The sequence below is a fragment of the Cucumis sativus genome, chromosome 4 (genome assembly GCF_000004075.3).
Source record: "Cucumis sativus cultivar 9930 chromosome 4, Cucumber_9930_V3, whole genome shotgun sequence".
NCBI lineage: Eukaryota > Viridiplantae > Streptophyta > Magnoliopsida > Cucurbitales > Cucurbitaceae > Cucumis > Cucumis sativus.
Genome location: NC_026658.2, coordinates 25970845 through 26214537, shown reverse-complemented (window position 1 = coordinate 26214537; position 243693 = coordinate 25970845). Strand labels below are relative to the sequence as shown.

Here is a 243693-nt window from a genome sequence, read left to right as displayed (position 1 = left end):
CATTTTTCGAAACATTAGAAAACAATAGATCAACAATAACAAAATTAAATAATTTAATAAAAATATATACTTTAAATAGTCCTCTCACAATTTAAATAGAGTTGGATTATTGCTAACAATTACATAACTTCAATTTGACTTTGCTTCCCATAAGTTTGATCATATCATTTTATCAATTATAGAAGTGTATTGTTAATAGGCTTACGTGATGAATGTGTTATCACGTATATGGGGTTTTGGTTGGATATTTGATATTCGTCCATATATGCTTTTAGATATGAAATATTTATATACATGTGTCCACTTGTTTTTTTATTAGTACATAGTATGGATGTTATAACTTATAACTTCAATTAGTTGATATATGTGAACGGTGAAACAAAATTATATATATACAAGTAAGAAATTTGTTGATGTTTGAATCGACCTAGTTACAATTTTAACAAAAATAAAATGTCTCATACTACTCTTAATTAACACAACAACATTTGAAGCTAAATTTAACTCAACTGTAAGAATCAAATAAAAGCAGGAAGGTCTCGAAGGGATGGAGAAGACGAAAAGGAGACTAAGATAAAACTAACAGCAATACCTAACTGCAAAGTTGTAAAGTGTATAATTAAGGTTAAAAAACCAAGGCTCCAATTTGATAGAAATATCAATATTAGTATAGAGTTTGGATAAAATTTGTTATAACACGTTGACAAAACTTCATTCAATCATTCGTAATCATGGTTTTTATAAAGTAAAACCACGTATAGGCCACGTTTACCCAATCCAATGGAAACAAATGAATGATAAAATTAAAAGGTGAGTCTCATGTAATTACGTATGGTGTTGTTTACTTATGTTATGCACGTGTACTAACACACGAGGTTCATCCAAATTTGTAAGCAAAAGTTGCAACCTAGTTGATAAACAAACAGTGATTAATTCAATTGCGTTCGAAAAATTACGTCATACTATTATCATTACTGTTATTGTTATGATTTGAGTTTATGATTACCACTATCATTACATTTCAAGATAAATTTTTTTGTTTATTAACATCGCTTTCGATATAGTTTGGGTTAACTATGACCCAAACCACAATGGTAGTATTAAAATTGACAAAGTTCATATTTTTAGATAAACACGGTCAAATTAATAAATATAACTTCATTTATGATTATAATTGACTATGATTGATTTACCAATGAATTTTTATTACGATTATACCAATTTTCTATCACAATTATCTTATAATTGCATGTGTAAATGTCAAGCACGCCCATTAAAAAAATGGAATAATAATATAAAATCGAATATCTTTTAATTTCTTTTTAAAAAAATAAGTAGATTTTACAAAATATTTACAAACGATAACAAATTATATCATCGATAGTCATTAATATGCTATAGTAATAGAAGACTATCACCAACATAATAATTTTTTTTGTTGTAGCCGGTAAATATTTTAATTTAATTTGCTATTTTTTAGGTGAATATTATGAAAGTATCGATATTAAAAAATATCGATTTCAATTCGGCCTAAACGGTAACCTTTACGGCCGTTGGCCACAAAGGACAGAAGAGTCTTTTCAAACAAGAGCCTCACCGTTCATTGCAAGATGAACTAATTATACTGTCTACCGCCAATTTCAAGTACGATAAGCCCTCACCTTTCCCGCCAAAGCTTTTCAAGAAACCACCACCATCAAATCGAACCGAGCACACAACTCCACTGTCGATCGTGTAGTTCCCCAAGCTAGGTAGCTCAAAATGAGTTCGAATAACCCCACTCGAAAAGTTCTGTGTAATACTGCCAAAATGGTCTATGCAAAAGGGGGGAGGAAGCCTAAATCCAAGCCCAACCGAACTTATCGGCTTAAGAAGAATGTGTACCGGATTGGTGGCGTCCAAGTGGAATTTCCATTCCGACCATACGGTTCGCAGCTGGAGTTCATGGACAGAGTTATATCCACCCTTGATCGAGCTCAGCGAGAGGGCCATTGCCACGCGTTGCTGGAATCTCCGACTGGAACCGGGAAGTCACTTTCACTTCTCTGCTCTAGTCTTGCTTGGCAGAAGAATTTCAAGATAAAGAATCAGGATGCTAATTTCTGTCACACGAGGCCTGCTCCAGAGGCTGCCACGAATCCTCTCGGTTTTGGCGGTGGATTTATTCCCGAAGTGCAGCCGTCAAGTAAGTGTGCATGTCCTTACCCTGTTCATCCGAACATATCGAACGCACGAATTCGATTAGGTGGTCAGGTAGAGACGTAGAAAAAATTGGTTTATGGTTTACTGTTTATCGTGAGGATGTATTTAGGGTAGCTTTGGACGACATATATTTTCGTTGCGCATAGCTTGCAACAAAAACTGTCAAGTATCTTGAACTGTTAACTTTTTCGACGGTTAATTTGATCTGAAGATGGTTGGTTTTTTCTTTTTTCTTTTTATGGACGAATAACGTTGAGATAGAGTGAAATAATACGTGGGCACCCAGAGGTTGGAACAAATTGTTTTTCTTCTATTCACTATGGAATATCATCTTTCAAACGCTTAATGAAAAATAGCTATTGTGGAATGCGGATGATGGCAAGCTTTTGTTTTACATGCGGCTCTTTCTCATTTGTACTGAAATTTCTACTGATGGAAGGACGTCAGCTAACAATAAAGTAACATTGCTCACTTTTTTTTTAAAAAAAAAATTTAAATATATATACGTATTTGCTTTTTTATGCTTTGTGTTTTATGGACCAGTAACTTCTTCTGAGGAATATTAAGGGTTCTCTAGTGTCTACAGATACAGAGTCATCTCTTCCAGGGCCAAACAACAAAATTCGGAAGAAAAAAACAGCCCCGACCATTTACTACTCCTCGTTAGTTCCAACTTACTGGACTTTGAAACAAGGGCTTGGATTTTTTTCTTTTCAAATCGTCTTTCTCATTTACATTTGATGCTAATGCTATACATTTTCTTTATTCAAGGAGGACACATTCACAGATATCACAGGTGATCCGTGAGTATAGGAAAACTGCCTATCGAGTGCCAATGGCAGTGTTGGTATGTCACCTCTTTAACACGTGTGTGCGTGTGTACGTATTGTATGAGATTATGCATTGAAGGAATTTGAGAACTTGAATTAGCTGACTTTGGTTGTAAGAATCCACTGGCTTCCTCTCCTGTCAGATATGGTTTAACTGCAATACATTTCTGGGTGGTTCTTGTTAGGTTATACTGGACTGTTGTCTTACTAACCCCTTTTTATCATCAGGCGTCAAGGAAACATCTATGCACAAATCCTCGTGTACGAGGGAAAGATAATTTAGATGAAAAATGGTGCATATTTCTCTCAAAGGCATCTTTTCTTTCTTTGTTTGCTTTTTCCAGTTAATTCATTTGATATTCTCCTTTCCAATGTAATATTTGTTGTAATCTACCAGCAAACTACTTTTGAAGGATCAAGATGCAGGATGCAGTGAATTTAAGTGAGTTATCTTTATCCCATTTCTTCATCAATTTATTTCTCTCAATTATTACTTAACTTAAATTAATCAACAAAGGAAGATAAATACTTTTCATTTCTCTAAAAGAAACGGAAACAAGGTTAAATGTCATCCAACTCTTCAGAAAGGAGGACGTCATGAGGTTCATGACATTCAAGATTTGGTGAAAACTGGAGAAGCTGTAAAAGGTTAATCCTTGATCTTTTAGGTGTTTAACATGTCTCATGTTGTCATCACATATTTAACTTAATTTCTTTATCCTCTTTAGGTTGTTCATATTATGCAGCTCGCTCTATGGCATACAACGCACAGCTGGTGTTTTGCCCATATAGCTATATTATCAATCCAGTTATACGAAGAGCAATTGGTGTAGATGTTAAGGATGCGATTGTGATCTTTGATGAAGCCCAGTATGTGTACTAGCATCCATACATTACATGTTTTCTTTTACTTTAGTTTGATGGTAAGTTCATGAGATGGGTAGCATGTGCAGACATTTAATTAGTTTATTCTGTTTTCACTTTTCAGCAATATAGAGGATATTGCACGTCATGGTGGTAGTGTCGATATTGAAGAGGATACTTTAAATAGTAGGTCAATGAAATCATACTATTTTGTTTGACGAGTTGAGAAAAACAATATCTCATGGCTTGCATTTCACATCTATCAAAGAATTGCAGATGGAGTTAGAGCAACTATGTTTTATTAATTATTTGGTTTACCAGCCTCTGTATGAAATGACACAGGTAATTAGTATAATTACTTATAATTATTTGCAAACATCTCAAAAGATCTTTTGATATTTAGAAGTCTAACTGAACTTTTAGGATCTCAAAAGTTGGATTGACCGAAGGAAGACCACATTGCAGGAGCGCGAGTTTCAGCATTATGTCACCTGGTGAGTTAAGAAAGAAAATTTTACAGGTTTTGCTGTAGCATTTAATTTCTTAGTTGCATATAGTTTTTCTTTGCATCATATTGGTGTATTTAAAACATAATATCATATAATTCACTTTTTCTTATTCCAAATTCTTAGATCCAAGGAAGAAATTGATTTAAACTGATTTTCTTGATGTAGATTATCATTTAAAACATTTTGGGTATAGATTTCAGATTAAATGTGTTTCTTTTCACACTTTGAGTCCTTCAATAAACATGCATTCTGACTTATTCTTTTCTAAAAATGGTGCATTCGACCTCTCTAGTGGTTGATATCAGTTTGACAACATCCGTCTATGAGATATCCTATTCTACGTTTATTAATGTTGTAGTTGGACTGGCAATCATGCTCAAAGGGAGCTCCAAGAAGCTAATATAACTCAACAATGCTTCCCCATTTTACTCGAATGTGCAACAAAGGTATCCTGATTCGGTTGGGTTCTTTGAGTTATGTGAGGGACCTTTCTTTTTGCTCTCATTATCTTAAAGTTTCACCATATGCTTGTTTAAGGCTACTAAAGCAGCTTCATATACGGTGTCAGATGATGCACATTTGAGTGGTCTGTCAGTGTTAACACTGGAAGGTAAGAGACTACCGTGTGCAACATTTGCTTTGTTTTTATACCAAACTTTTAACATTGACCAATTTATACAATGCAGGATTATTCTCTTCTTTGACATATTTCTTCTCAAGAAATGGTTGCCACATGTCTGACTACCAGCTTGCATTACAACGCTACACTAAAAGAGATCCTGGTAATCAGTTGCTTAGTCTTCTTAATTCACTGCCCACCATAACTTTCAGCCGCCTTTTTTTTAGTTTGAAATAGTTTAATTTTTTTTGTTTGTTTTTACATATATAGTTTTTATAAAAGTTATGTTTATATTTTATTTCAGAAAAAGCTTGTGCTAAATGGACGGTTACTTTAAGTTTGTGGTGCTTGAATCCAGCTGTTGTATTTAGAGACATTGGTGATCTTTCCTTATCGGTTATTTTGACATCTGGGTGAGCACATAAAACTTGAAAAGTGGAATATGATGTATCATATAGTTTATGCAGTCTATAAAATATCTTCATTCTTGGCTTCTACAGCCATGTTAAATTCAATTTTAACATATTCTCCTTTCTTCTGGAAGAATATGACCTGCAGGTTCTCAATGATGAGAGTTGTTAGATTGACTATAAGTCAGTTATTTAGCAGTTTTCTAGACTATATTGAGTTGACGCTTGAAAGTATGAAAATTGAGATGCTTCTTTAAATTTTACAGTGCTTTCTCTCTCTCCTACATTTTCTTTTGGTAAGGTATATTATATATGTGCCTAAGAAGACAATTAATCATTTCTGATTTCAAATAATTAGGACCCTGTCACCGTTGAATTCCTTTTCATCTGAACTAGGAGTTCGGTTTGGAACTTCACTGGAAGCTCCTCACGTGATTGATGTGGAATCTCAGGTACAAATGGACTTTTCTTACTTTCTAGTTTTTCCATTCCAGCAACTGTTAAATTTTGACCTATATATCAACAATTGTACTGCAGGTGTGGCCAGCTATTATATCAATTGGTCCAGGAAACTATCCGCTGAATGCAAGTTATAAAACAGCTGATGGATATGCATTCCAGGTATTTTTGGAACTTCATAATCGATTTAAACTTATATGTTAGGTTTTCTTGTCTTATACTGGCCATTTTCTTAAAGGATGCTCTAGGAAAATCATTAGAGGAGATATTTTTCATCGCTCCTGGTGGCTGTCTTGTGTTCTTCCCCAGTTATAAGCTGATGGAGAAACTCCGAAATCGTTGGTCTGAAACTGGTCAATGGTCTCGACTGAATGCAAGGAAGTCCCTTTTTGTTGGTAAGATACGCACTGGAAAACTTATTTAGGCTAGTGTATATATATTTTGTTGGTATTTTGTCATTCAAGATGAGTTGAATTCTATAATGTTTCTTGCATACCTATATTTATTAATTTTTCTTTTTTTCTCTACGTGTTGCATTAAGAATTCAAATCTTTTTAATGGTTTTGTACAGAGCCATGTGGAGGAGCTCAAGAAGATTTTGATTCCATATTGAAAGGTTATTATGATACTATACGTCTTGGTGATAACTTTGCAGTTGGGAAGAAGGTCAAACCCGATGAATCGTATGTTTTTGGCTGTGAAAATCCCAAGGGTGCAGCACTCCTTGCAGTTTTTCGAGGAAAGGTGTGTTCGTTTTGATTACTTGAAGTTCAACTACTTTTCCATGTTTCTTAATGGCAATGATAAAACCTTGTTGTCCTGACGGCACAAAACAACTATGAATGTTTATATGAAGCTTCCAGTTTTGCACGCATCATATGTTTTTCTTTTCTTTTCCTCTTGTTAAGAAATATGTAAGAACTTCATTTAACAATTATTCAATAGGTGGAAGTTGCCAATTTCAGTATGACTCTCAGCTTGGTTCTTGAAAAAAAAAGACATTTAATGATCTAATAAGATCTTAAAATAAAAAGATCCATAAATTGATTTTATAATATGATCTGCATATCCTAAATTGCTTTGTTTTGCTTGCAGGTTTCAGAAGGAATAGACTTTTCTGATGATAATGCTAGAGTGGTTGTATCCTTCCCTCTTTTATGCATCATCTACCTTTCCTTGTGTTGGGGATTGCCTTAGGCCCATTGTCATAATATGAATGAATTGGCCTTGTAAGTCATGAAGTCAGTGTCAGTAAGGTTGAACATTTAATATTTATTTAGAGAAATTCTTAACGAACATATTCAGATAATAGTTGGTATTCCATTTCCAGATATGTAAGAACTTTATCCTTACTTTACTTTTGGGGAAAAAAAATATACCATACAATATTTTGATTATTTATTTATAATTCTTTTCAGAAATGGTATTCAAGTTGCATTGAAGAAAAAGTTCAATGACAAATATAAAATGTCCAAAAACCTTTTAAGTGGAAATGAGTGGTATTGTCAACAAGCCTTTCGAGCTCTAAATCAAGCTGCAGGTATTGCTTGTAGCTGTTGTCATTTATTTTCATTTTCTTGGTTGCTCATGTGGAGTGGCATCATGCAAATAACCTTGCTATAATTTGTAACAATTTCTTTGTGTAGGACGATGTATTCGACACAAATTTGACTATGGTGCCATTGTGCTATTAGGTAATAATTGCCTTAATTTAACTTGTTCCATTGCCTATTAACTATAAGATTGTTTGTGCTGGGTAAATCAAGCTATTTAACTCGTACATAAGTCCTCCAAAACTTGCTTGGAACCTGCCATTCCTTGGCCACAACATTTTAGCTAGTTCTATGGTTTCATTATTGTATTTCCTATATTCATGTCGATAAATCTAAAATTTCCTTGTCATTCTTAAAAGAGTATTTTCCATGGTAGAGTCATGAGGTTATTTAATGCACAAATCTCCCACAGCTTTTCACCCTTTCTTTCGTTTTGGGCAAATAGATGAGCGTTTCCAGGAAGAGAGGAACAGGACTTACATTTCAAAGTGGCTAAGAAAATCCATTAAACAATTTGATAACTTTGAACAGTCTATGGAGGAGCTGAAATCCTTTTTCAGCCACATTAAGGTCTGGAACATATTGTCCTTGCTTCTTCTGTGTTAATTTCTTCCTTTACATACTTATGGTCAGGCAATAAATCACGGTACATTATTGTTGGGTTTCATTTTAGGAGCGCATTAGCAACAAGACAGAAAGTGAGTTGCCAAAATCTGTGAATGAGGAGCATATTACTTCTACCTGCCCAAGTAGTTGTAGAAGAACGAAGATAGAGGAATTTGACAAGTTTAATTATCGTGGGCAGAAGGCTAGTACTAAAATAATGAAGTACAATACCTGTTTTTTTCAATCGAAATCTCTAGTTGGTATTGACGACAAGCTTTATTTCAGGGTCACCAAGATGTGAAAAACTGTACAGTTGATATTTCTCAAGAAGAGTTTGTTACTGATCCCAAAACCAAAAATCACGAATGTAACAGTGTGGACAGAAGCTCAGCAATCAGTGGAAATTTGACTAGCCCAAAAGATACTAGTGATGAAATCCTTCTCACAGAAGAAGTTTAACAGTTTAAATGTCACACAAGTGCCCAAGCTAAATGATACTGTTCCTGTTTTTCTGTCACCTGGCCTTCGAAGGACAAAAAGTTGCATCTATCTTGTGCACTTTGTAGAAACCCACTCGGTCGCCCAGAGAACCACTTAAACATAACGTGCTCATTTACTGTATCATCAAAAACACACTTAATATCGATATATAAGGAAAGGTTTAAAGCTCAAACTGCCAATTCGTCTGCAAGTATACAGCTTATTATTACAGACATCTTGTTTATTAACCAGAGACTCCTAGTTAGGTCTTCGAAAAATTCAGCATGTGGTATATGGAGTGAGGAGGATGGTTGTGTATACAATTAAGTCTTTTGCCCCTTCTGTTTCAGTGACAATTGTATTGGTGTACAGATCATGGCAACTAATGCATCAAATATACCGTTACTTTATAAGGTACATGTTATTCAGTTCTAATATTTCAAGAAGATGAATATGGATTTTTTTTTTTTATTTTCAACATCTCATACTTTATCACGACAGTTTTATCCACAACTTCTTTTTGGTTACATTTCTCGTCTCCTCATTTTGCAGGTGATGTTTTTCGTGGGGTGTTTGGAGATCCAAGACCTCAGCTCCAAGACCTCGGCTCCAAGACCTCAGCTCCAAGCTGCTACAGGAAAGGCTTGATTAAACAAGGTAAACGATTGTGATATAATGAGAAATTAAGGTTAATTAACTAGTTACTGTGGCATGAACTAAAATCAGTATGATAGCTGTCTTTGATTTCCAAATTTTATTGCAGGAAGTATCATCCGCTAGTAGCTCAACTAAGAATAAGTATGCCTGTCATGGAACCCATTTAAAAGTTTTCTTACTCCGCTAGCCCACTTACCTCAGGCGGCTGGAGGTCTACTAAATTGAAAGTCAGAAGGAAAGGAACTTCATGAAGTACTCGTCTAGATGCATTCTGCTTGGCTTAATTTAACCACTGTCCTGGGCTGCTGACCAAGCTAATAAGATCGCCTGGATGTTTACATGATGATATAATGGGAGATCTGGCAATTTCTATCGGTCAAACTCACCATTCAAAGAATGCAGCTAAGGTAGAAGAGTCGGTGTGCGTCTGGACGAAAAAATCTCTTAATCTATGATCATTTGTACTAATATTGTAAAGTTAACTGCATATTTATCTCGATCTTTTGTTTCCGGGTTGTGAATCCCTCTGTATAGTTTCTGCATGGTTGTTTTGTCATGCTATCATGTTGTTATAGCTAGGACAGCATTGTAGATTCCCTCTATCAATAATGTTAACACAATTTCCATGCCTTATCGAGAGTATGATTGTTGATCTCAAACTGGAAATTTTTTGAATTTAGTGTTTTGGGTTTAGCTTCATGATCTCTCTCGTACATTTCAAAGTGGCTATGAAAATCGATTAAACAATTTGATAACTTTGAACAGTCTATGGAGGAGCTGAAATCCCTTTTCAGCCACATTTTTCCTTGGTTCTGTGTTATTTTCTTCCTTTACATGCCTATGGTCAAACAATAAATCACGTTATGATCTTTTAATCAATATTTCTGTATGTATTTTCTTTTAAATTCTGATCATAGTGTTGATTATAATTAGAATAAGCTTTATATTTATTTGAAAGGTATCATCTTTTTAATTATTGTCACAAGCTATACTCTATATATTATAATTAATCTTTTTTGGTACCGTTTCTGTTATGATTTGTATAACCATATAACATAACCTAAACCACAATGGTAATATTAAATTTGATAAAACTCATCTTTTTAGGTAAAAGCAATCCAAAACAATGAATTGTGTTTGTGATTCACCGTTTATTGGAATTGATTTACTAATGAAATTTCATTATTATTCCAATTTTCACTACAAATCGATAAAGTAGTCTTATATGTTATACCCAAAATACATGTGTAAATGTCAATGCAAGCACATCAAATAAAAATAGTAATTTGGTACTATTTCTTAAACTATCAATTTTTTCTATAAATTTTATTGAAATCGAGAAAATTGAGATATTCTCCTCATGGAGGAAAAAACTCGATTGAAAATTGGATTGCTTACAGGTATAATTGAAAATAAGACATTAAAAGATATATCTTAATTAAATATTTAATTTTTTTAAAAAATATTTATAATCTATAACGAATTTTATCCAATAAAATCTAAAATTTTCCGATAATTTGTAAATATTTTAATTTATTTTACTATTTTAAATAGAATGTTTCCAAATATTAATTATCTTAAAAATGGTACCAAATCATCGGTTGCATTACCAAAGAAAAAGAAAGAAACGATTTCAATTCGGCCTAAACGGTAACCTTTACGGACGTTGGCCACAAAGGACAGAAGAGTCTTTTCAAACAAGAGCCTCACCGTTCATTGCAAGGTGAACCAATTATACTGTTTACCGCCAATTTCAAGTACGATAAACCCTAACTTTTCCCGCCAAAGCTTTCCAAGAAACCACCACCAAATCGAACCCATCACAGAACTCCATCGTCGATCGTGTAGTTTACCAAGCTAGGTAGCTCTCAAGGAGTTCGAATATTCCCACCCGGCAAGTCCTGTGCAACACTGCCAAAATGGTATATGCAAAAGGGGGGACGAACCCCAAATCCAAGCCCAATCCAACTTATCAGCTCACGAAGAATGTTTACCCGATTGGTGGCATCCAAGTGGAATTTCCATTCCGACCATACGGTTCGCAGCTTGCGTTCATGGGCAGAGTTATATCCACCCTTGATCGAGCTCAGCGAGAGGGCCATTGCCACGCGTTGCTGGAATCTCCGACTGGAACCGGGAAGTCACTTTCACTTCTCTGCTCTAGTCTTGCTTGGCAGAAGAATTACAAGATAAAGAATCCGGATGCTAATCCCTGTCACACGAAGGCTGCTCCAGAGGCTGCCACAGATCCTCTCGGTTTTGGCGGTGGATTCATTCCCGAAGTGCAGACGCCAAGTAAGTTTGCATGTCTTTACCCTGATTATCCGAACATCTCGAATGCACGAATTCAATTGAGTGGTCAGGTAGAGACATAGAAAAGATTGGTTTAAAGTTCATGGACATTTTTATTTTTGTGTTACTGGGTTCCCCTTGCGAGCTCTTCAGGCTTATACCGTGAGGATATTATATTTAGGGCAATAGCTTAGGACGACATATATTTCGTTGCGCATCGCTTGCAACAAAAAGTGTTAAGTATCTTAAAATCGCTACCTCTTTGGACGGTTAATTGATCTTGGGATGGTTGGTTTTTTCTTTTTGCCTTTTCTTTTTATGGACGGATAACGTTGAGAAAGAGTGAAATAATACGTGGGCACACTAAGGTTGGAACAAATTGTTTTTCTTCTATTTACCATGGAATATCATCTTTTAAACGATTACTGAAAAATAGCCATTGTGAAATGCGGATGATCGGAAGCTTTTCTTTTACATGGGGCTCTTTGTCATTTGTACTGAAATTTCTTCTGATGGAAGAACCTCAGCTGACAATAGATTAACCTTACTCACTTTTTTCTTTCTTTCTTATAACATATATTTGATTTTTTATGCTTTTTGTGTTTTATGGGCCAGTTACTTCTTCTGAGGAATATGTTGGGTTTTCTACTGTCTACAGATACTGAGTCGTCTCTTCCAGGGCCAAACAACAAAAGTCAGAAGAAAAAAACAGCCCCGACTATATACTACGCCTCGTAAGTTCAACTTACTGCAATTTGAAACAAGGGCTTGGAAAATTATTTTTGTCATCTACATTTGATGCTAATGCTTTACGTTTTCTTATTCAAGGAGGACACATTCACAGATATCACAGGTGATTCGTGAGTATAGGAAAACTGCCTATCGAGTGCCAATGGCAGTGTTGGTATGTCACCGCTTTAACACGTGTGTGTGTGTACATATTGTATGAGATTATGCATTGAAGAAATTTGAGAAGTTGAATTAGCTGGTTTTGGGTTGTAAGAATCCCCTGACTTCCTCTCCTGTCAGATATGGTTCAGCTGCAATACATTTCTGGGTGGTCCTTGTTAGGTTATACTTTACTGTTATCTTACTAACCCCCTTCTTATCATCAGGCATCAAGGAAACATCTATGCACAAATCCTTATGTACGAGGAAAAGATAATTTGGATGAAGAATGGTGCATATTTCTCTTAAAGGCACCTTTTTCTTTCTTTCTTTGTCTTTTTCCAGTTAATTCATTTTATATTCTCCTTTTCACTGTAAAATTTGTTGTACTCTACCAGCAAACTACTTTTGAAGGATCAAATTGCAGGATGCAGTGAATTTAAGTGAGTTATCTTTATCCCATTTCTTCATCAATTTATTTCTCTCAATTATTACTTGACTTAAGGCGATCAACAAAGGAAGATAAATACTTTTCATTTCTCTAAAAGAAACGCAAACAAGGTTAAATGTCATCCAACTCTTCAGAAAGGAGGATGTCATGAGGTTCATGACATTGAAGATTTGGTGAAAGTTGGAGAAGCTGTAAAAGGTTAATCCTTGATCTTTTAGGTGTTTAACCTGTCTTATGTTGTCATCACTTATTTAACTTAATTTCTTTATCCTCTTTAGGTTGTTCATATTATGCAGCTCGCTCTATGGCAGACGACGCGCAGCTGGTGTTTTGCCCATATAGCTATATTATCAATCCAGTTATTCGAGGAGCAATGGATGTAGATATTAAGGGTGCAATCGTGATCTTTGATGAAGCCCAGTATGTGTACTAGCATCCATACATTATGTGTTTCCTTTTACCTCAGTTTGATGGTAAGTTCATGAGATAGGTGGCAAATGCAGACAATTAATTAGTTTATTCTGTTTTCACTTTTCAGCAATATAGAGGATATTGCACGTCATGGTGGTAGTGTGGATATTGAAGAGGATACTTTAAATAGTAAGTCACTGAAATTATACTATTTTGTTTGATGAGTTGAGAAAAATATTTTCTCATGGCTTGCATTTCACATCTTTCAAAGAATTGCAGATGGAGTTGGAGGACCTATGTCCTATTGATTCTTTGGTTTACCAGCCTCTGTATGAAATGACACAGGTAATTAGTATAATTAATTAGAATTATTTGCAAACATCTCAGAAGATCTTTTGATATTTAGAAGTCTAACTGAACTTTTAGGATCTCACAAGTTGGATTGACCAGAGGAAGACCACATTGCAAAAGCGCGAGTTTCAGCATTATGTCACCTGGTGAGTGAAGAAAGAAAATCTTACTGGTTTTGCTGTAGCATTTGATTTCTTAGTTGCATATAGTTTTTCTTTGCATTATATTGGTGTATTTAGAACATAATATCATATAATTCACTTTTTCTCATTCAAGATTCTTTGATCCATGGACGAAATTGATTTAAACTGAATTTCTTGGTGTAGATTGTGCATTTAAAACATTTTGGGTATAGATTTCAGATTAAATGTGTTTCTTTTCACACTTTGAGCCCTTCAATAAACATGCATGTCTGACTTACTCTTTTCTAAAAATGGTGCATTCGACCTCTCTAGTAGTTGGTATCAGTTTGACAACATAGGTCTATGAGATATTCCATTTCTACGTTTATGAATGTTGTAGTTGGACTGGAAATCATGCTCAAAGGGAGCTCCAAGAAGCTAATATAACTCAACAATGCTTCCCCATTTTGCTCGAATGTGCAACAAAGGTATCCTGATTCTGTTGGGTTCTTTGAATTATTTGGGGGACCTTTCATTTTATTCTCATTACCTTGAAGTTTCACTGTATGCTTGTTTAAGGCTATTAAAGCAGCTTCAGATACCGAGTCAGATGATGCACATTTGAGTGGCCTGTCAGTGATAACACTGGAAGGTAAGAGACTACTATGTGCAACATTTGCTTTATTTTTATATCAAACTTTCGACGTTGACCAATTTATACGATGCAGGATTATTCTCTTCACTGACATATTTCTTCTCAAGAAATGGTTGCCACATGTCTGACTACCAGCTTGCATTACAACGCTACATTAAAAGAGATCCTGGTAATCAGTTGCTCAGTCTTCTTAATTCACAGCTTGTCATAACTTTCAGCCATTGGTTATAGTTCTGTTACCTTTTTTTAATTAGTTTGTCTGATGTTATCTGGAGACTATAACTGACTTGCTATTAGGCTTTTCAAGAGAAGACAGTTTTCACTGGATCTTATACCTTGAGAATAAGAAAGAAAACTCTTGTCACCTTTTTTTTAGTTTGAAATGGTTTTAGTTTTTTTTTTTTTGTTTATTTGTACAAACAATTTTTTTTTACAAAATTATATTTGTATTTTATTTCAGGAAAAGCTTATGCTGAATGGACGGTTACTTTAAGTTTGTGGTGCTTGAATCCAGCTGTTGTATTTAGAGACATTAGTGATCTTTCCTTATCGGTTATTTTGACATCTGGGTGAGCACATAAACTTGAAAAGTGGAATATGATGTATCATATAGTTTATGCAGTCTATAAAATATCTTCATTCTTGGCTTCTACAGCCATGCTCTTCAGCCATGTTAAATTCAATTTTAACATATCCTCTTCTTTTGGAAGAATAAAACCTGCAGTTTCTCAATGATTAGAGTTGTTAGATTGACTATAAGTTGGTTGTTTAGCAGATTTCTAGACTATATTGAGTTGACGCTTGAAAGTATGAAAATTTAGATGCTTCTTTAAATTTTACAGTGCTTTCTCTCTTTCCTACATTTTCTTTTGGTAAGGTATATTATATATGTGCCGAAGAAGACAATTAATCATTTCTGATTTCAAATAATTAGGACCCTGTCACCGATGAATTCCTTTTCATCTGAACTAGGAGTTCAGTTTGGAACTTCACTGGAAGCTCCTCACGTGATTGATGTGGAATCTCAGGTTCAAGTGGACTTTTCTTATTTCTGGTTTTTCCATTCCAGCAACTGTTAAATTTTGACCTATCAACAATTGTACTGCAGGTGTGGCCAGCTGTTATATCAACTGGTCCAGGAAACTATCCGCTGAATGGAAGTTATAAAACAGCTGATGGATATGCATTCCAGGTATTTTTGGAACTTCGTGATCGATGTAAATTTATATGTTAGGTTTTTCTTGTCTTATACTGGCCATTTTCTTAAAGGATGCTCTAGGAAAATCATTAGAGGAGATATTTTTCATCGCTCCTGGTGGCTGTCTTGTGTTCTTCCCCAGTTATAAGCTGATGGAGAAACTCCAAAATCGTTGGTCTGAAACTGGCCAATGGTCTCGACTGAATGCAAGGAAGTCCCTTTTTGTTGGTAAGATACGCACTGGAAAACTTATTTTAGGCTAGTGTATATATATTTTGCTGGTATTTTGTCATTCGAGACGAGTTGAATTATATAATGTTTCTTGCGTACCTATATTTATTAATTTTTCTTTTTCTTTCTGCATGTTGCATTAAGAATTCAAATCTTTTCAATGGTTTTGTACAGAGCCAAGAGGAGGAGCTCAAGAGGATTTTGATTCCATATTGAAAGGTTATTATGATACTATACGTCTTGGTGATAACTTTGCAATTGGGAAAAAGAGTCGAGGCAAGAAGGTCAAACCCAATGACTCGTATGTGGTTGGCTGTGAAAATCCCAAGGAGGGTGCAGCACTCCTTGCAGTTTTTCGAGGAAAGGTGTGTTCCTTTTGATTACTTGATGTTCAACCGCTTTTCCATGTTTCTTAATGGCAATGATAAACCTTGTTGTCCTGACGGCTCAAAACAACTACGAATGTTTATATGCAGCTTGCAGTTTTGCACGCATCATATGTTTTTCTTTTCTTTTCCTCTTGTTAAGAAATATGTAAGAACTTCATTTAGCAATGATCTTCAATAAGAAGAAGTCGCCAGTTTCAGTATGACCCTCAGCTTGGTTCTTGAAAATTAAACTAAGACGTTTAAATATCTAATTAGATCTTAAAATAAAAAGATCCATGAATTGATGTTATAATGTGATTTACATATCCTAAATTGCTTTGTTGTACTTGCAGGTTTCAGAAGGAATAGACTTTTCTGATGATAATGCTAGAGTGGTTGTATCCTTTCCTCTTTTAAGCATCATCTATCTTTCCTAGTGTTGGAGATTGCCTTGGGTCCGTTGTCATATTATGAATGAATTTGACTTGTAAGTCATGAAGTCAGTGTCAGTGAAGTTGAACATTTGCTTTTTATTTATATTTATAGAAATTCTTAACTAACATATTCAGATAATAGTTGGTATTCCATTTCCAAATGTGTAAGAACTTTATCCTTAACTTATTTTTTTTGGAAAGAAAATATACCATACAATATTTTGATTATTTGTTTATAATTCCTTTCAGAAATGATATTCAAGTTGCATTGAAGAAAAAGTTCAATGACGCATATAAAATGTCCAAAAACCTTTTAAGTGGAAACGAGTGGTATTGTCAACAGGCCTTTCGAGCTCTAAATCAAGCTGCAGGTATAGCTTGTAGCTGTTATTTATTTTCATTTTCTTGGTGCTCATGTGGAGTGGCATCATGCAAATAACCTTGCTATAATTTGTAACAATTTCTTTCTGTAGGACGTTGTATTCGACACAAATTTGACTATGGTGCCATTATGCTATTAGGTAATAATTCTTTAATTTCACTTCTTCTATTGTCTATTAAAAATACGAGCTTCACTGGTCAGGCTGTATGCATGATTGTTTGTGCTGGTTAGAGGAAGAAATCAAGCCATTTAACTCGAACACAAGACCTCCAAAACTTGCTTGGAAGCTGCCTGATGGAAATCATAGGTAGTAATATGAATGTAATATTATTGATAGTGAATGGAAATAGAATCTGATTACAGTCTCTCCTCACTTCTATTGTTAACCTCTCTTTCAAGGAAGAACAGTGAAAGTCTCTCTCCTTACTCAAATCTTAACTAACTTTCCCGCCCCTCTATTGGCCTTTATTTATACTAACTTCTAAACCTCATTTTATCCCTCACGTGTTACACACACGTGTTACTTCTTTCTCTCTCCTACTTTACTGATATAATATCGGGGGTCTATCACTGTCATTCCTTGGCCGTAACATTTTAACTAGTTCTATGGTTTCAATATTGTATTTCTTATATTCATGTTGATAAATCTAAAATTTCCTTGTTATTTCTTAAAAGAGTACTTTCCACTGTAGACTCATTTCTTAACACAAATCTCCCATAGCTCTTCACCCTTTCTTTTATTTTGGGCAAATAGATGAGCGTTTCCAGGAAGAGAGGAACAGGACTTACATTTCTAAGTGGCTAAGAAAATCCATTAAACAATTTGATAACTTTGAACAGTCTATGGAGGAGCTGAAATCCTTTTTCAGCCACATTAAGGTCTGGAACATATTGTCCTTGCTTCTTCTGTGTTAATTTCTTCCTTTACATACTTATGGTCAGGCAATAAATCACGGTACATTATTGTTGGGTTTCATTTTAGGAGCGGATTAGCAACAATAAAGAAAGTGAGTTGCCAAATTCTGAGAATGAGGAGCATATTACTTCTACCTGCCCAAGTAGTCGTAGAAGAATGAAGATAGGGAAATTCGACAAGTTTAATCATCGTGGGCAGAAAGTTAGTACTAAAATGATAAAGTATCATACCTGTTCTTTTCAATCGAAATTTCTAGTTGATATTGATGACAAGCTTTATTTCAGGCTCATGAAGATGTGAAAAACTGTATAATTGATCTGGAGTGCAGTGTTGAAACAGAAACGAGGTAAATATGAACTCCATTTGCTAAAGTGTTTTTTTGGCATGGCCTACGAAGAGCTGAAAATTCATTAGCTTTTCCATGTTGGTGCATAATTTGATTTAACACTAACAACGTTTGTACAGGAACTGTAGTCAGAAGGTTGATTAGTTATCATGCCTTTATAATTTGGTGTTCTTATTACCTCCCTACTCAGCAATCAGTATTCATTTTTCATTTGCAATGGTCTTGAACAACTGCATATTGCAGGAACCATGAGTTTCTGTCTATGAATACCGTTCTTGAAGTTCCAGATTCCCCAATTGTTCAGGAGACTCCTTGTGTTGATATTGTTGGCGCCACTAGTCCCAGAGAATCCAAAGATGAAAGATCGACTTCAACTGTAATTGAGGCATATTCTGAGCTTTCTGATCAATTATCACATCAGTCATTACCTCTGATCAAATCAACAAGATCTCCTCTTACATCTGAAACTTCAATGCTGAATACTCCTGAAAGAAATGTTTCTGTGAATGCCTACAGCTTTGCACAAGATACAGAATCTTCTTTGAATATGAGTGTAAATTCTCATACCCAGAAAAGAAGGAAGTCCATGGGTATAACTATTACGAAACTTGCTCAAGAAGAGTTTCTTACTGATCCCAAAACCAAAAATCCCGAATGTAACAGTGTGGACAGAAGCTCAATAATCAGCAGAAATTTGACTAGCCCAAAAGATACTAATTATGAAATTCTTCTCACGGAAAAGAAGTCTAACGGTTTAAATGTCACACAAATGCCCAAGCTAAATGATACTAGTCCTGTTTATCTGTCTTCTGGCCTTCCAATGGACAAAAAGTTGCATCTATCTTGTGCACTTTGTAGAAGCCCACTCGGTCGCCCAGAGAACCATTTAAACATAACATGCTCATTTACGGTATCATCAAAAACACACTTAATATCAATATATGAGGAAAGGTTTAAAGCTCAAACTGCCAATTCGTCAGCAAGTATACAGCTTATTATTACAGACATCTTGTTTGTTAACCAGAGGCTCCTAGTTAGGTCTTCGAAAAATTCAGGACGTGGTATATGGAGTGAGGAGGATGGTTGTGTATACAATTATGTCTTTTGCCCCTTCTGTTACAGTGACAATTGCATTGGTGTACAGATCATGGCAACCGATGCATCGAATATTCCATTACTTAATAAAGTACGTGTTATTCAGTTCTAATATTTTGTGAAGATGACTATGAATTTTTTGTGTTTCAACATCTCAAACTTTATCATGACAGTTTTATCCACAGTTTTTTTGGTTACATTTCTCGTCTCCTCATTTTGCAGGTGATGTTTTTCGTGGATTGTTTGGAGATCCAAGACCTCAAAGCTGATACAGGAAAGGCTTCAATAAACAAGGTAAACGATTGTGATATAATGAGAAATTAAAGTTAATTAACTAGTTACTGCGGCATGAATTAAAATCAGTACGATGGCTGACTATGATTCCAAAATTTTATTGCAGGAAGTATCACCCGTTAGTAGCTCAGCGAAGAGTAAGTATGCCGTCATGGAACCCATTGAAAATTTTTCATACTCCCCTAGCCCGCTAACCTCAGGCGGCTGGAGGTCTACTAAATTGAAAGTCAGAAGGAAAGGATCTTCATGAAGTACTCATCTAGAGGCATTCTGCTTGGCTTAATTTAACCACTGTTTTGGGCTGCAGTCCAGGCTAATAAGATCGCCTGGATGTTTACGTGGTGATATAATGGGAGATCTGGCAATTTCTATCGGTCAAATTCACCATTCAAAGAATGCAGCTAAGGTGGAAGCTTTTGTGTGTGTCTAGACAAAAGAACCTCTTAATCTATGTCCATTTATACTACAGTTGTAAAGTTGACTACATATTTATCTTAATCATTTGTTTCCGGGTTGTGAAGCCCTCTGTATAGTTTCTGCATGATTGTTTTGTCAGGCTGTCACTGTTTTGGATAGGACAGCATTGTAGATCCCCTCTAGTAATAATGTTAGACAATTCCCATGCCTTATCGAGGGTATGATTGTTGATCTCAAAGTGGAAATTTTCTGAATTTAGTGTTATGGGTTTAACTTCATAGTCTCTCGTAAATGTTTTTATCATTCAAGAAAAAATAAAACTTGCCATGAATATTGATCATTATTCCGGATGAAGTTGCAAGTTGCAACATGTACGACTTTCTAGCCATTTGGCTAGTTAATTCATCAGACGCAACTACAGGTCTGTTTTGAGTTCTACATCTTTTGTGCAGCACTTGGACTAGAGATGAAACTTCTCAGGGAGAGGAGTCAAATTCAAGGTTGGTTTCCGTTGTAAATTCATTAGTTATGATTTTTACCATTTTGTTTATGATCCACTTGCAGGGATTAGGTGAGTCGACAGTCTGTTACGTCTCAGGTGCAAAATTAATTATCATGCAAGCTGAATCAAGCAAATAACGAAAATTGCAGGAAAACAACACTTTCGTACCAAAACGTAACGTAACGTATTTAATCAAATCCTTCAAAATTTGGTTTCAAGCAGTACTATAAGCTATATAGTTCATAACCACGTATATAAAATGCCTTACAAGCATTTTCAAAATTTAATTTCCTTATACATGCAGTGTAATATGTACTGTGTCAGTTCGCACATTCCTCCAGGATGAGCTTCAAGGCAAGCAGTCACTCGACCAAGTGATATCCTTCACAAGGAGTGTATGGAGAGTAGTCTGGTACGTTCATTTTATCATTCGACATATTATTTCCTGCACATTGACAAGTTGAATTAGACACCAACAAATGATATATGTTTGATTGAGCATACTCATATATAATTGCTGCATTATGGAAATTTCCGATGAAGAAAATTCAAGAAATGTTCAAATGTATAGCTCTTGAAAAAACAGAGTGACATACTATGATTTTGTATTGGAGTCATCTGACTGGTATGACCAGATCCGAAAGACTGAAACATGGGCTCCCCTTTATTCGACTGCGCATCAAAGGAAAGTATTTCAGTACTTAAATCAGTTCTCTGGGAGTACATATTGCCGGACTTCGGAACCAAATGTTCATAAGTTTGGAAGGCTTCTGGTTTAGTCTTTTTCTCCTTTGGAGAATCAACTTCTGTCTCTGGTTCTGAGTCTGCATTATTTGGTAATGAGTTTGCTTGCTTTCTTTTTGAACGAGCCCTTCTATTTTGAAACCAATTATAGACGTTTGCTTCTGAAATTTGACCATGTTGTGTCAGCTGTAGAGTTATATCCTTGATCTTCTGCTTGCTAGGGGTCCCATTGCCCTCATCAAAGATCTGCTCAAGAATTTGAAGCTGTACAGGTGTAGGCGTCCACCTCTGCCTAGCAGTTATCTTGTGACCAGCAGCAGATGCCATTATTGGATCACAGTAAAGATTCCCAAGCCTCATTCCTGGAAACCAGTAAGCATAAAAGCTGTTTAAGGAGCAAAATTCATTTTCCAAAGGAGTCCATTTCTCCAGGCATTGAGAAACAGGAAAGATAAGTAGATGGTTCTGATGATGAAACAAACAAAGAGCAAGGGTCCCGCTTATTCCTACAATTATAGTTTACAGCAAACGGAACAGGTAATATTAAAGTTTAATCAATTAACAGAAACAGAACTAGAGGAGGATACTTTCTAAAACCCAGATTTAGTCTTAAAGTTCACTTCCTATACGACAAGTAGATCTAACAGAAAAAACTATTGTTGTAGGTCCAAACAAATGGAGATGAAACAGAATATCAATGAGAAGAGTAATGCAAAAAGATAAGAAAAGAGAGACCCGCAAGGTCCTGTTGGGCGGTGATTGCCTTGTGCATCTCCACGAGCTGCTCACATATGGAAGCATAGACAGAGATCTGCTGCCTGAGAAGCTCCATTTGCTCATCGGTCATCACCTTGACGTAGAGACCACCAACTCCATCGGCGTTGCTCAATTGCTCCACCTGCATTTGCAATTGCTCTGTTTGATTCTGTTGCTGCTGATTCTGCCACTCCATCACCCTCTGCTTCTGCAACTTCTGGGTTCGTTTCTACGTCTCTATTCTCAGCTAACCCATTTAGCCATTTCCATTTTTCTCCTCTAAGCAAAGCCAAAAAAAAAAGGGGGGGAAAAGCACTCAAAGAAGAACAAGAATTATTGAATTGGACCCTAAAAAAGAAAATGCCACGTCAGACGCGCACTCTAACACTGATTGCGCGGGTCGCGGCGGGTCTTATGAAGAATATCTCCGTTTGTCTGTTTGTCTTTTCTCTTGCTTTGCCACGACGGCAATGTCTTCCTCTTTAACATTAACCCTCCCCTACTGGCAGGTAAAGCGCGTGGAATCCACGGACCAATAGCTACGGTCGTCTTTGGTTTGGTGTCGTCAAACTTCCTTTATTGAATATTCCCAATTCCATGCAACGTTGTTTTTATTTCTTAGGGTTTAGTTTAGATTTAGACAACAAATTAAAAATTTTGGTCATTTTTTCTGCAGAAGCCACCGACTGAGAATTCAACCTCTTCTGGAAAATGAAATCAAAGAAACAAAATAACTTTTCGGGTAAAGTTAATGCCATATTTATCATTTAACGGTGGAGGTGTGGACTGGCTTGGCTTAGTGGTAACCATATTATTTAAATAACCATTATCCTCTCTCTCTCTCTCTCTCTCTCTCTCTCTCTTTTGAACTAGTCGATCGTAGACCTGCCCGTAGACGATTACTGAAAACCAGGAGAAGGGAAATTGGATTTCCACAAAAAAGGGTACGTGTACCTAACTTTATGACGATCACCTCAATACCATATCTGTTTTTTTCCTTCTAAATTTTATTGCAAATTTTTAAAAAATATTCTTATCTTTTTTAGCACTTGGAATATTATTTTTGATCTTTAATAAATATAACCATAATCAATCATCAATCTGGGAAGTGATATGAAAAGTGAACCTAATCATTTCATTTGCATTTTTGTGATGATTATTTCAAGTTTAATTATGAATCAGAGTCCATTATTGACAAAAAAAAAAAAAAAAACAAGAGTACTTTTTTAAAGATTATAGAAGTGTTCTCCAGTTAACTTGAAAATTTTGTTATTGTGCATATCATCGTGAGTTTACAATGAGGATTTTTTTTTTTTTTTTTTTTGTTACAATGGCGGATCGAGAGTGTGATGGTCCAAGATGCACTTAGGTTAGATTCACTTCTGTACTAGATTTGGGAGGATAATGAATTTTTTTATCATTATTACCCCTTGATTTTTTTTAAAAAAAATTGATTATCATTTGCAATTTGAAATGTACTAAAGTATTGTTATTATTATTTTTATTTTATTATTGTGCTTAAATCCTGACTGGATACTTATAATTAAAATATTATGACCATGATTCTTCCTTCTAACTATTATGGTATTATCTTTTGCATTAACAAGAATTATTCCATCCAAAAAAGACCATCAAATTTTCTCTTGAATATTCGTCTGTTACAACCAAAACTTACTTCTAATTACCCTTTCATTTTCAAAATTAACCTGGCTTCATTCTTGTTTAAAATATTAATGAAAAGTAAATAACAAAATAAGAAATTTAGAGATAGAAAACTTATTTATATGCTTAATTTTACACAACTAAAAGATACCTAAAAGCTACATAGAATATAGAGTTACAAATACTGCTTTAAATAACTGGGAGCATGGTAGTGGAATATCCCCCTCCTTTGTCACCAACGGTGAAAGCGATTAGTCAAAGTGGTCAAGGATTACAAGGTTGCAGTCATGAATGTCATAGAAGCTAATAACAGCAGACCAATTAATCATCCGTACTACTTGATTCTTTATTATTATAACAAAATGAAAGAAAAACATCCTAATTGATATAACAAGTTTAATCCTTGTATATTTAGGTTTTCGATGGAGTTGAGATCAATGGAGCCAATGGGTACTTAATCAATTAGTTTCTTAAAGACAAGTCAACCACACAAGGGATGATATCAATATGGAGGAAGCTTAGAAAAGCGCTGCAAGATTTTGTTTAGAAGTTGTGGAAGCTGTGTGAAAAGATCAGCAGCTGTCGCCATTTGCAGATTACGGCTGCAGTGACTCCAATCCCCAAGCTCTAGGCAAGTTCTTGATTAAGCCAAGGATGGTAACTCGGTTTGAGAAAAGGGAGGGGAAAGAAAGAAGCTTATTGGGGATGAGAAAATCGTTTAAAGGGACCCTTGTGGCTGGTGGATACAAGAAGGAAGCAGTGGAAGTGATTAGAAATGGTGGTGCTAATTTTGTTGCTTTTGGAAGGTTGTTCTTGGCTAACCCTGATTTGCCTAAAAGGTATGATAGAAGTACTTTCTACACTCGTGACCCAGTCATTGGATACACAGATCATCAAATTTCTTGAAAATGAATTGAACGTCATTTGATAATGGTATTCGGTATTTGATTAATAATCTCTTTTTGTTTTTAACAATAAACAATTGGGTTAGATATAAGCATGAAACCTGTGATCAACCAACAAAAGTTGGCTTAAATAAAAAGCAAACTCTCAATTTTATATTGTCCTACAAGAACATTCAATACTTTTTTAAAAAAAAAGTTCATCCCAAATATTTTCAAAAGACACTGGTTGATGTTTGGACTTTCGAAGCATATGAGAAGGCTTCTATTCCCAGCTCTAGCACGGTGGAAGAGTTTCATATAATTGAGTATCTGATTCTATAATGGCTTATTAGTTATGATTTCCAGCAATGTTGTATAAACGAGTCTATCAGCCAAAATGTGAAGAACCAATACGATGTAGACACAAAGCCCACCACCACCAACTACTAACAAATATATGGAAAAATTATACCGAAATATCCCTCTCCAAAACCCCTTCCTAGCCAGAAACACCATACAAGCCAAGCCAGCAAGACACTCTCATTCCAACTACTAATCAACTAATTGCCTTCTCTTCAGTTAAGAGAATGAACATAAATTCAGAGACATAATAAGCTGCTGCAAACAAATAAGAAACTATCTCAGAGATGCATAAAAGAGTGGCCTACAAATAACCATGAAGAGGACACGGCTAAAAACATATAAAAACACAACCACTGGAGAAATTAAAGAGAGAACTCTGTTAAGGGTGCCCAACTGAGCTTGATTGGAAAATGTAATACATAAGTGAAGGTTTTGATATTGTCACATGATGTGTGGAGTGATCTTGTTATCTCAGTTAAAAAGTTAAAAAAACACAGTTGGATTGGAATAACTAACATTGTAAGGTACAAGGCAGATGATCTCCCATTACAACCCTTCGTTACTGAATGCACAAACAAAATAACAGGGAGATACTAACATATTTTCATGATATGAAAAACAAAATAACAGGGAGATACTAACATATTTTCATGATATAAAAAACAAAATAACAGGAAATGATCAAACCATTATTATGGAAAGATCAAATACACTGACACCCTAAATGACGTTACTATCATCTACATCTTCACTCGTCATCGTCCTGCAAAATTGGAGGGGGAAAAATGAAATGAAAAAACAGTTCCAACTTTAAGATGTTTAATTTAACTAAACTCCTTAAGAAAGCTAACCTCTTCGCTGCCCTCATCTCCATCCTCATCATCATTCACCTCAGACATTGATTTCTCAGATTCATCTTCTTCTGCAGCATTGGCTCCACTGGCCTGAACTCAACCGATATATGAGAATTCATTCACATAAGAAAATAAGTGCTGCAATCAAAATGATTGAACGACTTTTCCGAGACAATATACCTGTTTCTTGTTATAGGCCTTCATGTTTTTTTCATATTCAACCTTCCTCTTGTCAGCCTTAGCAATGTAAGGTGCTTTTTCCTGATATTATAAACAGTAATTCAGAGAGAGTTTATAATATCAGGATAAGTATAAGAAATACTATGATAGCTATCACGTACAGCATCTGACATTGATTTCCATTTCTGTCCAGCAGCTTTACCAACCTGATTGAATCATTTGTAAACCAACATCTTTACTCTTTCCCACAAAAGAGTCACGAAAATTCAAATGGAAACAAGGAGCAACTAGTACAAAAGTTAAATAGCTTACAGCAGACACTGCTTTGTTGTTCGGATTCTCCTCATTGAACTTCTTCCTGAACTCTTCCCTTTGATAATAAAACAAATGCAATAACAGGGCAGCAAATGGGTCAGATGGTACTCGACTTACCTAAAGAAAACGACTGCAAATACAAAGGATCTACATGCCAAAGACCCACGAATCAAAGGAAACTATTTTGTAGAAAATCAACAATTCTAATATTCGCTGTTATTTCCTAAAGGTATTTCTAATTAATTCGAACATCAGTAGTCGCTCATGGAAAACAAGATCGTCGTCTTTGTACCCTTGTTTACAATTTTTTCGCAACCCTAAAACCATCAAAATTAGACAATTTGCAGATAATCATTCAGAAGGGTAAATTAAAAGATAAAAAAAAATTACATAAAAACGAAGAAGGCGCTGGCAGGCCTCTTGGGTTTGTTAGGATCTTTCCCTGCCTTCTTACTCCCTTTCTTAGCCGCTGCACCTTTTTTCACAGCAAGCCTACAATTAAAAGGATAAAAAAATCACCAAAAGCGATCAATCAAATAGAAGAAAGTCAACGCGTAGCTTTTGAACAGGTAATTGAAAAACAATGAAGCTTCCTAGATCTAGGGTCGATCAAAGCTAGAAAATAAACATACAAGACCAATAAAAAAATAAAAGAAACAAAAAAAACAAAAAAAAACTCACTTGGTGTCTGCTTTCTTCGACTCCGACCTCGATTTACCGCCTTTCATTTCCAATCCTGCAGTATGGTAATGGATCAGCAGCGATTGGAAGGAAAATAAAAGAAAAGAGATGAAATTAGAAGGGAAAAAAAGTAGAAAAAAGGAAGGAGATGGATGAAACGTACCGAAGGGAGAAGTCGGGGAAGGAGGTTAGGTTAGGTTAGGTTTAGGGTTTGAAGAGGGAGGGATGAAGGAAGGAAGAAGCGGACGTGGTGGGAAGAGAGGGAGTTAATGAGAGTAAAAAAGGGGATAATTAAGTCCCTATGGAGGGGAATGGGAAATTGAAATTCAATTGCGCATGAAATGAAAGCTGGGATTTAGGCGGGATTCTAAATTTATTGCCACCTCAATAATCTGCGCACTCTTCTTTCATTGGTCCACCTCATTCTCTTCCATCTCTCCGCCTCTTTGTGTTTTCTCTCCTAATATTCGTTGTCTTCGCTTGGCGGTGCCACTCCACACCTCCCCCCCGCGCCCGAAACCTCTCAAAGCCCCTCTTTCCAATCAAATAAGCCCAATACCAACCCCAGGCCCGCATAACTAGGCCCAAATCTGACCTTCCCTTTACATATATGGGCTCTCTCTCTCTCTCTCTCTCTCTCTGTTTGATATTTCTTTATTTTATAATTTTTTATATTTCTCTTAGAGTCTCTTTTTCTTTTTTATACTTGACCTTCTAGTTCTAAGTTCTACCCTATAGAGTTAAAATATTTTAACTAAATAAAAGAAAAGCCCATTATGATGGACTGGGCCCATATTGAGATGCGTTAGTAGTTTAGTTTGTTTAGAGTTTAATAATTTGAAGAGAGCGTTCGGTTGTGTTCTATTCCTTTGCATGCACGTTATTCCGTCACGGATTCGCACGTGAAAGGGTCATGCGATTCGCACGTGCCTAGAAATCCTGCATCGTCCGCCGTGAAAACTGAAATCAATTAACCTCCCTGCCTTTGGTTCCTGCTAGAAAGGGAAGAAGAATGGGCGAGGTTTCTAAATCCACCATGAAGAAGAAGAAGAAAAAGGGTCGCCCTTCTCTTTTAGATCTCCAAAAGCGCTTCCTCAAACAGCAAAAGTTGCAGGAGGAACAGCATCAAGAACCGTCTGACGCTTTCGACTTTTCCTCCAACCCTAGGAACCCACCTTCTTGTCGGAATCTCAATGTTCACTCCGGAACAGAGCAAGTCCCCATCACTGCCGCTGCCGACGACGACGACGAGCGCATTGAGAAGAAGCATAAGCCCTTACTCGGTTTAACGTCTCGTCAAAACTGTCCAACATTGTCCGGTTATTCTTTGCGTAAATTGGCCTCCTATGGCGAAGAGTCCGAGACAGCCCTCAAGCGTCGCAGAACCGGCGCCGCCCAGTTTGGATCTTCTCAAGTGGTGATGAACTGTCTATTTTAAACACACAAAAAAAAAAAAAAACATTTTAAAACAAGAAAAACCCTTCGGAAACGATTTATAAAATCTACCAATTTTAAATTTCTTTTTAAAATATGTAATAAAAAAATTGAATTGCTGTGTTATGTTATCCAGACGAACGAGATTTAATTATTTGTTTAACTTCGCGTGTAAATTGAAGATTCTGGCAAACTTTCTGTCAGATCGGTTGTTTGTGGTTTGTGTTTGACTTGGTCAAGTTTCGTCTCTATTTTATCTTTTTGAAGTTTGAGATCATTGTAGCTCTCTTTCAGTAGATAATATTACTTAATGGAACTCTCACTTTTTTTTAAAATTTTATATTTCAAACCAAATAATGGAGTATCAACTAGAAAAAGAATGAATTTGTCTTATCTCTGACTTTTTATGTTGATGTAATCAAATTGGAGGCCTTTCTAAACAGTTAAATATTATATTGAAATCGAATCCCACTACCCCAAGAGTTGTAATATTGTTTTAATGGTGATATTAACTTAATTTGCAGAGAGAAGATAAAGCTTTGAAAGCGACAGACCCTGCACATGGTATGGTATCCAATTCTTAACAAAGCTCAGTTGTTGTTATTGTTGAAGAAGAAGAAGAAGGTGGTGTGTGTGTGTTTGTGAACTTTATTTGCTGATACTATTTTATGTGGTGGGTAGGGTCGCAGGTGGAGTCTGGTCCCACGACAACTTTGCCAGACAAAAAGTTGTTGATTTTCATCCTTGATAGGCTTCAAAAGTGCGACTGTTCATTTGTTTCTTATCGTTTTCCAACATTATTGTTTGCAATTTAATAATCGTTCTGAGTGGTACTCTCTGTTTTCTTTCAGAAAAGACACCCATGGAGTATTTTCCGAACCCGTGGATCCAAACGATGTACTTTTCTTTGTTTTGTTTTGTTTTTTTCTTTCTTGAATATAATCTTTTTATTGGTTAGTTTTAGGTTTTCTTAAATTTGATTCATTTTTTGGTAATCTTTACAGCTTCCCGATTACCATGTCATTATTCAAAATCCTATGGATTTTGGGACTGTGAGAACGAAATTAGATGAAGGAGCTTACGCAAATTTGGAACAGTTTGAAGTGCGTACTTGTGCTTTTATAATTTCTTTTTTTATTTCTGTTGATACGTTCATTTACTAATTATGTAGTGCTTGGTTCTTAATTATTGTTGAAGACTTGCATTCTGTTGACCAGTAGATTGTGCCTACGTCTCTGTCTTCTTTTCAACTCTCTAATTTTATGATATTTGACTCATGGAACTGTTTGAGTCGTCTGAATTACATCCATGTCAATGTATGTGCAAAAGACTGCAGAATTTTCTGCTATTTATCCTACCCGTGTTCACAATCCCCCAAGGTTTTACGAACTTGAAGTGTATGGTTGCCCTTTTTATGAACTGTGGTTTGGAACTCAAGGCACTGATGTGCAAGGTCTTAATTTCGATGGGTTTTGATTAGTATCTGTGATGAGCTCTTATAATGTATATTTCATGCTATTGTCTAAAAGTTTGAACATCAGGAATTTGGTTAGATGACATAAGATGAACATCTTTTACTCTTTATGACTGTATGCTTTTTTTCTATACATATTTATATTTATTTCAAGTAATTTGTGAATTTAATGTGGCGATGGAATATAGGGTGAAGTATTGATATTTTATCATTTTAATCTTGCAGGAAGACATTTTTTTGATATGTTCGAATGCAATGAAGTATAATGCTTCTGATACTGTTTTCTTCCGTCAGGTTTAAACAAGTTTGGATTTTTGTCTTTGAACGTTGTGGCTTTAGAATAATTATTGGATTTACTGTTTATATGTTTTAAAGTTCACTTTATTTTAGGCACGATCAATACAAGAACTTGCAAAGAAGGATTTTGAGAATTTGAGGCGAGAGAGCAGCGATGAAAGTGAACCAGAACAGAAAGTTGTGAGGAGAGGTAGGCCTCCAGGAAAGAGCCTGAAGAAATCATTAGGTATTGGTAACGCTATTGACAGTAATGGAGCAGAGTTCTGCTCAGGTGCTACTCTTGCTTCTGGATGTGATGATTCCTACAATGTCAATGGTTACAATTTGAGAAGAGCTCGTTCCACCTTCAGACCCCTGCCTGCAGATCCTCTAGCAAGAACATCTACAGCACAAGCTCAACATGGCGAAACTTTGGCCAGCTGGTTGCCTGAATGGAAAATTGAGTTTCCAGGTCTTTTATACTTCACACTACTACAAAATATCTTATGGCCATCGTTAGAGTTTTGTCCAACATATCTGAGAGTTTTATCCACTCGTTTTCAGCTTCTGTTTTAAAGGGTGTTCTTAAAAGTGGAAAGAATGATAATATGGCTGTGAATGAGAATAGACGTGATACCTATAATCGTTCCACGTCATGTGGGAATTGGCCATCTGTCTTTGGTGACCTTGATGGAGACTTGAAGCAACTAATTACTGTATGTAGTGCACTCCTTGTTCTGTTCTTCTATTGAACTTTTTTGTATATTCATTGGAGATCGTATTACTTCTTATTTATCGTCTTGAAGGAATCCATTTTAGTTTGGGAATGAGTGTGGGGTTGCTCTTTTTCTTCTCTCCCTCCCTCCTTTTTTTTTTTTTTTCTGTGATGGGGTGGATTGGGGTGAGTTTGACTGCAGTCATCATAAAGCTAATTTTTATCATTATCAAACAGGTGGGTTTGCATGCCGAGCATGGTTATGCAAGAAGCTTAGCTCTCTTTGCAGCCGATCTTGGTCCTGCAGTTTGGAATATTGCTTTAAAGAAAATCAAAGGTATTAGTCGGGAGCTGGGGCGAGTATTAATACAAGAAATTGAAATGCTACAGCAGCATCATTTGTTGCCTCTGGATGGAGGCTCATCCGACATGAAAACAGTGGCAGAAAGCACGGCCAACATTGGTGTTTCAAATAATTTTTTGAAACTCGGCGAAGATGCTGATAATGAAATTGATAGAGTGAGAAATGCTGAAAGCAAGACAGTGTTGCTAGACAGAAGTAGAGGTTTAATAGGATCAACAACTTGTATACCGAATGAACAGAACATACTAGTTCCTTCAAACATCCACCCCACAAATGGTAATCTTTTCCCCCATTTTTCACAAGAAATGAAAATGGTAAGACTTGATTCTATTCTTGGTGGGACGTCTTGTTCAGAATACTCTACATGCCCAGCTCCTCTCAACAATGCTTCTTTCCAAGTCCCTTCCAGTTCAGATAATACGGATTTGTTAAACCAAACTGGAATGCCAAAACTTGCAGAAGAAGATGCCTCTCAGTCACACGCTCCGTGGCATTCACCAGCCCGCGCCTGCTTTCAGGACACAGTCGATGCACAACAAGACAAGCGTAGTGAAAAGGCACATTGGCAAGAATTATCAACACGTCCTGTGCTAGATTCAATCGCCTTCGATCCTGACCTTAATTTTGGATTAGGCTTATCTGCTGCACCCAATTCTAATCTGCAGATTCTTTCTCAAATTCAACCCGATTTAGTATTGCAGCTGTGAGGACATGATATTTGTTATGTATACGATACAATTAATATTGCAGTTATGTACAGATAGTAACTTCAGTTTATCTCATTTTCTCGATCTAGACCTTAGTGATTTGTACAATTATTGTCTAGATCCAACTCATTCATCTGTTTACGGGTTCAAACCAAAACCAAAATCAATATACAGTGAACTTTTCAAGAACAAATGATGTGTTAATTGTCTCCATTATTGCTTTTTCCCAAACTTCGATAAATGATGCCACTTATATTATACTGTTCTTCTTCATCTAAATTCTGATTGTTCATATTATACAACTACCACCCAGCACGTGACTTCTTTTGCTTCAATTTGTCTTTTTCCTTTTCTATGGGCCCAGGTCTCTCTTTTTTTCTTGGTAGTAATTATATATTCATCTATGCGTTAGTTTCATGATCTAATAATACGACAAAGCCAAAGAAAAAGAGAGAAAGAATTAACCTTTCTTCCTTAATCAAACCAAAATTATATCACTCTATGGCATTAACCCAACCACAACTTTGCTTCGAGTCTATGTCAATCAATTGGCTCTCATGAAGCTATCAGTGCTATTTTTTTAATAATAATAATAATAGAAGAAGAATTAATCTTATTATTATTATTATTATTTAGAAAAATAATTAACAAACTACTATTTATAAGCAGCATTGCATGTGATGTGGATGAGACTTTGTACAGTTCTCCGTTAGATTAGATTTAACGTCATGAACCGAGGTTAGACCGTAAGGGCTAAGGCGTTGACCTTATTCAAACCCGGTCCGAACAGAACCGGTGGGGCTGGCAGTGTTAGTTTCGTAAAAACGGAGATGATAAAGGGCAGTGGCGGAAACTGAACGGCCGGCCGAAACTTTTGAATGCCGGCAAAGTGAAGGCAGAAATGCAGAGTCTTGTGTTAGGATTGCCCACTAACATAAATGCAAAGAAACAATGGCCCACCATTCCCCCACCCAAAAGTTCAAACTCTACAAAACTCCTCTTTTTGCCTCTCCCAGAGGAAAAAGACGTTGAAATTCCTTTTCTTGGAAGAAACAGGGAAATTTGAAGCCAAATCTCGATTGCCTCAAACAGTAAAAGCAACTGTGAATAATCCATTTGAAAAGGGTAAAACTGAAAATGCATATTTGAAATGGAGTACACGTGTAAATGGAAAAGATGTAAATCAGCAACATGGTATGGAAGTATCCATACATGACTTTGCTAAAGTTCAAGCTCCACAGAATCATCTAAAACTACTATTGTACACTTCTCAAGTGTCTCAAGGCCAAGATTGTACTCATTTCTACAAAATATTGAAACTAAAAAAACTTTATTACACGTCGGGGAAGTATGGCATCGTTCTGTTGTTTGCTTCATTCATTCTTCATGATAGAGGTACAAACCGAGGCCAAATCTCGCACAAGCCTTGCAAAAAGCTATTTCCTCTGCAGCAGCTACAGGATCCTCAATATTGCTATCAGTAGCTGAGACAGTTCCTGTCGATTCACGATGTGCTTCTCCATCCGATCCTCGAACAGTCACACGATATACCACAGTTACACTACCATTGTCTGAAAATATGACATCTCGTATCTCTCCACACCATCCAGGGGCATAGAAACTCAACATCCTATTAGCATGAAACCAAGGGATGAAAGTGGCAGGAGAACGATCATTGGTGTCAGAATGAGGGGCTTTCTGAGCGATGTTATCGGGGATTCTCTTGTTTAGATCGCGGAGGATCTCAGCAAGGGGTCGAGTGATGCAAGATGAGTTAGCTGGGGAAAAAGATTTATTAAGTGGAACAACATAGTTGGAATTGGGTACTCCCTTCTTATTACTATTAGCATCACTGCTGGAGCAAACAAGACGAAGATGGCGTCGTCTTGAAGTAGTAGAAGTTAGAGGGAGTCGAATCTCACTAGTTGAGTAGGAAGAGAGTATGGAGGATAAGGCAGTGAGGTGAGGTCCTGAGAGCTGGGAATGAGCATACGTTTGGAGAGCCATAATAACAATGAAGCAAAGCAGGGACAACCAATGATGACTTAAGTTAAACTCAACTCTCTCGCAAATATGCAAGGTGTTACCAAATACTAAATGACATAAATTTAGAATCAGAGCATTCAATTTGAGCGGTTGATGACAGCGACAGTGATCCACACTAACGAAAAAAATCAACAATCGTGAAAGAAAGCAGAGAGAACAATTCGGAGTCAATAAAACAGAAACGAAGGTAGCTTACAAGCACAAGAACGCCTTCAAAGTGACCCCAAGGATTTAATATACCTGCACATAAAGAAAAAAGACATTTCAGACAAAATTCAAACCTGTAAATTATTCAAGAACCACCAAAAAACACCATCCCAGCCCAAGGTGGAATCAGTGGATTGGACAGCCACAATAGAAAGAGATTCACAAAACCCCGAATGCAATAGAATGATCCAGCTGGAGTATCACGATAAATCTCAAAGAAGGAAATTTTGAAACCCCAAAGAACATTTGAAATAGGTGGTACTTCCACATATCCTTTTAGCAAAACAAAAGAAAACAAATTTAAGCCTACAGAAAACTCAAGAATCCCAAAGGAATATTCCTATGCCAAACCAACACTCTGGGAAGTGTTTTTGCTGTGGCCAACAAGGACGCATGACAAACTTAACAGTACATATATATCTATGAGTGTCTAGGCCACCTTGTGAGCTTCTGCATTAGAATTAATTGATCCTAAAAACACTTACATGATCCTTCTTGACCACAAAGCCCACTCATAGTGGTTAATAATGAAAAAGAAAAGTTGATAAACCCCTATTTACAACACCAAACTTAAAACCAGACGCACACCCTTCCCCACATAAGGTGTGGTGGATAAAGGAAGGGTTACAATTTAGTACCACTGGTCATCCAAAGACCAATGGCCATACAGAGGTGATCAGTATAACTTTGAGCAATCTAATAAGGTCCCTTGGCAACCAAAACCAACGCAGTGGAGCATAGTGCCTCAAGCTGTGGTTGCATTCAACCACACACAAAATCTCTCACTCAGCAGAAAAGCATCCACTTGAAATTGTCTATACTAAATTGCCTACACTAACAGACTTATCTAAGTTTCCCTCTACGATTGAGTTCAATCAGATAAAATCGCAGAAAAAATTGCAAAAATGCACACAAAAGTCAAAATATTTGAAAATCAGCAACCGAAAGTATAAAGCAGATGTACATAGTAGGAAGAATGAATTTAGTGAAGATGATCACCAGAGGGGTTACAGATCAAACCAACCTTCAATCTATACGACCACACTGAAAATATTTTGCTGCCAATAATTTTCGGATTTCAGATCCGATTAGATCCACTCACGTTTGGAGCTTCCTTCGATAGATCTGCAATGGTTTTAAGAAAATAAAAATCCATAAATATCTCAAAAGTTCAAATAGTCAAAAAGCTATAGATCTTCAACAAATAAGTTTCATTTTTTAGAAACGGCAAAACCTTGATTTTAACGTCGCCGGAGACAAGTTGGATGCAGTTCTTGATCAAAAATTGGCGCGGCGGCTTGGGTTCCTCTCTACAACTAGAAACGGCAGCTAACTTTTCTTTCCCTCACCTAACTCTTGGAGGAAATGATGTAGATATTTTGTCAGATCAAGGGTTTTTCACCATGGGCTTTTGTTTTGAAGTGGGCTTAGAAAGTTATTGGGTCTTCCAGATCAACTTCACCCTTCACAGGTTTGTTTTCAAATGGCTACAATTTGTCATACACCGCATAGAAATTGAGTTTGACGACCTTGATTTCTTCTTTGACCGAACTGTACGGATCTTCACCAACAACCAATGAAGTTCAAATTTTTGATGAAACTTTCAATCAAAACCTCATGAAGAGAAATTGAAAGCATAAGGAAATTCATTTGAGGGATTGATTTCATAAGAGAGAGCATTGAAAGAACTAAGAAGAGTACAAAGCAAAGTCGAGCAAGGACAGAATCTGGCATCTTGGCATCGTTTCTTATATACAGATTCTTGCCCAACTTCAACCAACTTTTAGCTTATTGGAATAATTTTCCAAGTGCTTAAAAACGTTAAAAGCATTTCAAACGTGTTAGAAAGTGATTCCAAACAGCTTGAATGTCTGCAAGTGCATTATTGCCTTTCCAGGACATTGGTAAATGATGTCAGTTATATTCTACTGTCCATCAAAATTCTGATTGTAACCCAAAAAGTGATTCCAATGACCATGTTGAAGAATTTATAATCTTTCTCTTGTGCTGTGGTTAACTGGGTTGAGATCCCAATATGTAATTCTGGTCCCAGACAGCCAAACACATTGAATACAGAAATAGAACCAGACATGCTTTTCTATTTAAATACTTTGGAAAAAGAATTGGGGTTGTGCTGTTATTTCCCAACACTTGCATCCTAGATTTGGGTCCAAATCTATAACCACCATTCTTCACATTATACAACAATCCAATCATGTGCCATCTTTTGTTTCTACTTGTGTCTTTCTTATCTTTTTTCTTTTTCACTTTAATGGGTCCCAGTCTAGTTTTATATCATATTCTTTCAAGTTACAGGACAAAAAACAAAAACTTTTTTCTTTAATTAAACAAAATCATATGATTTATATCACTGTTCACATCAACGACAACTTTGCTTCGATCTATGTCAAGCCAGTTGGCTCATCGAGCTTTTTATGACCCATTTTTCAAGATTAATGATAAGTTTTGAATTTCTAATCAACATTGCATGTGATGTGGATGAGATTTGCAGTGTTGCACCGAATTAGTACAGTGCTCCGTCAGGTAAGGTTTAACGTCCGTCAATGGAGGAAAGGAGTTGACTTTAGAAAAAAACAAAGTCAAACACGCTAACCCATAGTTCCAACCGGATTTGAACCGATGGGAGAGTGTTGGTTTCGTAAATAGCAGTGAAGATGAAGGGCAGTGAGGGAAACTTGAGGACCGGCCGACCGGAACGTTTAAATGCGGGCAAAAGGAAAGAAGAAATTCAGAGGGAAGAGAGCGACTTGTGACGATTACCCACAAACATAAATGCAAAGAAATGGAGGCCCACCATCTCCCCAGATTCAAACCCTAAACAAAAATGCTCACTTGGGTTTCCTTTTCTAGGAAGAAACAGGGAAATAATTTGAAGCTAAATCTCTGTGTCATCACCCTTCTTCTTTTACTTCGCCGGAATCTGAACCCGATCGTTGCCGGTGGACTTCCTCCTCCGACCAACCCATTCATATTTAGCTTTGCTTTCTCATTTTTGCCCTTTAGATCTATCTCTGGTTGAAAGATCATATTTGCCTGTGGCGATACTTCTGATCGAATTTCCCTATTTATTTACTTTTTTTTTTTTGTTGGGTTCTTAGAGTATGTAAGCCTACACTCTTTATTTTGTTTTTTTCTTTGTAAAATTATTTTTTTCTCTCTTCCTCTCTTTCTAACGGTTCTTCTCTGCTTAACCCTAGGGTTTGTCTTCAAATCTTCCTGATTCGGAGGGGGGGGCTCATGGGACCAAGCTTTCTCCCTCTGGTCAGGGCTAGAGTGAAGTTAATTTGAAATGTGTATATGGGTCGAGTTGGGAATTGCGGATTTCGTTGGTTTGAGTGATTTTTCTTTGTGAGTGATAATTTCAATTGCTCTGCTTTTGGAGATGAGCTGTTTTTCTTGCATTCGTACTCGTTGTAAAGACGCCAGCAAGGTCGAAATTGACAACGGTATGTACTCGTTCGAATTTTAAGCTCTCTTTCTCTTTCTTTCTTTCTTTTGAGGTCAGATTTCACTAAGTCTTCGATGTTTTGGGATTTGTACACTTGAAAATTTTCGCGCAGGGAGTGGGAGGGGGAAGTCGTATTCAAATGGTAAATGTCTACTGCAACTACCAGATTCTTAGTGCTTTTTGTTGCTAAATGAAAAGGATTAGTAAATAAGCTTTTGATTTTCATCATATGGTTGTTGAATTTGTGTGCAGAAACTGGAAAAGGGAAGGAATCACAAAACAGAGGTGGAAACAACCGGAAATGTGGAGCTGCGCGAAGCTTCCCGTTTCGCGAATTGGCGACTGCCACAAGAGGTTTCAAAGAAGTGAACTTGATTGGTGAAGGCGGTTTTGGAAGAGTTTACAAAGGCCGACTAGAATCAGGCCAGGTTGTTCTTGCTGGTTTTTTTTTTTTTTTAACCACCTAGATCGGTGAAAAACTCAATGTGGTTTTGTTTTTCTGTAAAGTTGAGTTTGATGTTTATGCAACTGTCGTTTGCTTGGTCGAACAGATTGTTGCAATTAAACAACTCAATCATGATGGTCTTCAAGGATATCAGGAATTCATCGTTGAAGTTCTCATGTTAAGTTTATTGCATCACAGTAATCTTGTCACATTGATTGGTTATTGTACTGATGGGGATCAAAGACTGTTGGTCTACGAGTACATGTCGATGGGAAGCTTGGAAAATCATCTTTTTGGTAAATGTCTATCTTTCTTTACCCTATGTTTCTACTCAAACTAAAGGAAATCAGGTGCTTTTGATATTTGTTCTGTTCTTGAGCCTGAGGGATTAGAGAGTGATAACTAAAGAATAGCATAGAAATAGCTTTCTTAAAATATCTTTCTGTTGCATTGCTGTTTGAGGTTAACAGATTTTAAGGTTGACTAGTTTTACTTGTTATATAAATATTTATGTGGGACTCTCTCTACTTAGTTCCTAATTGTGTTCGGTTTCTTCTTGGTTTTGTATTTTGTTTTCAGGTTTGTTCCCCAAACGATCACCATTGAGCTGGAACACTCGAATCAAGATTGCACTTGGTGCTGCACAGGGCCTCGAGTATCTTCACTGCACAGCCAATCCGCCAGTCATTTACCGTGACTTGAAATCTGCAAATATTTTACTGGATGATGACTTCAATCCAAAGCTCTCTGATTTTGGACTGGCCAAGTTAGGTCCAGTTGGTGACAACACTCATGTTTCCACCAGAGTTATGGGAACGTATGGCTATTGTGCTCCGGAGTATGCCATGAGTGGGAAACTGACCCTTAAATCTGATATCTATTGCTTTGGTGTAGTTCTCTTGGAGATAATTACAGGCAGGAAAGCTATAGACACCACCAAGAAACCTGGAGAGCAAAATCTTGTTGCTTGGGTAAGTTGTCAATTCTCATATTGCCCTGGGAAAATCTATTTCTGTAGTTACTGTAGCTGCCTTGGAACAAAACTATTGGTGCTATTCCACAATCTTCGGAAAATGTAAACTGTTCCATGATTTTCCTGTTTGAGAGAATTATTTTATTTTGATTTTCAACTACCATTTCCCATGGCTAGGCTCTGCTTCTTGTTGTAGAAGATGACATATTAAATGAACTGGCCCTAACAACTACTTTTTTTCACCTGTGCCTCGTTTCAGTCTCGCCCTTTTTTAAAAGACCGGAGGAAGTTTGTTCAATTAGTAGACCCACTGCTGGAAGGGCGCTATCCACTTCGTTGTCTACACCATGCAATCGCAATTGCTGCAATGTGTCTCCAGGAGCAGCCAATGTTCCGGCCAATTATCAGTGATATTGTTGTAGCCCTTGAGTACTTAGCTTCTCAGAGTCACGCATCAGAACAACCGAGGGAAGGGGTAGGTAGTCCCTCCAAACTATCTCCTCAAGGGGACAGGAGTGCCCATGTTCAAGATTCAAGATGCGGAAAGAGTTCAACATCCAAGTAAGGGTGGCTGCTATAGAAGTCTTCGAACAGCTCTGTAAGGCATCAAATCAATAATCTCGAATTATTGTTTCTTCGATCAGAATATTGTTTACTGTACACCAAGAAATAGCCAGCTTTTCTTTGAGCGGAGATTGTAGAAAGAAATCTTTGCCGAAAGAAAAGGCCTGACTGCTTCCATCGGTTTAAGTATTTAACGCAAAAGGAAAAGGCCATTCCAAGTTCTCAAACATTGATTCTTCTTTTATATAGTTTACGACAAACCATTCAAGAACAATACAGATTTTGCTTTTCGACTCGATATTTTAATTGAATCTAAATATGATTCGAGTTGCATTTCATGTATTTGGTTGCAGGTGGATTTGCCGGCGATAGAGAAACCCGACCAACTCCAATCTCCTGTTTAATATTGTAGAATAAGTATCTAAATTTGCAAGTAATCCACATGCATTCTTGAATGACAATATCTCTCCTTTGGTGGTAGTTGCACATATTTCAGGTAATATGGATTTTTTTGCCTTCAATACAGACATAGATTTAGTTTCATACATGACTTCACATCTTATCACTTTTTCTTTTTGCATAATTCAAAATTGTCATTAAATCATTCAAATCAGATTAGATTCTGGGGTTAATAATTATGGATAGCTGTGAAAGCAGCAATGAATGAACAACTTCCCTGGACTATTGTGAACAAACATGATTGTAATAAATGGGTCAAATGGGCTTAGTAAGAGCAGTGAACCTCCAGCCCCATCTCTATAGGATAAGGAACATATATATCCCATACAAAATTTAACAAATTAATCCAAGTATGACATTTGGGATGTTAAAATAAATCAAAGTAGCTTGTTCATTTTCTTATAGAAAAAGAGAAAAAATGGGTTTTATTCATTTGAACTCAAAAATTAAAACACGGTAAGAGTTTAAAAGTAAAATACTCGAGAGGGATACATGAATGAACTATGACTAAATGCAAAAAATAATAAAGGCTAGGTAAGTATAATTTTAGTGTTGTTTCGTTTGAAGAAAGTGATAGTTTGCTATATTTGTAAATATCGTTTAGAAAGGAAAAGAAGCCTATAATGATAAGCGTTGTGAAAAGAAGTGATTGGCATTTGACTAAGCCAACTCAAGAGCAAATCCTCAAGAGGCAACCAAGATTTGCTCTTTAGTCCCTTCCAAAAGAAATAAGATTTTGACCAAATTGGCAAAGAAAGACTTAGCAGCATCAGCTTTTGCAAAAAAAAGAAAAAAAAGCCACTCTCCACACATAATTGGATTGGGCCCCCAATAGGCCCATTTCTGGCCACCACACTTTCCATACAAAAAGCAGTCGTTTGAATTTCTTGAGTTTACACAACTCTTTTTCATTATTATTACTCTTTTTATTTATCAATTGAGTAAATTAAATTTCCTTTAATTGTATGATTGATTTTGTGGGGCATGCTCTACTCCCTTTCTCATGGATCTTACCTATTTCATGTACAAATTTAATCATTTTCTTCATCTTCTTCATTTCCTTCCTACTTTTTTCACTATTTAGCCAAATGAATTACCATATTCTTTTCTTCTTATTTATTCAAGTGCCCTACTATTGACTTCTAAACTTCATTTACTTGGTTCTAAACCAAAATCCCCTCTGACTTTTTCGCTCTTTGCATGTTAGTTAGTTTCGTTTCATAAATGCGTTTTTTATTTTAGGTTTGTTTTCTTTAGTACTTAAAAAATAATAGGAGTTTTACGTATTTAGAAAGTCAAAACAAAAATGTTCATTCAATTGCAAGAGATATTACGAGTCCATTTAAGAGATATTAAGTTTGCAAGAGATATTAATAAGTAATGCTAATAATGATGGTGATATGATTGTGGATTATGGGTGGAGTACCTTATATTCTAGCTTTTTAGGCATGTTTATTATCTATGGGCTAAATGACTTGAAGAATGTGTTTTAATTCAACTTTTCTATTTATTGCTTTTTTTTCTTTACTTATGTCGATTAACATAATTTAAGATTTTCCTAGTCAACCAAAAAAACCTTCCATTAAAAAATGGGTTGAAAACGTTAACTATGTTAGAACAACGTCACCCTTCATCTATCTCCATAATACTACGATACTATCTACTCTAAATACTCATGAGCGAGCTACTTCAAAAGTTGTCATATCAATAGAGATAATTATTTTCTCTGATGTACTTCACCAATCTATAACTTATTTTCAACAAATGCGAGACTTTGTTTGCACTTAACTCTATGTTTTTCTAAGTATAAAGTATAATTAATATAAACAACGAGTATAAGCTTCCAACGAATTAGTTTAATTATCAACTAATAAATGAATCAAGTCATTAATGCACGAAATTATCATTGAAACAGTACCAACATGTGTCCTATTACGAATCTATTAAATACAAGCTCTAACTGTCAAGATTAAAGTTTATTATAATTTGAAAATGTATCTAATAGATACCATTTTCATTTCATAAAGCATATTAGAACAGTAGTTTTCTAATTGTTCAAACATAAATTTTGGTGCACTAACATAGTTTTATCTGATAAATAGGATGGAAAACATAGAAATAGTTTTTCTAGGTGCATCCTATTCAAATGCTTTCCACCTCTCCACTATACACAAATAAGTTTTTTAAAAAGTATTCAATAATTTCATCAACCCAACGATGTACTTCTAGAAAATGGTTGGTAGATGTCTCGTCAATGAAAAAAGAAAGAATTATATTGGAAAGCAATATTTCACATATATATTCCTATTGACATTAAGAGCAATATAGACAATAATTACTACTTCTCAACAAACTACCAAAGAAGAAAAAGGAAAAAATAAATAAAAAGAAGAGAAAATTCTATCCCTTTTTCTTTATCTATAAAGTTTAATTTTAAAATATCATACTTTTATCTTAAAGTTTAGATCAATTTAATTCTTACCATTAAAACTTTATAAAATATAGTTCCACTGATTTGATAAGACCAAACCCCATTTACATCAGTTAGATCCAAGTCCCCTTTATGATTTGATCCAAAGACTAAATTCTAACCTCTATTCCAATATATAGAAACGAAATTTGGTATTTATTATTTTTGACAAGAACAGTATAACTATCATCACTTAGGAAGAAAAGGAAAAAAGGATGAGGTAGAGATGAATGATGGGCATGTCTTACTTTCGAAAAGCAATAAAACTAAGTCCGTAGAAAAATTAAGTTGATAAGGAATGAATGAATAAAGATAGAGGAGTTTGTTTCCATTAATGCATGAAAAAGCACTTGTCAAATGATGCGAGGGGACAAACGAGGTTGTGTGTAGTTTCCAAGGGCATGCCATGGTATGCAAAACTGTCTCAACCTTCATCACATCCAATGCTTTTGTTAATGGTTTCAGCTGTGACCAATTGCAATGACAGACTGTTTAACTTTTAATGAAAGAGGGTTTATTTGGAACTATATATATATATATATATAATCCTCTCTCTTGTGGGTTGTTCTGCCTTTTAACTCTTCGTCGTCTCTCATTTTGTAATAAATGTTTCTGTTGAAATCAATTCCACTTACACATTTCCAAATTCCACCTCCCTAGCTAATTAAACCCAACTTTTAAGAATATATATTCAGTTCTTCATCACATAGAGAGCAGATAATTCTCACATGTATATATTGAAAAAGGCATGCAATTATGTGAAAATTCAAACTGTTGCCATTTATAAAAGCTAAATGGAGTGCAATTTTGTAGTGATAAGTGGTATGATATAAGGGTGAGCAAGATTCTTGATGTTGATTTATTATATGTACACTCTAATTTGAAAATGTAGGGTTGGCCATTTTGGTCATTTCATTTGCTCACATGCAAGGAGAAAAGAATAGGCTTTTTTGTTTGGGCTACTTTAAGTTTAGGCATTAAAAATAGAAGGTTAAAAAAAAAACAAAAGGAAGGAAAAAACAAAAGACTTCCTTAAAATAGGGCACGGAAACATAAAGGCAATTTTGCGTCAGATTCCGCACGGAACCAAAGGTTCCGTTATTTATTTATTAATAAATATCGTCATAAATAGAAATATTTTAAAATTTTTACAAAAATGGATTCTAATTTCTAACCCTTCATATTTTTCTTTTCATTTTAAGAAAAATAATACAATGAAATAAGTGTTTTTTTTTTATATATATATATTTGGAATTTATAAAATTGAAATATATTTTTAGAGGTGTAATGTGTCATGAGTGAGTATAGTTGTGTTGTTTGTCTATGCTCGTACGTTGTATTTTGTACTTAGTTTAGTTCATTGCTTTCTTTTTCTATATTGTCAACTTTAAGTACGACGTTTTGCACTTTCCATGTCAAAGCTAAAAAAATTTAAAATGTACTATAGAGGAGACTCGTTAGTTGAATAGCCGACCAAGTTTTATCGTACTTTTTACAATTGATAGTCTTCAATGTTTTTTTTTTAATAATGTTTTCAATGCTTTTGTTTCTTTCTCACGTTTTATAAAAAAAACTATCTCAAGAACGTGAAGAAGAGCTACATCGTACTATAAATCTGTTCGCGATTTTCAGATTTTGCACGATTGAGTACTTATTGACTAAATAGAACAAATGTCGCACAATCCCTCGTCCCGTGTTTGAAAGATTGCAATTGTGACAAGGGACACCTAACATGCATATAACACCATATAGTTAAAATTTAAGAAACTATCAATCACTTTTTCAATGTTTATAGACTATATTTTAAGTTACGTTTTTCTAAATTAATATACTTGTTTATACATATGGTTTTCATTCTTATTTACCAAATATTTGTATTTTTCATTTAACTTTTTTTAAAAACAAAACTAAGTTTTCAAAACCAAACAAAATAAAGTGTTCGTGGGTTGTAAATATGATCAAAACGTATAATTCAATTAGTAACTATAACACGAAGATGGAATAAGGTGGTTTGGATAAAATAAATGCACCAATCCCAAGACAAATCCCCCTAGGTGCTAACTACAACCCCACTTTATTCCTCCCTTTCTCACAAATACTCAACTATTGACCTTTCCTAACAAAAAAATTGCCTCTGCCCCTTTGATAAAGTTGGCCTAATCCAATTATTAAATCACTAAATTATACATAAACTGAAAAGGTGTAATACATAACTCCGACTGCCAATGTTAAGACCACGACGCTCATTTGCATCGGCATGTGGGATTGAGATTCACTCTTCTCTCTTTCTTCCTTATAATTGTTCTTTTAACCAAATTATTTTAATTCAATGGAATCAATTCCTAATCCTAATAACATATGTTTATAATTCCAATGTGATTTCGTCCGTACACACACATATATAATAGGGTATAGGGGGGGAGGGGGCATGTGGGTGAGATGGAATTTGATTTTAAAATGGGGGAAAAAAGTGGAATATTGGGATTGTGCATGATCGAGGCGTGGCGCCGAGGGCGATGATGGCGTCAAATGAGTAGTAATGATGAAGATGAATGGCTCACCCAAAAGGCCCCAAAGAACTCAAAGGCTTTTTTTTGTTAATTTCGCCATTCACATCTCATCATCCAAAATGCTGCGTGTTGTGTGTCCTGTGGTGTTTCGCAAATGCAAATGCCAATGCCAATGCCAATGCCCTTTCTCGCAATCTCCATTTGGACCCACTTTTTTCTTTCTTTAATTCTAATTCCTTCCACTATCATCATTGCTCCCACCTTCTCCATTTCTCTACTTCTCAATTACTTTCTTTTCCTACCCTCCAATCAACTCCCCCTTTCCCTTCTACCAACTTTTCCTAAATATATATTATTTTATACTTAGCTAATCTACAAATATTTTCCTACTATCCATTTATTTATTGTTTATTGTTTGACCTACTAACTTTAGGATGAACATCACTTGCTTGGAGCCTGTTTTCCAATCAAACCTACACTAAATGGACTATGACCAGTTTAGTAAATGTTTCAATAGATCTCAATCACAAAGAGGTATAATCGATCGATTAGTTTAGGTCAGTTTAAGCTTTTAAAACTTTTAAAAAATGTTGTCAGTTTGGATTTTTTCCAACCCGACATGATCCAATCTTTTCTTATCTATGATCGACCACATTTTATTTAGTCTATTTTAGTCGATCGGCCTGATTTTCGGTCTATCATGCTCACTCGTAGCTAACACACTTTTAAAAACAAAATGGGATCCATTAACATTATGTGTAGTTTGTAAATATTTATGAAAGTAAGTTTGGTGTAATACTGAAAATTTTTTCCGACTTTTCTTATTTCCTCGAGTATTATAGTTTCATCATCAACAAATTTTCTATTTTCTCGGTATTATTTTAAATCATTATTTGTTGAGATGTTGAGAATCTCACATTGAAAAAGACTGATAAAACTCACATATCTTATAAGATAAATGAACTACTCTTTTCATTAGTCAATTGGTTTTGAGATGAAACCTCGTATTATCAAATATTCTTTTAGTGAGTGAATTTTTTTTTTATTTTTTTGGATTAACGACATGTTCCTCACAAACTTACAAAATCTAACCTTTTACTTACGCTAAAACTTGCCATCACTTTTTGTTTTTATACAATTTTGCATTTCATGTCCAATGATTTTTCCTCTCCACTCCATCATAATATTCATAGCAAAAGCACCAAAATGCATGAGAAAAACAAAGATTGCAATAAACGCAATGCTATGTATATAAAGAAAACGATAGTATTGTTTGATGCAGATAGAATAGAAGATTAAAACCCATTTGTTTGCTAGGATTGTTACTCAATATTTGTGTAGCTGAATGGCTCATTAGTCAATGTGTGTGAAAAGAACAAAAAAGGCCAAATTTGAATGGTGTACAATCTAATTAGGTTAGTGGATTTTGTTTGGTTGAGTAAAGCCAAATGAGATCGAACTTGTGGAAGTTTATATTGCGTATAGGCTTGGCTTGGCTTGGCTTTGCTTATGAGTGCGGTGGTTGGGTTTTTGGAATTTGCCAATATCTACAATTATACTACGTTTCACATTAATCCCCTCAACATCAATATCATCTTACCTACATTTGAAAGCTTTTACATCTTTTTAATTTATTTAATAGAACCACACAAACTTTTAACACTAATTACTTCCTAATTTTAAAACTTTAAATCTCAAAACCTACACATCCAATTTGTAATTTCATTATTTTTCTTCCCAAAAACCAATTTTGTTTTAGAAAATTACATCATACGACAAAAATCAAAAGTAATTAATGATATCATACGACAAGGTTATTGACTTTAAATTTGCTACTTTTGTAATTTATAAAATGTATTGACCTAAGTCTTATTATCATAATTTGTTTTTGCTATTTTTGTAAGTGTTCCTTTATTTTATTGATTGTATTAATTGTCATTTATTTAGCCGAGAAATTAGGACATTTAAAAGTTCTCAAAAGTATTATTAGTTTGATTATAGACTTTATAGGAACTCTCTTACAACTTCTTACTTTAAAATATAATTTTGAAAAAAATCATTAGTAATAAAGTATAATTCAAAGTGAAAAAACCATTAATCACTTGTACTATAAATTGGAAATTCAATTTTGTTTTATATTTACAAATAAAAGTTTGAATTCTAACTTCTATGTATTTGTAAATTAAAATTATATCTAAATACAATTTATTTTTATTTTATAATATTATTCGTGCAAATTTCTTGTCCTTAGAAAATAAATTACAACGTGAACTTAAAAAATATAGAGAAATAAATAAATAAACAACTTTGATTTAAAAAAACCAAAAAAAGGAAAACAACCATGGTGATAAAATAGAAGAGTAATTGGGTAGAAATACTACAAATTAATATGGTTGGTGTAACACACCAACTGAATTAATTATATATAATATTGCGAGTAAGTTTTTGGGAGGTTCTGTCGTTGTTATCATTATGAGGGTTTTTTTAACGATAATAAGAAGAGACTCGTAAAATTAGCAAAAGAAAATTATGATAATAATATCTACGTCACTGCATTTTTTAAATTGCAAAAGTAAAAAATTAATAAGTCGATAACTCTATGATATCAGTTTGATATCACTATTACTTGTCTTATTTGTCCTATTCGCAATGTGCAAAAATAGATGTTATAGATTATTATTTTAAAATGTTTTTGTTAAACATTTATCACAAAAAGACTCACTAAGGTAAAAACTCACTCCTCGTTAAATATAAATATTTTGTTCGCTTTTGTAATTTTTTACAATTTTTTAATTATAATTTGAGTAAAAATTTAAAGCTAAAAATGTTAATATTAAAATTTGAAGTCTAAATTCAAACACAATTTAAATTAAATATTCTTAATATAAAATCTATTTAACTAAATAGAAACTAAAACAAAAAAAATTTGCAGATGTATTTTTTTATATTTTAATTGATAAAGCTATAAATTAATATTGTTTTTTTTATTTTTAAACATTGACATTCCATATACATAAGAATCAAAGTTTAAACACTTTGAACTAAGTTTTATAATCATGGTATTTTAAATATGCTTGATTTTCAAAACAAAGCAGAATGAATTAAATGTTTTATAGGGAAATGGTCAAAAATATAATATTTTACAAGTGTAAATAGTTGTTTTGTTTGGTATAGTGCAAATAGTTTATCAATTTTTTTTATTTATGAAAAAAAAATCTTATCGTTATATTACTTCACTTGTAATAAATATCGTAAAACTTGATCTTCACAGCTTCTTTTTCAATGGTTGTGAACTATCACAATACATCGTTTCCATAATTCATTATTATTTATTAACGATGGAGATGTTTTAGGTTTGGAGTTTCAACAATTAAATCATTCATTTATTATATATACATTAAGATAGATTTCAATGAGTTGAGTTATGTTTATTTAAATAATAAGTTGTTGAATGATTAATTTTAGACAAATCACAAACTGACACATCATTTATTAAATTAATGACCAAAAATGCAAATTGTGTCTCAAACTGAAATTAAAGATATAAATTGGTCAATTCTAACGATGTTAAGTGTGTTTTATATTACTTGGACTAAATTAAGCTTATTTTTTTGACCCAATTGAACCTTAGCCTAAATAAATAATATTTAATTAGATCAAAACAATTATCTTGATTCCTCGTTTTCTTCGGTAGCACAATAAGAAACATATATCTATAAATATAGAATTGTCAAAAATAACAAATTTGACAAAATATTTATAAGCTATAACAAAATTTCAGATTCCATCAATAATAAACATTTGATAACTAACGATATTTAATAATAAAAACATATCACCAGCCATCATCAGGAGAATAAAAAAATTTAGTATGACTTATAAATATTTTAATTTATTTTGCTATTTTTAAAAATAATATTTTATAAATATAGAAAGAAAAACAAAATTACCATCGCACTCTAAGTTTGAGTGGTTGAAGTAGTTGATTTCCCCCCAACCAAGCTTACCAGAAAGTGTGGTTTATAAAATTTTTGGAGAAGTACACAAGTGATTCGATAACATTGGAATAAAATTTTTGGATCAAAAAACTGTTTTGACCTATGTTGTTTATATATTTTTATGTTCTGTTTATACTTTTAATTTTCAAATGACATACTATTGCATTATGGTTAGCAACGACAGAGAAGATGCAACATCAAAATGGGATGATATAAAATCGAGATGAAGGGAAAGAAAATGTGAGAAAATTGTAAAAAAAAAAAAAAAAACGATTAGTAAAATTATCTCAAAGATCTATCTTAGAAATTGGAAGCATAAATTTATGATTTCAAACTTTATGGTGCGAATAGAGAATGAAAAAGAATTAAAGGTTGAGTCCTGTCGTTTAGCGTGGTAAAGGTGGCCGTTTAAGTTACAAAGCGCATTTACTGAAGTACCCTCAGATTGGCTCCAAATTATAGAACACAGAAATCATTGTCAAGCGGGCCCGCTTGACAATCAAACCGAAAGCAGGGGCATTTACGTAAATAATCACATTATTTAATTCGCTACGCCGATTTTATTTGCCCCTCACCCGCGTAAGCTGCTGCCAGCGCCAACACTTGGAGTTGGAGATATCCTTCTTTGAACTCAGTAACTATAAATACGTCTGTGTTGACTATCACACAACTTCTGTGGCCCCCTTTTCACTCCCGCTTTACTTCTCTGGCGGTTCTGCTCTTTTTCCTACACCACCTCTCATCTCCTCCACAATGAGGATCCGTTTAGGGTTTATCCTCTCAATTTATCTCCTCCAGGCATGAATTCTGTTGCTGTTACGTTTTTTGTTCTTGAATCTCTTTTCTTTTCTTCCGTTTCTATGTTCTCTGTACACTGGGACTTGGTGACCTCTTCTCTGTGGTTCTGTCTTCTTCATACCGTGTTTCTGTGATTGCTTGCTGTATGACTGTTCCAAAATGAGCATTCCGAGTCCTCAATATGTGCTGTTTAGTACTGTTCATCTTTTTAGTTTCTCTTTCTCTTTCTCAATTTTTATTTAGCTGTCCGTATTCGGCAAAAGAATATGAGGAGTTTGGAGGAGCTTGGAAATGGATTTTATATCGAAAACATTTAGGGGACAGGTTAAATTCTCCGGCTCTGCTTTACAGGACTCTGAGGTTGATCACGTATCCGAAAATGTTTAACCGAATGAGCATTTTGAGTGGTTTAAAAGTTAATTCCCAGACTCGTGAATAACTTTCATCTGCAATCATGTGTGGCTTCCATTGAAATAAGAGTGTAAATTGTCTAGCGTTGTACTTGTACCTACCATTTGCTAATGCTTTTCTTATGGTATTCGGGTTCTGTTTTAGAACTTCGCTTCATCGTGTAATTTATAGAAACGATCACTGACCATCATTTCTTACTAAAAGTCGAGATATGTGCAGGTTCTATGTTTTGTCCTAGTGTATGCAGAGATGTCTAATACAGGGTTGCAGTTATCTACGAATGGGACATCCGGGTATGCAGTCCATTTTGGTTGACCATTCTACATTTCATTAGAATAGTTATTTCTCAGGCTACACGTCTAATTTCCTATATTGTGAATCATTTATTGCTGTGTATAAGGTAGCTTGAATCTGTTCATTTTATTACTTTTTTTAATCATAAATTTTTAAGATAATTTTTGCTTTATTTTTTGCTTGAACTCGCAAATAATGCATACTTTTTCTGCCTTTGAAGGGAAAAACACTCCGAAGGATATTGTGTAATGTATGGCATCTGTGCAAAGCGACCTGATGGTAAAGCGCTGAACTGTCCTACGGGTGCCCCATCTGTGCAGGTACACTTTTGATTTCCTATTGTTGGACTACCCACACGTTATTAATATTGGTGATTTTAAAATAAAATATGCAGAATTTGCTGTTTGGCCATTCTGTTACCATCAAATTTTAATGTTTGGTTTTGCTCGCTTGTTTTTTTCTTTATGATCACAAACTATTGTGTTCCCAGCCAGATAATCTTCTATCATCGAAGATCCAAAGTCTATGTCCAACTATTACCGGCAATGTTTGTTGCACAGAACAACAATTTGACACCCTACGATCACAAGTTATGCAAGTGAGATCTCTAACTGACTTGTGTTACCAAAACTGCCTTACATAATCTCATAGTTATTTATTGCACACTGATAGCGGGTCGAAAAATGCATCATAAAAATTTTTATGAAAAATTTTCTTGCAAAATTGATGCATATTGCTTCTTTATTAAATTGCATGCCCCTGTATTCTTGAATGCCAACAATGCATATTACAGCCTTTGTCTGGGTGTTATTTCTCCTGCACGGAAGAATTAACCTTTTGATTTTTGTTATTCCTGTTCTCATTATTTTTTTAACATTGGAATGTGCAATGCCTTACATTTTGTGCAATGAATTAGCCTTCTGATTTCTCATTCTTCTTTTGATGAAAGTACTTCAAATATTTGGCCCATAATATGACTTGTGTATTTTATGCAGGCTATTCCATTTCTTGTAGGTTGTCCAGCATGCTTAAGGAACTTTTTGAACCTGTTCTGTGAGCTTACCTGTTCTCCAAATCAGAGCTTATTCATAAATGTAACTTCTGTTTTAAAGGTTAGAACGCTTTCTTCTTATAACACTTGCATAATTATGCAATTCGCTATTAAATAGTATTTGTTAAGATATTCATGTGTTTGTGTACTGTGTTTCCATCACTTCTGAGCAATGATGAACCTTCTAGAGGGCATATGTTAGTTGCTCTTCAGGTGGAATGTCTCTCTTTATTCTTAACATGCGTAGAAACTCATTAAAGCACTTACTTACCAAGTAATTACATGTAGATGTTTGGAAAAACAAGGTTGTGATGTAGTTCACTTCTTTTTAATATAAACGATGACAAGTGACGTTTGTTCTCTTTATTGAACTGTCATTTCAATATTCCAGTTTAGTTTTCAGCAAACTGTCATATGATCTTTCTACTAAAGATTTGAGCTTGTATGCAAGCAAGTTCCAGTCCTTTTCCCTTTTTTCCCAGCAGTCTCTGTCAATAAATTGTAAGCTGATTATTCTTTCTTGAGATTAGAGTTTCTATGGAAGTAAATTCCTATTTTGCTGCACAAATTACAGCTCAAATAAATGCATGTATCTGGAATCACTGTGCATTTTTGTTGCATTTGCTCTGAATTTCCATGTATTATCTCTGCATGCTCTTTCGCAATGCTGACCGCTTTTATGATTTTCTCCCCTTATTTTAGCTGAATGCTAGAGCAGTTAGAGGACCACGTTGAATCTTAATGGCTTGTCTTTGTTTTTAGGTTAATAACAGCCTTACAGTTGATGCCATTGATTATTATGTAGCTGATGCTTTTGGTGAAGGGCTATATGAGTCCTGCAAAGATGTAAAATATGGTACAATGAACACTCGAGCCATGCAATTTATTGGTGCCGATGCTAAAAATTTTAAAGGTTAACACCCTCTCTTCCTCTCATGCATGTATGCGCACACTCATTCACTATTTGGTTGCTGGACAAACTTATACCATGACAACCTGATTGTGTGGAGTTAAATCACATTTTTTACGTACTCAAATCAGAAAATTTATTTTAACAAAAGGTAGAAAGTATTTTTGTAATAGTTTTCTGTGGAGTGGAGGAATCGGAGGAAAGTATTGAAGGGTAAGAAGAAAAGAGGTTTCTAAACCTTTGCCTGTTGTGATTTTTTTTTGGAATGCATTGTCTCTTAATATACTTATGAAGCTAGTTTTATTGTGTTCTCTTTTCCTTCTAAAATTTGAACATTGGTATGATTGCGGGCAGAGTGGTTTGCTTTTATCGGTAAACAAGCTGGCCCTGGCTTGCCTGGTTCACCATATGCCATTGGATTTCCACCTACGATGTCTGTGTCATCCGGAATGAAGCATATGAATGCATCTGCTTATTCTTGTGGAGATACTTCACTGGGATGTTCCTGTGGTGATTGCCCTTCAGCACCGGTCTGCAGTAGCACTGCAACCCCCGTTTTCCATAGAAAAAATTCTTGTTCAGTTAAAATTGGGTCTCTCAAGGTGAGAAAACACCTCACAAGTTGGCCATCTTGTTCTTTATGTGTGTTAGTTTTGCATTTTGTATTTAAAGATTTATTTTTCTAACTGCTACAGGTTAAATGTGTTGACTTCACTCTGTGTATCCTGTACATTATAATTGCCTCTGCTTTTCTTGGATGGAGTTTGTTTTATCGCAAATCCCAAAAGAGCCCTTCTTCGGGAACTAAAACAATGCCAAATATCATGGATGGGGGCAGTCTCCATTCTGCTACTCGGAAAAAGGATGAAAGTTTGCCAATGCAGGTTCGTAGGTCAAAGTAGATATTTCTGTAATGACATCTTCAGTTAACTTAGTGAATCATCTTAGTTTAGTTTGCCATTAACCCTTCTGCTCTTCATGTTGGTAATATGTCGCTAATAGGTAATATTATTATGCTTCACATTTCTATCATTCTTGTGAATTATCCTGATCGATTGGCCTATAAGCAATTTCTTTGCTAATATTTGTGTGGCTCATGCTGCTTTCAGTCATTTTTTGTCTTTGATTTCTACCAGATATTTTAGCTGTAAATTAACATTAATTTTGCTATTTGCTTGACTGAAGGCTTTCCTTGTTTTGTTTTTCTGTCCACTATTCATATACTCAGATGCTTGAAGATGCTCCTCAAATCAGAAGTAGGATTCAGCTTTCAGTTGTTCAGGGATACATGTCCAATTTTTACAGGTACTAAATGTTGCTGCTATACTAGTACAGATGTAAAAAACATATTTACGACTTATTTTTATTCATTCACGTATCTTCACAGGAAATATGGAACATGGGTGGCCAGAAATCCGACATTGGTGTTGATTTCATCACTGGCCATTGTTCTACTTCTGTGTATAGGTCTCCTTCGTTTCAAGGTGGAGACAAGGCCTGATAAGGTATAGTATGGTTCATATCAGCTTCAAATGATTGACAAGGAAAAGTCCTGTTTCAATCAGTTGAAGTGCTGTTTTTTTTTTTAAAAAAAATTAATCCGTTCTTTTCTTGAGGCTCTCTCTCTCTCTCTCTCTCATCATCCCGACGCATTTGCATGCATGTGTGTATTCAGTTCCCTCTTTCTTTTTAGGACCATCCATTTGTTGCTTTTCTTTGAATTCATGCACGTAGTATATCTATGTATATGTGTATTTATTCATTGATGGGTAGATGCGACTCTGATAAGCAAATGGTGTGACAATTTTGGTCAAAAAGATGCAAACATGTGGACCATAGTAATTTACTTGGTTGTGTTTAGAAATGTGTGAATCAGTGTCATCTTGCTAATCAGCAGCCAGTGTTGCTTAGCTGCATGAGGGCAACAGAGGGGTCACTCATGATATGGAGAGTTTAGTGGCGGAATATCTTCATCTCTTTATTACTATTTGTTTGATTGTTTTTAGTCTTCCTTGTTATGGTTGAGTTGACTGCTAACACTGGGTACCCCTTTCTGTTAACTGATTATGATGGTCCTGATTCTAGTCAGATTCTAGGTAACTTTTCCGAAGTTACAACATTTATTATATAATTCAGTGAAGAAAGTTTTAATTGCCTTTTATAATAGAATGTGCTATTGTGCTTGACTTCATGTTGTTTGCAATCTGTTCATGAAGGTTTTTGAATTATAACCACCTCAAATCCTTCCTTGTACTAATTATTTTATACTTCTAGCCCAATGTCAGTTGTTGGCCTCTTGATGATTTCTGCATTTGTTTCAGCTATGGGTAGGACCAGGAAGCAAAGCATCCCAGGAGAAGGAATTTTTTGATTCACATCTAGCCCCTTTTTATAGGATTGAACAGGTGGAGACTATTGTTTGATAATTCTGCAAACTATTAAAATCATTTTAATTAATGGATTATCATATCTGTTATGAAGTTGGGCTACAGAAGATATTGACTTCAGAAACTTCTAATGTCATATTTCTTGTATAGATTATAATAGCCACAGTTCCAGATTCCGTGCATGGAAAGCCGCCAAGTATATTGAATGATAACAATGTTAAGTTATTGTTTGACATACAAAAGAAGGTATTTTTGTGACTAGAATAACACTTCGGGATTGGTTTCTTTATTATGGGATTAGACTGTCTTAATTAGGATATTTCTTCCCGTAGTTTAAATGTAATATTTACATTTGATGGTGTCATTCTCAGAATTTCTTCTCCACTTGTCAACTTTTACAGATAGATGGTATTCGAGCTAATTATTCTGGTAGAAGTATATCTCTAAGTGACATTTGTATGAAGCCACTGGATCAGGAATGTGCCACCCAGAGTGTCCTGCAGGTGGATATTCTGGATTGCTTTTTTGATTTAATCTTATAAAAACAAACACACGTCCACTGAAATATTTCAATCGAAATATTTCTTATCTTTTACTAGATCATCAATCTTGTGGTTTTAGGTTATAGAGCGTAATTTTACTATTTATTACTGAAGTATCCACTCTATTTGACAGTATTTCCAAATGAATCCAGAAAATGTTGATAACTATGGAGGAGTCGATCATCTTGAATATTGTTTTCAGGTATATATTGTTTGGTTTTCTGATCTGATTTTGATTGTTAGACAGTAGAGAATTAAAATGCATGAGGCGTTTAAACGGTTTGTTTCCTTCAAAAAAGAAAAAAGTATTTGTTTTTTAAAGTAAAGTTCTTGTGACTTATTAGAGTAGAATGATTTGTTTCCTTAAAAAAAAAGAGTAAAATGAATATCTTTTGTACTGTCTTCTCCCATTTGCCCATATGACAATCTTTTATTTTCTTGTTATTGTTTTTTATTTCAGCACTATTCCTCTGCAGACAGTTGCAGGAGTGCATTTGAAGCTCCACTTGATCCAAGCACCGCATTAGGTGGATTCTCTGGGAACAATTATTCAGAAGTAATTTACTATGCTTGTTAGTTGGTAATCTAAATTGAACAAATTAATCTCCTTAGTTATCTGACCATAGTTTTTCAAGACAGGCTTCTGCATTCTTAATAACTTACCCAGTAAACAATGCTATTAATAAAGAAGGGAATGAATCTGGACCAGCTGTGGCTTGGGAGAAAGCCTTCATTCAGTTGGCTAAGGTTGGCTGTGGCTTTTACTTTCTTTAAATTGTACTATCTTGTTATACTTACTTTCATTGTGACATATGTGAAAATGTGCTCTTTTCATTTTTTGTGACTTCCATGTGTGAAAAACTGCCTCAAGTTGAAATTTCTTTGTAGCTTTACCTAAAAAACAATCTTCTTTTTTCTTCGTTCTTAAGGTGGTGTTCGGAGTTGAGTTTTGGGCTGTGGGTTTAATCATCCTTAGTTTTCTAATCCCAACCTGAGTTTGGGATGAACGAAGTTAATCTTTGGCATTTAGTTCCTCCCCATTCAATCATCATGAAATAATTTTCTTAAAAATAACCAATTATTTATTTTTTAAAAATTTACTCATACTTCAATAATTTAAACAAATAATACAATAAGATTATGGGTATTAAAGATGAAAATATGTGATGTAATTATAATTATGAAGTAATAGATTAAACAAAATTTGTCCATTTTCCATATTTTTATTAATGAAAAATTATTACTTTTCTAATAATAATAAGAAAATAAAAAATCAATTCTTACAAGTTTCTCCTCCCATAGAACGAGAACCATTTACATTCACAGCCCAATGAATCTCAATCTACTGTACTTCCAAACGTTTGCTTTCAACTTTCCTACTTTTCTTACTAACCTCGTTCCTCTTAATCCTAGGCTCTATAACTCTGGGGATCCAGTTGTTTGGATGTAGTGTCTTCCTTCATTTGTTTATAATTTGATATAATTTTATGGTGTCTGTCCTTCCCAGGATTGAATGGAATTTCTCAATATTAATCTACTTTTGTGATAGGCTGAGTTATTGACAATGACGCAATCTCAAAATTTGACGCTTTCTTTTTCTTCGGAAAGCTCCATTGAAGAAGAATTAAAAAGAGAGAGTACTGCTGATGTCATCACGATCTTGGTTAGTTCTTTTCTAGAGATAAACTTTTGTATAGTTCAGTTAAATTTTTATTCTCTGTCCTTATTTATGGTAATTTTCTCCAGATACTTGCATTGTACTTTTTATTTTATTTTATTTTATTTAGTGTGGAGGTCACTTTCCATCATGCCAATTTTCCTTCTAATTGTCTATTCACCCTGTTTACGTAATTTATCTGCAGATAAGCTATCTTGTGATGTTTGCTTACATATCTCTTACTTTGGGTGATAGACCACATTTATCTACTTTTTACGTTTCATCAAAGGTATGCAATGGGCGCTCTTAGAACTTAATTTAATTCTACTTTGGCCATTCATCTTTTATTTTCTTTTCCTCTTTGGTCAGATTATTCTCTAACTCACAGATGTTTTCTCCCAAGCGTTGGAATTTCTGGATTAGTAGCTTATGTTTCTCTTCTATGAACAGGTGTTACTTGGTCTCTCTGGAGTTGTACTTGTCATGTTGTCTGTTCTTGCATCAGTAGGTTTTTTCAGTGCAATTGGAGTTAAATCTACTCTAATCATTATGGAAGTCATTCCTTTCCTTGTTCTGGCAGTAAGTTCTTTCTTTTCCCGTCGTTGCACTCCTGATTCTGTTTTGTTGGACTTCGTGCACAGATGATCATATCAGTTCAACATATTGTGCAAATCTGATGAACTTCTGTGTCCTTTTTTGTATGCCCAGTGGAAACTGGGTCAATACTATCTACCATATTTTCTAAGATTACACTTTTTGTTGCTTCATACTTGTTCTTCTGTCTGGGTACTCATATAGGGAGTGGGTTGTTATTTGTATAACCTAGAACTTTGTTCAAACTTTAAACCTTAGAATATGTTGGTTTGGCTGAAGAATGAGATTGTCATGTTACTTGTCAACACGTTCACATGCTATTGGCAAGTATTTCGAAATTTAAATTTTTGGGACGAGAATATGTCTTACAGTGAGCTCTATATACCCAAGATTTCTATGCATTTTATCACAATTTTGTTTGAAGTGAACAAGCTGAATCTGTCTTTTTAAGCATGATAACCTATTATTGCCTTGTATAATATATATCTTTCTCAAAATGTATATCCACTGAATACTGATTGGCTAATGTCTTCTTAAATCTTGATGGTATCTTGGATCTATTGTCAAAACCATAACTATTGATGCACTCTTTTGTGAAGTCCTTTTTATCTTTCATTTCTAATAAATTTTCTCATCTAAATATCAGGTTGGGGTGGATAATATGTGTATATTGGTACATGCTGTTAAACGGCAGTCAGTAGAATTGCCTTTGGAAGGACGAATTAGTAATGCACTTGTAGAAGTTGGACCATCCATAACACTAGCAAGTTTATCTGAGGTTCTTGCATTTGCAGTTGGAAGTTTCATTCCTATGCCAGCATGTCGTGTTTTTTCCATGTTTGCAGGTTTGAGTTTTTATCCATTGGAAAGCCCTCAAGGATTCTTATATAGCATTTTCATTTTCTTAATTGAGACAGGCATAGTTCTCCAATCACCATTTTCATTTTCTTATACAGCATTAGCCGTTCTTCTGGACTTCCTGCTTCAAGTTACAGCTTTTGTTGCTTTAATAGTATTTGATTTTCTAAGAACGGAGGATAAGAGAGTGGACTGCTTTCCTTGTATTAAGAGCTCAAGATATGCTGGCAGTGATAAAGGTAGTATTTTCACACTTCTTATATCTTGTTCTACTTTTCTTTTTAAATACGTTTGTTCTGATTTATTGATGCAATTCGCGATGATGCCTTGTCTTGTTGAATATTATTTAGGTATCACTCAGAAGAATCCTGGCTTGTTAGCTCGATACATGAAGGTAACTTTCTAATTGTAATACAAATTCTTTTCTCTTCTTTCTGAAGCTCAATCCACCGGTATTTTATATTAACTTATTAAAATTTTAATCAGAGAAATTCCACTTGTGTCCAAGGGAACTGTGGGATATTTAGAAGGAAAATAAATAAATAAATAAAAGTTGATTTCTCTTTTTGGGAGCTTGATTTCTACTTTGAATCTAGACAATGCCATTTCTTTTGTTCTTGATTTAAAAGTTGTTTTGTTTTTGGCTCATTCGTTCCAATCATACTCTAAACCTAAATATGGATATAATTCATGAAAGTTTATGTAAATGTTCAAGCTTCTCGTTGGAGTTGTCCTCTTACACTGTCAGTTAATTTGAAGTATTTATCTTTTCCTAATGTCAACTTTTGCATAACATTTGACATTTCATTATTGTTCTGTTTTCTATTTCACGCTCCATTTTTTATCTATCCAGGAGATCCATGCACCAGCACTTAGCATCTGGATAGTCAAAATAATAGTCATATCCATCTTTGTTGGGTTCACATTGGCAAGCATAGTAAGTTCTCGATCTGTTGTCTAGCTATTAGTTTCCCCGACCATGTTGTTTATATGTGATGTTAATTTTCCTTTATTCCAAATTCACAGGCTTTGTGCACCAGAATTGAAGCTGGTTTGGAACAAAAGATTGTGCTACCCAAAGATTCTTATCTTCAGGTTTTTTATTTTTATTCGTTTTATTATATATTTTGAAGGGATGCCTTTTTGTCTTATAGTTACATCCCGAAACCACTTATTTCACTATTTATTTGCCTGTCATGTAAAAGCTGCTTCTACTTTTAATGCAGGGGTACTTCAATAACATCTCTGAACATCTCAGAATAGGTCCACCGGTATATTTCGTTGTAAAGAACTACAATTACAGGTAAAACTGTACAAGAATTACGTACTCTATCTTGTGGTTAGTTTATAATACTTATAACTGATTGGGACCAATTATTTTTCTTGTATACATTCATGTTTGACGGATTTATATGGCTCTCCGTGGTGTTTAATGGTTTAGGTTCTGCACTCTATCTTGTAGTTAGTTTATAACATTTAGTGTTGGTCGGGACCAAGTATTATTCTTGTTCACATTCATATTTTATGGACTTTATGGCTCCCTATGTTGCACTTTATAGTATAGATTCTGCAATTTTTAGAAGTTGAAGTGTTGAAAGAACATGGGGCCTTTTACCATTTTTGTTAGCATATTGTTCCTACGCCTACCCTTATTTGCTATCTTTGGCTGTCACATTATATTTTGTCTCAGAATTTAAAATTTACCAGGCGTAGAACTTTATGACGAAGTTTATATCTTCAAGTGATATTTAATAAAAAAAATTCATTTTATTTTGTTACATTCTAAGGAAAATAAACGTTAGTGGAATTATTTTTTAATTTGTCAGTTATTGAAGGTATTCTTTTCACTTAATGTCTCAAAAGTATGGTTTCCTTTCAACTCTAAATAAATATACTGTGCCAACCTATTTTCATGATATAGTCCTTTACCATTTTGTGATGAACCGTAATATATATTTTATATGGATTCTCTACAACATGGTAACTATCATAGTACAAGCCTTTGTAATACAAAAGTGGTAATATCGAGGATGGACTGTTTTCATATACTCTCTCTCTCTCTCTTGTTGCCATGCTGATATTCTCTTACTATGCTCAGCTCAGAATCAAGACAGACAAACCAATTATGCTCCATCAGTCAATGTGACTCAGACTCTCTTTTAAATGAGGTATGTCTATCGCCATTTCATTTTCACAGGAAAATGTATGTCTTTTCCAATATTTTTTATGTGCTCCAAATTTTTTGCTGTTTTATTATGGCTTATGTCACATTATTTTTTTCAAACCAAGGATTTTTATGTCTTTATTTTTTCCTCTTTCCTGTAGATTGCAAAAGCTTCACTAATACCAGAGTCAAGTTTCATTGCCAAACCAGCTGCTTCATGGCTTGATGATTATCTTGTGTGGATATCTCCCGAAGCATTTGGATGTTGTCGGAAGTTCACAAATGGGAGCTATTGCCCCCCTGATGATCAGGTCATGTGGTTCCTTTGAAAAATTTCTTGTGAAATAACATCATGGCATAGCTGCAAACTATTGTTGATTCCACAATTGGTTTGGTTTTCTATATTTGGTTTTATCTTTATTTCTCTTCTTTCTGATGCAATGATTTTACCCTTTGAAGTTCATTTTACTTGTAACTACGTGGTTGTTTTATATTTTACCAATTATAAGATATATTGGTGAGGTGATAATAGTTGGTTCATTATTTTTTGAAAATTTTGAGAATTGTTGGTAGTTTCTGTGCCCTGTACGTTATCTTCTTAAATTTACTGAATTTAGTCTTTTTCAGCCCCCTTGCTGTACTTCAAGCGGTGGTGGTGGTTCTTGTGGTCTGAATGGAGTATGCAAAGATTGTACAACGGTAACGACTCCCTTTAAGTTGGATTACAGATAACAAATAACTTCTCCTTGGTTGCTTTTCAGTATTTTGCTAAATTAGCAGCCAATCCTGAGTCATGGGTGCTAATTTCATCCTAAAATTTGTAAATATTAATGCTTAGGAATTATGCAGTGCTTTCTTCATTCGGATCTAAATGGTGGTAGGCCATCTACTGCCCAATTTAAGGAGAAATTGCCATGGTTCCTTAGTGCTCTACCTTCTGCTGATTGTGCTAAAGGAGGTCATGGGGCATACACCAGCAGTGTTGATCTGAAAGGTTTGCAGGATTGAATTCCTTCTATTGCATTATTGGACAATAATATGCTAACTCAGAGTGGAATATTTCTTACTACCTTAATCTAACACTTTCGTTTTTATTTTTTATTCACTAGACTATGAAAATGGTGTTATTCAAGCATCCTCTTTCAGAACATACCATACTCCCCTGAATAAGCAGGTGTGGTGTGGTCGGTTACTAATTGTGATTTAGATAGTTGTATGTAAAGAATATAATTCTTGTTTTAGAAAAATGTTCTTGATTTTTGTAAATATTAAAAAATTATCAGGTTGACTATATTAATTCAATGAGGGCTGCTCAAGAATTGAGTTCGAGGCTTTCTGATTCTTTGAAGGTAAAATTTTCAACTACAATTTTAGTTTGATTCTCTTTCTTATCATGTTATTTTGAACCAATAATTTTGCCTTTCACTTGATTTCAACATTTGATTGAATTCAGGGACGAACTGCTTTTGAACACTATTTAACCTTAATTCTTTCTTTGAACTACTTGCTTCTGTTGCATTAGCTTAATCTTGAACTTACCCTCCTTGTCATTTGCAGATAGAGATCTTTCCATACTCTGTATTTTACATGTTTTTTGAGCAATACCTCAATATATGGAGGACAGCATTGATCAACCTTGCCATTGCTATTGGTCAGTAAATAAGGACATTTGTGCGTGCTTTGTTTAATAAATAGTGTGGAAGGCTACCTTGCACTTCCTGTAATACAACTTTGTCCTCCGTGATGATGATATCAAGCGCTTTGTGCTTATTTTTCCTTCACTTATTTTTATACGAGACCTTTTAAGGAAAATTCTTATCCCCAAAAAGCTGTAAATGATGTCTTGGTGATACTGAAAGGTTGAAAAGCACTGATTTTAAATTCTTTTACTCCTTTCCAGGTGCGGTTTTTATTGTGTGCCTGATCATCACATGCAGGTTAGTGATGGTGTTTCTGGCATTCACGTAAACAGATATTTTTCTCTTCTTCAAATGTGCTAACTAAGCTTCCTCGTGCTTGATTTCTTTGTCGTAGCTTATGGACCTCGGCTATCATTTTGTTGGTGTTGGCAATGATTATTGTGGATCTCATGGTATTTTCTTTATACCTAAATATCTCTGGAATGCTATATTAGAAGTTAGTTTAATTCTTTTAATATCTATCAGATGTTTATATAAATCTTACCCTTTGCTGACAAGATAATACTTTGCAGGGCGTGATGGCAATTTTGAATATCCAATTGAACGCAATCTCTGTCGTCAATCTTGTCATGTCTGTGGGAATTGCTGTTGAATTTTGTGTGCATTTGACACATGCTTTCTCGGTCAGTACATGATTTCATTTTTCATTAATGCACTCTACTAAAAGTCAACCATATTCATAATCTTTTCATAGGGAGTTTCCTTTGTGTAATATAAAATCCACAACTTAACAATTAGTATCATACGGAAATTAGTCGGATTATTTAACATCTTTGGCTAAACTAGTGACTAGAGGCATAATGATCATACCGTTGCCACAAAGGACAGCCTATAATCTCTCAATCAGAATTGGTTATACACTGCTATCACTACTCGTGCATTTTCTTATTTATTTATTGTTTATCCTCCTTTCCCTCACAGGTAAGCAGCGGAGATAGGAATCAACGGATGAAGGAGGCTCTTAGTACAATGGGAGCATCTGTTCTTAGGTACCATTTGCGATGTCTTATAGTGGAGCTCTGCTTAGATATGAAATCTTGGAAAATTAACCTCGTTTAGTTTTTATCATTCTTTATCCAATTTATTTGCCAGTATTCATTTATTTTATACTGATGTTTTGCAGTGGAATCACACTAACAAAGCTAGTCGGGGTCCTTGTACTTTGCTTCTCTAGAACTGAAGTTTTTGTGGTATTAATTTCAAACCCCCCTCATCTCCCCCAAAATTTCAATTTTAAGTAATCTATTTGCGAGGTCCATTTATATCTTCTATCTATGTTCTGCAGGTCTATTATTTCCATGTGTACTTGGCATTAGTTCTTCTTGGGTTTTTGCACGGCCTCGTATTCTTGCCGGTAAGTATAGATGTGCTTCTTCTGTACAAGAGGTTGTTAGGTGCAAGTTTGGGTTGGATTGGTTCGGGTTATTCGTGTAACTTATTAGACCACATTTGCACGTGAAAATTTGATTTCACTAATTAATTTCTTACACCATTTTGGATATTTCTCCTTATTTGATCTACAATATTTCCTTATTGTACCTTTTTGATGAATTGTGATGGGTAATTATACCAAATTCTTGATATTCTGCAATGTAATCACCCAATCAAATTTGACATGTATTTATGAAAACATCATCTATTGCTGCAGGTAGTGTTGAGCTTGTTCGGTCCACCTTCGAGATGTGTATTCGTCGAGCAACAGGACAATCGACCCTCTACTTCGTCTCAGTCATAAAGAGTTATAATTGAATTTGCATCACAGATGAAGAGCCAAAGAAGGGTTTGGTAGGCTTTCGAAGGTTTGGCGCATTCATTCATTGGCACACACACATGCTTAAACGCCAATAAAGAAAGGAAAGAAAGAAAATATATTTATATATAGTAGCTTCTAAGTTGTATAGTGAAATTTCCATACAAGTTAGTGTAAGTTATTTTCTTAATTTGTAATTTATATAAGCCGTTGCTTCCCTACAATCCAAAAAAAAAAAAACCATTTAAGTTAAGATTAACGATATCAGACAATTCTAATATCGTTGATCATCATGTTAATTAGTGAATATTCTTGTTTTAATTTTCAAAAATCCAAAGTAGCTATGCAGGTTTGTTCATCGAGCTGTTAATGATTTTCTTGGTGATTAGATATTCGATCAGGACTGCTCATGAAGCTATATTTTTTCCCTTTAGCATCCATTGCTGTTTGAACTAGAGGTCACAAAATTCTCCCACCTCCAATTATAGCACTTTGTTTAATGGCTAATTTAGCTATCCTATTTATAAGATGAGTTATTTTCACGTTAGCTGAGGGGTTTATTTTTATGTTTTTAATATACATACATGCTATAATCTCAAAGGAAGTAGGGTACATAGTAATTTTTACCTACTCAACCTCACTCACTTCGCCTATGTTGTTGAATTTGATCATTTTGTTGCTTCAATTATAATATATGATCACAACAATGGGAGTATGGGACATAAATTATCAATGGAATCCAATGATTTTAAAGTAAACATGTTTTCCGCACTGAATAGACCATTTTGGCTTGCGTCAGTTCTCATGATTTTCAAAACTCCCAAATCACATCATGAAATAATTATCAATAGTTATGTTGGAAAAATTGAAGTCAAAAGTATGATAAAAATTATTTTGATGGAAGAAGGAATAAATATTTCTCATCAAATTAAGTAGCTACAATACAATACAACCCAAGCTGGGATATGATCACTTATTTTATTCACTCACCGTTTTGTTCCTTCCTGTACAAAAAATATTTTTATACCATATATTGGTGATTAGAATCAGATACAAAATACTAATGGAGCTACTAGGATTTTCTTAGCAAAGATACCAACAACTCAACATTAAAAATGTTTTGTGGGAAAGCACGTTCATGATACTTCTAGCTTAATATAAAACAATAAATAAATAAATATGACGTAGAAGTGTTTTTTTTTTCTTTTTTCTTTTTTTTTTTTTTTGGAGACTATAACCAACATTTTACGAATAACTAAATAATTGTAATTAAATTAGTGTTGAGACTATAAATCAAACATCAAAATGGTCAAATTAATTAATTATATTAAAATAATACTTGTTTTATTTTATTTTTTCCTTTCTCTTGTAAATTGCTATCTAGAACGACCTCGACGAACCCTAAAATTAAAACTATGTAAGAATAAAGAAAGAAAAAAAAAAAGAAAGAAAAGAATTTGGAGTTGTTAATAATAAAATAGAGAGAATTTGATAGCATAGCACTATGGTGAATTGGATAGGGAAGATTCTTGAGAGAAGAATAAAATCGGAAGCTTAGCTGCCACCCATCGCACCATATCAACTGGATTCTTGCTTTGCTTTACGTTCTCATCCGAATCTCATTTTTCAAATGAATGAATGAATGAATGAGTTCCATTGAAATTTTAATAATAACAATAATATGCAATAAATATTATCCATAATTTTATTGCCAACAGAGAAGTTGATGTCAGAGCATATAAAATATTTGTTTCTTCAAAAAAGTCTTTCCCAGCTCAGCCACAATTATGTCACCCTCAACAAGTCAAATTTACATACAAACCCCAAAAGTCAAAAAGAAAAAGAAATCTATTTTTCCAATTGCCAAAAAGAAAAGGGAAAAAAAGAAGAGAGGTAATTTACATACGAGGTAGTTGTCACTTGTCATGGCATTGCCAACATGTAACCCCAAAGGACACAACCTTTGGCTTGCTTCTTAAAACAAAGGCACAAAAAGATGCCTTCAATAGTTGAATGGACTTTCTTGTCTTCAAATTCAGGAAAATATATTTGCATACTCATTCATGCCTTTCCACTTTCCACTTTCCAGTTTCCACCTGAAAATCTAAAAACAAAGACCCTTTTTTTTTTTTGTTGTTGTTGTTGTTGTAAAATTTGAGTCCTTTTAGAAAATGGGAAATGAAGAAGATTTGTGGCTCCTCCATTAGCTTTCTTGCAATGTCTGTCATTGCAAGTTCATGAGAAGCCACTGCTTGCAAGATAGTTTCTCTTATGGCGACGAGACACCTGAAGCGATAGTTTTATTGTTTGGACCTGAGATGATTTGTAAACATGAAAACACTCCTGCAGATCTGTATCACTTGTTATTAACACCCATTCAGATTCATCATCTAAATACTTGAGATCAAATTTACTTATGTCACTGATACTAAATCGTTTTGCGATTTCATTCAGTAACTCTTCGTATCCCCACCGGTTGTGCACTCGAAAACGGATTTTCTCCTCCCCAAAGCTGACTTTTACTCTCTGAACTTCGACTGCTTCCGCCATCCCATTGCTTTCTTTTGCTGTGTGCATTGCACATTCTGTGGCTGGATGTTTGCATAGAGATTTGCAGCTTTGGGATCTTCGTGGAACGTTTGATCCTTCCATAATCGATACATGTATCTCTACTTCACTTTTGACCCTCTTTAGCTCTCCATCACAAGGATTCACTCCACCACCCATTTGATCTTCACTTCCGGCTTCGTTCCAATGGGGAAGATTTTGATTGCTTCGACTAGAAAAGCATTGGCTCGAACTCGAGCTTTGGCTACATGAAGAGGATGGAGATTTTGATGCTGCACCTTGGAGGTTGCTCATACCAACTTCATTTGATGTTTTCAGGCAATCTCCCATCTTTGCACCAAAAGGTGGACCTGAACCTGAACCTGATAGATTTGGAGACGCCAACTCCTGGAAATTAGAATACAAGGATCCAATTTGAAAAGCACCAGATGCGCCTTCCACCGAGTCAATTACGAGCTGGAGTTTCTGCAATGAGTGACCGACCTTTTTTATTTTCCGAGAAGGCCAACGTTTAATCCCATGTTGCCGACATATCCTTTTCAATGTGGTAGGACAAACTGAAATAGGAAGGAAATGAGTTAAAGATGAAAAATTTTGATGATAAAAAGAATGTTAAAAGTTCACAGCTATCTTCACTAAGATGTAAAACAGCATATGACAATAACTCATATCTTCAACACTTCCAAAAGCAGCCTACCATGATTCTATTTCAAGCTAAAACATACTTAGTTACATTACTTGTATATATAGGCCGTTTTTCAAGACTCATATGTCTAAAGGAGGAAAAACTATATAATTTGCACTAAAACTTTACCAGATAAAACAGTAGATTAGTACCTCCAATGCTCTTTGCAGCATCTTTTAAGCTACCCGCAAAATATTGCCGAAGAACTTGTAAGGTGATAGTCTTGTCCACCTTGGTTCGTCTTTTCTCACCAGTTTTTCCCAAACCTACATCAGGAAAGCTACCATTACCAACAGTTGCGCACTCTTCACTGTCCTCGACAACTCCGTTCAGATCGTAATTAAATCCACGATGCTGGTAACCAGAGGAACTTAAGACTTCCGATGGTTTGCCCCCCTGGAAAAATGAGACAAAGCCACTATGTTGTTGGATGTTTTGAACAGATGAAGTTGTTGGATGACTCGTTTCTAACTGATGGTTTTGTACCTTACTCATTTCCTGCATAGCGGATCTTCCATTTGCAACGAAACCTGCCTCTCCAAATGGAAACTTGCTTTGTTCCCCAAGTTTAACATCTGTAACAAGATGTAAACTTCTATAAGATTGTTGCATATTTTCCTCGCTGCACTCCCTATCTGTTACTAGACGCAGGCTCCTGCAAGATCGTTGTATAATTGTGGACAATGAAGTGAGTAGCACTCTCTGATCTTCAGGATTTCTACAATTTACAGGCAGGAAGAACTCTAGTACGAAATCAGTTTTACTAATATAAATGCAACGAAGGCGTATTGCAACTGCAGCATGTAATCCAAACAGCTTGGCATGGTGAGAAAGAGGATATTCTGTGTTACAAAAGGACGTAATATCACTTGAGAAACATGGCTCGTTAGATTTAAATGCCATCCCAACAATGCCTTCGCCTTTTAGCAAATGATGCTCAGAGCATGCCTCATGAAATTCCTGAATTCGCTGATCGGCAACAAAGCAAGCTCGGTCTACCGTAGATACGCAGCAACTGTAGTTCTCATCCGAGTGCCGGCAACCCCCTCTACTTTGTTGCATACACGATGCCCAGGTTTGTGCCAAAGGCAAGCCATGCGTTTCACAAGCTGATTTCAAAGTGTTTTGAATCTCTTGTAATACAGCTTCGTTGGACCTGTTAAATACCTGCTGAAAGAGAGGATCAAGAGATAAGATTTTTAGTGCAAATAAAAATTTGATGTTCAAATGAACAACGTGAAAAATGTTGCATATTCAGTTCTGTCAAATGAATTTCATTCAGTTACCTTTTTATTCGGGTGGCCCATAACATCAGAGCTCCTAAGCTTGACTGCCTGCAGCCAAAACAAAAATGTCAACACCGTACTTCGAACTTCCACAAAGTTTTATCTCGACCCCGATTCATCTTCAGTGTTGAGAAATCAAATTCACATAAACAGATAGGATAGTTTTGATTCATGAATGACACCAAAAAGCAGTGTTTTAAACGAATTCTTTACCATTAAACTACTGACCTTATAGGCTATTAGTAAGCAACCATCTTTTTCTCTATTTAAACATTCAAGCGTTGATAAAGGAAATAACACTTCTTGTATGTTTGTGAGTTCATGAGTTTTTAAGCTGTTTTTCTACGAGTCCAATGATAGAAATTAATGATATACAATTTTAACAAATCCGAACCATGAAGTGAATTCATATGTCATGTTAGCCATGAAGTAAATGTAGCAAAGAAGAAGGATAAAAGGTGAAAGGTAAAAATTTGAAGATAAAATATGAAAGAGACGAACCTCAAGAGCTTTGCAAACATTCTCAAGTTCTGAACCATATTTGATCTGCTGGGTAACCATGACAACTTCAATGACTCCTAAACAGTTCTTGCTACCTTGTTCAAAAATAGGAAGTGCTACAGTTCCACGTACATCGTGTTCGTGAGCATGATTGACTCTCGGGTATTCGTCGCTTCTAAAGAATCGAACATCAGGAGTCCACTCTGGAACCTTCCTCGAGAAAACCCGACCAGGCAATCCCAAAGCTTTTTTAGAATCTTCATCAGCAGTGAATTCATATGTCACAGAGACGTCGCGATATTTAGTGAGTCTTGTGCAGCTAGAATTCTGAGAGAATGGGAGATCATTTGTGATGAGAACACTTCTTCCCCCTCTATTTATAGGCACCCATACTTGTACAAGAACATCTTTGTCTCTTACAAAATCTTTGATATACCCAACAGCTGTAATCAATCTCTCCATCACAGAAGTTGGAGTACCCAGATGTTCCCCAGGTCCTATCCACAATCTTCTACACAATTCAGAACCTCCAAAACCATTGTTTTCTGACTGACCAGAGCATCCTTCTTGCCCCATATCGATTCTTTTCCTCCCCAAAGACATCTCATCAGTCGAGATTTTCCTTTCTTCTTCTTGATTACTTCTTGAAATCTGGGTCATGTTAAAATCACCATTCATCTCTGTAGCAGGCCATCCAATCAAAGCGTCTAAGTTGACACCGAAGCTTGAAGGGCTAGTATGAAGAAACTCGGTACCATCAGCTGTTTCTAACCAACAACCATCCAAAAACAACCCATCCATGTAGTCCAAATCCATGGCAGTTTCAGCTGGAGCATCCAGCATTGTAGCTGGTGATAACATACCATCGTCCATAAAAGAGAACTCCCCAGAAAACTCCAAGATGCTTTGAACGAACTTCTTACCACTGATTCAGATATAGCTTCTTAAACCGATCCAATATCAGATACAAACCCAGAAGAAGAAATTCCATTCCATGTTTAGGAAGAACCAACCTGTTGAATATTATAAGAAACATATTCAGTGGATTCTATATGAAACAAGGACAGCTTCAGAGAACAAAGTTAGCCACCGAAGGAGACTTTTAACAAACACAGAGAAAACCCCACAGTCAAAAAAGCTTAGTATTCACTAAAAGCACAAAAAGAAAGTAGGATCAAAATACAATAAAGTTTCTTTTCAGAATCATATTTGCCAAAGTTTCACCGACTGATTCTCCCACTAAGAAAGACAACCTAACAAACACACCAAAAATTCCAAAACAAAGAAGAAGAGGAAGAGGAAGAGGAAGAAGAAGAGGAAGAGGAAGAAGGAGGAGGAAACCCAACAAAGAAGAATAAATAGTTCTGAACTCACAAATTTGAAAGATTCAAAAAGATTCCCAAAAGGTTAGTTATATAATTCCTGCACTGTTCCTGAAATGGGCAGGAAGAAGAAGTGTCTGAAGAATAGGAACACGAGAAACTCTGCAGAAATGAAGAATGATTTCTTCAGAAAGCTTTTTTCATTTTTGCAGCCCAAAACCACAAAAATACCAAAGTCCTTCTCCCAATAATGCCTCTCTTCAGCCCCCTTTCCTTGTAAGTACTGCTTTATTCAGTATGATTCTAATGCTGAAGATTCTTCCTTCGAAGTTCGAGCATGACCCCACATAAGTTTTTTCATCAACCCAACTCCCCCTTTGCGTCCGGCTTTGGAATTCTCGCTGTAAAGTCAACTTGCACACTCTCTTCTCTTAACAGTTAACACACACACACACACACGCAGAAAGAAAAAAACAAAGAAAACGAAAAGCTAATGGGAAAACAGAGCTTTCTCAATCGCTTATGTGATGTGTGGGTGAAAAGTAATATGGCATTGATGAGATTAAAGAATAAATCTTTTAATGCTTGATATGAATATTTAATTTGGGTAAGCGGAATAGAATTATACAAATACAAACAGTATCCATCAGAATCAGAATCTTTCAAATCAGAGGGTTTTAAATTAAAAGTACAAAACTAATTAATTACAAAAGCAATGCTCTTCCCACTTCCAAAATAAATACCCACATCAGTTCTTGATCTTCCTTCGGATAATCCACCAGCACACACCAACTGATCAAGACTCAAGAGGGAGGATGGGTATATTAATTTAACAAAACAAAACAAAACCCAGTTGGATTTTGGAAAGAAATTTTATAAAATTTGACGATAAAGACGATGACCCAGTTGCTGATTTTTCTCCAAAATCAATTAAATTTAATTTATTACCTGCAATCTCAAAGCTAATGAAAGAGATGAAGAACTAAAAATTAAAAGTTTAAATTTTTACTGCCATGTGCACCAATCTGTCTGCATACGCTGCATCCAATGGACTTCCCACTAATCAAAACTTAGATTAAAAAGCGAAATTTTTGGTAAACATTATTTAGCTTTTGGCTTTTGTTTATTAATTATTAATTTATATTTAAATAAGTTTGAGATTCAGACGTCAGCCACACCCACCATTAAAATATTTGTATAAAAAAATCTAAAGAAAGTTCATCAAAAGATGAGCTCATCACCCATTTGCATTATTTTAATTCAGTTCAATTTTGTTTGTGACTTCTGCTCCATGTGGGTTTCCTTTATACACACCTTGCTGACACAATCAAATTCGTTCTTTTATTCTCCTTCTTTCTTCGTTAACACAACACTCATCCATTAATTTCTGACCCTTGTTCTCATCTCTTCCTCTTCTTCAAATATAATCCATATGTATCACCTTTTGAATCTCTTGATCTATACATTATTCACACATATCTTTCTTTCTTTCCTTCTACCTCTTACATCAAAACACAATAAAAACAGTTTCTCATAAATACATAAACCCTCTATTCATTTCTTTTCTTGGAAGTAATACTAAATAATACGTTTTCTATCCGCATAAACTTCTTTGGTCAAATTCGTGGTATCAAAGGATTTGTAAGTTTTTGTTTTGACTAATATCTTCAATTATTATTAATTTCAACTAGGTCGGTTTTTGGTCTCCAATTTTTGTACAAAACCGACCCGTTTAACGGATGACCACCCTACTAATTGGGGAAACATAGGTAATAAATGGAAGTTGTTATTAAATTAGTTAAATAGATGACAAGAAAAGAAAGAGGCGTGTGATATCTGGTGGGTGTGGTGTATTATTACAGAAGGAGATTTGTATGGATCACATGGTTTTGACATCATTTCATCTTGGTGTTTAAGATCCAATGTTGAAAGATTATGTTGTTTTCATTTATTTATTTGTTAATAACAATAAAAATAATATGTTTTAATTAAAATTTGACTATATATAATTTTATAACAAAGGAAAGGAAATGAAGAAATGTCATGATCATAAAAAAGAGGAAGAGGAGGAGGGGGTGGTGGACATGATAATGCTGGATTGTGGTTTGTTTTATATACCATATATATGATATATATGATATATGTGTGTGTGTGTGGGGATAAGTGATTTAAAAACCTCTCATTTGATTGACCAAAAGAGACAACTGTGTGTTAAAGGGACCAACAGAGAATTTGGAAGAATCAAAGTGAGGGTAAGAACGTAACCTCACCACACCTTTCTCTGATTCCATTCCATTAGTCCCATTTGAATTTCTCATACTTCCTCTGATGAGACACTCAAAAACAAGGCGGCTTTGGAGTTTTAACATTTTCACTCATAAATTATTCTCTCTTTCTCATTCTCATCTATCCCTTCAACCAAAACCTTTCTCTTTTCTTTCTTCTCTTCCTTCTTAACAACCTCTCCTCAAAACTACTTTTAATTTCTTACACCCTACTAACCTAAATTCATTTTCTAATTAATTTCCCATCTTAACGTGGAATTTTGTAGAAATATCGATGAAAACATATGCATGGTCGACCAAAAGTTATACCATGCATAGAATAATTAATAACCTTTATTTCTCATCATTTTACGAACGACTTAATTTATGCGCATGATAAGTACTTTTTTAAAAGATTATATTTTTTGAACGTTCGTGTTTGGCTTGTGTGTTCTCGAAACATATGTATTCTAGTCTCGAGTTTTCAAAGTGGAACATTTTTTAAAACTCAAATATCAAGTTTTTAAATTTTGGATTAGAGATGACATTATTCGAAAGTAATTGATGTGAAAAAAAAAAGAGTAAAAGATAAAACAGGTATTGGTATTAACAATACTTTAGTTAAGTTTTGGCTTCAATTTAACCAATTTAAGAAGTTTCCATTTATGTGATTTTGTTAAATCTCACGAATTATATTTATATATGGTTGCAATTTATACTTCATAAAATAGTAAATATGAAAATATATAGAGTCGAGGGTTTTCTTTAAAAGGCTAATTGGCAGATAATTTTTAAGGTTTAAATAAATCATATCTTACCAAATTACAAATAAACTAAATCGACAACTTCGTAAAAATTTAGGTGAGAAAAATCTATCCTTCTTATAATTCAAGCTCATTATAGTTAGTTTCTATTTAGTTTTCACGATATAGAATAAAATATGTCATTACCATCATCATCCTTAATTAAATAGATTATAAGATATCAATTATTATTTAAAAAGTTGGATAAATAGATACCCAGTTTTACAATGCATTTGTGTTTAGGGACCCCTTGCAATCCATCTTTGTCACCCTTTCATTTTCCTTTAATTAAGAAGTAAGATTTGCTTTTTAAAGAAAATGAGGGCCTTGAAAATTAAGTCTTTTAAAATGGGCCACAAATTTTTCCTCAACCCATTTTTCTCTTTTTACTCAAAAAAAAAAAAATTGTTTTTAGTTAATTTTAAAGAAAATATTTTATATGAGAAGACTAATTAAACATCTTAATTATAAGAATTGAAAAAAGGTGTAGAATTGACAACATATTATAGAGCATGAATAATTAAAAAGAAACTAAAAGTACAAAAATAATAGTTAAAAAGAATTTTTCAAAAATAGAAAAAAATTAACAAGAGTCAAATTTTATTTACCTTTTAATTTTTCTATAAATCTTAGATATTTTGTCAAATATTTTTTTAATTATTATTAAATATAAGAATTTTTTCAAAAGTGGAAAAATTTGTCAAACTAATTACCACGTAATAAAATTACTAGAAAACAAAATTTATTGAAACATTTTTGTCAAAAATTCTAGTTTTTTTTTTTTTACAATTTTATAACTGGGACATAAAATGAAGAAAAATAAAATTTTGGAAGAAATTGTATTAATTGAATATTGAGAGAGAAAAAAGGAAAGAAAGGGAAAAATAGGTTGGTCCTAATGATGAAGTAATGAGCAGAAGTAGAAGTCAATTTTTGAGAAAAATCCCACTAACCAATAGATAAACATACCCAAATTTGTAAACAAATAGTGGCCTTTAATTCTTTTTCTTACATTACATAATACATACATCAAATCAAACAAAAGTTTTCTTTCTTTTTAATTCAAAGAATAAAATAAAGTCCCCTTTCTCTTTCAAAATTACACCCCCATTCGTTATTATTCAAATACTTAAAAGCAACCAAATTTGTGGTAATTTGCACGTCAAGAGAAGTTTTCAAACAAATTCTTTAAAAAAGAAAATTACGTGACACCTTACCCAATGCCATACCATCCCATCCAACGTCGAATTAACAATTTAAACATAGTTCAATTAGTTGAAAAATTATATCTTTAAATACAAAATTTAGACGTATAGATTTCCACTTCTACACGTTAAATTAAAATAAATATATATATAACCGAATGATGATTGAGGTAAAAAAAATTGTTTGACTTAGAATTATAAGTTTAGCCCTTTAACAAAGTTTTTTATTTTGTATTTTTTTGATTGAAGGTAATAAATCCCAAATGTTTATAGCTAATAGTCTCACTATCTTTCTAGTCTCCAAATTTTGAAGAGTAATTTTTAGGTAACATTTTAAATTTTTTAAAAAATAATTAGAGAAGAGAATTTAATAAAATTGTTTTTTCTAGGAAGGCCCAAATCCATACTTATTTTTTAAATAAAACTTCACATAGTTATTTCATTTATGACTAAATTTCTTGAAACTGAGCAACCTAATTTTGAAATAAAAGCATAACACAAAAGAAAAGAATTGTACACAAATAAAATAACACTTTATTAGATGATGAATAGTTTGATTACATATCAAAATACATTTATTTCTATGCATCTCTTATCTTACACAAAAGAAATTAAAATATTTAAAGAAATATATAAGAAGAATTTGTCAGGTGGCGAGCTATAATAAAATAACTTTGGCATTAAGTAACTTAAATATTTATTTTTATTAGATTTGGACGTATTTAAGTCCAATAGTTACATGAGAGAGATATGCAAATATGAAAAGATGCTATAAATTAAAACAGTATGGATTAATATCTGCATCCGATTCATGAGATCTCAAATCGCTTCTCCCATTTTCGTATAACATACAGAACAAGTGAATAGTACCTTCAAGTGTTTATCTTCAGATTGAAATGAGATGCAAGCTTATGGCCCAGAGACTTGTCCGCCTATTCAAAACAAACCATTAATTCTATTTCACAAACAATCCCTCCATACACAACTTCACATAATATCTATACAGCATCACACACCTGGGACCAGTAAGAAATCCAGATGTTACGGATCTCGTGGGTGACACGAGGGTCGGATAATGCATCCACCCATCTACCCACGAATCGTTCTTGCCTGGCATTTATAAACAAACGAGCAAACAAATCCAGTTACATGATCAAAATATATACAAAAATGTAGACAAATTCAAAAAGTTACCTGTCTGATGGCCAAGATCTGTATCTCTCTCCAGGCTGCTTGAAGTTGTTCTCCTTCTCAATTACACACTAAATTTAGCAATACGAATTTCAAAAGGTTAGAATACTTGTTAATCTAAAAGAAGGCAAAAAGGAGTTAATGTTGAAACATTCAAAAGATACTTATATTGATCACTGACCCTCTCGCGCTTTCCTGTGTAAACAGCAGATGGTTGAGGATACCTCTCGGCATGGCGAGTCGGATCTATTCTTGAAGGGAAGTAATTGATCTGAAAAACAAAGAAAAATACCATAAAAATCAAATTACCAAGAAGTTGGGCCTGCTCAATGTGCATAACAACCATGGCCACTTCCGTGTCCATCCCTAGCAAATACTTGTCAGTCCAACAAATGTGTTGGCATGCACAAAACTCTGGTTGAGTACACTAAACAACACGTAAATGACAAAATAAGAAATTTTGAATGTGAAATGCATTAAACTAATTTGTTTAAGCATATAAATGCCTCAATTCATTTACTAATTTTCTTCGAGTAGAAAATTAAATATATTTCAGTAAATGTGTCCTCCGTTATTATGAATTTTTAAAAGATGATGTGTTCTTGTGTCCATGCAATGATGTATTTGTATCTATACTTCTTAAATGCTAAGCCATGAAATGCAGATTAACTAAAATTATGCACATGAAATACTACAAATATTCCCACTTTTAGATACAAGACAGGAAAAAATAAGTATGAAATACCTCTTCATCTCGATCCATAAAGTTCATGAAACCGTCATGGTGATTGTTGTGATAAGCACACTTAGGTGCATTAACTGGGAGTTGGAGATAGTTTGGTCCAAGACGATACCTCTGAGTATCTGCATAGGAGAATATCCTAGTTTGAAGCAATTTGTCATCTGAATAGTAGATTCCAGGTACTATAATGGCAGGACAAAAGGCCAATTGTTCATTCTCTGCAAAGAAGTTATCAATGTTCTTATTCAAAACCAAGCGGCCAACTGGCTGCAAGGGCAAGATATCCTCGGGCCAAGTCTTGGTTACATCTAGAGGATCAAAGTCATATTTATCTTCATGATCAGGGTCAATAGTCTGAATGTAAAGCTCCCATTCAGGGTAGTTGCCAGCTGCAATTGAATCATAGAGATCCTGAGTAGCATGGCTATGATTACTTCCTCCAACACGGATAGCTACTTCATCCAACAAAGTCTTGACTCCACAGGTAGGCCTCCAATGAAACTTCACATAGTGTACTTTCCCTTCCTTATTAATCAGAGTATAAGTGTTAACACCTGAACCATCCATGTGCCTGTAATCTTGTGGGATACCAAGATCATCAAATAGAAATGTGAACATGTGTAGGCTTTCAGGATGATGAGAAAAGAAGTCGAGGATTCTCCAATTCTCCTGGATATGGGACTTGGGATTCGGTTTGAGAGCATGTACCATGTCTGGAAATTTCATACCATCACGGACGAAAAATACAGGAAAGTTGTTGCCCACAAGATCAAAATTGCCCTAGAGAGAAAGAAAACAGGACGCTTGAATGTTGCATTACCATGAATCAGGTCATATAACAAAGCTTGATCAAAGCGTGTAGTTACATTTTACATCTAAGCAAATGAAAGCTAATAGAATCAAATCCCATATTTAATGTTCCAGCACAAACAAATATAAATATTATGTACATCCTGCTGATGGAATGTGATGGCATATAATCTAATAAACTGATAAAAATTTCATTACCAAAATCATATCTGTCATCGCAATCTTGTGCTTCTTTTTAATATATAAATGTCATCAAGTCTTGAAATTATAAGATAATGTAGAACCAATAAAGCATAAAGCAATAACAACGTTAACTACCTCCCTGGTGTAGAACTTAACAGCAAAACCTCGGGGATCTCTGAGCGTTTCAGGGCTTCCACGCTCGTGGATAACAGTGGAGAAACGAACAATAACTGGAGTCTGAGTTCCAGGGGCTCGAAGAAAATCAGCACAAGTAAGGTGGGTGATATCATGAGTCACCTCAAAAAACCCTTTGGCACTAGCTCCTCTAGCATGAACAACACGCTCTGGGATCCGCTCTCTATCAAAATTAGCCAGTTTTTCCACAAGATGGTAATCCTCTAGGAGTATAGGTCCTATTTTCAAGCATATTAATTCATCATCAATAATCTTAATTCAAATACAAATGACAATAACCACAACAATGTTTGGTATTCTCAATCTCATCTATAGCTTAATCAGCTTGCTAAAACAAATTGTTTACCTCTGGATCCAATGGTCAAGGCAGAGTTATTGTTCCATACTGGAGCACCAGAATTAGTAGTCCAGAAGGGAGTGTCGAAAGCACTTGAAGGTCGCTGCCGCATTTTAAGAAAATAACAGATTGAAAAAAACTTAGGCGAAAGAATTCAAAAGATCAAATCCGAAAACCAAATGAAAAAACTTGATGAAGATTCGGTGTAGAACAAATACCTGGTGAGAATACATTTCAAAAACAAATTAGAGAAAAACCCAGATAGTTGAACCGAGAATGAATGAAGAGATTATGATGAATGAAGAGAAAAGCTAAAGTGAAGATCATATATATATATAGAAACCAGCACCCGGGGGTTGCGCTTTGTTAATGGCATCCCCCCATCTTTTTCTCTCCATCATCCTCTCCTCTTTCCCTCTCTCAAAACTCCCGCTATTTTTAATTCTTAAATTTGTGAATATAATATTATCGTATTTACCCAAATTACAACAATAATTAGTTTTTGAAAAAATGCTGTTTATGTCAACCAAATTGGTTTTTGAAATTTATCATTATCATCACCACATAACTCAACCAATAAGTGCTAAAAAAGAGAAAAGACATTAACTATCAAAGATCAATAATTTCATATTCATGGTTGTTAACTAAAAAAAGTATTATTATGTTCTTATAATTTGATCCAATCTAAGAAGAAAAGAAGGATATATATCTCTTAATAATTGAGATTTTTGAAGATGTCTGCTCAATTGTATTTAATGTTGGAAATGACCATCATTCTACTATTGTTATTTTATTTTATTTTTTAATTTTAATAACTATTATATATGTATATATTTGGTAAAAAAAAAATAAGGGTGTTCTATGCAAAACCCTATTCTTTTCTCTAATTTTTTAAAAAGTGCACACATGATCTAGTACCGAGGTCGTGTCGAATTTTACTTTCAGGGCAAATATGATCAACATTTGTTTTTTCAATAGAAAGAAAAGAAATTAAACCTCAAACCTGGGTAGATGCAAAAATCATGGCTAGGGTTTAAAGCTTACGATTAAATCACATCATAAATAAATTTTTTTAAAAATCCCCATGGTAAGGGATTGATTTCTTGAAGTAGAATATGGAGTTTAGTGTTTTGAATGAAGGAAGATTTTTTAGTCAGAAATGGAGCAGAGAGGTTGGTCCCAATGGTAGAGTAGAGCAGTGGGCAGATATAGAAGTCAATATTGGAAGTACCAATTTAACCAACCAACATATCAAAATATATAAAAGAGTACAATAATAGACTTAGAGATTTTGTTGCATTGACATATCAAATCAATGGAAAAAGGTATCACAATTATAACCTATTGTTTTTTCATTTTTAATATTTTGAAAGCAAAATTGTTTTAATTTGCATGTCTACTATATATATTGTTTTTTTTATTGCAAGTTAAAGAATTTAGGTATAAGTAGAATGATTTTTCAAAGAAAACAAAATTGTTTTTAATTAGATAATAAATGTAGTCTCCAACATTAAACCTTTGTCAAATGAATTTCCAAACTTTAAAAGGCCTATAAAACTTTTCATTGTGTTTAATTAGTTATTAAGCTTCAAAATTTTACAATTAGTAGGTCCTTCACCTATTTGACATTTATTTATGACAAAAGTCAAAAACTATTGTGTTTAATTAGTAAGTAACCTTTAAAACTTGGTCCTTCACCTATTTGACACTATTTGATTAAATTTAAAATTTAATGTCTTATTTATTATATAAGAAATTCTGTGCAAAGACTATTATGTTTTATTATTGATAGATTTTAATCACTTGCTAGATACCAAATTAATAGTTCCAGCTAAATACTCTTGAATTCAGATCTTATTTGAGACATCTGATGGCGGTTTGATATCATTAATTACTTATCATATTCGCAATATACAAAAATGATGTATTATAAACAGTTTTTTTCTAAATTTTGTTGTCATATGATACAATTCCGTTATTTGAAATTACGAGGATAAAATCAATAATTTGGAGTGTATTTAGTATAAGTTTCTAGATGATGTTGTAATAAATTCGTAAAAGTTTGTAGAAAACTGAAAATAGAAACCAGAACAAGAAATTTAATTTTGTTTCAAGTTGATGAATGTTTTGAAACAATAATACAAGAAAATAACACAACACTTTTATTTCTCAAAAATTACCCAATGACTACACAAATCCCTACACTAATAGTTAGTCTTATAAGTCGTAAACCAACATCGACAATATTATACGTTATAACTTGATTTCCGAATCCGAGCAGGCAGGCAAACTCCCCCATAGTACACACACTCAACATAAATGAAAGATGAAAAAGAGAAACGCAACGATTGATGATATATAGCAGAGAATATATGTGAGGGTGGAAAAGCACAAACAATAGCTTTATTAGATCGACACATTTAATTAAGTTGAACAGTCACAAAAGAGAGATGCAAATATCAAAACATGGTATAAAACAGCATGATGGATTAACAACTGATATATTGATCATCTCAAATGGCTTCCCCCTTTCCGTATAATTTACCAACTCTGTCACCAGACAAGTCACAACAACTTCCTCAAATGCTTGGCCTCACGTTGAGATGAGATGCAAGCTTCTGCCCAACAGACCTATCAGCCTGTTCCATAATAATACCATCAAAACATACTCCCATTAAATCTCCTCATTAATAGTTTGCCTTATAGATTGACATTATACATAAACATCGAAGATACGCACCTGAGACCAGTAAGTGATCCAGATGCTGCGGATCTCGTGGGTGACACGAGGGTCAGACAAAGCATCCACCCATCTGCGGATAAATCGTTCCTGCCTGCAAAATAATAAACAAACCACCAGCTCAATTACATGAAAAGAAAACAATGGGTGTATTCTTCTTCCAATAACAACCCAAAATATATAAAAGTTACCTGTCTGGTGTCCACGATCTGTATCTCTCTCCGGGCTCCTTAAAGTTGTTCTCCTTTTGAATTACACACTGGTGTAACGAATGATGTCATGAGGAAGCTCAAAAGGTTAGCATATTTGTTAACCAAACAATAGCAAAGGGAGTTGATGTTAAACATTAAAAAAATAAAAAAGGCAAAATATAAACCACTGACCCTCTCGCGCTTCCCAGTGCAGACAGCAGGTGGGTGAGGATACCTCTCGGCGTGGCGAGCAGGATCGTACCTTGAAGGGAAGTAATTCACCTGAGGCAAAGCATAACCAAAGACAGGGTCAGAACAATCAAATTACCAAGTAACTAAAATATGCACATGAAATGCAAATAGAAAGAAACGCCACCATCTTCTAGATATAAGATAGCAAAAGGTACACCGTACCTCCTCATCTCGGTGCATAAAGTTCATGAAACCCTCGTGGTGATTGTTGTGGTGGGCACACTTAGGTGCATTAGCAGGGAGCTGCAGATAGTTTGGTCCAAGACGGTGCCTCTGAGTATCAGAATAGGAGAAGATCCTGGTCTGAAGCAATTTGTCATCCGAATAGTAGATTCCAGGAACTATAATGGCAGGGCAGAAGGCTAGTTGTTCATTCTCCGCAAAGAAGTTGTCAATGTTCTTATTCAAGACCATGCGACCAACTGGCTGCAAGGGCAAGATATCTTCGGGCCAGGTCTTGGTTACATCTAGAGGGTCAAAGTCATATCTATCTTCATGATCAGGGTCAATAGTTTGAATGAAAAGCTTCCACTCAGGGTAGTTGCCAGCCGCAATTGAATCGTAGAGGTCCTGAGTGGCATGGCTGTGATTACTTCCTCCAACACGAATAGCATCTTCCTCCAGCAAGGACTTGACTCCACAGGTAGGCCTCCAGTGAAATTTCACATAGTGTGCTTTCCCTGCTTTATTAATCAGAGTGTAGGTGTTGACACCTGAACCGTCCATGTGCCTGTAATCTTGTGGGATGCCAATATCGTCAAATAGAAATGTGAACATGTTCAAACTTTCAGGATGGTGAGAAAAGAAGTCAAGGATTCTCCAATTCTCCTGAATGTGGGACTTGGGATTCGGTTTGAGAGCATGTACCATGTCTGGAAATTTCATACCATCACGGATGAAAAACACAGGGAAGTTGTTGCCCACAAGATCGAAATTGCCCTGATAATAAAAGGACGATTCAAATTTGTATTACCATGAGTCATATAAAAAAAGCATAACAAGAGCGTGTATTTACATTTGAGCAAAAGAAAAGATGCACAAAAGATGCAAATTCTATTCCAGCAAAAATATAGCATGTTACGTACTTCTGGATGCTAAAACATGATAATATTTTATCTAATAGACTAATAAACGTACTAGAAGTGCAGCCTAAAAAGTAATGCAATAGGCATAGACCAAGTCAAAGGATACAAAAGACAGGCCGGTCACACTCTTATCGCAACCATTGCATTCTTATGCTTCTTTGAATTAGGAATGCCAGAATTGTTGTAACTATAAATTATGTGCAACCAATAAAAGCATAAACAACTAAAATTCTCACCTCCCTGGTGTAAAACTTCACAGCGAACCCTCGGGGATCCCTCAGTGTTTCAGGGCTGCCCCGCTCATGGATAACAGTGGAGAAACGTACAATAACTGGAGTCTGAACTCCAGGGGCTCGAAGGAAATCGGCACAAGAAAGGTTGGTGATATCATGAGTCACCTCAAAAAACCCTTTGGCACTAGCTCCTCTAGCATGGACAACACGCTCTGGAATTCGCTCTCTGTCAAAGTTAGCAAGTTTCTCCACTAGATGATAATCCTCAAGGAGAATAGGACCTGCCAAATAAAGCATATATGAGTATTTTCATCGATAGTCCGTCCTTCAAATACAATGGACCAATCAAACATTTTTGGTATTCTTATCCATCCCAATATGGAGCAAGATTTAAAACAATTTTGCCAAAAAAATTATAGAATTAAGATATGCAGAAAATATTCGTCAAGCAAGGACAACATATTGCGAATTGTGTAAATGAGAATGACAAGAATCACAAAACAAGTTTTCCGGGGACTAATTTTTTTCTCACATTCAACAACTACCAGAATATACACCTTTAATAACAAAATGGACCATCAACTTTCAGCAACTGGTCTTCATTCACATTAGAGCACAACGCAGGATTAATAAGTGGCGAAAACTTGAATAGCTTCTAAGCACATGTGACCAACAAACAAATCTCCATGGCCTTCTCTACTTACAGGTATAAGCTGTAATTAAATCTAGAGCTAACGTCTAAGAATTTCCAAAGATGAAAACAGCCTTCTCTTTTAATAACTAGATATTAGAGCCTCCAACCTCGCTAATTCTCCGAGCCTTGACCGGGAGAACCAGGGGAGAGGCTTGCCAAACATCTCAATTCATTACTACTAAATTGTAAACCCAGATTCACAGTAACTTCTATTACAAATAATATAAAAACCACCATATATCAACCAAAATAATAATAATAAACGCGCAATATTAACATAATCTTACTGATGTTTTAACAACTAAATCAAAAACCGTAATATCAGAAACCAATTCTTACCCCTGGGTCCAACGGTCAACGAGGAGTTGTTGTTCCACACTGGTGCACCAGAATTCGTAGTCCAGAAAGGGGTGTTGTAGCCACTTGAAGGTCGGTGCTGCATCGTTAAAAAAGATGAAAAAAAAACTCAGCAAAAATATACACAACAATTAAACTAGCTAAACATCCTCCATAGAATCAAAGCCTTCGTTCATCATCGAATAAAAAAGATATAAAACGAAAACAAGAAAAACAAAATTCTCAAACGTTCCGTGTATCGGAATCCGATAAAAACGCAAACAATTAGAAACAAAAGCAGAGAAAAACAAGATGCCGATAAGAATAAATTAAAATAAAATACTAATAATAAAATCGATAATATCAAGAGCCAAAAAGGCAACGTTGAAGAAAAGAAGTAAAGGCAAAGGCGTGATTAATAAGGAGGAACAAAAAAGATATTGAAAATGGAAGGGATGAGAATTAGGGCATGAAGAGAGGGATACCCTGTAAGGATCCATTGGAGAAAGAGAAGAAGATACGAGAGAGAGTGGAAGAAAGAAGGCTTGGAGAAAATGGAAAGAAGAAAACGATCAAGGAAGAGAGAAGATGGTAGGAAGGATTTAAATAAAAGCAAAGCCTCCGTGGCTTCCGCTTTAGTAATGGCGTCCCCATCTCTTTTCACTTTTTTTTATTTTTGTGTGCATTTTTAAACCTCATATTTATTTTATTCTTTGCCACACGTCCCAATAACGCTCATCTTCTTCCCTCTTCTCGCGATAAAATGAATTCTTTTCCCTTTTTTTCTCTTACACAAATGCTACCAACTTTTCCTTTCTCATTTTACTTCTAACCTTACACCAATATTTCCTTTTTTAATCTTTATTAAATATTTAGATTAATATCTTCAATTTTGAATAACCTTAATAAATTTTAGAGGTGTTATAAAAAAAAAATGATAAATTCGACGAAAATATTTACAAAAATACCGTAGAATTTCAATTTTATCAGTAATGATAGATATTGATAGACAAATATGTTTTATAAATATTTTACTATATTTTATTTTACAAATTTTATCCTATGTTTTGGAATTTAACTACGTGTCTATCTTGTTAAATTATTCTTTTTTTAGATATTTATCTTTGTCTATTCTTTTATAAAATAGGTTTGGCATTCTTCCTATAAAAATATCTTCTATCATCTAAACATAGATATATAAAATATACATTGTACATCCTATACATATATACTTATACACACATGTATACATAATTTTAGGCATATGTTACATTACATAATATTACAAAAGTTTTTTTTATTTTCAATATTATTCTATTTCGGTCACTAGGGTACGTACTTTATGGGTTTTTCCAAAAACTAAAAAAAAATATTATTTATATTTAATGGGAAAAGGCACAAAATTTATTACGTAGTCTAAAATTAAATATTTAGTCCACTTTTTATTTTTATATTTATTTATTAAATATTTGTATTCTATTTATTTTAGTTTAATATATTTTCATACTTTTTTTTTTTGTTTAAATCACATTGTTTTTAAAAAATTATAAAAAGCATGTAAAAAAATATTACATATTTGGTAATAATCTACAAATTATGTGTGTTCCACTATTGGTATTTGGTATATTGTTTATTGATTTTGTTAAATTTTAAGTATTTATTATTGAAAAATGTTAAGATCCCCTTCTTTGTAATAGTTTAATAATAACAGTAACTTTTTTCTTTAAATAATGTAGAGGAACATTTTAAAAAATATCAAAACTATTTACATAATATACACCAAATTTATCATAGTTAATTTGAAAATTTTACTATAATATATAAATGGTTTCATTTTTTTATGTTATTCATGACAATTCTCTAATAATAATTTTATATTTATTAACCTATTTAATTTTTATATGATTGTACTCAAATAAAACACCTAATAAAAGAGGTTTGATATTATATCACTACATTTTTAAATTGCAAAAATATCAAATTTAAAAGTCGATAACTCTATGATTATCGTTTGATAGCTTTATGATTACCACCTGATAGTCATTCGATATCACTAAATTTTTTATGTTCGCAATATGCAAAAAATAGGTGTCATTAGCTGTTTTTATATATATATAAATGTTTTTGTCATTTGATGCAATTTTTTTAAATAAAAAAGTTTACAAATATAGCAAAATATCACAACCTATACGTCATAATTTACGATGGACTACTTATAGATGATAATATTGTGTTATGTTTATAAATAATTTTATCATTTAAATTTAAAAAAAAAAAAACGTTTTCAAACGTAGTATCAAAATTCAAGGTTTTATCAAAGTCTATAACTATTTATTAGTTAATAGAATAAATAGAATTTGAAATATTGTAATATTTTGTAAATATTTTTAGTAATTTTGTTATTCGAAATTTGTAAGTAACATTATCACATGGGTACATACATGAGAAATGGTGGCGTAAGAGATTCACTAACTTTTTTTAATTTAATAAATTCACTAACTTTTGTTATTTAATTGGAGGGTCTAGCTAACCTAGCCAAGATCAGTTTACAGAGAATGACAAGAATCCACGTATTATGTAAACCAATTAGTTAGACTTAAATAAAATGAAAACACAAAATCATAACATTGGCAGCAAATAATAATTAATTAACTCTCTTAGTTTCTATTTATTTATTTAAAATCAATTCAACTTAACTAAAATTAAAATATTTAGTTGGTTTGTTCTTTCAAGAGATTTTTTTTATTAATAGAAAGACAAAATCAATTATCTCAAAGTTCGTAGGGATTGAAGCTTTTAACACATTTGTTCCTTGTACTTATAAAAAGGAAAATAAAACATTTCTATCATAATTGAATTTGTTAACTAAACTAATCAAAATTTTATCTAAACTTTTTTTAATTTATTAGTAATATAAGTACCGAAAATTCAAACCTTATATATATATATATGAAAATTACATCAAATGACAGAAGCGTTTAGAGAAAAATAATAAGACAATAATCACATAACTATCAGAAGTTCATCACTTTTAAATTTTATGCTCTTATAAATTTATAAAATATCGTGACATTGTAGAAATCTTTTATATATATTTATCATTATTTAAAAAATTCTAATTAAAATTCAACAACTCTATCAATTTTAATGGCTTGTTTTTGATAATTTTGAAACATTTTCAATTTTAAGTTAAAGTTTTGAATAATACATGATTTATTTGTTAGTTAGGTGCATTTTTTTTTTCTAAAATAAGAAGGAAGGCAAATATTTAGAAATAATATTGAATTTATAGCTATAGAATAAATTTGGGTGATAAAAAGAAAGAATGCACAATATATCACGGGCGAAAGTGGTGATATATTGGGCCGTGATACAAAAATTGGCTTAGAAGTAGGGGACCCGCGGGTGATGTTAGTACGTGAAAAAAAAAGGAGAAAAATATTTAATTGGTTTTTGTTGGAAAGAAGAGTTTGGAGATAATATTGGAAGATAATTAAAGGACGTCATAGAAGCGCGGTTCCTTATCCCCAAAATTTGGTCATTTAGCGTAAATAAAACCACAGCCACGCATGCAGAGGAGTGACATGGTCCACTAATACTCCTCCACGTTGCATTAACAAGGCCTTGAACTGTGTGCTCCTGTGTGAACATCGCCAGATGCTTCATTTGGGATAAGGCGGTTCATGGGCCTTGGCCCAATCTTAGCCACAGCAGATGGGCCCACGATATAGCTTCTTTGTCATATTCCTTCTTTTTTTTTTTTTTCTTTCAAAATTTAGTGTTTTTAGGAATTTGCTTTTGCTTCCTTCAAACCACACATTTTAATTGGGTGATTTTAGATTCAGCTGTCCCCTCTCTCTTTATTTCCATCCAAATTTGGGTTTTTTTTTTTCTTTTCTTGACTCGATTTCTTTGAAAAAAAAGTGTTTATTGTATTATAATATTCTCAATATTCCTTTTGACATTATTAAGTAATTATGATTTGTGGGGTTTGGTTGGTTTTGTTGTTTATTTATTGAAAATCAACTTTTTGTATGGACACCAAGTGCTTGTGGCATTTGTTTTAACAACATAAGCGAATTTAAATTAAAAAAGATAATCATTTCAAGTGAGTTTTAATTTCTTTATTTTTTCAAAAATAGCAAAATTTATAAGATTTTTACAAAATATAGCATATTTTATCATTCATAGTTTATAACAAGTAGTTGTGTGAATGTAAGAAGGCTTGCAAGAGCTACAAATAGATTACTATTACAAGGCAAAAGAATTTGGTTGATATTTTTTTTTCTTCAATTACAAGTAATGAAATGAAGGTGAATTTGTGTAGTCGGTTCGAAAAATAGTACGACGTTGTTTATACACAATATTTTATTTTGGTGACGATAATTATGTTGAGGATAAAATTTGTCACAAAATAAATAAAGTAAAGATAAAATTTGTACCTTTATGGGCCTTTGAGGTTGGGCCAGGCTCTTCTTATAGGAGTAGTGAGCCCAGCTTCATCGGAAATTCGCCCTCGCTTTATAAAAATATTTAATTATAAGGAGAAATGGTTATAGGTAGAAAATAATATTTTAAAAAGTAACGAAATATTCAAACTATTTAAAATATATATGTGTGTGTATGTGTGGAAGAGAAAAAAATATAAATTGCCTTTAAATAGTTTATGATTAATTTTTCTATACTTTTGTAAACTGCTTTAATATTTTAACGAAAAAATTAAAAATTATAGAAAAAATTCGGCATTTAATCTCTTTCAAAACAACTATTTACAAGTTATAACAAAATTTTATAATCTATTAACTATAAAAATTGATAGACGTCATCAATATAATTAATAAAAGTATATTAGTGTATGTTAAGGTTTATTATTGATATAATTTTTTTTGTATTATATGTTGTAAATATTTTGTCAAATTTGTTACTTTTGACAATTCTCCTATTTAAAAAGCATCAACAAATAGGTAACAAAATAAAATAATCATTATAAACTTAAAATTTAAACATTAATATTTAATAACACAAACAAAATGTTAAATGATTGCAAGTTACAACAAAGTACAATCTTATTTAACGTTATTCCGAGTAGTATGTGAATTTATTATTCACTAAGAAAGTTAGTCAAGTCAAGTGGAGTATATAACAATAAATATTTTATTTTTTAAAGGCACAATTTAATTATTTTAAACATAAAGTATAATGATCCAGTTAAAAAATAGATATGAAAACAAACTTTTCTACTAGCATAAAAAAAACAATATCGCCTAAGAATATCTATCCCATTGCACAACAACATAGTATTTATACCAATCGAGATTTTTTTTCAAATCAATAGTCATTCAACTGATAATAGTAATAATAATAATAAACTATGAAAGGGTTCGACATTGGGTGAAACATATCGAACATAACAATGCACTCCAAATGATGGTTCGGTGCTCTACAACATAAGCAACCTGTTAGATTTAATTTGTTTTATACAATTTGATTGTTTGTATTGACATCCACTAAGACTAAGTCATCCGTACAAAAATCCGGTAGAATAACCCTTTCATATCAATTATCAAATCACTGAAGAACTCACAATAAATTATCAATATCTATATAACACGAATCTCCTCCTTCTCTAACAAATGTTAAATTATAATCACGTCCCAAAACGGTCTTTAATAAAGTAAAACAAACAGTCCAACATAAGGACAAACTGACAATTACAAGCTGATAAGAAAAATTAATTAATCTCAAACTTTACACAATACATTTTTTGAAATTTCCACTTTATAATATCAAAATCAATCAAAGTAACATTGGTCCCCATTTCAAAATTATAATAATCTTAAGCACTGATTAGTAATTAGTTTGTTTAATCACATTGATGTTTTCTGCAAGAACAACCCATAATGTCGGCAATTTTACCCCTCCGATTACTGAACAACTACGCAATCGCTGCCGTTAGATTCATCACATTTTAATATCCTACGGTGCAGGCTTCTTTGACTTCTGACAAAGACGGTTGACTCATCATTTAAAGCACCCAATCACGAGAGCTGTTTGATTCCTACACGCAATACATAATTCCGACGTGGCAGTGTGTAAACGCAATCAAAACATGCCGCGTGGCAATCCGCAATCGAAGCATTTCTCAGTGGCGGAGCGGAGGGAATCTTGATGCTGACTGGACCTCCATGGGAAGTAATTTTAAAAGGATAATAATAAATAATTAACACGCCCAATAATTAATGAAAAGGAATATTTGTAAGTTTTTAATTCGTTTTTATTTTTAATTTTAGCATCACTAGTCACTTAGTTAATATCTATATATAGATGTGAAAGAAAAAGAATACAATAAAATGTAAAATGTTGCAATTTGATACACGTTAGGGGACAACAATCAGTGTTGATCGAGCTAAATAACACTGTCAAATATACTTATGTACTGTGACTAATAATGACATTTTATGTTGTGTGAAAAACGAAGGATTAACATAGAGGTCATCTTCGGTTTAACTTCGTATGCACTTTTCAACATTTTATAAAGTATAAGAGCTACTAAGATTAGGTATGCATGTTTAATTTATCTTTAATATAAAGTTTAGTAACACACAAATTAAAAAAATTATGAACTAGATTTTCGAGCAAAAGGATATTCAAATTCAAATTATAGATTCAGTGGTCATTGGCATGTATTTTAGACGAGTTGAGCAAACTCACATCGATAACTTTTGTAGTTTCTCGTCATTATTTATTATCATTTTTTTTTGTTGGTTTAATTTTTTATACAAAATAAATTATCTCGTACCATTATATCTTTGCAAGTCTCAGCGTGAAATCTAAGGATGTTCATGGTTCGGTTTGAGTTGTTTTTTTTTGTTGATAAAATATCAAACCAAACCAAATAATTTTTATACTTGGAATCAAATAAACAAACATTAAGCTCGATTCCTGATTTTAAAATTCAAATTTCAATTAGGCGAAAGTCACATGTCCAAGCTCAAAACCAATATTACAAATTTTTTCAGTTAAAGTTCAAATGCAAATTTGAACCGAATCGATACTATACTACAAATACGTTTTTGATTCGTGAACACTTATTTTGATTTGATCAATACTAATATTAATGTTCACCCCAAGAGACAACCAAGAAGATCTACCATACACAGGCCCTAATTTGCCAAAATATTCTCCCTAGAAATAGAAATATGGAAAAGATAGATTAATAGAGATATATATGGTGGTGTGGTAGATCCAACTTTTTCCTAAATGAGGAAGGAATAAGGAAACAAAGTAATGGGCAATTCAATATTTAAAATATCCTAAATTTATATATACACAATTAATTAATTTAATCACCCACATTTGAAAAAGGAAAAAAGAAATCAACTCCAAAAATAAATTTTTAAATAGATAAATAAAAACTACAAAAACAAATTAGTAAAAGATAATGGTCAAGAGTAATCCAAATCTAACTAATTGTTAAAATCTCTTAGAAAAAATTAATTTAAAAGATAATCCACGATTTATTTTGAGTTTAAATTATAAACTACGAGCAAATATTATAAAACGAATGATTAATTTCATGAATTTTAAATTTAATTTATCAAAATTATTTTTTATCGAGATGGTAATAGAAAATAAAAAGAAATTAGTTGGATGAACTAAATTTGTGAAGTAAAATTGAATATTTAAAACATAAGGTCAAAATGGTATTTATCTATTTTGAATGCATGAGTTGGCGTTCAAATTTATAATTCAATTAAACAACATAATTCAAATAATGAAAGAATTGTAAAAAATAAAAATAAAATACTTTGACCAATTTAAAAATAAAACAACATTATTAAAAATATATATTATTTTCTTAAGAATTAAGAGAATTAATTTAGAAAAACTGAAATAATTGAATGATGGGTTAATTAATTAGGTGAGGTGAAATTATTATTGGAATGCGAAAAAAAAAAATAAACGTTAAAGGGAAGGAAAAGACGGTTTTAGGGTTGAAAAAGGATTTTGGAAGTGAACGGGAAGAAAATTTGAAAGCACATGGAGAGGTAACCGTTGAGGAGCGCAGAGAACCACGCGACTTTTCATCAAAGAGATCCAACGGCTATGATTCACTAGCCGTTAGATTCAAATTTTTTCATAGCAGGACCATGTGCGGACATATATCCGCTGTTTACGTCTCTATTTCGCTTATGCAGTTTGGAATTTGTATTTTCATTCTCTCTTTCTTATTTTTCTCATCTTTTCTTTTGTACTAGAGAGAGAGAGAGAGAGAGAGAGAGGGAGAGGGAGAAGAGCGCCACTGATCTACTTCTTAGACTGTGAGAAGCGGCGGCGTATCGGAGGAGAGAGATCGCGCCGGCTACCGATGGAAGTTTTTCGAAGTTGTCTCTCTCTGGTTCGTTTGAAAGTGGGAACACCGGCTGGGACTCATTAGCAACTGTTGTAACCTTTTTGATCAGAAGTCTGAAAGGAATTTTTTGGAGTTCTTGATTTTAGAAGGTTGGTTTTTGCGATTCACGATCTGGGTATGCGCTTCTTGATGGAATCTTCTCTCATTCTTTTGAAGTTTGAATTTTTTTTCCCTCCATAGCTTGAATGAATAGTTCGTATTCTTTGACTGTAATGTTCGATCTTCTTTGACTGGCTGTGGATATGGCGATTTGATTGTGAAATCTTGTGGGGGTTACGATCTGTAGGTGAAGGAAATGGCTGGATCGGATGAGAACAATCCTGGAGTGATCGGACGGGCAAATCTCCATGGTAATTGAATTAGGAATGAACTTTTTTTAGGCGTTTCTTCAGAATGGGGATTTCTATTTTATTTGAAATTAGTTTTCTCTCGAGGCCTGTAATGGAAATGATTTTTTTTTTTTCTCTTGGATGAATTTTAAAGGGAGTTTACGAATTGGTGGTGGTGGCGGTGGCAAATTGGTCGTGGGGATGGGTCAAAACCGCAGAGCTTTGAGCAGCATTAATGGAAATGTTGCAGCAGCACCTCCTGTCCCTCATCCCTGTGCAGTCCTGAAAAGAGGCTTAACAGAGTAATGATCTTTTAATCTGTTTGGTTCCTAAGAAAATCCAGGACAATGAAAATCCCCATGGCATCTTTTGTTTCTTTCTTGCTTTTTAATCTAGGACCCGAGTGCTTCTCCCTTGTTTCTTTCTGTGTTTCAACTCTAGATCTTACGATTGTTCTTAATTCTCAGAACTGAAGTTTTCCTCAACAATAAAGACCCTCCGATTCCAATTCATCGACCCATCACTCGGTCAGTAAACCAGCCTCATAAAGCCTTTGTGTGATACTTGTCTGCAATTTCAATCACAGCTTCTTGATCTGCATTTTATTTTCTTGTTTGTTTTAGGAAGTTTGCAGCTCAGCTGGCGAATAAGCACCAACCACCTGTGCCTGAGGTAGATAAAAAACCACTGCAATCTGCTGTAACTAGAAAAGAGTTTTCAGATCATCACACCACCATAGAGGAAGATGATTCCATGGGTGAATCAGCAGTTCCAATGTTTGTTCAACACACAGAAGCAATGTTGGACGAAATTGACAGAATGGTAATGATTTGAAACCTTTTCATTTTGTATCACAACTCACTCATTCTTTCCTTGAACTGCGCCATTGACGTGCATTTAATTAAACTACAGGAGGAGGTGGAAATGGAAGATATAGAAGAAGAACCAGTCACTGACATAGACAGCCGCGATAAAAGTGATCAACTAGCTGTTGTGGAGTACATTGATGACTTGTATGCTTACTATAGGAAATCCGAGGTAAAGAATGAAGAATCTTCCAGACAAGTCTAAAACATAAACCTCATGTTCTCGTTCTCGTTCTTGTTCCTTCAGGGTCCTTGTTTCTGATTAAAATGCTCCTCTTCACAGGTTTCTGGCTGTGTCTCACCAAACTACATGGCTCAGCAAGCAGATATCAACGAGAGGATGAGAGGGATTCTCATTGACTGGCTAATTGAGGTTAGTTTAGTAGTGAGGTAGCAAGGCAATTGAAAATGCAACTATTAAGGAAAAGATAACGGTATGTAGTATGGAACATCATCTCTATTGGTACAAGACATCTTGGGTGAAGCCGTGTCAAAAGTGAACAATCCAATCTCGTAGGATTATAGAGATACGGAGTGTTTTGTTGTCCTAAACGTAGGAGAATAACGGACGAAATATTTGTGATGATTTATAATAATGAAGTCCATGTGGATTCTCATTTGTTCTTGAATTAATATTCAGTACTTGATGATCACCGCACAGTGTGAGGCTTGTGCTAATTACCATAAATACTTCCACAAGTGAGAGAGTGTTTATGTTATATGAACATGAACTCCATTTCATTATGAAGAAACTAACAAAGCAGTACATGATGTTTTGTTCAAAGGTACACTACAAATTTGAGCTGATGGAGGAGACATTGTACTTAACAGTCAACCTGATTGACAGATTCTTAGCGGTTCACTCAGTTGTGAGAAAGAAACTCCAGCTTGTTGGAGTGACAGCCATGCTTATTGCCTGCAAGTATGAAGAGGTTTCTGTTCCTGTTGTGGATGATCTTATTCTCATATCTGACAAGGCCTACAGCCGGAAAGAAGTTCTTGACATGGTTAGTTTTCTTTATTCTCTTGATATCTTGCAGAATTCTGAATACAAGGGACATGATTTTATTGAATGATTTTTTGCAGGAGAAGTTGATGATCAATACTTTACAGTTCAATCTGTCTGTTCCAACTCCTTATGTCTTCATGAGGAGGTTTCTCAAAGCTGCACAATCTGATAGAGAGGTAAGAAAAAACAGCAGAAATGAAGCCACAACATAAATAACAACAACTTAGGCTACATTCTAATGTCTTGTCATTTCCATTTTTTTTTTTTACGTAGCTGGACCTCCTCTCTTTCTTCATGGTGGAGCTCTGTCTAGTAGAATATGAAATGCTGAAGTATAGACCTTCATTAATGGCTGCTGCTGCAGTCTTCACTGCTCAATGCACATTGAATGGCTTCAAAGAATGGAGCAAAACCAGTGAGTGGCACACTGGGTATTCACAAGAACAACTTCTGTAAGTAGAGAAAGATGTTTGTAGTACATGTGTGTTTGTATCTTATTAACTTTACAATGATGGAATTTATAAAGAATTGTGGGTTTGTGGTTTTTAGGGAATGTTCAAAGCTGATGGTGGGGTTTCATAAGAAAGCAGGGACAGGGAAATTGACAGGAGTTCACAGGAAGTATTGCACATCAAAGTTTGGATATGCTGCTAGAAGTGAGCCAGCAGGCTTTCTATTGGAAGAAAGATTGTGATAGCTTTTGATTTTGTGAATATATGTGTGAAAGGAACAAAAGAAAAAAGTCTTTTTTTTTTTTTAGTGTGTCAAGAATAATTTCTTTTTTTAATTGGGCTGGCTAACCTTTTGCTTTGCAATTCTTCCCTTTTTGGGTTGGGGGGAAATGGGATGTTGTTGTAGAAAGAGCAACACAAGTTGCCCCTGCCTTCTTTATTTTCCTTCTGAATGATAATTCTAATTTGGACAAAAAGGAAAAAAAAAAGATATTCATTTTTCTCCATTTTTGTGTCTTTTGTAGAATGATGATCTTTAATTGGTAAGGTTTATTAGGGTAAAATTTGCAACATTTATTTAAGTTTAAAGGTGATTTTTTTTTGGATAAATTATAATTGATCGTAACATGAGGTTACGATAAAATCACCTAATTTGTTATATTAAAAAAATAGCTAAATTATAAAAAATGTTCCTCAAGTTTCGATGTTCGAATAAAAAATACTTCTAAACTCACCCGATATTACATTTTTATACCAAATTTCTCTTGGCCTTCAAAATAAAAACCACAATTTTAAGTTAAAACAAAAATGTGGATATTTGATATTTTCACATTTCAAGGGTTTCAATATATCGGGGTGAATCGATCAATCACAATAAGTAAATATGAAAATAACACTAATATAAACTACACGTTACTAATTTGAAAATAATAAAATATTTATTTACTAGTTTATAATTGTTTTTATAAAATTTCATAAATATGTGTCATGATCAAAATTTCTATAATCAACATCTGCATTTTAAACCTTGATTAAAATATAAAATTTGACAAAATCTGATGAAGTTTTTGAAAAAATTATCTTTAAAACTAATTTATGTCATCGTATTATAGTACAACTATAACTAGTCAAATAAAAAAATTCTCGTATTAATAAATCTATGTCATCGTCAGTTAATAGTCAAATGCATTTTTTAATTTGACAAATGTGAACTATTGTGTGTTAATAATAAAATTAATTTAAAATTTATGGTTTTAACTTAAAATTTTGATTTTGTTTTTAGTTTGTGAGAAAATTGGTGTAAATTTTAAATAAATGATAATATTTCTTAACCTTTTTAAGGTCAATGTATTTTTGAAACAAAACTTTAACATTGTGAGCATTTTTTAATCATTTTCGAATGTTTGAGGATATATTTGAAACTTTTGAAAACTTCATAATACTTTTTTTCAAAGTTGAGGGATACTTATGTAATTTAGCCTAAAACATTCATTTGAAATTCAAACAATCCTCTACCCGTAATGAAAGTCTATATAAACATATGCTAAATAACGACCAATTTTTATACTCATTACAAATATTTGAGATCCATTTCTTCTCCGTTAAAGTATACTGAAAAATCAAGTAATAAAAATATTTAACTTTGCCATCTTATTTACATTTTACGAAAATCAAAACATCATTATTATGCATAATGGTTGTGTTAACTTCAAACAATTGAAATATCGATGCCAATATTAATATCAATGTAATATTTTATTTTTAGGATTATATGGATGGATATCAAGTAATATCAAGTAATATCAAGTAATATCGTGTAAATAAAAAAGGGATTCAAAGTAATATTTTATTCTCATGTTTACTACATATTTATAAAAAAATATTACTAAGCAAAGTATTTATAAAAGATATATGTTTATTCATTAATCCAATTTTAACTTTTATAGATATGGATGAATATTTTGATCCTATTCATAGTCATATCAATAAAGTGTTCAAACCCTTTTCTCCAAATACTTATCAAAAACTAAGGGAAAATGTAAATGAATTGTATCGATTCAAACATTGAATTTTGAATTTGTAAAACATAATGATAAGTTTAAATTGATAGAGTTTTGGAGTTAAATTGGTGCAATTATTAATGTAGAGTTTAGGATCACGTCTGATGGTTTGATTATATTTATACGTATAAAGATATATAAAAAAGGTTGATTCTATGTGAAAAGTAAAAAATGGAAGGCAAAGTTTTGGAGCACTGTAATGGGTAAGAAATACAAAGATCTATGCTATTATATTAATCGTGATTGTGAATTTTTGTTTGAAAACGAAATGACGAATTGGGTTTTTGGATAATCGATTTGGTTCATCCTGTCGTTTAGTCGAGTAGATTAGCTCTGCCACGCACTTTGATGGCGGTTTGAAGATATTTTGCCCTTTCTGTGGATAATTGGAAAGAAAACAGAAGAAAATTCCAAAAATATATCCGTCGGTTCTCTCATGTCATCAATCAAAACAAGCTGTCCATGTCGCAAGTTGTGCAAATATCTGGATCAAGTAATGGCCCTCGTTTCGTGCTGTGTTTAGATATATACTTGGAGAGGTGAAGCTCCATTAAATACTAATGGCGCCAATCCAATACCTGCGATGAGTATCGATCGATTTGTTTCAATATGATCCAAAATTATTTGAGGTGGGTTTTGCGTTTGCCTTTTTATTTTCTTATTAAATTTATGTTGGAGATTGAATCCTCTTTTTCGAGATTTTTCAGTGGAGTGATTTTAACGTTTTCTGCATCTATTTGTCGTATGTTCTCGGGAAATCTATGCGAACAAAACCTCCGTTTGTTAGTGGTGTTGCTGTTTGTTGTGGGTTAAGATTCTTGGTCCAGTTGGGTTCTTCTAGCAATTTCTAGATATCCTGTGATTGAGATATTTGAATAGTTGTAGGTCTTTGTTTTTGTCCTCTAAGATTGTCATGGATAATGGGGTACCTGTAGAATAAAATCTGGTTCACAATCCATCTCCACCGATTTATTCACTGGCTAGTATGTTCTTATTTACTGATTGGAGCTTATTTTTTTCTTCCAACTAGGAGTGCTTTTAAGCAGTTTCTTATATCCCGCATATTCATTTCTGTCTATATCATCCACTCAAACTGCGACAGTGTGTTTCTTACCAGGTAGACAAGTTTGCCATCCATATAATTATTTGAGGTTCCTATCAATTCAACTGTTGTTCTTGCTCTGGGGAGTGGATATTCCAATATTCTTGAGGTCTGATGATGGATAAGAAGGAGAAGAACTCCATCACGGTGGCTCCTTTTGAGTGTGCTTGGCTTAAGGATTTAAGATTTCGGGAAGCAGGACGGGGGTGTGTGGCTTTTGAAGCTTCCGCTCATAATGATGTCACACTGGTGTTCCGAGAGAACGTGGGGAGTCAACATTACCATTACAAACGAGATATGAGTCCTCATTATACGGTTATAATAGGTAGTCACCGAAATCGACGTCTAAGGATTATAGCCGATGGGAGAACTGTTGTTGATGTAGAAGGTGTTGCTCTTTGCAGTTCCTCAGCGTTTCAAAGCTATTGGATCAGTGTCTATGATGGTTTGATCAGCATTGGGAAGGGAAGATACCCTTTTCAGAATATGGTCTTTCAATGGCTTGATACAAATCCAAACTGCAGCATTCAGTATATTGGGCTTAGTAGCTGGGATAAACATGTGGGATATAGAAATGTTAATGTTTTGCCGCTGACGCAGGATCATATTTCCTTGTGGAAGCATGTGGATAATGGTGATGAAGGGGAGGACGATGTGGAATTGGAGTTTGAAGATGAATACAAAGATTACAAGAACTGGGGCCTCGAACATTTTCTTGAAAATTGGGATTTATCAGACATACTTTTCTGTGTAGATTCTGGAGAAACGCTTGTGCCTGCTCATAAAGCTATCTTATTTGCTTCGGGAAACTTTCCCTCGAATTTGTCGCAAGTTGTCGTGCAGCTACATGGAGTATCATATCCAGTTCTCCATGCTCTTCTCCAATATATTTACACAGGTCAAACTGAGGTAATTTCTCTGATCGTATGTTTTTTCTATATATATATATCCTCTTTGCTACTTTTGGCTGAATGCATAATTATTTATCAGATTATGGACATGGCTTGTTGTCTTTTGACATCATACAGATAGCTTTGACATAAAAACTTTCCGCTCTTACCTCTTTCTGCCCCTTTTTGTTTTGTGTCTTGACCATTTGTTTTTTGCCTAATGTGTTAGGCTTGAATTGATTCTAGATCTACTTTGATATTCTGTTAAGCTGCACCAAAAGCAGGCAATTTGAATCTCATCACAGATACAACTAAATAACTATTATGTTTAATAGATTGACGATCTTTGATTCTTATTTACTATAGATTCTGGAGTCCCAACTTGGTTCCTTGAGGGATTTAGCCTCACAACTTGAAGTGATAGCGTTAGTGAACCAGTGTGATGACATGATGGGACAATTAAAACTGAACAAAAAGTTGTTGGACTCGGGCAATAGGGTGGAATTATCATATCCAAGGACTCAGCCCCATTGTACTACAGTATTCCCCTCCGGGCTTCCACTAAACATACAGAGGCTCAAACAATTACAATGTACTAGCGAGTTCAGTGATGTGTCCATCTATATACAAGGTCACGGATTTGTTGCCCATGTGCACAAAATCATTCTTAGCTTATGGAGCATGCCATTTGAAAGGGTGAGCAATTGATACATCTCATCTAATGCAATTATGTTATTGCTATTATTATTACTTTGTTATTGTCTTTTTTTTTTTTTGGGAATGTTGAGCACAACGTTTCTTCTTGTGAAAAACAGTAAACAAAATCCTCAAAGCAAAGTTATTGGAGGCCACATTCCTGTATAGTTTTTTCTCAATCACATGGTTATGCATCTTTTAGTTTGTGTTCTTCACTCTATTGGTAGGATTTTCAAGATTTTTTATGTTCCATGATAAAAAATGCTCCTTGATCCTTGGCATGCTTGTACAATTAATTTTTTTTGGTGAACTTCTGTGATTACACAACTTTGTTTAATAGTGGACTGCGGAGTAAGAACTGATAATTGAAATGCAACTTGAAAGGTTTGGCTTGTAATTTATAATGAAGACAGAAAAACAAATTAGAGATTCTTTGCAATATTTGCTTAGGTATGACCGCACCTCTTCTATGTTTGATAACGAGTTTCCTATAGTTGATACCTACTGTGCCTTCATATAAGGGTCAGGATGCTTTCAACTACAATTTGCTGTCTCTGTATACTTTTTGTCTCAGGTTAGTGTATATGTGTTTTTTCTTCCTATGTTTAAAAATTCTGTTCTGGTGGTACGTGGGCAGATGTTTACCAACGGAATGAGTGAAACAGCATCCTCTGAGGTTTATATTAGGGATGTATCACCAGAAGCTTTTCAAACCATGCTCAAGTTCATGTATAGTGGAGAATTGAGTAAAGATGGTACAGTGGAATCTGATGTCTTGTTACTTCAACTACTATTTTTAGCTGATCAATTTGGTGTCTCTCTTCTTCATCAAGAATGCTGCAAAATACTTCTAGAATGCCTTTCGGAGGTAGTGTGGTAATCCTTACTTGTACACTTGTTAAGAGGATGTATTTAATTCTTTTGTTAATTTTTTTGTGGATTTTTCATTATTTCTTATTGTACTTGTATGACTGGAAGATAAAGGGAGGAGCGTCATGCAGTTTCGGGGTTCTGAGAACAAAAGAAGAGAATCATTTTACGATAGTGAATTATAGAAGTATTGATATTGTACATATTATATGCAGGGATGGAGTCTCCTAGTGGAAGATGGTCATACATCAAGATTTTTTGTTTATGCACAAGTTTAATGGACGAGGAAGCAGACAATTTTGGGAAAGTTGGACTTTGCTTCCGAAGCTAACTGTTGAACTTTGTTGCAGGACTCAGTATGTTCCATCCTTCAAGTTGTTTCATCAATTCCATGCTGTAAGCTCATTGAAGAAACTTGTGAGAGGAAGTTCTCAATGCACTTTGATTATTGTACGACTGCAAACATTGAATTTGTTATGTTAGATGAGTCAACTTTCCGCAAAATCCTTCAGGTATGGGATCACGTTTTTACTGCTTTCTTTTATGGGTACTAATGGTTAAGAATTTTAGGACAAGTATTTATTGCTACGTTGGAGTATCTTCTATCATAAAGCTACTCTGAAACAACTCTAGGTTTAGTGAAAGAGGGATTTGGTTTTTAATTAAAATTTATGGATGCAGTGATGGTGGTTAATGGGGGTAATTAGATCAATAGAAGTGCTTCAGCTGAACTATTCACTATCTAGTTTTAGAAATGACATCATAAAACCGCTTGTCAAATCGACATCCCCACATTTCCCCTGATTTAAAGCAATTTCTACTTGAAGCTATTGTCTGTGAAGCCCATAAAAATTTTTGTACTTGATAGTTGCTTTGCTTTCTCTATTAAGAAGATTATTTACGTGGGACCATTTCTTTGCCCTGATAATGTAGTAAGACTCTTATGAAAATCTTATATGATTAAGAAAGGAAAACCTGTGGAAAACTATGTCTGTTTAGATGTTTTTGGACGTTTATCGTCATTAGGTGAAGTGGTTCTTGCAGTGCCCTGATTTGACAGTGACGTCTGAGGAAAAAGTACTCAATGCAATCTTAATGTGGGGTTTAGAAGCAAGTGAATTATGTGGGTGGATGGCGGTAGATGAGCTTATGACATTTTCAACCCCTGAAATCCTTTTTGGTGAGAGACTTCAATCTGTTCAGGATTTACTTTCTCTCGTGCGATTTCCATTGCTCCCATATGACTTGTTGAAGAAGGTATGCATGTTGCAGTTAAAAGATTTCCTAGCTTGTAATTAAAATTACAAACTTTTTCAATCTTGGTTTCCTATGATTATCATACAGTTGGAGAACAGTAGCATTAGCAGGAAGATTCGTACCTTTAAGAATCTTGTGAGTGAATCATTTCCTTTGGTGTTAATAAGATATGATATGATAAAATCAATGCTTCAACTTTACCATTTTCTTCTGTTGAGCTTTATCAGGTGAAGGAAGCTATCGACTTCGTGAAACTTGAACCATCAAGCCTAGAGGACAAGAAGAAGAACAAGTAATGTGCTTTTTCATTTTTTACTGATTCTATTTTTATGATAGTGATGTCATATTTCATCATCTTAAAGTTTAAGAGATTATTATATCTGATTTGTAAGATGGAAAGGAAATAATGTTACTTTAGTAAGATCTAGTTGAACATGTTCACTGCCTCCTTATAGTTTCGTTGAACAAGATCTTTTATGCAAAGGCTCTGTTACATTTCTCTAACGACACTAAATCATAGGACGTGGAAGTTTAAGGATCAAACATTACACGAACTAAAACACGGGGACTAAACACATGTTTCAGCCTTAATTAGTAATATCTGATGGGGTTATTTTATTTTTTCACGAGACTGCTTTTTTGGATAAATTTCTTGATTTCACCTCGTTGGAAATACTTAGATGTAAACTTTCCAAATCTGCTTGATGTTTGGTGACCCGAGTAAGCACATGTACCATTAAACTGTTCTTGTTATAACTTCTCTTAGCAAGTTGTCAAAAGAGTTTTCGTTCTTATGAGCACATGAAATTTGTAGTTTTTTCCAAGCTAGCAAGTTTCTTTAAAAATAAATAGATAAATTCAAGTTGCCTTAGAATAACACCTTTTTACTTTATAAGTGGCCTGGCCAGAAGTACTGTATCAAGTTTTCTTGTTGGTATTTGCAGTGTGAGATATCAACATAGACGGTCTAGTTATAAGGAGCTGCAGTACATTTGTGATGGGGACAGCAACGGAGTTCTATTCTTTGCCGGTACATCATATGGAGAGCACCAGTGGGTTAATCCCATTCTTTCAAAGGTAGGTTCTCAAGCTTCTAGACGTTCTTGTTTCAGCGCTTTTCTCAGTTTTGGTAAATTCATCGCTAAACCTCTTGTTCTTTTACTTTCCAGAAAATTACTATTACAACAAGCAGTCCACCTTCAAGATATACAGATCCAAAGGTTCTGGTCTCGAGAACTTACCAGGTAATGTGGCGAAACTTCTGTGCAAAACATTTTTTCATACCAATTGAGAGTGCTCTGTTAACTAGGTTGATTGCCCTTTTTAGGGAACTTCCTTTACGGGCCTTCGCGTGGAAGATGGGAAAACTTGTTCATGGTGGATGGTAGATATTGGCGAAGATCATCAGGTTCATCTCTTTATTCTGTAGCACTATTGAAATATAGTAAAGTTAAAGCATGGATTGCAACTTGTTGCCTTGGGCATAGAAAACAAAAGGAATTGAATACTTGACCAAATGGCCGTGCTTCTAAGCTCTTTGGAGTGAGCGGACAGAAGAATTGTAGGCCATCTTGTAGCTTTTGGGCTTTCAAAGTTTTCCTTTTCGAAACAATCCGTTTATAATCCTTATGAAACAAGGGTATTCAAGTGATAAGCTTTACTGCAGCCTTCACTTCCTTTGTTTTTAAGTTATCGCCTCATCAAATGTTATTTCTTTTGGATGCAGCTGATGTGCAATTACTACACGTTAAGACAAGATGGTTCAAGGGCATTCATCAGATACTGGAATCTTCAGGTAAAGCTTATCTCTCGTTTTCTGTCTTTATCCTTGCTCTCCTTTTGCAAACTTATCATTACGTGCATTTGTTTAGGGGTCATTCGATGGGAAAACTTGGACGAACTTGCGAGTACATGAGAACGATCAGACGGTCTGCAAACCTGGTCAGTTTGCATCATGGGCAGTAACTGGACCAAACGCTTTACTTCCATTTAGATTCTTCCGTGTTCTTCTAACAGCCCCAACAACCGATGCTTCAAATCCATGGAACTTGTGCATTTGCTTTCTGGAACTTTATGGCTACTTCCTCTAGATTCCTATATTTGTAGATTATTGTGCCACTCCTACGGTCACTGCTACTGCTTCCTTTCGAGCTGTAAATTATGCGGGTAGATAACGCTTACTGTTTCAATGGTTGCATCACAGAATAAAAAGGTTTTGAGGTTTTTGTAAGGATTGTCTAGGGCAATGCTGCTTTAAGATGAGATCTTCAGGAATAAAGGGTTTGCAGATGTATGGTAATGTATGAAAATATTACTATATGTTTGGATGCGAAGTAAACGATTTTCTGTTTTTTCTTCTCCTTTCGTCTTTTTATATTTCTTTAGTGAAACTAAAAATGGAATCAGTTGATTTGCTTTGTTCCTTTCAGTTTTTGTGAACAGTGAGCAATCTTATATACCATGTTGCTCATATACTCATGAGGAATAAAGGCAATAAAGGTGTTGCCAAAAAAGCACAAGGTAATGGAATGACGTACAATTTTTCAAAAAAAAAAAAAAACATATAATTGGTGGGGATAAACCATGGACAACCATGAAAATAAATACGAGATAATTGTAAACAAAAAATAGAATAAATATGTAAACTTAACATCAATGAGTATTTAAACAGTTAATTTGCAAATTTGAATTAATTACAATCAAATTTTGAAGTCAATTGGCAAAACAAGTGATAGACAATTGGCAATTATCTAGTACAACTATATGGTACAAATATACTAAAAACTTGCATGGTTTCCGTTCAAACTTTGGTTGTTATTTCGATTAAGGAAAAAATAAACTCTAGAATTTCAAACTAAGACTTCTTGTGTTTTAATAAATACAAAAAGGGTGAGGAACTTGTTCTGAAGAAGGTAAATATTGTAATCATAGGTCATTGTAGGCAGTCTCATAATCATAGATTAACCCAAAACATACAGCCAACGATAGAAGTAGAATAAATGGCACAAAGACATTGCTCCTATGGTGATAAGATGCAAATAACGTCCAATACATACATGACAAAGAAAGGGACTGAAGTAAATAGTAGATTATCAAGTTGGTGATATTATGGTCAATCGCCCATTTTCAACAAAATGAACAATGCATATGGCTCTCTTCAATGTTGATGATGTCAATACCGGAACTAGTAAAAACTTGATGGTCGATATCCCAATGACTTTCTAGGCTTTGAACTAAGGATATAACAAACTATATTCATGGTTTCATCACCTTCTGCCAGATGGTGGAGCACCCCGACCAGGTGCACTTCCACGGCCAGCAGCTTGAGCCTAGAAAAGAGAGGACATTCTTGTTAATTTTTGGAAATCTATAAATGTACGAACTTTATTGTGACACTCAGTTTTTGCTTGTAATATGTCATCAACTGGATTCTTTTATACAAATGCACAAAGCACAAAGCACACGTAGGTTGATCTTCACACTGATTCAAAATGGGTCCAGGAAATAAACAACCGATGTACAAAAAACAAGATGCAAAGGACTTACTTTAGCTCGCATAGCAACAGCCCTGCCCCTGCCAACACCAAGTGAGGCGCCTTTACCCTTCAAAATCCAGAAAGGATGAGTTAGGAAAAAGAAAATACAAACAAGGATTCCATCTGAATTAAAATTCAAAGGTATTAAGTTGAAATACTTTAATTCTAGCATCAAGACGCTTGAACATTGGTGCATTCTTCAGCATGTCTGGTATGACCATAAAGCTATCATGTATGAACGTATGTCAGCATACCAAATAAATCTTAAAAGAAACCCCTCAAATAAGAAATAAGAAAATAATTGGATAATCTACAATAAAGGAGATGGTACAGATACCTGACTTTGCTGCCTCGGATGAAAACATGCTCAAGTTGTGAAACCTTACCATCCTACAAAAAAGTAAACCCGGTGAATATAACTCTCAATTATATACACGCAAGCAAAGGGTAAAAAAACTCAGAGACGTTGAGCAAAAACTATAACATAAGCAAAACACCAATAGTTTAAACAAAGGAGATGGGTGAATGTAAACATTGATATATCTGAGCATTTTATAGAAAATGTTTTCTTTCTAATTACTATATATCCATGATAATGCCAATCTCTCGAATTCAACTTGGTGATTGTGCATTGCATAGTAAGAAAGTTGCAATCAAACAGCGCACTCAGGAAGAATCAATGTGCATACTTAACATTTGTCCCTAGTTGATTTAATCAATTCCTTTTGCAATCAAGAATGTGGCATTTTGTTTACATAGAGAGGAAGCTGGGTACCCAGTTGTAGTGATCTCCTTTTCACATACTGTCCTGTCCCAGATTCATTTTGGAGATTCATAACAACCAGAAGCAACAAAACCTATGAAGCCAGGCCCAGAAGTTAAAGATACAAAAAAGCCATCTCCTGTCAAAATGTTAAAAATCTTGAGAAAGCTTGCCCCAACTAGGGTGGTGGTGCCCAGGACTGGACATTGTGGGTCATTAAACAATTGATTTCCCCATTTTCAGTCTCATTAGACCAATGCTTTATTTTGGAACATACATATCGGGTTTGTGAGGTTTAAATGCAATTGTTGTTCCTTTTAGATGTTGGAATTAAAAACATGGGGAGTGTTTTCTATTCTCGGAAATTTTCTGGCGTTCGAACAATGCTACTTTCATTTCCTATTAAAATTAAAAACAAGACAAATAAAAAGAGGGATCACGGCAGTTGAAGCTACAAACTTTATGAAACTACACCAAATTAGGTTTAACACAAAATTCAAAAAGTACTTGAACTATATATTGAAGTGGGCAGCTTTAGAAAGAAAGAAGCAGAACATACGAGATGAACTAAAGCCAAAACAAACAAACGTAAAGAGTCAACTAAGAAACAGAAATTGCACAATGGAATGATGAACAACAAAAACATAAAAAAAGAGAGGAACCTTGGCAGTGTAGGTGATGTTTTCGAGCTGGCAGTTCCAGTTATCCTCGCACTCGATCATACTTCCTCTGTAAAGCTCACCGCTTTTAAGCTCCACCGACACAACGTGGCCCGCGGCCTCATGGAGTAGCTTCACTGGAATTCCCAAGCTCCTACTCATGGCTACTCCTTGCAAATCACGAATCTCAAATCTCCCTCTAAAACCCTAACGCCCTCTCACCTTCTCTTTAACCCTTTAGAACTTACAAAATGCAGCGCCAACTCTACTTAAAAACGACGTCGTTGTACTGCTTTTGATTTCCTCCCTTCTTTGACTTAAACGACATCGTTCCACCATTTTATATAAAATGAAAGCCCACGGCCTCTCCAAGAAGAAAAGCCCACAGGCAAATTCTCAGGAATAAGGCCCACTGAAACTACCACGACTTGTTTTCGTCGGCGTTTTCGTCTCTTCCTTCAGCGTGCCATCGAAGTTGCCGTCGATCACTTTCCAGTTGATTCCGCGATTGTTGATCATACGGCTTCCTGGTTTAAGAGTCGTCTCTAAGCTTTTGCGTAATCGAATTCATGGCGGAGCCGGAGAAGGAGAGGGACAAGTACAGTTTGATTGTCCCAACCTACAACGAGCGCATCAATATTGCTCTCCTCGTCTACCTCATTTTCAAGCACCTCCCGTACGTATCCATTTCTCTGTTTGCAATTGTATCCCTCTATCGATCATTTGTTATATTCTTTGCTACGAGACTCTCTGGAATGCTGTAATCAGAATTTTCGAATGAGGCTTCATTTGAAAATTGTAATTCATATATTAAATCAGGATTCGCTTCTGTTTCAATTTATTCAGCTTTTTTCCAGTGAGATTTAACTTTATGAGATCGATCTTGTTCCTGAGGTCGAGGAGGATGCTTTTGTGAAATTATTGTTTGCAGATTTCATACTTGAGTTTTTGGATTGAATTATCATTTTCTTTGTGCTGTTGTATTGAGTTAACCTAGAGTTTTCAATTCTGTCTTTTCTGTTTATTTTTACAATATTGGAATGGAAGTTGAAATGGCAACAGATTACTCACGCATTCTTTTATTGTTCACTGTCCAATTTTAAGAAGAGGAAATTGGAAATGATGATGTACAGTATTATATTTCTGGTACCAGGGATGTTGATTTTGAAATAATTGTTGTTGATGATGGAAGTCCGGATGGTACTCAAGAAGTTGTGAAACAGTTGCAAGGGCTATATGGTGAAGATCGGATCGTAAGTTCTCTGTGCTGTGCTTCATTTCTGCATTTGTTGCAGCACAGCGTACTCTTTAGCTTATTTTGTTTTTTTGTTTTTCCAATGCAGCTATTGAGAGCCAGACCTAGGAAGCTTGGATTAGGTAGGTGGTGCGATTGCTTCTTTTGAAAATTCCACAGATCTCATTACGGATGATTGATGAATAACTAATTTCAGGAACGGCTTACTGTCATGGTCTCAAGCATGCAACTGGTAATTATGTTGTTATAATGGATGCTGACTTATCTCACCATGTAAGTGTTTTTAGGAGTTCTGAGAACTTCTGATAAGAATATTCTAGCATTGGTTTTGGGATTTGAAATGTTTCCGTGGGTTTCAATCTGCATTATCAATGCCTATTTCCCCGACATTATTATCTTTCATATTGTATTAGTTGATATCTAAGTTTCTTTTATAATTTAACAATAAAATGGCATGAATAAGACGGAGATAAACTTCCTCGTCTTTGTTTAATGCTTAACTAGAGGTTCTGTTTGAAATTATGGCACTAATACATGGAAGAACAGTAGATAAGAATACTTATAAAAATATAATTGCCGAATGTCATATAGTCGGAACACATGACTCTAGTTTCATTTCTCTAACAAATGGGCTCTACTAAAAGTTTTTAAGGAGAATGAGGATGTTCTAACATAAAAGATTGAGTGACAAGCGAAGAATGTGGTTATATAATTTGTGTTGTGTTTCTATTAAAAAACTGTTGTAATGTTGGGACAAGAAATGCAGATTCCTTTTGATCGCGCAAATGTCAGGTTTTGACTGAATCAAGGGTTTTGCTTTGCTTATATGTACGCTAGGAAGTAAAGACCTCTAATCATATGTTTGTGCTTCTGAATTTCACCACTTTGAGCATGTAATTGGATAATACATCCAAACTTTTACTTTCTTCTAGCATGTCTTTGTTTCTTAACTCGATTTGCAAACTTCCATTCACATGTTTACTGGAGTTCTAAGTTTTCCCTCCTCCATTTTTCTCTTTGGTAGTTTTCTTACGATCCTTTGTCCATGGAATAACTTTGTTTTTCATTTCCTTTTGCGCCTTGTTTTTGCAGCCAAAATATTTACCCAGCTTCATTCAGTAAGACAGATTTCTTTCAACTACTTCCCTTCACTTCCTTAACTCAGCGTCGAAAAATTTTGAACTCTAAATATTAACAACCACTTATTTTGCCTTTTTTTCTTTTTCAGGAAACAGTTACAAACTGGTGCCGATATAGTTACAGGAACCCGATATGTGAAAGGTGGCGGTGTACATGGATGGAATCTTATGCGAAAACTAACAAGTAGAGGAGCTAATGTTCTTGCCCAAACACTTTTATGGCCTGGTGTATCAGATTTAACTGGATCTTTCCGGTAATTATCACTTTTCTTTTCAATTTATCAATCAAATCAATCGTTCATACTTCTACAATTCTTGATGAATGATTTATTCTTATGTTGTAGGCTCTACAAGAAATCAGTGCTAGAAGATATCATCACTTCAGTTGTTAGCAAGGGATACGTCTTCCAAATGGAGATGATTGTTCGAGCTACAAGAAAAGGTTATCACATTGAAGAGGTAGAGTTGTGACCTGTGACAATGTACTACTCTTTCTACCCTTGTTCTTGACATAATCCGTGTTTCATTGTGCCGACAGGTTCCAATTACGTTTGTTGATAGAGTGTTTGGAACTTCCAAGCTTGGAGGATCCGAAATTGTAGAGTATTTGAAAGGTCTATTGTACCTTCTGGTCACCACATGATCAGACATTAAACAGTGAATTTGATTTATCGGCAGGTAAACTTCTTGTTTGATTTCAACCCTTTGCCCATTTCTGGTTAAGTACCCACCACCCCCCAGGCCTTTTTTTTGTGTAAATTTGAGATTATTTCTTAGGAAGTATTTTCATAACTATTAGTTTTCCCCCTAATTTCCCTTCAAATAGTAACTGTCATAGATTGATTTTGATTATGGTATAGCATTATCTCATAGCTCAGGTATTGGCTTTCCTGTCTCATTTACTTCCTCCCAATATAAATTGTACAACATTTCATTTACAAACATCGGTGATTGGTATATGAATTCAAAGTTCAATTTACATAATACTTAACCCCCCCCCCCCCCCCCCCCCCCCATTTTTCTTGAGTGAGTTTTAGGGTTTTGAACCGAACTATTTGGTATGCTATGATGGATTGACAGTTCAACTATTTGGTCTCTCACATCGAGACTGATTTACTGACAGTTTAACTAATTTTTGCTCTTTTACGTAGTGATTGCATCTCAAGCTATGATTGTCTAGGAGGACACATCCTTGTAATTCATGTATGCAAGGTTTAAAATGTTGATATTAATATTGATGTTCGTGAAAATATTGAAGTCGAATTTTATGGAATTGCCCATGGAAACATCAATAAAGTTTATTAAAAGTTAAAAACCTAAAATTCAAATAAGATTTAGTAAATATACATAGTGTTTACACTTGAAACAAATTTAAATGTTATCTTTATATTGTCTTCACACTTATTTGTTCACGTTTTTTTTTTCCAGTATGGTCAAAATGTTAATTTCACACTTTTCGTAGATATCAAATGAAATTCGATACCAGCAAAATATAATACGTATAGTAATGTGGAATGGGAATCCGAGAGAGATTTACATGAACTCTATAGCAAGTTGTGGTTTGATTGATCAAACAACATAAGGAGCTTAACATTTAATCCTAATTTGAGCCATTAGACTACTACTAATGAAACCATTTCATCGAATAGAGTGCATATGGATTTTGTTCATTGTTCGCCCATCCATATAATACTAGAAATTCAATGTCATACTATAGAGCATTTACTAATTACCTTTTTTTCTTATTTTAATTTATCTTTGGTAAAAGGACCTAAACTAATTATTTGTACAACAAATGCCAGGATTGATATAAAACAATGATAACAAATTAACATTTTAAAAAAATACTTAATTATTTTAATAGAAAAACTAAAAAAAAAAATAGAAAAATAAACAAAATATTTACACTGTTTTTTAGTAGGCATAAATAGTTTGTTTTTTATTATTTTTGAAAATAAAAACCTATTAATAATTAAATTACCCTCTCTCTCTCTCTATTTAATGAAAATCTAAAAGAAAACTTACATTAATTAATGAGTATTAAGTTTTAAGTTATAGTTCTTAACTCTAATCACCATCATATTTACAAGTAACCCAATAACACGAAAAACAGAACTCATGTTTCAAATTATAACTTACGTTTTACTCATTTATTTTTCTATTCATTCGTAACGTAATAGAAAAGAAAAATTATATGTTTGAATTTGCCGCCTCATTCATTCTTTGTTAGTTGTTATATAAATAGCAGAAAGCAGAAGCTGAGGATCAACAAAAATTGGCTTTGCTTCTTCCTTTTAACTTCACATTTCCAATTTCTCTTCCGTCCACTCCACTTTCAATGGAAGGAATCCGTTGCTCTGCCAATTCCGTTCCTCTCACTCCGATCACTTTCTTGGAGCGCGCCGCCGCCGTCTTTGGTGACAGAATTTCTCTCGTCTATGGAAATGTCCGCTTCACTTGGAGAGAAACTCTTCAACGATGTACTAAATTCGCTTCTGCTCTAGTTCATGTCGGAATCTCTCGCGGCGATGTGGTCTGTATTCTCAACTTTTCCATTTCTGCTGTTGATTCGCTTTGTATGTATCTGGTTGTGGCTGTATATGTAGAACCGGAGTAAATTGCAGCATTACTGATTGGTACTGTTATGTTATTTCTCTGTTTGTTCTGTCAATGAATTTATATTGAATTGGAGATAGGTGAGAACGGTGAATATGAGTTTTGATAGTGTGCATTGTGTATGACTGAAGATATAGGTTTCGTTTTGAAGAAGAATCACTAAGTTACTGATTTTGTTCTTTCTTGCTTCTGAACTGCGAGTCAATTCGATCTTCTGTTTCTTATGGTGTTGATTCTTCTTAGTATCTAATTTTATGTTACGGATCTAATTTGAAGCCTCGATGTTCTAGTTGTTGATTATAATCATTGATCTAGTTTTGCAACTAATTACTCGAATTAACTCGAGCAGGTTGCTGTTTTGGCACCGAATGTTCCAGCTACATACGAGCTTCATTTTGCTGTACCAATGGCTGGTGCAATCCTTTGCACTCTCAACATGCGCCATGATGCAGCAATGGTTTCTACATTGTTGGGTCATTCAGAAGCTAAAATCATTGTTGCAGACCACCAATATCTACATATTGTAAAGGCAGCAATCGAAATTATGTCCAAGACGATGGCGGCAGAAGAGCTGCCTCGTATTGTCATTGTTCAAGAGTTTGATCATCCATCCTCCAACATCAACGGATTCGACTCTGCTTCAGATGATTTAGAGTACGAGAGCCTTCTAAACACTGGAACACTCGATTTCGAAATCAGACGTCCTATAGATGAACGGGATCCAATCTCTCTTAACTATACTTCAGGCACAACATCGAGACCAAAAGGTGTGATTTACTCCCATAGAGGTACTTATCTCAATACTCTATCCACAGTCCTTCTGAATGATATGTCCTCAATGGCTGTATACTTGTGGACTGTTCCAATGTTCCATTGCAACGGATGGTCTATGACTTGGGGTGTGGCTGCACAAGGCGGCACAAACATCTGCCAAAGAAATGTGAATGCCAAAGAAATCTTCGCTAATATTTCTCTACACAACGTCACTCACATGGGTGGCGCGCCGACCGTATTAAACATGATCGTCAATGCACCAATTACCGAACAGAAGCCGCTTCTGGGGAAGGTAACTGTGATGACCGGGGGCGCTCCTCCGCCATCTAATATACTGTACAAGATGAGAGAATTAGGATTCCTTATTGTCCATTGTTATGGTTTAACCGAAACGTATGGTGTTGCAACATTTTGCCATTGGAAACCTGAATGGGATTCTCTTCCCGATGAAAAGCAAGCAAAATTGAAATCTCGTCAAGGAATGCAACACATTGGAGTGGAGGGGGTGGATATTAAGAATCCCATCACCATGGAAAGTGTTCCAGCTGATGGAAAAACCATGGGGGAAGTTATGATCAGAGGAAACACCGTAATGATTGGTTATTTGAAAGATGTTAAAGCTACAGAAGAAGCCTTCAATGGGGGATGGTTTCGCAGTGGAGATTTGGGAGTAAGACATCCTGATGGTTACATAGAACTGAAAGATCGTTCAAAAGACATCATAATTTCTGGAGGAGAAAACATTAGTACAATTGAAGTTGAATCTGTGCTATTCAATCATCCATCGGTTCTTGAAGCTGCCATTGTAGGAAGACCTGATGATCATTGGGGTGAAACCCCATGTGCTTTTGTGAATCTCAAACATGGTTCTAATGCTACAGAAGAAGAAATCATAAAGTTTTGTAGAGATAATCTTCCTCATTACATGGCTCCAAAAACTGTTGTGTTTAAATCAGATTTGCCTAAATCCTCAACAGGGAAAATTCAGAAGCTTATTCTCAAGGAAGAAGCTAAGGCCATGGGGACCCTTTCCCTTGCTGCTAACAGGTTAGCTAAATAAATAAACAAAAGTTTAATAAATTAACCAAATAAATTAATTACATAAAACACCTTTGTTAATTTTTTAGATATATATTAATTTAAGTTTTGGATTAGATCAATTTCATATATTGTCTTCATACTAATCTTATTTTATATATATATATATATATTTTATATTATTGGCCAAACTTTAGTGTTGACTTTAATTAAAAATTTATTATATTGGATTCACACAAGGCAGTTAATGTAATTGAAAATTGTAGGTGTAATAATAATTTTCAATTTATAACGAAAAATCTCAAACTTTTAATAATTTAAACTTCAAACTAATAATATTTGACACGAAATAGTTTAAGATTTAAATTGATGCAATTTTAAAGTTCAAAGTTTAAATTGATATATCTAATAAAAATTAATGGTATAAAATTGACATCTACCCTTTAAAATATTAGTAAATATAACAAAATTTAAATTTAATTCTTGAATTCTATCACTAATAAGTACATTGTTTGTAAGTTGTATATATGCATCGAACTCTATCACTAATAAGTACATTGTTTGTAAGTTGTATGTATGCATCGAACTCTATCACTAATAAGTACATACTTTGTAAGTTGTATGTATGCATGTATGTATAGTCTATTATAGGTAGACCTTGATATATTTATAATTATATTGAAAATGTTGTTATACAAAATAATTATTACCTCCGGACATGTTATATATTATTTTGTAAAAGTATAGTCTACCACTAATATGTTTTTGTATATTTGTGCTTTTCTTAAAAACTTTGTTATACAAAATAATTATTAGTTATAGATATATCATTTACGCTTTATTTAAACGTACAGTGATATCACTGATAAACTTTATTATATTTGTAATTCTTACGAAAAATGTTATACAAAATAATTACTAGTTCTAAAAATATTATTTATTATAATTAATATTTACATATGCTCATATCACACCTCGTTATCAATCCAAACTTAAATGGTTATATTTTCAAATATTCCAAGTAGCTTTCCAAGGAGTAATAAGATAAAAGAATCAGATAAAGATAATAATCAAATTTTGGTATAAGGTGTAAATTTCTTTGTGAAAATTGCTTTATGTAATTGTTATCACTCAACCTTTTTAAAATTCTCACAGAAACAAATTGAAAGTTTATAAATTTATTATACTGAAGTCTAATTTTATATTTAATAACTACTAAACACCAAATTGAGAAATCTAACCTTTTTAGTTAAAAGATGTTTTGAAACTTTAAATTCCGTGCATATGATTTTTAAAAATAAGATCTATTTTTATCTCAAATTAAAAACAAACTTTTTAAAATTATTTTTTAATAATAACAAAATTCATTCCACCCTATACTTTATTAAATTTTTTTTTCTTTTTCTATATTTTGTAAACAATTTTATTATATATGTATAATATATATTATAGATTAACAATTTACCATTTTAAAAACAAGTTTTGCTAGTTTTTATTTTAAATATATATGTGTGTGAAAAGGATATATTAGAAAGGAAAAATTACATCAAATCAAATGGCCAAAAGATTTAGAAGAAAAAAAACACCAAATGACACCAATTTTTTTACATATTGAATATGACAAAATTAGTGATATCATAAAGCTATTAGACAATAATCAGATGGTTCTTTTAAATGTTATTTTTACAAATTTAAAAAATGTTATGACATAGACTTTATTTTTTGCTATTTTTGCAAAAGCTATTAAAAATCAATTTAAATAAAAACAAAAATAAATTCAAATAAGTACAAAATAATATACGTACACGTTTAAAATGACTATTTGTCAATTAGTATTCGTTGTCATATTGTCCGCTAAGATTTTAAGTTTTTGTTTTCTTTTTTTGAGAAATTATTTTGATTTTAATTTTTTTTATATAAAAACAATTAATATAACTTTTTCTTCCATATTATAAATTAAAAAAATATGACAGTAATCTACGTTTAAAATTTTTACTCTTTTAAAATTTTAAAATGCAGATGATATAGATTCTATTGTCATTATTGTTTTTTTTGTGTGCAAACTCAATTGTACTCTTTTATTCTTCAAATCAATATCGAAGAAATTTAAGTTAAATAAATGGATAAAATGTTTAAAAATTCAAACTTTAAATAATAATAATAAATTCAAATTCGATAAAATAGATAAAATTTCAAATTCTATTGGAATAAATGTTGATAGAGACAGAAATCAAAATTTTAATTTATTTAACTATTTAAAAAATATATCTAATAAAAATTTAAACGTTTTTGTAAAGTTATTTTGTTTACTAAATTGTTCTAGAAAAAGTTAGTATCAATCAATCAATATCATGGCGTGACGACGTCGAAGAGACGCCACTATCCTTCTGAGCTAAAGGATCAGCCACTGATTTCTTCTTCTCTATCAATCCCTCCAAAATCCATGGACGGAAGCCACCGTTGCTCTGCTAACTACGTTCCTCTCACTCCAATCTCCTTCTTGGAGCGCTCTGCCGCCGTCTATGGTGACCGGATTTCTCTTGTCTATGGACGCGTTCAGTATACTTGGCGAGATACGCTTCAGCGATGTACCAGGCTCGCTTCTGCTCTTGTTCGTACGGGAATCGCTCGTGGAGATGTGGTATGTATTCAACAACTTTCTATATATTTGTTTGTGTTTTTCTTATTTTACTCGAGTTTTTGAGGTCATTGTGTTTATGTGGAACATTGAATTATGCAAGTTGCTTCGATGGCCTTTTTTTTTTCTTTTATATATATGATCATGAGGTTCAATTGCGACGATTTGAAGTTTACGGCTCTAGTTTTGTGTTTATGGTGATAGTTATTCGGATGGATGAACTCTGGTTCCCGTCTTATTATGATCAATTGTGAAATTGAAAGTAGTATTTGGTTAGATTAAGGTCTTTCTGGGTTAAACTTTCTCGATATAATTTTGGAAATGAAATGCGATTCTCTCGAGCAGGTTGCTGCCTTGGTACCGAATATTCCAGCTATGTACGAGTTACATTTTGCTGTACCAATGGCTGGTGCAGTTCTTTGCTCCCTCAACACACGCCATGATGCAGCAATGGTTTCAACATTGCTAAGCCACTCAGAAGCTAAAATTATTGTTGTAGACTACCAGCTTGAACATATCGTAACCGGAGCAATTAAAGCCATGTCCGAAAGGAAAGAAAAGCTACCTCGTGTCGTTATTATTCAAGAGTATGATCAGCCACCTTCCCGCATCGATAGACCGGGATCTGCTTTAGAATATCTGGAGTTTGAGAGCTTTTTAGCATCTGGAAAACTCAATTTTGAGATTAGGCGACCTAGGGATGAATTGGATCCAATTGCTCTTAACTATACTTCAGGCACAACATCGAGGCCAAAGGGTGTTATTTTCTCCCATAGAGGCGCATATCTCAATTCCCTATCTGCAGTCCTACTGAATGATATGTGTTCACTTCCTGTGTATTTGTGGACTGTTCCAATGTTTCATTGCAATGGATGGTGTTTAACTTGGGGCGTAGCTGCACAGAGCGGCACAAACATCTGCCAGAGAAATGTGACTGCCAAAGAAATCTTTGATAATATTTCTCTGCATAAGGTTACTCATATGGGCGGTGCACCAACAGTTTCGAACATGATTATCAATGCACCAATTAGTGAACAGAAGCCACTTCCCAGGGAAGTAACTATGATGTCTGGTGGCGCTCCGCCGCCTTCTCATGTACTCTATAAGCTTAAAGCTTTGGGATTCCGTATTGTCCATTCATATGGTTTAACTGAAACATATGGGCCGGCAACAGTTTGCTCTTGGAAGCCTGAATGGGATTCTCTACCTCAAGATAAACAAGCAAAACTAAATTCTCGCCAAGGATTGCAGCATATTGGGCTAGAGGCAGCAGACGTAAAGGATCCTGTCACAATGGAGAGTGTTCCAGCTGATGGGAAAACCATGGGTGAAGTTATGCTGAGAGGCAATACTGTGATGAGTGGATATTTGAAAGATCTCAAAGCCACACGGGAAGCGTTTAATGGCGGATGGTTTCGAAGTGGGGACTTAGGAGTCAAACACCCTGATGGTTATATAGAATTGAAGGACCGTTCAAAGGACATCATCATTTCTGGGGGAGAAAATATTAGCACAATTGAAGTGGAGTCTGTTCTTTTCAGTCATCCATCAGTTCTTGACGCTGCTGTTGTGGGAAGACCTGATGATCACTGGGGAGAAACACCATGCGCATTTGTGAAGCTCAAAGATGGGTGCAGTGCTACTGAAGGAGAGATCATAAAATTCTGTAGAGAACACCTACCTCATTACATGGCTCCACGAAGTGTTGTATTTAGGGATTTACCTAAAACTTCTACAGGGAAAACTCAAAAATTTATTCTCAAGAAGGAAGCCAAAGCCATGGGTAGCCTTCCAAAACGGGTTAGTAAACTGTAAATACATTCTTGAAAGGGAAGGCAACGGTGTTGGAAAGGCAATGATGTTTGAATAATTAAGGTCCTTATTGTTTGTGTCTTGATTGGTATCAATTTTAGTTCTCCACAGATGTGCACAGGCCTACAAATCTTCTCTGTTTTGATTGCATTTAATGTTGTACTTTTACATTTTCAGGAAAATTAAGAACAAAAAGAGAGTCTGTCTTATTTCTATTTATTGAAGTTGTTGTAATGGTACGATTAATATTGCATTTTTTTTCTTTCGACAAACATTGGTCAAATATGTGAAAGTACATATTCATTATTACTACTTCCGGTTCTGGTACTTAATTTTGATCTTTCACGGAGCTTACTTCTTCTAAATTGTATTGATATTTCTTTATTTATGGTTAAATTTTAATATTACTCTAAATTTTGTACTTTGTTTAAAAAATACTTATGAACTTTTAAGACATTGTTTGGCCCCCCTAACTTCTGGGTGATGTGGGCTGTTGTAGCTAACTCTATATTTGGGGCTCCAATCAATTTATGAATTTATAATAGTTGGTGTTTTCAACTACTATAATTAACTACAACATTACTATTTCAAATCTCTCTTTGTTATGGTGTTCACTATTTTCCCCTCATTCCCTCTTCTTCTTTGATATATAGCGTTTGCTATTTGTTCATTGACTAAAACAGTCTGCACCTCAAACACAAACTGGTTATAACTCTCAAATCTCAATAACAAACACAACACTCTAAATATCCCCTAAAAGTTTCACTAATACAAAGAAAAAACGATAAAAGATAAACCGTTAATGGAAATATTTTTGAACTTTAAAAAATTTCAGCAATACCTTAAATGTTAAAAAACAAAAGCTATACTAATATTAAGAGTATTTTCTATGGATAAAAACTGTTAAGACCTCCTTTGTTTTTACACGATCACCTGATCCATTGGTAGGTTTATGTGTTCTTTGTTACCCTCTATTGCATCTTAATTTATTATTTTCCAAATATAAGGGTGTTAAGAAAGCAAGTTGTGTGTTCCCATCTCGTATGCATTATACTACAATGTCACCATGAATATGCTACAAACGGACATGTTAGGTGGCATCTACCCTTTTTACTAGCTAGCCCGGGGAAAAAAATTAATTGAAAGGTATTATATTTATATTGCACATCAGTATTTGTTATTATCTATCTATTATCTATCTATCTATCTATCTATCATTTTTATTTGCAGTTTGTCCTAAATAATCCATACTTCGTACTTTTGACAGAAGCACTCTGTAAAGGAGGTTACTTTGATGAGATATAAGCATATTATTTATTCTGAGATTGTATGCAATCTTTTGCCCTCACATCCAGTTGCAATAACAACAAACAATTTTCTCTTCTTGTGATAACTCAGGCTTTTGGTCTAACAAATTTGTCATGTTTCCCTGTTCTGCTTGTGTGTTTAATTGTTTCTTGAGAGCCTATGCCAAAAGGCAAAGTAGGGTTCATTTTAGTCAATATTTGGATCTGATGGATCACAGAATGGTTGGGAAGAATGAAGCTACATATTCTCCACTAAGGTCTACAAGAAGCCTGATTCCCTTTCATTTTCTGTATGCTATACTTCTACATCATTTAGTTCTTTTGAACTGATGGTAATGATCATCAGTATACTTAGACTTTCTCTTGTTTAGTGTGATAAAAGGATATTCACACCTTTTGGCAGGAAAGTTTGTTTTAAGAGTATTGTTATAACGTATATTTACTTGTAAGTTATGCTCACTATTTCCAAGTCTCTATGAATGAACACTAAGCTCTTTTTTCAATCATCTTGCAGTTTATCAGAAAAACTTGTCTTCTGTGCATGAAATCTGGGCAGACTTCGTAAAGAAACAACAGTCCAAATGGTTTGTCTCTAAGAGAGTTTATATTGGTCTTATTCAAGATTGGGAGACCGGAAAACTGCATAGACCAGAATTCATCAAGATCTTCCAATTTAACAATTTTGACCCGTAACTTCTTACAAATGCAATTCCTTACGTTCTCAAATTTCTGAAGTTTTGTGCAATTACACAGTTCGTAGTATGCTTTTGCAAGCTGATGCTAACTGTGCTACTCGGGCTTCTTTAAGTTTTCATCAGAATGATTGCAAAAGCAGCTAAATATGTTTTGTTCCAACTCATATTGATAAACTTACTTGTTAATCTTTATCAGTTTATTGTGTTACTATAACATCCAAAATTTAACGTTTGGATTATCCTGATGCAGATTGGGGTGAGATTCGAGAGATTTGATGATACCTTGAATCTTTTGGATCAAGCCAGTTCACAAGGGATTGAACTTGATGTAGTTATAATTAATACAATCATGCACAAAGCTTGTGAAAAGGTAGCCCTTCTGAGTAAAAAATTTCAAACAGCAGTGTTTATAGCCAAATACGTTAATAACGACACTTCTCAATGCACTTCATCAACTGTTTAAATTAATGTAAATCTTTTCAATTACGTTGGACCTCGACACATTATCAACTCATTTGATATTCTTGGAAATTTTGGTATTCCAAACCATCATTTATTATTGTATGCATTTGTGAATAGTAATAAATGTGCTTAATGATTTCTATTCTGATTTCAGCTCATCACTCTTTCTCTCTTTTTTTTTTAAGAAATGGATGTTAGGTAAGGATTGATGTGATTGCATTTGTTGTTGAACCGCGAAAAGATTCTGCCCGACCCTCCGACGTGCCATTGAGTCTTCCCTTTAACCTTGGTGGTTATCACAGCACCACCATGGAGTTGGAAGCAATGCAAGTACATGTGTATCTTATGCAAAGAAGACGACGCCTCTCCTAACTTGACTGAATACATCGAAAACGTCGTGCTTGCAGATGTCGGATTTCATTTACGTATTTTAAAGGTCTTCCAATGTTCTTAAGAGAGCCTAAGTTTTGGCAACTTCAACTTGTCTCCTCTAGTAAGTCACAGTCCATGAGCAATAAGACTTACAAGTTCATATGATTTAAAGAATCTCATAAGATGAAATTCAATTCTTTGTTCTACTATATGCTTAAGTTGAATACATCTTGTTCTTCTACGTATTGGGCTAATCATGCTTTCATGTAAAAGAAAAATATTACATTGCCTAGATGTAGAGTGCTAATTTCAATGTGGAAACGTTGAACTGATGCAAACTAGAAAAGAGAGGGTGTGAAAAAAAATAATAAATATTGTAGCAAAGTGAGTTTTACTAAACTTAATTTTAGGTTATAAATAGTTGTACATACTAGTGATATAATTGGTGTCCTAAACATGGAATAAGCTACCAACTTGTGCACCAAAAGGCCTCTTTGTATTTAAGATGTTGAATTATAGGTCGAGTTGGTAATAACTAACTAAAATAGTAGGTTGGTGAGTCAAACATTCTCAATTCAATTGGTGAATCGGTGAACCAAGCACAAGACCTTAAAAAGAATGAATATAATTCAAAACAATCATTTCTTGGAACGAGGTGTTTTACAAGATTGGTTGAGCTAAACTTCAACGAATCCAAAGCACTCATTGCATAGATAAATATAGACAAACACACACAAAGTGTCTTTTTTGTTATTATTATTTCTATAGTACAAGCAGGCTGTTAATTAGCTATTGAAAATGGTTATATTGTATCAACCCAATTAAAAGCAATTTAATGGTATGTCAATCTAATTAAGGTTACGTTACATCAACCCAATCAAAGTTTTAATTTAATGGTATGCCAATCTAATTGTCTGTTACTTAACATTATGATGGATAGATAGATTTATAACAAAACTAATTAAAGATTAGAAGATAATTAAAAACATCAATTAGAAAAATCATCAACAAATTTTGTTAATAAATCCCAACTCCATAACATTGAACTAACAACCAAGAAAGAATAAAAAAAAATGGATTTGAACAATGACATTCCTAATTTAGGCAATGAAAAAGAAACGACGTCGTAGAGAGACTAAACACAAATTAGTTGAGAGAAACAGAAAAGAATATAAAAGTGGAGAAATTGGAAAGTACGGAAGGGGAAGTCACATGGGAATGGAAGGGAAGGGTAAAATGGGAAATAGATAGAGAAAAAGTTGAGAAAAAGAAAAAGGGTGGTGTCAGCAATGGGCCGGGCGGCCCACAATTTTCCGACGAATCGTTTTGTGTTAGCGCGACAATAAGCTATATAGTTGATTTCTCCGATTCCATTGTCGTTATTAGACTGTCCTTTCGTTCAGAAAAGGAAAATAATGATAATAATAATAAAGATGGGAAGGATTCTTCTTCAGGCTATGTTGGAGCCATAGCCAGCGGTAGCACTCAGAGATCCATTTTTCCTTTCATCTTTTTCCCCTTTTCTTCTTCTTCTCTTCTCTTCTCTTCTTTCCCAATCACTGTGGAGGACTGAATACACGGGAGCTTCGGTGGTCACTGTCGCTATGGCTTTTCAACGGCGGCGTAACCACTATTATCATCGTTTTAGATTCTTGATCCCATTCATTTCCGCCATTTCTGCCGGTCTCCTTCTATTCTTTGCACTTCTTTCTTTTCTGGCTCCTTCTCCTAATGATTCCCATCATCACCGCCTCATTCCTCCGGTATTTGTTTCCTCTCACTTTCTGTTTCGTGTGTTTTTTTATTCATTATTTATTTTTTTGTTTTAATTGCTTTTCATGGGATAGGTTCAGTTCAATGCTGCCTCCGACGTGGCGATTGGTGTTTCGCATTTTCGTGTTCCGGTTAGGGTTTTCTTGAATTTGTTACTTCAGTGTTTTTTTTTTTTTTTTTTACTGTTTTTCTTAGTTGATGCTGGAGCTGACAGATCTTTGTTTCGTTGATGTGATTTTCTTGCTTCTGTAACCAGCGCAATGGAGCGAGATCCGGTCGTGATCTTTGGACTTCTAGAAATGCGAAGTTCTACTCTGGATGTAGTAATGCTAGCAACAAGTTTCTGAGTATGTTGTATTCAGAAGTTATCTGTTGTTTAGTAATTGGAAGAAATTAAATAATCACTGTATCTTCTTCTGACGATTTGAGATGAATTAGATCCCTAGACTAATATTCTTAAATACTGTTGTTTCCGTTTTTTATTAAATGCAAAAAAAAAAAAAAAAAAAGAGGAATGCTTTCATGTTAAACTCGGATGTAGTGAGCTCGCATCTTGTATGGTTTTTAAGTTTTTTTTTTTTTTTGCTGAGAATCAGAGCTAATATTTTGCCAAATTGCTGCAGAAGCTAATGCTATTACACATCCGAACCGTTACTTGCTGATTGCAACTAGTGGAGGTTTAAATCAACAAAGAACTGGGGTAATGTCATGGGCTCGAATTATTCTTGTTGATGTTTATTTATTGGTTTGCCATTCTCATTAAGGCTTAAAGATTTATTGGTAGAATCCTAATGAAACCGAACGTTATATAAATGTTGACAGCAAAAATGCGTTCGAATTGGATTTTTTGTAAGTAGTTTATGTTGTATAGAGTATCCGCAGGCTATGTAGGCTGTTAATGTATTAGTTGTGTATGATTTCCATGGCATTAACGCATACCCATCTGTTAAATGCTCTCTCTGATAATTGTGTTGTTGTCCACTCTTTAGTTGCTTAAATTTAGCTGATTTCTTTACTTCTATAGCTATTTTCAAGCTGACTAAAGCTCCTAATGGCAGATAACAGATGCCGTTGTTGCAGCACGCATATTAAATGCTACGCTTGTTGTGCCTAAGCTTGATCAGAAGTCCTTTTGGAGGGATTCCAGGTTTGTTACGTTTTATGGAATAAAAGTAACTTCTGCTTTTAGCTGTCCTTGTTATATCACAGAATTGTGTTTGTTATTTCTCAACAGTAACTTTTCAGAGATCTTCGATGTTGATTGGTTTGTATCATTCCTGTCAAAAGATGTGAAAATCATTCATCAGCTGCCAAAGAGGGGAGGGAAAACATGGAATACACACTCAATGCGTGTCCCCAGGAAGTGTAGTGAAAGATGTTATCAGAACCGTGTATTACCTGTTCTTTTGAAAAGGCATGTAAGTTCTCCGTTCTCTTCAACCCATTTGATTACATAAACGTGACTTTATTAGAAACTTTGTACAATGGTCTGACACTGCTTATATTTGTACTTCTTCTTTGTCTCAAGTTACCATTAATTCTTAATTTGTACTCAGAAGTATTCATAATGTGTCAGGCTATTCAGCTCTCCAAGTTCGATTATAGACTAGCAAACAAGTTGGAGACAGATTTGCAGAAACTGAGATGTAGAGTTAACTACCATGCTTTGAAATTCACTGACCCAATACAGAAAATGGGTGAAAAATTGGTCAATCGAATGCGAGCAAAAAGCAATCATTACATTGCTTTGCACCTCAGGTATGTGATGATAAGCACTTGGTCCTAAATTGTCAATTAATTGCTTTCCATTTCTGTTTACTGGTTAGTTATTATAGCGTACAGTTGTTCTGCAGATGTGTTGTTCAAATGATTTATTTACTAAATGGACTGCAAATTTCAATAATTCATCCGAAATTGCTTTCATGAAATGGAATACAAAAATCTTTTCTACCGGTTTATGCTCCTATTTCCACACATAGAAACACATTTGATTTTACGAAGATATTCACGTTCTTTATGTGCCTTTTTTTAATTTATTTATTTATACTCTTGTAGCTCAAAATATAGACTCAATTTCAATTTCTTTAAACAAATACATTTCCTTGTCCGAGTGAAGGTTCTAAATTATAGCGTTCATGATATTGTGGAATAACAATTTGTTTACTCTTGATTACATGCCATGTAATGCCTACCGAAGCTTATTGCAGAATTGGACATCAGTTGTGATTTTGATCCTGCCATTTGTGTGTTACCATAGGTATGAACCAGATATGCTAGCATTCTCAGGTTGCTATTATGGTGGAGGTGAAAAGGAAAGGAGGGAACTTGGAGCTATCCGAAGGCGATGGAAAACATTACATGTAAGGAGTCTTAGTTTTAATTATGTGAATCCATTTGTTTGATTTGATTTATTACAGAAAAATCTAATACTTCTCACCAACATTTGCAAGTCAATTGTTGTGAAATGAAATTGACCGGCCCAATGGCTTTTGTGTTTGAATAGTTATGAGGGGCATAATTAACCTTTGTCTGGGGAATGTAGTACATAGCATAGCAATATTGGGCCGGATCTTCTATAGAATTCATGTGTTAGCAAAAATTTGTTTCAAATATCTATACATTCTGATATTAAGATGAGTCTAATTTCTAAGTTTTACTATTAGATGACAACTAGTAATGCCTTGTATGATCTGTTGTATAAAACTGATTTAAATTTATTTCAGCAAGTAAACAACCCTGATAAAGAAAGGAGGCATGGAAAATGTCCACTGACTCCAGAAGAGGTTGGTTTGATGCTGAGAGCACTCGGATATGGGCAGGATGTTCATATCTATGTGGCATCTGGTGAAGTATATGGAGGGGAAGAGACACTAGCCCCTTTGAAAGCCCTCTTTCCTAATTTCCATTCAAAAGAGACCATAGCTTCCAAGGCGGAATTGGACAAATTTTCTTCATATTCTTCTCGTATGGCTGCACTTGATTTCATTGTCTGCGATGAGAGTGATGTATTTGTCACCAACAATAATGGCAATATGGCAAGAATATTGGCTGGAAGAAGGTGCGGAATCCCCCCCTCCCCCAAACAAATTTTTAAAACATTTATCTGATCAGATGATTAATTTTCTAAAATTTGAATTACATTTCAGAAGATACTTCGGACACAAGCCTACCATTCGTCCAAATGCCAAGAAACTCTATAGGTTGTTCTTGAACAGACCCAACATGACATGGGGAGCATTTTCGTCCAGGGTTAGAACTTATCAGAGAGGCTTCATGGGGGAGCCGAATGAGGTGAGGCCAGGCAGGGGTGAATTTCACGAAAACCCATCGCCTTGTATATGTGAAGTTGCCAAGCCTCATGTAAAGTCTGATTCGGGACCTAGAAAATATGGCAAGAGTGATCTAACATCAAGGAGAGATGAGCCTTCAACGGTAGACGACCAAAACAATGATTACGAGCCAGAATGGCCAGACTCAGAGGAAGAGGAGGATCAAGTTGACTTCCAAGATAAAGGTCCATTGAATGCAACAAATTTGGAGTATGATGCAATTAACTCTGAGGAGCCCGAATTGGAAGAGATGCTCTCCGACTAAACAAAACCTCTACAATACTGATCCTTACCCATGTTGGTACTTTATTAACCCTACTTTCACTAGCAAACTTTGCACACCCAAACTGGAAACAAAATGAGAATTTGAGAGTTAGATAGATCCCCACAGGTCATTTTTCATTCAAACGAGACAAACCCGGTCAGATTTTGGTGTGTGCATGTGTGTCATCCTGTATATAACACCCCCCATCCAGAGCCAAGAAAGAAAACGTCTCCCTCTCCCTCTCCCTCTCCCTCTCCCTCTCCTTCCCATGTTTTGAACAACCATAACACGTTCTTTTCGGCCGCGGTTTTCAACAGTCAGATATTGCATCAACAATTCGAGTACCTCAACGAAGTAGTGGTGTGGAAGAGAGGGAGGAGAGCTCAAGGAGGAGGAGAGCTTGCAAAAACAAAAAAAAAAAAAATCAAAGCAATGCCGTTGCTGTTGTCAAATTCCTCCGAGGTAAGGGCCTTAAAAACCTTGCCTGTACATTTTATTGAGTGTGGTAATTAGATTTTGCGTGAATTTTTATTTATTTCTATAGAGATTGATTAGAGCCTTTTCCAGAAAATAGTGTTTGCCTCTCTTCTCTTCTCTTCTCTTCTCTTCTGGTGTCATCATTGATGTGTTGTTGTGGATTTTCTATTTATTTCAACTTTCGTCTATTAATAATATCTCAAGATTAGACCTCTCTCTCCCTCCCAACTTTCATTGCTTAATTTTTAGTTAAATACTTCTTTTTAGTTTATCTATTTATTTTAACAATTTGGTTTTATTTAAAGATTATGTAAAGGGTTTTCTCAAAATTTGTAAATAATAAGGCCTTCTCTCTTCTTACTACATTTCTTTTGTACTAATCAAACATGCCAAATTTGGTCAAAAGAGTTAGGTTTGCTCTTAATTGTAGAATTTTACAAGTTTTAGTTTGATTTCGCCTCTAATTTCGCCTCTATAGTCTATACAGTTGAATCAATCGTATAATAATGCCATTAAGTTTATTTAAGATTTTCTTTCTCTACTTAATTTTTCCTTTTTTGGAAAGAATATAAAACTATCTATTGGTTAATTATTAGAACAAAAAGATATACTTAACTTTCTGGTAGATGGGAATATCTTTTTTCCATGCAGTTTTCAAAATTTTCATAGACATACTAAAATTTGAGATTACAAATAATTGTAAATGGGTTTTTTTCTTTTTCTTTTTAACTATTCTTTTGTGAAGAAAATTATGCCGAATTCAGTCAATAATTAACAGCCAAGTAACGAAAATGATGTTGTATTTTACTAAATTAATCTAATTTGAAAAGCCTCCAAGACTGAATTTCATTGATTGTTTGGCAATAAGAATCAAAACCCCATTAACTTTGACCTCCTATTAAGTCTAGCAAAACAATTTATTAGTCCTAATTAAAAATTAGATGTTCAATTGATATTTGGTTTATATTTTGAGATGTTCAATTCATTAAATTAAGCATTTTAAAATGTTTAGCTAAATAATTAAATACATCTTAAATCCAACCATAAAAGTTAGATGGTGAATTCCAAATATAACGAAGGGAAAAAAAACACACCAATTTCTAAAAACTAAATGAACTCATAACCCTCATTAATCACTTCATTAATCAATGGGAATTCAAACATTTAATTCCCTTAACTCAATTTTAATAATTTAAAAATGCATGCATCTTCTAATTAGTTAATAGCACGTTGTTTTAAGGAGAATTGTCAAAAAAGCTACCCAAAAAAAGTTAGAATAGATTTTGCTATTTAAAAAATACTCACTAGATTGCTGATACTAAAATTTTATATAACAGCATCGGACACTATATAATAAACACACTGAAAAATATTTTAAAAAAATATCCCAACATTTTACTAAATATTCACTCTATTTATAGCAATAAAGAAAATATTGACAATTTTCACATAAATTTTTTGTAATATAAACATAAATTTAAAAATTGCAAAAAAAGAAAGGAATAATACCTTTTTCGAACTTTATTCTAATTTTTTTTCTAAATATTAATATTTAGAAAAAGAAAATTATTGATATTTAAAATAAAAACTGATTTTAGAGTGAGTACAACCGTTACAACAGAATTAGAATTAAATTAAAATAAAGTATTATTTAATATATAGTGTAACGTGACATCTTAAAATTAATATTAAAATATGAAAACGGTACGTGTTTTCTTACTCCTGATCAAATTGCCGGTGGTTTTTAAAAGTAGAGACAAAAAAGAGTTTAGAAAAATAATAACTAAATATAAAGTAAAGACAGAATTTTTCATAGTAATTATCTTTAGAAGAAAGGGTTATTTAAAAACAAAGCCTGCTCTTGTCTTTCTCAAAATAATTAAAAGAAGAAAAAAAAAGGCAAATATATTCAAATAAAGTGACGGAGAAAAACACAATAATTATTCATTTCGTTCTATTTCAATTTAACGGTTTATTATTATCATATTATGATAAAAATTCCATTTTGCGTGTTTGTGTCTTTCAAACCATAAAATTCCCAAAGCTTTTACTTTCTATTTTTAATAATTTACAATTGCAATAACAAAAGGTTACTCTATCACCCACTTTTCATTACTCGATACACACTATATTTTCTATACGTTATTAATATACACATGATACACTAAAATATATTGTATCGGCAAAATGAAAAAAACGAATAACACTTTTTAATTATTCAATAGGTTTAATAAACTAAAACTTTGAATTTTAATTAATTGAAAATTATTTTGTTGAAATGTAGATTAGGTTGTTGAACCATAGTTGATATCAAAGGCATTACCCAAACTTAATTAAGAAAATGGCCAATTAGGCACTATTAAAGTCGGTAATATTTGTAATGCATTTTATGTTTTCGATTCATTTTTAAAAATAATAAAATATTATAACTATTTAAAAAATATTTTTAAAATTTTGCTATACATAAAATATATTTTTATATAATGGATTGGATTGGATGGTATAAAGTAAGACATGAATTTGTTTTATTTCATATATACTCTAAAACATGTAAGGTCGAGGTTGGATTTGATCTTGATTTTTCACATATTATATGTCTTAATTGATTATGGGCATGATACTAAAATTAATATCTTTTAATTAAAAGAAACAAAGAGACTTAATGAATCATAAATAACAAAGAACTCAACCAAAATTTTATAGTTTCGAGAGATTTGACAAAAAAAAAAAAGTAGAAAAATACAATATGTTGTGCTTTGAAACATTTTAAAGTTAAATATAATATCTCAATTACGTTAGTGATATATTGCGTTAAGAAAGTACTTCTTATCGTAATAAATTTTTTTAGTTTATTTGGGAGAAGAAGAAAGTAAGATATTTGTAGAAAAATAACTAAAAAGAGAGAATTCTATTAAAACTAACTAACAAACATGACCTAATTAACTTTATACTAACTTTTCATTTGGGCTCTAACAATAACAATTGTGGTATTTAGGTTGGTAGTTTATACCTATTAACTAAAGTATATATCAAATTGGTAACAAAACTCTATATGCAATTACTTAGCTTCTAAACAAATAAAAATTATGTAACAAAATTTATGAGAGAATGTAATATTTTATTAATCTTAGATTTTTTTGAAGTGATTAATAAATCAAAGAATTAAAATATAATCATAATTAATTAATGTGATAGAAATTAATTAAGTCTACATAATAAGGAATGATAATGAGACAATTATGGGTACGTTTTTATCACGCCAAAAAGGTCGGAGTCGGACCCCATTTTTTCCATTCATATTCTTCCAATGCCTAACCTAACCGATTCTCCTTTCTAATGGAAACGCTTATTTCAGTTTCACTAAATTCCTTCATCTTCTTCTTCTTCATATTCTCTTCTCCCTCCTCCTCTTCCGCCATTCATCTTCTCAATACCCTTAAACAATAATGGCCGCCTTTCGAAGATCATCTCTTACCGATGTCACCGATTGCCGTCTCCTCTTCCTCATCCTAACTTCCCTCTCTCTCATCCTCTTTTTCTCCGCTTCCACTCTCTCCGACATTCCCTTTTCCACTCTCGCGCCGCTCCAATCCTTCATCATCGGCACTGCCTTTCAACACCCTCTCGATTCGAATTATCTTCCGAGTATTCGTGATTCTTCGGAAGGGATTCCGCCCGAGGCTAAGAGAAAGATTCAGTTGCAGAAATCGAAAATGGCTGTGTGTTTAGTCGGAGGAGCGAGGAGGTTTGAGGTTACTGGACCGTCGATTATGGAGAAGATTCTTAAGGAGTATCCGAATGCGGACTTGTTTTTGCATAGTCCGGTTGATGAGAACACGTTCAAGTTATCGTACTTGAAAAATGCGCCGAAAATCGCGGCCGTGAGAATCTTTGAGCCGAAACCGATTCCGGAGACTGAGTCGCAACTCCGAGTTCTTACGGCGAAGAACTCGCCCAACGGCATCCAGGTTTATTCCGTCTTATAACTATCAAAACTATATATACTTTTCAATATTGAATTTTATTATTTCAGAATTTTAGTTGAAACGTTCTTTGATTAGGTAGCTGTTTGGATGGAAGAAGAAGGGCCCTTTTGTATCCCAACCCTTCTCCCTTTTTTCACATTAAAAACTCCCTTCTCTTTTGCTTCTTTTATAAGCCTACACTTTTTTGCTTCCCTTTTAATTATTTCCTTTTCTTTCTTCATCAATTTTTTTTACAACACTAATAACATCGTATTATTGATTAAACCTAGATTTAATTTGAATTGACAACTTAGCTAAATTTCAATGTTTCATATCTTAGTCCTTCTGATTGATTGATTTAGAGCGTTTTTTTTTTTTTTTAGTTTCTTAGCTTTATATGATTTTGGTGAAAGTAAATTAAGATCAAACAAAAGAATATATATACTAACATATAATTGAAGTTTTAAGTTTAATGTGTTACCAAATTTTAATAATTTAGAAAGATTTAATTTCTAAATTGAAGATTTGAAGGAATCATTTCGTGGGTTAATAAAAGGAATGTTATGCCATTGCCACCTATGATTATAGGGGTTGTGAACATTTCTAGAAAAAGTATGGTTTAGGGGAGTGTGATAATTACATATTTCGGATGTTCTCACTTTGTGACACGTGTCCGTCAAGGATAGGTGTTGTATGTTAAATTACGATTTTGCCCGTTCGATATATTAATGGATGCGTTATCCTGCAGGGGCTTTTGAAGTATTTTCAATTGGTGGAAGGTTGCCTTACGATGATCCAAACGTACCAACAACTCAACAACTTCACCTACGACTGGGTTGTGCGGACACGTGTCGACGGGTACTGGAACACCCCACTCCGGCCTGATAGCTTCCTCTCCGGCCAATACGTAGTGCCGTCGGGATCCTCCTACGGCGGACTCAACGACCGTTTCGGCGTTGGAGACCTCAACACCTCCACCGTCGCTCTTTCGCGCCTTGGTCTTATTCCCTATCTGGATGCCGCAGGATTCCGTGAACTGAACTCGGAAACTGCCTTCAAGGCCCAGTTGACCACCATGGGGGTACCGTTGGTAACAATGCGTTTGCCGTTTTGTATAGTGACGGAGAGGCAGTATGAATTTCCACCGGGGAGGTTTGGGGTACCGGTGGCGGCGATGTCGAGCAGAGGGCCGCTGAGTGGGACGAAGTGTAGGCCGTGCAGGGTGGCGTGTGAGGGAGAGTGTGTGGAGAGGGTGATGGGTTGGTTAGAGAAAGGATGGAGTTGGACGAATTGGGAAAATGGGACAATGGGACTGTGCAATGCGAGTGGAGAATGGGAAATGGAATGGGAGAAAGTATACGAGGAAATGGTTGGTGAAGAAATGGGGGATTTGAGTTGGAAAATTCAGAAGATGAAGATGAGTGAATGTGTTGAAGGTTTTAACGAAATGAAAAGACGAAGTGGGATTTGGGATTCTCCAAATGGGGAGAATATTTGTAAGTTGGGGTTTAGAAATTAATACTTATAAGGACTTGAAAATGGGTCATAAGCTTGAAAATCAATGTATAGTTTAGATATTTTGGACACAATGATATACAAAGCTTTTTTGCAACAGAAGTGGTTCAATATAGATCGAATTTTCCACCGGACTACTACACAATTACTTTATGAAAAAGTACTTATTATTACACAGCCATTGAATTATATATGAAACTTAATTTTAATTAAGAAGTGCAAATGTTTTTGTTTAGAAAAAAAAAAGTTAATTAACTTTCAAAAAGGAAAATGGAAAAAAATGGAAAACGTAAGAGTTGGGAATGAGATTGGTTGGTTGGTTTAATTAGATGCTTTAGGTAGTTTGGGAGTTAGCGCGTCACGTAATTGAGTTCATATATTAATAAATATCATACGTTATATGTTTCAAAAATCATCAAATGAATTCGTTTTCTCCTAATTTTACATATTAATTTAGGTTAAGTTGTATACTCAATCTCTTAGAAATAACTGTTTCAATCATTCATAGATCCATAAGAAACGCGTTAATCGAGTAAAGAAAACGAACCAAATTACACGAATAAACAAACTACACCTCTCGATCGCCATTATTAAAACGCATTTACAATACGCAACCGGACCGGGGAAGCCTTCACGAGCTTTTCAGGCTACTGGAAATACGATTGCCCGGTGATATCGATGTCTCTGTCGCCTGAGGACGGCGGAGGCGGATGCTTCAGCTTCATTTCCGCTACAACTGGTCCATCGGCGCTCTGCGTTGTGCTCGCAGGTACTTTCTTGATCTGCAGGCTGTCCTGATCTCCTTTATCGTCGGTGCCGTACATTCCTCCGCCGTAAGCACATTCTGTCAATGGCTGCATCCGAGAAATATAGTACGGCGGTTCTTGCTCTATCTTCTTGGATTCTTCTCGCCTCTGCTGCTCCCTCTCCATCTCTATCTTCTGCTTGTTTTCCATTTTAGGGTAATTCCACCAAAAAACACCCCATTGCTTTGAATCTTATATATCTTTAATTCGAGTTTATTTTTCCACGTGTCGATATCGTTTCCTTGGCGGTTTTACGAAACACCACGTTCCATCCCACGTGTCATGCCACGTGGGTTTATTTTGCTTTATTTCTATCCCCGCCCCTTATTGGGCTGGGCCTGTAGTTGTAGGTTTCATACATGGCCTGCTCTTTGTTTCTTGGATTCACGTTGAAGGCCCATTACATCACTGCAATGGGCTTTGGGAGGAATGCCAGTATAACAATTAGATTAAAGAAAGAAAAGATAATGAAGTATATAATAAATATTTTTTAAAAATACAAATATAAAAAAATTTGTTAAAGTTTATCAATCATAGGAGACATTACCGATATACTAAACCCATAAATTACAAGAGTCTATCTTCAATAGACTTTGTTATATTTGTCACTTAAAAAAAATTGCTATAAACTTAATTTTTATTTAAAAAATTACTATTAATTGTAAATACCCTAATTTACAATAACCAACTGTTATAATAATTTGTGTTCAGAGTCCATATTATGTAATATGAAAATTCTAATATTTTGTGTTTGAAGTAAGAATTATTTTTATCGAGTAAAAAATAGTTAACATTACAGTAAACAAAAATACGTGAAATTGTAGTCAAGATAATTTTGAAATAATATAAACTTGATTATAGATTATAAATAGTTTACACTAACCTTTAATAATAATAATAATAACAACAATGACCCAAACATCTCCTTAACGTGTAACTATAAATTATTATATTGAAAAATATATAACTATATAATATAATAAGATATCGTTTCTCAAACTTTTGTTACGGTATCGAATAGATATTCATTAACTTTCCATTTTTCTTTTTGAAATTCACATGTTTAGGGAATAAGTAATTTAATTTATTAGTTGTAATATTATTATTAATATTGTTTATGGACGTATTTATGTAAAATTATGTAACATATGATAAAACTAAATAATTATTGGTGAGTGTGCAATTTGAATTCTTAAAAAGAGAAATGAAAGAGAAAAGCATAGGACACGTCGTAGGGCACATTTTAGTAACTAAATTAATATAAACATGAATGAATTATTATAACACAAAGAATCAAGAACTAATAATGATAAATATTTGTAATGGAAGTTTTGGAATGATAATTACCCAAAGTTGATGGAGACAGCTAGAAAGAGAGAGAGAGAGAGAGAGAGAGAGAGCATTTTGAAGGTCTTTTAGGAAAAGCAAAGGACCATTGAAAAACATTGAAGAAAGGGGAATGGATCTAAGCCGTCCCTTTCATTTCATTCAAACCACTGATTATTGTTAATAATTCTTATCATTTCATTTCAAATTTCTTTCATACCTTTAACTAACCATTTTGTATTCTTTATGTTCTCTTTATTTTAATGTCAATGTGTCACGTTTTGCAGCAGCCCAACTTCTAGTTATTAGATTCCTTATGTTTTCTTCTTTTTTTTCCTAACTCATCACTTTTCGTGCTTGAAATTAAGGAGCCGTTAGTAAAAATAGCAAAAAATTACATCAAATAACAAATTTGAAAAAATATTTACAACATACATATAGTAAAATTTTAGATTCTATTAGTAGTAAATATTGATAATGATAAACATTAGTATGCTTCTATTGTTGACAGTGATAGACACTAATAGAAGTCTATCAATTTTTATCATTGATAGAATTCAAAATTTTGTTAAGTATTTATGTTTACCGTTAATTCAAATGCACACAATGATTTTTGAAAAAAAGAAAAAAGTGATGGTTTGAACATATCTTTAATTAATAGAGACTACGTTTTTAAAATCAATAGTATACTTATTCTAGAACTTTCAAAGCTAATTATAAAAGTGTAGTGTCCACAATTATGTGTGACGTACATTAGACTATTGATCTTTTCAGTTTTGTACATTTTGTTTCACGATCTATTTGACTCTTTCTAACATATCTAATACACACAAACTTGGAAGATTAGAGTTTAAAACTGATTAGATGTTTTTTAAAGTTCTTACATTAAACTAGAGAGAAATGTGAAAGTTGATATGAATTTTATTTGTTTTTTTTTTCCTCCTAAAACTCCCTTTAGTGACCTACCTTGTGTGTGTATACGTAAGACCATATGGTGTTTATCATTTTATGAAAATGACCTTAATATAGTTGTTGGATGCATGACTTTGATAGAAGTAATTAATATAGTGTGCACTATACACATATACGTGTATATATATATATATATATTCAATAATTAAGATAGTACAATCCATTATGATATAACCAGCACGTTAAATTTATATATATTTTTTGCCACTTTATCTATACTTCATTTTGTGATATTATAATAATGAAGAGGTCTAAAATAAAGTTTGAATTTCTCACTCTACTAAAAAAAGAAAAGAAACAAAAAGAATCATTCATCTTCTCATCCATATTATCACATTACAACAAACTGAAATGTTAGAGATGCAAAAAGTTTGGACTTTTTTTGTAATGTGTGAATGATAAATTATTATATATGTGAGAGACATACAAATAATTGACTTAATGATGGGTGCAATGTCATGTTGAACTTTGAATTGTAACTAAATTTATGGTTTTAATATTGCTACCTATGGTACATACATCAAAAACGACTCAATACCAAATCAAATATCAAACTTCAAAAAAGAACAAAAAAAAAAAAAAGACTTATTTACAATTCTTTATACGAACATCTTTAACTATAACAAAATTAATTAAAATGTAGTATATGTTTATAAGCATTAATGAAGTGATAAAATCTGAAATTTTGTTTTAGATACATTTTTAGTCTATGATAAAAGATTTAATTGTTAATCAGAGAATTTTATCAAAAGCTTCTCGAACAACAAACCATCTTACATTGAGATTTCATCAATCAAAAACTTACCATTCAAGGTAGGATTTAAAACAAAAGTAGGGATCACATAAAAGTTCAAATAAACATAAGGAATAAAGTGATAACCAAAAAAAAAAAACATACATAATTAACTTTGACTGCCAAAAGAAAAGTCGAGATCGAGTAACATCACGTCCATCTTTCAGGGCATTTTAAAGAATAACAAAATACAGAAAAATTCATCAAAATCAGCGTACAAAATTTTACTATTCTTTATAAATAACTTCATTTTTTTTCTAGTAAAATTGTCTTATATGACAAAAACATTAAAAAAAAATAGATCATAACACTTTTTTTTTGTATATTGCGAATATGAAAAATATCACTAGCAATTATCAAGTGATTATGAGAAGATTATCGACTTTTACTATTAATTTTTTTAAAAAAATTCGAATGAATTAATGAATTAATTAAATTTGGAGTTATGGGAATCAGAATAATTTTTGTTGTTTTGTTTGGGAGAAGGGACAACTAATTCCAACCCTCTCTGTCTTTGTCTCTCTATCCAATCACTCACTTAACTCAATCACTTTCAAAAAGAAAAAAAAAATCCCCTTTCATTAAAACCCTTAATTAAACCTTAATCCCATTTCTTAATCATACTTAATAATACTAACTTCCTTTCTTTTCTTTTCTTTTGACTTCCTTAGATCCGAAACTTTGGGGATTTCATTTCTCTTTATTTTAATTATCACATTTAATATCCCCAGATTTCCTCACGCATTTCAACGGTCCAGATCTTCTTCCATCTTCCCATCATCCACGTGGATCTATTCCCCAGATTTCCTCACACCTCCATTTTTATTTTCTTTTCTTTAATTATAATCCCTTCTTTTAATTAATCATCAATTACAAATACAACACCAAAACCCTAAAAACTAATGAATTTGGCAAAATATTTACCATACCAAAATTTTACGTAAATATTTTAATTTATTTTATTATTTTTAAAAATGCTCCAATATGCAAATTAAATTCAAAGTAGTAACCTATTTAATGTAAAAGAAAATTGCAAATTAAATTTATCGATAATAAATTATATTATAATACTTATTTTTTTACTAAATAGTTATTGATTTGATAGAAAAATGAGAATTTGAAGATTTTTGTTTTATTATTATTAATGTTTGGGGGAAGAGAAGTTAGGAAGTACATTGAGGTATAAAGTTGAGTTGATGGATTCTATATACTTAAAATTTAATGGTTAAAATTCTCTGCTTCAATGAGAATGAAATGTCACATCGCATCTTAATGTAGTTTTAATTATTGATGTTTTTCTTTTTGGGCTATATATATTTGAATCTTTGAATGCTTTGTTGAATTCTAATTCTATAGCTCCAAAGATATAGAGTTGTAGGAAAGGCATAAATAATAAATACTTCAATTCTCATTTTCCCCCTTACATTTTGCCTTCACAAACTATTCCTAAAATTCTCTTTTCTTCCACTTTTTATTTCATGCAAATATAAATATAAATATATATATATATATATATATATATATATATATATATATATATATATATATATATATATATATAACTACGAAAGGAATTTAGCACAATTTATTCACATAATCGACTGGATTTTATTTTATTTTTTATTCAATAGATTTTTACTCTCTCTTATTTAGAAAAATTTAAAAATTAAACGATGTAAAAGAAGTAAATATATTCGACATCTTAGCAAAAATAATAGTTACGAAATTGGAGTATTCAATTTTCACGAGTTTTATTTTTTTTGTTTTAGAAAAAAACCATTTGAAAAAATATCAAACGTTTAGAAACCACTAGAATTAAGTTGGTTTAAGATTAATGCTTGAAATAAACTTTTAATGGTTAATCTTTATCTAATTTGTATGGCTTTTAAAATTATCAAAATGCTCCAAATATCATCTATTCACGGTGGTTACCATCGCCTTCTATCAGTCAACTTTGATGATTACCTCTAGCCACCATCATCTCCACGGGTCACTTTCGATTTTCATTTATCTCTAATAGCCAACTCTGCTGATAACGACAAACTCTGTGACTTATTTTAAATCATAATTATCACATATAGTAATCTAGCATTAATAAAAACAACTATAATATATAACAAATGAAACAAAGTAAGAACAAATAGACTTCAAGAAGGATTGTTTTTATCGAGAGTGTTTAACTAAAAACACTTTTTGGACCTAATTAATTAAAAGACGTGGGTTTGTAGTTATGAATTATTCGGAGAAGAAAACACAGTTTGTTTCGTTGGTTGTCTCATAGTGTACAACTCGAGAGTGGACAAAGAAAGGTGCACATAACCGTTACCATTTTTATTTGTTAACGAAACTAATATCAATTTCCACTATGTTCATTCATGGATGAATATGTTCTTTTTCTTATTTTTAAATGTTGTCACATAATTACAATTGATGGCTATTATTTGAATAGTTCTTTAATTTAATGACATGAAATATTTATTAAAGATGTATTGAGTCTATATAGACAACTTGCATAAATCTAGAGAGATTCAATTAATATAAATGCATACGTTGTCCCAACTTTCACAATCAAGCTAGCTACTTGTAATGGCAGCATACCTATATATTATTATATAAAAAAATATATATATTTCTTAAAATAAATAATTATTTCACATATTCATATTTTCATGTAATAGAAATGTATTTGTCATTAATCTTTTAATTTATAAGACTATTTACTTGGAATAAAACGTTCTTAACAAAAAATGTAACCGTTGTTCGAGACAATAACATGTTATCATGTAGAGGTAATATTCATATATTAGTATTTTTTTCAAAATCATTTAATTTAGTTAATAAATTGTGCGACGTCATGCTATAAAAGAGATTATTGTTAAAACCACGTCAAATAAAAGGATAGAAATGCTTCGAAAATTAAAATTTTAAGGAAGATTATAATCGAAAATTGCACACATTTTAAGGTATTTAATAGTTTAAATCAGATTTTCTCTTTTATTTATCAAACTTATATTTTTATTAAATAAATTATAATTCAAGTGACGTAAGAATTTTATTTTAATCCAAAGATCATAAGTTTGATTCTCCATCTTATATATTATGGAATAAAAAAATATAATTTTTTTTTAAAAAATATAAATAAAATGAAAGAAACATGAAAGTTCACTTTTATATATAAAGGAAGAATGTGATATTAAATAATATAATTAAGGAGGAGATTTGGATGATTAAGGATGGTAATTGAAATAATTAATGTTGGTTAATGGTTAGGAGTAAAGAAGTATATAGAAGTTGGAAGAAGAAGAAGAGGAAGGAGCGCGTAGGTGGGGGCCCGGAAAATAAGTGCTCCAGCGTGTGAAGGCACGTGGTGTGTGCTCCCCATGAAAACAGTATAACACAACCGCCTCCGCCTCCCCCATGCCTTCACGCCTTCACGCCTTCACCCTTCCCACTTCCCACATTTTCATTTTCTAATTTCTTTTTCTTTAGAAGCATACAAATTGGGAGAAGTTTTGGTGTTTCTTTCATCAATCTTCGGAATCTACATCACATATCCAACCAACCCTAATTACTATGGTGTTTAGGGCTATTCACTCATCTCCTTTTAACTGGTTTTCCATCATTGTTATTCTCAAAACAATAACTTATGTAGGACAAATTACCCTTTTTTTTTTGTAACACATTAATCCCCAAACTTAACTAATTATAATTTCTAATTTAATTACAGGTATTTTAGTATAATTATTGTTGAATGTAAAATTCAATATTGCAAAGACTATATATTTGAATTATTATTAATACTCAGTTAAGTTGTCAACATCCACCCGTATGTAACAGTGCATAAGATATTCTAGATTCAAATATTTTCAAATATTTTACTTTACCATTTGAGTTGAGTAACACCTGCATGAAACAAAATTTTATATGGTCTAAACATGGTTACAAGTGATTTGAAGAGCTAAAAAATGATTGGGATGGAGGGAACAAAATTGAGATGTGAAATGATGTAAAAAATGGTTTGACCTACTTTTTATTTTGACACTCTACCTTTCCCTCGTGCATCTCATCTCACACATTTTCTCTCTCTCTCTCAAATTCCGCCCTCTTCTCCGCTCCCCCTTTATATACTTCAAAAATTCCTTCTCATTTTCCTCACCACTAAATCCCAAAATCCCCAAATCTTCTTCCCGCCCTCTCTTACAGCCATGGTCGGCGTTTTCCGGCGATCCATCTCTTTTCCGAACAAGACTCCGGTTAAGCCTTCCCTCTCCCATCACGTCCGTTCCATCAGTCTTCCCTGCCGATCTCACCCTTTGATTTTCCAACTCAAGGACCAGATCGCCAATCTCCATTCCTGGTCCCTCAACTCCGATTCCCACACCGCCGCTTGGATCTGCGACGGCTTAAACCATCTCAAAACTGTCCACAACCATCTCGACGACATCCTCAACCTTCCTCAAACTCGAGATTCCCTCCGCCACCACCCGCACTGGATCGATAAGCTTCTAGAACATTTCTTACGCTTCGTCGACGTCTACGGAATCTTCCAGACTTTGATTCTCTCCCTCAAAGAAGAACACTCCGCCGCACAGGTCGCGATGAGGAGAAAAGACGAAGAGAAAATCGCGTTGTACGTTAAATCAAGGAAGAGGTTAGCTAGACAAATGGCGAAACTGGTTTCGACTGTACAGAAGAAAACCAAAATTGCCGAACAAGGCCAAGCCGGAGTCACCGCCGATCTTGCCGCAGTGATCGAAGAAGTCATAGGAGTAACGACGACAGTTTCTCTGGCACTGTTCAACGGAATCTCAGAATCATTCGGAACTAAAAAGATCACATGGAAATGGACAAGATTGGATAGCGTCACGAAGAAGGTGAAGAAATCGGCGGAAGAGGAGAAGAAGGGGATTCAAGAATTCAGAGAAATTGGGTCGGAGAATTTGAGAGAATTGAAGAAGAAAGGGAAAGAGGAAACCAAAATAGCGATGAAGAAGATGAGAGATTTGGAGGATTGGATAAGCGACATTGAAAATGGAAGCCAAAGGGTTTTCAGAAGTTTGATCAGTGCAAGAGTTTCATTGCTAAACGCTCTATCGCAGCAGCAAGAACACAAAAATTAGAGGGAAATTTTTAATTTTTTTTTTCACACGAAATTACTATACTAATTAATTAAACATATGTACATTAATTAGAGATTTTAATCCTCTTTGTCAGGAAGAAAAAAAAAAACCTAATTTAGGGGAAAATACAATTGATTATATTATGAGGTGTTGTGGTGTGTACAGATGAGCTGGTTTGTATGATATATATTGAAGCATAGAATCTTTGGAAGTGTGTAGCAAATTGATAGCCATGACCATTCCATATTAATTGTTGGATATCATGATTTGATTTTTGTTGTATTTCATTGATGCATTATATTCTTTTAATAATATGTACTTTCAAAACTTATATATAAAATTTAAAATTGGTTGTATGATGTTACCGATGAAGATTTATATACTTTGTTTGAATCAAAGCAAGTCTTATTATTTTTTTTCTTCTTAACACAATGTTAGGTCATCCCTCATTCTATTTATGCAAGTTTATTGAGTACATATATATTTATTGGTTTTAGGGCTGCTTCTTGTAACGTCTGCTCCACTCTTGAAAGTGTGTTTTAATTAAGATGAAAAATTCACGGCGGCGATATTCCGATGAGAGAAGATTGACGAAGGGATAATTATATATTTTATATTCTTCTTTGTTGGATGTGACCTTCTCTAAGAACATGAGATGTTTTTTAGTCCAATCTTTTTCGGTTTTCGTGTGTGTTTTTCTATTTTTGGTTTTTGATCAAGAAATAAATATATATATACACATTGCCGACACTGAGATTAACCAATGTGGGAAATCTTTTGAATTTAAAGTGATAATTGATTATTAATAATGAGAGAAAAAATAAAAACAAAATCCAGCATTTCCTATACAAGAATGAATCTAAATATCTTTTAAAAAAATATAACAAAGTTTTTATTGGTTTGGATATTTTTCAAAAACAAAAATTAAATTTTTTGTTTGTGATTTTTTATAATTTTCCAATAAAATTTGACCTATGAAATTGCCTTTGTTTTCTTAATATGCTTAAATACAAAATTATTGGCACTTGTGAAAATATAGATAAACTAGTTGCATTAATTAAATTTGAAAAAAAGGGAAATATATTCCCTAACTTATACTTTATTCTTTGTTCGTTAAACATGTGTTTATGTATATATATATATATTACAATTGGTTTTTTTTTATTACTTAAAAGGTTTCCATGTACATTCTAATCGTTTAAGTATTTTTATGTTTTTAAAATTGTGTTTATTAAAAACAAAAATCATATAGGTTTGCCAATCCATTTAAAAACAATAATCTTCTTCTTTTTTTTTCTTCCAGTTTTCCTCAGTAATTTAGAAACAAAATTCTTATTTTAAAAAATATATATAAACGGCTATCTTTTTTAAAAACAAAATATTAATAAGCATGGTCTATTTTATTTGTAGTGTATATGTATAAATATATAAGGTAAATTGTCAATAATAGAGTAATTGATAATATATAATACAAAATTTAAAGTTTTAAATATGTTTCTAAACTTTTAACATCATTAATAAGTTTTTAAAAAAGTATTTAAAATGTTAAAAGTTATTTAATATAATATACTAAATTGATTTTGTATCTAATATATTCTTAACCACTTTAAAATTGAAATTCAATAAATTTGTGGATTTTACAGAGTAGATTGAATCAAATATATATTAAACACGATTTTTAAAGCCTACCAGCATTTGAAAATTTTATAATTTGTATGACCCTTCAAAGGCCTAATTTTTCAATCATTTGATTTCTTAGTTTTTCATTTATAAACATTATCAAGCAGATTAAAAACTCTTTTTACATTTAATTTAAATGACGTGATACATAATTCGTTTTTCTATTCACGTTTTAAAAAAAAACTAGTTTTAAAAATAAAAATCTTATTTTGTTTTGGAATTTGGTTAATAATTCAACTATTTTACTCTATAAACATATAAAAACAATATAAAGAATTGAGAGAAAATAAATTTAAAATAAGATAATTACCGAACAAGAATTCAAATTTTGAGACGAGAAAGAGTCTAAGGGAAGGTTATAAAAAAAATACATATTAACAAACAAATCAAAATTTAAAATTAAATCTTAATTTATAATTTAGTAAAAAAATATTTTAAAATATAATAAAATGTGTCTAATTCTATAATTTAATTATCCATTCAAATGTTAATAAACACTATTAATTAAAAATGAGCAACTACAAAATCTAGATTAGCAACTAATCAAATTTAAATATGTAACATTGGGAATATTTTAGAATGATTTTTATTTAAGAATGTCAACATATACATAATGTAGATTTTTAAGTGTATTAATATCATTCATTATATAATTTAAATATTGTACTTAAAAAATATGATTTTAATTAACTTGGGAATTAAATTAAATATACCATTGTAATATTAAATTGCACAATGCACATGCAAAATGATAACTACATTATCTGTCCAACAGAGGATCAACTAATATTAAATTTACAACATTTTTTTTAAATTGACAAAATATTTATAAAAAATTAATGTTTAATGATAAATTATAAATTTGATATCTGTAAATTGAATAAAATAAATATATTTTGTGTTAATAGGAGAGGAAGTAAAATATTTAATATCTATAAATTGAATAAAATAAATAAATTTTGTGTTAATAGGAGAGTAAGTAAAATTTTTCTATAAGAACAGGGGATAAGTTTAACTTATATGGAACCAGGGAGACAAAAGTTTAATTCAATCTATAAAATCCTTTTGTGTTTTCAACTTTTAAAAAATTCAAGTAACGGTCAACTTGGATATATAACTATAATAGATTAGGTATCGATTTTTTAAAATGTGGATTTATTTTGAAAGATAACGGAAAGTAAACGATGAATATTATATTACGAAGAGTTGAGAAATAAAATATCACTTTGTATTGAAGATGTTTATTAAAAAAAAACAACTAAAGTATAGTTGATCGCGAAGCTATGTTCGTTTTTATGTGTAAAATTAATTTTGTATCAACTAGACACAACATTTTAGACTATAAAAATATGAGTTTCATACTTTTAATTTTGTTACGAGTTAGTTAGAAAATATGATTAAAATTCAATTATTTTTAAAAAAATTAAAATTAGAGATAAAACATATACTAAAAGGTCTAAAAGATATTTTTTCGTAAAAGTTGTAGAAATTTAATTATTATAAATTATGAGTTACAAAACTAAATTAATAACATACTTTCTTCTAAATATCGAAGGTTCAGATCATATTTTGGTCCATAAACTTTGTATATTGATTTATTTAGTCTACGAACTTTTAAAAACGTCTACTTTAATGGGGTGGTTGCAAAAACAACAAAAAATTCTATGATATTAGGACATATGTCACAACATTTTCTAAATTGCAAAAGTTGCAAATAAATTTATGATATTAGGACATATGTCAGTACATTTTCTAAATTGAAAAAGTAATAAATTTAATAGCATACAACTCTGTGATATCCTGTGATAGCTCTTTGATGTTTGATATAATTAATTACTTGTCATATTTATCACATTCGCAATATGCAAAAAAAATATGTACTATTAACTAATGTAATTTATCTATTTTAATTCGTTAAGATTTCATTTGAAGATGTTATTTTATATTTAGATATGTGAAATATCATAATCACTCTTTTTTTAATTAAAAGCTAGATAGTAAATGGATGTTTTATACCAAGGACGGTAATTACTCTTAATAATTTAGAGTTTAAATTTTTAATTAAAAGCTAGATGATAAGTTGGTGTTTTATTCGTCTCATAAAAAGTTAACGGAATTCTAACAACAATGATCAAAGTAAGATTTTTTTAAGGACCAAATTAGATTTTTTTTAAAAAGTTTAAAAACCAAAATAAAATAAGTTACAGGAACAGGACGAAAATAGAATTTAAAATTTTCTGAGAGAGAGGTCCAATAGAATACAAAGTTTGGGACCAATCTATAATTTAATTTTTTATAATTCTATTAGAGATATTTTTGGGATAAATTCTAAAATGATTAAAATTTATAAATAATAGAGATTATACAGAAAGGAAATAATAATAGTAATGAAATAAAACGAAAATATTTGTTTATATGAAAATAGAAGTTTGAATGATGATGATGATGATGAATTGGTGGAAAATAAAAATGGTTGAATTAAAAAGCAAGAAGTTGTTTTAATGGCGATGAATGTTTGTTAAAGGAAACAATAATGAAGAAACAGAATGTAAATTAGACGTTGTGGCGGGAGAAAAATCAATGGGGTGGGGGGAGGGGAAGTTGTAACAAAATGTTTGCATAATTATCTCTTTACGACAACTCATTTGTTGAAGAAACCAGGAATCCCCTAAATCTCTCTGTTATCCGCTGGAAGAAATTCAACATCCAACACCAAGAACACAACGACGACCGGCAATGTCATCAAGGAGAAATGGAACCTGCAAGTAGCTTAATTGTTTCTCTATCTTTCTCACAAACCAACCACCCCATTCCCTTAGAATTTCCCTTTTCACAAACCTCTCTCACAATCTTTCTCTGCCTGCTTCTCGTTTTTTGATTTTTAAGTTTCAGTTCCAGGATCATAAGGAGTTGAATTGATTAATTGAATCGAGTTCTTGTTATTATGGGCTGTTGCCAATCATCGTTACTTAAACTGAAAAAACCTTCAGCGGATGTTATTGGCCGAGGTGAACATTCTCTAGACCGGAAGAATCATCACCATCAGAATGGAGTAGATTCCTCGCCGGCTGATGAATTTGTGCCGCCGTTTCTGGAGTTTTCCTTCGCTGACCTCAAGGCGGCGACTAACAACTTCTCTATTGATCATATTGTATCGGAAAGTAGTGATAAATCTCCTAATGTCGTTTACAAAGGACGTCTTCAGAAAGAGAACAATCAACGCTTTGTTGCGGTTAAAAAATTTACCAAAGCTGCGTGGCCGGACCACCAACAGTTCGCTGTACGCACTGATGTTCATTGCTTTTTTTTTTTTTTTTTTCAATTTTCCCTGGTTCTGATTTTCACTGTTGTTGTTCCCTAGGTTTTGAAATTGTTATTTGATTTTGTTGTTATTGTTGAATTCTTATTCAGGATGAAGCCTCTGGTGTGGGGAAATTGAGAAACAAAAGACTCGCCAATTTAATCGGCTATTGCTGCGAGGGCGATGAAAGGCTGCTTGTTGCGGAGTATATGCCTAATTGTACCCTTGCAAAGCATTTGTTCCACTGTAAGTTGTTTCATTTTCAATTCATTCGTGATTGAAGATTCTGGAATTTATTATATCAAATGCAAACGACTTCTTCTTCTTCTTCTTCTACGTCGTTGTCTCTTCTTCGTTATGGTTTAGACTACCTAGAACTGCCATGGAAGAGAAGCTGTTGATGATTCACCATAGTTTCAATCTGTTGATTCCTTTCTATTTTTGTTTCTTTTTCTTGGAAACCTGATTGAGGGAGATTCTGCATTTTGATTCTTGCAAATTTCATATGCAATGGATTATTTTGTTTTCAAGTAATCCTTAGATCAGTTATACAAATTTCTTTGACAGGGGAGAAACAAACCATTGAGTGGGCAATGCGTTTAAGAGTTGCTCTATACATTGCTGAAGCGTTAGAATATTGTAGTCAGGCAGAACGTCCATTATACCACGACTTGAATGCAGTTAGGGTTCTATTTGATGAGGTACACCGACCCCTTTGCCCTTTTCTTCGCTAAATCAAATGAGAATAATTTCCTTGATATGATATGTATGATGGAAATTGAGAGAAAACATGTGGTTTTTTGGTGTTATTTGATGTGATTGTTATAACATGGCTGACTATTTTCCACCATTAGATGTAGAGAGAAGTAGATGAGATTACAAATTATTGAAAATATGTCCAACGGTTATGATATTCATATTGTGTAGCGATTTCATTATGAAAATTCCTAATCGAGGGACCCTTTGTATCATATTGTATTATCATAGTGATTCATTAAGGGTTTTGCAGAATGGTGATCCACGACTTTCATGTTTTGGATTGATGAAAAACAGCATGGATGGGAAAAGTTACAGCACTAATTTGGCTTATACACCTCCAGAGTACCTAAGAGATGGTACTTGAATATCATCCTCTTTTTATTATCGAACTTAAATTCTTCTTCCACTTACACAAAAGAAGCATATCTGTACAATATCAATACAAAACTTTATAGGAAACCTACAAAATTGCATATTAGAATTTTAAAATATTCAATTATCTGAGTATTCATTCATTCAATCTCCCTTTAGCACGTGATCATCAGTTTTCTTCCCCTGCATCTAGAAATTTAGTGTATGAAGGAAAATGAAAATGAGCTGTAAGATCCTAATGAATGCTCCTTAGAAATTATAGCAAGAACTTCAACTTTTTTCCCATTTGTTTTGGATTGTATCATTGTCTAATGGTTAATTGCTGTTTCTCAGGAACTGTAATTGCTGAAAGCGTTATTTATAGCTTTGGGACAATCCTTTTAGACCTTCTTAGTGGAAAGCATGTCCCACCAAATCAAGTAAGTACTTTACAAATATTTTATGAGTGTCACTAGCAACTAGCCAAATGCTTTCACTAGCAAATATTTTATTAACATTTTATGACTTTGTATGCAGGCACTTGATATGATAGGAGGTAAAAACATTACGTTGTTGATGGATTCACACTTAGACGGTAAATTTTCAACTGAAGAGGCAACATTAGTATTTGAGCTTTCTTCACAGTGCTTGCAATATGAACCTCGGGATCGACCAAGCATTAAAGAACTTGTTGCAGCACTCGTTCCCCTGCAAAATAAATCTGATGTAAGCGTTTGTTCTTTTATCCTGTGGACCTCTGGTGGTCATTGGTTAAATATTATGAGTGTTCCTCTCTGTATTTTGAAGGATTATAATCCAACCTGCTCCTCTGATATGAGTTTCAATTGTTGTACATATATGGGTGTCGATCTAAATTCTTCAAGTTAACGTCCAGTACCCAACTTAAAATGCTGCAAAGCCTGATTCGTGTTTATTTTGGAGAATTTCCTTGTTTTCATATTTTGGCTCGGTTCTTTTTTGAAGACATCTAACCTGATAAACTCTTGCTTATAGACTCCATCATATGAAATGTTGGGTATCCCAAAACGTGAGGAAATACCATTGGCACCACAAGAGCCTCTCTCTCCAATGGGGGATGCTTGTTCACGAGTCGACCTTACAGCCATTCATCAACTTTTGCTCGTGTCGCACTATAAAGACGATGATGGATCCTGCGAAGTAAACCATCTCTGTTACCTAAACTCAGTTTTTCCGATTCATCTCTGTTAATTGGATTGTTGATTGTTATTAAATACTAAAAACCTATCTCCATTTGTATACATGCAGCTTTCCTTCCAAGAATGGACACAACAGATAAGAGATATGTTAGAGGCACGCAAGCGAGGCGACATGGCATTTCGGGACAAAGATTTCAAAGGAGCCATCGACGGATATACTACGGTAAGCTATAATTCTTGATGATAAACATGAAAAGTTTCTCAAAACCTAAGAAAATGAAGATCTGGATGGTTATATTGAACTACTCTATGCTCAAGATTGACCTTATTAATAATGGTATAATGTGCAGTTCATTGATGTGGGCAACATACTTTCCCCAACAGTCTACGCACGAAGAAGTATTTGCTATATGCTGTGCGATAAACCGGATGCTGCACTTAGAGATGCTATGCAAGCACAATTGGTTCACCCTGAATGGCCAATCGCATTTTACTTGCAAGCCGTTGCTCTTGTTAAGCTTGGAATGCATAAAGATGCAGCTGATATGTTGAAAGAAGCATCAACATTAGAGAAGAAAAGGCATAGAGGTGGCAGGGGGTATTGAGAATTCACTTCTCACAAATTCTTTGGTGTATTCTTTTTTTTTTTTTTTTCTCTCTTCTTCTAAGTTGTAACAAATCAGCTGGGGTTGATGTCAGGCAAAACGACATACCATGGGATCTGTAAGATATCAATCAAGTAGTATGTAATTTTGTGAAAACAAGTGAAAGTGATTAGTTGATTCATCTGTATATTTAACATTTATAATACAATTCCGTGTTGATATGTCTCTATGCAACATATAACTCAGCTTTTCCATCGATGAAGAGGCTCATGAACTCTTCCCCGTCCACGGTTTCTTTCTCGATAAGGAGTTGAGCAAGCTTGTGAAGAATGTCATTGTGGGTTGTGATAATTTGCTTAGCCCTTGAATATGCTCTCTCTACCAACTCCCTAACCTCTGCATCCACAATATCTGCAGTTGCCATAGAGTAATCTTTCTGGGATGACATCTGCAAGTTCAAAAGGATTCATTATAAGTCGAGTCTGTCAAACTATTAAACGTGAATTGTGTAACACTATTTGAGTATACCTGTTGACCTAAGAAGGGGTTTCCGCCCGGTCCACCAATTGCGATTTGCCCAATCTTTTTACTGAATCCAAACCTCTCAACCATTTGTCTTGCCACCCGAGAGACTTGCATGAAGTCGTTCGATGCGCCCGTTGTCACATTGTCCTCTCCAAATATTACCTCTTCGGCCACCCTACATTAGCCATTAATTGCAAATTAAGTATCATATCAGGCTCTATATAAATCTAAAACTACAACAATTTTGTGGGGGAAAATGTATTTCTAATTTCAATTCGCTAAGAACTCTATAGAGTACTCCAAAAAGTCAGGTTGGGGTAGAATCATCAAACCCAAACTCATAACAGTTGGCATACATAAAAGACCATCAAGTAATCAAGCCAGACAATCAAATATTAGGATGAAATTTGAATGATGCATACCTTCCTCCAAGGGCAACAGCCATTTGATTCTCCAGGTAGCTTCTGCTATACAATCCAGACTCGAGCCTCTCTTCGCTTGGGGCGAAAAAGGTAAGTCCACCAGCTTGGCCACGGGGAATGATTGATATCTTTGCCACGGGATCATATTCTGGCATCAAAGCACCAACAAGAGCATGCCCAGCCTCTGCATTTGGAAAAGAATATGAGTTGTTAATAAAATTGCAAAACCAAATAATGAAAGAAATTGAAGTTCATAGAAGAATGGCTAAGAGAGTTCAACATATTGATATACCATGGTATGCAACTAATTTCTTTTTCTCATCCGAGACAACGGCATTCTTCTTTTCTGGCCCTGCTATTATCCTCTCGAGAGCATCTGAAATCTCATCTTTGCTAATTTCCTTAAGATCGCGCCGGGCTGCAAGAATGGCTGCTTCATTCATCAAGTTTTGCAAATCAGCACCAGTGAAACCAGGGGTTCTCCTTGCTATCTTTTCGAAGTCGACATCTTTAGCAAGTGCCTTCCCTCTCGAGTGCACCTACAAGATATCAGTATATCATTTTAAAATGTTTTAAACAAAACAAGAATGCAACAGATGTTCTAAACTACAATACTACATTACAACACATCAAAAATCCAAAACATGCATCTCAAACTCCGTTTCTAAGGTTGAAAGACCATAAAAATCGAGCATAACAACAGCTTTAACCAAGAAGTCACTACAATCCTTTGAACTTAAAGAGTTCCCAATGCACAAACCTGAAGAATCTTGACTCGCCCAGCAACATCGGGACGGTCGACGGTAACTTGTCTATCAAACCTTCCGGGTCTTAACAAAGCTGAATCGAGAACATCTGGTCTGTTTGTAGCAGCCAACACAATCACACCAGAATTACCAGAAAACCCATCCATTTCAGTCAATAGCTGATTGATAGTTTGCTCTCTCTCGTCATTACCACCTCCAAGACCTGCCCCTCTCTGTCTCCCCACAGCATCAATCTCATCAATGAAAACAATACAAGGAGCTTTGGACTTGGCTTTGTCGAATAAGTCTCGCACTCTCGATGCACCCACACCAACAAACAATTCTACAAACTCTGAGGCAGCACACGAGAAGAATGGCACACCAGCTTCACCAGCCACGGCCCGAGCCAGAAGAGTTTTTCCGGTACCCGGTGGTCCAACAAGAAGACACCCTTTCGGGATTTTAGCTCCAAGAGCTGTGTACTTATCAGGATTCTTCAAGAAATCAACCACTTCTTGCAATTCAAGCTTGGCTTGGTCAGCTCCAGCAACATCAGCAAAAGTCACACCAGTCTCAGGCACTTCTTGGAACTTGGATTTCGATCTTCCAAAATCCATTGGCCCACCAAGTCCACCGGGACCGCCAGGGCCGCCCTGAGCACGGCGGAAGAGAAAGAACAATCCAGCAAAGGCCAAAAAAGGGAACAACAAATTACCAATGAAATTGAACAACCCATTACCAGCATCGCCTTCAGACACCGAAATATCAACACCATTCATAGCAAGAATGTCGATAAGATCAGGGTCATTTGGGACTATCACAGTGGCACGACGGCCATCAATGGCAGTGAGCTGAAGCGCAGAGCCATCTTTACTAAACCTAACTCGTTCAACCTTCCCCTTCTTTACCGCATTCAAGAATTCACTGTATCGCCATTGGCTACCTTCGGGAAGGTCCGAAACTGATTGAGATTGAGGTTTCGGAGCAGTAAGAAGAAGATTCTGAGAAAAGGGTGAGGAAGTAGAAGTACTTGGACTCACCGCCTGAGCTTCAATTACCGGCGGAGGCGGCGGAGGGGAAGCATCATCCACAGCCAAAGCTTGTGGCGCAATCGAAGAGAAGATAAGAGCAGCCAAAGCAGCTTGGGATGGAATAGATTTATAGGGTTCGAAATTGGGTTTCTCACTAAGAACGCTTCGCGTAAGAAAAGATTTTCTCTTGGAAAAGAATGACAAATGCGAAATCGATCTGGTGGTTTTGGGGGTCGGAGGAAAGATTAAAGTATTAGTTCCAATGAAGGATGAAGATAGAAGGAGATTAGTGGCGGAGGAAGCCATAACTCCGGCGAGAATTTCAGTGGATTGCTTCAAAATTGGAAGAGATGAAAGGGTAAATAAAGAGAAAAAATCAGAGAAATTGCATCCACTTTTTTTCTCTGTTTGTAGTTTTGATAATGTGAAGGGGAAATGGGTGTGGGTTTCAGCTTTGAATCCGCGCCATAGATTGAAGAAGTGTTGGCGTCTCCTCCACGTGTATCGTTAAACTCCAATTACTTCTTTCGTTTTTCCACTAAATTCTTTTTCTTCTACCAAATATCTTTCGTGGCATCCTAAGAATGACATAATATTTATGTGTTTTTCTATTTTTCATTACGAACGTTGAAACCCAAATTCTATATGAATAAAACAATTAGTTCAGCTCTGTTAATATATATTTAAATTAGAAAAAACTCATAAATAATTCATTTTAGTCAGAGCATCTAACACAAAAACTCTACCTAATTATTATTTCGTTCTTCAAAACTCGTGAAGTTCGGAATGTGGAAAACTTATTAAAATATTGAATGAATTTTCAACAGCCCGTCTAGCTCAGTTGGTAGAGCGCAAGGCTCTTAACCTTGTGGTCGTGGGTTCGAACCCCACGGTGGGCGAAACTATTTTTTAGACTTCAAATTCACTTTTATTTAATTTATTTATTTGTGAGGTGGACTTTGAAGAAGTTAATAACTTGATTATTTATTTATGTTAAGTGGACTTTCATCTATGTTTGTAACTTGATTGTTGTACATATTACTTTTATTTATTTATAACCTTCATAAAATTTTTTAATATACACGTTGATTTTGATGTGGTTTTAGCTTAGGGAGTTGAACTGAGAACACTGAACTGAGAACATTCCAAGTTGAAAAAAAGAGATGGGCCTATCAGGAAGCCGAAACCTCGATATAAAAGTCTATTAACAACCTTTAAATGCAATTCGCAAGGTGTTTCAAAGATCAATTCTCCACTTTACAATTTACAGTTGTAAATTTTGTATAAATCCCTTCAAAATTTAAGGAAAGTGAGTAGCAAGATCATGCTCTTGAACTGATCAAGCAGTAAAATCCCAACTCTCTCAATCACCAATGATCTGTTTGCTGAAAAGAACCGATCTTAGTCTCTCAATGGAAAGATACGAAGAAGAAGAGAATGTTTGCTCGCGCTGCGCTAACAGAGACAATTTATACATACAATGTGATCTTATTTCTACAATGAACTTTAGAAACTAATCTCCTTGGCCTAAGGCTTTACCCTCCACCAAGCAAACAGGCACTGAGTTCATTGAATTTGTTGTCTACATACACGGCAAAAATATGAGCTAAGCTAGGAAGCTGGAATGCTCTTTCAAATATATAACAATTCTCTGATTGCAGCAACTAACAATCGGATCTCTTTCTATGCATTCTTCGTATCACTTCAGTTAAGTTTCTAGAGGAATTATGCAAATACAATGCCTGTAACTGTCTCATGGCAAATAAAATCCCATTGTTGTGACACTAGATTCAAGGGTAGCAATTCACTAATACTTCATCACCATTGGTACATGAATTTCAGTTTGAGCAGATCAAATTATCCAAATGGAACAACCTTAGTTTAAAAGAAAGGTATGCGCCATGCAAAAGACATAGTGAAATAAAAGTACAGCCTATATTCAGAAATAGGGAATTGATCTTTGCTTCAACTCAACAACAGCGGTGATTGAACACAAATTAAATATTCAAAACACATCAGAAGAATTCATGATTACAAAATAAAAATGATGAAGTGGTGTTTATATCCATTTGGCTATCACAATATCCTTATTTGAACAGAACTTAGCAAATATGGTACTCTGAACATTCAAATAGAGAACCTGCAACTGAGGCCTTGCCATTTCCCCTTCGCCCACCATTAGCAGGAAGCCTACAAGTAAACTGGAAAGCTTATCAATAGAAATGTACTCCAATCAAAGAAAAAAAGTTCCCATAGCTGATAGCGCTCATATTACCTGATGTCAAGTGGCTAATAGTTCAGTGTTGTAATTATATCAGAAAGCTAGGACACACTTTGTTTTGACTTTTTCTCTCTATAAAAACAGATAATTAATTGGGGAAATTTGGAAAGAGAGGTAAATCATAAAAACAGTACCTAGTGCTCATTTCCATGATCACCATGACCATGACCTTCCCATGGATGTCTCCAGCCCTGATCGTAACAAATATTACAAAAGTAAGATTTTCTGTAATAGAAAATACATACAATGTAAGCTAAAAATGGCAACCAAGTGTTCAGAAAATGGTTAACGTCACTTTTTGTCATATTTAAAATAACTTTGAAACATAAAGTTAAGCTTTAATCACCTAAAATCAATTTAATGTTCAATTTTACACTTCTAATTGAATTTTTCATACTGAATTTGAAAACAACTAAATGATTTTAACCATTTTAAAATCGCTCCAAAAGATGCCCTCTAACATGTATATCCTCAAGAACTTCAGCCAGAAAATCTAGAGATTTTAACCAAAAATAAGTAGAAATGTAATTTACGACTAAGGGAACAGTGATTTTTACCAGTACTACAGGTCCATCTTGTTTCGCCCTGTATAGCACCCAAAACCTGAAAGACAGTCATAAAAAATCTGGTCAATACCCAGATGCCAATTTCTCAATAGTCAATCCTACAGATTCTGAAGCTCTTTTAATTTCCACTCAACATCAAATTGCATACGAGACGATGAACTCAAATATAGCATCTGGCATCAAGATAATATTAAAACTTGTAACTCCACTCGATCGCGATGCGTTTATTTGGAATAATGCGATGAGGACAGATCGGACTAGACGCAGGACTTGTAAAACAGAGAAAGAAAGTAAAGAAATTAACTATGGGGCAATTTGGCTGAAAAGAGAAAATCAAATTTAGTTTCCTTCAATAGAATTTGTCGATCGGAAACTAATGAAGCTAGGGTTTATACCACATAACGGCGCACAGTCCCTTGCCGGTGACGGTGTGCCATCGCTTTGGCGGGTGTATGGTCACGCCCTTGAAAGTAGTTCCAGCTCCATGTCCACCGCCTCCCATAATTGGCTTCTGCACTTTCAACTGATCACCGAATTCCGACTGCAGAAAGGATCGAATGAAGAAGATGGAAGCTCGAGATTGAAATCAAACAGAAAACTAGACTTTGTGTTTAACTATGGGGGGAGTTAATTAAGTGGGCTCCGAAACTAGGCCTTTTCAGTAAACGGGCCTTTCACTCGGCCTATTAAGCCCCCAAGCCCACACAAATTTTGTGAATTTTAAAGTTTCGTAATCAAATATTTAAAGTATATTATGATGCAATGGTTGTCTTTGCTTATAAATAATTTTAATATTATAGTTATCTCGATTAATAATTGGTTCGACGTATTAGACTTTCCTCGTTCATCTATTGGTTGGCTTAACATTGATCCATGACATTGCCTAAATATAACCGAACATATAAATATATTGGTTATCTTCCACTATAACAACTACCTTTTGTGTATGTATTTGATTACCCCCACTTTTGATTGTTTACAACTTATGAGGTTTTTAAAGTGCACTAATTGTTATGCTACAATAGTTGTTGACGGTTTTTTTTTTAATCCATGTAACTTGATATTTTCAACATGTTTGATAGATTGATTGTATCAACAATAATGTTAGATGACTTTAGGAAACCAGTTACTCACGACCACAACATTTGTTGTTCACTTGAGATATTGGCTGTGTTAACTCATAGATATCTCAATATGATGGTAATTTTTTATATACATCCACGTTGTCATATTTTAATATGTAACACGATTTATGTTATTGATGCACTTGTGTTTTTAAAAGGTTGGTTGTCTCAACTTTCTACCTAATCAATTGTTTGCTTGCAAAAATTAGTATAAGTTTAATAGGAAAGACATGAACGACTATATTCTATCTCTCGGTCAATTGACACTCTTGTTTGCAATAAGCGAGGAATACATGTCAATTAAGTGGTATCAATTGAGATCGGTTAGAGATGTACACTTTTCTCGGTCGAACATACTCGAAATCATGTTCGAGAACCCCTAATCTTTTTCTTTTATGATTCCAGTCCCGACCGAACACGATAACGAGATGCACTATACCCATTTCTAAAAACCTTTATTTTTTCACCTCGGTCTGCCACAACCCCAAGATGATCCAATAACGTATCTTTAAACCTTATTGTCTTTGATCAACAAGAACTGAGAGATACTCTCGCTTTAGCACCTGGACTTGCTCTTTGCTTTCCATCTCGTTCGATATTACTAAGGTAATTGAATCATAATTCTTATTTCTATATTTCGCTCTGCCAAACATAACAAAGTCTCCCGAGATCTTAGACAAAACTCTCACCCTCATCTCAACTTCAACCTCAACGTCTCCATCGTTAGTGTTCCTCCTTCCCACCGACCATGACATACTTAAAATCATTATACATCATAATCAAAATATTAATCTTACATGTAGCCAATCAATTATTGGTATGAAAAAAAAAAACTTATTACCAAATTACTACCCACTCTCTAATTAAACTAAAAATCTTATAGTTGTTAATTTATTGTTCATACTCTTTGTGGTAGTCCCGATCCTAAAATGCCAAGAAAAGCCGGAAAACCATTACTCGAGCAGTCCCCCACTCAACCCTCCACTTACAAAAGAAAGCGCCAAAAAGAAAAACCCTCCGTTTACGAATCAAATAATAATCTTTTCACATAATCGAAAAATAGAGAAGAAAAACGTGTTACCGGCCAAAAGAAAGCTATTATTTTTCTTTTTTTTTTTAGAAAGAAAGATATTCAATTTAAAAATCATTCAAACATTTGAAACCCCAAATTTTATATTTTCTATTTTTTGAAACTAAATTATTATTTATTATTATTATTTCAACATAGACCAGTCAACACAGGCTGCTGCACACTTCCTACAAGAGCCCAACCCAACAATCCCCAACCAAAATCTGTGAAAAAACCATGGCGGAGTACGGCGGCGAGAATCTGGAAGTGGATCCAAGAAGCGGTTTCTGTAAGTCTACAAAAATCTTCAACAGCAAACGCCGCCCAATCCCACTTCCCCCTAACCAATCCCTCGATGCCACGACGTTCATCTCTTCCCGTCCTCACAACGGCAAAATCGCCCTCATCGACGCCTCCACCGGCCATCACATAACCTACTCCGATCTCTGGAACGCCGTCCACTCCGTCGCCTCTTCCCTTTCCGACATGGGCATCAGAAAAGGCCACGTCATCCTCCTCCTTTCCCCAAATTCTATCCACTTCCCCATTATTTGCCTCGCCGTCATGTCCATCGGCGCCATCATCACCACCACAAATCCCCTCAATACTCCCCAAGAAATCTCCAAGCAAATATCAGATTCCAAACCGATTTTAGCCTTCACTACTCAAGCATTAATCCCCAAAATCGCCACTTCCAAATTACCAGTCGTCGTAATCGATGGGCAGATTCCGAAATCCCAAGCGAAAATCGTGTCGACATTGAGCGAAATGATGAGGAAAAAACCAAGTGGGAGTCAAATCAAGGAACGCGTGGAGCAAAACGACACAGCGACTCTGCTTTATTCCTCTGGAACGACAGGCGCGAGCAAAGGCGTGGTGTCGTCTCACAAGAATCTAATCGCCATGGTTCAAGTGGTTGTAACCAGGTTCAAATTAAGCGAAGGGGAAGGGACTTTTATCTGTACGGTCCCGATGTTTCATATTTACGGCCTTGTAGCGTTCGCTACGGGGCTGCTTTCCTCAGGATCGACTATCGTCGTATTGTCGAAATTTGAGATTCATGAAATGTTATCAGCGATTGAGAAGTACAAGGCTACGTATTTGCCTCTCGTGCCGCCGATTTTGGTGGCGCTGGTGAACGCCGCCGAGCAAATAAAAGGAAAGTACGATCTGGGGTCGTTACACACGGCACTTTCCGGCGGAGCGCCGCTGGGGAAGGAGGTGATTGAGGGTTTTGTTGAGAAATTTCCGAATGTTGCGATTCTTCAGGGTTATGGATTGACGGAGTCCACCGGAATTGGGGCGTCTACTGATTCTTTGGAGGAGAGTCGTCGGTACGGCACGGCGGGGCTTCTGTCGCCGAGTACTGAAGGGATGATTGTTGACCCGGAAACCGGTGAGGCTCTTCCTGTGAACCGAACCGGAGAGCTTTGGCTTAGAGGCCCCACCGTCATGAAAGGTAAAGAAAATGGTCACTGGCCGACATGATTGGGTCTAATTTGTCATATGCATTTTGTTTGGATATTATTTATTTTTAAGATGAATCTTTGATAACTTTATTTCTTTTTTAACATTTTACACGTGATTTTATTCTTTTGGGCTAACTATGATTCAATTTTAATTCGTATAATTAATGCATTTGGTATGGATGTTTAGGGTATTTTGGTAACGTGGAAGCAACAAGTTCAACCCTTGATTCAGCGGGATGGTTGAGAACCGGTGATCTGTGTTATATTGACGAAGATGGTTTTATTTTTGTGGTTGATAGGCTTAAGGAACTCATCAAATATAAGGGTTATCAGGTAATTTACATTAAATTTCTTTTCTAAAAATTACGGACGTTATCCCCACTATTAGGGCCAAATAGAGTATTAGGGGTAAGCATGACGAACCGAAAAACCAAAACGATCGAATCGAAGTCGGTCAGACAAACGAATGACATATGCGGTCAGAGTTTAGTTTTCATCTTTAAAAAACCGATCGATTGTTGGGAAATGCAGTCATAATCGATTTTGCCACTTATATGCCGACTTGTGATCGGTTCGGTCGAAAAACTGACATCGATTGGTTGATGATCATCTCTATAGAGTATGATTGTATAAGTACTGCAACGTAATCCACGCGGACTCAATTTGTAATATTAAAACGTTGGGTCCCACAATCTTTAGCTAACTCTTCGATTTTTACGTGCATTCAACGTCTTCTCGTGAAAAATCACTATATTCTATCGTCGTATTGTTTTGTAGGTGCCACCAGCAGAATTAGAGGCATTGTTGCTTACTCATCCTAATATCTCTGATGCTGCTGTGATACCGTAAGTTCAACATTTTCATTTTGGTTTTTTTGTGTTTTAATTCAAATGGGAACTAAATAATATTAGTATAATTCATGTTTATAATGTTGATTTTAAAAATCAAATATAAAGTACTTATAAAATTTTCAACTAAATTAATCAATTTCTTTTGTCTAATTTCAGATATCCGGACAAGGATGTTGGACAATTTCCTATGGCTTATGTGGTAAGAAAGGTTGGAAGTGACATTTCGCACAACGACGTTATGCAATTTGTAGCAAAACAGGTCAGCAATATATTTTCAAGTAATTAATTTAAAAAATAAGTACGTCGAGAATTTAAATAAAAATATGTTTTTTGGAAAACATTTTTTATTAATTTAATTCAAACGTATTCTATAAAATAATTTAAATAATTGTAAAACACGTATTGTTCATCTGATAATATGGTTAATATACTTTTAGTTGATGAAATTGTATCTCTATACATCCAAGAATGAAGCAAATTGTGAAAAGAATAAGGCTGTTATGTTTTGGTATGATTATAATTTTATACACTGATATGGGTGCACTCATGTGGTTGTATAGGTGGCACCCTACAAGAGAATTCGACGGGTGGCGTTTGTGGATTCCATTCCCAAGAATCCATCTGGTAAAATACTGAGAAAGGATCTTATAAAGCTCGCAACCTCCAAACTCTAAATTAAATGGTCTTCCTATAATTTGAATCATCATACGTCGATTCAGTTTAGTCCGTGTATACAAAGTAGCGTTGATTGTAACGATGTCGTTTTGATACACAATTATCATTTTTTTCCTTTTTAAATATTTAATGTTGGTATGTATAAAGTTGCATTGACAATAAAACATAATGGAAAACAAATTTCAATTACATTGGTTCAAGATTCGAAAAATGAAAAGTAGCAATTGAGTGTAAAAAAAACGAACATCGTGAATAATTTATCTAATAAAGCATCACCAATTATGAAAGCACACCAACAATTTAAATAGTTCGACGATACAAAACTTGCACAATTGACTTTGAAATAAGATGTTCGATTCTATTGCTCAAAAAGATTAATTTCTTTGTGTCATTTGATAGGGGTAAATAGAAATAGATAAAGTTGATTTGATATTGAAGTGAATAGTATATGATGTGAAAAAAAAAAGTTTAGAATTTTGTTTGATATTCTTTTAAATATATTACATAAAAACCATAAGTTTAAAAATAATTTTGAAACCAAATTTGAAATTTAGTAAAGAATTTGATAATTTAATTAAAAATGATGGATTATAAATATAGTAATTAAATTTAAAATATTAAGGTACATAACATCATTCTCTCTTTAAGCTTTACTAATTTAGATAATAATTGAAAGAAGAGTTATTCTCTCTAAATCTTATTATATTCTCAAATATCCGTTTTTCTTAGATACTTGGTTACAAGTTATTGGGCCGACATGGCAAATCAATGGGCTTGACAGGCCTGACTTAAAGTTTCAAAAAGCGCAAACGGGAAAACAGCTAACGGCGACTCGCGAGCACAGCTTAAACAAAATACCATATTATTTCATAATTCTTCATCATTGCCAAAAAGAAGCCGTCGAGAAAAATATTTATCTAAAACGCACCGTTTTTGGCGCCTCTTCTCTCTGCTCCGGTCCGTCCTTTAGAGATAAAGGCCATTCGCCGTCCGGAAGGTCTAGATCTTTCTGGAAGCCATTTTCATATAACTCCTCCGCTCTTCTGCCCCTCCCCTTCATCGCCTTCGCAAATTTTCGGTCTTGTGATTGGATTTAATCGAACTCCGACTTCAAAGGATTTCGCCGGTGATTTATTCTGACTCTTGACTGCATTCATTTCCATCGGTGCCGGTTATTCTTTCCGTTGCTTGTACTATTTTCTCGTCTGAAGAGGTACGTTCTTTTTGTCGTAGCTTCCGAAAACCCTAGGCGGATTGTATTTTCGTCTCTTGATTTCATTTCCATCGGGATCGTCGGGTTTTCTGTTCGTTGGTTGGATGATTCTTTCCTTCATAATTGGATCTTTACCTTTATTCTACTTTTTATGTTTCCATGTATGATTCTTTTTGTTCTTTGACATCTTTCCTTACTCCTGTTATTCCTCAACCATCATTTTCAACGGAACTTAAATGCATACAGCAACTTCTTCCCCAAGAGCTGTGCTAGTTTGATTTAACTTGACTAGATTTTTGCGGAGATTGAGGGCATTTCATTAGATCTTAATATCTCATTGTTGCCCATTTTCTGTTGGCGCGAACGGAGGTCTCTCACATTATAGCGTCGCTAATATGTAAACAAATTTGAATAGGTTTGCAATGGAACCATTGCCATTTCATCCTTATTTGTAGTACCCGCGTTCAAAGTGCTATCTATTGTATGGGGGGGGCGTTGAGTTGGTGCGGCCTTTCCGCTCCAAACAGCTCCCCCACGACGAATGTATCTGCTTTGACTTGTTAGTTATTGCCATATATCCATTATGGTTTTCATTCTTGGACTGGGGTATTGTTTCTGAATGCGCCTATTTATTTAGACGGTAGCTGAAGTCGATTAGCATGGCGGACCATTCACATGAAGGTTCCAGCACCAGCAGTAATTCCGGCGAGCCTGGAACTTCCATTATTGAGCTGAACATTAAGACTTTAGATTCACATATCTACAGTTTTCACGTGAATAAAGATGTAAGAAGTGAACTTTTTTCTAGAAAGAAAATTACTCTTTTTTTCTTTTGTTTGAAATGTTACTTAAATTACTTGGGGTTTGGTAGGCAATCTAGAGACAGAATTTTGAAAAGAGATTCAAAGAAAATAGAGATTTATTTCATGTTTTAAGATATATGTTTGGTAGCAGATTCATTAATTAAATTCCAATTTAATCAAATTTTCAAAATGTGTTTGAAAGTATATCTATACACTAAATACTATGTTGAAAATAAACTATTACTAATTAGTATATGAACTTATTATATGTTGAAAATTTTATATTATTATTAATAAGTTGAAAATTTTATATTATTATTATTTTGTAGCGTCGTATAATATAATATATAATATATTTGATATTTTGTTTGATGAAAATTAATTGAGCTTCTAACATGAAATGCTATATATGTTATTGCTTTTATCATTTTGAACCTAATGTTTTATTTTAAAATTTTGAATTCAAGATCTGGATACACTGAAAACATGACAAAGTTGTTTTTCAGAATTTGTTTGGTTTGGATCACAAAGTCCGGAAATAGTTTTCGAAGACCAACCAAACTCATTTTTGCTTAACTCAGTCAATCTGAAAACATAGAACATAATTTGAGTTTCCTGCCAAACATACCCTTATTTTTTCTTATAAGAATCTTGAATGTATCAACAAAAGAGAATTATCAATGAAATTGTTATTTATCTATTAGAACAAAAAAAACTTTTTGTAGCCATGATTATATGCATTTTACTTGGGAAAATCATTGCTCTTAAAGAGAGAAAAATGATTAAAAAGAAAAAAAAAACATCAATTTTAGTGTTAAAAAATATACCAGAAGGGGAAACGAGTAGCCCTTCCCCCTTTTTAATATTCAAGTCTGCTGTTCATGCACATTCCTCACGCATTCTCTTTGTTTTTCAATGTATTAGATGCCAGTTCAATTGTTCAAGGAGAAAATTGCAAATGAAATAGGAATCCCAGTGAATCAGCAACGTTTGATATTCAGGGGAAAGGTTTTAAAGGATGAATGTTCTCTTTCTGAATATTGTATCCTTCCATTTTCTGCATTGAATTTATTTCTCTTGAACATTTGTTTTACATTTCGCCTTTTCTTTTCCCACCATGTGTCCTATTTTCTTAGTTGCAAACCTTTTTGCCACATTTTTCGTGTAGGGTGCACTTGCTTCCTAACCTGCATGTTTGATCTCAAATGAATTGGGTAATAATCTGTTATATGATACTTGATTGATTTGCACGTTGATGGTCAAGACCAGCTATTTCAATAATATGGTGAAGTTGATTTCAAAAGCCAATAGCATATGTGTTGACATTGCGCATGGGAATTTCTTCTTAAGCATTATTTAGATTAAAGTATGACATTTTGTAACTATTTGTAATCTTTTTATTTATTTATTGATAGAAAACACAACTTTGATTGGAAAAAAATGAAAAAAATACAAGGGCATACAGAAAACGAGATCCACAGAACCACCAAAGAAATGGGGTTCAACTAGCTAAAATGTTAACAAAGTTGTGATTCTTATATTATTTAGTTAGTTTTAATGACAGGACAGCCTTAACTTTTAGTAAAGTACTGTCTATGCATATGCTAATTGTCTATATTTGCGGCCTTGGAAAATTTGTTGCTTAGTTTTGCTGTTTGATACTTCTTTTTGTGCAATTGAGTGAACTGTTTACGCATTTGGATTTTTGGACTATAGTTTCTTAACGCTTTAAGATTTGGAAAATGGACATACATTGCATTTAGTTGAAAGGCAACCAACTCAGCAGCATGCACCATCTGAAAGTAGCTCCGGTGACAGACCAGGGAATGGTATGCTAGATAGAGTTCTAGGTTTGAGAATTTGTGAACACCGTGAGTTAGTTAATTTTCTTAAGTTTTCTTTTATTTGCTTCTTAGTACCTTCATCGACCGGTAACGAAGCTGGAGTTGGTGCCCCTCGAAATCGTGTTGGACAAATTGCGCATAGTGTGGTTTTAGGAACGTTTAATGTTGGAGATCAAGGTGAAGGAATTGTTCCTGATCTTTCACGGGTACATATCTTAATGTTTTTTTTTTTCCTTTTGGCCTTCTGTTTATTTGTTTGTTATTATTATTTATGTGCTTATAATGGATTCTCATCTTATTAATTTAATCCACTAGACCAGTAGCAAGTGAAACTATTACTTACTTATTATTTTTTTTTTTAGGTTATTGGGGCGGTTCTGAATTCCATTGGACTAAGCGGCCAAAATACAAACATCCCTACTGGCATGCAGTCTTCAGGGGTAAGTGAGGAGTTCTTTAACTTTAAACGATAGCGGTGTACAAACTCAAAAAAAAAAAAAAACGATAAATGATGTATGTTTCCATGAAAAATCAAGAATTGTTGGGAAGTTTGGGATATTTTAGGTCCTGCTTTGCTAGCAATTTTTTTAAAAAAACTGTATTTGATTCATTTTTACAGATATAGTATTTCTACTAAAAAAATCTAACTTTTTTTAAATAATAATAATCATTCATTTAAAATTTTTTAAAATAAAAAATTGTAGCATCTCGTTATTTAAATAAAATTTTCTATGGCTCAACTGTATAAGATCTCATAAATCGTATAACATTTAGTGATAATTACATGAAATTGATACCATCGAACATTTAGTGTAATAACACATTCTAAATTATATAATTTTGTAAAATGATAATTATACCAAATTTATAACATAAAACATGTTTACTATTAATTAATAATAGTTGAGATTAAACTAAATATCTACAAATGCACGTTGAAAAAATCATTGTATACCATGGACTAATAATTTTCTTGATTGAATCAAAGTTCTTAGCAAGGCTTCTTTTGGAATTTTTTTTCTCTTTATCAAATTGATGTTATTGTTATTAAATCCAATTGGAGGAAATGTTTTTATTCCAACTTCCCTCTGCTTTGAGTTGATTTCTCATCACCTCTGTCTTTTTCTTGATATCATGTATGTTTCCTAATCCTAAATAAAACGTATCTCCCCCAGTGAAAATGTACACAAGTGAGCTTGCCTTTTCATTTTTTCCTTTTCTTTTTTAAAATAGTTATGTTATGTGGCTGTGTTGTAGTTCTCTCATATGTCTGTAGTTCTCTCTAATATTTAATTGTTGTTTTTTTAATCATATTCCATCTTAATTGCATGGTTTCAGTAGCTTTAAACATCATTTTTGTTGTTGTTGTCAATATCATATTCCTACGACATTTTAATTGAGACTTCATTTATTATTATTATTTTTTGTATATCATATAAAATCTGGTTGATGTGGTTATGCTCTTACAGCCTAACAATCGTGGAACAGCAAATCAAGGAAATGAAACATTTAGAGCTAATAATGGGGTTGGAGGACAAGCAACAAGTCAGGCTCAAACCGGACAGGCATTTCCCGGCCAACCATCACAAAGTTTTCCTCACATGATTCAAATTCCACTTGCCAGTGCAGCTGTATCAGTTCCTTCCATTCATTCGGTAGTGTGCCTTTTTCTGTACATGATCCAAATTTTGATTTATATTGCTTGAGAGGGTTGGTCTCTTGGTTCTCCTATTGACCATTTGTCTACTCTTCTACTTTTAGCCCATTCCTGATTCTATAACAACACTTTCTGAGTTCATGAACCGTATGGAGTTGGCAATATCTCAGAATGGCGGTAAGCACTAAACCACAATATTATCGATTTGATAGTTTAATTAGATGCTTAATTTCAACAGTTTTCTTCATTCTTTAATTTATATTTCTTAATTTTTCTTTTTTGGACTAATAACAATTTCCTTTTCACATTTTATGATAACATAGGAGATCTAACCAGGGTGGAACTGCCTACAAATCCCCAAGGTTTGCCAACCACTGAATCTTTGAGCATTGTCTTGCGTCATGCTCAACGGCTTCTAAGTGATTATGCCATATCTTCACTATCCGTAAGTACTACACTTATTTCTTTTCTCGAAATTGACCGCTTCTGGAAGCTGGGGATGTAGAATGTACAGTGGACAAAGAATTTACTGTTGTTGGTGTAATTTTAGCCTCTTTTTATTTCTTTATTCTTTTGGTAAGAAACAAACATTTCATTGAAATAAGGGGAAACCCAAGACCTAGAGGTGATTACAAAAAGAGCGTCAATTGGCAACTAAGGCTGATAAGCTAAAGTTCTTAAAAAGGTGCCCGATTTTGCCTATAGGGTTCTTGAGACTTTCCCCTGGGATTAAAATGAATTGCTTGTGAGAACTCCTCAGTCATTTATGACGGTGTCCAAAAGATTTCTTTATCAAGTGTTGTAGTATCTTAATAAATAAGGTACATGGATCTGAATGCATAGAATATGGGATGACTGATGAGTAAATTTGCATTCCCTTTCCAGTACATATCTTACTTTATACATTTCAAAATTCAAAGTACAATCAGCTGAACTATGCTTCTAAACATTGCGAATCTTATTCCTTGTGTGTTTGTGAATAATATTTAGCGCATTGCTGAGCGATTGGAGCAAAATAGCTCTTCCACTGATCCTACAGTGAGGGGTCAAATTCAGGAAGAGTCAGTACAAGTAGGACTTAGGATGCAACAATTTGGCTCCCTTCTTCTGGAACTGGGTCGTACAATCTTGACACTCCGCATGGGGCAGTCACCTGTAAGTTGTTATTTTTCCTGGTTAAATCAACAATTCAAATTTGTGTGGAAATGTTTTCCGCAAAAAAGGAAAAATCCTGGTTCAAACTTTTGATTTGTAATTGTATTAATGTTTTTTTTTTTTTGCTTCTGCAGGTTGAGTCAGTTATTAATGCTGGCCCCGCAGTGTATATCTCTCCTATGGGGCCAAATCCCTTGATGGTTCAGGTTAGCGCTGACTCTTGTTAAAAGTAATTTCTGTTCGTTTGCTGATTTGTTTGGAAAGTTCTTTCTTTCATTGCAAAATATATTTGGGCTGGGGTGTCTGGATGAATGGGTTTTTTCTTTACATATTTTCAACAGAACCATACAAATTATTGTGCTTCTAAATAAATATGTACATTTGATTTACATAATTAGTTTTAATGATGAGAGAAGTTGCTCTTATAATATTTAAATAATTAGTTAAATATTAATAATGATGTGCTAGTAAATATAAAAACTCAAGTGCATAGTAGTCCAAAAATGTTTCCAAGCATGATTCTCTTTCTCTAATGTATTCAAAAATCAAAATCATAGATGCTGTTCGGTTATTCCACTCATTTACAGTATCCGGTTCCATGCTTTTGTGAGTTTTGCTCATTGTAAATCATCGCATCTTCTCCTTTTGCAGCCTTTCCCCCTTCAAACTAATTCTCTCCTGGGTGGTGCTGTACTACCATCAAACCCAGTTTCTGTCGGTGCAGTTGGTATTGGAACTGCCCCTAGGCACATCAACATTCACATACATGCTGGTGAGGATGATGGTGTTTATATGGTGTGTTATTTTCATGCAATGCAATGTGCTTTCTCCTAAGTTCTGCCACCTGCAGTTGGTACCAGGTCAAATAATGGGGAGGGTGCACCTGCAGAGCGTCAGAATGTGGTCAGTGGACCTACAGATTCAAGTGTAGCACAGGCACCTCCTGCAGTCAACATTCAACATCCACTAGGCGTTTCGATTTCTGCGGCTGTACAACCTGGTGAAGGTGTTTCTTTTTCCCAGCCTTTCCCTGATTCCGTTTCATTGTCCTCCATTATTGCTGATGTCAATTCACGAATTAGAGATTTAGTTGGTAATGTTGGAGGTGGTAGCCCTACTGAATCAGGTATACTAGTTGTTTGATCACCAGTGTAATTTACATTTTTCATTTCTATTGAACATCTTGTATTCAGGTCAAGTGCAAACAGCAGTTCAGAATTCTTCTAGTGGTTCTGGACAAGGGAGTGAACAGCACAGTGATACGAAAAGGGACGTTGGTGGAGAGTCGAGTGAGTCATTACATGCGCAGAACCCAGAAAATGGAATTAACAAGGTAGAAATTCGGTACAATATTTTTCCTTCTCACTCTTCCCAGTCCTTTTTTAAGCCAGTCCTTTTATGGGATTAAATGCTAAATCTAGTTTTAACCAACCACAGATTGTAAACCCAGACAATATTTGTCGAGATACAGGGGGTGTAAACCCACCGGATTTACCAACATGCTCTGGTGATGGAGGATCTGAATTTGTTGGAAGAAATGAAGAAAATTTTCAAAGTCAGGCATCTTGTGAGAAGAGCACGGGAACAGGGCCTTCCCAAGCTGTTCCACTCGGACTTGGACTGGGGGGTTTGGAACGTCCGGTAAGATGAAGCTGTTTATTTTTTTTATTTTGATAATCATTCACGTTGGTTGCTATAATAGATCTCTGTTCAGATGGCCTATTGTTGAACTATACATGTTGTGCCTATAGTCAATGTGGAGCAGTTGGACTTCTGCTTCAATTGTTTTAGTTCATAGAACACTATTGGGCTCTATCCTTTTACGGTTGGATCCGGATGGTTTTTTTTCGAGAATATGTAGTGTGGAAACCTTTTGTGGTTGATTGGAATTAGTGACACTCGTCTTAGAAGCATTATAGGGCATCAATTATACTGAGATGAGATTCATATTCACTCCGTGGATAGTTCTTGTGATATTGGAGTTTAATTTGCAATTCTCATTGGGAGGTTTAGGTCCCCAAACTAAAAGAATACACAAATCTCTTTGGTTCGTTTTCATCTTCTTTTGTTCTCTCTTAATTATGTCATTTTTTCCTCTTGGTAATTGGTTGATCAGAGGCGAGGCAGGCAGCAAATTTCGCAGGCTAAAGGGGGTAGCAGCGGAACCAGCCCCAGCCAGGGCTCTACAGGCCAGCAGTTTTTACAATCTCTTGCCTCCAGTGCTTCCATGAATAGGTCAAATGCTCGTGAACCCTCAGGCCTACATTCAACTGTTAACCCGACTGTGGCTGGCAGAGCCTTGCATGGGTCAGGTTCTGACGGCCAAATTGATCTGGGAAGCAGTATGTCCCAAGTTTTGCAAAGTCCTGCTTTGAATGGTCTATTGACAGGGCTTTCTGAGCAAGCTGGCGTTGGTTCTCCTGATGTTTTGAGGAACATGTTGCAACAGCTCACGCAAAGCCCTCAGATGAGAAACACGGTCAATCAAATTGCTCAGCAGGTTGACCCTCAAGATATTGAGCACATGTTTGCTGGGTCAGGTAGAGGCCAAGGTGGTGGTGTTGGTGGTATCGATTTGTCCAGGATGTTCCAACAGATGATGCCCATCGTCTCTCAAGTGCTTGGAGGAGGGCCAATGCAACCGTCTTCCTCTAGCATGAACAGAGAGCCAAGGCAACCACTTTCGTCAAACCTTGAAAGAGAGCCAACGCCTCACGTTCATAGCGAGAGGTCTGGTTGTGGGTTGGAAACATCTAACGATCCAAATTTTCAGGTTTGTTTAATATGTTCAATTTAATTTAATTCAATTGTAATCCTAGTCCTGTCTGATTATTCGAAGTTTCTAAGTACCTCGAAGAGTTGGTTTTAACTCATGCCCTTATGGATATCGTTTGGAATGATGAATCTCTCTTTTCTGTTCTTATTCATTATGAACTCTACTAATGATTTCATGTTTTCTAGATCGACTCCCAAGATCTTGCTCGAAGGATCACATCTACCAATTCACCAAGGGACGTCTTTCGTGCTGTAGTTGAGAGTTCAGCTCGGCTTTCTGGCAGTAGTAGCGAAGATATCGCAAATGAGTTGTGCAGCGACGAGAGACTTGCTAAGGTGAATAAATATATTATTATTATAGGATGCATAATATAAGTTAAGATATTTTGTAGATTTGAGTTCTTGTGTTCTGATAGGATGCTCGGTGTGAATATATGGTTGGTTTGTAGGAATATGTAGAGATGTTATCCAGTGATGTAAACCGACGGTTACAAGGGAATTCAGATCAGGAAAAGTAAAATGCATACGTGGGGAAGCGGAAGAGGGTATATTATTATTTTATATATAATATAGATTTCATGGGTGGGAACAGTGGCTTTGCTTGGCGCTCTGGTAATATGGTGAATTGATTATTTATATCCTTTCTTTTCCCATCTGGCTTTGTCTTCATACACAAGATTGTTGATGCTCCAAAGTAACTTTATGTTACCATCTCCTTTAAATCTCATGTTTTGCTTTTCCTTTAATTGTAGATTCTCTAGGTTGTAAAATACCTTCCCTTTTTCTTTTTCCTTTTCTGGTTCATGAGAGGATGGACATATTTTCGAATCCTCTTGAGATTATTGTTATGAAATTCAATATTATTTATTAATGGTTGTGTATTTTGATTTTCACAATTTATAGATATTCTTTATGCTTTGCAATCAATTTCTTGCCAGATATCAATCTTCTTGATCTTAAATCCTGCCACTTCCAATTGACTTCTCTTGCCCTTGCCAGTCAATCAAGAACGTCAATTGTCAATTTCTACTATCCTGCTATCACTATCGTGCTCTGAATTCGAGACTTTAAGCATATTCATCAAAGTTCAAAGATTAATACAAACGTACACATTTTTTATGTTAATGACAATTCAAGCCTAATTTTGAATAGAGAGATTTGAGACTATTTATAAAATATAATAAAATCTATCCTACTAATAATAGTTGACTATTGTTTCTTTTATATTTTGTAAATAATTTTTTTTTTGGTTATCCATAAGAATTAAAACTATTTTCTCAATAAAATGTGATAAAGATGTTACATACAGCAATGAAAGTTGGGTGAAACAAAAATTACTCAACGATTAACAACAATGGAGGATTATGTAAATGCATCATAACTTGTTATTACATCTAAACAACCGATTAGCAGACCAATAAACTGATTATCTGACAATTTATTAATTGGCCAATATTTACTAAATCACTCTAAACTAACATCTATACAAATTTGATACCAAAATACAAATTTCAAGTGTCAGAATAACAGTTCATTCAAAACACTAGAGTTTCTTTTCTTCCAAGGGAAATTAACTTAGAAAAACAAATCTGTTTCTTTTTAATTGATCGAAAAAAGCATCTATTTAGAAATAAAAACATATCAACTTAACATTAAAAAAAAAAAAAAATGGTCGAGATTCAAGGGCACTACTCTCGTTTTGGCACAATTTGTTTCCATTAGCATATATTCTTTTAATAGTAGTGGATCTCACACTATCTTTAAAATAACAGAACCAAGAACACTATTGAGAATAAAAATTTGGATGAAAAGTCTATTTTTCTTTTGAAAACCAACCAGAAAATGATTGATTTTCTCATGAACGTGCAATTTTTTAAAAAGAAAATAAAAGGCAAAATTTTAAAATAAAAAATAAAAAATGCTGATTTGGTGCTGTTTCAATAAATAAATAAAGAGTTTATTTATTTCTATTTTTTGTGGTAATAAAATTAAGAAAAAAGAAAAACTAATTTTATAGTTTTGATAGTCAGAATGAGATGCTTTTTATTCGGAGAATTCATTGACCAGAAAGGGAAGAAAATCGATGAAACACTTAATTTTGTGAGATACAAAAAATTGTAAGCCTTTCCTTTTTTTTTTCTTCACTCTTCAATTTTTGTTGCCTTCTTGCCCTGTAAATTCATCACCCAAACAGAAAATTTAGAACAATACAACAAACTACATTCATATTCTAATTCTTCTTTTCTCTTTGATTTTAATCTCATGGGTGAATTGATCCATTTCTTGATTCGTTTCATTTCTTGGTTCTTTTGATTTTTATTGACCATTTCTTTTTCCTTCTCTTCTCCTCTCTTCATTATCAACTATTGATTCTTTGACTACACAATTTCTGAGTTCATGAACCGATTCGAGCGCGCAATATCAATTTCTCAAAATGGTGGTAATGTTTGTTTGTTTGTTGATTTGATTGATTCGATTGAGTTTTTGTTATAGTAATTAATTTTAATTTGTAGGAGGTGCACCGAGGTTTGAACTGCCCACCAATCCTCAAGAACTGCAAAGCCCTGAATCTTTGAGTATTGTTTTGCGAAATGCACAAAAACTCCTAAGTGATTATGCAATTTTTTCATTGCCTGTAAGTATCAATCAATCAATCAATCAATCATATAATATATTTCCTTCCTTTCCTTTTCTACTTCTTCAACAATATTAAATTAAACGTAGCGTATTGCTGAGCGATTCGAGCAAGATGGGTCTTCAAGTGATCCAAACGTGAGGGGTCAAATTCAAGAAGAGTTAGTTCAAGTAGGCCTTAGAATGCAACAATTTGGAGCCCTTCTTTTGGATCTTGGGAGTTCAATCTTGACTCTCCGCATGGAACAATCAACTGTATGTTTAATTTTAATATATAGTTAAGATCACTATGGATATGGGTAATAATTAATGAAACGTAAGTGGTGTTAATTGTTATTGTTTAATTAGGTTGATTTGCAAGATCTAGCTGAAAGAGTTGTATCAACCAATTGTCCAATGGATGTGTTTCGAGCTGTGGTAGAGAGTTCAGCTCGTATTTCTGGGAGTAGTGCTCATGATATTGCTAATCACTTGTGCACCCATGACTCACTTGCTGAGGTACTATCTATCTATATAATTACTTTCTGATGTGAATTTTTGTAGTTTGTTAATTCTGTTCTTAGTTCTTATGTACGTCATTGTTGGTTGGTTTTGTTTGTGAACTAAATTTGTAGGAATATTTAGAGATATTAGCAACTGATATAAGCCGACGTTTAGAAAGCAATTCAGAACAGGAAGATTAATGCATTTTTCTGGAGATTTGTGGATTGGGAACTTCTTCTTCAACAACAATGCCTTTGTTTTAGCTCTCCCTCTCTCTCTCTCTCTCAACTTCTGTTCTTGGTTTAATGCTCCTTTTTATTCTTTTATTTTTATAAACATATATATATGATTATCCTCTAAACTATGTGAGTATGTTATGTTTTAATCTATTTATTACATTCTAATTGTAGATTCTTGAGGCTGTAAAATACATTTCGAGCCCATCTTTAATTCTTCATTTTTTTAATATTTCAATTCCATTCATATCGTTTAATTTGTCTATCGAACAATTAATTCTTTATAAAATACTAAAATGTTAAATCTCGAACAAGTTGTCAAACTATATATAATATTATTAGTCTATTTAAGAATGCAGGTTAGTTTTATTTTAGTTCATTAAAACAATTAATGAAGTATTCTTTTTTATTGTTTTTCTTCAAAAGTAAAAATTATTTGGAGAGAAAGTTAAGATAGAAATTTAAGAGGCAATGATGTGATTATTAGCTTATACATATCTATATCTCTAACTGTTGTTAATAATACATACATATATCTACGATTTAGATCATATGTCATGATCTAACTTCTATTAGGAATAGCAATGTGAGCTTGAATTAATAATATTGGTATGACCACCTTGATTCATACAGGTTATCAATAGTTTAATTCTTCACCACCTGTAATTGTTGTACTTGATTTTCTTATTTGAAATGCAACAAATTGTCTATTTTCTTTTAGATTTTTAATTTCGTTAACAATCATTTTTAAACTTTCAATTTTAAATCCAAATTTAATGACATAGTAAAAAAATTAAGCTTAGTTCTCCATACCTACAAGTTCAATGCCTATTTATTGAATCAATTAGTTCTATTTTTGTAATATATAAAAATTTATGAAAATGAATGGAAATATTTGACCATACTTGAATTCATTTGTTAATTGGAGCAACATCAATAGCTTTTACAAAAGCAAATTATCATCTATTAACATAAAATACTAATAACAAAATGAGTTTTTAAAAATAGAAAACATTGATAAATTATTTACTATAACAAAATCACTAAAAACAAATATTTATTACGTATATTTATCAATGATATATTTTTTACAGTTTTCCTATAAATTGCAACAAACTTAATTAAAAGTAACAATAACTTATATAATTAAAGACCATAAATAAATATCAATATTTTGAAAAGTTGAAGTATTTGATTTGTAATTTAATTTCACTTTCGTTAAACAACAAACCATGCCCTGAAGACGTGGCGAATTTTAATTCGTTAAAAGCTAACTTAAAAAATATAGTCACCCGTGGACGATTTTACTCACCATTGGCTTCTCCTTCCCTTTGCGATCGAGAGAGAGAGAGAGAGAGTTATTGAGCCTACTGGTGTGCCTTCGTGCTAGGGGTTTTCGTTGTTACAGTCCTCCCATGGCGCCTTCAGCTCCGTCAAGCTCAACACCTGAATTTCAAATGTCTAAAAAGCCACTTGGGTTATATGCTAACGCACTAAAACGCAAGGATAGTTTCATTCAGTTGTTGGCCATGACTGGTATTTTGCTTTTAAGCTTTCGATCTTTGGGTCAGAAGTACCGTATCAACGATCTTCAAGAAGACACTACGGCTCTCAAACAAGAACATGAAACCCTAGTTGACCGTATGAAGAACATCAAGCGCAGCCTCCTTCATGAGGCATCCCTCGAATCCACTGGCCACTTTGCATCCAGGCTTCGCCTTCTCTTCAGCGATGAAGATTGACTGCTTTAAGTCTTCAATCTGTGAGTTTCGTAGTGTATTTTCGTCATGCTTCTGCTCTGTACCCAATTGTTAACTCGATTTTTGAAATTTCCCTGCATTTTTGTTGTTGCAGTTTGTAACATTCCAGAATGCTTGGTGAAACTTTTTGTTTACTTGTTTTAATGCAATAAAGAGGTTAATTCAATCTTGGATGAGTTTTTGTTTTGTTCATTGTTTTTTGGTTATTCTGAATTGAATGGTTGAATTTGTTGTTTAAAGCGATACAAATCCCTAAACCCTATTGATTTAGGGTTTTATTGATTGTTCATCTTTCTAATAGACTCTGTTCCCACCGGGCTGCGCATTTATTGTGTATCATCATTCTTACCACTCGGTCATAGATAGAAATGGTAGAGTGAATGGGTGATTATACTTCAAGACTTCGAGCTCTGTAAAAATATGCTAAAAAAACATTGATTAAAAGTACTTTGGATGTTTTTGGAAACTTCCGAGTACCTGTAGGAAATTGTTCTTCCAGGCTGGTTCTTGATGTTTTAACGTCTTGTTTCTTCTTAAGACCCTTTCGACTAGAGATATCAAGAGATGGAAATTACTCTATACGGTTTTCAGGAAGAAATTTTTGTTTAGTTCGATATTGATTTAGATTGATTGATCATAGACAGCATCCCATTTTGTACCCATCTTTAACATTGTGGTTGGACGTCTAGCGGGCAGCATTAAGGTGGGTGTAACACAAGATGCACCTAAGTATTTTCTTGAAAGAATGACAGTTGAGAACAAGTTTGCTACTTGTCAGGAATAGGATGAAATTGTGAAACATCAGGTTTCTTTACCTTCAATTCAAGTATGTATCTGACTAATGTTAAAGCTCCTGGTTGTGTAATTTCTGGGAATTTTTTTGGCGCAAGGATACTACAAAGCTTATGTTGTGCTATTCTTGTGATGTAGGATATATTAATCTATTGTTTGGAGAGCTGCTGCTGATTGAAGAGCTAGACTTTGGGCTCATATCTTCAAAGACATTACTTATAAAACTGATTGTGCCCACCAACTAGCCCAAGGAAAACGCCAAGGGCACAGTTTCATATTCAAGTGATGGATAGTTTTTAGAAAATTTTATAGGGTAGAATAGATGTGCTGATTCTTCAAAAAGTTTCCATCAGTTAGAGAAAAGTTTGTTTTGTGCCCACGTGTTCTATGATGGCTGCACCATTATCCTTGCCTTAAAGAAAAAAAACTCGCAGGAAAAAATACTCACTCTAGGGTGCACCCTATACCCTATGGGACTTGAATGTGGACCACGATGTGCCAAGGTTGTATTACTTGTCTAACCCTATAACATTTGGGTGTCAAGAAAACTTAGTAATTACCTCTTAGCTCTTTATCAAAGTCATGATGGTTAAATTTTCGCTATTTGACGTAGTGCATTTGAGCTAATTCTCTCTAAAGATGTATTGCCTCTTTCTTCACATCACCCATGAGTCACGACCAAGTACAAGAACAATCACAATATAAGCTTTTTTCTGTTTGGACCCAGCTACTTAGGAGCATCATGTATGAACTGATTGGGTGTACCTTCAAACTTATGAGCATCATGTACCATCATCATGTACCACTGCATGCATCACTACACTCAATAAAGCTATTCAACGATCTATTGAGCTCATCTACATTCTTGCTTAACCTTCTTTCTCAGTACTTATTTTCTAAACCTCATCAACAGCACTGATCCTATTTCATAGCATTTGGGGTATTCTACTCTTAACAGTTGCTTACATTTTTTATGTTTAGCTTGCCTGGTCAAATGAAGTTTGTTGCCATTCAAAATTGTAAGCCAATGGTGAAATTTTTTCAATTATCTGTCTATTCCATTAATGGTATTGCGAAGAGGGACCCTATTAGAGAATCCAAACCTTGATTTGGAATGATTTGTAGCCATAATGAGCATTTGATTTGAGTTCAAATCCAATGGCGCGTTAACTTGAGCACTTTTGTAATGCTACAGGTTCTATAAACTTTGCCGCGTTTAGGGGTATCAGGTTGCTTGGCTTGGCGTTTTGGTTTATTCGATTGCATAATTATGTGGTATGGTTTCAATAATGTTCAGTCCACATGCAACAAAAGGGAAGGTTGGCAGCTGTCTGTGGGTCAGCCTTGTTTTGTAGTGATTATTTGAACTTATTATATCGTTTTAGCGCTTCTTGCGGAACGTTTTCAAATTCTAGATTTGACGCTTCCCTTCCTTTTTCCTTTCTTTTTTTTCAAATTCTCATAACAGGGCCTTTCTGTTGCTTTTGGTCGTTTCTTTATACTCAAAATGATCTTTTTGTTGGCTAATTAACTTCTGGAAAGATTTGCCTTTTAACATTTGATTTGTTTCTTTTCTGTGAGTTTATAAATACGCCGGCAGATTAAAGAACCCAAGTTATTTGAGTTTTGCTCTATTGAAAGAGTAGAACTATATTTTGCTCTTTTACCTTCGATAGCAAGTTATTTGGTTTTTCTTCTATTTAATTCTTGTCTTTAGTAGCGGTTATTCAATTTGTGATATCATTACAATTTTTTTATGATTCTTTGACTAAATTGGTATGATGTCATAAAATATACTGGACTTGCTATTGATTATCTTCCGTTGGCATTTTGGTTTCTAGTGAAAAGTTTAATTTCAAAGCATATTTTTTAGAAAGTTGATAAATTCTCTTAATATGCCAACGAAATAGGTTTAGTTTATAAACTTTTCTCTCTAATAGTTGATTAAAACAGAAAAATGGCTTCACTCATTGAAAAATTAACTGTCAAACTAAGCATATAGTCTAGTGATAATTAAGCCTAGTAATTGGAATTTAATTAAGAATTCACATGTCATCAAATCACATGCTATCTTAGCCTTCAAAACCAAGCCATGTGATACACATACATGCACAATTCATTATATTAATGTTCTTGTAGGATCCCACCACCGACACTCCACACTCTTCTTTAAATTCTCTCTCTAATAAAATTGCCTTATTTTTCCCTCCTTTTTCTTTTCTTTTTAATTTGTAATTTATTTTGCGGCTAAGTAGTTCTTCAAAACACACCCACTGTATTCTTCCTCTTCCTGTATCCCACTTTAAATACACCCCATCCCCATCTCCATCACCTTCATTACCCACTCCCCATCTTTCCTCTTAAATCTTACCCCTTTTTCCTATTCCCATAATCCAAAATGCTTCCTCTTACTTCACCTTTCTTTGCACTCTGTGCATTTTTCTGTTTCTTCTCCACCCTCTCTGCTGAAAATCCCTACCGCTTCTTCACCTGGAATGTCTCTTACGCCAACATTTACCCTCTCGGCGTCCGCCAGCAGGTCAGTTTTTTCCTAGCAACCCCTCTTTCTTTCTTTCTTTTGATCTGATCGTTAATGGCTTATTCCATGATCTCTTCTTCTTCTTCTTCTTCAGGGAATACTCATCAATGGCCAATTCCCTGGCCCTGACGTCCACTGTGTCACCAATGACAACCTCATCATCAATGTCTTCAACAGCTTGGATGAACCCTTCCTCATCTCCTGGTGATTCCCATTTACTCTCTGTTTTTCTTCATCTCAATTTTAGTCGGTAAAAAGAAAAGGACTAAAAAGGAAAAAAGTAAAGTAAAGTCCAACAGCCACCGCCCCACTTATACTGCTACTAGTGTACTAGAGTTCAGTGCCACAGCGTTTGTTTTCTTGTGATTTTGTAACTAGTTTTTTTTTTTTTTTTAATTATTATTACTGAGATCTGACTCTTCAAGCTTCCATTGACTTGTGTTTTTCTTTCTTTACTTTTGGAGTTTTTTTTCTTTCTTTCTTTTTGATGTCTTTGAGCTTGTCATCTTACTCTTCTTGATGTGCTTTTCTGATGGGTCTTCTTGAACTAAAAGGAAATATCAGGAGTTAGGACCTTTCTGTTTGTGTTTGTGTTTCTGATACTGTGTTCAATCTCGAATATGAACACCAGTATTTTAGATATTGTTTGTGTTTGACTACAAAAGCTAAAGTGCTTTTGAGTTTTGATAAAGACGTATTGTAATGGTTGTGTTTGTATGTATCATTATGGATTAAATGCCAAGCAAAATAATGAAGAATGGAAGCTTTGTTTGATGAGAAAGCTTCCATCTCATGATTAACGGAAGTCGTTTTGAGTAATTAAAACCCTTTAAAAACATTTATTGATCATTTTTCCTTTTTTTTCCCTCATTCTTTTTGTGGTCCACTTTGTTCTAAGTGCTTTTATGATACATATATGTAACAGAAAGCACAGTACAGTGGGTAGATTGGGATAATTGGCCACGATTCCATTTTTCTCTCTCTAATCAAACTTTTCAAATTACTATTTTAGTGTTCCTTCCCATCCCATAGCTTCAAAACCTTCAAAATACCATTTTCTTTTTTTTTTAAAATGATTTTTTTTAATTCTTACTACTTTGATTATTTAACACATAGACCATATGTAATGAAGTGGATGACATCATATATAACTAGAAAATGGAGCAAAATAGGTATTATTTCAACATTTTAGTACTAAACAAGATTTTCCATTTTTGTCTCTTTATATCTAAATTTAGTTAGTTATTATTTATTTCAATAAATTTTAATTTTTAATGAAATTAGTTAAATAGTAATAAAGTCAAATATGTTTTCAAATTTCAAAAAGAAATGTCAATGTACAAATCTTTTTCCGATTTTTTCAAGAAAAGAAATCAACACCATAAACTACTTTTTAATTTATTAAAAAAATTAAAACAATAAAGTACGCATTGACATTTTATAAAAATTGTAAATATAACCATGATAAACTATTGATATACTATTTTGCTATATATTGGTCGTATAGATTTATAATTATTTTAAAATGTTGCTACGTAATTTATTATTATTTTTAATTTACTATATATCATAATTACCCTTTTTTAAAAAGTGTATTTACTAAAATTTAAAATAAAACCGAAATATAGAACTAAAATGTTTTTTTTTCAAAAAAAATTAAAATGGGATTTTATTTGTGGTTAAGAAAAGAAATGTTTTTTTTTTTAATGTTCTTTGAAAAATTATTTGGTAGAAAGTACAAAATTTAAATGAGTAATTTACATCAAAATTTAAACGAAACAAACAACTATTTTTTAAACAAAAAAAAACGTATATATATATATATATATATTTGTTTTTGGGTGGGAATATTCTTATCATCTTACGTTGGAGTTCGAATTGTTCAAAATTCAGGAACGGAATCCAACAGAGAAGGAACTCGTACGAAGACGGTGTTTATGGAACAACGTGCCCAATCCCTCCCGGGAAGAACTTCACGTACATTCTCCAAGTCAAGGATCAAATCGGCAGCTTTTACTATTTCCCTTCCCTCGCCTTCCACAAGGCCGCTGGCGGTTTCGGCGGCATCAGAATCCTCAGCCGCCCTCGCATTCCGGTCCCCTTTCCCGATCCCGCCGGCGACTACACCGTCCTCATCGGCGACTGGTACAAGTCTAACCACACGGTATGTATTTAAATTAAACTTCCTTTCTCGCCAAGCAATTTTTACTTTTTTGTTTCTTCAAAATTTTGAGAAAAAAAAATGTTGGAAACCGGGGAGTGGGCGGTGAATGCGGATCGCATTATCGCTATTTCTTTTTGGCCCGTCGGTCGCTGGTGGAGTCCACTTCGTGACTTTGTATTATTGACGACCGAATCAAATGTTTTCGCTTTTCTGTTCTGTGGGGTTTAATGGCCTTTGGAATGCTCGTTCCGTACCTAAAACTTTGAAAATAATTATTATTCAATTATCCTTCATTCATTTCTTACATTTAAAGAATTATTGAAGTGACCAATTGTTTTTTTATATAGATATACATTATTGAACTGAAATTTAAATTCTATTTAGTTGTAATAAATTTGAGTTCGAGTTTGAGTTTGGTTTGAATTTAATTTATTTTTTGTGATATTTTAAACTTTTTGATATACTTGAAAATATGCATCATGATCGCTAAATTAACTTCATTGAAAGCAACATTTGATGTTTGAGAGGCCACAATAGAACATGGTCTTATGTCCAGGTGAAGAATGTATTTTAAATATCATTTTCCCTTCCTAAGTTGCTCTAAGTTTCTATATCTTCTCTCTTTTCTTATCTGTACCTTTAAATTTTTGTTTGGTGATTGGTTAATAGACCCTGAAGGCTCATCTGGACCGTGGTAAGAAGCTTCCGTTTCCTGATGGAATCCTCATCAATGGTCGTGCCAACGATACTTCTTTTGGCGTCGAACAAGGTACATTCCCTGACTAATTGGGTTACTGATTTGAAGAGAAATGGAAATGAGATGGTGATCATTTATGTCAATGCTATTGTAGGAAAAACTTACAGGTTGAGAATTTCAAATGTGGGGCTGCAACACTCCCTCAACTTTCGAATTCAAGGTCATAAAATGAAGCTTGTAGAAGTGGAGGGAACACATACCCTCCAAACGACCTACTCCTCGCTCGATGTTCATGTTGGTCAGTCTTACTCTGTGCTCATCACAGCTGATCAGCCAGCTCAGGACTACTACATTGTCGTTTCCACTCGCTTCACTTCTCGGGTGCTCGCTACCACTGGCATTCTTCGTTACAGTAACTCTGCTGGTCCTGTCAAAGGTCCCCCTCCTGGCGGTCCGACGATACAGATCGATTGGTCCCTCAACCAAGCACGCTCTATTAGGTTAGTTACTTTCTGTTAAGTTGTTAACCATCCTTTTCCAATTGATTTTAAACATGTTAAAAGTGCTTTATGTTACATCTCAGAATTGCTCCCAAACATGCACTAAATAGGTAGTGGCGAGCTCTAAATTTGAATTTGAACTTTATGAAACCAACTAAATGTCCATAATACATTCATAGAGAGCGTTGGAAACATGTTTAATGCAATCTAACATCTTAACTCAAGTTTTTGAGTTTTGGAAGAGGTATTTAACAAACTTTCCATTAAAGCTTTATTGCAACCCCCCCACCCCCCTTTTCTTCACTGAATCAGACCAAAAGGTTAATCTGTTTCCATGTCTTGATGTTGTCTTGATTATGACTTTTTCTTTTTCGCAGGACCAATCTTACAGCCAGTGGACCAAGGCCAAACCCACAAGGGTCGTATCACTATGGCCTCATAAACACAACCAAAACCATCATACTTGCCAATTCTGCTGGTCAAGTCAACCGCAAACAAAGGTATGCGGTTAACAGCGTGTCATTTGTCCCTGCTGACACTCCCTTGAAACTTGCTGACTTCTTCAAAATCGGAGGGGTTTTTCGCGTTGGAAGCATCTCTGATAGGCCTACCGGTGGAGGAATATACCTCGACACATCCGTGATGGGTGTAGACTATAGAGCATTTGTCGAAATTATTTTCCAAAACAATGAAAACATTGTCCAAAGTTGGCACATTGATGGCTACTCTTTCTTCGTGGTCGGGTAAGCTTGGATACTTCGGTTGGTTTACACATACTAGTATTGGTTAATGTTTGATTCTAAGTCTATGGTTAAAAACCTCAAGTTCTAAAACTGTTCTATTTTTAGCATGGATGGTGGCCAATGGACGCAGTCTAGCAGAAACCAATACAATCTTCGGGACGCCATCGCTCGTTGCACAACTCAGGTGAGCATCGATTCCCTTCTGCCTCTCTTCCCCCACAGTTTCTATGTTTAAATGGTCTGATGATGGTGTTTGGTGCAGGTATACCCTTATTCATGGACTGCAATTTACGTGGCCCTCGATAATGTAGGTATGTGGAATGTGAGGTCAGAGTTTTGGGCAAGGCAGTATCTCGGACAACAATTCTACCTCCGTGTCTATACACCCTCGACTTCGCTCAGGGACGAGTTTCCCATTCCAAAGAATGCTCTTCTTTGTGGCAAGGCAAGTGGTAGACACACTAGACCACTCTAAATCATTAACCATTCCAAACACTTAGTCCCCCACGAGGTAGTTAAAGTCTATCTTAACTTTAATATATGATAGAAAAGCAAGTTCTAAAGTCTATCTTAACTTTAATATATGATAGAAAAGCAAGTTCTCTTTGCTTTTTCAAATTGTTGTAGCCAGGAATATCCATAGTTAGACCACTCGGTCCTCCAATCGACCCCAGCTCGGGGTCTAGTCACATTCTTTCGCTAGATATTATTCGATATCCTTACCCATTTAGTCATATCTTCTCTATGATATTGCTCAACCTGTCAACGTTAATTAATATCAAGATTGTTTTGGTTTTGAGGTGTGGATAGAAGAATCTATCAATCCAAAATAACATGAGTTTGTTCCTTGAGAATCCAAGTATTCTTCTGCAGTATTAATCTTTTATTGTTGACAATCTGTCACGCTTTTCAATGGAGTGGTGAATTTTAATAGATGCTCTTCTTTGAGCCACGTGTCCGAAAATGATTTGAGATCAACTCAAATTTTTAATATTAAGCAAAAGAAAATAGAATTCGGGCTTGATTGTAACAAACTTATAATTTGAAGGGCAATTATATGAACAATTCTATGAAGTAATTTTCAAGGATTTAATTACAACAATGGCATGAAATGGGATAGAATTCTGATTAATTAATTTAGACATTCAAACAAATAAATGTTGGATAGACAAAGCCCCCTAATTTGAATATAAATCTGTGTTGATGCATTTTTCACTGCATACCCCAAATATTAAATCTAAAATATCTGACCACTTAAATGCAAATTTGAGTATAATTAATTGGTATAATGTGAAAAATGTACATCACAAACAATATATTTATTAACTTGAACAATATATATTAAATTGGAATAATTTGTTTTATGATAACAATGAAAGCAATACGTCGACGTTTTGCATGGTCTGGAATGTGGAATGTAAACACGATTTTGACGAACGATCAAGAATGCGGGACAGAAGCGTAGTCCCTACTGCGTACCGAACGTGCGAAGTAAAAACTATATATATATAAAGGAACTTCCCTTCCCTTCCCTTGCCGCATATAAACTGAAAGCGCACTATACTAACAATTCGGCGGACAACTCTCTCTCTCTCTGCACAGAGTTGCTTCCCGCAGTTCTTCAATGGCCAACGAACAGGACGAAGTTCAAGCTAATCCTGAGGCTACAGCACTCGCACTTACTTCCGTCACTCAAGAGGCCATTTCTCCCGGTGACAAACTGCAGATCCCTTCTTACGCCACAAAAGACCTGTTGTCGATTGGCGTATGTTTTCTTGTCTTTAAACCTTCGATATCGTAGTACTAAATACTCGTGGATACGAATGCGATCAATTTCTCTCACTTCATATTGTCTTAGTTTGTAGTTTCAAGCTATTTCTAGTCGTGTTTGAATGTGCTTGTTCATTTTGTCGTTATCCTTGATTTTTTTTTTGTTCACTTCAAACTAAAACCTCCAGAGTTGAGAATCGCCGTCGTTAGAAATGCTATCGACGAAGCTATCACTTCCTAACTTGATGATTTTCAGTTTGGAGGAAGTTTCTGGTTGTGTCTGAACTTTGAATGTGTTTCTATATTCAGTCGCTATTCTTAATTTTTCTTCGCAACCTAAATTTTCGTAGGCAATTATAGGAATGCAATCGATTTAACTTTCGCTTCTTAAATTGATAGTTTATAATTAGGAGGAAACTCTTGAATGTGCTTTTTCATTCGATCGCTAACCTCAAATTTTCCTCACTTGAACCTAGGATTTCATAGCGTAATAACCGTCGATAGGAAGGCGATTAATATAACGAACATCACTTTTATCTTATATCTTGATAGCCTGTAGTTTGGAGGAAATTGCTTTTGTGTTGAATGTGTTCCTTCATTCGATCATTATTCTTGATTTTTCTACGTCACCGAGGTAGCGCTATTTATTATTGTGACACCTTTAACATGATAAGTCATCTTTTATGTTTCCAAATTTCAGTTATACGTGTTCCGTTTATTTTCTATTTATACAGTAAACACGAGTTAGGGCTGTTAACTTTCGCTTAATAAGTTGATTTTCTAGCTTTTCAAGACGTCCTGTTTTATATATACTCTCGCTTGATTTTTAGCAATCTGCAGTTTTACAAGTCCTATTAAATTCTTGAAAATAATTATGTCTGTTATTACTGGCGACTGGCGTAATGCTAATGATATTGGTTTTATTATAACAATAAAAAATCAGAAGATGTTTATGGAATCATGATGGAAGTAGCATCGGCAGCAGCATTCTTTTTTCCTTTTTGCTCTTTTTTTATAATTTAATTTTATCGGTGCCTAATAGTGGTTTACAGCTGAGCTGATCAGCATCTATTATGTTGTAGGATACATTGGGCGGTGTTTTCCTGCTTTCATATTGGCATGCATTTACTATTTCAAGCAATAGTATTGGCATGTATTGGAATTGCATCGATGGTACTGTTTAGGATAGCCAGAAGATGTTTGATCGTTACTTTGCTTGCAGGTATGCATCCCCTGCATCATTCGCCTATCTGGCATTGAAAGGCACAGTTATTCCTTTTCATTGTCAGCACCAATCCTAGGTTCTGATAACGAGGCAATTGATGATGCTAATGATAGGAACACTTGCTGTCTATGTTTAGGTATTTTACAGTTCAGTTACATTGATGATAAAGGTGACTTTATAAAATGTAAAGGAGTTGATGATTTAGCTGTCTCGATTTCTGAGATGGTAAAGAAAGAGGGCCATCAGATTGATAGCTTTTCTCTTGAGGTGTCAGTTCCTTCAATCATTCTGGAGAATGAGAAGCGTGTTTGGTAAGAGCAACCCCCCCCCCCCCCCCCCCCCCAAAATAAATAAATAAATAAATAGATAAAGGGAGACAGTTCTGTTGGTTAGGTTAAATGTGTGTGTGTTTCCAATAACAATATAAATTGCTTTGATTTTCATTTTCGTTTATGGTTTTTGTATTCTGAACAGAACTGTAGTTAACTTTTCATGTAAGAAGAAAGCTTTGTTACTGAGGGAAAGTAAGCGCAAAGGTTAATGAAATAAATTGCCTATAGAAAGTGAAAAACAAGTTCATAACTAGAGCATATTATCTAACAAATGATTTGAAAAATAAAAAATTGGATACATATTGTTTTTCGCTCTTACATGGGCTGATCTATTGTAAAATTCTTTTGAAGACAAAGTGAAGTGTTAGATTAGCAGAAAAAAATGATTATCATATAAGCTCTAAAACGATAACCTCTTTGAAAGTTATTGTGATTGGGAGATTTCATATGTGACATGGCTGAAGTGGTTTATCCTCTTAAAACCTCTTTCGTTTGTGCTGCCAAACCTTGCTGACGTTGGATTTTACTTAGTCCATTTAATGTGCCAGTTCATATTGTAGTTACTATTTTTCATTTCTGCATTGCAGGCTGTATTTGAAAAGAAAATATGGGTCTGAACAGTGGTTTCAAGGCAAGCCTCCTCCTATATGTCTTTCAGCGAAGGATGCCTTAAAAATCTGTATAACAAAGCCTCTTGAAACTTTACTGGTGAGTGCATTCTCCATTGTTTACCGAAGATAAGTGTTTATCTTATGCAAAATGATGCCAGCGAGCCTTTCACAATGAAGAGGACTATTTTTTAGTTTTTCTTTAAAAAAAATTTATTATTTGGGTATTTGAAAGGAAAAAGTTCATTGATTAATATTTATCCATGAAGTTATGCAGGATTGCAAGTCTAGTTCAAGTGGCTTGCGCATCCGGTTAACTTATAGTCATCCTAAAGCTTCAAATAGCAATGGTAATTCCATCAAAAGAAACCAGGATGGCTTCAAGATGAGAAAAATCGGTTAGTTAGTTGAACCTTTGCTATTAATTGTCACTACTCTTCTGTATAGATTCAGAAACAAGAAGTTATCTATCGCTTTACCTTCAAATTTTCTCATTCTCAACAACTTTATTAGATGTCAAGCCCTAGTAATCTATATGCTTGGAAGTACATGCATGGTAAATTCATACCAAAACCTATTGCAAATTCGCAATACTATATACCTTAATTAGAAAGTGCAAGAGATTTGAGAAACATAGAGTTGTAGTTCATTTTCTTAAATCACACACATAGATGCCGAAAAAGTCATTTGAAACGTGTCCATATTGTCATTGCACTCCTTTGTGAAGAACTCTGCTGTCCGATTATCACCATCTTGAAATTTATTGGAGTCTAAATATTTGTAGCTGTGTACAAATTTCTTTGATGGGCCTTTCAAGCCAAATTCTGTTTGTAGCAGAAATTGTATCCCAAGAAAGATCAGTAGTTAAGGATATAAGATTTATTATTATTGTCATTATTGTTATTATTATTTTTGGATGAAGTTAGTACTACTTTCCTTTTTTCCATTAGCCATTAGCCATTTGGAGTTGGAGTTGTTCTCCAAAGTAACTATTATATTTAAAAATGTCTTATCTGTAGCAGAAAGTTGTACAGGAGAGCCCAATTCTATTTCTTCTCTTAGAGGTGATTGTTTTACTTCCTAAACCCAATCAAGATGTTGCAGCGAGTCCCTTTACCTTTAGGAACCTAGAGTAGGGAATTGATTTGTATTTCTTTACATGTATTTAATCAGTTACCTTCAACATGTAGTTTCCGGAAAGGAAAAAAAAAACAAAGTTACCTTTGACATGTGAACTGAGATGGCTGTTGAAGCCAATGATTGTAGCTCAGAGACTATTGATGATTCTATTGCAGTTGGCAGTGATGAACCCTCGGATATTTCAAACTGTAATTCCGTTGCTGATGATTGTATCAACCCTTCACAAGAAGTTGTTTTTCCTCAAGAAACGGTAAGTTTGTTCTATACTATTTAAATGATTAAAAAGATGATGTCACTGACTAAATGAACTTCGGTCTTTATGTCCTAGATATTAAAAAAATGGTGACCTTGACCAATTGATTTCAATTTCATCATTGGAAGTGTAATATTGGAAAAAAAATGAATGGAGGTATAAGATTTTGATTAAAGGATTTAAAGTCAATAAACTGCAGAGTTCATGATGTAGAAAATGATGGTGTATCTTTTTCTTTTTATCGTTTTCTATTCTCGGTTTAAGGGACTCAAGATCAACTCTTTGTTGTGCATTGTAATCTGATCCTTCGCATTCAGATTTTTGTTACATATTTTATTGGTTACTAATGGTGGTACTCTCTGTTTCTCGTCAATTCTACGTAGATCAAAGAACCATGCCATTTGGCTTTAACTTGTTATAGAACTTCGATATACATAGTTGGCAGATATATAAAGGTAAATAAGTTTTATTTTTTACATTTCATTTTTCCCCAAAGACTTGGTTAAGTACTTCACTGATTCATAACCTCCTGGATTATTAACTTTTTTATTGTAGTATTCAAGAAATGTGAGTCAGACACGTTGGGTAATTGGTGAAGAGAGAATGGGAGAAGCATCTGTCGAGGTAGTGATTTTTGACTTTGGTGACTGGCTGTTCTATTATACAACTGTTCATTTAGCAAGAAAAAGTTTACAGTACCATGGGTATCTGCAGGAGATTTTAGGCAACAATATTCTTCCCTTCTGTCGTGGTGATAGTTACAAGTTTCATGCTGCCGGTAGAGAGGATCTCGATGTAATATTCCTCCCTTATTGACAATCATGATTCTCTCTACTGTTTGTAATATTAAATTTTCTTGTCAGGTTCGAATGTTGGGTTCAGGTAGACCTTTCTTGGTTGAGATACAGAACGCACGTCTTCTCCCATCTGAGATGATTATAAATGAAATACAGTCGAAGATAAATAGTTCAGAAAATAAATTGGTAACACACTGTTCATATTGTACTGCTTCTTCCATTGATTAAAATTACTGCAAACTTCATATGAATCACATTACTATTTCAGATTGGCGTAAGAAATCTGAAAGTCGTAGGCAGCGAGGGTTGGGCCCTGGTTCAAGAAGGAGAAGCAGAGAAGCAGGTTTTCTCTATGATCAATCTTTTTTTCAATTACAAATACAAAATTCTGTTTAATTCTGTATTTGTGACTCTTTAAATCAATGCAGAAACAATATGCTGCACTTGTGTGGACATCTCGCCCACTCGAGGATGCTGATCTTTTATCAATATCATCACTCAAAGACTTGGTGAGGAGTTTAGCAAGCTTGATGCTTTGATTTCATATCTCATATGATTTACGCGTTACATTTTAGAACTATGCTTATGAAATTATTTTTCTTTTGTGCAGAAAATTTTGCAAAGAACTCCAATAAGAGTGCTTCATCGCCGAAGTCCATTAGAACGTGAAAAGATCATCCACTGGTTAGAGTCCCTTTTCCAATCGTACAGTAATGCTACAATATCCACTCATGCTTCCTCTGAGGGTCACTGACGATGTTCTCTTTTTTCATTTTAGGATGAAGATTGAGAAGGTTGCTGAAAGTTCTCAGTATTATCTCCTACATTTGTGTACCCAGGTATCTATATACATTATACATAAACCCCTAAATTACCTTGACCTTTCTATTGAAATTGTTTAAAATCGTAATCTAAAAGATGGTGGTAAACACCAAAATTCGCAAACCTTGTTAAAGAAAAAGTGAAAAGCATAAATGATTAGTTGAATCGGATGTAAACCCTAAACTTTTAAATAGTAAAATGTAAAAGACTAACTATTACTATATGTTGCATAGGCTGGAACATACATTAAAGAATTCGTCCATGGGGATCTTGGTCGGACTCATCCCAGGTATGAGGAACTCTTAATCAGTTGGTTTGGTATAAACGACATTGTTGAGTTGTAATTTGTCTTGACATCTATTTAACGGATTTGTTATCGGTTACAGTATAGGATCCATTCTTAGTTGCCGAGCCGAGATTCTGCAACTTGACGTTACGGATATAAAAATGGACTGTCATTTGGGTGAATAAAAGAAAGGTTAGATCAAGGTGTGTATTCCTGCTCTTTAACTCTGGCTCTCATTCTCGTGGATTTTGCAAAAATTGTATTCCTCTTTTCATCATGTTGGACCCCAACTTATGACGTTATCAACAGGTTCATTGATAGAAGAAGGAGAAGGATGATTCCATATTAGTTAGTTTTCGTTTCATCACTTCACTTTGGTGCCCTTCTACTCCTCCCTCAATTTGGTAATTTCAAATAGATTTATTTGATTTGGTAATTTTAAAATTTGATTAACCTAAACTTTTATTTTCCCCGTGATTCATTGTTGGAGGCGTATTGAATTTACAAGTTATAAAGGGTAAGGTCAAAACGTACTTTCAAAATTGAGCACTGTGGCATTGTATTGTCAGAGTGAGGTTAGTTTGCAAACTTCTTTTATTTTTTTAGACTTCGTTTATGATATCTTTTTTTTTTTTTAGAGAATATAGCTCACCCTCGTTTTTTTCTAACTTTAATTATTGTGGTCTATCTCGTTAGGTAAGGTAGGGTATGTCAAAACAGTTATAGCTAAAATAACAAATAGTGCATCTATGTTGACGAAAATTTCCCATCTATTATTTCAAATCATATAATGTTTAACAAAATTTGAAAAAAATTGAAAGATAATTATAATCGTTGACAATTTTAGAAAAATTAATTAAGTATATAACAAAATCTAAAAAAATTACAATCATTTTTGTCATAAGTCTGTATTATTCCTTTCAAAACAAACTATGATACTATGATAGTAGGAAGTTTTCTAATTTTATAAAGAAAAAAAGCGCTTTCAAATTATTTATTCACAAGACATATAAGCTTATACTTTCTAACTATTAGTATAGTTTTATAAAATAAAATAGTTTGGCCACATAACTAACTAAGCGATAATTCTCCCTAGTTTCTTAAGATTAAGAAAACGAAAAAATAGAGCTGTTTTATCTTTTTCTTCTCTTCTTTTTTTTCTAGGACTTGGCGGCAAACCAAAATCATAGCCGCTCGAATAAATTGAAATTATTACCAAAGTCGAGCTTTTATTACGCCAGAGTTACAAATAAATTGTAGGAAATCACAAAAACATCTAGATCGCTTTGGTAAATTTTATCTGATTGTTGCATCTAATAATCTAATCAATCCATGTTGCTGCCAACATCATTGCCATGAACGCATATCGGTCTGATGCTTCATCAATCTGTAAATATAACCGACACCAATTACTTGCGGGGTAAAAAAAGTAAATTAACGTATATGCAATCAATCAATCTATCATATAAAGTTATAATTACCATTTTCTGCGTAGGACGGCCGGCTCCATGGCCCGCTTTGCACTCTATGCGACCAATTATTGGGTTGGTTTGAGGGCTTTTCTCCAAACTCGTGCATAGAACATATTGCATTGTCTGAAAAATATAAAAAACACACACCAATGATGAAAGTGAAGTTGGAACAATTTGAACAAAACCAAAATACTGATAACAATTTTTATATTTAAAAAACGTTTTTTTAGCATCTAATTCCCTTTTTCCTTTTTTAAACCAGCGATTTGTTTTTAAATTTATGTAGGAAAAGTGCAAAAACAAACTTTAAAAATCTATGAAATACATTTTGTTCCGTGAATGTGTATGGATTCTGTTTTTAAGAAACTATCATTTAAAAATGAAAACTAAGATTTGAAATGGTTACCAAAAGTTTTAGCCCAATTCAAACAAAAATGAAGTAAATCAGGAGATGAACAATTCAAATTTTATAGGCTCACCTATAGTTTGGATTTAACCTTTTTAATAAGAATTTAGTCCATAAAATTTTTATCAAACCATACAAACTAATCTGGGAGTGATTCTAAAATAGTTTTAATTACTTGTCATTTTCAAAGTCACTCACAAAATACTTATAATCATTCAAAATTAATTTTCATATTACAGCACATGCTTTTAGATTCAAACATTAAATTGATTTTGAGCTATTAAATGTGTTTCAAAGTAATTTAAAAAAAGCCAAATTAGCCAACGTTGACTTCAGATTTTATCAAAGAAAAGAGATTAAATCAATCATAGGGACAAAACTCTTCCTCGAACTCAATTTTGTAATTTAACCAAATTTCAAATTTTGATGCATGAAAGGATGTTTTGATGCAACGATGAGCCAACGAAATAGTGTAGATATGAATGTGAAGTAAACAATGCAAATCATCGTCAAGTTAGAAAGAAACTGACCGCCAATAACTTCAGTGAATGCAATGGCACAACACGATCATCATGATCAGCAGTTAATAGCATGGTTGATGGGTATTGTAAAAGTCGATCAGGATGCTGTTCCCATGGCCTCTTCACATTGTGGAGTGGAGAATACCTGGAAACAGTAACATAATTATAATAAAATGACCTATAAGAAAGAGGTATCCTTACATAACAGCTAAACTAGACTCAGATTTCCCCCCCTCCAAGCTCAAAGTCAGTCATAAACAAGATAATTCCATCACGATTCGAGTACTCAACAAGTGTTTCTCAGGTTGAAGACATTGCAACATCCGCAAGCATTGAGAAAGTACTGGGTGTCATGTAACGAGTAGCAACTAATGGTACATGTTATGCGGAGAATGAAATTTTACTCACTTGATTAGCCACTTGAACTCTTCCTCATTGTCCGAACAACCATAATCCGAAGTCCAGGCATGACCTATAAAGACAATAACTTGGTTAAACACAGAACTAATGAATAAAAATCAATGTTGATGTATGGTGTGAACCAACCTATTGTAAACTTATGAAATCGCAGCATGTCCATTACACCAACATGAGCCAATGCGCAACCGAACAGATCAGGTCTCTGCCATAGAAAGGCATTCAGTATCTCATTGAAGAATAGGATCAATATTAGATATGCGTGTAAAATAGAATTTAGAAAAGGTTTCACACCTGATTGATGCAAGCTCCAACGAGAAGCCCTCCATTGCTTCCACCTTCAATACACAATTTACTGGGCTGGGTATAACCAGCAGAAATAAGATACTCCGCAGAAGAAATGAAATCATCAAAGCAATTCTGCTTCTTCGCAAGAGAACCTGCTTTGTGCCATTCCTCCCCATATTCTCCGCCACCACGAATGTTAGCAACGCAGAAAACAGCACCTAAATGCCTCATGAGTACCGTACGACTCACACTGAAAGATGGGGTCAAGCTAATGTTAAATCCTCCGTACCCATATAGCAAGCAAGGGTGTGATCCATCAAACACAATATTCTTTCGTGCCACGACAAACATTGGTATATTTGTGCCATCTTTACTACGTACGAAAACCTACACATAAGAACCATAAAAGAACTTGAGGAGAAAATTGTCCATAGGAAATGCATAATTTCTTGGTGTTGACAGAGAGAAACTCAAACTCTAAAGACCCAGAAGAAAAACTGAAAAGAAAACTATGAATTTCTGCTATCTAAATGAAACAGTGTGATGAATGAACTAAATTGATAAAAAAAAAAAAAAAATGTGCCACAATTGACAATGATAAATCAGCAAGATATTTGGACTACGTTTTCATTTTCAACTTATAAAGTACGCTTACCTGGTCAACATTGAATGCTGAACGCTCAAATCCAGGAACAACAGTTTCACGGAATATCTTCAGATCTGGAGTCCCACTCTCCAAATTACACTGATAAATAATTCCAGGCGTAAGAAAGCTAGTAAACCCTATGAAAATTAAACTATCTTCACGCCTAGCAGAGATTCCATTAACCGTGCCAATATCGATGGGTAGTTGATGCAACAAGGAACCTGACTTCAAGTCCCTTATCTGCAAAACATATTTAACATCACTCAAGTAGCTCACTATCATTTGGTCTCCATTAACAGCACATGCAGATTCTAGCACATCCTTGTCAGATTCTGGAAGTAGTTCTGTCCATACTGTAGGATCATTCAGATCAACCCTTACAAGCTTATATTTAGGAGCATTTTTATTCGTTATAAAGGTGAACAATGTATCATCATTTGCAATAGCGTAATACTGAGCATCAAAGTCGTCAATAAGTTTTGTAAAAGGGAGCAGGTCATTTTTCCCCTTGAAGCCTTCAAGTCCATTAGGAAGTGCCGATATGTTACAATAGTAGAATTTGTTGACTGGATCGCAACCCTCCTCAATTGGCATAAGTACATACTGGAAATTAAAATTAATAAAATGTAAATGCAACGGGATAACAATCAGTCAAAAAGGCAATATATGAGAAAATATTTACATTGTAAACAAGCTTGCATGCTAAAAACCACGAGAGGAGATTTGAAGTGAAGCAACAATGAACTTATGCTCACATGGGAAATGGCATATATATCAATATTCTAGAGTTTAAAACAAGCCTCTATAGAATAATCTTGTATAACAAAAACAAAACAATTGTAAGTTCCTTAAATCTTATTATCATTGAACCATACGTCATACCAACTAAGAGCTGTGTTTAAACCTCCACATTTTTACTTTTAAACTGTAACTCTGTAGGATGGCAGAGAGATGTTTCTTTGAAAAAAAAAAACAAAACAAAGGCAAACTAACAGAGTGACCATTTGCAGTCTATACAGCTTACAAGATCAGGTAAAGCAGCAGAATCACAATATTATACTGTTAAAGTCTATCAGGAGCCAACTTAAATTGTTCATTCGATATTCAATAGAACAACCAAAGAAACACATGGACTTTTTTCATAAAGGCCAAGTATGAATGGGGAAGCTTGACATGAACAGCAAGGCAATATAATATAAGCAGCAATGCAGAAGGCGTGAAACCAATAAACAATAATTGATACTTGTTTATAACAGCTCTAAGACCATGATATTGCCAACATAGTCGCAGGAAATCAGAAAACAATCATAACTCATAACAAAACTCCAAACCATGAGACAGGAGACTATTACCTTTCCATCATCAGTAACAGAGGCCGAAAAGAGGTATTTAGGATGATCTTGATCTCTCCAACATAATACATCATCAGATTGATCAGTTCCCAAGAAATGGTAGTATAACTCATGATAAAGATTTGCATTCGTCTCCGTACCAGCATCCAAAGTTCCTACTTCTCTATAGTACCAACAAGAAAACCAAAATATATAACTCGTTATCATTAATAAAAATAAAAGGAAAAAAGATTCTTGAACTGATCATGCGGACTATACTACCGCTGTTGTACTGTCTAAATCGACAGTCTAACTAATTTCCTACGTTCAATTCTTATATTACTAATCCGTGTTTCATAAATTTGACAAGATTCGTTGTGCAATAAATTCAATCAAATATACGATCGATTATTGGACAATCCTGCCAGGAACTTAAGTAGCATTGTATATGTTACTCACTTGGGAGCAGGATAGCGACTGTAGAAAAAACCTTTGCCATCAACTGTCCAACTAATACTTGAAAACTTAACCTGAAACACCAGAGAACAATACATAAGATCATTAGACCACATTGCACTCTTCATTCTGCCGTTCCAGTAAACAATGGAAAAAATATAAAAATATACTTCAAATACGCACCCATGATAATGTATCCGGTTCAGCTTTCTTATCATCAATTCGCATGACTTTAATTTTCACCCAATCACTGCCGCTTGAACTAAGGCCATAGGCCAAGTATTTCGCATCCTTACTAACTGAGAGATTACTCAGCGAAACTGTTCCATCTTCACTTAGCGCATTAGGATCCAACAAAACCTCAGGTTCTCCATCCAAACTATCCTAAAAGGTAAAATCGGAAGAAAAGAAAAAAAAAGACGCACAATGCATGCATTAGCTTCCTAAAGAGAACGCACCGCAAGAAGACGAATCTGAATTCGAAGTCCACGAACCTGGACATAAAGAATGTTCTGCGCCTGAAGGCCAGTATTGTGAAAGTAAAAGTACTTATTCCCTCGCTTAAACGGTGGATCATATCGCGGATGATCAAATTGTTCAGTAATCTTCGCGCGAAGCTTCTCTCTAGTATCACACTTCTGAAGCACCGATTCCGTCAATTTCACCTGTTTCTCCACAAACTCCTTCACTTCATCCGCGTCAGGATCTTCAAGCCTACAAACAAGTAAGTCTCAAAATGAAACAAGAGTTCGAGAAGCATTTTCAAAAACAGATCAAGAAGAACTTCACAAACAACACCAACAGACACTATAGTAGAAAGTACAAACACGAAAAAGAAAACAGCAAAATCGAAAGCAAGAAGCGGAAATTAGAGAGAGATTACCATCGGTAAGGGTCAACGATCTGACAGCCGTGATAATCGTCGACAACGGAGTCATCTCGGCGAGCAGTAGGGTAGAGGAATGGATCGATGAGAGCAGAGAGAGATCCCATCCTCCGTGGAGAGTGGTTGAAGAAGGAAGAAGAAGAGCGAAGAAAGGGAAATGGAGAAGAGAGAGAGGAGAGAGAGGAAGGAGGGAGCCGAGGCGGGAAGAGAGGAGAGAAGGATAACGGGATGATATAAGGAAAAGCGAAGCGGAATGAGACCATGGTGGCAACATCTATGTCGACACGCTCTTCATTCTTTTTTCTTTAATTTAATTTCTAAACAAACTTTTTTGGTTTTGGCTTCCCCTTCTCGCTGAGGCTTAGATAGTTTCTCACGTACTTTTCGCCGATGATACAGACCTTCCCTTTTGGAATATCCAAATCTCTTTTTTTATTATTATTATTACTTCCTTTTTCTTCCATTTCTCTCATTTCAATTCATAAAATATCCTAAAATAATTAAAAACACAATCACTCCTAATTATATCAAAATTTTAGATTCTAATTAATATTTTTGTTAATCTTAACGGTTTCAAAAATCATATGTAGTATACAAGATTCGAACTCGACCTTCAAACTTTGAACGAACACAACCTACAAAAACAAAATTAACTAATAATATATTATAATCTAACACTTCAACGTTAATATTGAAATACAAAAAATAGGATGGGAGGGGAGCACGTGACCCTTACCACTTAATAAAACTACCTCGTTTCTTAGGATCTTAGACATATTTTTCAATCATTTTAACATTTACGATAATTTTTCTAATGAGAATGTATCGAAATAAGTTTTATAGTAAATATCAAATTTATATACATGAATTTTGAGAATTCTATTTACTTAAATCATAAATTAGTAATGGTATGAATTTAAATCTATGAACTTTGGAGTTATATTAATCTACATTTCCAGTTAATAACTGTATTAATTTAAACATTCCATTTAGATATGCTTATAAAAGTTCTAAATTAATGTATTCACGAAAGTTCAAGTTCTTTTTTTTTTTTCGTGTATTTCTATAATTAAGTATAAGTTTAGTCTCAATCTTAATCATACATGGCATGTAAATAGACGTTCCGCCTTTAGACTATCGATCTTTGGATTTAAATGACGTTATTATTTTTTTTTTTAACTTTAAAAAATAGACATTTTAGCTGTAAATTTTCAAGTTTGCTCTATCTTCTTAAAGTTATGTGTCTATTGCAATGCAGTGATGTAAAAGTTCGAACTGTTTTAGTCCTTAATTTACTTTAGTTTTAACAAATTAACTTCGATGATTTCACTGTGATTTTAATTATAAATAAACATTTGCAAAAATGAATTTAGAGTATAGAAGTAACACATATCAACAGTCAAAGAACTAAAATAGATATTTTGAAAGTTCATAGACGATTAATCGTTATCCCATCGAACTTTTAAAATTTACCAACGTATTGACGTAAAACTGAAATGTGAAAAGGAAAAAAACCTACCCTATAAGTTAGGCATCCACTAATTGAGAATGCTCTTCCAACAAAATACTAGAAGTGTCGGACATTCTTACCTCACAACTCAAACAATATGCGATGTAAGACTTATCTTTATATTTGTTATAATATGGTCCTACTTGAATTCATTTGATACTTCTTTCTTTAGAGTTGTGTTATTTTGTTACAACGAGCCATATAAATAAAGATACCAAAGGTTATAGTCAACAGGTGTTGTTGAGTAGAGAACGTTATCTATTGGCCTCATACCGTCTCTCAAATCAAGAGAGGAGGTTGTCTTGGAGGGGGATGCAACAAGACATTTTTCAATGAAAAACATGGATATCTTCAACAAAACTTTCGACCATAGCCGAAATAAATATATCTTAATTGACGTCAAAATAGGCTAATTAGCAAAATAGCTTTAAAGTCAAAAATTTGATCCACTGCATCATATTTTACGTTGTAAAAACAACTTGGGACGGTTGATTTTAGCTCTTGTAAAACTCCCTCTTACTTGTTACGACGTCAAAAAAGTTCTTCTAACCTTCGTTTTTTTTTTTAAATTTATTAATGTTTGAGTACAAAATATTCGATAATAAATGTATTATAGGTTTCTTTTTTGAGTTTAGTTTAGCAATAATTGACATGGTTTTCTATTCTTCAAGTGAGAGGCTATCATCATTCTTTAAATGTTACAATAATACTTTATTGGTGATTAAGTTGTCGTCTTTACAAATATTCTTTTTTAAAATACTTTTTATCTCTATACTTTTAGAAAGTAACCGTTTATTTTTTTTCCTTTAGTTCGCAAGAAGTTATTCCTATACCTTTAGTTATATAACTATTTATTTTATAAGTCAATAAAAGCATATCTCAACGGACATAAAATACGAACTATAACTATTGATCAAGAGGTATGAGATTCAAATTATTTGTCTCATATATTGTTGTATCTAAAAAAGCTATTTAATCTACAAATGTTAATACATAACAATTTAGTCATTTTAACACCAATTGAGCCAAAAGTCTAAGTTAACGAGTGAAGACAAAGTTGACGTTGTATCATTTAACATTCGTTATATATATTAAAGTTTGTAATGTTTTTAGTCATGGTTATAAAAATATCGTGAAGACCTAACCAAAAAATTTAGATATATGTAGATCGAAAAACTTATTATAAATCAAGTTTCTTTACTATAAGTGTCCAAACTCATTCATCACACAATAAAATTTGAAACTTAATTTTGATGAAATATTCTGTAACTACATAGACAAGATGATTACCATTTATTCAAGAATTAAATTAAAATGTAAAACACTAATGATTAAAAGCTAAATTTTTTAAAGTAATTTGTTACTTTAAAGTAAGGATGATAATCGGTTGGAATCAATTTTTCGACCAAACCGACTATGGTTGGTTTCATAAATGTTCAAATTGATCTCGATCATCAATGAGTAAATGACAATCGATCAGTTTAACCCTAATACATATATTTTTGAAATTTCTCGATTTAAGACTTTTTCAAACCAACGTCGATCTACTTCAATTTGCTCGGTCGACTCTCAATCACCTTTATCCGAGACGAGTTGTATTTTTAACTTTTCCATTTTTAAGAATATAAAATGTTTCTCATTCTTTCTGCTCTTCCTTTTACAAGTAAGAAGGCTTGGTGGTGTCACAAGCAAAGAATCATGACGTCCAATCATACTTACTTTTGTCATTTTTATTATAAACAATAAAACTTGATTTGGTTCAAATATAATTAACAATTCACTTTGAAATCTTAAAAATTAAACCTACTACTTTATTTATTAGTTTTTTTTGTTGTTGTTGCTGCTTTGGTAGAGAATTTGTCAACTATTTTCAAATCATTTTAGGATGAAAACAAAGAGCAAAGTGTCGTTTAGGGTGAGTGTGGCTATTTCTAGATGAGTTATGAAGGTGGCCACCTAAGTCAGTGTTGGAAATCAACAACGGTGGATGAAGGTGTTCGTCGAAGTTGGTCATCTGTAAAGCACAAAGGCATCCCGCAACAACCGTGGTAAAGCTGTAGACTAGTGACAAGTGAAAGTATTTTCGTAATTGTTTGTATTGTCAAATTAGACTGAGTCCAACAATTAGAACTCAAAAATCATTTCCTTAGAATTTTGTTTCAAATTTTTCTCTCATAATACTATAAATGGCCACAAAATTATAATTTTCTTTATTATTATTGTTTTTGTCATTGCATATATTTTCTATGTTTTGGGCTTTTATTGTGAAGCCCATTTGTCAGTTTTGATATGTTGGTCTAACCATCTTTAAGATAAAATCAGCCTGCATTCGGCAATTGGGCTCTATGATATCAAAGTTTACTAACTCAAAAACTTAAATGATGCATAGTTTGAGATAAATTTTTAGTTATATATCTCTAACAAATTTAGTTTTAATTAAAAAGGATAATTGTCATAAATTGAAAAAAAGAAAAAAAAAAACAAAACTATTTGCATAGCAAAATATTCAAATTGGCAATAGCGAGTTGGATGAATTTTGCAAATAAGTTTCATGCTTTGCTATTTTTTAAAATGTTCATTTCAAAATTATTAGTTATTAAAAAATAAAAATAATAACTTTAGAAATATTCAACTCCTACCTTTTTCTATGAATTAAAAAGACAACTTAGGTTCAAAGTAATGCCAAATTATCAACCCTCCTATTTGATGTTAGGCTACAACTAACGTTAAAATCACAACTAAGTCTAAAAGCTTCGAACTCTTAGTTTTAATAAATGTTTCAAAACTACAGTTTGAACGAAAGTACGGAAGTCTAACAAATAAATAGAATTTTGTAACTACGTGTGGTAATAAACCAGAATTATAGAGTCTAATGATCCAACTTTTTGATATATATATAGGTCACTAACACACTATTTTATATCTCAATTTTTGTTTAAAATTTTAAATCATCTATTCTATGATAGTATTTTAATTTGTTTGAGAACAACTGACTAAAATTTAAACGTCCATTCTTAACCAAAATATCTAGCTCAAAATTTCATTTTTGTATTATTAACTTATAGAAGAAAAAAACGAGTAAATATCACATCCCATTCAAAGTGATCTTTATCTGAAAATTGATGTTAAAAAATAAATAAATAAGTACTTTTACCACCCACTTAAAATAGTTAAAACTTTATAGAATCACTTTTTAACATGTACACAAACAAAGTCAAAGGCTAACTATGGATGAAATTAAATTAAAAGATTAAAAAAAAAGTAGCATTGATTTTTGAAAATATTGCAAAAAGGCCTACTTTCTCTTCTCACTATTTCCTTTATTATTTAATCTTCTTAAATTTTGAAAATACTTGCAAGAAAATTTAATAAATAAAACCCATTTTAGTAACCATTTTACGTTCGATTTTTTAATATACAAATAGTTAATTCTTACAATAAAACTTGATTTTTCAAGAAAAATCTTCAAAAATAGCACAACTTTCACAGTCTTAAAGAGAATAGATAAAATTAACAAATTTAACAAAATATTTACAACATAAATAATAAACACTATCTTCAAATTCTATAATAAACACTATTTTAAACACTATCTTAAAGACGTTACCAAATAGAATAATAACTATTTAATTTTATAGTATAAGATATGAAAATTCAAAATGGAAGAATTCTCTAAATTCATCAAATACAAATAAATTCAATGTCATGAAACAAACAAACTAGAGAGTCAACTTCCTAAACTATAATACCAAACAACATTTTCATAACAAACACTCTTAATAGAGATCAAGAATGAATACATAACGAACACTCTTATACTTCAACAAACATCCTTTAACATAAAATATATATCATCAATTAAGCTAAATATCAACAGAAGTACAATTTACAATATCCATAAACATCCATCAAAAACAACAATGATATATCTCTGAATTCCTGCATGAGTGATTCAAACCTTAAACACTTCAACAACACAAGTTTGAAAAGAAAATTAACATTGATGAACACTGTTAGGATTGCCTTTATAGCCAGTAAATAATAAAATTAGAAAAGCTAAATGTGTATACTAAAGTAAAAAGTTCAAAAGTAAAAAGTTAAGAACAATTGAGATTTCAAAATAATAATAATAATAAATTGGAGAGAGAATACATTCCATTCCATTCCATTCCCCTACGACTGTGAAAAGTGCAGAGAATTATAAGGGCAAACCCTAGGTAGCTCCAAAGCTTGAAGAAGATCATATCAGATCTTCAAAAGGCTCAAATTCCAATACCAAAAAACACCATTTTTTAAAAACAAAAACAAAAAAAAAAACTATTTTACTGTTTTCTCCGCCGTCAGCGCCGCCGTGGAGAGCTCACGCGCCGCCGGAAGAATGGGTAAATAATGGAAGCATCTTCGTCTGGCATCAGTAAAAGAAAAGCTTAAACTCTTTTGTCAGTGGACAATGATGAGGGGCTGCGTAGTATTCAAGGCTTGGGAAATTGAGTAAAATCAGATTGATTTTAATAAAATAACTTACGAACAAATTGATTTAACCAAACACAATGATAATAATAATTAAAGCAAAGATTTAAAGTGAAATTAGACAAAGCATGCATGAAGGCCATGAACATACTGATGATCTGAATAAATAAAATAAAATCTAAAATAATTATTGTTGACCTTAAAATTGATTCCTTTTACAAGAAATCAGTGGTAGAAAGTTAGTTTATATATAGATTAACAGTGAATATAAATTTTCATCTACATATATATATTACCTTCATCATTTTGGCCCCATGAGCTGCAAAAAAGAAAGAAAGAAAGAAAAAGGAACAATCACTTCATTTTTTCTACACAACTTTATTCACTCACTCATAAAAGAAATCCAAGAGTTTTTGAGATTTGGGGTTTGACCCAAATGCTTCTTCAAACCTAGTAAGCCTTGATTGAAACTTTTAGGGTTTTCTTTCACTTCTCCCAAAAAAGAAACCCTAAAATTTATTTGGTGAAGGAATTTAAAAAAGAAAAAGAAAAGTGAGAGATCAGATCATGAAATCCAACCTGAGAAAGAAGGGAACCTCCATGACAGTGAGCTGAGGAAAAACAGCATGATGAGAAAATTTTCAGAGAGCATTGAACAAATAAAAGAAAAATGATATGATGATGTTAAATATTTGGGTTAGAAATGATATAATTTTCCATCAGAAAGAAGAACTAAGAAAGAGAAGAGAGGCATCATGAGGGATGTAACAAAGAGAATCCAACAGAACTCAGTTGGCAGTATGCCCACCTCCCCCAATATTATAAATCAATTTTTTCTTTTAAAGAATAACAAAAATTTGAATAGAAAGATTTGAAGAAAGGAGGGGAGGTGGACAGAATGCCAATAAACTCTATTGGGAAATCCTTTGCTTTACAAAACCCACATGAAATTAGGTCTTCAAATTATATGATTTTTCCCTTGAATAAACTTCAAATTTTCAACAGGAAACCACCATGGAAGTGATCTGATAAGAAACCAAACAAGAAAGAACCCTAAAAAGGAGAGAAAACAATATATGAGAGTATGAATATAGGGAAAAAGGAAGAATATAGGGAAAAAGGAAGAAGATAGGGGGGTTGTATTTAAGATGGAAGAAAGAAGTGAATAAACAGTAAGTAATTAAGAGAGAGAGAGAGGGAAACAAAGAAAAAAAAAAAAGAGAGTTATTAATTAAGATGACAGAGATGCATGAGAGATGATGAGAGAGAAGTGTTTTTATTATTATTATTACTTCTCTCTTTTTCTTTTTTTTTTGATTGGTGGCTTTGGGGTGCAAATTGCAAAGAAAATGAGAAGAGGGATCAAAGAAATAATGATGAGAAGGGGGTTTTTGTTTTGTTTTTGGTTCACTTTTCTGAAAATATAAAACCTTCTTTCTTTGCTCCATCAATCTGTCTTTTCTTTCTCTCATTGCTATTTTTTATTTTTTGCTCAAATCTCAATTGCTTTGCTCAACTAAATTATTAAGTCCACTACCCACTTCCCAACTAGTAATTAACAATCACTTTTGTTACCTCTATTAAAACCCTAATTAATATATATATATATATATTTAATTAGTAAAATAAATTAAAATATTTATTAGATACAGTAAAATTTTAGATTCTCGCGGATAATCTTCTATCACTATAATATATTTGTTCTATAAATAAATATTAATGATAAAATTTGCTATAGGTTGTAAAAATTTTGTAAAATTTACCATTTTTTAAAATAAATCTTTTATTATTACTGCTTTACATTATTTATTGGAGTTGTTATTGTTCATGTTTCTACTTTAGGAGTCTTGAAATTTATGTTATTGTTTATGTAAAAAGATCAAATCCATTTCCTTGGAAGATGATTTAGATTTTTGTTTTTTTTCTTTGGTGTTGAAGTGTATTAATTTATGAAAGTGGGGATTTCATTAGCCATCGACTAAATTTTGTTTATGAAAATTTGATTCTAGCCAGTTATAATTTAGTAATCAATGTATTGAATATCTGTTAGTGAAAATCAACGTAACTTGATAGATAAAATTATGTATTGTTTATCATTTCAATTGTTGGTCGATCTCAAGTAATGAATTTATAGAGTGCATGTTTTTTAAACAATTGATTTGATCGTTTCCATTACGTTGAATTTTTCATTAGGGGTATTGGTTGAGATCGAGTAAGAGTAAGAATTAGTATATGGATGTGTTTGAATTTGTATCTATTATATTTTTTAACTTAAAAAATTATGTATTAAATGTAATTGAAATTTTAATTAAGAAAATGTAAGATTGAATATTACTTTCATCATTGTACTTTTAATTTGACTATTTCTTTATTTATTTCGGGCAATATTGTACTTTTAAATTTGGTTCACTTTCGTTTTTATACTTTTAAGACATTTTTTTAGTTTGTACTTTTTAACTTTAGCTCATTTTGGTCTATAATACAAACTCTCGAAAAGTTCATTTTAGTATTCCGACTTTCAAGTTTGATAATATTTGGTTCCAAAATGAAAACAATTAATGAATGCCCGTTCAATAACCATCTCATTTTTTTTGTTATTGTTTTGTGAAAAATTTTCTCCATATTTCTTATATTAATTAGCATTTTTTAAAATACAAGAGTTGAATTTATTGAAAATCAAAAAACAAAAGCAAGGTTTTCAAAAGCTACCTTTTAAAGTTTTTGAAATAAGGCTTAAACTTTTTAAACCATTGGTAAAAATAAAGTAGGTTGCATGATAATAAATTTGAAAATGAAAGTTTAGGAAAAACAAATGTCAATCGTCGTTGTGTCGTGTCGAATCACTTGAAAGTAAAATTTAGCATGACTTAAGTGTCAATTTACATATGTCGATTACTCCCTAACGTTAATACAACTTCTCAACTCATGCATACACTCGCCAAAGCTAGTAAAGAATGAAATCAAAGAAAATATCACTAACAAAAATCAAAGTTTTGGAAAAGAAGAAAGAACAACCCAACACCAAAATCTTTTGAGAGTTTACAAAAATAGCAATAAAAACTATGATAATAGAGCCCAAGTCATCTACATTTTTAAAATTGCAAAAATAACAAATTTAAAAGCAGATTACCGTTATATTATCGTCATATTTGCCAAATTTACTAAATTGTAAAAAAGATGTATTATGAGCTGTTTTTTCTAAATGTTTTTATCATCTAATACAATTTTTCAAAAATCTTTTCCTCTAATATATGTGAAAGAAACAATGATCTAATTTTAGATCTATAACGGTTAGTGTACTAAAATACATCGTTATAATCATAAACATTAGCTATAAATCATTACAACAACCGTCATTTTCAATGTAAAGTAATTTATAGTCTCTAACAAACGTGATGAAATGTTTTTAAAAGTATATGAACCAAAAATCGAAAAAATACCAACAAAAAGTAAATATAATTTTAAAAGTACAACTATATAAAACCTAAAAACTCTCTCTATGTATATATAAATAAATAAACATTGAATATAGTGTTTTGGTGATAGAGAGGAGTGGGAAAAAAGAAGAGAGAAATGATGAGATTGAAATGTAGGGGTCATATCTCATATCCCTCCGCGCCTCATAAATGGTTTTTCAACGGTTCTTTGTTTTTGTGTCAAAAATCAAATTATTAACTTCACACACCAAACTCACAATCTCATATCTTTCTTTTATATGAAAAAAAACGTTATTTCTTATTTCTATAAAAACTTTACTAACTTACTTTCTAATTTGTGCAAAAAAGAAGAACCACTTTTTACACCAAACCACCCTTCATAATTGGCTAATGGAACGAATGAGAACACCCCATACTCTTTGCCTTTTCATTGGAGAATCACTCTCAAGACTCATCTCTCTCTCTCTATATATATATATCAAAACCCTTTTCATATTGCTGCTTGACCATTATATTCATTCTATACTGATATAACATATGAAAATAACACTAAAATTTGTCTTTAAATGACATCATTTTTCTTTTTTTGTTCATAAGCTTTTTCTATGATTTAAGTTGATTAATTTGACTTTATTACCCTAAACTTACTATTGGTTAAAAATATTAATTAGGGTTGTTGACTTCAAACTTCCTAATCTCACAAGGTTGAAGATAATAACAATAATTAGTAACCCTTGCTTTCATATTAATTTCATTTTGGTTTTATATTAAAGTTTTTGCCTCATCTTTATCGAAATAATTATGTACTTATAGTATTATACTTTTAAAAAAAACATGTATGTCATCTAATATAAGAAATACATGGAAAGAAAATTATAGAATTTAAATGGTATTTTGATAAAACTCAAAGCATTGTAAACTTTTGTTAAGAAACTTGTGTATTTCTTTAGGGTTAAAATGTGAGAGAAAAATTACTATGTTTTGAAAAGATGCCCCCAAACTATAATTAAAAAATGAAAAAGAAAAAAAGAAAACCCTTTTTTCGTTGATCGAGATACACTAAAAAAAATGTCAACCCTCCACTATTACAAAAGCACAAGTATACCATCAATTACGTTTCAATATAAGTTGTAAACAATCTGACTATTGGAAAGAATTGTAGTGCTAAAGAACGCAATACGTAATTGTTCTATTCAAATTACATCGAGAACGAAAAAAAAAAAAAGAATAAGCATTGATCATGATATTGGTTATGCACGTTTAATCAACGTTTTCAGTCAAAATACGGCAGGATTTTCAACATTCAAACTAAATGTGTTAAATATTTAATGAATAACATAACATAACATTATATGGTCAATGGAAAATTAAAACGTTCATACCAACGCAAACAATCAATAGCAGTATTGATTTCTAATCTCAATGCACAATCTTTTGATTTGCAATAGTATGACTAATTAAAATGCATTTTTTATCTTAGAATTTCGAGTTTTATTCAATTTTAGTTATAATACATTTAATTAACGTAGAATTAAGTTCTCGAACTCAAATTTCATCTTTGCAAAAGTTGTATTAAATAACAAACCAAAAACACACAATAACTAAAATTAATCAAACATGAAAGTAAAAAAAAAAAAAAAAAAACCAAAATGACATTACCATTAATAACATAGAGATATATATTTTTAACAACAATTAGGTACGATTTGATATAAACATGGTTTGGAATGTATTTGCAACGTTGCATTTTGTCAACATATACCTTCTTTGAATTTAGAGGTGAAATCAATATTTTAGTTATATCATACAAAATTTCAAGAAACATACGAAAAGAAAACAAACGTAACGAAATGTCATCAACGACGTAAACAATAAAGTGTAAAATATTAATATAATTATTTATTTCAACATAATTTTATTTTCTTAAATATGGATCAAAATAAATAATTTTATTATAGGAATATGTACAAATATAGCAACTAGATCAAACTAATTAAGTAAATAGCAACATTATAAAAAATTTACAAACATAGCAAAATACATCAAAGTTTATTAATAATAAAAGTCATAAATCATATTGCAAATATTGATCATCACTGATAGACCGTCTATTAGCAATACAAGTCCATTGCAATTTTTAAAATTGTTGTTATATACTCAATTATTAGGGGTAATTGCAAAAATAGCAAAAAAAAAATGTATGATAATAAAGTTCATATCACTGCAATTTCTAAAATACAAAAGTGGTAAATTTAAAAGTCGATAACCTTGTGATTACCGTATGATAACACTAATTTTGTCATATTCGCAATATGCAAAAAAAATAAATAAATAAGTGTCACATACGACTTTTTCCAAATATTTTTGTCATTTGATGCAAATTTTCTAATTATTATTTATAAAATTGTAATCAATTATAATTGTCTCTTATTATAGGTATCAGACCTTAGAAAAAATAGGAGTATTTGTTGAGAGAGAACGAAAGAAAATATGAAGTTTGCAAAAATAGCAAAAGAAATTTTATGACGATAAAGCCTACATCCCTCGCATTTTCAAAATTACAAAAATAACAAATTTATAGAGTACGATTATATTTTTTAAAATTTGTAAATTTGTAAAATAAAAGAAAAAATGTTAGAAGTTTGATTAAGCAAAGAGGAAGTCGGTGTTGGGTGGGACCCACACTCACTTGTGTATTGGTATATTATTATTTATAATTATTCATTAGGTCCGTTTCACAAAGCATTTTCAAAACTGCAATTTCCCCCTCTTCCTCCTCCTACTCCTTCTTCTTCTTCTTCTCTTCTGACTTCCTTTTCTTTGTGTTTTCATTTCACATACAACAAAAGGGGGAACATGGAACAACCAAACTATCTCTCTCTATATGGGACTTTGTTATAATGATTACAACTGTAAAAGTATTTCTTTTTACCAACTAAACATAAATTACTTTCATTTCCTTTTTCACCCAATTGGTTTAGTTGCTTACAACTTACCTCCCTAATTCAACATTTTCACTGAACTTAAAATATTAAGCTTACCATTTGTTAACGAACTCATTTTTGTTTAAACTATTTTTCTAAAAGTTGTTTAAAATATAAAATAACTTATTTTTTAAATTGAACAATTAAAATTGTAATTCAAATACATTATTAATATTACATATTAAACAATGAGATTTAACAAATATATGGACATGTGTTTTATTATCATAATTTTTTTTTTGTTATTTTTGCAAGCTCTTCGATACTTGTTGTAAAAACTTTCATATACTTTTAAAATGTTTATGTAACACAAAAAGAAAAAAAAAAAAGTGAAAAATGAACCCAATAAACTAGCATTGGAGACTAAATTGAAAAAATATTTAAAATATAAAGATTATAAAGATTAAAATTAGACACTAATTTAAGTATAGGAAGGAAGATGGTATGGAAACAGTAAGTTATGAATAATTAAAGTTATTAAACAAGGTAGAATGAACACTAAAGTAATAGTAATTAATGATCATATATCTTACAAGAAATAAGCACTGAATCACAAAATATGGAACCCATAAAAACTGGCAATAATTATAAAAACCCTTAACCAGTAATTAACCAGTGGTCTGAAAAAAGGAACAAATTTGGACTCCCATTCATGAATTATAACAAGTTCAATTCATTATACTCTAAAAAGATATCTGTGTTTAAAGTACTGTATACATTACAAATAAGGAAACCAAAATAAAAACCTTACCCACTGCCACTGTTGAAAAATAAAGGCATGAGCATGACATGCACAAATACACTAAAACCACAATCAAGTTGATAAGAAAATGAGAAAGGAAAAGATATAATATCAATTCACACCCTAAAGCATCAACTTTCAAAGTCTCTATGAATTTGTAAGGTCAAGGAATTCAAATTTGACAGTGGGATGGTTAGTTAAAGAAGAGAGAGAGAGAGAGAGAGAGAGAGAAGGTTAGGAATAGGAATAGGGAAGGGGAGGGGGGGAATGGTCCATTTTGTCGAGTGAAAGGTCATTATCAAAGAGAAGGGAAAATGGGTTAAAATGAAAAGAAGATAGAAAAGGAAAGGAAAGCAAAAGAAAACAAAAGTCGCACCAATATGTATGAGTGTTGGTGTCTGTGTATGGCTCATTTATGAAAGCAACCAACATCCTTTATATGTTTCTCTCTATGATATTTATTATTATGTGAGAAATTTTAAATGGGTTGAAATCTACCACCAACGACTCGCATTGAATTCAGCAGAGTTTCAAAATCATGTAAAGAGGAATGGAATGGAGTGGGTTTTGTTTTTTCTTTCTTTCTTTCTTTCTATGAAATTATAATAGTAAACAAAGAGTATTGTGTCTTTGGAATTCGGTTTGGTTTTGTTTTTGTCTGATGTAATAACACACAGGAAACAGAAGTAATGCTGGAGGGAAGAAAGAAAAGAGAGATGTGTGCTGTAGTCACTGACACAAAGCCATGATTGAATCACGGGGACGAAGGAGGGAGAGACGAGATCGATCCCCCCAAAATCAACAATTCCTTCCCACGACGCCTATCCGTCTACCTTCAAATCCATACCTCTTATGCCAAATGTTCGAATCCATCCTCACCATCCATTACCAAAAATCGATTGATCGATTTAATTTTAATTTTTTTTTCTTTTTACAATTTGTCGATTTGGATTTTTTCAAGACCAACGTCCATTGATTCCTTTCGTTCTCGTTTTAACTCTTAATTGTTTTTCTTTTTGCAGTTTGTAGATTTGGAATTTCCCCACCAACGGATTCCTCTCGTTCTCATTTGGCCAATATCTAAACTAAGGAGTGTTTTAGAAAGTTGGATTGATTATTATAGTTAGAGTGGTTATTTAATCTAGAAATGCTTACTATTTTAGTAGATCCCTATTTCTTTCCCACCCTAACTCGCTCGATCCGGCATTATAGTATTTTGTATAAATTATTTTAGAAGATAGATAAGAAACGGTAAATACTAGATATAACAAAGATAAATTTGAAATAATTACAAACACTAACTATCAATTGAAGTTTGTATACTTCATCCTCATCGACTTCACTTAGAAGTTGAAGACTCAAATAACCCGAGAAATGATCATCGATAGACATTGTTCTAAAAGGTTGTGTGACATAAGAAAGTGGACTCTATTTGACAAGTATGACTAGGAATACTAATAATTATTGACCTAAATAGTTTTTACAACTTACAAAACAATATGTTAACATTATATTTTTTCGTCACGTCAAAAGTATGAATACAAATGTACTTTTTAAGTTATGTTATCACATCAATCTTATGTTTAAATCTAATTATTATTTTATTAAGCCATTTTATGTGAAATGCATGGGAAGATGCTAAAGTCAATAATTAAGAAAAAAACTCAAATGCAAATTCTAGAAATGCTTTATTTCTCAATCATGCACAATATCTATGTATAAATAATACAATTTTTTTTATTATACAAACATATACTCAAAATTGAAACAATCAAACATATCAATACGCAACCATATCTATCAAAATAGTCGTAACCCGTCGATATATCAATCTTTGTTGAACTCAAACAAATACATACGCTCAAATTATAATCATATTCCATCTCGAAGATTTGTACCTCTTAATCTCGCTTAAGAGTCGTATCCTATCCACTAGAAATACAAAATTTAATTTCATTAAAAAAAGACTCCTAGATTACCGTGTATATATATATATATATAGCTTAAAAACTAAAATGACTAATAAAAAATGTTAGGAATCAAATACATGTATTCTATTAACCCAAAGATTCCGTTTTCCTCTTGGCTCTTAAGCTTTACCCAATGGGTCTCCCAGCGAGGAGGACACTGCCGAATCATCCCCTTCCCAACCTCTCCCCTATCTTGTCTCAAGATTGCTCCCCAGATCTCATCATCACCACCTCCCTGATTTTTTTCTCTCTTCCCTCCTTTACTCCATCATCCTTCCAACACTTTTTCCTATACATTTTTCACTACTCAATTAAATAGTAACCCACTTGTATATTAAGCCTTATACTCTAAGAAGTATTGATACGAACACGATCACATACCATATCTTAAATTTTTTTGATACAACATGACAAGGACATGCTTATTAAAATATTAAATTCATAGTTAACGAATTGATACGTTTATATGTTTAAAAGACTTACTTTGATGTATTCTATAGAGTGTTTTGTTGCATTAAAAATGTCCAATAGATGTTAAACTGATAGCAGATACATGTTGGACTCAAACACATTATCCAAACTAAAGTGTTCGTGCTTCTTAGCCTATACTCTCACACACACTTTTAAAACTACTTTTCACTAGATCACGTAAAACATGTCATTCATAATAACATGAAGGAAGTTATGTAAATAAAATTGCAATTATTTTTATACATTGAGATGCTTTTTGCTTCTTAGAAAAAGGAGAAAAAGAAGTCGAGAACTATGAAATAAAATTAAATGTATTAATATGCCATTTCTTTTTCATTGAAACAATTTGTTGTAAACATTCCTGAATGAACTTTATACCTTAGTAATATAAAAAAGTTCTGATAAATCGTTCCTTCAATTTGTTGTTAAATATTGACATTAATAATAAAGTGCTAACATGACACCATCCTGAAAATAAAATAGAACTAATTCACCATGATGGATAGCTAGACAAACTACTAATCATGCCACATTTAAATCCCATTACCAAATTAATAAACTATATAGAATCATAGTCGAAAATTGGTGATTGATTTTCTTAAAGTTTAATGCCAAAAAGACATAACATACATTGTCATAATTTCATATCACCTTTTTATAAATAAGGTGGGGATATTAGCGTCTATATCATCCGACTCCAATCATGTAGAGTTGCTTTTAATAATTGATTTATATATTCATTGGAGCTAAAGTTTAATTAGAATGCATACAATCAACTATTTTTTAAAAAATAATATCTACTTTTCAAAAAACGAAAATCAAGAATATTTAAATAATCGTATATATATAAAAAATAATTTTCAACTATATAAATATATAATAAAACTCTATGCTTTTTCTAAGTCGATTGTTGTTGGAGGCTAACTAAAGTGATAATATTCCACAAATTATTATTTATTTTCAACTTTTTTTAAAAAAATTAAGGCTAACTAATGATTTTTCTCAGCCAGATGGTGAATTAACTATTCGTCGAGGCTTGCAAGGATTAAGAAATTTGTTAAGCATCATTGGTGATGGATGTAAGCATTATTATGTTCTTTATAGACCAAATGATTGCTAGACTTTGAACGTTAAGATAAAACTCACAAGATTTGAAGAAGAAACACATGAGACATTTAGCCTAAAAATTGGAGATTATGCAAGTGGGTTAACAACAAAACTAATTTAGAATTCTACTGATAATTGTCTTTAAAACAATAATAACAGTACTGAGCTTATGAACCACTTTTTGATAATTAAAGATTAAATCGATGATTTTTTAAACTTTATGGATTGGTCCATTTTGTCTAATAGTTAAGAGATTGTAAGTTGAATCTATCATAGTTACCTAGTTATCTAGAAATTCATGTTATGATAAGTCTTTTCACATTCGAGATACATAGACTAGATCAAATACTCACGTTTAAATAAGCCTATGATTCTTTTGAAAACGAAGCAAAAAGAAAAATAAACACGCTTTTCTTTTATAAGAAACCAAATAACATCAAATGGGCATGAAAGAACTAGTTCAAGCATATTTTCACGTAAGATCACCGATTAATATTTTAAATAAACGTTTGATTTCGACTTATTAAACTTGAAAAAAGAAAAAAAGGCAATTTGAGAATAAAAAACATGATGAACAACAAATTACTTTCAACATTTTTTTTCTTGAAGAAGAATGTACTTTCATGTTTGACAATTGACATGCTTTCCATTTTAGTTTTGGGCTTTAACATTGAAAGAGAAACGTTTTCAACCATTGAAAAATTTATTCTTGAGTCTTTAACACACGATCTTAGCATGTGATTTTGTTTAGAATTTATTTATCCCAAAAACCATTCGAACTTAACATTTTATAACATATATTTTTCTACCTATTCAACATAAATTGAAGCTTCTAAACTCATAATCATGGAAGGGTAAAGTTTTGAACACTATTTGGGTGTTTGAATTATGTAGATGTCGCTTTAATATCTCAAATTTATGTTTGGTTTTGGATTCGTCAAGTTTAGGGTTTGATGAGCAAGCTAACGAGATTCAACCGTGCACAAACCCACTTTTACTTTCTCACATAGTTTTTCAAACTTACACTCCAAAGGCAAAAAGCTTCCTAAACCCTATGGCTTAGACAATCTTCTTAGACCATAACCCTGGAATTTGAATTCTAGATAGTTGGAAAATTTTCTATACTATGCTTTTAAAATAGGACGAAATTTGGTGACCTTAAAGTAGAGTCCACAAATATTTAGAAAAGCAAACTTATAGTATAAACGAAAGAAAGCAATGATACTCCAATGGTACTAAAAAAATTCTTATAAATAGTAGAAACCGACATGAGTCAAAAATTCTAAAATGACCCACTATCCTTCACTTAGTCTAATGTTGATAGGGAAAACATTCATGTGATCTTTACTTGAATCTTGGAAAGGACTTTGATCATGTGGTTCGTTGCTAGGGCTGGGGTGCAAAAATTCCAACAACTTCCATGTTCCTTGGGGAAACGTGTATATGGCATTTTGTTTGTAGGGACGACCACTAGAAAACTTCACTTACGCATGCTTATAAGCATCTAATTTTCTTTCTCTTTCTTAACTAAAATTCAGGATGGTTGACCAAACCACAAAGTTGAATTTCATTCAAAGAATCAGGCAGCAAGCAAGCAGTAAAAACCAACAACATTTTGTTATTGTTCAAGTGGGCCTTACACTTTTGTTTACTGCACAGCTCTCGGTGGATACTGGATGGGATTCCCATACTGTTTTCAATGATTGCGAGCCGTTGTGGTTAAAAAGTGGATATCTGCCGTAATGAAAATGTCTCAACGACAATAATTAAAATAATAAAAAAATCAACAGTTATAAGTTCTTTAATTTTTTTATTTTTTAACTTTACCTTAGAATCCCCAATTATGCTCCGGCGGTGGACGTCAGAGAGAAAGAGTTCATCGCTGGCTGCTGCATTTGGAGCCTCAAGAAAAATCTACTTTATAATCCTGCACGAAGAGAATCTGAAAAGGCAGTTAGAGAACAAAAGAATGAATGCTTGGTATAAAAAAGTTTAGACTCATTTTGCTGCAATCAGCCATGTTACTGGTAGATAATATTCTGTCACATGAATGCCAGATTTACTGCTGCTTCAGACAGTAGTTTGAATGTGTTTCTGAATAATAAAAAATTCATAATTTCCAATAGATATATAGAAAGTGCTAGTGCTGATGCTAGTAGATGAATCATGAATATTTACTAGTCAATTTTATAAAAGCAAACTAGCTAGCTACTGTGATTAATTAGTACCCCTTGTGAATAAATTAATCAGCCTATATCGAATAATCAAGTGACAGGTAAAACAAAGTTGTCCGAGTTTGAGGACTGGGACAAGGTAGTGTCCACACAGGATAAGGTTACATAAGAAATTATAGAGACTCGCTGTTGATAAACATGATAATGGCCCAACTAATACATACAATATACGGGATGAAGGTCAAGATTAAGGGAAGCCGTGGAAGGGTTGCGTTGTTCTGTGTATCTTTTGGAGTTTCAAAGCAAAAATGATGAGGGGATTGACCGTGGTATTGTGATGGCGATGCTTTGTCGTCTCTTCCCTACACTTCTGCTATGTGGCACACACTTTAAGAATTAAGAGAACAAACAGATTAGTTCGACTCCATTTAGTCCGATACCGAGACTAACCTTTTGGAATATCAGATATATCATAACCAACTATCCAACAAACTGAAATTGAATCGAATCGACCTACTAAATAAAACTGAGCCGATCAAACCATGTCCATGTTTGATTTTTCAGTTTGCTATCCCTAAACTCTCTCCCTACTTTTCCAATCAATCTACATACCAAATTTAATTTAAAGTTCTAATACAGTGGATCCCCTATGCACAGCTTCGCACATTCATATTAACTTTAGTCTTCCTCCATGCCTTAAGATTTATCCAAAGAATCAATGATTGCTCAATCTTACGCCCACATAAAGACATCAGTAGGCGTAGTGAATAGAAACTTGATGAAGGGAAGGCCTACATGTGATAAGAAATGAACCCTAATAAGGACTGGGCAGAGAGGTATTCTACTTCATTTCAAAATTTGTGATAGAATGGCCCATAGAGATTATATTGTACTCAATAAAAGTTTCAAATACTACTTACATGTTTGTAATTTAGGACAATTTTTTTACAAACAAAATATTTTAATATGATTCGACTATATTTAGTTTAGACAATAAAGAAAAAAAATTCGGATTATAGTTCCCGAACAAGAATAAGACAGCCTTCCTAAGGACGTGTAACTCCTCAAATTTCTTCATAGCTCAATTCCACAAACCATCCCAATCTCGTAGAGGACTTCAAAGCGCCTCCTTTTCATTATATTCCAATTCTAAGTTTATAAATCACTGTACTCCAAGAAGTAAACACTCCAAGTACATCAAACTTTGTATTTAGTTTATATTTAGTTTATAAATTAAAACATACTACGTATCTACATAATTCAAATTATGAATAACTATCTACCAAGTTCCAACTATCCAAGTACATCAAACTTTGTTCGAGAGGCACTCCACCATATATATTATATAGCACTCAAAGCTCCAAATGGGGAAGGTTAGTTTGCTTGAAGAGAACAATCATTTCTATTAACAGACTTAACCATACAGTGTATTTAGAATTACACAGAAGACAATAATATAAGCGATGTGATTTAATCTAGACTATGTAAAAATACATTTCATCCACAGTGATTTTATTTATGATACTATACTTTGAGTAGCCAACTTGTTATGAAAATTTATAGTTTACACAGGTAGTCCCAGATGGCACAAAAAGAAGCATATAAGGTTGGGGAAGGCAGGTAAATTTTCCAAACCTTATTTCTGCCACACTGCATATCTCCAGCCAGAGGTTGCAAGAGTCCATTCCGTACCAGAAGGACACCAAGAACCATCTCCGATCTTCATGCACAATTTCTCCCCAATTATTGCAGAATAAAGATCTGATCGTGCCTCGAGGATCTTCACAGATGACCGACTGTTGATGTCTTGATGTTTTCGAATGTCTATCTGCAAGAAAAATAAAATTTAAGTACTATGAGAAGTTTGCTTGAATAGAAGATAACAAACTCTATCGAAGCATTATTGACTATGCAACATACTAATCTTACTATCTCGTCGTGCACTGAGTCACCCCATTCGTATAAGTGGTCATAAAATACTGTTGGTATCCCTGGGTGCGTGAGAATATATGCATAGCCCTGCAGGGAATAACCAAAGCTCCAGGAATCAGAAAATAGATGCATGATGGAATTTTTTTTTACTGGAAGGTAAGTGAAGACTCTAGGCCAAGCATAAAAGTAGTTGCAGTAACAATTGTAAGGCTAGAAAATAATTATGAAGTTCTTTCGATGAAATTCACCCAGAAACATCAAAGATTGACCGCTTAGTGTGCTCAACAGTATTTTTTTTAAATGCATACTGAACAGTTATAGCCATAGAATTTGCAGCTAAAAGTAGGAAACGAACTTCAAATGTAGACAGAGAGTAGTACATAGGATCAATTGAAACAAACAATTGAAAGCTTTCAAAACACACAGCGAACAATGAGGACCACCTGATGGGGGGTAATTAGATTTTACACAATGAGTAATTGGACCAAACAATTGAGAGCTTCAAAAAACCACGAAGAAGCCACAGCACAGCAAGAATAAGACTATAAGCAATAAAGAGATTGCAAATGGAATGATATGCCACACTTGTATACCTCCATGATATGGTTGGCAGGAAAGGGCCAATGGGCCTGCAAGAACAATGGTATGCTGAGGTTAGTGGAGTCACCAACATTCTAATGGTACAATTTCAGCTTATATAAATGTTTTCAAGAAAATACATATGAAGAATTATATAGTTCATTTGCCAAGCAGGTCGAGTTGCATTAACTGTCATGATCTGCATAAGTCAATATCTATACTTGAAAGCACACCTGATGTTTGATTTCAACCTAGGAAAAAAAATTAATTAAGAGTTTCCAAATAATAATCTAAAGATATCTACTTATTAAGATGCAGAGTTGGATTGCTAGAAGCCTAGAACTATTTACGTTTGAATTACTTCAATTTGAACAAACCTATATAAAAGAAAGGTTGGCCAATAAATCTCAGTTACATGTTGCAAAAAACACATACGCATCTTACAAAAGATAATAGCAACACAGGCAAATGGAACAGAGTCCAGTAGCTGTTCTGAATGGCACCATATTTGGTCATATAGAAGCTGTGTAGAACAACCAGACATTACAACTTCATTCAGGTATGCATCGATACTACTTTTCTGCTTGCTTCCTATGACATTTTCATGTATGGTTTGATCACACTCAATCCTCAATACAAGGCATGACTTCCAAACACGTGTTCTCAAATATTAATCCAAATAAAAGGACATGGATACGTGGTCAAGTTGAGACAATTTTATAACGCACATGCACAACGAGCAATGAAAACAAATGTTGAAATTTGTCAACCAATAATTTCACAAACAGATTTGAAGAAGTGGTACCTGCGTTGAACCGGTATCATGATTATCTAAGAATGTCACGGCCCTTGAAGGCCACCATCCCATCACACCTGGTGGCTTTCCTTGACAGTCACGCAGACGCCATAATTGTCTTCTAACAGCTTCCTACAAGCAAAATTAATTATATTATGTTTATTACGAAGCAAACAAGGAAACAAATGCATGTTAGTCAAGCAATGTACTAGCAAGAGCAAATATTAACGAAACCCAAGCATCACTCAATAAAGAAGGAGAAAAAAGCAAATAGAAGAGTTGTGAAAAGTCAAACATTGTAGATCCACTGATCTAGAGGGAAAAAAAACCATGACATGGCTGTCACTTCATCCTTTCTATTCTAAGTAATTAAGATTTGAGGTCCGTAGTATTACAATTTTGAGGAGGGAAGGGAGTTAGCAATGGCCTCACGCAACACCAATACCTGAAGGACTCCCTTAGTTGTAAAATCAAAAGCAGCTGAAAGTTGTCCTGTGCCATCAATCCAATTTATTATCCGCTGTCTATGTCCATCTGAATTTAGAGTTGTAATCATCAATATGGAACACATGAATTGATAGGACGAACATAGGATATTATTCACGGACAAAACCATTAAGAAAAACTAAAAATCCAGAAACTTGAAAACATGATTTCAATTTATCAACATAATGCATTATCATGTTACCTTGATTATAGTCCAAGTCATGACCATTATAATTACAAGAATCCCAATATTCCCCAATAGAAAGCATTGGCTTTCCCGCTTCAATATATTCTTTCACGAATTTTGCAGAAAAACTGAGTTAAAACATAAAAAATAAAAACAAACGGCAAATGTATGTTATAATCCATTGAAGAACTCCTTAAAAGGAAAGACAAGCCGAATGTAGAGAAGATGATACAGTGAAACTTTGAAACAGGAGGAGGGATCTTGTCATCTTCAGAACAATATATCCTTGAACCTCTGTAACGCCCCAGCCACCCCACAATATAAATACACACACACACAAACAGAGAAGGACAATATTACCCCCTTGCAAAATCAAAACGAAAATCCTGAAATCCAACACTACTGCGTAGCCACTTCAGCCATGCTATGATATCTCTACGGACAAAAGGTTGGGTATGATCAATGTTTGGAACCCCATGGAAGTTGTCACCAGTGCTACGATTGCCCTAGAACAGATACCACAGACTAAAGACCAAAGGTTTTCTTATAATTATGAGCACACTTGGAATTTGTAACAGAAAAATACCAGGCCACCAGAACACGAGGTAACAGCATACTCGTTCCATGGTAATAGTATTCCGTCAAAGCGATTATGCATTCCTCCATGTCCTACAACAGTCCCAACACGATGATTGATGACTATGTCAGCAATTGCTCTAACCTTGCACTGCTTCATTTTGAGAAGTAAAGTTTTCAGCATGTCCTCAGAACCATATGAAGAGTTTAGGGAGTAAAGGTTCTGAGGGAGGTAACCTGAAATTGTAAAGAAAATATCAAGAGTTATGCACGCATATACGTGAAAGGAACATAAAAATTCAAATGAATTTGTTCCTTTGACCTTGAGGAGCAATGGAATGAGTTGGAGGAGGCAACCATGCAGAGGTAAATCCACTTTTTGCGATATCATGAACTTTACTCTCTAGATTTTCCCACCAATCATATTTATGAGATTCCCAGCTGAATGCCTGTGATTACAATGGAAATTATAGGTGCAAAATTTCTCTCATAAGTTTAACATGACCTGGAGATTTGATCTAACCGATTAACATTAAAAGAATCAACAACATCGAGCATGGATTTCAAACGGCAAACATTTTTTCTTTTTTTGTTTCCGAGACTTCAATTCAATTAAGAGCAACATAATATTTTCCTTCCTGCTGACCTCTGCTCTAGAGAAAAATCAGAAAGCTGAAATTGTAACATCTACCTGGAAAAGGATTTCTCTTCCATTGCGTATCACTGCCCCTACAGGTGACCATAAAGAAATACTGAAATTATTAAAATGATAAGATAATTTCAAACAAACGAAAATTTACATAGCAAAAAACCAGCTCTGATTTCAAGGCCACGTGTATCAATCCTTTTCATAAACCACAAATTTTATGTAAATTAAAAGCAAATATTGCAACGTACTCACACCTAAGAAGCATCTATTTCTTTTCAAATTTCTTATCCTTGAGTCAAATTTTAAGCATACGATCTTTTCACATTTCTTTTCAAATCACTTCCAAGAGAGGTATGATCTTTTCACAAACACTAGTTTGACGTGAGCATACGATGATGTGAAATTTAATGTCAAAACAAAGAAAAAACCATACCAGTATCAGTCTTTTCGTAGCTTTCATCAAAAACCTGAATTCCAACATAAATAAGTAATTTGTATATCATAATGTATATTCTAATTTCCAACAAATTTATAACTAAAAGCATATCACACTGATGCAGAAAACTCATCAAGGAAACAATTGCCAAATTAAACAAGAAGCATACATTATCATGGTCACCCATAATACTTGGGAGAAACTTGTGAAAACCGTCTTGGTTGCAGAATATAGGGACGTCCTAGTCCTACAACCAAAATGAAAAAGCATCACAATCTGCAAAGTGTAACCTCAATCATCTTGTGTGGTCTTAACTTCGTTATCCAGATGGCCACTCCAACAACGGAAAAGACAATAAGAAAACGAGCTAGAATTATAACAGAATTCTTAGTGACGTGGTGTGGACAATTCATTTTGAGAATCGTTTCCTCCATTTGAAACTGGATAATCTATAAACACTTCTTAAAATTGTCTAAAATCAACTTCTAAATAGCTATGCAGCAGATGCGTTCACAACCTTGACAATACGAATTAATCAGCTGAAATCACAGTTTCAGATTGGCGCGAAGACATTTACCGCTGAAAAATTCAAGAAAGAGATAAGATTAGCTAGCAATAATCCTCAATTCAAAAGGAGTAAAAGAAGAACGCAATTACAACGAAAGATGCTTTGAGAATGATTCGTCTTGTATTCATATTTAATGGGAAAATAACTAAACAACCAAAACGCTTCACTAAGTAATGTGATTAGAATTCCGCATTTGAACATCGCAAGAACATAAGGCGATGATGAATAAAAGTTACTTAGCAAATAATGAAAAACGTTACCAAGAAGCAATCACTTCGCGGTTCGACGTCCTTGGTTCTGCTGGTTCAGGGAAACGATTTTATCTGTTCGAACCATTTGCAATGAGGCAATTGAATTGCAGCCGCGTGGGCTCGAGATTCTTGGCTAGAACCAATCGAGGGGGTGCGGGATGTGGAGTTCCGTCTCTGACCATTTTGCAAATGGCTTAAGCGTTAAGCAACAGTCAGTTTCATGGAATACTAACAGTGGACCGTCCGATTGAACGTACGCTAATTGAATCACGATATTGCCTTTTATTTATTGGTTTAAATCTATATTTTATATATCGGATTCTATTTTAAAACGTCGATCTATTACCTTTTTAACACAATAATGCAATGTATTAAATTTCATGCATTTGTGTTGGTTCGAGCTTGATTGTTTATTCAATTATTATCAAAGCAAGGGTGAATTTATCAACGGTCAGTTGGATTATAGATTTTTATATTTTAATATTAATTTTGAAGTGTTCACCTTCGTATATAACCAAAATTTATTTTATAGCTCTTCTTTTATTATTTAATAAATTCTTTTAAAAAATATAACAAAATCGATGATTCAAACTTTTACTGCCTCACAATGTTCTATGAAAAATATATTATTCTTTATTTTTTATTTTTGTATGCAAATTTTAAATTCATATATTTATATTTTAAAAAACCATATAAAAATTGACGGAATTACTTAGTGTTACAAATGCAGTGAATGTTATTGGAGCATTAGTGAAACGTTTATATATGTTTTTAACATTTTTTAGTGTGTTTATTTTATAGTGTCTAATGCCCATAGGTAAAATTTATGGATCCGCTACTGATCAAAGGGAATTACAAGATATAAGTCTCTTTACTCTTTCACAATTTTTTTTTTAGTAATTAACGAATACATACATGAAGTAAAGAGAATTGTAAAATAAGTTAGTTTAAACCGACTCAAATGATAATAATTTTAGCAGATAACCCACCTGACTAACTAATAAGTCACCCCATAGTATCAAAGATAAATGAAACTAAAGTTTAAAATGTGATTACGAATCATTCACTCTCAAATTTTGTTTATAATTACTCCAAAATAATATTGTTTCGTGGACCTTAAACTCTGGTCTGTTTTAAAATTATGAGTTGCATAGTACTAAACCATCATAGTAGATTCATCATTAAAAAACGAGACACGATCTTAATAACTAGATGAAACGTGATGTGTTTTTAGATACAACTGACTATACTACCAAACTAATAGAATGTCAATTTTATGGATTAACATTGATATTTTCAAAATGGATCATTTCTTATAAAAAAAAATAAAACTATTTACACTGCATACCAAAATTTACTACACTTATTTTTCATATACTTACTAAATTTTTCTATTTTTCAGAATACAAATACTTACTGAATTTGGTTTTTTTTTAATAGAAAATAGGAAAAATCAAACAAAACCAACCAAATTTATCACATTTTATTTTTAAATATCTTGTCAAATGATTTAGTTTTGACAAATTTCCTTTTTTATTTTTGACAATTCTTTTTAAAAATTTAGAAAATTACAAATATAATTTCAAAAGTTTAAGGATGAAAAAAAAAAAAACCCAAATATTATTATTTAAAAAGAAAAATGGATATTATTGAGTTGGAAGTTACTAAAATCTGTTGGATGGGATGGTCTCTAAAACCCTAATGTCTACTTCACACCATTTCCCTACCTGGCTATAATGGAAGAAGAACCGCCAACTGAAACCAGAAGGTCACCGCCACAACCGTTGATCGAAGAACCCCAACCGAAGAAGCTCAAAATGTCATCTACAACCACCACATCCGACGACGAAGATGTTAATTCCAACTCTGCCGCGCCCAAGAAACAAAGGTACAAGCGCCGCAAGGTTGCCATTTTTTTTGCCTACTGTGGCGTCGGTTACCAAGGGATGCAGAAGAACCCTGGCGCTAAAACCATTGAAGCTGACCTTGAAGAAGCCTTATATCTCGCCGGAGCCGTACCTGAGCAGGACCGAGGGCTCTCGAAGCGCTATGATTGGGCCCGCTCGGCTCGCACTGATAAGGGCGTGAGCGCCGTGGGTCAGGTCGTTTCTGGTCGCTTTTACATCGATCCACCAGGTTTTGTTGATCGTCTCAATTCGAATCTTTCGCCTCAGATTCGAATTTTCGGGTACAAGCGCGTCACAGCGTCATTCAATGCGAAAAAGTTCTGCGATCGGAGAAGGTATGTATACCTAATCCCTGTCTTCGCTCTCGATCCCAATTGCCATCGTGATAGAGAAAGTGTGAAAGCTAGTTTAGGGTCTGATAACGAGCTTGTGAAGTGCTTAGAGTGCTCTGAACGAGGACGCAAGGTCGAAGGCTTGATAGGCAAGCGCAATTTCGAAGTAAAAACTGCGATAACTGAGTCAGACATTTCGTCGAACACTGTTAACGCCATTGAAGTTTCTGATGTTCAAGCAAATGGGGTTTTGGAGGACAGTGCCACGACCTCTGATTCTAACAAACAAACTAGCGTTTTAGTAGAAAACACTGCTACTGAACTCAATGTTGGAAGCGAAGGTACTGCAAAAAGTGAAAGCAGTGAAATGTCTGGATTAGGGAGTGATTCAGAGATTGTTGTAAGCAAAGAGAGCGTTAATGGGAAAGAGAAATCTTCAGGGAGCTTCAAGTACGGCGAGGAGGAGAAGGCTAGGTTCAATAGGATTTTGAAACATTATGTGGGAACTCATAACTTCCACAATTTTACTACTAGAACAAAAGCAGAGGATCCTGCTGCTCGTCGATTCATTGTTTCGTTTGATGCTTCTGCAATCGTCGTGGTTGAAGGCATTGAATTTGTGAAATGTGAAGTTGTAGGGCAGAGTTTCATGCTTCATCAGATCCGTAAGATGATGGGTCTTGCTGTGGCAATCATGAGGAACTGTGCTCCAGAGTCATTGATCGAGAAAGCTTTGCAAAAGTAAGTAATTTCCATTTTCGACAACAATTTGAATTGATTCAATTTGATTTTCATTTGTTTATAGAATAGAATAGAATTGGATTTCACCAACTTCTGGTAATCAAAATTCAAACACAGGGATGTAAATATCAATGTGCCCACTGCACCTGAGGTTGGGCTGTACCTAGATGAGTGCCTATTCACATCATATAATCAAAAGTGGAAAGACACTCATGAAGAGGTATCCATGAAAGCATACGAAGAGGCAGCAGAAGATTTCAAAATGAAACAAATATATTCTCACATTGCTTCCACAGAGCACAAAGATGGAGCCGTGGCCTTATGGTTGCATTCTCTAAATCATCGAAATTATCCAGATTTACGTGTCATTGATGAAGTTGCTAAAATTGCTAAGAACGCAAGTCTTGACATGGAGACGCAAGCTGAAACTTAAAACGGTCTTCTTCCACCTTTGCTTTTATTTAAGCATTAACCATCCATTTGGATACTGAGCGGAAAAATACTTGTTTTTGATGATTTAGTGCTTGTTAAATTGTAAACCTAATCAGATTATGCATAAATTTTGCTTAAGAAAGTGAGCCAAATCCATTAATTATGTCAAGTTCTGATTCCTACCTATGAGTCACATTTTCCTTATAGACCCCTACTGACAAGGATTATAATTTTTCTAAAAAACATAGGCCAACCAGAGTTGTTGTAACTTTGAGAATATTAGATTAGAGGTACAAGATAGAAACTCAAAAATGTTTTTTTGCCCAATTCATGTAGAATATCTGCTCTAGAGATTGTATATCGTAGATTGCTTTCAGCTTATCCAACTTTTAGAACATCTAATGAAGAATATCTGCAGCAGTTCATTGCCTTCAGCTTAGATTTATTTGAAAAAGAAGAATGGTTTCTTGCACCTTCTTTTCAATTGGGTTGTGCTCGATTTTGTGATTAACTCAAGAAGCAGTAGACCACAAAAAGTTGGAGAGGTCAAATACTTTGGTGTTTGACATAAAATTCTCACTCGACAATTTAGTATGGATTTCTGGAATGCTGTCTGGCTAATCAAATTAGACGTTCTGATAATCGTTTGAGAAACAATAAAGAATAGAAAATGAACAAATAAAAGTTTTTAAAATTATTTTGTATAGGAGCAACATGTAAAAGCACTTTATTTGTTGTCCTGTTTTATGTTTATCCATTTAATCCATTAGTTATGAACTTCCCCCTACTAATTAAAGGATTCTATTTCCATCGGTTAGTGTATGTCTTTTTCATAAAAAAATAAAGAAACAGAAACAAAAAGATGCAATAAATTAAAATGAGAAAAAAGAAGAAGAAAAAAGAAGAGTAGAGAACACATCATCAGCTCTGTCTTTTACAACAAATACATCTCCTCAACGAAATTGGAAGGCGTTGGAAAAATGGCCGACTGGACTGAACTCCCACCCGATCTCCTTCACCAAATCTCAGATTACCTTACCGTCTACTCCGACTATCTCCGATTTCGAGTAGTTTGTTGGAACTGGCGATTCTCGGTCCCTAAAATCCCTCACCGTCTTCCTCCCCAGCTTCCATGTCTCATAATTCCTCTGTATCACAACTGCCGCTGTGGTTTATTCAACTTCTCCGACAACAAAATCCACTTCCTCTACCTCCCGGAGATTTCTCTCCGGAAGCGCCCGTGTGGTTCTTCCCACGGCTGGCTTACGATTGTCGATGAAACTCCGCCGATTCTCCTCCTCAACCCCTTTACCAGGGCCAAGCTCTGGCTACCTCCCCTCTCCACGTTCCCTAACGTTGTATCTTTCGATTACTCCAGAGTTGGCCGAGAATATCTGATCCGTACACCCACAGGACATATCTACACTCGAAATTTGCGGCAGATGCGCGATTCTTTTGTCAAGAAAATCGTTCTATCCTCAAGTCCGTCGAACCCAAACGATTTCTTAGCCGTGGCGATTCTGAATCACAGCGGCGATTTGGCGTTTTGCCGGAGCGGTGGGGGATCATGGACTTTCGTAGACGACGCACCGTCTGATTGCGAAGATGTTATATACTCCGACGGAGTGTTCTACGCGGTGGATAAGTACGGCGTCGTTTCATTGATGGATCTACGTGGTTCGCGCTCTCAAGTTTCACTGGTTGCGACGGAGAGGCAATTGGCTGGCGACATACAATACCTGGTGAAATTAGGGCAGGAATTGCTGCTGGTGAGTCGGTATTTGGATATTGTCAACGACGGCATGGAGGACGAACTGATACCTGTAATGTATCGGACGGTACGATTCGAAGTGTTTCGAATGGAATGGGAAGGACCACGATGGGAGAAGGTTGAAAACTTGAACGAAATGGCGTTGTTTGTTGGAGGAAATTCTTCAATGGCCTTCTCCGCTGCTGATTTTGGTGAAATCTCAGGAAATTGTATATATTACACTGATGATTATTCGGATAGCGATTATCAGGAACAAGGTGAAGAACCGGATATGGGGATTTTCCGATTGTGCGACGAAAGCTTCGAGCCGCTGCCGTATTACTCCGGCGGCTCCCATTCCCGCCGGCGTTTGCTTCCACCCATATGGGTTACTCCGAATCCTTGTTAATTGTAGGTGCGGCGTTTGTGGATCGTTTCAATTAATTAATTTCACGTCATTATTGTTGCTTTTTCTTTATTTTCGATTGAATCGGTGATGAAGATAAACACAAGTAGACTCGTTTCAATTGAAATTTATAGATAAATAAAAATTGAGATTTTCTTTGGAATTCCATATTGTTGATAAACTATTGTTTTGAAATGTTCTCATAACCAAACAAACAGGAGATTTGGGTGGTGGGTTCTTCAGAAAATTTGTCTTCAAAACATTGTTTGATAGATGGGAGTTTCTTTTCTCAAAATTTTCATCTCTCGCTCACACTCTATATATGAAAAAGGTAAAGATGGAAAATCAATTTGTACCTGCCAGTTCCGCTCCCAATTTGTACAGGAAACAAAGTGTTCTTACCATGACTGTCTCCGACCACCCTTCGGTCGATGATTGTTACCGAACTTTCATCCAAGTCGGACAAATTCTTTTACTATAATTTGAAATTCTATAAAGAAAAACAGTATATAACAAATCAAATAAATTTTTACCTAAAAACATTTATGAAAGGAAAAAAAAGTTAGTCAAAGACATTTTTATTTTTCTTTTAATTAGTTTTTAGGGGGAAAAAAGTTTAAATGAAAATGCATAATGGTGAAGGAAAAGTGAGAAAAATATATATTTCTTTTTCATTTTATGATTTTAATGTGCATTCAAAAATAACTTTTTAAAATACTTGATTAAAGGGATTAGGGAGAGACCCTTTAAAACTGTTTTTCAAAAACTCATAACTTTTTGGACTAAGAAGTAAAAAGTTAGTTTTTTCTGAATGACAAAAAAATATAACAATGTATTCTAAGTCTATATAAAACTTATGACTATAATAGTTCTTTTTTAGAAAAATCATTTCAAATCATAATTAAAATTTAATTTGACCTAACTAAATCAAATTTAAAATTATTTCGAAATCATTCTTAACCATGGATTAGTCTCTTATAAACAAAAACGATAAATTTTAGGTCATGTTTAAGATCGTTTCATGACTCAATTGCTAACTATTTGATTTTTTAAAATGAAGTTTTAAAACAATTTTTTTTTAAAATCTGGCTCTTTTTTCAGGACTTTCATGGTTCATGCTTTCATTTTCCTTATGTCTTTGATAGCTCACATTTTTCAACACTCATCTAATTTTCAACAATGAAGTGTTTAATATGGTCTCAAGCTTTTAATTATTGTATTTAATACAACTAACAAATGTCAATTTGATATTTGATGATGTTTTTTAAAATTCATGGATCTCCAAAATTGAAAGTTTTGAATATCATATATATATATATAATAGGTGAATTAATTTACATTAAAATTAGACTGCTGTACCTTATTTACTTTTTATGGGCAATGCATTTGGATTTATAAATTATAGTTTTAAGTTTATTAATAACAGTGGTAGGGAGAATAAATAGGGTTTCTTGGTTTTGGGAAAACAAAGCTTTTTTGTTGAATAAACAACACAAGAATAAAATGACTTCAATCTAACATTAGATTTTATGAATGGGAATGGGACTCTTAAGATATGAAGTGTATAATTCCTTCTACTTAGAAGACTCAATCATTTATATCTATTTAATGTTTTTTTTTTATTTTCCACAATAATTGAGATAAAGAGAATTAAAAGTAATTAGGCATGTCTAGAAGTGCATTTATTAAGGATTTGTTTGGTCCAAATACTAGAGTGGGTAGCCCACTCCACGTTTGGTCCGCTCGTTAGGAAAAACCAAGAATTAGGGTTATTTGATTATCTCAATCCCTCAGTTTTCATGCTCATCGTACTATTATAATCTCTCTTCAATACTTTCCAATTTCCACCATCTTTATCTCCCTTCAATTCTTCTCGTCATCCATCACTCCCTCTTCTCCAAATTGCAATTTATTTTTTGTCCCCATTGAATGAAATCTTCCATATTTTAGTCACAAATTATAACTCATCAACTATAATAAACACACGTTATAATAACCTACTTCACGCTCCAAACGACTCCTAAGAAAGTTCAAATCAATTATTTAGTCACTTTGTCTTATCGATATTTGAATCACCAATTTCTCGATCTTAAACTATAAATAAATGGTTCAGGCTCGCTTTAGCAATACTTTACTATATGAGCATAGTCTAATTGAACAAAACATTCACTATCAAATTAGATGGCACGTTGTTGAGCGAAAAACCAAAACTTTTTAAAGGTTGTAATATAAAAAATACTCATGAACTTTTATAATTATTATTTTTCTATAAAACAAGGCGACATATATTATTTAACATTTCAAATATCGTTAAAATTTTGAACAAAAATCAAGACCTATAATTTTTTGTCAATTATTTATAATAAAATTTTGGACCGTTAATATCATGTGGTCAAATCTAAAACTAAAATATGGATAACCCATTATTTTATGTTTTCCTTTTAAATCTTATTATAAAACTAGTTTATAAAAAGATTACAGATTTTGAAAGGAACTAGCTCAAAGATATGTAAAATGTGACTTAAAATATTCGTGACTTAGTTTTTTATCCTAAAATATCGATTTTAATTGAGGTTAAATATAAATATTTATTATCATCTCAATTAATTAAAAAAATAGTATATATATATATATATATATATATATATATATATATATATATATATATATATATATATATATATATATACTATTTAATAAACTTTTGTTAGTGTCTATTTATGTTATATAAATTTACTAGTGGTAAAATATGAAATTTTGGTAAATATTTGATAAATTTTTGCTATTTATCTTAATAAAAAAGTAAGGACATTATTGTCATTTGCAATTAAGATTTATTAAAAATAACACTTAAAAAAAGAAAAGTAAGGACATTATTGTCATATGCAATTAAGATTTATTAAAAACAACACTTCAAAAAAAAAAAGAAAAGTAAGGATATTATTGTCATTTGGAATTAAGATTTATTAAAATAAGACTTTAAAAAAAGAAAAGTAAGGAGATTATTGTCATTTGCAATATTAAGATTTATTAAAATAACACTTAAAAAAAAAGAAAAGTAAGGATATTATTGTCATTTGCAATTAAGATTTATTTAAAAAATATAAGAGAAAAATGGGGCATTCCGAGAATCGAACTCGGGACCTCTCGCACCCAAAGCGAGAATCATACCACTAGACCAAATGCCCTCATTGGGTAATTAAACTATACTTTTGTTTTAATTAACAAATTTGTATGCCACGTGGTGTACAACGATTGGAGCCAGTAAAAAGCGGTTTAAGTATTTGAAGTTTTGTAAGTACGTGGAGAAAATACATTACGAATGCTAACGGTTACATACAAAATTTGAATTTGAATTAATAATGGTTATTGGTTGGTTACCCAATTGATGATATTACTTATCTAATCTCAGCAGTTACTCTAAAATTTATTTTTCAATTTACATTTCCATTAATGAAAATTAAATTTATATATTAATTATTAATCAAATAACTTGAAAATAATAGACTTTTTTCTTTTGTAAAGTTCTGCTAATTTGGCAGACATCGAAAAAATAAATAATAAAAACTGATGTTTTTCATTAATGGTCCATATATGCATAAATAAGTTCGGCTACTCACAAATGCAAAAACAATAATATTACTACCATTTATTTATTTTTAAATATTAATAATTATTATTATATTTTTGCAAATATTATTATTATGCAACTTATTTAATAAAAAATTGTAATCCCTTTTTCTGTAATTTAGCATAGACAATCAGTACATAGCATTGTCTCATCACACAGCAAACATAAGTACTGAAAATAAATTCAACCTTCTGTAAAATATTATTTTAGTTCACGTAAACTTTTAACTTCAGTATTGTTCTAGAAAAATAATTAAAATTAGTACATAGCTGTTTTTATTATCTAGCTCATAAATATGGTTGAAAATTTATAGATCAATAAAATATTTTACCATGACCAAAAATGGCTATATGATAAAGAGCAACGTCTCTATATTGGTGTTGTGTGAGATATGTTTAAGTATTTATTTTTTATGTAAACAAAACATAGGTATATACATAAAACAAAACAATATTCCAGTAGCTTTTTTTGACAATTTTATCGGGTTTGAATTACGATCGAGCTGTCAAAACAAACATTATTTTCCAATAGGAATTAAATTGAAAAGAAGTAAGAAAAAAGAAGAAGAGGGTTTTAATGTTGGAAATGGAATCCATTAAATAAAGAGTGATGAAAATAAATGGAGACAGCAACAAAAGAAGAAAAAGAGAGTTGAAGGGAAGTGGGAATATAGACCACTCAGTGCAGGTTATGCATGGAGGGACGAAACATGCAGCCAGTGGATAGGGAACCTAACCCCGACCTCACAACGGGACCCATCTCATCACTTCTTCATATAATCCACCTATTTATTTACTTCTTTCTTTCTTTCTTCTTCTCTCTATATAAATAAAACTTTATTTTATAATCCAAAAATTTATGATTTATAGCCATTTAAACCAGCAGCAGCAGCAGCAGCTTTACGAAGTTCATGTGAGGAAGTCTCACTATGGCATTTGAAAGATCAGATTTTGACGTTAGAGGAGGGGGTGTTGAAGGTTAAATAAGAAATCATAAGAAACATACAGCAACACATTTATCAATAAACAACATCTTTTATCCTTTTTATCTATTCTGTACTTGTATTAAATAACTTCATCAATACTATAAACAACTCCTAAGATAGAATATTTGTTTTTGAGTCGAGAAAGAATATTGTAATTTGAAATCCTAGAATTGGGATTGTGTAGGGTACCTTTTGAGTTCTAAATAGTGAAATGGTAGGAGTCAATATTATTAACTCGTAGCCCCAAAAAAAGTGTAATTCAAATATCTTCCCCCAGAGATATGCTTCAGAAACCCAAAAAGTAGTCCCCAGGTGCATGTCAACGTTCCTTCTCTCTCTCTCTCTGTACACTTCCAATCACACGACTCAACAACATTACAAACACATTAATATATATATATATATGTATATATGTATGTATATGTATATAAATATTAATTAATTTATAATTACAATGTTATTTATTTAATTTTTTTCCTTTTTGTTCACTGGTCTTTGCCCAAATTCTTCTCAGAAAAAGCCAATTCTGCACAACAGTTGCCTTTCACGCTTCCAACCATCTTCTTTAATTCCAGCTTCCTCTCTTCTCTCTCTCTTCTTTCAATTTAATTACTTTATCTTGGAAATCATATGTTCTTTAATACCATCATTACTTTTTCTCTTTCCTTTCTTCTTCACTCACTTTCTCTCACTCTCCTTCTTCCTTCTTTTTTTTTTTTCTCTGTTCTTTTTTTTTTCCAGCCATGTCACCGCCGGCCAGAACCAAAACATGGAACGGTGGCCTCGATAAGCATTATCCACCCTCACTTGCTACACATGATGAAGTTATCTCCGACCCCATTGTTTTTTGGGACACTTTGCGCCGTTTCCATTTTATGATGAACACAAAGTTCATGTGAGTATTTTTGTTCTTTTCTAAAGCTTCATAATATGATATTAATGGCGGCTACATAACCAAAAGACACTATACTTTTACACTTTTACACTTTTTTCACTTCCTCTGTTTACTAATGGCTACTTTTCTCTTTACTCGTTGAATATTATAAAGGATTCCTGTGATTGGAGGGAAGGAACTAGACTTGCATGTTTTATATTCAGAAGTTACAAGAAGAGGAGGGCATGAAAAAGTAAGTTTCGGGGGTTGGGGTTTTGGTTTTAATGAAGCTTTTTGACTCTGTTTTTTTTGTTTAATGGCGGATTTAGGTTGTTGCAGAGAAGAAATGGAGAGAAGTTGGAAGTGTTTTTAAATTTTCTCCTACAACTACAAGTGCTTCATTTGTATTGAGAAAACATTATCTAAGTCTTCTTTACCATTACGAGCAAGTTTATTTGTTCGGCCGGCAAGGCCCCATTTGTGTCCCTCAAGGTCCCTTTTTTTTTTCCCTCTTCTTTCATTTATCCATTCTTTTTTCCACATTGGATTTTTTGAAAATCTGATTTGGCTTTTGTCTTTCTACTACAGCACCATTTCCTTTTGGTAGCCCTACCAGTGAAAACGAATTGGCTCTAGTGGAATATACTCCCAAAACTACGTCGTTTTCCCCTGGTCCTCCTTCTGAAGGTGACAAACCCTCCCTTTTTTTTTTTCACTTCATTCACTTCTTTTAATTCCCCTTCGTGGGGTCAAGCAGTAAAAGCTCAACAGTTCTCCACCAATGCCTTGGCTTTTCTATATAACTGAACTTGTTCAACAAATTATTGCCACTCTGACCATTTTTTTTTTCTAAAAGAAAATTTCTCTTTTTGGGCTTATGTATATTACTTGTTTTTTTCAGTTACCGGAACAATTGATGGCAAATTCGACTGTGGTTATCTTGTAACTGTGAAATTGGGATCTGAGGTTTTAAGAGGAGTTCTTTACCATCCAGATCAGCCACCTCCCTCTGATCTCCGACCTCTATCTACCAACGCCATTGTACCGTATACCGGTGGGAGATATCGACATTCAGGTCGACGGCACCGGCGGAGCCGGAGAAAGGGAGACCCGAATCATCCAAAACCGAATAGAAGTGGGTACAATTTCTTCTTTGCTGAGAAGCATTATAAGCTTAAATCTCTGTATCCAAACAGAGAGAGGGAGTTCACTAAGATGATTGGAGAGTCTTGGAATAATCTTAGCCCTGAAGAAAGGATGGTATGTATGTGTTTCATCAATCATTCTTTTTTGTCTCTCTCTTTAGTTTAAAGAGTCATAAAGTGATTTTGTTGATTTAATTTGTGTTATAGGTTTATCAGAACATTGGGTTGAAAGATAAGGAAAGATACAGGAGAGAGTTGAAGGAGTATAAGGAGAAAATGAGGCTGGGAACAGAAGTTGATGGAGCTAACTATTCAAAACATGGAGACTAGTAGTAACACAAAGGAGGATGAAAATTCAGCAGTCTATTTTTAGGTTTTTTTTTTTGGGGATCTGCTAAATTTAATATGATATATAGATTTTGTATCATATCATATTTATATCCTCCTAACTTTACATGGCAAAACATAGGTTCTCTCATATCTATAGTGCTTGCCCACAAGATTTTACAGTCACTTACAAAAGTTCACTATTGGAACACTGCCATTTTTTATGGTTTTGCTTTAAAAACCATTTACATCGACCAAAGTTCAAGAAGGTTCATTCATTATAGACACCTTCAAATCTTGAAGAACATAAGATGTTGTGAAGACCCTTCCATTAGAGGATTGAAGAAGCCAATTAATTGAGGTTGAGAAGAGAGGCTTCATCAGTATTAAAATATGGTTAATTTATTAAAAACATAAAACAATGTAAAGTTGCATTATTACATCCGACTTTACATCGGCGTAGAATTTGTTAGGGATTGCAAGAAATTAAAAATGATGAGATTTGAAATTTTGGTTTATGTCATAATGTTATTTGGTATTCTTAAGAACATACTGTTGGTGCTAAGTTTCAAATTATTAAAAGTAGGTGAAATTACAGAACAATTTCAATAAACTATATGAATTTTTTGTGTTTTAGCAAAACAAAAGATTCAATTTCTAACTTTTCAAAAATGTATAAAGACCAAAGTTCAATGTATTTTGTTTTTATAATTTTAGTCATAAAAGTTGAAACATTACAAACGTGGCTAAAGGGAAGGAAAATCAAACAAGAGAACAGTAGTAAAAGGCAAAGCATATGGAGGATTTTGGTTTCCCAGTCTATAAACAACAAAGAATTTGCTAATCATGTAGACATTAGTTTGCATTTTTACATATCATAATGTTAAATGTACAAGGAAGTGTCAAGTTCCTATAAACTCATTCACTCTAAAGTTCATATTCAGGTTCAAAAATTGTAATGCGAACTCAAGCTTACTGAATTTGTGTTGAAGAGAAACATCCTCCAAGGCATCTGGAAGCTCAAGCACATTTGTTGAGACCATGAAAGAATCGGTGTTTTCTCCTCCGAGAATGAGTTCTGGAGCTCTTTGACATAACGTATGGGATAAAACGTACCTGCAACAAGTTTTTGTTCATTGTATATAATGATTGAATGATTCAACTCAGATAAATTTCAAATATTTCCAACTCTTCTAAAAATCCAACCTGAGAATTGTTACGGATTCCAAAATCCTGAAGAACAGAGCTATCATCAAGAAGCTTCTCGTTGAGGTGTGCTAAGCAAAAATTTGCCCATACGTGTTTCCTGCAAATTCAAAAGCGAAGGAATTGAATCGATGGACAGTGATCATTGAATGATTGGCTTAGAGTGCTTTCAAGAAAGAGTACCATGAAATGTGGCGATGCCCCATCTTGGATTGTTCCATCTCGTTTACTTTCTTCTTGATTGCAAGCTTCAAGTCTTTCAATGTCGCGGAATTCATGATCACCACATCTAAACCAAGAACAAGATGGTGAATTGAGTTTCAGTTGTTCATAAAACAAGGTGTTTGTGAAAATGCCAGACAGGGAAAAAGAAGGATCATTAGAAAAATGTGTGTACCAATGGCAGTGCCATCGAGCTTAAGGACGGAGATACGCATGGCGCTTCCCAATTCGAGGCTGATGAGAGTGTCGACGTGCGATAGGGTGGGATTTTTGGGGACATCAGCGAGAATAGGATCGTCAAGCAGAGCAGCGAGAGTTGAATTTAACCTAACTTTTTTTACATTGTTGCTGTGGTAACCTACCGCATTCTCTTCATCTTTAATAATGGATTTCATCGATCCATCTCCTTCTTCCTTCATTGCTACACAGTATTGCTTCCAACAATCTTATTTTATTGAGACCCAAACAAAACGTGTTCTACTTCCAAAGGTTATTTAAACAAAATATTTGAAATCCCAAACAGAAATTTTCGAAAAATTCTTATACAAATCAGTCGAAGACTAAAATATTAAACCTCACCTTAAATGGGAAAAATGACCAGTCTGTTACCGGAGGTTGCGAATCTGACAATTCGCTGCAGATTTCCCGGTAGGTGACTTCCGTTTGGGTCACCACCGTCTCGGCCGGACTCGGTTCATGCCGCCGGATCTGCAACAGCAGGCGTGACCGCCAGCGACGTGGGTGTTTGGAGGAAGAGGAAGGAGTGGTGGACTCAAGAGGGATGGAGAAGGAAATGGAGGGGTTGTCTTCGAGTTTTAGACTAAACAACAACAAAAATAAAACATTCTTCCGGGTAAATTATATTTATAGGTTCTTTTGAGGTATTGTAATATAATATTGGATTGAATATTTGAATCCCGAACCTCGGCTATATTTATAGCTTTAATTGCAAGCTAAATGTTAGTGTTGAACAACAAATTTTGATCAATTATATCATACCACATCATCGCAAAATTGTGATATCTATAATCTAATTAAATTTTCTCATATCCAACAAATTCAACCTCGGCAAAAAGTGGACCAAAGAAATATTGGACTCAAGCAAATGAGTTCAAACCTAAGTCCAAATCCAACGGACAAATTGACTCAAGATTAAGCCCACAAGCAAAATGGGCTCAGACCCAAGTTCAACAAGCATATGGGCCCAAACCCAACTTCAACAAGAGACTCTTGCTATACATTTAAGGAGATATTTGGTTGAATGAAAATCAAACTTTTCTTAAATTCCAAAGTAATAGACTTGTCAGTGCACCATTTTGAAGACCGAAAATAAAAAAATTCTAAATTTTAATTTGTATTCGAGAGAAAACATAAAATAAGTAAATATTAGAGACTATATTCACTATACAGATCAATATATAAAGTTCAATTCTACGTATTACGAACTATATTTTTTTGAAAATTTTGTGTGAACCGTTAGTTTGAGATTTTAAAATTAACATCCAAATTTGTTGGATAGATCAAATTATGGTTTGTATTATGAATAGGCTTTTAGTGAATCAAATAATCTCTAGCAATATAGTAGGATTAGGCTCCTCTAACAACTATACTTCAACTTTTCAATCAAGATTGAACAAATTATTGAAATCGAACAACTATTAAAACCAAGTATGCATATCGTTCTTCATGCCAAATAACAGCACGCAATTAGGTTTTCTATTGGACACACTAGAGCAAACTCCCAAAGCTAGAGAACATAGACCAACCAGCCATTGAGGCCAACAACAACGAAAAAGACAAATCCCACAACATTTTGGGAGAACAATAAGGGAAGACTCAACAAGGAAACAAAACAACAATCAAATCATAAATGAAGATTTTTCTGTCAATCAAAACATTAACAAACTGCCCTTTGACAGTACTTCAATAGAGAGCAACAGTTGCTATATATTTTTTTCTTATCAAATAATCAGAGAGCATAGCATTCTATTTATACTAGAGAACATAATGAAACTTCGAAGCTAAGGGCTTAAAATGCGAAAGAGACAAAGCACACAAAAATCAAATAAATTAACAACAGGACAATGTAAATATTCTGTATCAGAAGATTTTCTCTGGGGCTTAGCTTGCTTGCTTTCTATCTAACATCTCCCACTGCACTTTCTTATTCAGTTTCACAAATGAATGAAAAAGGGTCCTAATTTCTTTAAAAATATAAAAGAATTAAAGTTGAATATATAAAAGAATAGAGAGTGAATAGGAGAGTGGCAGATGGTGTCAGGTTCTACGTCTGCATGAATATATAGGACAACTCATGGTCAAGTCTTCAAGTCTTCAAGTCTATATGTATATTTAATATATATACACACAAACCATTCTTCACTTTCTTATCTTCGTCTTCTTCTTCTTTTTCCTCTCTTTGACTTTTTAATCTTCTTTTTGTGTTCTTTTAGTAATGTATTATGTATCGGCGGTTTTCTTGCAATTGAAGGAAAAACAATAGATTTTTGGGTTGTATTATACTCAACTTGTCAAATGGGCATTTTAGCATGGCCAAGTCTCGAGGTAGCTTTCACTTTGGTCTTTATGCTACAAGAAAGTTTTCATTTGTCATTTGCCATCGTGGTTTTTAGTTTTTTGGTCTTCTGCTGCTATATGTAAAAAATAGTTAAAAGAAGATATAAAATCTTCATCTGCAAAATATGAATGTTCATGCAAAGGAGAAGGTGAAGGAAGAAACGAAGATCGAGAATGGAAACAAGGTGAAGGAGAAGTAACACAACAAAGGACAAAATTATCACATATGAATATATATACACACATATATAAATATTTTGCTTTGATTATGAGTTTTATTTACAATAAATTTATATTGTTCTCTTTTTGTTTTGACAGGAAAAATTATATATACATGTATATTATTTAACTGATATTAAAGTGAATTTAATTACTTCAAATTATTTTTAAATTCCAGGACTAAAAACATATGTTTTGAAAACTTAGGCATATGAAACACATATATTTGTTAAAAACTTGTGAACTTAAAATATAAATTTTGAAAAACTAGGGAATACATTTTCTTTCTATTAACCAGCCATTCTAGGCTTTTGATACCAACACAAAGAGAAACTAAATGGTCATGATTAGCTTCGACTATTTTGTATATTTTTTTCAATCACAGCTTTTGTTCTACAATGGTGCCGAAGAACATATTAAATTTGCATGTAGACTGAAATTTCTAAACGTTCTATGCTGAATAATTAATTTAATTTCAAGTGACTTCTAAAATATATTTTACGTAAGTTTTGCATATATATTTCAAAATTAATGCAAATGATGTAGGGATATATGTAAAAAGATATATATATGTAGTTTACTTCCAAATAATCTATCAGTTTTTAATGGAAGAGTGATTCATATAGCTGAGACAAAATGCAGAAACAGAAAAAAAACCAGTGGAAAGGAGATCTTAAGGAGGGGTATTTCATACTCGGGTTAGGATAGTTTTTTTGATCAATCTGATAAATATTTAATCCAATCCAACTCAACCATCATGTTTTAGGTTGGATCGAGAGTTAGGTCACTCGGTTTACCTCTAAACAAAGAGATAAAAGATTAGAAGAAAAGTAAGAACAAGATCATCTATTACAACTTCCCACTTCAAAAGTTTACGTTTGCTACACATGAATAATGAAAAAGGATTTGTTTAGTAATTTTTTTTCTACATAAATAATGTATAAACTTTGCCTCAAACCCCTTTTCATTTTTTCATATTGTATACTTATTAGTCACCTTATTACCTTCCAAAAAAAAAACCAGAGTATTGATTGTGCAAAATTTATACTCAATTTCAAATATTCAGTACAATACTCACTGGTTGTTGGTTTGTTAGTTTGGTTACTTAATCATAGCAATAAAGTTTTGTGGATTCATAGTTTTTGGTGACAATAATATAAGGTTTGTGTTCATTGATTGTTTATGTACACTGCTATCAATATGAATTTCTATATTAATTTAAGTACTAAAGATGAACTTTGTTATATATATATGGATTTTTAGAACAAAATGCGAAAAATATTTACACATGTAGAATAATTTTAATAAAGGAAAAAAGCAACAAAGTCTACGACGTAAAATAATAAAAATATCCTACGATTATTCGGTCACACGCACGCGCTAAAAATCAATGTTTTACTCGTTCTAAACGATTTTGTTAAATCTAACTGATTTATAATTAATCAATGGTTTATCTCTATCTATCTGGAATAGATAACTGATCATTTATATATTAGTACACGATACCTAATATATAATTATCTAAGAAATTATCTTGTACAAGCTAGGGATCATACACGTGCTTGGGGACTAACAAGATCAAATTTCTTTTTATTCGTTGGTCTTCTTTCAAAGTGGTTGACCTAGACCAAAACCGCTTTTCTAGCTTTAATGATATACAACTCTTTAGATATACATCATAAATGTACCGTTCGCCATGATTAATACGAACAACAACAATATTAATAACTATCTGTTATCAATGATACAGTTAGTTATTGCGATGCATAACGACAAAAGTATTCTATCACTCACTCTTTTTGTCAAACACTACCTTATAAGGTATATATGGTTCGAGAGTCAAATCAACTCTAGATTAGCAAAAACTAATTAGTATATCATATGAATATTTGATCTCCCAACCTCATAAGTACTATTTTACTAAAATTAGTGATTTTATTACTTTTCTTTAAAATTAATAGATAAATTTACGAAAATAGAGTATAATATATAAAAATCCTTAACATTCAATTAAATATAAACTCCCATATATCAAAATTAAAATTTTATTAGTATTTATGTGTATGTATATTATTTGATATAATGGTAGAGTTCCAACGTGAGATTCCTTACCATATTAAAGCCTCGAAAGCAACCGTTACAAAAACCTCATTCTCATCCCTAATGGCTTCAAATGGCAATACAGCAATAATTCTATTGTTTTTAATCAATTTACTTATTAAAAATAGTTTTCACAAATAATATATATTTCCAATTTAGAAGTTACATTTAATTTACAACCTCATCATACATAGACACGTGTCGGTCATACTGCCACATAGTTCCATCCCTGGCGAAGTTACCATTCACGAAAACAAGGTGAGGCTATTCGCCGGTTACAACTAACACTGAATGACATATGCAAAGTGGCCCCAAATTCCCGTTTATAAATTCAACCTCTTCCGGCCACCATTTTCGTCCACCACCTCTCTCGATCGTTTCATCAGTTCTTCTTCTCGTATGCATGCACGGTGTGGCTCGATATGGCCACCGATCCCGATCCCGATCGTGCCTTGCTCTTCCTCATCCTCCAATTCCTCGACCACCAAAATCTCTCTGAGACTGCTCGCTCGTAAGAGATTTTTACTGTTATTATTTTGTATATATTCACACGTTTAAATGGTATACGTACGACTGATTGTGTAATTATTTCGTTTATTTTGTAGATTGGAATGTGAAACGGGATTGTTCTTCAACATGACTTATTTTGAGGAGCTGTTGAACTGTTGTGCTTATAACGAGGCTGAAAGCTACCTTTGTGGATTCACTGATATTCACGATAATATTTATTCCACAAAGATCTACTTTGGGATTAGAAAGCTCAAATTCCTTGAAGCACTAACAGAGTACGTACGCATCAATTATAAAATATTTAATTTGTGGGATTAATTAAAAGGACAAATAAGTAACTTATGATGAAACCTATATGCAGTGGAGAGCGAGAGGTTGCTCGTGAAGTGGTTGAAAAGGACATAGAAATCTTCGATCAATATAATCCAGGGTTGGTCCAGCAAGCTTTTGAGCTTCTCCAAATGGACAACTTTATGCAAGTTTTCAAATTCCTTATGATTTTCCTCTCCTTAATGTTAAAATTACGGATTTTGGTTCACACCACGTCGTAGTTTCTTGATATCTTTCATGCTCACTCTATTTATTATATGTTAGGATCTACAGATAGTAAACAAATATATACTAGATGGTTACTTCTTCATGTTTGATATTTCACGAAAATCTTAAGAAGAATAATGTAATCGAATTGGAATCAAAGGACCAAATTCGAACATATATTTGATGTCTATTTTTCAAGAACATGATGTAACATGTCATCGGTACTCATCATGAAATGCAGGTCTCACATGTTGCTTTCAAGTTACAGAAACATGAAAGAAGCAAGGAAAGTTGTGATGGAAAATATCAAGAAATGCATTGAAGCTAATCCTCTTCTTGAAGGGAAGCTTTCATTTCCGCCGCTTTCGACGACGCTGCAAGCCTTCTACACGGAGGCTATGGCTTCCCGGAGCAGGCCACCGGCGACTTGCAGGCGAGATTTCAAAGATTGAAAGTATCAATGAGAATCAGCTCAACTTAAAAACTGTTCTTTGTGATATTTCAATTAATTTATGTTTTGTAAGTAATCTTAGCGAAGTGAAAATAAAAAGTGTGTTTAGATGTTTGGTTATGCATTGTTTTCTGGAGTGAAAATTTTGATTGCGAGTAAAAGTACTTTGAAATTTTATCTCATATTTTGTGTGGATTTGAATTAGTTGGGAAACTTGTAATTTGTTTACTTTTAAAAAGAATTTCTTATTTTATTAGATGATTGTATTTTCAATTTCTCTTTATTTCTATTTCATAATAACTAAATGAACAATGTTGTTTTCAAAATAAATTGGAAAAACAAAATCTAAAAAAAAAACCATGTGAAATGTCAAACATACCCTTTCTTTTATAATCTCAATACTAATAATCATTTAATTTATCAAAGACTCCTTCAACATTGAAAACACTTAAAAGTGTATATAGCAAAAATAAGAATAAAAAAACCTCAGTACTATTTATAAGTCTTTTTTGTAAAAGAAAATTAAATATTTATCAAACAATATATATTTACTTGTTATTTGTAGATTAAAACATTATAAGGTAAATAGTCATGATGTACATAAATATTTTTTATTTATTAAATTAATATTAATTTGATTTAAAATATTCGTAAATCGGGTATTTTGAGCAACATATTCGTCTAATTAGTATCAATAATATTTTTTGATAATCAATTTTAGAATAATTATTAAATACAAAACAACATTAAAAGAATTGCAAATATAGTAAACTATATTCGTACTAGATCTCTTGTTATGAATTATTTATGATAAACTAATATTTACTATATAGTCTCTACATTTTATTTATAATTTTTAAAATATTATTATATATTTAATTATTTTAAATTTAATTTGATTTATTTAGATATGAGTGAGCCTTTTTCCTTTAAATGAGAGGGAAAGAAAAAAAAAGTCTAATATAGAGAAGTGTTTGTGTTATTTCTACGTAAGAGATTTGTAGTGGAGAGAGAATGTTTTATGTGGGCTTTCTTGTGGGCCTATCTTTGTTGCCTTGCCAGCGAGGCCCACGAGTATGGTGCATTTTTCGTGCAGTGGGCGCCAGTTTCTTTCTCTATGGTCAAAAAGTGAAAGACAGAGGTTTGAAAAAACGGGTTCAATTTGGCAGGAACGACACGACTTTTCTCAGCATTAGAAAATAATATTCCTAAATAATCTTACATGGCCGAACCCAAACTTCATCTAATCATCTTAAATTTTCAATCTATCATACTCACTTTTAAAGAAAACGAAATTTAAGAACTATTTTCTATACTACGTCATCATTTAACATTCTTTAACCAACAATAAAATCAACCATAGTTTAATTAAGGTTTTAGTCCGTGTGAATTTTTTGGAATATAAATTTGTATTTCTTTACACTTTTTAATTAAGGTTTTAGGGCTAAAACAATTCATAACGAATACCATAGAGAATAAAAATCTAATATAAAACTTTTCTTCCTTCGCAAGATTATTTGCAAGACTTCAAGTTGAAATGTATACAAAAGAAAGTGTATCAAAATATATATAAAATAGAGTAAAATTTTATAAACAATAATTCTCTTAATAATATATAAATTTATCACAAACTACTCGTTAATCATTTTGACGAGCTAACAACCTTTTAGGGATATTGCCAAGCACTTGTTAATGCATGGAAGAATAATCAAAACTAATTATATTGAATTAGATTAATCTAGCAATCATGAGGAGAGAAGAGCACGAAGGCAAAAAAAGGATAAAAGGTAAGCAAAAAGTTATCTTTATATAATATATATATTTGGTATATGGAAAGCCGAAAGGGGAGGCGGAATTAGTGGGCCTTAATGGGCCTTTGCGTACTCCAAAATTCAGACAAACAAAACTCAGAAAAGCTAACAAAAATTTCCTTCATCGGACTTCGAGCCTTGCTGGGGACCCACCACTTTTTGAAATATAAATATTTTATTTGGGCCGCACTTCATAATCCCCTGGCCCAATCAAACCCCTTCTCGTCTTTTCTTCTGACGTAAATGCCCCTACCTTTCCCGCCTTTTCACCGTCTTCCATCGGGCAAAATTTCCAAATCTAATTTAGGTTAGTAATTTATGGATTTTAATTCTCCAACCTTTTCTCTATATTTTTATAGTTCTTAAATTCACATTCTTCCCTTAAATTAAAATATTTAAAATGTTATTTTTTACAATTACCATTCTAATAATAGTAATTATGGTGATTGATTTTAAAATGTGTTTGTATAAAGAAAAGTTTAATAGTCAACTAGATACCATTTCCTACCACCGAATATATTTTTCCTTTTGTCATTCTCAAGAACACTTTACTATTTTTAAATACAAGTATATTTAATACTTGAATTCTATCATTTAATTTTATAAAGAAAAAAACCCCATGACACTTTCAATTTTCATTAGAAATTTTAGACACCCATAATAGTTTGTAAAGAATAACTTTACAATTCCATAAAGAGTAGAGTAATTTTGAAACCAACAATAAAACTTTATGAGAATT

The 243693-nt window shown here is 33.6% G+C and overlaps 37 protein-coding genes, 1 long non-coding RNA gene and 2 other non-coding genes across 73 annotated transcripts; 25 read left to right on the top strand and 15 right to left on the bottom strand.

Annotated features, from left to right (window-relative positions):
* Positions 1 to 1620: 1620 nt before the first annotated feature.
* Positions 1621 to 9888, top strand: LOC101218075 (Fanconi anemia group J protein-like). 3 transcript variants are annotated; one of them, XM_031883705.1, is made up of 27 exons: positions 1621 to 2185; positions 2789 to 2864; positions 2974 to 3049; positions 3261 to 3325; positions 3430 to 3474; positions 3580 to 3680; positions 3761 to 3902; positions 4021 to 4082; positions 4165 to 4238; positions 4320 to 4390; positions 4764 to 4851; positions 4943 to 5015; positions 5092 to 5187; positions 5329 to 5437; positions 5793 to 5886; positions 5972 to 6055; positions 6132 to 6288; positions 6465 to 6637; positions 6989 to 7033; positions 7199 to 7227; positions 7312 to 7433; positions 7540 to 7587; positions 7892 to 8016; positions 8120 to 8254; positions 8338 to 8946; positions 9085 to 9189; positions 9296 to 9888. In XM_031883705.1, exons 1-25 carry the CDS (start codon positions 1762 to 1764, stop codon positions 8509 to 8511), a joined length of 2688 nt encoding a protein of 895 aa, XP_031739565.1. In that variant the 5' UTR covers positions 1621 to 1761; the 3' UTR covers positions 8512 to 8946; positions 9085 to 9189; positions 9296 to 9888. The 3 variants fall into 3 exon arrangements, with proteins under 3 accessions (XP_031739565.1, XP_031739564.1, XP_031739566.1); XM_031883704.1 differs by having other exon boundaries at positions 2780 to 2864; XM_031883706.1 differs by lacking the exon at positions 1621 to 2185 and adding an exon at positions 2274 to 2660.
* A 1034-nt stretch (positions 9889 to 10922) lies between these two features.
* LOC101217839 (Fanconi anemia group J protein) lies at positions 10923 to 20318 on the top strand. 2 transcript variants are annotated; one of them, XM_011655973.2, is made up of 28 exons: positions 10923 to 11484; positions 12140 to 12215; positions 12310 to 12385; positions 12597 to 12661; positions 12768 to 12812; positions 12918 to 13018; positions 13099 to 13240; positions 13359 to 13420; positions 13503 to 13576; positions 13658 to 13728; positions 14105 to 14192; positions 14284 to 14356; positions 14433 to 14528; positions 14820 to 14928; positions 15294 to 15387; positions 15468 to 15551; positions 15629 to 15785; positions 15963 to 16153; positions 16510 to 16554; positions 16726 to 16754; positions 16840 to 16961; positions 17064 to 17111; positions 17727 to 17851; positions 17955 to 18089; positions 18173 to 18234; positions 18478 to 19420; positions 19552 to 19623; positions 19730 to 20318. In XM_011655973.2, the coding sequence occupies exons 1-28, from the start codon at positions 11109 to 11111 to the stop codon at positions 19871 to 19873; spliced, it is 3705 nt and encodes a 1234-aa protein (XP_011654275.2). In that variant the 5' UTR covers positions 10923 to 11108; the 3' UTR covers positions 19874 to 20318. The 2 variants fall into 2 exon arrangements, with proteins under 2 accessions (XP_011654275.2, XP_031740572.1); XM_031884712.1 differs by having other exon boundaries at positions 12097 to 12215.
* Positions 20319 to 20702: 384 nt separating this feature from the next.
* LOC101204139 (WUSCHEL-related homeobox 8) lies at positions 20703 to 22406 on the bottom strand. The gene is made up of 3 exons (XM_004145498.3): positions 22022 to 22406; positions 21139 to 21648; positions 20703 to 20987 (listed from the first exon to the last, which is right to left on the bottom strand). Exons 1-3 carry the CDS (start codon positions 22236 to 22238, stop codon positions 20905 to 20907), a joined length of 810 nt encoding a protein of 269 aa, XP_004145546.1. The 5' UTR covers positions 22239 to 22406; the 3' UTR covers positions 20703 to 20904.
* A 2929-nt stretch (positions 22407 to 25335) lies between these two features.
* Positions 25336 to 27343, bottom strand: LOC101203891 (HMG1/2-like protein). The gene is made up of 8 exons (XM_004145497.3): positions 27145 to 27343; positions 26982 to 27036; positions 26691 to 26792; positions 26298 to 26355; positions 26147 to 26191; positions 25986 to 26066; positions 25803 to 25895; positions 25336 to 25714 (listed from the first exon to the last, which is right to left on the bottom strand). The coding sequence occupies exons 2-8, from the start codon at positions 27026 to 27028 to the stop codon at positions 25700 to 25702; spliced, it is 441 nt and encodes a 146-aa protein (XP_004145545.1). The 5' UTR covers positions 27029 to 27036; positions 27145 to 27343; the 3' UTR covers positions 25336 to 25699.
* A 147-nt stretch (positions 27344 to 27490) lies between these two features.
* On the top strand, positions 27491 to 32144 carry LOC101217603. Its single transcript, XM_004145552.3, has 9 exons — positions 27491 to 28398; positions 28940 to 28979; positions 29097 to 29175; positions 29267 to 29312; positions 29420 to 29518; positions 30115 to 30183; positions 30280 to 30637; positions 30730 to 30881; positions 31118 to 32144. Exons 1-9 carry the CDS (start codon positions 27994 to 27996, stop codon positions 31949 to 31951), a joined length of 2082 nt encoding a protein of 693 aa, XP_004145600.1. The 5' UTR covers positions 27491 to 27993; the 3' UTR covers positions 31952 to 32144.
* An 886-nt stretch (positions 32145 to 33030) lies between these two features.
* On the bottom strand, positions 33031 to 35923 carry LOC101203655 (DNA repair RAD52-like protein 2, chloroplastic). Of its 2 annotated transcripts, XM_004145496.3 has the most exons (4): positions 35439 to 35923; positions 35229 to 35329; positions 34194 to 34237; positions 33031 to 34112 (listed from the first exon to the last, which is right to left on the bottom strand). In XM_004145496.3, the coding sequence occupies exon 4, from the start codon at positions 33956 to 33958 to the stop codon at positions 33329 to 33331; it is 630 nt and encodes a 209-aa protein (XP_004145544.1). In that variant the 5' UTR covers positions 33959 to 34112; positions 34194 to 34237; positions 35229 to 35329; positions 35439 to 35923; the 3' UTR covers positions 33031 to 33328. The 2 variants fall into 2 exon arrangements, with proteins under 2 accessions (XP_004145544.1, XP_031740574.1); XM_031884714.1 differs by having other exon boundaries at positions 33031 to 34237.
* Positions 35924 to 36911: 988 nt separating this feature from the next.
* LOC101203407 (probable serine/threonine-protein kinase PBL21) lies at positions 36912 to 40202 on the top strand. Of its 3 annotated transcripts, XM_031884713.1 has the most exons (8): positions 36914 to 37324; positions 37423 to 37671; positions 37786 to 37815; positions 37926 to 38101; positions 38225 to 38414; positions 38698 to 39089; positions 39351 to 39689; positions 40009 to 40202. In XM_031884713.1, the coding sequence occupies exons 2-7, from the start codon at positions 37608 to 37610 to the stop codon at positions 39654 to 39656; spliced, it is 1158 nt and encodes a 385-aa protein (XP_031740573.1). In that variant the 5' UTR covers positions 36914 to 37324; positions 37423 to 37607; the 3' UTR covers positions 39657 to 39689; positions 40009 to 40202. The 3 variants fall into 3 exon arrangements, with proteins under 3 accessions (XP_011654274.1, XP_031740573.1, XP_011654273.1); XM_011655971.2 differs by having other exon boundaries at positions 36914 to 37671; XM_011655972.2 differs by lacking the exon at positions 37786 to 37815 and having other exon boundaries at positions 36912 to 37671.
* A 9494-nt stretch (positions 40203 to 49696) lies between these two features.
* LOC101203163 (NPC intracellular cholesterol transporter 1) lies at positions 49697 to 64641 on the top strand. Of its 3 annotated transcripts, none has more exons than XM_011655969.2 (39): positions 49697 to 49890; positions 50521 to 50594; positions 50816 to 50915; positions 51086 to 51193; positions 51591 to 51707; positions 52409 to 52559; positions 52911 to 53158; positions 53252 to 53440; positions 53785 to 53861; positions 53944 to 54061; positions 54878 to 54961; positions 55094 to 55189; positions 55345 to 55446; positions 55619 to 55687; positions 55946 to 56041; positions 56125 to 56232; positions 57035 to 57148; positions 57348 to 57431; positions 57593 to 57721; positions 58383 to 58581; positions 58693 to 58833; positions 58945 to 58988; positions 59448 to 59531; positions 59621 to 59689; positions 59821 to 59897; positions 60693 to 60762; positions 60920 to 61069; positions 61386 to 61457; positions 61608 to 61752; positions 61868 to 61932; positions 62042 to 62107; positions 62316 to 62409; positions 62659 to 62695; positions 62793 to 62850; positions 62971 to 63081; positions 63380 to 63447; positions 63582 to 63648; positions 63744 to 63812; positions 64107 to 64641. In XM_011655969.2, exons 1-39 carry the CDS (start codon positions 49846 to 49848, stop codon positions 64191 to 64193), a joined length of 3882 nt encoding a protein of 1293 aa, XP_011654271.1. In that variant the 5' UTR covers positions 49697 to 49845; the 3' UTR covers positions 64194 to 64641. The 3 variants fall into 3 exon arrangements, with proteins under 3 accessions (XP_011654271.1, XP_031740283.1, XP_011654272.1); XM_031884423.1 differs by having other exon boundaries at positions 49697 to 49907; XM_011655970.2 differs by lacking the exons at positions 49697 to 49890; positions 50521 to 50594 and having other exon boundaries at positions 51090 to 51193.
* A 1249-nt stretch (positions 64642 to 65890) lies between these two features.
* Positions 65891 to 71258, bottom strand: LOC101217375 (protein NLP4). Of its 4 annotated transcripts, XM_011655967.2 has the most exons (6): positions 70623 to 71258; positions 69249 to 70261; positions 68748 to 68795; positions 67948 to 68631; positions 67614 to 67857; positions 65891 to 67333 (listed from the first exon to the last, which is right to left on the bottom strand). In XM_011655967.2, exons 2-6 carry the CDS (start codon positions 70119 to 70121, stop codon positions 66444 to 66446), a joined length of 2739 nt encoding a protein of 912 aa, XP_011654269.1. In that variant the 5' UTR covers positions 70122 to 70261; positions 70623 to 71258; the 3' UTR covers positions 65891 to 66443. The 4 variants fall into 4 exon arrangements, with proteins under 4 accessions (XP_011654269.1, XP_011654268.1, XP_004145599.1 ...); XM_011655966.2 differs by having other exon boundaries at positions 67614 to 68631; XM_004145551.3 differs by having other exon boundaries at positions 67614 to 68628; positions 70623 to 71257.
* Positions 71259 to 75501: 4243 nt separating this feature from the next.
* On the bottom strand, positions 75502 to 78884 carry LOC105435392 (catalase isozyme 1). Its single transcript, XM_031884290.1, has 8 exons — positions 78519 to 78884; positions 78310 to 78403; positions 77904 to 78181; positions 76779 to 77555; positions 76215 to 76304; positions 76037 to 76104; positions 75859 to 75952; positions 75502 to 75774 (listed from the first exon to the last, which is right to left on the bottom strand). The coding sequence occupies exons 1-8, from the start codon at positions 78531 to 78533 to the stop codon at positions 75715 to 75717; spliced, it is 1476 nt and encodes a 491-aa protein (XP_031740150.1). The 5' UTR covers positions 78534 to 78884; the 3' UTR covers positions 75502 to 75714.
* Positions 78885 to 80675: 1791 nt separating this feature from the next.
* On the bottom strand, positions 80676 to 84466 carry LOC101202931 (catalase isozyme 1). Its single transcript, XM_011655965.1, has 8 exons — positions 84317 to 84466; positions 83835 to 83931; positions 82805 to 83082; positions 81646 to 82422; positions 81424 to 81513; positions 81232 to 81299; positions 81041 to 81134; positions 80676 to 80939 (listed from the first exon to the last, which is right to left on the bottom strand). Exons 1-8 carry the CDS (start codon positions 84329 to 84331, stop codon positions 80880 to 80882), a joined length of 1479 nt encoding a protein of 492 aa, XP_011654267.1. The 5' UTR covers positions 84332 to 84466; the 3' UTR covers positions 80676 to 80879.
* Positions 84467 to 92022: 7556 nt separating this feature from the next.
* LOC101223199 (G2/mitotic-specific cyclin-2) lies at positions 92023 to 95183 on the top strand. Its single transcript, XM_004145492.3, has 11 exons — positions 92023 to 92359; positions 92531 to 92594; positions 92728 to 92875; positions 93041 to 93100; positions 93197 to 93395; positions 93486 to 93611; positions 93723 to 93812; positions 94225 to 94446; positions 94526 to 94624; positions 94722 to 94900; positions 94998 to 95183. Exons 2-11 carry the CDS (start codon positions 92540 to 92542, stop codon positions 95140 to 95142), a joined length of 1323 nt encoding a protein of 440 aa, XP_004145540.1. The 5' UTR covers positions 92023 to 92359; positions 92531 to 92539; the 3' UTR covers positions 95143 to 95183.
* Positions 95184 to 97267: 2084 nt separating this feature from the next.
* LOC101222966 (BTB/POZ domain-containing protein At2g30600) lies at positions 97268 to 104136 on the top strand. 2 transcript variants are annotated; one of them, XM_004145491.3, is made up of 13 exons: positions 97268 to 97589; positions 98078 to 98971; positions 99319 to 99648; positions 100286 to 100516; positions 100869 to 101030; positions 101563 to 101775; positions 101863 to 101910; positions 102003 to 102067; positions 102720 to 102852; positions 102945 to 103019; positions 103103 to 103183; positions 103502 to 103570; positions 103647 to 104136. In XM_004145491.3, exons 2-13 carry the CDS (start codon positions 98177 to 98179, stop codon positions 103863 to 103865), a joined length of 2421 nt encoding a protein of 806 aa, XP_004145539.1. In that variant the 5' UTR covers positions 97268 to 97589; positions 98078 to 98176; the 3' UTR covers positions 103866 to 104136. The 2 variants fall into 2 exon arrangements, with proteins under 2 accessions (XP_004145539.1, XP_011654264.1); XM_011655962.2 differs by lacking the exon at positions 97268 to 97589 and adding an exon at positions 97788 to 97943.
* A 529-nt stretch (positions 104137 to 104665) lies between these two features.
* Positions 104666 to 106975, bottom strand: LOC101222727 (small nuclear ribonucleoprotein SmD3a). Its single transcript, XM_004145490.3, has 5 exons — positions 106737 to 106975; positions 105649 to 105701; positions 105470 to 105536; positions 105322 to 105378; positions 104666 to 105104 (listed from the first exon to the last, which is right to left on the bottom strand). The coding sequence occupies exons 1-5, from the start codon at positions 106893 to 106895 to the stop codon at positions 105042 to 105044; spliced, it is 399 nt and encodes a 132-aa protein (XP_004145538.1). The 5' UTR covers positions 106896 to 106975; the 3' UTR covers positions 104666 to 105041.
* Positions 106976 to 107113: 138 nt separating this feature from the next.
* Positions 107114 to 110111, top strand: LOC101222489 (dolichol-phosphate mannosyltransferase subunit 1). Its single transcript, XM_004145489.3, has 8 exons — positions 107114 to 107409; positions 107887 to 107986; positions 108077 to 108110; positions 108185 to 108261; positions 109081 to 109106; positions 109217 to 109381; positions 109472 to 109586; positions 109666 to 110111. Exons 1-8 carry the CDS (start codon positions 107303 to 107305, stop codon positions 109768 to 109770), a joined length of 729 nt encoding a protein of 242 aa, XP_004145537.1. The 5' UTR covers positions 107114 to 107302; the 3' UTR covers positions 109771 to 110111.
* A 15-nt stretch (positions 110112 to 110126) lies between these two features.
* Positions 110127 to 113771, top strand: LOC101217137 (probable acyl-activating enzyme 1, peroxisomal). Its single transcript, XM_004145550.3, has 2 exons — positions 110127 to 111660; positions 112093 to 113771. The coding sequence occupies exons 1-2, from the start codon at positions 111466 to 111468 to the stop codon at positions 113575 to 113577; spliced, it is 1680 nt and encodes a 559-aa protein (XP_004145598.1). The 5' UTR covers positions 110127 to 111465; the 3' UTR covers positions 113578 to 113771.
* A 2116-nt stretch (positions 113772 to 115887) lies between these two features.
* Positions 115888 to 118354, top strand: LOC101222252 (probable acyl-activating enzyme 1, peroxisomal). The gene is made up of 2 exons (XM_004145488.3): positions 115888 to 116196; positions 116539 to 118354. The coding sequence occupies exons 1-2, from the start codon at positions 115999 to 116001 to the stop codon at positions 118006 to 118008; spliced, it is 1668 nt and encodes a 555-aa protein (XP_004145536.1). The 5' UTR covers positions 115888 to 115998; the 3' UTR covers positions 118009 to 118354.
* A 3890-nt stretch (positions 118355 to 122244) lies between these two features.
* On the top strand, positions 122245 to 126900 carry LOC101222011 (O-fucosyltransferase 16). Its single transcript, XM_004145487.3, has 10 exons — positions 122245 to 122604; positions 122689 to 122745; positions 122871 to 122961; positions 123238 to 123314; positions 123673 to 123761; positions 123849 to 124032; positions 124191 to 124372; positions 124872 to 124974; positions 125338 to 125672; positions 125761 to 126900. Exons 1-10 carry the CDS (start codon positions 122446 to 122448, stop codon positions 126206 to 126208), a joined length of 1725 nt encoding a protein of 574 aa, XP_004145535.1. The 5' UTR covers positions 122245 to 122445; the 3' UTR covers positions 126209 to 126900.
* A 3088-nt stretch (positions 126901 to 129988) lies between these two features.
* LOC101216898 lies at positions 129989 to 132287 on the top strand. The gene is made up of 2 exons (XM_004145549.3): positions 129989 to 130653; positions 131399 to 132287. The coding sequence occupies exons 1-2, from the start codon at positions 130132 to 130134 to the stop codon at positions 132167 to 132169; spliced, it is 1293 nt and encodes a 430-aa protein (XP_004145597.1). The 5' UTR covers positions 129989 to 130131; the 3' UTR covers positions 132170 to 132287.
* A 323-nt stretch (positions 132288 to 132610) lies between these two features.
* On the bottom strand, positions 132611 to 133162 carry LOC105435391. Its single transcript, XM_011656118.2, has one exon. The coding sequence runs from the start codon at positions 133119 to 133121 to the stop codon at positions 132813 to 132815; it is 309 nt and encodes a 102-aa protein (XP_011654420.1). The 5' UTR covers positions 133122 to 133162; the 3' UTR covers positions 132611 to 132812.
* Positions 133163 to 140267: 7105 nt separating this feature from the next.
* On the top strand, positions 140268 to 141182 carry LOC101216667. Its single transcript, XM_004145548.3, has one exon. The coding sequence runs from the start codon at positions 140268 to 140270 to the stop codon at positions 141180 to 141182; it is 915 nt and encodes a 304-aa protein (XP_004145596.1).
* A 4121-nt stretch (positions 141183 to 145303) lies between these two features.
* LOC101216425 (serine/threonine-protein kinase BSK1) lies at positions 145304 to 149290 on the top strand. The gene is made up of 9 exons (XM_004145547.3): positions 145304 to 146142; positions 146274 to 146409; positions 146731 to 146864; positions 147173 to 147278; positions 147628 to 147713; positions 147811 to 147999; positions 148288 to 148452; positions 148561 to 148674; positions 148802 to 149290. Exons 1-9 carry the CDS (start codon positions 145807 to 145809, stop codon positions 149054 to 149056), a joined length of 1521 nt encoding a protein of 506 aa, XP_004145595.1. The 5' UTR covers positions 145304 to 145806; the 3' UTR covers positions 149057 to 149290.
* On the bottom strand, positions 149181 to 152225 carry LOC101221159 (ATP-dependent zinc metalloprotease FTSH, chloroplastic). Its single transcript, XM_004145483.3, has 5 exons — positions 150764 to 152225; positions 150296 to 150542; positions 150004 to 150187; positions 149585 to 149756; positions 149181 to 149504 (listed from the first exon to the last, which is right to left on the bottom strand). The coding sequence occupies exons 1-5, from the start codon at positions 152084 to 152086 to the stop codon at positions 149283 to 149285; spliced, it is 2148 nt and encodes a 715-aa protein (XP_004145531.1). The 5' UTR covers positions 152087 to 152225; the 3' UTR covers positions 149181 to 149282.
* A 381-nt stretch (positions 152226 to 152606) lies between these two features.
* On the top strand, positions 152607 to 152679 carry TRNAK-CUU. Its single transcript has one exon. It is a non-coding gene; the product is annotated as a tRNA-Lys (tRNA).
* An 893-nt stretch (positions 152680 to 153572) lies between these two features.
* Positions 153573 to 155251, bottom strand: LOC101221636 (NADH dehydrogenase [ubiquinone] 1 beta subcomplex subunit 2). Of its 4 annotated transcripts, none has more exons than XR_004216134.1 (5): positions 155023 to 155251; positions 154619 to 154664; positions 154196 to 154252; positions 154056 to 154133; positions 153573 to 153981 (listed from the first exon to the last, which is right to left on the bottom strand). XR_004216134.1 is itself a non-coding variant. In XM_004145485.3 (4 exons), exons 1-3 carry the CDS (start codon positions 155127 to 155129, stop codon positions 154196 to 154198), a joined length of 210 nt encoding a protein of 69 aa, XP_004145533.1. In that variant the 5' UTR covers positions 155130 to 155251; the 3' UTR covers positions 153573 to 153981. The 4 variants fall into 4 exon arrangements, 2 of the variants coding, with proteins under 2 accessions (XP_004145533.1, XP_011654263.1); XR_004216133.1 differs by having other exon boundaries at positions 153573 to 153970; XM_004145485.3 differs by lacking the exon at positions 154056 to 154133.
* A 1729-nt stretch (positions 155252 to 156980) lies between these two features.
* LOC101221396 (4-coumarate--CoA ligase-like 5) lies at positions 156981 to 160004 on the top strand. The gene is made up of 5 exons (XM_004145484.3): positions 156981 to 158279; positions 158477 to 158622; positions 159067 to 159134; positions 159297 to 159399; positions 159701 to 160004. Exons 1-5 carry the CDS (start codon positions 157058 to 157060, stop codon positions 159812 to 159814), a joined length of 1653 nt encoding a protein of 550 aa, XP_004145532.1. The 5' UTR covers positions 156981 to 157057; the 3' UTR covers positions 159815 to 160004.
* Positions 160005 to 160538: 534 nt separating this feature from the next.
* LOC101216180 (ubiquitin-like domain-containing protein CIP73) lies at positions 160539 to 170168 on the top strand. 3 transcript variants are annotated; one of them, XM_031884248.1, is made up of 19 exons: positions 160539 to 161028; positions 161666 to 161813; positions 162756 to 162873; positions 163565 to 163660; positions 163748 to 163881; positions 164038 to 164115; positions 165145 to 165330; positions 165437 to 165509; positions 165656 to 165777; positions 166323 to 166487; positions 166622 to 166693; positions 167139 to 167259; positions 167338 to 167613; positions 167681 to 167820; positions 167925 to 168128; positions 168604 to 169260; positions 169449 to 169598; positions 169712 to 169725; positions 169799 to 170168. In XM_031884248.1, the coding sequence occupies exons 2-19, from the start codon at positions 161688 to 161690 to the stop codon at positions 169833 to 169835; spliced, it is 2769 nt and encodes a 922-aa protein (XP_031740108.1). In that variant the 5' UTR covers positions 160539 to 161028; positions 161666 to 161687; the 3' UTR covers positions 169836 to 170168. The 3 variants fall into 3 exon arrangements, with proteins under 3 accessions (XP_031740108.1, XP_011654261.1, XP_011654260.1); XM_011655959.2 differs by having other exon boundaries at positions 160652 to 161028; positions 167338 to 167493; positions 169712 to 170168; XM_011655958.2 differs by having other exon boundaries at positions 160652 to 161028; positions 169712 to 170168.
* A 1217-nt stretch (positions 170169 to 171385) lies between these two features.
* LOC101215937 lies at positions 171386 to 172853 on the top strand. 2 transcript variants are annotated; one of them, XM_011655957.2, is made up of 5 exons: positions 171386 to 171699; positions 171776 to 171897; positions 171987 to 172151; positions 172245 to 172394; positions 172511 to 172853. In XM_011655957.2, the coding sequence occupies exons 1-5, from the start codon at positions 171660 to 171662 to the stop codon at positions 172577 to 172579; spliced, it is 546 nt and encodes a 181-aa protein (XP_011654259.1). In that variant the 5' UTR covers positions 171386 to 171659; the 3' UTR covers positions 172580 to 172853. The 2 variants fall into 2 exon arrangements, with proteins under 2 accessions (XP_011654259.1, XP_011654258.1); XM_011655956.2 differs by having other exon boundaries at positions 171387 to 171702.
* A 1062-nt stretch (positions 172854 to 173915) lies between these two features.
* LOC105435327 lies at positions 173916 to 176781 on the top strand. 3 transcript variants are annotated; one of them, XR_004216082.1, is made up of 3 exons: positions 173919 to 174377; positions 176149 to 176186; positions 176363 to 176781. XR_004216082.1 is itself a non-coding variant. In XM_011655954.2 (2 exons), the coding sequence occupies exon 1, from the start codon at positions 174031 to 174033 to the stop codon at positions 174355 to 174357; it is 327 nt and encodes a 108-aa protein (XP_011654256.1). In that variant the 5' UTR covers positions 173916 to 174030; the 3' UTR covers positions 174358 to 174377; positions 176363 to 176781. The 3 variants fall into 3 exon arrangements, 2 of the variants coding, with proteins under 2 accessions (XP_011654256.1, XP_011654257.1); XM_011655954.2 differs by lacking the exon at positions 176149 to 176186 and having other exon boundaries at positions 173916 to 174377; XM_011655955.2 differs by lacking the exons at positions 176149 to 176186; positions 176363 to 176781 and adding an exon at positions 175306 to 176023.
* A 273-nt stretch (positions 176782 to 177054) lies between these two features.
* LOC101215694 (L-ascorbate oxidase homolog) lies at positions 177055 to 182727 on the top strand. Of its 2 annotated transcripts, XR_004216081.1 has the most exons (9): positions 177055 to 177706; positions 177801 to 177910; positions 179600 to 179870; positions 180540 to 180639; positions 180722 to 181067; positions 181445 to 181810; positions 181916 to 181994; positions 182073 to 182348; positions 182392 to 182727. XR_004216081.1 is itself a non-coding variant. In XM_004145545.3 (8 exons), the coding sequence occupies exons 1-8, from the start codon at positions 177566 to 177568 to the stop codon at positions 182283 to 182285; spliced, it is 1626 nt and encodes a 541-aa protein (XP_004145593.2). In that variant the 5' UTR covers positions 177056 to 177565; the 3' UTR covers positions 182286 to 182708. The 2 variants fall into 2 exon arrangements, 1 of the variants encoding a protein (XP_004145593.2); XM_004145545.3 differs by having other exon boundaries at positions 177056 to 177706; positions 182073 to 182708.
* A 526-nt stretch (positions 182728 to 183253) lies between these two features.
* Positions 183254 to 189680, top strand: LOC101215464 (putative tRNA pseudouridine synthase Pus10). Its single transcript, XM_011655953.2, has 16 exons — positions 183254 to 183575; positions 184803 to 185116; positions 185725 to 185845; positions 186023 to 186143; positions 187041 to 187135; positions 187522 to 187593; positions 187694 to 187762; positions 187853 to 187933; positions 188002 to 188121; positions 188204 to 188278; positions 188364 to 188444; positions 188546 to 188619; positions 188714 to 188774; positions 188991 to 189046; positions 189144 to 189246; positions 189353 to 189680. Exons 1-15 carry the CDS (start codon positions 183435 to 183437, stop codon positions 189226 to 189228), a joined length of 1566 nt encoding a protein of 521 aa, XP_011654255.1. The 5' UTR covers positions 183254 to 183434; the 3' UTR covers positions 189229 to 189246; positions 189353 to 189680.
* Positions 189681 to 190058: 378 nt separating this feature from the next.
* On the bottom strand, positions 190059 to 195779 carry LOC101220524 (prolyl endopeptidase). Its single transcript, XM_004145482.3, has 12 exons — positions 195464 to 195779; positions 195075 to 195294; positions 194764 to 194964; positions 194584 to 194654; positions 194146 to 194308; positions 192803 to 193396; positions 192154 to 192534; positions 191989 to 192064; positions 191851 to 191914; positions 191452 to 191587; positions 190525 to 190638; positions 190059 to 190430 (listed from the first exon to the last, which is right to left on the bottom strand). The coding sequence occupies exons 1-12, from the start codon at positions 195727 to 195729 to the stop codon at positions 190365 to 190367; spliced, it is 2352 nt and encodes a 783-aa protein (XP_004145530.2). The 5' UTR covers positions 195730 to 195779; the 3' UTR covers positions 190059 to 190364.
* Positions 195780 to 200846: 5067 nt separating this feature from the next.
* LOC105435326 lies at positions 200847 to 202744 on the bottom strand. Its single transcript, XR_969383.2, has 3 exons — positions 202026 to 202744; positions 201743 to 201765; positions 200847 to 201381 (listed from the first exon to the last, which is right to left on the bottom strand). It is a non-coding gene; the product is annotated as an uncharacterized LOC105435326 (long non-coding RNA).
* A 10590-nt stretch (positions 202745 to 213334) lies between these two features.
* Positions 213335 to 226832, bottom strand: LOC101219341 (probable alpha-amylase 2). Of its 11 annotated transcripts, none has more exons than XR_004215847.1 (17): positions 220801 to 221062; positions 220490 to 220551; positions 220142 to 220219; positions 219970 to 220003; positions 219579 to 219616; positions 219210 to 219336; positions 218898 to 219124; positions 218672 to 218817; positions 218327 to 218439; positions 218084 to 218172; positions 217648 to 217770; positions 216857 to 216892; positions 216252 to 216350; positions 215967 to 216159; positions 214556 to 214718; positions 213985 to 214099; positions 213335 to 213891 (listed from the first exon to the last, which is right to left on the bottom strand). XR_004215847.1 is itself a non-coding variant. In XM_031883786.1 (15 exons), the coding sequence occupies exons 3-14, from the start codon at positions 220157 to 220159 to the stop codon at positions 215968 to 215970; spliced, it is 1242 nt and encodes a 413-aa protein (XP_031739646.1). In that variant the 5' UTR covers positions 220160 to 220219; positions 220490 to 220551; positions 220801 to 221062; the 3' UTR covers positions 214748 to 215122; position 215967. The 11 variants fall into 11 exon arrangements, 2 of the variants coding, with proteins under 2 accessions (XP_031739646.1, XP_011654252.1); XR_004215851.1 differs by having other exon boundaries at positions 213985 to 214084; XR_004215849.1 differs by lacking the exons at positions 214556 to 214718; positions 220801 to 221062 and adding an exon at positions 226716 to 226832.
* Positions 222451 to 224387, top strand: LOC101219581 (tRNA pseudouridine synthase A). The gene is made up of 2 exons (XM_004145480.3): positions 222451 to 223771; positions 223889 to 224387. Exons 1-2 carry the CDS (start codon positions 222528 to 222530, stop codon positions 224202 to 224204), a joined length of 1560 nt encoding a protein of 519 aa, XP_004145528.1. The 5' UTR covers positions 222451 to 222527; the 3' UTR covers positions 224205 to 224387.
* On the top strand, positions 224739 to 226522 carry LOC101219822 (F-box protein SKIP23). The gene has a single exon (XM_011655943.2). It carries the CDS (start codon positions 225184 to 225186, stop codon positions 226360 to 226362), a length of 1179 nt encoding a protein of 392 aa, XP_011654245.1. The 5' UTR covers positions 224739 to 225183; the 3' UTR covers positions 226363 to 226522.
* Positions 226833 to 229475: 2643 nt separating the features above from the next.
* On the bottom strand, positions 229476 to 229547 carry TRNAP-UGG. Its single transcript has one exon. It is a non-coding gene; the product is annotated as a tRNA-Pro (tRNA).
* A 1918-nt stretch (positions 229548 to 231465) lies between these two features.
* LOC101219101 (high mobility group B protein 9) lies at positions 231466 to 233626 on the top strand. Its single transcript, XM_004145478.3, has 6 exons — positions 231466 to 231870; positions 232024 to 232102; positions 232179 to 232341; positions 232438 to 232536; positions 232751 to 233109; positions 233202 to 233626. Exons 1-6 carry the CDS (start codon positions 231719 to 231721, stop codon positions 233322 to 233324), a joined length of 975 nt encoding a protein of 324 aa, XP_004145526.1. The 5' UTR covers positions 231466 to 231718; the 3' UTR covers positions 233325 to 233626.
* Positions 233627 to 234094: 468 nt separating this feature from the next.
* Positions 234095 to 235604, bottom strand: LOC101218865 (U11/U12 small nuclear ribonucleoprotein 25 kDa protein). 3 transcript variants are annotated; one of them, XM_011655942.2, is made up of 5 exons: positions 235329 to 235604; positions 234925 to 235170; positions 234711 to 234816; positions 234528 to 234627; positions 234095 to 234437 (listed from the first exon to the last, which is right to left on the bottom strand). In XM_011655942.2, the coding sequence occupies exons 2-5, from the start codon at positions 235166 to 235168 to the stop codon at positions 234342 to 234344; spliced, it is 546 nt and encodes a 181-aa protein (XP_011654244.1). In that variant the 5' UTR covers positions 235169 to 235170; positions 235329 to 235604; the 3' UTR covers positions 234095 to 234341. The 3 variants fall into 3 exon arrangements, with proteins under 3 accessions (XP_011654244.1, XP_031740761.1, XP_004145525.1); XM_031884901.1 differs by having other exon boundaries at positions 234925 to 235226; positions 235329 to 235589; XM_004145477.3 differs by having other exon boundaries at positions 234925 to 235183; positions 235329 to 235589.
* Positions 235605 to 239945: 4341 nt separating this feature from the next.
* On the top strand, positions 239946 to 241144 carry LOC101215221 (protein TPR1). The gene is made up of 4 exons (XM_031884591.1): positions 239946 to 240156; positions 240251 to 240430; positions 240517 to 240702; positions 240934 to 241144. Exons 1-4 carry the CDS (start codon positions 240068 to 240070, stop codon positions 241142 to 241144), a joined length of 666 nt encoding a protein of 221 aa, XP_031740451.1. The 5' UTR covers positions 239946 to 240067.
* Positions 241145 to 243693: the final 2549 nt, after the last annotated feature.

Excerpts from the sequence above, each read along its gene's own strand:
- LOC101218075 (XM_031883704.1), top strand. The coding sequence starts at position 1,762 with ATGAGTTCGAATAACCCCACTCGAAAAGTTCTGTGTAATACTGCCAAA. Across the intron at positions 3,903-4,020 it reads GTGATCTTTGATGAAGCCCA|CAATATAGAGGATATTGCAC; the intron begins GTATGTGTACTA and ends TTCACTTTTCAG. Across the intron at positions 7,228-7,311 it reads GGTATTCCATTTCCAGATAT|AAATGGTATTCAAGTTGCAT; the intron begins GTAAGAACTTTA and ends AATTCTTTTCAG.
- LOC101217839 (XM_011655973.2), top strand. The coding sequence starts at position 11,109 with ATGGTATATGCAAAAGGGGGGACGAACCCCAAATCCAAGCCCAATCCA. Across the intron at positions 14,193-14,283 it reads TGCTCGAATGTGCAACAAAG|GCTATTAAAGCAGCTTCAGA; the intron begins GTATCCTGATTC and ends TGCTTGTTTAAG. Across the intron at positions 19,624-19,729 it reads GAAAGGCTTCAATAAACAAG|GAAGTATCACCCGTTAGTAG; the intron begins GTAAACGATTGT and ends ATTTTATTGCAG.
- LOC101204139 (XM_004145498.3), bottom strand. The coding sequence starts at position 22,238 with ATGGAGTGGCAGAATCAGCAGCAACAGAATCAAACAGAGCAATTGCAA. Across the intron at positions 21,649-22,021 it reads CGCCCAACAGGACCTTGCGG|GAATGAGGCTTGGGAATCTT; the intron begins GTCTCTCTTTTC and ends ACTGGTTTCCAG. Across the intron at positions 20,988-21,138 it reads GACTCCAATACAAAATCATA|GAAATAATATGTCGAATGAT; the intron begins GTATGTCACTCT and ends GTCAATGTGCAG.
- LOC101203891 (XM_004145497.3), bottom strand. The coding sequence starts at position 27,028 with ATGAAAGGCGGTAAATCGAGGTCGGAGTCGAAGAAAGCAGACACCAA. Across the intron at positions 26,356-26,690 it reads AGCGCCTTCTTCGTTTTTAT|GGAAGAGTTCAGGAAGAAGT; the intron begins GTAATTTTTTTT and ends TTATTATCAAAG. Across the intron at positions 26,067-26,146 it reads GGAAATCAATGTCAGATGCT|GAAAAAGCACCTTACATTGC; the intron begins GTACGTGATAGC and ends TTATAATATCAG.
- LOC101217603 (XM_004145552.3), top strand. The coding sequence starts at position 27,994 with ATGGGCGAGGTTTCTAAATCCACCATGAAGAAGAAGAAGAAAAAGGGT. Across the intron at positions 29,313-29,419 it reads AACCCGTGGATCCAAACGAT|CTTCCCGATTACCATGTCAT; the intron begins GTACTTTTCTTT and ends TAATCTTTACAG. Across the intron at positions 29,519-30,114 it reads CAAATTTGGAACAGTTTGAA|GAAGACATTTTTTTGATATG; the intron begins GTGCGTACTTGT and ends TTAATCTTGCAG.
- LOC101203655 (XM_031884714.1), bottom strand. The coding sequence starts at position 33,958 with ATGGCTCTCCAAACGTATGCTCATTCCCAGCTCTCAGGACCTCACCTC.
- LOC101203407 (XM_031884713.1), top strand. The coding sequence starts at position 37,608 with ATGAGCTGTTTTTCTTGCATTCGTACTCGTTGTAAAGACGCCAGCAAG. Across the intron at positions 38,102-38,224 it reads GCCGACTAGAATCAGGCCAG|ATTGTTGCAATTAAACAACT; the intron begins GTTGTTCTTGCT and ends TTGGTCGAACAG. Across the intron at positions 38,415-38,697 it reads CTTGGAAAATCATCTTTTTG|GTTTGTTCCCCAAACGATCA; the intron begins GTAAATGTCTAT and ends TTTTGTTTTCAG.
- LOC101203163 (XM_011655969.2), top strand. The coding sequence starts at position 49,846 with ATGAGGATCCGTTTAGGGTTTATCCTCTCAATTTATCTCCTCCAG. Across the intron at positions 53,159-53,251 it reads TTAAAATTGGGTCTCTCAAG|GTTAAATGTGTTGACTTCAC; the intron begins GTGAGAAAACAC and ends TAACTGCTACAG. Across the intron at positions 61,070-61,385 it reads ATTGCCCCCCTGATGATCAG|CCCCCTTGCTGTACTTCAAG; the intron begins GTCATGTGGTTC and ends AGTCTTTTTCAG.
- LOC101217375 (XM_011655966.2), bottom strand. The coding sequence starts at position 70,121 with ATGGACGATGGTATGTTATCACCAGCTACAATGCTGGATGCTCCAGCT. Across the intron at positions 68,632-68,747 it reads TGGGCCACCCGAATAAAAAG|CAGGTATTTAACAGGTCCAA; the intron begins GTAACTGAATGA and ends CCTCTCTTTCAG. Across the intron at positions 67,334-67,613 it reads TGCTGCAAAGAGCATTGGAG|TTTGTCCTACCACATTGAAA; the intron begins GTACTAATCTAC and ends TTCCTATTTCAG.
- LOC105435392 (XM_031884290.1), bottom strand. Across the intron at positions 76,305-76,778 it reads TTATGGATCGAGATGAAGAG|ATCAATTACTTCCCTTCAAG; the intron begins GTATTTCATACT and ends TTTGTTTTTCAG. Across the intron at positions 75,775-75,858 it reads GGATTTCTTACTGGTCCCAG|GCGGACAAGTCTCTGGGCCA; the intron begins GTGTGTGATGCT and ends TGTTTTGAATAG.
- LOC101202931 (XM_011655965.1), bottom strand. Across the intron at positions 82,423-82,804 it reads TGAAGTTTTACACCAGGGAG|GGCAATTTCGATCTTGTGGG; the intron begins GTGAGAATTTTA and ends TTTTATTATCAG. Across the intron at positions 81,300-81,423 it reads GCACTGGGAAGCGCGAGAGG|TGTGTAATTCAAAAGGAGAA; the intron begins GTCAGTGGTTTA and ends TCGTTACACCAG.
- LOC101223199 (XM_004145492.3), top strand. The coding sequence starts at position 92,540 with ATGGCTGGATCGGATGAGAACAATCCTGGAGTGATCGGACGGGCAAAT. Across the intron at positions 92,876-93,040 it reads CTGAAAAGAGGCTTAACAGA|AACTGAAGTTTTCCTCAACA; the intron begins GTAATGATCTTT and ends CTTAATTCTCAG. Across the intron at positions 93,612-93,722 it reads CTTACTATAGGAAATCCGAG|GTTTCTGGCTGTGTCTCACC; the intron begins GTAAAGAATGAA and ends TCCTCTTCACAG.
- LOC101222966 (XM_004145491.3), top strand. The coding sequence starts at position 98,177 with ATGATGGATAAGAAGGAGAAGAACTCCATCACGGTGGCTCCTTTTGAG. Across the intron at positions 101,031-101,562 it reads CTTTCCGCAAAATCCTTCAG|TGCCCTGATTTGACAGTGAC; the intron begins GTATGGGATCAC and ends TGGTTCTTGCAG. Across the intron at positions 101,776-101,862 it reads CATATGACTTGTTGAAGAAG|TTGGAGAACAGTAGCATTAG; the intron begins GTATGCATGTTG and ends ATTATCATACAG.
- LOC101222727 (XM_004145490.3), bottom strand. The coding sequence starts at position 106,895 with ATGAGTAGGAGCTTGGGAATTCCAGTGAAGCTACTCCATGAGGCCGCG. Across the intron at positions 105,702-106,736 it reads ACATCACCTACACTGCCAAG|GATGGTAAGGTTTCACAACT; the intron begins GTTCCTCTCTTT and ends ACTTTTTTGTAG. Across the intron at positions 105,105-105,321 it reads CTGTTGCTATGCGAGCTAAA|GCTCAAGCTGCTGGCCGTGG; the intron begins GTAAGTCCTTTG and ends TCTCTTTTCTAG.
- LOC101222489 (XM_004145489.3), top strand. The coding sequence starts at position 107,303 with ATGGCGGAGCCGGAGAAGGAGAGGGACAAGTACAGTTTGATTGTCCCA. Across the intron at positions 108,262-109,080 it reads ATGCTGACTTATCTCACCAT|CCAAAATATTTACCCAGCTT; the intron begins GTAAGTGTTTTT and ends TTGTTTTTGCAG. Across the intron at positions 109,587-109,665 it reads AAGGTTATCACATTGAAGAG|GTTCCAATTACGTTTGTTGA; the intron begins GTAGAGTTGTGA and ends TTGTGCCGACAG.
- LOC101217137 (XM_004145550.3), top strand. The coding sequence starts at position 111,466 with ATGGAAGGAATCCGTTGCTCTGCCAATTCCGTTCCTCTCACTCCGATC. Across the intron at positions 111,661-112,092 it reads GAATCTCTCGCGGCGATGTG|GTTGCTGTTTTGGCACCGAA; the intron begins GTCTGTATTCTC and ends TAACTCGAGCAG.
- LOC101222252 (XM_004145488.3), top strand. The coding sequence starts at position 115,999 with ATGGACGGAAGCCACCGTTGCTCTGCTAACTACGTTCCTCTCACTCCA. Across the intron at positions 116,197-116,538 it reads GAATCGCTCGTGGAGATGTG|GTTGCTGCCTTGGTACCGAA; the intron begins GTATGTATTCAA and ends TCTCTCGAGCAG.
- LOC101222011 (XM_004145487.3), top strand. The coding sequence starts at position 122,446 with ATGGCTTTTCAACGGCGGCGTAACCACTATTATCATCGTTTTAGATTC. Across the intron at positions 124,033-124,190 it reads CTGTTCTTTTGAAAAGGCAT|GCTATTCAGCTCTCCAAGTT; the intron begins GTAAGTTCTCCG and ends ATAATGTGTCAG. Across the intron at positions 125,673-125,760 it reads AGAATATTGGCTGGAAGAAG|AAGATACTTCGGACACAAGC; the intron begins GTGCGGAATCCC and ends ATTACATTTCAG.
- LOC101216898 (XM_004145549.3), top strand. The coding sequence starts at position 130,132 with ATGGCCGCCTTTCGAAGATCATCTCTTACCGATGTCACCGATTGCCGT. Across the intron at positions 130,654-131,398 it reads ACTCGCCCAACGGCATCCAG|GGGCTTTTGAAGTATTTTCA; the intron begins GTTTATTCCGTC and ends GTTATCCTGCAG.
- LOC105435391 (XM_011656118.2), bottom strand. The coding sequence starts at position 133,121 with ATGGAAAACAAGCAGAAGATAGAGATGGAGAGGGAGCAGCAGAGGCGA.
- LOC101216667 (XM_004145548.3), top strand. The coding sequence starts at position 140,268 with ATGGTCGGCGTTTTCCGGCGATCCATCTCTTTTCCGAACAAGACTCCG.
- LOC101216425 (XM_004145547.3), top strand. The coding sequence starts at position 145,807 with ATGGGCTGTTGCCAATCATCGTTACTTAAACTGAAAAAACCTTCAGCG. Across the intron at positions 146,143-146,273 it reads CGGACCACCAACAGTTCGCT|GATGAAGCCTCTGGTGTGGG; the intron begins GTACGCACTGAT and ends ATTCTTATTCAG. Across the intron at positions 148,000-148,287 it reads CCCTGCAAAATAAATCTGAT|ACTCCATCATATGAAATGTT; the intron begins GTAAGCGTTTGT and ends TCTTGCTTATAG.
- LOC101221159 (XM_004145483.3), bottom strand. The coding sequence starts at position 152,086 with ATGGCTTCCTCCGCCACTAATCTCCTTCTATCTTCATCCTTCATTGGA. Across the intron at positions 150,188-150,295 it reads GAAATTAGTTGCATACCATG|AGGCTGGGCATGCTCTTGTT; the intron begins GTATATCAATAT and ends TTCCAAATGCAG. Across the intron at positions 149,757-150,003 it reads GCTGTTGCCCTTGGAGGAAG|GGTGGCCGAAGAGGTAATAT; the intron begins GTATGCATCATT and ends TGGCTAATGTAG.
- LOC101221636 (XM_004145485.3), bottom strand. The coding sequence starts at position 155,129 with ATGGGAGGCGGTGGACATGGAGCTGGAACTACTTTCAAGGGCGTGACC. Across the intron at positions 154,665-155,022 it reads GGACTGTGCGCCGTTATGTG|GTTTTGGGTGCTATACAGGG; the intron begins GTATAAACCCTA and ends ACTGTCTTTCAG. Across the intron at positions 154,253-154,618 it reads AAGATGGACCTGTAGTACTG|GGCTGGAGACATCCATGGGA; the intron begins GTAAAAATCACT and ends TGTTACGATCAG.
- LOC101221396 (XM_004145484.3), top strand. The coding sequence starts at position 157,058 with ATGGCGGAGTACGGCGGCGAGAATCTGGAAGTGGATCCAAGAAGCGGT. Across the intron at positions 158,280-158,476 it reads AGGCCCCACCGTCATGAAAG|GGTATTTTGGTAACGTGGAA; the intron begins GTAAAGAAAATG and ends ATGGATGTTTAG. Across the intron at positions 159,135-159,296 it reads TCTGATGCTGCTGTGATACC|ATATCCGGACAAGGATGTTG; the intron begins GTAAGTTCAACA and ends GTCTAATTTCAG.
- LOC101216180 (XM_011655958.2), top strand. The coding sequence starts at position 161,688 with ATGGCGGACCATTCACATGAAGGTTCCAGCACCAGCAGTAATTCCGGC. Across the intron at positions 167,614-167,680 it reads TGGTAGCCCTACTGAATCAG|GTCAAGTGCAAACAGCAGTT; the intron begins GTATACTAGTTG and ends TCTTGTATTCAG. Across the intron at positions 169,261-169,448 it reads CTAACGATCCAAATTTTCAG|ATCGACTCCCAAGATCTTGC; the intron begins GTTTGTTTAATA and ends CATGTTTTCTAG.
- LOC101215937 (XM_011655956.2), top strand. The coding sequence starts at position 171,660 with ATGAACCGATTCGAGCGCGCAATATCAATTTCTCAAAATGGTG. Across the intron at positions 171,703-171,775 it reads ATCAATTTCTCAAAATGGTG|GAGGTGCACCGAGGTTTGAA; the intron begins GTAATGTTTGTT and ends TTTAATTTGTAG. Across the intron at positions 171,898-171,986 it reads ATGCAATTTTTTCATTGCCT|CGTATTGCTGAGCGATTCGA; the intron begins GTAAGTATCAAT and ends AATTAAACGTAG.
- LOC105435327 (XM_011655954.2), top strand. The coding sequence starts at position 174,031 with ATGGCGCCTTCAGCTCCGTCAAGCTCAACACCTGAATTTCAAATGTCT.
- LOC101215694 (XM_004145545.3), top strand. The coding sequence starts at position 177,566 with ATGCTTCCTCTTACTTCACCTTTCTTTGCACTCTGTGCATTTTTCTGT. Across the intron at positions 177,707-177,800 it reads CTCTCGGCGTCCGCCAGCAG|GGAATACTCATCAATGGCCA; the intron begins GTCAGTTTTTTC and ends CTTCTTCTTCAG. Across the intron at positions 177,911-179,599 it reads GAACCCTTCCTCATCTCCTG|GAACGGAATCCAACAGAGAA; the intron begins GTGATTCCCATT and ends TTCAAAATTCAG.
- LOC101215464 (XM_011655953.2), top strand. The coding sequence starts at position 183,435 with ATGGCCAACGAACAGGACGAAGTTCAAGCTAATCCTGAGGCTACAGCA. Across the intron at positions 188,445-188,545 it reads TATCATCACTCAAAGACTTG|AAAATTTTGCAAAGAACTCC; the intron begins GTGAGGAGTTTA and ends TCTTTTGTGCAG. Across the intron at positions 189,047-189,143 it reads CTTGGTCGGACTCATCCCAG|TATAGGATCCATTCTTAGTT; the intron begins GTATGAGGAACT and ends TATCGGTTACAG.
- LOC101220524 (XM_004145482.3), bottom strand. The coding sequence starts at position 195,729 with ATGGTCTCATTCCGCTTCGCTTTTCCTTATATCATCCCGTTATCCTTC. Across the intron at positions 191,588-191,850 it reads GAGTTCAAGTGGCTAATCAA|GTATTCTCCACTCCACAATG; the intron begins GTGAGTAAAATT and ends TACTGTTTCCAG. Across the intron at positions 190,639-191,451 it reads ATTCACTGAAGTTATTGGCG|ACAATGCAATATGTTCTATG; the intron begins GTCAGTTTCTTT and ends TATATTTTTCAG.
- LOC101219341 (XM_031883786.1), bottom strand. Across the intron at positions 219,337-219,578 it reads GAAGAGAAATCCTTTTCCAG|GCATTCAGCTGGGAATCTCA; the intron begins GTAGATGTTACA and ends TTGTAATCACAG. Across the intron at positions 219,125-219,209 it reads TCATTCCATTGCTCCTCAAG|GTTACCTCCCTCAGAACCTT; the intron begins GTCAAAGGAACA and ends TTACAATTTCAG.
- LOC101219581 (XM_004145480.3), top strand. The coding sequence starts at position 222,528 with ATGGAAGAAGAACCGCCAACTGAAACCAGAAGGTCACCGCCACAACCG. Across the intron at positions 223,772-223,888 it reads ATCGAGAAAGCTTTGCAAAA|GGATGTAAATATCAATGTGC; the intron begins GTAAGTAATTTC and ends ATTCAAACACAG.
- LOC101219822 (XM_011655943.2), top strand. The coding sequence starts at position 225,184 with ATGGCCGACTGGACTGAACTCCCACCCGATCTCCTTCACCAAATCTCA.
- LOC101219101 (XM_004145478.3), top strand. The coding sequence starts at position 231,719 with ATGTCACCGCCGGCCAGAACCAAAACATGGAACGGTGGCCTCGATAAG. Across the intron at positions 231,871-232,023 it reads ATGATGAACACAAAGTTCAT|GATTCCTGTGATTGGAGGGA; the intron begins GTGAGTATTTTT and ends AATATTATAAAG. Across the intron at positions 233,110-233,201 it reads TTAGCCCTGAAGAAAGGATG|GTTTATCAGAACATTGGGTT; the intron begins GTATGTATGTGT and ends TTTGTGTTATAG.
- LOC101218865 (XM_011655942.2), bottom strand. The coding sequence starts at position 235,168 with ATGAAGGAAGAAGGAGATGGATCGATGAAATCCATTATTAAAGATGAA. Across the intron at positions 234,628-234,710 it reads GGGCATCGCCACATTTCATG|GAAACACGTATGGGCAAATT; the intron begins GTACTCTTTCTT and ends TTGAATTTGCAG. Across the intron at positions 234,438-234,527 it reads GAATCCGTAACAATTCTCAG|GTACGTTTTATCCCATACGT; the intron begins GTTGGATTTTTA and ends AACTTGTTGCAG.
- LOC101215221 (XM_031884591.1), top strand. The coding sequence starts at position 240,068 with ATGGCCACCGATCCCGATCCCGATCGTGCCTTGCTCTTCCTCATCCTC. Across the intron at positions 240,157-240,250 it reads CTCTCTGAGACTGCTCGCTC|ATTGGAATGTGAAACGGGAT; the intron begins GTAAGAGATTTT and ends TTTATTTTGTAG. Across the intron at positions 240,703-240,933 it reads ATTTTGGTTCACACCACGTC|GTCTCACATGTTGCTTTCAA; the intron begins GTAGTTTCTTGA and ends CATGAAATGCAG.